Source organism: Heliconius melpomene, chromosome 4 (assembly GCF_056956725.1).
Source record: "Heliconius melpomene rosina isolate 202511_hmr_F chromosome 4, ASM5695672v1, whole genome shotgun sequence".
NCBI lineage: Eukaryota > Metazoa > Arthropoda > Insecta > Lepidoptera > Nymphalidae > Heliconius > Heliconius melpomene.
In genome coordinates this window covers 6,926,077-7,214,434 of record NC_140392.1, presented here as the reverse complement: position 1 = coordinate 7,214,434, position 288,358 = coordinate 6,926,077, and the positions used below count along the sequence as shown (strand labels likewise).

At 32.3% G+C, this 288,358-nt stretch overlaps 10 protein-coding genes and 3 non-coding genes across 21 annotated transcripts; 5 read left to right on the top strand and 8 right to left on the bottom strand.

Moving 5' to 3' along the window:
* Positions 1–9,414: 9,414 nt before the first annotated feature.
* Positions 9,415–11,322, bottom strand: LOC146539597 (uncharacterized). The gene has a single exon (XM_085208442.1). It carries the CDS (start codon positions 11,284–11,286, stop codon positions 10,510–10,512), a length of 777 nt encoding a protein of 258 aa, XP_085064568.1. The 5' UTR covers positions 11,287–11,322; the 3' UTR covers positions 9,415–10,509.
* A 24,366-nt stretch (positions 11,323–35,688) lies between these two features.
* Positions 35,689–49,256, top strand: LOC146539596 (zinc finger protein basonuclin-2-like). Its single transcript, XM_085185150.1, has 2 exons — positions 35,689–35,828; positions 45,151–49,256. The coding sequence occupies exons 1-2, from the start codon at positions 35,820–35,822 to the stop codon at positions 48,328–48,330; spliced, it is 3,189 nt and encodes a 1,062-aa protein (XP_085041276.1). The 5' UTR covers positions 35,689–35,819; the 3' UTR covers positions 48,331–49,256.
* Positions 49,257–81,006: 31,750 nt separating this feature from the next.
* On the bottom strand, positions 81,007–93,880 carry LOC146539592 (putative ATP-dependent RNA helicase DHX34). The gene is made up of 19 exons (XM_085185149.1): positions 93,121–93,880; positions 92,736–92,854; positions 92,217–92,383; positions 91,513–91,716; positions 90,967–91,099; positions 90,400–90,548; positions 89,970–90,077; positions 89,499–89,604; positions 88,653–88,858; positions 88,167–88,370; positions 86,643–86,825; positions 86,124–86,221; positions 85,692–85,893; positions 84,266–84,328; positions 83,638–83,819; positions 82,736–82,846; positions 82,308–82,429; positions 81,550–81,826; positions 81,007–81,297 (listed from the first exon to the last, which is right to left on the bottom strand). The coding sequence occupies exons 1-19, from the start codon at positions 93,657–93,659 to the stop codon at positions 81,012–81,014; spliced, it is 3,459 nt and encodes a 1,152-aa protein (XP_085041275.1). The 5' UTR covers positions 93,660–93,880; the 3' UTR covers positions 81,007–81,011.
* TRNAW-CCA (transfer RNA tryptophan (anticodon CCA)) lies at positions 84,816–84,887 on the top strand. Its single transcript has one exon. It is a non-coding gene; the product is annotated as a tRNA-Trp (tRNA).
* Positions 87,108–87,226, bottom strand: LOC146539594 (5S ribosomal RNA). The gene has a single exon (XR_014877979.1). It is a non-coding gene; the product is annotated as a 5S ribosomal RNA (ribosomal RNA).
* TRNAW-CCA (transfer RNA tryptophan (anticodon CCA)) lies at positions 87,639–87,710 on the top strand. The gene has a single exon. It is a non-coding gene; the product is annotated as a tRNA-Trp (tRNA).
* Positions 93,881–94,462: 582 nt separating the features above from the next.
* LOC146539591 (ubiquitin-conjugating enzyme E2 Q2) lies at positions 94,463–106,669 on the top strand. Its single transcript, XM_085185144.1, has 8 exons — positions 94,463–94,743; positions 98,627–98,743; positions 99,892–99,992; positions 102,786–102,921; positions 103,835–104,006; positions 104,851–105,042; positions 105,577–105,804; positions 106,258–106,669. Exons 1-8 carry the CDS (start codon positions 94,582–94,584, stop codon positions 106,287–106,289), a joined length of 1,140 nt encoding a protein of 379 aa, XP_085041270.1. The 5' UTR covers positions 94,463–94,581; the 3' UTR covers positions 106,290–106,669.
* On the bottom strand, positions 105,564–112,646 carry LOC146539590 (glutathione S-transferase 1-like). Of its 3 annotated transcripts, none has more exons than XM_085185145.1 (6): positions 112,498–112,646; positions 112,145–112,298; positions 112,004–112,062; positions 108,520–108,667; positions 107,881–108,074; positions 105,564–107,491 (listed from the first exon to the last, which is right to left on the bottom strand). In XM_085185145.1, exons 1-6 carry the CDS (start codon positions 112,566–112,568, stop codon positions 107,347–107,349), a joined length of 771 nt encoding a protein of 256 aa, XP_085041271.1. In that variant the 5' UTR covers positions 112,569–112,646; the 3' UTR covers positions 105,564–107,346. The 3 variants fall into 3 exon arrangements, with proteins under 3 accessions (XP_085041271.1, XP_085041272.1, XP_085041273.1); XM_085185146.1 differs by having other exon boundaries at positions 112,145–112,253; positions 112,498–112,643; XM_085185147.1 differs by lacking the exon at positions 112,498–112,646 and having other exon boundaries at positions 112,145–112,473.
* A 1,960-nt stretch (positions 112,647–114,606) lies between these two features.
* On the bottom strand, positions 114,607–116,027 carry LOC146539589 (ribose-phosphate pyrophosphokinase 2-like). Its single transcript, XM_085208299.1, has one exon. The coding sequence runs from the start codon at positions 115,675–115,677 to the stop codon at positions 114,643–114,645; it is 1,035 nt and encodes a 344-aa protein (XP_085064425.1). The 5' UTR covers positions 115,678–116,027; the 3' UTR covers positions 114,607–114,642.
* A 2,134-nt stretch (positions 116,028–118,161) lies between these two features.
* On the bottom strand, positions 118,162–125,407 carry LOC146539588 (lysosomal alpha-glucosidase-like). 2 transcript variants are annotated; one of them, XM_085208298.1, is made up of 7 exons: positions 125,212–125,407; positions 124,008–124,146; positions 122,805–123,747; positions 121,194–121,401; positions 120,190–120,546; positions 119,312–120,085; positions 118,162–118,795 (listed from the first exon to the last, which is right to left on the bottom strand). In XM_085208298.1, the coding sequence occupies exons 2-7, from the start codon at positions 124,081–124,083 to the stop codon at positions 118,430–118,432; spliced, it is 2,724 nt and encodes a 907-aa protein (XP_085064424.1). In that variant the 5' UTR covers positions 124,084–124,146; positions 125,212–125,407; the 3' UTR covers positions 118,162–118,429. The 2 variants fall into 2 exon arrangements, with proteins under 2 accessions (XP_085064424.1, XP_085064423.1); XM_085208297.1 differs by having other exon boundaries at positions 125,216–125,407.
* Positions 125,408–135,698: 10,291 nt separating this feature from the next.
* On the top strand, positions 135,699–176,111 carry LOC146539587 (adipokinetic hormone/corazonin-related peptide receptor variant I-like). Of its 2 annotated transcripts, XM_085208305.1 has the most exons (8): positions 135,699–136,046; positions 144,428–144,549; positions 147,178–147,283; positions 160,641–160,845; positions 165,667–165,820; positions 170,724–170,908; positions 171,347–171,414; positions 174,870–176,111. In XM_085208305.1, the coding sequence occupies exons 1-8, from the start codon at positions 135,768–135,770 to the stop codon at positions 175,032–175,034; spliced, it is 1,284 nt and encodes a 427-aa protein (XP_085064431.1). In that variant the 5' UTR covers positions 135,699–135,767; the 3' UTR covers positions 175,035–176,111. The 2 variants fall into 2 exon arrangements, with proteins under 2 accessions (XP_085064431.1, XP_085064432.1); XM_085208306.1 differs by lacking the exons at positions 135,699–136,046; positions 144,428–144,549; positions 147,178–147,283 and adding an exon at positions 157,530–158,739.
* Positions 176,112–178,404: 2,293 nt separating this feature from the next.
* On the bottom strand, positions 178,405–207,475 carry LOC146539586 (actin-binding Rho-activating protein-like). Its single transcript, XM_085185143.1, has 5 exons — positions 207,298–207,475; positions 191,694–191,830; positions 188,049–188,226; positions 181,213–181,305; positions 178,405–180,357 (listed from the first exon to the last, which is right to left on the bottom strand). The coding sequence occupies exons 1-5, from the start codon at positions 207,349–207,351 to the stop codon at positions 180,244–180,246; spliced, it is 576 nt and encodes a 191-aa protein (XP_085041269.1). The 5' UTR covers positions 207,352–207,475; the 3' UTR covers positions 178,405–180,243.
* Positions 207,476–208,888: 1,413 nt separating this feature from the next.
* On the bottom strand, positions 208,889–274,010 carry unc-13 (protein unc13 homolog). 5 transcript variants are annotated; one of them, XM_085185131.1, is made up of 28 exons: positions 273,994–274,010; positions 252,392–257,178; positions 250,370–250,413; positions 250,187–250,277; positions 248,750–248,824; positions 248,373–248,592; positions 245,394–245,526; positions 245,023–245,129; positions 243,330–243,471; positions 242,935–243,061; positions 242,527–242,667; positions 223,339–223,517; positions 222,697–222,847; positions 219,895–220,053; positions 219,290–219,415; positions 218,811–218,978; positions 218,348–218,461; positions 218,066–218,233; positions 217,659–217,880; positions 217,324–217,490; positions 216,885–217,029; positions 215,682–215,813; positions 215,175–215,318; positions 214,451–214,670; positions 214,127–214,225; positions 213,732–213,894; positions 212,087–212,213; positions 208,889–211,810 (listed from the first exon to the last, which is right to left on the bottom strand). In XM_085185131.1, the coding sequence occupies exons 2-28, from the start codon at positions 256,895–256,897 to the stop codon at positions 211,637–211,639; spliced, it is 8,244 nt and encodes a 2,747-aa protein (XP_085041257.1). In that variant the 5' UTR covers positions 256,898–257,178; positions 273,994–274,010; the 3' UTR covers positions 208,889–211,636. The 5 variants fall into 5 exon arrangements, with proteins under 5 accessions (XP_085041257.1, XP_085041256.1, XP_085041258.1 ...); XM_085185130.1 differs by lacking the exon at positions 273,994–274,010 and having other exon boundaries at positions 252,392–257,578; XM_085185132.1 differs by lacking the exons at positions 245,023–245,129; positions 273,994–274,010 and adding an exon at positions 244,773–244,879 and having other exon boundaries at positions 252,392–257,578.
* Positions 274,011–288,358: the final 14,348 nt, after the last annotated feature.

Genomic DNA, 288,358 nt, shown 5'->3' with positions numbered 1-288,358 from the left:
TGAATATACGAGTATATCGTGCTGAGACGAAATTTTACTATTTTTGACAGACGAACACACACACAGCTCTCGTGGTAGACAAGTGTGACATGGATTTTGATATGGTTGGGTTCGATTTGAATAATTTTATGCTTGATATTTGTATTTTATTTTTATTTATGTTAGGGAAATATGATAGTTATTACTATGTTATCATAGCGTTTTTTGCAGAATTAATTCTTCAGAAAAGAAACGTGTTAGAAGTAATAATATTTTGTTTTTATTTTTAATTATGGTTAAATTTCTGATTGGTAAAAATCTTTAGCTATTTTGACACATATTTATATTGTAAGCATTTTGTCCTGTACATAGGATTAGGAGAGCAGGCAGAGGAGACAAGGGACCGAAGTGTTAAGACACTCCGTCCCTACCAAGACATTTTCTTGCCCCACTTTGGAGTGTTATGTGGATGGTAAAAGATTTTTTAAAAATAATTATGAAAAAATATATATTTATAAGGAATTGCTGTAAAAAAACACTGTTTGACATTTACAGACGCTACACTTATTTTTAATCAACCGCCAAAATAACAGAAAAACCTACAAACCTATACTTAACGATATATAAACATATTTACAGCGTACTAGATGACATTAAAACCTTATTCACCCCGACTCTACACCAACCATCAATCAAAGGTCATTTGAGAGACCGTCCCAATCTAATAGTTCGACAAGGCGAGAAATACGTGACCGACCAACAGACATCGCGAGGGTACTTGGAAAAAACAAATCAAATACACCAAAAATCACCCTTATATCTTAAGATATAAAGTTCAAATTTGATTATAAATTGGTAGAGTCTATAGTGCAACTTGCTCTCAGGTTCCCAATTCGTAAGCTGGACATTTCAAATGTGAGTTTGAACAAGAAAATTACTCTAAAATTGGCTCGACCCTGTGATTTGTTGGTACGACAAACATAGTTTGATCATTACAAGAGTTGGTTAAAGAATACGTGACGTGATATACAATTTGTAGGTAATTTTAATATCAATACTTTAGAGTCCTACTATACGTGCCCGATGTGTATGGATTGTAAGTAGAATTTTCATATTATAAATGGTTTTTTTTAGCTTCATGTATCCCGCAAGTAAGAGAGTAGAAGGAGCCTAGTGTTAAGACACTCCGCTCCGCACGTTTCACCTAATTCTCGAGCCATTGCGTAATGAGTGGCGTAGCTCAACGCCGCGCCTTGCAATGACACCAGATCGGAGCTGAAAGTAGTGAACGGAGTTTCTTAACACTAGGTTCTTTATGCAGGACGATCCATGTGCATCCAGTGCAGTTGACAAATGTCTGGTGGAAAGACCGGTTATTTAAATAAACAAATCGTTTGTAAATTAAAATCTCAATTATTCTGTTACCCATCGTACACTATTCATATCTTTAAAAATTGCAAAAACTATGAATCTCACTAAAATATATATTTAAATGTTAAGTAGTTACAAGTTAATTTTTTGCATCATCGCGCTGTATTCCACATGAAGCAGGGAAGTCAGAGAGGATCATAGTGTTTAAACTCTCCGTTTTCCGCTTCACATCTGAATTTAAGGTATTGTGAATTAAGAAGTGGAATTCAATACAAATGTATAATTATAATTACATATCAACATATTACACAATTCAATAAACAAATAAAAAAATTAACATATAATCATTTATCACTTGTCATTACAGAGAATATCTATTTATTTAACTTGAATCTATCACTTCACTTCTTATGTTATTAATGAACTATTAGAATATAGAAGAGCTTAATTAAAAAAAATCTTATATCGACATCATTTTTTTTGGGGTTTGAATTTTTTTTTTTAAATTTTATTTTTATTAATTTTATATATTTATCCACCTGTTTAGTTAAAATATTTTAGTTCACTCTGTCAAAAAATCTTGATTTCTTCCACTCAACACACAATGAAGAAAGAAAGTGGAGAATGGAGGATATACAATTTTCCCTACTAACCTAGATATTAAATTATCCCTGCCTCCCCGGATATAATTTTTACCTGCCCTACCCTAGATATAAAATTTTCCCTAAACATAACAACAAATAGGCTTATCTAGTTGGCGAAGTGAAAGTTAAATTTAATTAAATTGCTTCTATGCACTTTCTGCATGATATGCGAGATGTCCGAGTAATTGATTGAATGTCTAAATAATGTATTGGAATTATATAACCAATGATTACTTGACGATGTACTTTATAAAGTCAATTCATTTAGTTATTTTAATTAATTTTAACTTCTGGCTGATAATTAAAATTGTAAATCAGGGTTAATGGGAAAACTTTTGTAAACACAGTGGTCGTAAGTTCAATTCTTTCCGCGTATAAAATGCATTATTTTCGTTTCTCTGAAATGATCCTGCAATATTGTGAATTAAAGCTCGAAAAGGTCTGTTTAGGTAGGTACCTATTTATAAGATTTTTCGCTGATTTTTTTATAAAAACTATTTTATTTGGACGATGAAAAAAAACTTTAAATAGTATTTATACAACTTCACTCTATCTCCCGCAGAGCAGGGAAGTTTGAGGGAACCTAGTGTTAAATCACTCCGATTCCCACTTTGAACCCAATGTTGAAAACATTGCGTTTTCAATAACTCAACGCGTCCCTTTATCTAACAGAGTGGGTTATAATTTTTTTATAATCAAAATATAATCCCACGAGAGGAAATCGAACCCACAACTATCATAGCCTACGGTTAGTAACAATCCCATTTCACCACGATTGCCTTAAATGGTATATATGAACCCCAAATTTCTTTAAGCACATTAACTATTATCAAAGTAGGTATTTCTACTTATTTATAATCAACTAATAATAGGGTTCGCTTTACAATTTACTAAAACATTGATGACATTTTGATGTGGACCAGTTCTCTGTGAACTCTTATTACTTCCCAGCGGGTCACTGTATCTGGTTTTACAGTGATGTTGGGTGATATGGAAATGAACATTATTCTTCAGAATTATTTTTTTAGGGAAAACAAATTATATTGAGGCCATCGTAATGCAGGAGCACAAGTGTGTGACTATAAATGACGACGGGTGATGGGTTCGGTTCCCATTCGAGGACATTAAATACTAAATATTTACTTTTCCTCGCTCTGGTAACCTCCAAAATTCACCGTGCAGTGGGGAACGGAGTGTCTTAACACTAGGCTGCCTCTACTATAAGCTGGATACAGAGTAAAGCTATGAAAAAAAAAATGAACTCATTAGGCTTGACATATGACACATATGTAGACGTGTATTCCTACAATAACTAATGTTTATAATATACTACCGGCCCGCCCGCGGCTTCGCCTGCGTGAACTACGTTATTATTAATTTCTGTCTCCATGAGTACCTACGTCCTATAAGTGACGTCCATGTAAAATTTGAGACTCCTATCATTTGTGGTAACGAACTTTCAACCCCAAAAACAACCCCTTAGAAGTAGAATATTGCAAATTCCCGTCTTAGAGAGCACCTACGTCTTATAAGTAACTCCTATGCAAAATTTGAGATTCCTAGCACATGTAGTTTCTGAGATTTCGTGATGAGTGAGTGACCTTTCGATTTTATATATACCTATAGAAGATTAATTAGCTAGGTATATAAATAACAATACCATATCTAGAATTCTACATCCACAATTTAGAACCTAATATAAATAGGCAAAAAGATGACGCGTCCAAGAGGCACCTCCGATCGCACCGATAATTTTTCAACACACCATCTACTTATACGATCATAGACAGAGCATTAACTAACGTCACATCACCAAACATCAACACAAAAACCACCTTTATTCTCCAAAAAATAGAGTCCAAATCCCCTCAACATCTTACTATAACAGCGAGAGTAATTTCTATAATTAGCTGCAAATGAAAACGATATGTATTAAAAGGTACTAAGGTTCGATTCCGGATAGTTAACTAATAGAACTAGTGTTTTAAGCATCGGTCAAAGAATCGTGACCGGCCCGGCCCCGCCACCTGACGTCTCGTACCTTGTAATGTTACCTCGATGTGGACCCTGGATGGTCAGCTTGATGAGGTGTGGAGCAATGGCCTAGGCTAGTGATAGTTGAGTACATCACTATTTTGAGAAAAAAGTTAGTAAAAATGTGGGATGTTTAGTGATGTTCTTAAATTATGTGTTAATTAAAAAAATATTTTAAGCTATGGATCGTATTGTAATTGATAGATTAGAAGGATTTTTTTCATTGTTTTTAAGCTTAACTTAAGTTACTTTAAACTTAACGTAATTCATTCTTTCAGGAATTGATGTACCGGACATCTATTTTAGATAAATATATCTTACTTTATACGTTGCATTCCAAGATAAACAGAATAGGCAGTCAATTCTCTCTGATATCTCTGTAACATAATATCCAAAGAATTCTGGTTATGCTTATAATTAAAAGTTGGTGTTTCACCACTTTCAAATATTATAAATTAAAACGCCAAAAAAAATATTGATCCTTTATATATTATACAAGTAGTTTCTGAAATTTCGTGATGAGTGAGTGACCTTTCGATTATATATATATATATATATATATATATATATATATATATATATATATATATATATATATATATATATATATATATATAAATTTATAATGCTAACTTGGGACTCATGGTGCAATGAGACTGGAAAAGCAATGATCGTGGACCTCCACTCGAGAAAATAATTAAATTTTATTTATTTTTCGGCAATGCCTCGAAAATTCTTATTTTCAGGATATTGAAATATTGGGCTCCACGTCTAGTCCTCAAATAAGAAAGCAAAGTTCATAAGCAAAACAAACAACCAGACAACAGATTTTAAATATACATATTTTTCTACTATATAAGTAATCATCATCTGATATAATGTAAACGAGCTACAAAATATATTAATACGGCTTAATCTTTATTAATGCTCTTGAGATCTATAACCCGGCAAAGGCGGTGCTCTATAACGCAAGGAGCTAGTCGGGACGTGTGTAACTCGTACTTAGACAGATGAACTTGTCGACTTCTTTAGATAAGAGAGTAGAGAGTAGTAGTAGAGAGTGTAAATCTTGTTGTAATTAATAATATAAGAGATAGATTGAAAATTAGAACTAGAAGAAGACTAGAAGACTATACCAGAATGCAAGATACAGTCAGCTCATTCTGCAAGATTGCAGGGCAGTATTGGAAGGTATTCAATTTCCACCTAATTTTCGAGCTATCGCTATCGATATTATAGGTTAGTTACTAATTGATTTACACGGAATTTGAATTCGCAACCATCGCACGTATTAAACTTACTGTAAACATTAAAAGAAAAATATTTTTGTTTAATATGGTAAAAAAATAAGCCAGAAGAGCAAATGGTTGCAACTCACGAAATAATTTACAGTTTATTTATGCTAATTTCATTGGAGACAGATTTCATTCGACCTGCAACAACTGTAATTGAAAAACTTTACAGTCAAAATAATGTAAATATCTTGAGGTGATTTTAATTTAACTTTATTTAAATAAATCTATGTTAATATGATAATTCATAAAAAAATATACCTATAAATAGCCTTATGCTTATCCCGCGCATAGTAAGGAAGACGAAACCTAATATTTAAACATTTTGGATCTTCACATTCCACCTTACTTTTGAGACATTACATATTAAGATGTCTCTATTTCTCTTGTTATCAGAAAGAAAAACTGAAAGTAATTAAATGTCCTGAGTGAGAATTGAACCCATAATTTAAGATGAATCATTTATAGCGAAATTAGGTTTCATTTTGTAAAGAAACAATTTAATAATTATGCATAGGTATATTATAATAGCGAATAATTTTCCGAATTTAGATTTATTGTTTCATTGAATTCGTATACCTACTCAATAATTCGTATGTCAAAAAATGTATCTGTGATCGAGACTGCCATTTGTAAAAAAAACCAGCTTCACGCTGATCTCGCACACAGCAGGGCACGCAGGAAAACTTAGTATTACACCCCGTTCCCGACTTTCCGCCAAATTCTGGAGGCATAGCGTGTTCAGTGGCGGAACTCAACGCCGCTCTTTGCCACAACACTTTCTCGACCACCACCACCGCTGTGCCATGACGTCCATTTGTAAAGAATAACGTTAACAAACACTAACCTGTCAAAGCGGCTTCGCACATGCTTCATTCAAGAGATCGAGTAGCAGCAACGAGCGTAGGTATGTAGGTAACGGCGGCAAAGTGATGTTAAATGAACGAAACACTTAGGTATACACTTGACACACTCTCACTTTTGCAGTTTTATTTGTCCACTTATTTAATTGATAATTAGGTTTTGTATCAAAGTGTCCTCCTTGTTTTTGAATGCATAAATTGCATATACGTATGAGGTCTAATCAGTTAAAACTAAAAACTGGCCCTAGTATTTTATTTCGATGAATGCCAGCCTACACAAATTAAAATAATATCCATGTAGGTATTTCGCGGAAGTAAAGTTACAGTACACATTACAGTACACACACAGTTTTAAAATAAAAACACTAAAAGTAAAAAAAGAATTGTTCAAATTCGTAAATATCACAAAAACACAAATAATTATAATAAAAACACGTTATACACAAGAAAAACACGAGATAATTTAACAAAGACAGGCCGAAAGTCACTTATAGGAATTTTAGTGACAAAGCAAAACACGAAACTAAAAATACCCACTAAAACTAATACTGTCAATGTCTTGATAGAAGGTATAATATTAACATAACTATTTCCGCTAAGAGTAAAACAGATAATTACTTAAATATATCAATTACTATTTGATTAAATCAAAAATTAATTTTTCAAAATAAATCATTATTTTACCCCAAAATTTAAATAATTACGTTTATAGTACTAATTAATAAAAGAAAAAAATAATAAAATATTCATTTGGACTCTGTTCACACTACACTACATTTAAAAAGTTGCGATTACAAGTCAAATCAATATTTTTTTATTGTCTTTTTTCACATAATAGCTATAAATAAAGTTATATAATATTTATCCTTCCAAACAATTTTATAAACAGAGATATTAAATATTACAAGTTGTCAATAGTCTCTGAAATTTTAAAATACAACATGGCGGAAGGTGGCGTTCAGCTACGTCGTTCGAAAGTCCTTTTTGTGTATCGCGCCAGTGTTGCTATATCGTACAGGAATTATTGCTTAATAAAACCCTATATAATAAATATATATTATATATTACTTTTTACGCATGATTTGATTTTAAAATAATTAATAAAATTATAATCCATTCTAAATAATAATTAACGTATTGAGTTTTCGTAGGTCCCCGTGTTATAAGACTCGTTTCTATTTAATTCTTATATGATTTTGTATAAAAATAATTAGGCAAATATAATAATAATAATAATAATAATAATAATAGCCTCTTTATTCAGACATTACAATAATGCTACAGTTTTAAACATTTATATATACATACAAAAAGAAAAAATAACAAATTTTGCAGCAGTAATTAAAAAAAATGTACACTTCTAACATTATTTTACGTCTGTATGCCTATTGGCAAAGGCCTCCCCTAATTGCCTCCATTTTTCCCTATCATTTGCTGTCCTGGTCCATTTACCACCTGCGACAAGCTTTATTTCATCAACCCATCTCCTGGGTGGTCTACCTCTTCTTCTGTTTCTGTCGCGGGTGAACCAAAACAATATCGTCTTGGACCATTTTTCCTTTCCCCTTATAGTATGTCCTATCCACTTCCATTTTAGATTTTTAATGGTTACAGTAACATCTTTGGTTCTCCTTGTATATTTCTTTATGTCCACAGTTCTTATCCTGTCCGAAAGTCTCTTTCCCATCATACTCCTTTCCATGGCCGTTTGGCACGCTTCAAGTTTTCGTATATGGTTCTTGTTAAGGGACCAAGTTTGGCAACCGTATGTTAGGACTGGCAATATACAGGTATCAAAAAGTTTTCGTTTGATAAATATGCTAATTTCTTTATTTTTCATGATTTCTTTTTGACTCCAGTATAATTTCCACGCGTGACCTATACGTCTATCGATTTCCTTGGAAGTCATATCTATTGGCGAGATTATTTGGCCTAGATACACGTATTCTTCTGTGTAGTTGATTATTTTATTGTTAATAATTATCGGTTCTTGCAATCCATTTGTCATGGCTTGAGTCTTCTCGACATTCATAATCAATCCTACTTTACGGCTTTCTATTTCTAGGCTGTTCATCATCGTCTGCAGTTCTTCTTTTGATGACGAAAAGATAATTAAGTCATCTGCAAATCTGAGATGCGTTAGGTTTTCTCCATTTATTTTTAACCCACAATCCTGCCAATCTAATTTGCGGATGACTTCCTCTAAGACAGCTGTGAATAGCTTAGGTGAAATGGGGTCCCCCTGGCGTACGCCTCTTTCTATTCTTATTTCCTTACCTTCTTTCTCTAGTTTGATTTTGGCTTTACTGTTCCTATAAATGTACTCAAGAATGCGAATGTATTGATTTTCTACCCCTTGATTTTTCAGTGCTTGCCATATGCTGTTATGCTCTAATGAGTCGAATGCCTTGCTGTAGTCAATAAAACAACAATAAAAAGTCATATTAAATTCTCTGCCCTTTTCAAATAATTGTTTTACGACGTGGATATGGTCAATAGTTGAGTAACCACTCCTAAATCCGGCCTGTTCTCTTGGCTGGCATTCATCCAATGTCTTAGATATTCTGTTGAGAATTACTTTAGCAAAGACTTTATAGATATTTGACATCAGACTGATAGGTCTGTAATTATTTATGTTATTTTTGTCTCCTTTCTTATAAAGCAATACTATTGTAGACATTATCCATTGTTCAGGTATGACTTCAGTTTGCAATACTTCATTAAAGATGGATGTTAATATTGGTACAAGTTGTGTCATGTTTTCAATTAGTGTTTCATTAACAATGCCATCTGATCCAGGAGCTTTATCCTTTTTTTGAGTCCTTATTGATTTTTCTACTTCTGCGGGTAATATATCTGGTACACGATCTCCTCCAGTAAGGTCTATTAACTGGCTTTCGTTTTGTTTTGTGTACAAATTTCGAAAAAATTCAGTGGCTATTGACATAATTTCTGGACGTCTTGTTTTTCTTTTTCTTTGTTGGTCAGAAATATTGGGTATCCATTCCACTTTTCCAATTAGCTGTTTAGTTGCCTTTTTTATACCTCCCGTTCCCTGAATACTTTTCTCTAATAAACCCAGCCTATATTTTTGTCGGTCTCTTCGCATATTACTCTTTATTTCTTTGCTTGTCTCAGCTATCTGTTGTCTAGTCCTTTTTGTTTTCTTAACCAAAGATATTAATTCCGCCCTAGTTCGAAGGAGTTCTATCGTTTTTTTTGTGAACCATTTTGTGGTACTTTGCCTTTTCCTTGAGATACTTGTTTTATTTTCCAAAATTCCTTCAAGTTTGTTATATTTACATTGTGTATTTAAATCTTTTGTGCAATCTGTGAAGTTTTTTAATTTTGCCTTTAAGTTATCGTTATTATCCCGTGTCTTTCCCCAGGTTTGTTTTACTTTAAATGGTCTGGCTTTTTTACATGAGTTAAGTAACAATTTGGCTCTCACCATTCTATGGTTACTATTAAAGTTTAGGTTGTTTATAACTCGGCAGTCCTGAAATTGTTTGTTTTTGTTAGTAAGGATGTAATCTATTTCATTTTTGTAGCGGCCATTTGGAGATATCCATGTCCACCTATTACTGTCCCGACTTTTAAATAAACTGTTAAGTATTTTTAAATTATTTTCGTACGCAAAGTGCAAAAGTTTTCCACCGTTTCTAGTCCTTTTCCCTGAACAGTATGGACCTAATACAACCTCTTCGCCGTCTACTCTATTGCCTGTTCTTGCATTGAAATCCCCCATTACAATTAAGTTATTGTGAGTATGGAGTTTTATTGACTTTGTTACCATAGCATAAAAATCATCTATTTCTGTTTTGTTGGATTGCTCAGTTGGAGAGTAGACTTGCATAATTGACCACATCTCAGTATTAGGTAGTTTTAAGTTGAGTATTGTAATGCGTTCGGATATTCCTATAAATTCGTCGATATATGAACTCAGTGCTTTTTGGACAAGAAATCCTGTCCCGAATTGTCCAGGTGTGACTCCATTGTAGTAGAATATAAAATTACCGTGATCTTCTATAGCCTCGCCATGGCGTCGAACTTCGCTTAGTCCTACTATTGACCACTTTATATTTGATAGTGCAATTATCAGTTCCGTCAAGCTTACATTGGTTCTTAGGGTTAAGGTGTTAAATGTGGCAATGTATATATATTGTTTATTTTTGTGTGCAGTTTCTGCACGGATATACTTTTGTATTTTATTCGGGGGGTAGCGGTCTTCTTCCCCCACGGTGACCGGCCGGCTTGGGGTGCTTATTGTAAAATTTGTTTTATATATTGTTTTTAATTTATTTAGGTTGCGAGTGTACATAGTATTTAGTTTTTTGAAGTTCCATCTTTTAAAGCTGGTCTTTTCCTTTCCACAAAATTAAGTATGCCCGGCTTAATAACATCTTTATCAGCTGACTTGGTAGGTGGGTATGGTGATTTATTTATTTTATTTATTTTATTTTGTGCCGATGACGACGAGCTTGGCGACCCTGATGTTTCTCGTTTCCTTTTTTCGCGATTTTTATCCATTGGATCTTTTACTATCAGTTTGTCCTGTACCAAAAATGCATCTTTTCCTTTCTTTCTTTCTTCTTCAAGTTGTCCCTGTAGTTGCTTCCGTCTTTCTAGTACTTCCTTGGTGTAGTCTTCCATAATATATATTCCTAGAGGAAGCTTTGATTTATTTTTCTGTACCATACGTTTTTTCCAAATTGTAGTAAAGGAAACAATAACTGGGCGGTTCTTATTATCTTTCCACTTTCCAATTCTATATGCATTGCTAATCTCATAATTATCCATATTAATTCCCATGCCTACAATGAGTTCCTTCATATATTCTACCAGTTCGCTCTCTGTTTTCTTCATTTCTAAAATTCCAAAAAAGATAAGGTTGTTCTTCCGTTTTTCTTTTTCGACGTTGTGAAGTTTTTGTTCTAATTCCGTAATTCTACTTTTAAGTACTTGGTTCTCTTCCACAATTAATTTCATTTTTTCGTCTAACGCCTCCATCACATTTCTTGTTATTGAATTTGTTATAGCAACTGTTTGTTGGTTAAGCTTTTCGTCAATTTTTTGTAATAATAATTCCATTGTTTTTTCCATTTTGTTAGGGCAATGTTGTGTTAAGTAAATTTTTGTACCTCTTTTTTTTTAAATTAGGCAAATATACATAATAATAAAAAATATATTTTATATATTAAGGAGACAGCTTGAAGGTAAAAAAATACTAAAATAGAATATTATATATATAATAACATCAACGAATCATATTGGCATGAGTATCAACGTTAAAATAAAGTCCTCAAACACAAACAAAAGGCTAAACAAAGCTTTAGCTAAGCTGTTTACAATATTCTTTTATGTTTCTTAAAACTCTGACAACTTTCTTGTAAGTACAATGTTAAACGAAAATATTGTTCGATATCGTGATACGATTACTTTTTTATACTTTGCTTGAAGAACATGTTATTAGTGATTTTTTTATGGAGAATAACAATAATTATTATTATTATAATAGAGAAGCCGTAGCGCAGTGGCACTGTGTGTACGCGACGGTTGTGAGTTCAATTTCCACTGGGACAAATAATATATTTACAATTTTTATTTCCTCGCTCTGGTAACAAGACAAACGGCGGCGTTTAATTCCGCCACTCGGCACGCAAAAACTACTGAACGGATTTATATGAAACTTTACAGTAATATAGCGTATACATCTGAACAACATTTATTCCAATTAATGAAAAAATCTAATATATGTTGTTGTTTATATGTATACCTATGTTATATGTTCCTTTACAGCAAAGTATGCAATATCACAAGAATACAATACGTCAATACATCGCATGCTCTGTTAGTATTTTGGTAGAAGTCTAGTAGTAGCCTCGTGAAGAATAGGACTTGAGGAAATGGCGGTCGAACGTCGAGTAATGGCGCTATAAAATATTTCTTGAATGCTTCCCCAGGTCATTGAAAGTTAAGGAAGGATATGACAGCATTAATTTCAGTATATTTATATGTAAGCCAATAATTATTACCATTAACTATTATGCATAATAAGTTATTTCTGAACTGACTGTACGATAAACTAGGATTTATTTTTAACTTCACTCTTAATCTCGCTTATAGGAGGGAAGGCAAGGGGAACCTAGTGTAAGCACACACCGTCCCCAACTTCCCGGATCATTTTTCGAGACATTACGTTTTGAATGGTAGAATTCAACATCGAATTTTACCTTGGTACTAGAGCGAAAAAAATTAAAATAATTCATACCTAGGATGTACGCTGTGCCGCTGCTCTCCAATGATCACAAAAGGAATTTTATTTATTTATATATATATACTTTATTGCACAAAATTACAAAAAAACTATGTACAAAAGGCGGGCTTTACGCTAAAAGCATTCTCTCCCAGCCGACCTTGTCATGTGGGATAATAAGTATGCAGAAGTAAAATATACATACATATATATGCATATACATCCATTAAATATATAAATATACATATAATAAATAGTTATACATATATAATTACTAGTGGGCCCGGACGCGGCTACGCCCGCGAAAATATAAGCCTAAATAATTAAAATAAGTTAAAAAATAATAATAAGTGGAGATTTATTATTAGAAAAAATATCTGAGTAACAGAAATGAACAAACAAAAGAAGTAAAAGTGACTAAAGGAAATTCTTAATATTAGAAAAAGTACCTAAAGTTTGCCGTGCGCGCGTACATAACATTTTTCTATATGAAATAATTATTAATTTTTGCGAACAATATTAAATAAAATCCCAAATGATTAAAATTACGATATTTTAAGTGTATAACATCGGTATAGATAAAGGAGCAAATAATTACATAAAAAATAATAGTTATTCGAAAATATATAAAAATTTACAAAATCATCAAAGTCTGTTCGTTCGCGTCGGTCATACTATACCACTCGTAGGCTAGGTCATTTGGAATCAGTGACATCTTAATTATTTATTAGAATGTTATACAGAAAACTATAATTTCCATCTAGATAAAATGCTAAAAGTAACTATTATATTTATTTTCATAAGGATGAATATCAAATTATAGAAATCATCTAATTTTTGTTAATGTACCTATACAAATCTATATCGGCGCGCGCCATGTATGCATTAAGCAAACTCACTTTGAGTGACGTTTTCTTAAAACAACAAACTTTGCAAGCCGTTGCTTAGCAACGCGTAGCGACGATTGTTATTAACATGGCGAAATAAATTGCTTGTCAAATTAATTATTTTAATATATTGTTATATATCGAAAATATTACAAATATGAGAAAAAAAAGTATCCTATGTTCATCCCGGGACCCTCAAGTATCTCTATATGTGTATTTTATCACAATAGAATTAGCGGTTTGGCCCTGATTGCGTAAAAGACAGACAGACAAACAGACTGACAGAGTTACTTTCGAATTTATAATATAGGTATGGATAGTTGTCATAATTATATATTTGTAAACGATGTAAATTTTGGACACTAAATTTACTTACACCATATCAAAACAAATTCACTATGAAGACAAAAATCCGCTGTAAAATACCCCCATGGTAGGGTCTCTAGAAATAATATAACATCTAGTTACAACATATACTTTACACGCAACTTTACACGCGGTGGCTATAAATTCCGAATCCACTCGAGGAAATTATTTTATCATTTCTTCGATTAAGCAAACCAAAACGCGGCATTGAGTTCCATTACTCAGACGTAAAGTCTTAAATAAGGGCGGAAAATAAAGAATGAAGTGTCTTGTCACTACCTATCATATTATGCGGTAAAAAATAGTAAGTGTTGTGTTTAGACAGGTACATTTACTTCATTTCATGGCGCTGTCCATGTCGCGCTCGTGACCGACCTGCCAGCTACTTTTTATGCCTGCTCTCTATGACTACCTACTATTTCGCGTTTAAATTGACAAAGATTATTATTATTTTTTAAGTTAAATTATACTTTTGTACACATATTTTACTTCAGCCTCTTAGAGGATAAGAAAAAAAATACTTTTTTGTGCTTGTTCGTTGATATTCTGGCAAAAATATAATTGAGTAAGTATTATAGAGACCGACGTTGTGATTTTGTTATAAACAAATTAAATTTAAAAAGTTAATTAAAGTGCTATACTTTTGCAAGACGTTCTTAAATAACTTGACTGTGACAATTATAAAAATTGCAATTAAGAAATATAACTAGAGTTTATACTTTGTTATATAATAAATAAAGATAATAGATACATATTAAAATATTAAAAATACATATTACAGGTACCTAAAGTATAATACTATAAGCAGTTAAACATTCTATTTAAATTAATATAGATATAAAAAAAAATAGAAACAAACAAAATAAAAGCACATCTATCTATAGCCTCATCTATGATAATTTTCCCTGGTCCAAAACCCGAGATAGCTGGGAACAGTTTATAGTATGAAATTATTGGGCTCACGTATTACCTCATTACAGTTGAAGGGAGTCTCTTGTATCTACCTCTACCTACTCTATATACCTCTCTACTTACAAACGTCTTGAAATGATAATGCTGATTATTTTTTCTCTATCCGTTTAAATACCAACTTACTTTTATGCATTATAGTAGGTTCTATTCCCATTCAGGGGAATGTATTAATTTCATACCTCTATTTTTCTTACAGGGCAATGCCCAGTATTGGGCTCCGAATTATATATTAATTTTAATAATTAATACTAAATGCTTTATTCCCTAAATAAATGTTAAATACACTCTGATTTAGATGACATATGGAAAAAACAATAGTAAGAAGAGGTAAACGTTGGTAGCTGTACTAGTGTAAGCTATGTTACAGTCGCCAATTGAAAAAAAATAAAAATAAAATAATTAATAAATAAGTTTATGTTATTAGGAACCGTAAGAAGAGGGGGCATTAGGTATAGGTAATATAAACAAGAAATTAACATTATTATATATATTTATACGCAAATATATTTGTACCTACTTAAAAAACGATGATTTCAAATTTGAAATAAATTATTTTCATTGAAGTATCTATGCAACTTTAAGCTCTAAAAAAGTTTAAATAATTGAAAAAATTAAATCTTTAATAGTAGGTACATTTAATTAACATAAAAACAAAAGCCATCAGTTTCAATTTCAGCCTAAATCTACTAAACGAATTAAGATGAAACTCTACAGCAACATAGTATATACGTAGGACTAACACACAAAGGCAACAATTTAAATAAACATTTTGTATAATTTAGCTATAATATAACAACAAGTTTAAGCGGGCGAAGCCACACTAGGCTACACTAGCTTCATACAAAAATAAAAGTATTAAAATTATATATAATATGCATAAACAGAATATATATCTCGCATCTTAAAGATGCATTCAGTGCACTGCCATAACCAGATACTAAGGAAGTGCAGGTCGAGTAGCGCAAGGGACAGTGGCACGTGAAAGTGATTAGTTCACAGAGCGGCGTTGTCGCGCACAACGGGCCCTTGTACTGTGGTGGGGAGGGCTGGGTTAAGTGGTATATTGTATTTTCTTATGAAATATTGATATTTTTTTATGTTAGTGTGAGCCACTGAGCTTATAAATGTTATAAAAAAACATTATATTTAATGAGTTAATCGTTTTTTTTTTACAATTAAAGCATTAACGTGTTTCGTTTTATAATATAATCAGTTCAGTTCTTCACTTATAACGCTTAAGAAAGAATTGCTTTAAAAAACCATCATTTCAAAAGTGTTTATTATGTATAAAAAATAATATTTTTCTATGTTTTTAGTTAATTTAAACTAATAAAAAAATACTATTTAAATCTAATTTAATATTTAAATATTGTAATCAAAATTTCTTGCATTTAAGATTTTACACATATGTAAATCCTCATATAAATTGTATTTTCACATACAAATAAATCAACCACCTTAACCCCAACCTCCTCAAAACAGGGCAATGTCGCGTGCGATCGGATTTCACTCACAATGGCCCCTTGTACCTACAGTGCTGTGTTACGAGTACAGGCACCAGCTAAAACAAAACATACAATATGTTAGCGGCACTTTGCTATGTAATACTGTAGGCAATGCTAATTATGAACCTACTACCACTTTGCTGGACTCTGGCTAATTGCGAAAATTGTTCTTTGGATGTTTGTTTATTTATGAATTGTTAAATGAAAATGAAAATAAAAAATTCTTTCTGTTCTAAACTACTTATTCCAAACTTCCAATATTCGCCGGTAAGTGGAGAACGGAAGTGGCTTAACGGGAACGGAGTTTCGAAATACTAGGTTCCCAGGTTCCCAGGTTCTCACTGTCTACTCTGCTAGGAGCGGTATATAGATATACAGGCTAAGGTATACTACAAAAACCTTTTTTATTGCAAAAAAATATTTTTTAGTTTAGTCTACATTTGTTCCTGATAACTCCATAAACAGAAAAAACCATAAAATCTTGTAAACGCATAAATATCTATTTAGCTATATAAAACAAAATACAAAGAAGTTCTTCACTCACCGGTAGTTGGTTAGTGCCAAATTTTGTGAAACCATCGTAATTGCAAGACAAAGCACCGCGACTCATGTACACTTGGCGCACCAGTGTGAAGGGTAACGAGGTCAGTTCCATCTTAGTAATTCATTTGCACCATATTCCGTAAGATTTGGTACGTTATAAAAAACAGAAAATGGTTTGGAAAATATAAATGGTAATTATTGGGCCTACAAATTATAAATAAAATTTAAATCGGCTTCACGCAGTATCCCGTACACAGCAGGGTAGGCAGAGGAAACCTAATTTTAAGACACTCTGTTCCCCACTTTCTGCCGAATTCTGGAAGCATTGCACGTTGAGTGGGAGAACTCAACGCCGCGATTTGCCTCGACACCAGAGCGAAGAAATGGAAATATTAACGTAAATAAATATTCACAAATTATTTCAAATTATTATGAGGCCAGTCATGGCCCAAGCGTGCGACTATAAACGCGACTGATTGTGGATTCGATTTCCACTTTTCATACTTCCATTTCTGCACCTATTTAATAAAATATTTATTTTACTATAGGGTAAAACCCGGATAGTTGCCACACTTTTTGAAAAGCTCTTTTATTAGAAATGTATACCACTACATTACCTATTCAAAGTGTATTCTTAAACATAGTATATTAATCTTCTAACTTAGCCAATTTTTTCAAATATAAATATTATTAATTTTGAGTACAGCCTGTTTTAAGTGGCCTCTAAAACAGAGGATAGTTGCCTACTATGGCGGATACTAGCCTAACGTTAAAAATGGTTCGGGGGATACTTGCCTCTCTATTTTTTTTTCAAATAAAAACGAACTTATATTAATTTAAGTAATCACTTTTTGTTATTGAACACAATCTTTCATTAAGTATTAATCAAAGTCAATATAATTATAAAATTACAACAAAATAGACTCCAAAATGGTAATTAAATATCCAAAATAATAATTAAATATTACTATTTATTTTAAAGATAGAACAACAAAAAAAAATAAAGAATTAACTTTGGCATAGCATCTATTAAATAAGTATTCAGTCCTAATTACTTGCTGAGATCCTTTATTGAGTACTAAGTTCTAAGAAAAGTTAAATTATTACCCAAACAACACTTAAAAGTACTAAGGTTTTAAAATTTTAAATTTGAACATGTAATTTTTTAATTAAAAAAAAGAATTAAATATTAGTATTTATCTTAAATATTAAAAATAATTAAGAGAATAACTTTCGCATTAGTATTGATTATCACCAGAAGGCAAGGTTTTCAACTTGCCACATCTCATGCAATGGTTTTTGAATATTGTACAAGTTTCATGCAACCACATTCGACACATCTCACATTGTATCCAATCTGATTTTGATTTAGTTAAATTATAATTTTTGTAAGTATTGATTATCACCAGAAGGCAAGGTTTTCAACTTGCCACATCTCATGCAATGGTTTTTGAATATTGTACAAGTTTCATGCAACCACATTCGACACATCTCACATTGTATCCAATCTGATTTTGATTTAGTTAAATTATAATTTTCAAAACATTCTGCACAAAAATTATCAACTTTAACTTCTTTGTTGGTATTTTCTTTTATTGAATTTGCTATTTGAATTTGCTATTTGAATTTGCTATTTTGAATTTCTTAATGTTCGAGAGGTTATGCCATAAATCAGGGATATTTCGTTGATACTTTTTTGTTTTTTATTTAGATCTTCGAGTGCAAGTGCTAAGCTAAGTCGATGTGGTGCGGCACCACACCTGGCTTTCGTTTATACTTGCGAGGCATTTTGCTGATGAGAATTTATTTTATTTAAGATAAACTATAATAAAACCCAATAAAAATATCACCAAGAAAAAAAGGTAAAACCAAATAAAAAAAAATTACTAAGAAAAAAAACCTGTTTGCTCGTTAAAATGTGTAATTACGGATAGTTGCCCCAGGGCAACAATCCGCCAATAACAGTAAGGCAACTATCCTTTTTGATACGGATACTTGCCCTTTTTATTTACAAAATAAATAAAACATATTTAACAACAAAACGTTTATTACAGTGCAATTTAAACTCTAATGCAATCAAAGAAATAATTATTTTACTAAAACCGCAATTAGTTATAATTTATATTTAACGGAGATTACTTGCCAATATAATTCTGACGCCCGTCAAAGTATCGTCGCGGAAGATTTTTACTCACACGGACAAAACTCGTGCACCTACTTCGACAGCTGATGCGGCACCGAGTCCTACGCGGGGGACGCTTCTTATTATGATCAAAAAGAAACACTGTAAACACGTCTAACATAGAGCATTTGAAACTGAGGCAAGTATCCGTCCGAGGCAACTATCCGGGTTTTACCCTATCAATATGTTATCAATATTTTTTCGTTTTTTTTAGGTAAAAGGATTCTTCAAAGTCGAGGGCGATGTTAAAGTCTAGATCTTACGAAGTAGTTTCTTAGTATTTTTTTAGCTTTACGGCTTATCCTTATCGGGGATGTAAGAGAGAAAGGAGTACCAAACGCTACAGTTAACATACATAATTAAGTAACCAATTGAATAATTAAAGTAACTCCCACTTCAAAAATATATTTAACTATTATGAATAACCACATTTCATAAAATAGTTAATTGTAATATTTTACTTCAATTATACTTTCAAAAGAACATACCTACTTGAGCCGATAAAAAAAATGATTTCAAAAAGAAACGGCAACAGGAAACGCCAATATTTGTGGAAGTACGTACTCGATAAAGCATCAATTTTGAACAAAAATAATAATTGGACTTACAAGAAAACTCATGCAATTTTCGATTACATTTAGAAACATAAGCAAAAAACGAGCAAACAAAAATTTCGGGACTACTCAAACTGAGCGTGAAATATGGAAAAAAATGTACTGCGCAAGTGAACAGGGACCCTATTGGGACCCTATTGTGTGCCATCATAAAAATATGATTGACATGTTTCTTAATATGACATCTCTTCGAGCGGTGATATTTTTTTGTCATACTCCTCTATGGCAACTGAATTATATGAAAAAGCTTTAGAATATCAAACTCTAAACTAAAAGCTTTTGAGTTGAGAGTTCTAAAACTTAAAAACTATTTTAAACTCTAATATTTTAGCAAAAGTATTGGAAAGAAGATATTAAGTGCCGGGTAATCCAATTACATTTTCTTTGTCATATTTCGGATGTGGATTATGTTTCTATAGAGCCACCATGTTTTTAGGTAAGGAGGGCTGTTATTTCTCTTCTCTCCTTTGTAGTATACGCCTATAGATAATGACAAGGCTAACATGGCGTTTACTAGTTCTATTATTGTAGAATTGTACAACTATTTCATATACTATGTACGAGGATAATGTAAGGATTATAATGGAGCTGATAGAGATGAGATTAGACCCTAATGTAATTTTGATACATTTTTCGAGAAAAATACCTAAAAACAAATAATATTTTTCAAAGGTTCCATTCTCACTCGAAGAAATGAAATATTTAATATTTCCATTTCTCCGCTCTGATATCAACACAAAGCGCGGTGTTGAGATCCGTCACTTATACACAAGTTACGTACTTTTCAGAAAACGTTTGTTTGTTTGTTTGTTCCAAAGCCGACACTAAACTAAATGAATGACGTAAGTAAGTCACAAACGTCCACTTCTAAGAAGCTGATAACACTATCAGTGCCTACAGATAAGGGTCTATCGTCGGTGCTGCACTGTGTCTCTAGGGCCTAGGCCAACATTTCTAGATCGACATGATGAGGTTATCAGTTATATTGGATATCAGGCGACATTACATTTGGTATTGTCCACTAAATATAATAAATTGCTTGTAATAGTTGAAATATTTAAAATTTTATAGAATAAGGTAAAAAAACATATTTATAAATTTACACTATCAAAGCTTAGTTGAAGGTGGGACTATGATAGGTGTGTATTCGAATCTCATTTAAGAATCAATTAAAAGCTTTTATTTAACTTTTTACCTTTTATATAAATATAATAAACTTGGCTTATCTCGAAGTACATGAGAATTAAAATAGAAAATGAAACCCCCAGGTACCGTGGTGGCGCAGGAGCACAAGTTACACGACACAAACACAGTGAACGCGACAGTTGTGGATTCGATTCTCATTCGGGTGAATAAAATATTTAGTATGTTTTTCTTTTTCTCGCTCTCTCGCTCGCAAAGCCTCGATTGGGCGAGAGGTGAGAACGGAGTGTCACAACATTAGGTTCCCTCTGCCTACCCTAAGTGCTAAACAACGGGAAGATAAAAAAAAGATTAGATATTAAATTCGCCATGCTTTTATTTAAATGATTTTATATAGGTTTAAATAAGTTCCATTTCAGGTCTAAAAAAGTCTTTCACCTAAACTAATTTACCTGTGACTACAATTCTACTATAGGAAGCAGCACATCACTCAAGAATTCCACATTCACGAAGCTATAATCAGGTACATCTCGTCACTCGTCACAGCATCTCTAACATATTGGTGTGAGAGATGAAGTGTCAAGTGCTACGAACCAGAGCTCCAGTTCTTAACTCCCATCAATCGTTGTTTATTTAACTTGGCTATTTCTATATATACTTACATATATGTTGCAATTGTAAATATTGAAAAATAATAAATATAAAAAATAAAGTTGAAATTGCGAAAACGAAAATCTTTTATTTTAAACATCTTCTACAATAAATGTTAACTTAAGAATACTTTATAATATAATTGTTACAAATAATGCCCAAAATTTTAACAATAAAATAAATTTTATTAAATTTTAATGAAATATTAAAAAAATCAACTTCACGCTGTATCCCGCACATAACAGGGTAGCCAGAGGAAACATAGTGTTAAGACACTCCGTTCCTTTATAGAGCCGAGTAATATTTCTACTATAATATAGCATAAATAAACTACAAAAAAAACGAAATTGTCATCAAAATCTTTTACAAAATAATCAAAAACCTAATAATTAGTTAATTGGTCACACGGTAGTTTACGACTGAATGGGAATGGCTAAAACAAAAATTATAATTAACCATAAATCGAACGACCGTCGATCGGTTTTCGATTCTCCATATGTTTATTACTTCTATAGATATCTCTATTATATAAAATCGAAAGGTCACTCACTCATCACGAAATCTCAGAAACTACATGTGCTAGGAATCTCAAATTTTGCATAGGAGTTACTTATAGGACGTATGTGCTCGCTAAGACGGGAATTTGCAATAGTCGACTTCTAAGGGGTTGTTTTGGGGTCGAAAGATTGTATGAAACTTCGTTACTACAAATGCTAGGAGTCTCAAATTTTGCATAACGTCACTAGGTTGTAGTCATGGAGACAGAAATTAATAATAACATAGTTCACGCGGGCGAAACCGCGAGCGGGCCGCTAGTATATATATATGTATATATAGATATAAAGTAGTATAGTACTGTTATACAGTTGTGGAGATATGGGTGTGTGTGCGTACGAACAACAGATTTATTGTTAATGGATAATGGTGTCCCGAACATAATTAAAATGGTTGATGCTTCGCCCTGCCCGCCGCGGCCTGCGTCCTGTGTAGACCCAATATGTATAGAGTGTTACTTAGAAAATATTTTAATATATATTTTTTTATATTAATAGATATATTTAGTTGAAATAAATTATAAAGTGTAATAATTGCGGTGTTTGGTTCCGCCATTCGAAATGTTAAATTGGAGAACAAAGAGTTTTTTATTTATTTTAATCTATATAATTTAAAGAGGTTGGCGGGAAGCGGATGGGTCTGAAGAGTTGAGGATCGAGTGTGGTGGCGAGAATTGGGGAAGGCCTATTTCCAGCAATGGACAAAAGATGGCTGTCGATGATGATGATGATAAGTATAATTTAAATATTAAATATTTATTAAGTAAATGTTAATCGTTGTGTCAAATCAGTCAAAAATTATTATATAATCGTAAATTTGATGTAAATATTAGATTCGAAATTTAAAAAAAAACATACAAAGGTAAGTCTATCAGAGGACCACCTTTTAGCTTTACTTTAAATATTATTTATAACAATTATTTTAATATTGAATCTTTACCTAATAAAAAAAAAAAAAAAACCCCCAAAAATAAAAAAAAAAGCTCTACCTCTAAATCTACTAAAGCCTACTCTATGCACCTCGTAGTGTTATAGATGATGCTCAGAGATAAACCTCTCGGACGGTCTCACCTCGTGCTATACTCGTACGTGGCGGCGCTTGTCTTCTACCTATAGGTAGTTAGGTATTCATATACTAGCCGGTATTAAACTGATATCGTAAATTGGATTATCTTATAAAACAAAAGGATATTGGTTCACATTTAATTATTGGTTATGTAATTTTTTATTAATTGGATATGAGTACAAAATATCATATTTATGTTAGTTGGAGCAGCTTTCACGCTTTTGTGGGATAGGTAGAAAGAATTAAGACAAGACACTCCTTTCTCTACTTCTTATCTAGATATAAGACATTATATGTTCAGTACCACAAAACGCTTGTCTAGCCAGAGTGGTTCCCTTTGATATTAAAGATTCAAGGTTTTTATTGTTTTTTTTATACACATATCTCTACTAACTAATGGCAAATAAATGGCAAAAAATATCTAATATTACTAAGAAACTGATATTAATAATAATTAAAGAATAACTAAGTCAAATGTAACGACATATTACAAATACACACCAACACCATAAATAATAAATAAATTTAAAAAAAATACCATATAGACCACAAAAAACCCAATCTCAATAATCAAAACTAAACGAAGTTAATTATAAGACATTTTATTTAATTTATCTCCGCGCAGAATAGAAGGGACGTACCAACGTCAGTGCTACGCCCCCCCATTACCGACTGAGTAATATACGAGTATCTTATGGACAAAATTACTACGGCAAGTATTACCCGTTTAGATAAAAGCTAAATATGGTGGGTTCTGGGACCAGTAATGTTCTGGCGCTGTGCAGTGAGGGTCTAGCTTAATGTGGTATTTGCAGGTTCAAATTCTGTCGCGAGAAACAAGGTAAAGCGCGGCGTTGATATTCGTCATTCAACGTGCAGAATTCCGAATATAATACCTCAGAATTAGGTTCAAAGTGAGGGACGGGAGTATCCTAATGGGAACGGAGTCTCTTAGCACTAGGTTCCCAGTTTCTCGTTGCCTACCTACTAAAAATATTTTAAAAAATTTATACCATGTCTTCTTAACCCGTTTAAATAATATTTTTTACACGCTATATCCCGCACATAGCAGGGTAAATGGGGAAACACTATAAGTTAAAAAGGCAATCAGAACTTCACTTTTCGCTCAAATTTAAAATATTGAGTAGGTACCTATAGGTCTCAATGGTACTCTTTGTCTTACAACAGTAGTAAAATGAAAATTATTAATTCGGAATCGAAACCACTACCTTTCCGCATCGCCATCACAGTGAGATACAGAAAAATTGGAATTGGGAGAAAAATTGCAGAAATTTATAAAGGCAACAAAGAATAAATTTCTGTGTAAAAGTATTCTGCAAAAAGATGAATTTTCGCGAATACAATGTGACACAATATAAACGGAATGCATATTGTTCAATAAATGTTTTTTAAGCTTTTCACTATATTCCGCATATAGCAGAGTTGGGCACAAGGAGATAGTGTTGAGACACTCCGTGCCACTAAGTGCCGAATTTCCGAGGTATTTTGTATTGAATGGAGGAACTGAACGCCAAACTCAGTCTTATTAACAAACAAAAATTGTCAAACACTTTTAGACGATTAAAATAGCAATTTAATTTACAGATACCATTTTCTGTAAACGAAAAGAACATACAGAAGTACCTAAAGCATTCGAAACGTCGTCGGTCTTCCTCACATATAAAAATATCACAATTTCTTTCTTAAAGTAAAACTACAAAAAAAAACAGAAAGTCACCAAAACCTTTAATCAACTCAAAAACTCAAATCCAACAGACAAGCTCAACTCAAAACCGAACAAATCGTAAAACAATTATCATTTCTCAATACAGTTTTTTATAAACACAATTAATAATTCGTAAAAATCATTAACGATCGAGACAAGGGAACAAACGTCGCCTTCCTTTGTAGCTTGTCGGTATAAAAAAAGGGGATAAAAAAGGGCTAAAGGGAGAGGTTCCCTGCGGGGTACAGTCGGTATTAAACCAACACGGGATGTGTCGAGCGTTCGCGGCCATTGAAATACAAACGTGTAGCTGTGATATACGGAATCGCTTTACGAGTGCTCTAAGTTGAATGTTATATTTATGCTATATGCATGTGTTTGTAACAGGAAGTTGCATATGCAAGCTTTTAATATTGAGAATTATTATATAATACAATATATATTTTTATTAATGAAGAGAAATATTTTTATCATTTTTAAATATAAATTAATACAAGAAATATATTAAAAAATATAAAAACATACTCATCTGACGGAAATAAGACAGTCCATAATCAGCGCCTCATACGGCGCAGAGGCACGACCGTGTGACTCGCGACAAGTTGTGAGTTCGATTCCGATTCCTCTATGAAATTAAATATTTAATATTTTCATTTCTTCGTTCTGGAGTCGAGGCAAAGCGCGGCGTTTAGTTCTGCTGCTCCACACGCAATGCCTACAGAAAAAGTGAGCGGAATGTCTTAACACTATTCTCTCTCTACCTACCCTGCTACATACGGGATAGAGCGTGAAGCTGAAAAAAAAACCATTAATTTATTACAAAATAATTTAAACGTTCCAACATATTAAAAATAATAATATAATATTCGTTTATATAATATTGTTCATACGAAGCCGGCGCCATTTGAAAGCGATCAGATCATTACCACCCGGGGTGGTACACGGCGTGGTGACAACTGCGCCGAAACATCGCCCTGCCTTTTGTGGACCGCCGATCTTATACTAGTTTAAATTGATGCTTTTTGTTTTTTTTTTTAAATATTTTTTTTGTTTGTGCACTTAGTGGGGTAGGCAAAGGGAACCTGGGAATCTAATGTTAGGACACTGCACTTACATTCCTCAGTTGCAGTCCCTCTGCAGAATTCTGGAGACATTGTATAAAATTTCTTTAGCGGCAGGTATCGAACCCACAAAAATCATGTCAACAGATGTTATCCCACTGAACCATGGTCACGTCAAATATCCTATGTATTTTTTATTATTTTACATAAAAAATGAACAAAAAACAACATAAAGTATATATTTTATTCTATACAAAAATTTCGAATATGGGGAAATTTTCAACTTACAATCTCTTGTATTGTGGGTAGGTATATTTAAACAATCCATCCGTCAAAATTATGCTTATTTATAATTATTTGAGTAAAATATTTCAAAATAATACCTATATTAATATTGCCTCTATGCCTATTTTTATTTAATTTTTTTTTTATGGAAAATATAATGTCAACGATTCCTAAAACACCTGATGCCAAGTGATCACCACCCACAACCCCATGCGACACCAGAGAGATTCATATTCAATGCAGAAGATAGGTTAACCTAAAAATAATGGTATTTTCCCATCAAAACCCATAAATAAATGAATATAAGGATAATAATATAGTTTGTAACGCAAGTACGTAGTTAAGTCCCGCCGACGACAGCTAAGCTCGCTTATCCATGAACACTGACACCGTATTTATAACCTTTTGTCACGACACCAATATGTCCCGATAATATACTAACATATGACGTCATTTTCTAACATGGCTTCGGTTGTAGCGGGATGTTATTTTTTTTCTATTCCCGCTATCCCGCAGATAGTAGGGTAGATAAAGTGTAACTAGTGTTAAAACACTAGTGGGTGTACCCACTTTTGAGACATTGAAAATATTGAATAATTTATTTCTTGGAGTGGAAATTGAACCCACAATCGTCGCGTGTATTTTTTTTGTGATTGTGATTACCTATATTATTATCTGACTGTAAACACGACGTTTGTGGCTTCGATTCCCACTCAGGGTAAGAAATTATTTTCATGTTTCTAATAAAAAGACAAAGCGCTGCGTTAAGTACCGCTATTCAACACAGAATGGGCCGTTTGTGGGAAAGGAAAAGTGTTAACACTAGGTTCTATTATCTTTACGGGATCGTGAATTACAGCGTGAACTTAAAAAAAAGGAAACAAATTTTTTTAATAAAAAAAAAACACCTTAAAATAATATCTGTCTCCTTATAGCATAAGGATACAAGCAAAAACGCACTTAAAACCTTAAAGCAATGACGAATTACTTGGCTGTCAAAAGACATTTTTAATCTCGGAACCGCTAACCCCAATACCAGCTCGCAGTGGGTAGCACTGAGTAATGCCCCCCAAATAATGAAGGCTTGCTGCGACAGTATGGACACTGTGTTGATTTACTGGGATCATTTAATATTTTATAATGAATTGGTTTCTTTGTGTTTGTTTATATGTAAGTATATTGTTTTTTATTTACATTAAGTATTTTTAAATTATTGTATGCTTCACGTGTATTCTGCAAACAGCAGGGTGGGCAGAGAGAGTTAAGACACTCTGTTCTCCACTTTCCGCCGTATTCTTGGCATTGCGTGTTGACGTGCGGACCTCAACGCCGCACTGTAAATGTATTTTAATAAATTTATTTTAATTAATTTTTGATATTATATCAGAACAAAAATGTTTTTAATATAAAAAGACCGACGACGAACCGACAAAGTTTACCATACCTAAGATGTACCAAATCACAACTGACCTTAACTCTCAATCGAGAAGACTTTTTTCCTATTTGCAATTAGAACCTGCGACCATCTCGACTGTGCCACAAAGATGTCTACCACTAATATTGGGTAAACATTAAAATACTTTATTCCCTCATCCCCACCCAAATTGAAGACATTACGTATTAATCAGCGGAATTCAACCCCGCACGCCGTCTACCAGAGCAAGCACAAATTTATTGTCTTGATTGGGAATCGAATCTACAACCAACGCGTATATCTATACTATACATAACAAATACATTATAATAATTCTTATCTATATTCCAGATCAACTAAGTGTCTTAAATTAGTGTCTGACACTATTGATAAGAGGTAAATTGATATTTAGATAAAAAATACAATTGAATTGGCCTGACGTGACGTATCAATTAAATAACACTTTTCTTAATAACTATTAATTGATTGCTTTAAAAGCTCTAAGTGTCTCTGAGATAGAACTATGAATGGAAACTGATAGCTGTGTTGTTGATGTCGGTGCTATTAAATGTTGCAAAACAAAAATATGGTAGCTGATTGTAATTAAAATTGATTTGGTTTTAGCTTTAATAATGACTCGAAAGTGGAGAGTGGAGAATGGAGTGTCTTCAGTTCTTCACATTAGGTTGCCTTTGCCTATATGGCTTTATGTGGGATTTGGCGTGAAAGTGTTTTCACAGTGCCTGCCTGCATGATGGTAGTGGATTTGAGTCCAGTTTGGTGAACCGTTTATAAATTAAATGTCTTGAAAATTCGGCGGAGAGTGGAATTGCAGTGTCTTCTAGGTTGCCTCTGCCTATCCTGCCGCATAAAGATGCGGGAAGGTGTTTTTACATAACTAAATGAGCCACAGTTGAATGTCCCGCGAACGTGATGATTCGAGCCCCGTTTGGTGGAACGGTTATCAATAAAAAACTACGCATATTTTTTAATAAGGTACGCAACGGTTGACCACTAACACGTAAAATCTATGTTTAATCCAGACTGTAAAAATAGAACGAAGTAATCTTATCAATATTTAACAGTCAACCTACAAAATATGACAACAACTAGAAAACAACAAACAAACACAAATATATTTTTTATTACATATTTGTTACATAATTTTCAATTAATAAAGGAAACAAAGACGATTAATAAAATCCACTAAAAATCAATTTTAAACCTATGCCACAACAATACATCATTAGCAAAACTTAATTACAAGCATTTATTAAAATTTGACATTTCTCCAAACCCTCAGCCCCCCAAATAAATCCAGAAGGCATCATCAAAGGACGAATATCCTAAAACCTATTATTACATTCACAATGCGAAACCGACGCAACAAAAACATAGCTAATGAAGTCAGACCAACGTTTTATTTCGCTCTAGTAATGTATCACATAATAAATTCTCATCAGTCAAAACGACTCTACCAAAAAACTGTCTCTAGGACGCTATAAAACAATAAACACGTTTTTCAATCAAAAAATCATCTTATTTTAATAGCAATAGAGTTAGTTATGTCGCAGCAAGTGCCGGAATAAGGCAACTTCGGTCAATATATGGCGACTCAATTTTTTTTTCCAATTCCATGTTTTTCTTTGGCGGCGCATTTATTGGTACCAAATGACACGACAGGTGACGATGTAAGTTTTTTTTTCTCTCTATTTTTTCTCTATTTTTCGTTTAATACAATGGGTAGGGCTGGAGAGAATCGTTATACATTTTATTGCGTGTCAGGTCTGCTATGGTGTTTAGCGATGGGATGATAGCGGCCCAATTTGCTGGGTTTTAGTTTTAAGCACAGATGTCAAGATAAGAAGGTTCTTTTTTGGTTTTTAATTTTTTTTTCAATATTCATAAAGTTTATAATTGAAAGTTTGAAAGAAAAAAATATTGAATAAAGAAATATTCGTTTTAGATTTTTGTTCTATTTCAATTTCTTCCTTAAGTCACCCCCTATTGATGGTAGTAATACTGCTATTAATCCAATTATAATTACTTAAATTATTTATACTTCTGGGCGCAGGACCGGACGGAGTGGCGAGCATTGGGGGAGGCCTATGTCCAGCAGTGGACCTTAAAAGGCTGATGGATGATTTATACTTCTTTCTTCTTCTTATAACAACCTTTACGAGGCACTCGTGGTTCATCAGTGTTTATGTACAACTTAAGTACTCACAATTTTTTAGCTTTCAAAATTTGTTATAATAATAATAATAATAATAATAATAATATATTTATTCATATCAACTTAAATGTTACAAATTGCCTCTTGAGTGAAGAGGAGTGCGTTGGTGGCCGTACTAGTATAAACTGTGTCACAGCCACCAGCGTCTTTGCCCCTTTACAATTTTTAATGACGTTTTAGACATTTGAAGCATTAATTATCAGTTAAATATTATAAATATAAAGTGTATAAACATAAAGTGGAAAACAAGAAACACTATATAATCTTTCAAAATCGTCAAAACAAAAAAAGAAAAAACTAACTAGACTTATAAAATTATTAATCAATGAACAAAGCGTAATTATCACGTCGAGTATGTGTGAGTATGTGGATGTGTGAGTATGTGTATGTGTGAGTATATGTATGTGTGATTATTCGTATGAGAGAGTATGTGATTCGTATTCGTGTGTGAGTATGTTTATGTATGTGTGTGTGTATGTTTACTTTTAGATATGTAAGTGTGTATTTATTTAGTTGAGAAGAAAATTCTCAGTTTCAATGTAGGACAGTTTGTGAATCCAAGTTCTAATTATTTTTTTGCATTTAATAAAAGGTAGTGGATATATATATTTATGTTTATTAATTTTATTATAAATGTGGTCGCTGATAATGTAAAAGTGTGTGCGAGCAGACCTCGTTCTGGAATACAAAGTTTCACAGACCCTGGACTTATTACGGTTGCAATTAGGCCTGAAAACAATACTTTTATGCTTGCGGAGTATTACCAACATTATAAAGAGCTTCCTGACTGATAGAACAGAGGTGTCACGGTAGAGTAGATCGGTACTGTAACGCCTAGGTTTCCGTAGCATAACTTTCAGTATGGCTCTTTGTGCGCGTTCTAAGGAAAGTATTGTGTTTTTGCTGGCGCCCCCCCAAACAACGATGCAATAGCTTAGAAGACTTTGAATGAGAGCATAATATACTGTGAGTAGGATGTCAGAATCACACGAGTTTCTTAATTTTTTAAATACCGGAATTATTTTACGTATGCGGTTGGATAAATTGTGAATATGAAGTGACCAGCTTAAACAGCAATCTATAGTAACTCCCAAATATTTAATATTGAAGGCGCGAGAAAGATTAAGACAACTGCAGTTGTTTTGATGAGAGCAAGTATGCGCTTTGATAACAAAGTCAGATGTCGGTTGGGAGCTGAGTCGGTGAGAGAAAGCTACAAATTTAGTTTTATCAATGTTGATAGTCAAAAGGTTGTCATCATACCATTGTGTCACCAACCTGATAGCATTCTCGGCGTAATTTTTGGCCTCAATCCATTCTCTCCCATGTATTATTAACACAGTGTCGTCTGCATAAGCAATGATTTTACAGTTGGGCAGTGACATATTGCATAGGCTATTTACGTATAATAGGAATAGAGTGGGACCCAAAACACTTCCCTGCGGAACTCCAAATGAAATACCTGCTTTGTCACTTACAAATTGATCAATTTTAACATACTGAGAGCGGTTAGTTAAATACGAGCGAAAGATATCTAGAACCATGCCACGTATACCAAAAGTTTCCATTTTGTTAAGCAAGATGGGTATAGAAACAGTGTCGAATGCCTTAGATAAATCAAGGAAAAGTCCGATAACTTTTGATTTATTGTCCAGGTGCTTAGCTATGGTTTCCGTAAGCAACAAAGTAGCATCTTCTGTGGATTTGTTTTTAATGAAACCAAATTGATTGTTAGCAAGGATATTATGGCGTTGTAGATAATGTGTTAATCTTTTATTTAATATTTTTTCTAAGATCTTTGAGAAGACTGAAAGAATCGATATCGGTCTATAGTTATTGACACTGTTTCTATCACCTGATTTATAGATGGGATGAATCAGAGCTCTTTTAAAAATATCAGGGAAAACACCGCTTGAAAAGCATGTATTAAATATATGGGTAAGAGCAGGGATTATACTAACGCTAACCCTTTTAATTACCATTGTGTGAATGCCATCAATGCCAGGAGCAGAATCTTCTTTTAGATTAGAGATGATAGCCTTGATCTCTTCGTTATCGCGATGGTTGTTGATTAGATTCTTACTCGGAAAAAGAGATATATGCCAGTCGTGGCGCAAGATCACAAGTGGCCGACTGTAACTAGAGGTCATGGTTTCGATTTCCGCTTGAGGACATCAAATATACTTATTATAATTTTCTCACTCTGGTATCGGAGCAAAGGGCGGCGTTGAGTTCCGGACTTAACGGAGTAAACGGAGTATCTTAACACTAGGTTTCTAGAAAAGAAAGATAAACTTCATATCAATATTCACATCCTTTGAACACTGAACCATCAACTGTAGCAAATGCCGGCCTTGTTCTTAGGCTCCACTGCGCCATAACAGACTACTCTAATACCAATTATTATAAAAACAGAACAAGATATGTAACAGAAATCTTAAAGAAAAAGAAGAAATTTTAGATTAGAGATGATATAAAGATAGATAAGTAATTCCCACTAATATCCTTTTAATAGCAACGTTGGCTTGACCCGTAACGCTTAAGGCACGTTATTTATTACAGTGATTAGTCACTATTGTTTCCATTTGACTGATGTTTCTTCAAATTACCGTGTAAATGCGTGTTTGTCTACTGTATTTTTGTAAAAACGATTTCCTTTTAGTTATTATTAAGATCCACATCTTATTTTTTTAGTTTATTTAGAGAAAGGGATAAATATTTGGTTGACAGTTTAAAAATTTGGTTTGACGACGACTGTAATCGTAGCAGGATAGGGACAGAACGTTAAGACTCTTCGTTCTCCACTTTCCCCTGAATTTTCGAATGGCGAAATACATTGCCAAGCTTTTTACCTAGGCACAAGAGCAAAGAGATGAAAATATTAATATATATATCCATTCCTTCGAGTGAGGTCGAACCTACGACCGTCGCGTTCACGGTCACACCTGTGCCGCTGGTCCTCAACTGCTACTGTAGAATAACAATAACTAACGACGCCGACTATTTAAAATTACGCTTCTGTCGACGTAGGTGGTCACAAAACAACAAAAGCTTAAAGGGATTTGTATGAAAGTTACCCTAACAAAGAATAAGGGGACAATAGAAATGTCACCAAGTTTTTGTAAAATGATTTTGCAGTGGCGCTACCACTTTGTGACGGAGAGAGCCATATCTCTCTGTGTAAAAGTCATTTTTTTTGCTCTACAAATTACGTTTCCATCTTAAGCTTCGCCGATTTTAAATGACAAAATGACAAGAGAGGTAGATCTCTTGACAATTTGGGGATTGGTTTTGCTGTTTTTTTTTTCCAGATTTCTGTTTCATATCTTGTTCTGTTTTTATAATAATTGGTATTACAGTGGTCTGTTATGGACAGTGGAGCCTAAGAACAAGGCCGGCATTTGCTACAAATGATGGTTCAGTGTTCAAAGGATGTGAAAATTGATATAAAGTTTATCTTTTTTTTAAGGTAGGCAAAGGAATTCTGGAAGCCTAGTGTTAAGACACTCCGTTGCCATTAAATCGAATTATGGAGGCATTACGTGTTGAGTGCCGTAATTCAACGCCGCGCTCTGCTCCGATACCAGAGATAATGATAATTTATTTGATGTGCTCGAGTGGGAATCGAAACCATAACCTCTAGTGCTTACAGTCGCGCACTTGTGCTGTTGCGCCAGGACTGGCATATGTCTTTTTTTAATTAATTCATTCTCCGAGTGAGAATCTAACTAACAACCATCGCGATTTTATTTTATATTTAGACGCTCTATCACTGCGCCTTGTAGGTATACCTACAAAAAATGAAATAATTAAAAATGGTTAAAAAAAGTTTCTCTTTTTTAACCACATTCAGTTAGTTAGTCAGTTATAACCAGTTCTAACTGTTTTCTAAATGAAATCGACAATATAGTTTAAGCGTAGATAGTAAACAAGCAAGTCATGTCATCTTATATTAAAAAAAAAAAAATAATTTAATTTAAAACTGTAAGAGGAAATAAATCCAATAAACTATTACGCTCAACAACAACAACAACAACAAGAACAACACAGCTTCACGCTTTATCCCTAGCGGAGAAGTGAGAGAAAAGCACCAAACGCTATGATCTCTACATACCTCACTTCGCTTCAGCGGCGTTGGGGACCGCCACCCAACATGTCATGTCCGAAACGGCGAGAGGTGGAGGACGGAACTACAAATAGCTAATGTTCATTAAGCAATATCTTAGAAAAATATCCACTACTCATATCCACGCAATATCTCCAGAAACCAGCAGAAAATGGAGAACGGAATGTTTTAACACTACGCTCTCTCTCTACGGTACAGTCTGTGCTGTACACGGTACAGCTTAGACGCGTACTACAGGTATCTTGCTAAGATTTATATAGTCTTCTATATCGTTGTAAGCCAGTTTCAAATAAGAATAAATTAGTTTGTTTATACCTACGTATTATGAATATTTCAGTATGAAATTCTTGTAAGGTTACTTTATAAAAAATACATACATATCAAAGAAATACTCGTAAAAATGGACGAATGCCAAAGTCAAGCGGATCGTTAAATATAGATGAAACTGAAAAGAATGTTTACTATATTAAACAAAATAAGCTTCCCATCATACTTTAATTTTCTTCTACGTTATTTATTTTTTATGTCAACTATAGACGCATACTCCTATTTGAAATTGAATTAAATAAAAATAATAAATCAGCTTCACGCTGTATCCCGCACACAGCAGGGTAGGCAGAGCGAAACTAGTGTTAATACACTCCGTTCCCCATTTTCTGCCGAATTCTGGAGGCATTGCGTGTTGAGTGGCAGAACTCAATCTCGCGCTTTGCCTCGACACCAGAGCGAAGCATTGGAAATATAAACGTAAATAAATATTTCGAACCCGCAACCGTCGCGTTACACACCCTTGTGCCCTTGGGCCACGACGGCCAGAAATTGAATTGAAGAGGCTGATTCTATTAAAAGAGATCTAGCCATTTTAATCATTTTCCTGGTCCTATACAGATTAAAAAATATTTACATACTTACATAGATTTACTATACGTTAAAAATAAAGTATGTATATTTAACTCTAACATAATCCATTAATCTATAATTACTTTTTATGTGAACAATTAATCTTAATCATAATATGTATAGGTATATGTATTAATATATTATTATAATAAATGTGAACTTATAAGAATTACATAACAAAATAATATAAAATTACATATTTACATAATATTTGTAGGTATGTATGTAAACTCATATCAACTGACAAGTATGTTAGGTTTAACAAAAACATAAAATAAGTTCTAGGTGCATTTTAAAGCTTCCGCAACGTTACCAAAGCGAGAAAATGCAAATTAAATATTTCATGCAACAAGTGGAAATCGAATCCACAACCATCATATTTACAGTCACACGCTCGTACTCCTTCGCTAGACGCCCTCAATCTCTATACGTTCTAGGTATATCACTAACAAAATCAACAATTTCAACTGAACTAGAAATACTGAAACAGAATTTGCTGAAACAGTCAACCATTAGACATTAGCGGTAAGTCTACATCATTTGCATAACACTAAAACGTGTGTCCATCCCATCCCATCCCATACGCATATCAAAACCCTCACAGTCGGGCACAAATCCAACATTATCTAAATCTAAAACATTCGCATTAGCACGTAAAACCCGCACCGCTCTCCCGCGACACTCCCCACATCCCTCTCGCACTCCCACAACGACACTCACGCCAAAATCAACTCTATCACTATCATTTTAAAGACACTGCTCTAAATTACGCGACACATTAGAGGACACCTACTCTACGTTACTAAAGGTCGTAAGTTCACATCAAGTTAGGGGATATTCGACTCTATATCTGTTCTATATGGGGAAATGCGTCCAAGCTGGTAGAGACACAGTTTTTAAATGTCACGCAGTGTAGTCGTCTCTTTCTCTTTTCTTCGTCCTGTCGCATCTGCCTGGCTCCTTTGGCATCCTTCGGTTTGGCCTCGCATCTTTCATCCCGCTCAGGCCAGTGGCCGGCGTGACAGACTGCCGGACGGACGTGTGGAAAGTGTTCATATATATATATATAGATATTTATGTTCGTACAAGGATTGTATGTGAGATGTACTGTGATGTGTAAATTGTGGTCGTGAAACTAAAGACGCATTCATGATTCAGGTTAGTATTTTGTGTTTTTTATTTTTATTTTTTTATAATTTACAATGGCGTAGTGACAGTTTTTCAATGAGAGAAATGAGACAATACACTAGATCTTCCGAATTATCACTACCTATATAATCCTTTGTTTGTAAATTGTATATAATTGATATTATTTAACGAGCGACGGTTTCGGCGTTGCGTTTTTATTGCTGTATTGTTCTAAACAATTAGGCTTCTCCTTTTGTTATAAATTTTAGTTTGAAGTTACCGAACCAGTAACTAATATAACTATATATTAGAAGGCAGTATATTTTCATGATTTACGAGTGTAATAGAAAAGTGGATTGTGATTTTCAAATATATTTTTGACCTTTCAATCGGAATTCTTAAATTTTCGCAAAGTTTTATACCTCTTCGTTTACGCGTAAAAAAAATGTATTTTACAGTTATAACTGTATAATTTATCTTCTAACTATCGAATATGGCAATTATTTTTATGTAACACATTTACTAAGCGACGCGGCATTCTAATGAATTATATTAATACTAGAGTCAAAATTTCCGTATAACACCTCCAATTTAAAATAAAAAATTCCCACATTATTTCTATTATTTTATCAATTATATACATACAAATAAACATCAAATTTGGTATTAAATAATATTTGTAAAAAAAATTAAATCGTAGTGCAACAAATAATAATTACGATAAGAACAAATAGTTATTAATAATTAATATATACCTTGTTATTATTAAAACGAATAAGAATTCTTATTATTAATTAAAATTTTAATGTAGTGAAAAAAATAGCCTAAAAATAATAATATTATAGTATTAACTTGACTTATAACTAAATGTTTCGTATTACATCTTATCTACTGAATGAATCTGTAAATTGCATCAATTTTATAGTTTAGGAGGTTTTTGTCTTGAAGGTTTAATAGTTATTGGTTATGTATAGAGGAGTACCATCCAACGTGTATTGTATTGTATTTATATATATTTATATATGTTATATTTTATTTAGAGGTAAGAATCGAGAAGAATGGAGAATGATAGTATGAAGTGAAATATATTATAGTGGAAAATATTTTAGAAGCTTAATTCTTTTAACTATAATACAATCAAGAAATCTTTGCAATTAATCATTATTTTTGCATTTGATAATTATAATTTCAGGATATAAATAAAAATATTTTTATGGCACATTACAGTCAAAGAAGTGGACAACCAGAGTTTTTTGATAATCTTGTAGGACTTACGCTACTGACATTTTTCATGTAAATACTTGAATTGGAATAAATGAATAAATCATTTGTTACCTTGCTTTTAAAAATATTATTAGGCACAGCTTACTATGACTAATATAAATACAAATACAATTTAAGACTAATATACTCGTAATTAAATGTTGCAATTGCATGCAATTAAATGTTGTTGATATTCACTCGAGTAGCTAATGATGGTTATTTGCAAATTATATTTTGAAAAGTACAACTTTTGATGGGTTTGATGGGTTGACAAAAGAACTGCCTTCCGAGCTGGTGGTAGCTTCCTGTAGGATTGACGTTACTGACATTTCTATATAATGAAGAATATTTTGATTTCCATTTTTAAGTGTTGAAAAGACTAACAATGATTAATTCTTAAGCATAAAGTTTTAACTTTAAATGATTAAAAGTACCTACATTTAATTAAAATTATACGCCACTAAGTTTAAATATGTCTAAATAAAATAAATAAGAAAATCGTAGATAAGTTTATTTGTTTATAATTGTATGTCTATTATATTATATTATATTTTATTTTTAAAATAAAAAATAAATTTTCCCGTGAAGTTCAACGTTAAGGGATTTCTCATTGAAATAAATCACCGGTGATCAGCGTAACGCAAGGTAGGTATACGCGGCGCTCCATTACGCAAATTATGTTTCCCGTGGTCTGCCAGTTTGTTTGTTTTTTCTTAAAAAAAAATAGCTTCACGCTTTTTCCCGTAAAAGGACGGGTAAATTGAACTCAACCGTTCAATTTTATTTATTTTTTTTTACTATTGGAAACGAATGTCTTTATTTTAAATTGATATATACGAGTAAATAACATACATTTTTTATATTAAAATTATCGACAATTTTTAATTTAATTTGATAAATAAACGAATTATATTAGAGCGTCAGGGACAACTAGCGCCATCTTCCTTCGGATTATAGCAACTTAGCCTAAAAGCTTTGGTCAAAAGTTGTATATTTAGGAGTTATTATTTATATTTAAATTTTAAGAATACATTAAAATTTAAATATATATAATAAATATAGATTTTCATAGTTCTGTCTGTATTATATGGCGAAAATATTTTAAAAATATAATTCGTTATTATTCAAAAAATTAAAAACCACCGACTTTTGTAAATCTAATTTACTTTTAAAACAATTCCCTAAACTAAACAAACATATTTATGTAAACTTACCTACTAAAATAATATATACTTGCTTCTTATAATATTTGAAAGAATAACATATAGTAACTTACCAATTCACCTTAACAACGGGTACCTTAGGTTCCTATCAAGTATTAGCAATGAATCAATACTATCAAATAGGTATAATGGCCATAATTCGTATATTTATAGCTCTAGTGACACTAAAAACGCCTACTGATTCTATCACATGCTATACCTATAATCTGTGGGTTTCGTAAGTTCGACGTAACATTAATAACAATAAATTATAAATACAACTCGAGGCCGTCGTGGACGATCCATGGCAGCTATCCATGATAGTTGTTGGTTCGATTTCCAATAGGGGGAGTGAAGTATTTTAATTTTCTTACTCTCCTTTGATGACTAAGCCTGGCGTCTCGATAATGCAGAGAAAAGTAAACGGAATGCCTTAACACTTTTTTCCTTTAACCCGCTATAGGGAAACAGCGTGAACAATATGCGATTTAATACAGTTTTCTTTATTATCACGCGTCATTGGGATATATGTAGTTTTCGATTTTACATTAATTTTGTTCAAAATATCTAAATTCAGTATTTAATTAAGCAAATTTAAATATCATGTAAATTCATATAGTAAAAGTGAATTATACGTATTTTTATTTTTATATCAGTTTCTGCTTTAGACTGGCACTAACTGACGAAATTGAATACTTTTCTAAGTCTTATGGTAATTCTATGTGAATGTAATAGTTTTTTTTGAATAACATACTTTTTATTTTCTATATATACAGATTTAGGTTTAATAAATATTAAATTAGGTTGTTTGAGAATCTAAAATAGCTTTAAAGTCAGACTTGTCCCAATTGTACATGTAATAATAATAAATTAGATAAACAGCTTTGATATTGTAGACCTGAAATATGATTTTTCAAATGTCAAACAAGATACGGTGCGTTGAAAGTTTAAACACGAGGCCTATTTTCTAAATACATCTATAAATTTAAAATGTATTTAAATATAAAATGATTATATAATTATAATAAATAGGTTATGTTATTTTTGAACAGTTTTGCTAAAATTATTGAAGAAATATTATTGCATTCGTAGTTAGTTTAGTTTAGTAGGTATATTTTTGTGTTAAATAATAACTACAATGGACGAAAAATAGCTTTCAACAATATATGCGTCTTTCAATTGGATTGAATAAATATTTAATTGTCTAAAACATTACTTACCCCTTTGACGTTTTAGAAATTGAAATTGTAGAAAAAAAGCTATTTTCTTATCTAAGTGTGGGCACATTTTAAAAAATCTTAAGAAAGATGAAGCTAAGTCTTAAAACATCCTTCTTGGTATTTTAATCATTTATTTATTTGAATTACTCTTATATGAGTCACATTCGATCATACAAAATTATAATGGCGGGTCGAAATAATAATTGGTTGTGAAATTATAAGGTGTGAGGTGTAAAGCCGCGGGCGGGACGCTGTATCTGATGTAGCGTGACAGCCTAAGTGATGTGGACAGAGCTTTCGGCTTGGACTTATCTTGTAAAGCTATTTTAAAATAGTTATTGTTTATACTTGTAACTAATTTGTTTTTTATTGTTGAAAATTTATATATAATATTATAATAATTATTATATCGGTAATCGGTATTACTCTGGTGTTGCGGTGTTAAGTTCCGCCACTCAACATGCGATGCCTTTAGAATTCGGTGGTAAGTGGAGAACGGAGTGACATTAGGTTCCCTCTGCCTACACTGTTGTATGTGGATGGATGGACAAAATAGATGAAGTGCGAATATTTTGATATTTAACAATACATTTGTATTTATATAATGTGATAAAAAATGTATCTATTAATTACGAATGCCATGCCAGTTCTAGTTCACCTGTGACCAAGGAATACCATAAAGATTTTGATTTTTGTATATAGATAGAAATTAAGACGGTCCGTAGACGATGAGACCTACTTCATGTTTCATAAAATTAAAATTTTCTGTTGAGGAGGTAATAATAGTGAAATTATGAAAAAAAAATTCTATAATACAAAAAAATGCTTAATTTCATAGAAAAGAATATAAGACTTCATATAACAACATACATAAACAAGCATTATTTTCTTACTTTTCATATACTTCCCCAGAATATTCGCAACAAACTATTCTAACTAAAACACATCTGTAGTTGTTAACCAAAAAAAACACTATTCTTCCCAATACTTATTTCTAGTATTTCCCTAAAAACAATAAATACTATTGAATACAATTTGCGTACCAATAACTTTTGCGAAAGGCAAAGGTTATTCTGTATTCAGCCTATTATTCCTTATCAGTGTTTTTTTGTTATATACAACGTTATCTCACATACGGTGACTTCAAAGGCGGCTCCCTTTCAACTGGCCAGGGCTAGGTGCCATAAACCCCGGGGAAAACAACGGATTTTTACTAAGCGGCCCCATTATTCTATTATTTTAGTTAAACTGACAAAGATTCGCAATAATAGGTTTGTGAATCAGCTAGCTTTGCTCGTAAAAATAATAACTAAAACTCGTTTGACAAATAAAGAGTTCGTTGTGTGTGTATGTGTTTTTTCTAAGTTTTGTGTATTTTTTGGAAAAGTAACTTAAGTTTAGGTGTTTTTTAAATAATGTAATGTTGAAAAATATGATGCAGTTAATTAAATATTGAAAGAAATAGAATCTTCAACTTAGCACGAGTCAGGATATTCTTCAAATTCTCCTTTATTTTTAATTTTATAATTACTTAATTTTAAGTCTATTCCATTTTGTCATGTCAAAAAATGTACTCCTACTTATATTAGTTTAATAATCTTCGACATAACAATTTTAATAGGAACATTTATTTTTTACTTAATTTTCATAGGTATAAGTAAGTTTTACAGTTAAAACTTGACGCGATTAAGTAAAATAATAAATATAATAATTAATATGTAGATATATACAAATGTTAAAATTTACATAAGCAGCAACTTCTAGTTAGGTACCTATTTTAAAATTTAAAACTAAAATATCTTACATAACATTTCCAAGAACTCATCATAGCAATTACCTACTTATTTAAAAAAAATACGTAATAAAAACATTTTAGCATTCACTACCCTTATCTCTAGACTCCAGGTCGCCTACCTGTCCCCTATTGTCCATCAGGTACAGTCAAGGGTCAAGCGTAGGGGTGGGGGTTAGTGTCTTCTAATCCCAGTGTCACATCCGTGTCACAGTCGCTTTAGCTTTTGATCTGGATGGACATCTAGAAAAATAATTAAAAAATTAGTTTTAACGTTGTGCAAAAACACTAAGTTATTTAATTTCAGTTAAGTGTTTTAGTGAGTTAAGTGATAGTTAAAAATGAGTGACGATATAGAGGATAATTTGAGTAAACTAACTCAATTCGTAAAACGATGGTGGGAAGATGGTTATAATAAGGTTTGTACTTGCTCTTGCTCTTGTGAAACTGGCTGTGGCGTTTCTAATTTATATTTCTTTATGTCTTCTTATTCATTAATCATTTACGTAACTATCTGCAATATGAAAACACTGATTTATTTTATTATATATAATTTAAATTATTATTTCATTATCATAGTGTAATAGTAAACGTGACAGGTCGTGGGTTTGAATCCCACTCGAAGAAATGATATATTTAATATTTTCATTTCTTCGCTCTGGTGTCTAGGCAAAGCGCGGCGGAAAATGGGGAACTTTACGTGACGTAAGAGGTTCCCTTTGCCTACCCTACTATATATATATATATATATATTTAATTTTATTTATTATTTCGATGATACGAGTAAAATAATCGATTTTATATACAAATCGAATAGATCACACAATTTGAGGCAACTTGTCACGAACCTGAATCGATATTTGACCTTTGCCCTAAATCCAATTATAATTATTAATACTCATAAACGCCATGAGGCGCCGTAAGCCCAGATTAAGATAAGCCTTGTCCACCTCGTATTATTAGGTTCATTTTCTTAAACGATCGTTGAGGTAATTTTGTATGGAATCTAAATTGTATCAAAAATGATGGGACGAACAGACAGATTACGGTGTCTCTGTAATGATAGAGGTTGCTCTTATGTTTATAATCTATCTTGATGTCATGTGATTATAGTAAAGACATCGAGTTTTGGTCGAATGGTGGCGTGGAATGTTTAGTGTTTTTTTTATACTAAAGTTTTAATTTAAATATTTAGTATATATGTATAACATGTACTTAGTTGATATATAAAATACATATTTTAAATGGAATATTAATTATATTAAAAATTTACAAAGGATAGGTAGTTGATAATAAGATATTCGCTGAAATCTGAAAGCATTGCGAGTTGAGTGGTAAAAATAAAAATATTAAATATAATATCCTTGAGTGAGAATCGAACCCACAACCAGTCGCGTTTATAGTCACCCTTTGAGCCCCTGCGCCACGACTGGCCTCGTTCCTTTAATGATTGGTTAAGGAATTATGCAATGCAGCCGTCACACTATATGTCTTGTTCCTTACCCCTAATAATTACGTTACACAAACATATTAGATAGTAGAGTCACTTATATTATACATAATACGTTTAATATATCATAGTCTTTTATTCAATTATTAAAAAAAAAAAAGTAAGAACTCGAAACTCAGTGAAAAGTCTGGAAATGAATTACCTTAACACTAGGTTCCCTCTGTCTATATGCGATAATATTGAAAAATAAAAATCAAAATAATACCTAACTTAAATAAATAAAATATTATATTCAAATCGTTCTATGAAAATTAATATATTAATATTATAACATACGCTGTTACAAAGAAGACCAATTCATATTTCTTTCCCCATCAACAAATTAAACCTGCAGGCCATTACGCTGTCATTATAAAATGACAAAACATTTTGCTCTTCAAAATAAGGAACCTGTTTACTTATTTACGATCACGCACTGAACAATATGGGCATGTCACGACAGCGGGCCAAAAACGATCACCGCGGAATGACCATAAAAAACCAAATGGGCACCAAAAGGAACCTTAAAACTTACGTAGTACAGTTTAATATTAGTATGGGAAATATTATGAAAAAATGCCATGAAATATGCTTGTCCAACTCTGATGGTAGGCGTGGGTCAGCAATGCAAATTTAATATTACGATCTCGTTTCAAAATGATATTTAACTGGACGCGGTAAGAGTTATAAATAGGTAGGTGTTTATTTCGCCGGTCACTCACCCCGGCTAGGTGCAACTTCCAATTTTGTTTTTGCTGTGGATCTGGATCTGGATATGGGAACTTAGGTGCTTTTTACTTACATATATATTTCTTTCCTATTTGTAATCATCATGTCATCATTTAAACCATCTTGGTCCTTTAACTTATCCTTTACTCAACACGCAATGCCAGAATTCGGCAGAAAGTGGGGAACGGAGTGTCTTAACGCCAGGTTCCTTCTGCCTACCCTGCTGTGTGCGGGATACAGCGTGAAGCTGATTTAATTTAATTTTATTTTAATTTGGTCCTTTTAAATTGGTCATTAGAAAATCACCATATGTTATTTAAAATATTTAATGTCAGTATAATCTATCTAAATGTATAATTGTGACATTTAACTATAATCACAAAATCTTTAGACATCTTGAAATAAAATACATAATTTCCATATAATAATGACGTTCCCAAACGAAAAACATTATTCTTAATCGTCAACTATCAACCCCGCTTATTTCTATATTAGACGAACAGTTGAACTTCTAAAAAAACAATTCAAAACAGCTTTTACGTTTCTCCAAATAGAAATAAAAAAAGCTTACAATTTCATTCGAACACGAAACCTATAGTTAAGTTAAACGACACTTTATTATCCTATATTTATCCATTTTGTGTGGCATTAGAAAAAGATTTTAAAATGTTTTTTATTTGTGGTATTATATAAAATTACCGACGAAACCAAACGACGATTTAATTTTCCCCAGAAACGTATAATGATATGGCAGCCCCACCGCTTACAACATTTACACGGTATAATCGAGTGACAAACGAATTCAAGTGTTGTCGCTTTCAATTCCCTTTTTTACATATAGGGTTGATTCGTTATATAATTCGATATAAAGTAAAGTATTAGTATTATATTTATTTAACTATAAATTAAATTATATTTTAATAATCGAATTGCCAAAAAACAAAGCACGTTGAGTTCTGCCACTCAACACGCAATGCCTCTAGAATTCTGCAGAAAGTGGGGAAGGAACCTTAAGATTAGGTTCCCTCTGCCTATCCTGCTGTGTGCGGGATAGAGCGTGAAGCTGATTTTTTTGAATCGCCAAAAAAAATAAGAAATATTTTATATTGATAAAATATGAACTTTCACAACTTAAAGTTATAATATAGAATTGAATTACACCCACAATGTCAGTCAAACTTTGGTTTAAGGAGTGGCTGAATTATCAAAAACTCAAGTTTGACAACGCTCGCCGACCCCGAATACTTACCAAATGAATAGTAATTTAGTTTTCGGATTAAATCGTTCCCAACACGCGACAGAAACCACTTTTCTATTCTCAAGTCGACTCCACACCGTCATTTTACACAATTTTACCCAATTGCTCTCCGTTCTTGGAATTAATTCGATATTAGCCTTTGAAAACACAAGGTGTGGTTGCTGTCGACCTGATATTTAGTTTGAAGATACATTAGAACAACCTGTCTTTATAATCACTCTAGACTAACTTATTCGGATACATTCATATTAAGTTAATAGAATAAAGCTTCAGGTTATTTATAAATATATTGTTTGAATTAATTGAATACTCCGTGGTTTCTTATTGGATTATTTTTAGGTTTAGCTTTTTATGTTCTACTATCAATTATTAATATTTTTTTCTTTTCTGTTGTTACAGGAAACGCAATCAGGCAGTCCGGAAAGATGGAGTGGATGTGGGCCAGAGCACAACTTAGCTTTGCAACAGATACTTAAATTACAAGAAGCCAGAGCTCTTCATAAAACTTCTCTACTTCCAATTTATAAGAAAAATGGTCTACCCTCGCCTCCTAGGACTAATCATGATTATGAACAAATCACAGATAAAAATATGGTTAATCATGACGAACTAAGAGCAATAGATCAATTGAAACTTGAGGCTGAATTCAAAAGGCTTATGGAAAATTCGGGAAAAGATGTGCGCAAAGACGAGTCTTTTAAATATTTTCAACATGTCATGGAATCTAAAAGTAATTACGATTACTTAAAAGAAATACAAGAGAGAGAAATTAAAAATAATTCCTTTGAAAGAGACGTAAACTTTAAAAAAGAAAAATTATCGCCAAACTACAATCGGTTCTCGCCGGACCCCTCACATTCACCACCTAGAACGTCATCTGCTGAAGCCTCTCCCAATCACAGTATTCATTTATCTACCTCATCTAGTCCTTTATCAAATACTAGTCCCGTTAATTCATCTCCCTTAAATTATCTGCAAAACATGCAGCCATTTGATTTTAGAAAGCAAAAAGCAAGTGAAAATAATAGTAATAAAGACGATAATAGAAAACGTAATTATGATATGACATCAACAGAAAAGGCTGCTATGGATGTAATGCGAAGCCAGTTTTTTAATTTTCAATTGCCTACAAATATGCCTATTCCGCCAATTTCAATGCCATCTACATTTTCTCATCCTGCAGCGATGGTTGCTGCTCTTAGCCAAAACCCAATGGGATTGGCGTCGCTGCAAGCTCTCTTACCACAAATATCTACAAAACCGGTAGAGCCGACAGAAAGTAGAATGAACATGAGTAGTAAACCAAGACATGAAAGCTCTAGAACAGAAGAAGAAAATGTTCTTAATTTAAGTAAGGATACATATGTAGAAGCTGCTCAAAAGTCTCGCGATATGATGTTAGGAAAATGTATAAGTCCTCCAAAAAGACAATGGGGAGCATCACAAATGCCCTTAAACTTAGGCACGCATTTCATTAACCCTGCTACGGGGAAAAAACGTGTGCAGTGCAACGTGTGTCTTAAAACATTCTGTGATAAAGGTGCATTGAAAATACACTTTTCAGCTGTTCATCTTCGTGAAATGCATAAATGTACAGTTGAAGGCTGCAGTATGATGTTTAGTTCTCGAAGATCAAGAAACAGACATAGCGCTAATCCAAATCCAAAGTTACACTCTCCTCACTTACGTAGAAAGATATCACCACACGATGGTAGGAGTGCTCAAGCTCATCCGGTACTTATTCCGCCTCCTGGAGCTGGTCTGAGTATACCACCTGTAATAAGTTCGATGCATCCTTTCGGATCGTATCCGCTACTAAATCCTTCTCAAAATATGAGATCCTATACAGCTAATATGCCTTTAGAATATAAAAATAATGTGAACTTTTCTCCAACTTTAAATAGTTCTCAGCATTTTCGAAGGGAATCTAGTTCCGTTGAAAATAAAGATCATGAAGGCCATGGAGAATCTGATGAAGATGATGGGATTGTCGTTGTGGCTGGCGATGAAGATGATGACGACAATGATCATATTGATACCAGCGATTATTATTCTAATCTTAATAAGTCTATGGGATCTGCTGAAGATTCAGAAATAGAATATGACCAAAGAAGCGTAAGTGATAATAATGAAAATACTGACATCATAAAAGATACTGCAAGTCCTGAAGTAATGAAAAGAAAACGTAAAAATCTTAATCCAACCAGACTTAAAAATAAATATATCGGAGATAGCAATGATCACGACAACCAACAAGATTGTCACAACAACGACGAAGATATAGCTTTAAATCTCAAACGTGTTAAATGTGAAGAAAGTGATACTGATAATGTTAAATATTCCCCACCATACGACAAAGTTGAGAATCTCAAAATAAAACAAGAACCTACACCAATATCAGAAACATCTGATGTAAATAACAGTGCTCAGGATTTACGAGTTAAAGAAGAACCAGTTGAAAGCGCTCATTCTGCCAAAATAAATGTATTACATCAAAACAATGACCATTTCTCATCTGAGAACTCTTTAAAAAGATTAGAAATTTTATCACGAGGGGATTTTCCTCACATTTCAAAGAAAATCGACGCACAAAGTACGCTAGGACCATATAACTTAAGTGTCAACGATGGCATTGATTACTCCGACAGATCCCCATCATCTTCAGTTTCAAGCTACGACTATGCAACAGATGACGTTCAAGGTCAAATATATGGACATTTTGATAACGGTTTTTTTGTAACAACAACAGATGTTCCTATCGACATGGAAAATCCTCTCAGATGTAAAGTTTGTGATAAAATGTTTCAAAATGTGTATATATTAAAAACTCACTATCAAAATGCACATTTAAAAGTTATGTACAAATGTAATACCGAAGGCTGTAGAGCTGCATTCAGCACGAGACGTAGTAGAGATCGTCACAATTCAAATGTTATTTTACATAGAAGAATATTGAGCGAAGATCACAGAATATTTGACGAATCTCGTATTTTAGAGAAAATTAAAGAGCAAATGGATTTATTGGCTAAGTTTAGTGAAGAAGAACGCGCTATCCCCTATATTGACTCCCAAAAATATTATCGAGTTCGAGATAGCGACAAAGCGAGAAGTCATCCAGGCCAAATACCTTTTGGCGCACCGTACCCACCGCTTCCTTTGCCAGAGACATATTTCAATGGCCGTGACATGTTCACTCAACATCCTTTTCTATTTACACCATTTGGTATGCTACCAAATTTTCCTCCATTACCATTTGGGTTTCTACCACCCGGTCTAAGTACGTTCGGGTGCCAAAACCAGACTTTCTCACCTCCCATATCACAAAAGCTGAACTACTCTGTAGAAGATGAAGCACCTCGGCCTAACAAAGATGGCTATTACCCATGTCGTGGTTGCAGGGAGTGTTTCAAAGACTTGTCGAGTTTGAAGGTGCATTGTGAAAGTGCTCATGCGCAACTCTTGCACCGGTGCTCAGTGAGTGGCTGCAACGCTGCCTTCTTCTCAAGGACTAAAAGAAACGTTCACACGGAGGCCCACATCAGCCGCCGTCAAAACGGTAAAACGTCTAATTTGTCGTGACCCGATTTCTCGAAGCCAGTGTTTACGGACTGATAAGTACTCGTACAGATTCTCCAGTGCATTTGTGATGTTTAGATTACCAAATAGTTAAGCTTGTGTAAATGCCCCAGTACCTAATAATTCTCAATAAATGTATCTATTAATATCATTGAGAGACATTCGATGTTTATTTTTTATTGTAATTTTAAAGAGCTTTGTAAATATTTTTGACAGTAGTTTTTTTTTTTTAAATTAGCTGAGATTATATTGTATAAGTGTGTTTTTAATAATTATCTGTAATTAAATTTAATCTGTATTAATAATACGTTAATATCAATCAACATTCCATAGTAATAACGTGCAATAAAAATGTATATAATAATTATTATATAATGTACAAAATAAATGCCTGACAATTTAATTAGAATTTAGTATTTTTTGTGAGGAATGTATAGTTAAGAAAGATTCGTTGTTATTATAAAAAAACTCTTTTAAAAGTTTTTGATAACATTTTTATTAGAATCGATCGATTCTTTATATAATTGTAAATTATTTTATTACACATATATTTTTTTTGTCACGTTCAAAATTACTATTAAAAAATTTATGAAAAAAAAAATACTAAGTAAATAGTCATCAAAAACTTTTAAAAAGATTCCTAAATTGACCGCACTTGTAAAATATTTATTATAATTCCTATATCTAGCTATTTTGGTGCTAAACAAAATTATAATTTCCTTGTATATTCTATCATATCTTATTGAAATTCAATATAAGTAGTATAAAATTAGTGTGATTTTGTTACATAAATTAAATTACATATAAGAACCAAAAAGTATTATGTATAAGGCGAGAGTAGTGACCGCTGCCCTCAAAGAAGCATGTTATTCTTCCTTTTGCCAAACATTACTAAGTATCAAATAAAACATTTAAAGCAAATTCTTAAATATTTTTTTTATTTTTTCCCTCATTTTTTAAGTATTCAATCAACATACACATAAATATAAACTTATAGGTACGACCTTTTTAATTTAAGAAGTACCTAATCTATTAAAATTTAATACTAAATGTCAAATAAAAGTATACCTTTTATACCGTCAATCATTTAAAAAAAACTATTAATAATATTTACCTATATTAATAAATGTTTTCCTGGTTTGCTTAGTTTAAATTTGTATTCCTGTACTCAACTCATAATGACATTTCTCTATTCTGATAAACTCGCAAAGCGTAAAATTGTAGACGCGCGATTGTGGGTTCGATTCCCACTCGAGGTAATGCAATATTCAATACCTATTAGAATGTTTTTTACCTTGATGACAAAGCAGAGCGCGGCTTTCGTTTCCGCCACTCAATACGCATTGCCTTGAGCGGCAGAAAGTAGGGACCGGAGAATCTTATCACTAGGTTCCCTCTGCTTCCTTTGAAATTGAACCCACAACTGTCTTGTTTACATTCTGACAAACTTCTTACCTTAGTTTCATTTATATTATACAAAAATTATCTTCTTAATTATATGTATCTACCTACCTAGATTAGATTACCTCAATTTATTAAAATCGATATCTACAAAATATCGATTACAACCAAGTACCTACTACGCGACGTGACATTTCCGACGACATTTCTCCCACATGTCACGTGTCACGCCGTGACATCGCGTGTGGTTTACCCTTCAATATTTAAACACCTCATTATAGAGCGACATGCTACAAATTGAATCCGTTAGAACTTCTAGGACACATTGAAGTTTTAATATCAATTTCAAAGGTCAATTAATTTTTTAAAAAAATACTGTTAAGTTTTATTAAAACGTCATAGACTTATAGCGCTAGTATCTTTTAATCAAGTTTTGATCTTTTTAGGAAGTACCTACCTATCCACTCTGTAGGCCTCGATTACCTATCGATATTGCTAAGGCACGTGGTTGCAGGAGTAGCCACTACGCGTCCCAACCAGAATTATACTCGCTTTTTAGACCTCTCTTAGGTTGGCAGCGTCAGTTGCTAGATGCGTCATCACATTTAGTGATATTGCAATGGAAGATGGGCCCGTTCTGTATCAAATTCAAATTCAAATTCAAAATATTCTTTATTCAAATAGGCAATTATTACAAGCACTTTTGAATCGTCGAATGAACATATGAACAAAGAGCTACCGCCGGTTCGGAAGGCAGTTCTGCTGAGAAGAGCCGGCAAGAAACTCAACAGTTGCTCTTTTCAAAATCAATGGTACAATCTATTACATTAGCTATCGCAGCGAATCTCCAGGATTTTAAGACACGAGCCTTCCGATCCAGAATCTTATATATATATAAATTCAATATATTTAACAGGAAAAATTTATACATTAAAAAAATAACAAAAATAAACTTAAAACCATAGATCTAAACAAAGTTGTAATCGTATATTTCTGAAAATTTCCCTAAACCCAATCGTTCATTGCTCATTATAGCCATTCAAAAACGAACCTTAATGCTTTATCAAAAGATTTAAATTTCCTTATTCTGAATGTTGGCAGGATTTGCGGTTGCCAAATTCAAAATAAGAATCAGAACGCCTTGTCAGCAATTTGTTTTGAAAAGAGAACGCTTCTAATTCACAAACGCTAATGTTTAAAAAGTACTCGCATCGTCACGCGAACTGTTAAGACGTGTTTATTATATTAAAAAATGTTTTTGATTTAAAGCAAGTGGAATAAATAGTATTGAATTGAAAAACGCGTGACTGTAAACGCAAACGGTTGTAGGTTCGATTCCCATTCAAGGACATGAAATAATTAATATTTTAATTTCTTAAATTCTGGTGACGAGGCAACATAGGGATAGGCGAGGTTTTAAATACACTATTATTACATTTATAAGTAAGTCGTATATAACAGAACTATTTATAAAAAGATGAGTAAAATGTGGAATTAACTTAAAAATTTTATTAAAGTAGCTATCATATTTTTGTAAAATGTAGATATGTCAAATTTCATAATAAAAAACATATTATTTATGATTTAAGTAAGTCCATATTGTAGACCTATGTAAATACTAGATAATGCTGATTGACTTATTACTGACTAGATCGAAAATTATCGAATTATCTAAATAGGTGTTAGGTTCCCTCTATCAATAAGAGTTTTAATTACTTATACATACTTAGAAAAATTGTAAAAAATATATTTATTTACATGTAAATATATTTTACATTAGGTAAGTAGGTACCTAATACAGTATAATAATATGAAACGTACACTATTTACAAAAATCTCGACTCAAATGTGACTGCGACCTAACAAAATCGAAATTTGAATTTGAAAAGTTAAAAATGGCGCTTTCTAAAATGTTTTTTTTTTTTTTGGCGTTCCGCTAAAGAGTGCGGCTTCTTAGGGAGCCAGTTATTTCCATAGCCAATTTGGCTTTGGTTTTGTAGAATCGCAGATAATATTAGACTTTAGTGTTCACTTATGATTGTAGCCACAGATGTTTTATTAACAAAGGATAGGCAGTCAGACCATTTAATAGTAGATAATTGCTAATCCCTGCAACAATGAAACGATAGTGTACCTCATTTTAGCTTAGCTCTGGAAGCTTATTATCAAAATTTTGTTTTAGGTTGAATTTTAAATTCACAAGCAATAAAACTTTTGTATCTTTTGTATAAGTATTTTATTATTGGCAAAAAAAAAACATAAATAAGTAATATTCATTTAACCAAATTACTTTCTTCATAACGTTAAAATAACCAAATATTAAATTTCATCATAATTTTTATGGATAAGGTAAGTACATTTTGTCTCTCGTAATTGCTTTTATTTTTATAAATATTTAAATATTGAGAAATATAAAAAAATAACAAGTAAAAATACTATTTTTTTATATATTAAACTATTATACTACTTATCTACTACTAACTATTTTACTCTGAAACTAAATAACAATACAAAATTCCAAAATAATATTATTTTAAAGATTTCAACATAAGAGCCCCTAATAAGGAGCATAAAGCACCATTTTATTTTTTAAAGCATTGTTTTCAGAACGATCACGCGATAGCTGGCCGCGGGGAAGGCGCGAAACAATCGAATTCGCATTCGAATTTTGAATTTGGCCGTCATATCGCACGCGACGCCATGACGACGTGATGTGTTTTTTATTTTTTACGTTTTTTATTGTTTGAAGGACATTTATTTTATAAGTGTTATACCTGGGTAATTCTATATGTGAATAATAAATGAATAATATTCAGTAGAATTATGGTTCTATTATTAATGAATATAGTATCAGCCCAAACTTTTATACCTATAGGTTTTAGGAGGGAAACAGAGAACCTAGAGCAAGAAGGATCACTATGTTAGCAATGTTTCATAATACAGAGGTGTTATAAAACTATAAATAGATCAGTAAATCGAAAATGTCAGAAAAAGAAACAACCATCAAAACTCTGTTCTGTTCTTTCTATTATGGCGACCATCAAAACTCACACTTATGGGTCGACTAGCGGACGCGCGCAGCTTTGCTTGCGTATTTAGGAGTGAATTCTAATAACCCATGTGTTCAATGAAATATTTTTAGGAGTCTAAATTTCAAGTTTTATAAAAATCGGTGGCGATTTAAAGATTTTTCCATACAAACTTTCAACCCCTTATTTGCACCCTTAGGGGAAGAATTCTAGAAAATGATGAAACACGTGTTCAATTAAATACTTTTAAAAATCTAAATTTCAAATTTTATAAAAATCGGTGCCGATTTAAATTTTTTTCCATACAAACTTTGAACCCCTGTTTCACCCCTTTAGAGTAAAAATTTTTCAAAATCCCTTAGTGGATGTCCAGAATACGAAAGTAAACATCTGTCCAAATTTCACGTTTCTACGCACAGCGGTTACGGCTGTGCGCGCGTCTTACCTCAGTCAGTGAGGACAAATCCTTTTATATACCTATACCTATAGAAGAAGAAGATAAGGTATCTAATAATTTAATTGATAATCTTCGATATGTCTCGTTATAATTGTAGAATAAAATTAGGATAAAGTAAACATAATAAATTCTTAGAAATTATAAACGGTGGCATTATACAGATTTTCAAGATTCTTCCATTCTTATTCATTGTGAAATACTGTGAGAACAATATATCGTGATAGAATATTTCCACATAAAAATTCCAGAAATTAATGCAATTTTGAAATGCCTACCGAATTTGAAATATCCAAAGATTTAATAAGAAGATTATACAAAATTGTTAATTTACTTTTCCTTTTGTTAACCTGAGGGGTTGAAATAATTTCATTTTAAAAACCACTGTCACAGACTACCATCTAAACGTGCGTGATATATTCGCAAATGGTTTAAAAATCTCAATTTGCTTATCAAGTAGCGCTTTTGGGCAAAATTCGAAGAAATATTCAAAATACGTAACACAAGTCTAAATAAAATTATTCAAATAATCCGAATTACTCAGGAACGTGCCTATAGCGCTTGACACACGTGGGAATCTGATGGCGTGATATATTGAAGAGTTTGGTATGGTTCATACCTTTCTGCTCTTATTCATTTCTTAAAAATATGTAGATTTATTTATTTTTTTTATTTGCAAACAATATATTTAACAGATTGAACGAAATCTACTTAGCGAAACGTAAGTTTAAAGAAATCGTTCGAAAATGTGAATAAAACGACATCGTTATGCTTTTCTATACCCAAGCGGAAGCGATGCCTAATTATCTAAAGTAAGCCTATTTAGTAAGCAAAATCTTATTTACTTAACTAGAGAACTATATTATACTTACCTACTATAAAAAACCAGTTTTGTTATACAATTTAATAAAAGCTTAATTAAAAAGTTAAAAGGTTTAGATGTGTTTGTCGAAAGGCACGAGCTTTCCTTCACCTTCACGCTGCATCCCGCATGTAGCAGGGTAGGTAGATATAAACCTAGTGTTAAGACACTTCACTCTCAACATTCCGCCAAATTCTGGAAGCATTGCGTGTTGAGTGGCGGAATTGAACGCCGCGCTTTGCCTCGACACCAGAGCGAAGATATTAAAATATTAAATTTTCAGCTTAAACAATTCATAAAAACTGCATTCAATACAGTTTTTTAGACTTTCTCGCAACATGTAAAGTAAGCTCTTATTTTTTCTTATTTAAAAGCTTCAAAGTAACGCGACAATTGAACACTATCGAAGGTTACAAGCGCCATGTTTCGGAGATATGCGCCGCGACATGATCCCTTGGGGGGCTTCGTGAATTCTTAATAATGGCCATTATACGGTGTTTGTTGAAAAAATTATTATCATTAAAATTATTGGACCGCTTCATTTATTACAATGCAATACCTAACTGTAACTTGCATAATATTTTGTTGGTAATATTTCATTGTTAATTGTATTAGTTATATTGTATTGGTAATTTATGGACAAACTTTCAATAAGTATTTTTTTATATATTTTTTTTTTCATTTAACAAAAATACACATTTATATTTAAATTGTATTAAATAATAAAGATTTTTTTTTTACTTACAACTTTTACGACACAACCAAAATATGACGACGGGCATTATCTCTGACTAACTGAAATGGTAATCTAACGATCGAACAACGAACGAAAAATTCTCCATTTCTCTAATAACTTACATATTATTTTTAATAAGAGTTAGAGAAAATCCACTACATGTAGAGGCTAACTTGTGAAAATTTCATCCTTGCCATTCAAGGTCATCATGGCGCACTTGCATAGCCTCGGACTCTATGAATGTAAAGAATGAATCAGGAAAATTATTTGTTTTTCATTTCATTTATCTTCATCAGATTCTCTCCCGACAGTAGGTTTGCCAGTAGGTAGTCTATAGTTGAAGCTGATATTTTTATCCTACCTCCAGTGAAAATTGAACTTTGTACCATCAAGAACTCGACTTTATTTTAGGTCTACCCACAAATAATTTAATTACATAAGCAACATCTCTCTTCGTATATAATATCTACAATACTTATTACTACCTTTAAACAAATAGCAAACCTTAATTGACGATTAAGAAAAATTCACCAACATTTCTAAAAAGTAGGGTACGTTTCAACACACATTTACTTTCACAAAATATTTGAAAATTAACAAACCATTTTGAAAAAAATGCCTTTTTCACCCAATAAAAATATAAATTGCGTGAACAGGGATCGTGCTGGCCGAAATTTATAAAATTGAGATCAATTTGTCTATAGGCACGGGCTACCGATTAAAATCGATATCAAATTGGTTCAAATTTTCCACTCGGCTTCCGTGTGGGAATTTTTGCGTGTATCATACGATTAGTGGGGCTGTTGCAATGTTGGAGATACAAGGTTGCCATCGAAGCTGATCTACTCATTTAGTAATCAATGAAATATTTAAATATTGTTTTCCCCCTGTATCCCGCACACAGCAGAGGCAGAGGGAATCTAGTGTTAGGACATTCCGTTCCCTATTTTCCGTTGAATTCTGGAGGTATTGCGTGTTGAGTGGTAGAACTCAACGCCGTGCTTTGCTTCGAGACCAGAGCGAAAAAATGGAAATATAAATTTACTTGTGCCTCTTGAAAATCGTTCAAATGAATCCAAGCTCCAGAATTAATTACGAAAAAGCCTTCGAAATTGTTTTAATATAAATTTCATAGAAAATGTATTTTCTCTTCATCAAATACGTCTCCAATCTAACATTAAGATATATTATATATGGAATTTGAACCTCAAACCTGTAAGCTTAATAATTATCATAGCCACTATATAACAAAAAAAAGTCTAATCGTCTCTACATTCTAAACAAACCAAATAAAATACATCTTGTTTCTAATTTAAAATAGATTAGAAAATAAATTAAATAGAATAAAAAAAATATCGTCCATCTCTCTCTACACCGTACTGTTAACGTATTTCCATCTCGTTTCTATGTCGCACGCAGTGACATCCAGTTGACATCGGATTTGTCGCGTCTAACCAATGATAGCGAAGTGTGTTGCTATTGGTTGAAATTGTCATCGAAATTCTTATTGAAATTTTTTATAAGTTTTAAGGATTTTTTTTTATTTTTTACAGTCAAAATTAAGATACGTTCTGAAAGTTTAAATTTTTTGCATTTCTTTTATATTTTAACTTTACATACAAGTTTGAAATTGAATATTTCTTTGCCCTAGGTAGATACAATTTTTATTTTTTTTTTAGCTTTACGCTGTACCGCGCCCAAAGCAGCCAGGCAGTTAGGTAGAGGAAACTTGTAACCTATTTACTATTAGGACAATTCGTTCCTTTTATGATATGTGGAGACGTATCCTTTCATTCTCCACTTTCCGCCAAATTCTGGAAGCGTTGCACGTTGAGTAGCGAAACTCTACATCGCATTTAGCCTCGTTACCAGAGCGAGGAGATAAAAATATTAAATATTTCATTTTCTTAAATGAGAATCGAACCCGTGTGCAGAAAATAGATATATTAATAATTATTATTGTAAAACTACTTCCAAACAAACAAGTAAGCACCTACCTAAGAGTAGGCAGAGGGAATCTAGTATTAAGAATTGCGTATTAAGCGGTTATTACCAGAGCGAGGAAAATGAAAATAAAACCCCCAAATAGGAATCAAACCCAAAACCATCACGTTTACAATCAAGCCGTACAGTTAGGCCACAACGGTCTCTAAATACACATATAATACAAATATAAATAGAAACAAATTCTAATTCGTAGTGGGCGGGCGTTGTCACCGCGTTACGCGATTGGTCGCAAGTGTCACCGTGTCGCATTGCGTGACATCCCTGGTTGGTCCGGCCACGCCTACCCGGTATAATTTTAAAATTTACATTTGCTAGTGGGAACACGCTAGTGGTAATTTAGTTGCTTAGGTATACCTAGAAATTCTTATAGTAAATAATTTTAATTATAGTGTAGCAATATATGTATTTAGCTTACAGTATTTAAACGTATAGTTTATACAATCGTTTTATAAGTAGATAGTTCAGTAAAGAAAAAAATACTGAAAAGTCTTAACTGCGAAGAAATTTCACTAAATATCAAATTATTAATAGATTCCTTCATATTACTAATATCCTCAATGTACTCCTAAGCTAAGATCTATAAATATCCTACTTTTCGTAATACCCTAAACCCGTTTCCCAACCAGCCTAAGCTAGATGACCTAATAACGGGAATTAGCCGAGACATTTGTCACAGTCCGGGTGTGTCCAATCAATAATTCCGCGCAAGTCCCGCGCGCGTCACTGCGACACCGAGAAAAACCATCCTAATGTTATACCAACGGATTTTATATACGGAAAATTGTTATTTTTATATAGAAAATATATATGGAATACGGAAATATTCTAAAAATATTAATAACATAGCCTGTATGAAAAATTATTTCGGTAGGTATATTATAACAAAAACAGAATTCGTATTTAGGACCAACTATTATTATTCTAAATATTCAATTACTTACATATTAATAGTTATGTGAACTTGTTAAATCAACAGCGTTAACTAGTTAATTGATTGAAGGTTAAATTAAATTAAATTCATAACAAAGATAGAACCCGATTCCTATTTAAGTAAACATTTGTAATTGTATGGGGAATTTGGTAATCTGGTAACTGGGTATATTATGTTTAATAGTAGGTGCTATGAACATAGGTAGATATACTTATACTTACTCAAAGGTAGATTAAAAATACCTGATAGGTAGTGTGTTAAGAATACCTATACAAAATACCAAAATTGCAATTTTTATATTAATATATATATATTATATATATTACTTCCGCCACTCAACACACAATGCCTTCAGAATTCGGCGGAAAGTGGCGATCGCAAATATCTTAACATAAATCTTAATGGGAACTAAAAGTCTCAATACAAGTTCCCAAGTTTCCATGGGAAACTGCGTGAAATTACAGAAAAATATTTATTCAATTCAATTTGTAAATACGCAAGTTTCCCCAATAATATAGAATCCTTTTTCCTAAGTTTATTTACATAACACTAACACAGTATACGCTAAAAACGCACAAAAGCTACACAGCCAACCAGCAAGCACTAGGGTAATTACAGGTAACAATACCTCTTCATGAGAATTTCGAATCCAGCATAACTAATTATCTAGGTACCTCAGTAGGTACTTACAGTTGAAGTGGTTAAACAAATTGTCGTAACTCCGTCCAACTCCAATTAGCTAACAAACATTAACTTTGAGAGAACAAGTGCAAAAAAACCCCCCACTTATTAAAAACCCACGAAAAGTTCTAGCTGAATCGATACTTGAAACTTTACTGGGAACCCACTATGATTTTTCTGACTGAAAATTGAAGTTATAGTAGGTAGGTAGTTCTAGTAGGTAGGTAGTTGTAGGAGGCAGGTATTTCGTTTTAGTTATAGATAAAAACCTACCTACAGAAATTAATTGGCTTACAAAACTTAATTTGAGGTCAAAATTTTGGTTGTTTCGATACGTTTTTGCTTTGCTGTTCTAATAATTAACGTGAAAAGTTTAATATAATATATTTATTTGTATAATAATTAATTGTTTTTATCTTTTTAGGTTCAAATTGCCGCAGTTATTTAACTATCGTCATTTATAGTTCATTTAAAGTATTATTATAATAGGAACATCAATACTAGAAAGTTTAATTGATATAGGTAGGTTTCGCGTTTCATCTGGTAGTGGTTTTCGCAAGGAAACGTGCGGCGTTTAGTTCTGCCAGTCAACACGCCATACCTCCAAAGCATAGTGTCAATGCACACCGCTCCCTTTGCACCCTGCTACATGCGAAATACCGACAGCGTAAAGCTAAAAAAAAATGAAAACCGAAAAATTAATAAAAAGATTGATGGCACATTCGTAAAATACACAATTTCACATTCACACAGTAGGTATATTGTATTTATAAGGTCAATCACCACCGCTATAAAAGCGAACGACCGGCTATAAACTGAAACGTGGATTCACTTGGAAACAAAGGTAGGTACACTCGAATAAAAATCACATCTACTTTTCTTAACACTTATATGAATAAAACTGAGAAGAAAATATAGAGAAAGGAGAGCCTTTATGTTTGTACTTGCCTTTTTACTGTTATGTGTACATTAAGTTAGCTGTGTTTTTTATTTTATTATTAGCTAAATGTTAATGTGAGGTCGTTGCGGCGCAGTGGTAGAAGCGTATGTCTGTAAACGCTACGGTTGTGAGATCGATACTTATTTAGGGGAGGGAAGATATTTTATAGATATTTTTATTTCTTAGCGCGGCGTTCATCTCCGACACTCAATACGCATTTCCTTAATAAATACGGAGAATGGGTAAGAAGCTATCGTGGCATAATAGGACGATGTCCGATTGTAAATGCAATGGTTGTATCCACTAAGAGAAAAAAGTTATTTTCATTTCCCCGCACCAGCACAGCGCGGTGTTGTGTTCCGCTCAACACACCAGGTCTTGATTCACATCGGAAAACTGAAATTGGAATATTTTGGCACTATCTCTCTGGTATGACTTAAAACTATTTACAGTTCCGTCTTCGCCTTTTGGCAACCCTGCTGCAAAAACATGTAAATAAAAAAAATTACCTATAGATATATTTAAGTTAAACATCATAAGTTTTATGATAATAATAAATACCTAAAAAGAACTAAATTTATTTAACAAATAAAACCAATAAGTAGCACAAAAGTGTATAAAAAGAAAAGTAGTGTCGTGTCTAAGAACCACAAATCCCAAACCCCCAAGTAACTTCCAAGGGCATAAGGGTGAACTAGCCACTTCACTCGAGCCCGCTTGTTTACTACTCACATTTGCATTCCATTTCATTCCGACTCCCGGACACTTTTATGTCTATTTTTATTGTCGTTTTATTTTTATTGGGCGTAGGGGTTAACTTCGTAAGGGTTGCGTTTGTTTTTTGGGGTTATGAGCTCAGGTTACGAGAGTTGGAATTAGAGAATAAAGATTTTCATTTTCTAAATTGAAACGAGGTAAGTTTTTGTATTAAAAAGAATAAAGTTACAATGTGTCTGTAATCTGTTGGTCTTTTTTGCAACGTTTTTGCTTATTTTGCATGATATAATATAAAGACGTCATTAGTTATTCGCCTTTCAACCACTTAATAAGTATTATGTATTGAATGTCATAGGCTATGGGTTCGATTCCGACTCGAGGAAATAAAATAGTCAATAAAATGGTGTAGAACCAAAACGCAAGGAGTTCCACCACTCAACACGTAAAACCTCTAGAATGAGGCAGAAAGCGGGGAATGGAATGTCTTACTACTGCCATAGATGCCACCTCTCTCTGCCTACACTACTAAATGCGTGAACCTGAAGAAAAAGAAGCAAAATTTCAAATGTAGACAGGCATCTCAATTTGAATATAGGTACGTCTTAATTAAACCGAGGTAAGACCAGAATCTATTACAAAATAACAGTTTTCAACGAGTTAATTCAAGTTTCTAGTTACATTTCCTAATTCGCCTGTCCGTGGTGCGTATCTAACGAGATCCCCGCTGCGAAAGATATCTAAAGATATATCTTAAGATATAATAAGGTTATACCATATAACCTTGCTATTTTAAAATGACATTGGAAGGGTCGGTTAATGGTTAATGCAACTTATGGAACAAGTGTTCTCTTATTATGTTTGTAATAAGTTTAGTAAGTATTATATTTTAGATTGTTATTGGAATTAATGTCTATTGAATGTAATGCAGGATAGCTGCCAACTAATGTAATAGATTGTACCATTGTCTTTGAAAAGAGCAACTGTTGAGTTTCTTGCCGGCTCTTCTCAGCAGAACTGCCTTCCGAACTGGTGGTAGCCTTTTTGTTCATATGTTCATTCGACGATTCAAAAGTGCTTATAATAATAGTATTTGTTTGTATTTGAATTTGAATTTAATCTTATGTCAGCTTGTCTTTTCGTATAATTTTTAAAAGTTAATGAATGAGCATATAAACTTAGCTGTATAATTATAATTTTGACATTTAAATAAGTATTAGTTATGCTATATTTTAGTGCAGCTGGCTGGCAGTGTAGTTCTAGTAGGAATACAGTGATCGTCTATAAAAATAAATAAGATAAAGGCGCTTATGTTGCCAATTTGTTTCGATATATCAAGTACACTACTAATAATACTTGAGTAGATATTATTACCTACTCATTTAAAAGTTTTGGATTATAAATAATACGTTTTATATTAATAAAAAAAAATATTTATACCTATATATTTTCTGAGGTGTGAGAGATGGTGGGTTTGATACCCACTAGAGGAAATGACTTAACTATTTCATATTTTCATATCTTAGAGGCAAAGCACAGCATTAAATTCTGCCATTCAATATGCTGTCTCCAGAATGCACTCAACAAATTAAAAAAATAAAATTCCGCGCCATTTAAAACACACAAGTCAAAGCAAAGACGAGAATTAACTCAAACGTGCAAACACGTAAGTCACTGGCAGGCAAGTCGGGTTTGCGCGGGAACGCTCCCATAAACAACGCCATTAGCGCGGGCGTTACGCGGCAGATTTTAAATTTGGAACGTTTTGCGAATGGCGACCATTCGTCATGTCGCTGAGGCCGCGACACCGCGCCGCCGCCGCCGCCGCGAGCTAGCGAGATTAACGATATTGATACTTTTTTATATTTCATTTTTTTGTTGTAATAATACAACTTAATATTACGCTAGAATAATCTAGCGTAATATTAAGTTAAAATAAATATGTGAAATAGATTATGGTTGATAGAATAGCCTAGATATAAAGGCCAGTTATGGCGCAGTGACGCAAACGTGTGACTGTAAACGCAATGAGTCGTGGATTCGTTACCCACTCGAGGAAATGAAATATTGGATATTTTCATTTTTTCGCTTTGGTAACGAGTCAAAGAGGAAAACGAAAATGGAAGAAACTTAACAGTAGTTTCCGAAATTCTCTCTATAGGCAGAACTTAGCTTCTATCTTAGCTTAGCTTCTATGTGTGGGATGCAGTAGGAAGCTAAAGAAAATAAACCATAAAAAAAAAACCATAAAAAGAAAACCATAAAACAGAAATCAGAATACCCTTGGTTTTCTTAAGGAATATTAATTAATACTTGTTTATTTAATCATATTAACAGTAACTGTCAAAAATAATGCATAGCAGTATGTAAATTAATTACATATTTTTTAAGACCATTCTTTGGCCAAACAATATAAATTCACTCATACTAAATTGAATTGCACGTCTAATTTAATTTAAACCTACTTACAAATACACTAAACATCACCATAACCTCAAAAAAAAAAAAAAAACCATAACCAAAAAAAAAAAATCAACAATATCAAAACGAACCCACCCCCCTTACATTGACTAATGACGTCAAGTGTCCCGCGCAGCTATCACAGTGCGAGCGAAACGGCAAAGCAAATGACTCGCGATGAATTTAAAGTTTGAGAGCTAACGAGGGAGGCGACGGTGAGTTATGGGGGAGCTGTCGATGTCGCGATGGGAACTAATAATATGGAAAATGAACAATGGTGACTTATAATGGAATACTGTAGTCTAAGTTGGTTTTTTATCGTCACATGTAGGCAGAGGGAGCCTAGTGTTAACAAATTCCGTTTCACCAGTTCCGAAGAATTCTGCAGGCATTGCGTGTTGAGCGGAACCGAACTTGGTGCCAGAGTGAAAATATGAAAATTTTAAATATTTCATTTCCTCGACTGGGAATCGAACCCACAAGCTGTCACATTGTGTGCCCCTGTGCCATGATCGGCCTCGTAGTATAGGTTATTGATTGTTTGGTATTATTATTGGTAGTTATTAATGAGGCCAGTCGTCGTCGATCCCCACTCGAAGACACGAAAAATTTATTTAAATTTATATTTCCATTTCTTCGCTCTAATGTCTAGGAAAAAGCGCGGCGTTGAGTTCTGCCACTCAACACGCAATGCCTCCAGAATTCAGCAGAAAGTGGTGAACGAAGAACGAAACGAACACCTACCTACTAGGTTCCCTCTGCCTACCCTGCTGTGTGCGGGATACAGCGTGAAGCTGATTTATTTATTTTATAGTTATTAATATTTGTTTTCTTTTATTTTCTCATCCTTTCTGTTTATTCTAAGAAAATTAACAAGCTAAAAAAACCCATTTCATTAGATATAACAAAAAAAATTACTTCATACATTAAAACTATACTCTACACCATGTTAAAATACATTCCCTAATAAAAAAAAACCAATAAATCAAAGTAGCAACACTACCGACACCACAAGAAAACTAACCATCAAACTTTATAACCATAAAATAGAAACAGAACACTCCGATAAAGAATGCACAAACACAACAGATTTTATGGTGTTCCATTCTAACACCAACCGACAACAGTGGTCTGTACTTACTAAATATACGTAGCTACGTACGACGCGGGTGGCCCCCGCTAGATCAATTATTACCAATTAGCACGTGGCCAGGAAACTGAGGGTACCTACAATGGGAAGTGGGAACCTGTGGTGCTGTCCCTACCATTGTTGCTTGCACTTCGCACTTTCGCAACGATGCTTAGATAATAAATAACTGAACTTGGTTGAGACGCGAAATTTCTGTCTTTAAGTGTTTTAGACCTGGAGAGTTAGGAGATATAGTGTGTTTCATTATAATCTAAAATAATATAATAGATATTTTTTAGCACGGTAGGAACATGGGAACCTAATGTTAGCTTTCCAAAATAGTTTCTATCAAATTCTAGAGGCATTTCGAGCTGATTGGCGAAACTCAACGCCGTTCTTTGTCTAGTCATCAGAGCGAAGAAATGAGAATATTAACCCACACCGGTCGAATTTACAGTCGCACTTTTGTAGGTAGGTACTCCTGCGCGATGGACTCATAGGCATCATAATATGGATAATGATAGTTAATCATGTTTATGTATGAAGATACAAGAAAAAGGTATATTTTAAAAACAAAGATATTAAATTATTTTGATATGTAAAGATAAACTTAAAAAATATATCTAAGTATATCTGTAATCCTTGCATAAATAATATATTAAACAGTCAAGATGTTTGTCTGTCTCCTAGTATTGAGGTCAGATGATTGCGTGGAATTCTTTATATTTATTTAATATATTAATATCAGTTTATATAAGATTCTATAACAAATATGATGTTTTGGATATTATGAGAAGACATTTATTTTTACTTACACTTAGGTTCCCTCTGCCTACCATGATGTGTACGGGATAGAGCGTGAAGCTGAATATAGGTATAATAAGCATACCTATACTTTTTACATCATTACATTGATAATACAAAAACCTTTAAAAATAAACAAAACGACTAAAAATTCCTGACTCTCGAACTCATCGCATAACTGTAGGGTCATAAGAGAAGATACACTAAAAACAAAAACAAAGTACAACTCACCGTACCGCCGCGTCGCTCGAAATACATCGCTAATGAATTTTAATTATGCTTTGGCAACGTCAAATCCACCATAATACCCTGAACTCTACATTCATACGTATAAAAAAAAATAAGCTTTACGCTGTATCCCGCATAAAGGAGATTTCAATAGGAACTCAGTGTTAGAACACTCCGTTTCCTAAATTCCGCCGAATTTTTCAAGGCAATGTGCATTTTGCTTTGGTGCCAGAACAAGAAAAATAAAAATATTTTATTTTCCAGAATAGGCATCGAACGTACAACCGTCGTGTTACATTTATACAATTCTGTCGCTGCGCTACAACGGACTAAACTTAGAGATGTAAGAATTCCTTTCATTGTAAAGTCCACAATATCTGGCCTCATGTCGCGTTGAGTCACTATGCCCCGAATATGGCATTTCCACGCTAATAGCACTCATTGGCCGCCAATCAGTTTAGCGGCAGACATTTGCCTAACATATTACACCGTGTGCTAACACGGGCGCCGCCATCTTGGCACGCGTCTAATGGACGCGTTCCAAATTTGATTGCAACCGACTTAGCGACGGCTTTGACAAACAGATATTCAGCCAAGGGAATTAAAGAAATATTAAATTTTTAAGGAGAGACATAAGACGCAAAGGTTTAAAATTAATATTAAATGTTTTTTTTAAATTTTAAATTTGGTTTTGTAAATATATTCAACAATGTTTAAAATTAGTTACAAATAATACGTAAGTACCTATCAATAGCCATACATAATTAATTAGTCCAGAATCGATACAGATTATCGTACATTAAATACCTAATTAAACAACGATTTTAAAGAGTGGACACCTATATCAAAATTAACGTTGCAAGCCAGTAAATAAGCCGCCAAACACTATAGATACTTATATTACAATTCACATAATAGATATCTACATATACAGCATACATTTTTAACCGACTTCTGTATAAAAAGGAGGTTATCAATTCGACACTATTTTTTTAGTGTAGAGTACGATTTTCAATCGGAAGATACCTATACAACAAATCATTAAAATAAATATTGTAGTTATAGCTTTAAAGATATGTGTCCAAATAGTTAAGGTTTTAAATAGGTATCTAATATATATAATGTTTCTGGTTATAGAGACCGTCGTAGTGCAGGGAAGTAAGTGTCTTCGGAAGTATGTTAATGGGAACGCAGTGTCTCAACACTAAGTTACCACGTTCTCTCTGGCTACCCTGCTATGGTATGCATTTAGATGCAAATATACATTTTATGTATTTTGTTACTATAAATTGCGTCAAATTAGCTAGTATAGAATGTTACCAAATTCTCACACCAACTTATCCTTGATTATTTAAAGATTTGAATCTACCTATGTACCGAACAATTAAAGCAATTATAAAAATTACTCACAAAAACCGAGCGGTCGTTTAAATGCCGGATATTAATGAATAATGATTTTTGTGCGTGCTTCAGCCTATACGGCGACGTACGTACCGTACCTATTACTATTGCGTAATCTAATTGCATCTTTATGTACATGTAATAGATGATAGATTGGCGTGCATCGTTTGACAGCTAGGATACATTACCAAGGTACACACTGTAGTATGAGTGCGAGATAAAAACACACGGTGGCATATTTCAACTGGAATCGTTACAGAAATTAAATATGGTGTTTTAAAGTGAAAATCTTTTCGCTTAATATTGCTAGTTATAGAGCTTATAAAAGGTTCATGAAAGAACTTTTTTGAATTTTTTGAGTATAAATAACATGAAAAAAAAAATTACGTTTATTGACTACGTAAGTATTAATATGTAACGAAAATCATCAATTTTTTAATTAAATTATTTTAACAAAACCTTTCGTATTTTAAACTAAGATCCGTAGCGTACATTTTTCCATACAACATAAGAACCATTACTAGGTGTCGAATCTAATGACTGTGTCACGAAATATATCATTAGCATAGCCTACTGATATTTGGTTATCCAGTGGAACGCTTCCGTGAAACTATAAACCTAGAAGAACCACCTCATGGCAGTTATACGAGAACTGCATAGAATATTTCTTATTATGCTCTTAGTGCATCTACTTAGTAAAGAAAAAAAATCAGCTTCACTCTGTATCCCGCTCACAGTACGGTAGGCAGAGGGTACCTAGTGTTAGGACACTCCGTTCTCCACTTTCTGCCGAATTCTGTAGGCATTGCCTCGACACCAGAGCGAAGAAATGGAAATATAAACGTAAATAAATATTTCACTTCCTCGAGTGGGGATAGAACCCACAACCGTCGCGTTACAGTCACACCCATGTGCCGCTGCGCCACTACGGCCTCTACTCAGTAAACTATTTGATATAATAAGGTCATAGGAGAGAATTACATTGATTTGTCATTTTATTTCTTATATATTGTTTAGCTACATCCTGTACGTCATTATACTTAAACGACAATTGTTTTAGGTTACCCTGTATGGAAGTTAAGTCTTTAAAATGGTTATACATAACCTACAGTAGGTATGTGATTTTTTTTCCTGCTTCACGCTGTATCCCGCACACAGCAGAGTAGGCCTCGGAAGGAACCTTGTGGTAAGACTCTCCGTTCCCCACTTTTCGCCGAATTCGGGACGTTCCACCAAAATTAAGACGTATGGCAACCCTATAGGCAACCTAGCTTATCACATCTCCCAGTATACCTATAAACAAAATAATATTCTTATCATCACAATCTGATAACAGTATATAATATAATTAACTTCGTTATTTATTGTTATTTAATGCTAATAAAGCAATAGTGAAGTGTAGGCAGACCCGCTATTTGTCAACAGAGTTCGAGATTAATGTATTGATTGTGATTAATGTTTTAATGTTAGTTAAACAGCTTGTTTGCATATTTTTGGTATGGCCTTAACAAAAAAATCTATAAGGAATATCATTTAATTGACTGTGGCCTTATAATAATAAGCTCTAACCATAAAAAAATATTAGTTTTTTCTTTAATTTACCTTCAAATAAATTATCAAAATCTATATAACTCATGAAGCTGTCGGCAGCGCAATGGCACAATGGATGAATGTAACGCGACGGTTGTGAGTTCGATTTCTACTATGGGAAATGAGTTACTTAATATACCTATTCATTTCCTCGCTCTGGTACTGGATTTGTAATGTTTAAATTTAACACATACCTATTTGTAGATAGGTAAGGGAGTGTAGAGGAAAATTAAGAGAGGATTTCTCGAAAATGCTACAAAAACGGGAAAAACAGAGACATTTAATTTTATGTCTTCAGGGCGAGGACTACTCTGATCGAGGATAATATTTTTACTATCACTTTTATAATGTTTCAAATAATTTTAGTAACTACACAAATTTCCATTAAAACAACACTCTCTTCTCTCTCCTTTCTCACTCGTTCACACCAACAAAAGGAATCCACAACCACATCTGGCACAAAAAATAAAATCGAAAACATTTATTATAGTAAATTACACAACACAACCTCTCCAGTTTAATATATCGAAGTAATTATTATAATCCTTTATGCTCGAAACTTGTCAAGTATCCTCCGAGCGGATGTTATCGGCATGAGCGATCAGCTTTTTTCAAAGCTTTATGGGTTCCCGCCCTCACCACGATTGGCCGATAGCGGGGACGTGGATGCGCAGACGCTGACTGCGACCTTAAAATATTACCTTCCATTGTGTGTTTCAGGTGCTCATTATAAGTTTTGTTGTAGGAGTTTGGTATTTTTTATATGTCGTATATAGCAGAGTAGGTAGAGGGAACCTGGGAACCTAGTGTTAAGCTACTCCGTTCCCATTAAGACACTAATAATGGTGCAGATATCTATTGTAATGAAATATGTGTTTGTGTGTGACTTAAACTGGAGAGTGGAGGATATGAGTGGAGAAGGAAATATAATATAGGTTAGTATAATAATAATGATAGGGTAGTAATGCTTAAAACAGTCTGGTGCCCTAAAAAGGTGTACCTATACCTACAGAAAGATCAATTCAAAGCTTGAAATGACTTTCATAAACGTTTCGTCAATTTTAATAACTAAATGAAATTATGTTACTCTAAATTTGAAAAATAAATCTTGTAGATTCTTATATATATACCTATACAAAATATTTAATTTTTGTGCCACTTCATCAATAAGCCGGAAGATAACTGGAGGTCAGATCCCTGCTTGAAAGTGTCTCTAGACACACCCATGGTGAATGGATTTGCCCAAGATATCTCTCTGTCTACCCTAAAACGCCACCCTAAAACCCAGGAATAACGTAAAGAATTTTATTTAAAGAAAAACATTTTGTTCTGTTACATCGCAGGTATAAAAGATGGACTCGAATGATTTTACCAAACGATCGTCATATATCCATGTCAGTGCCATAAAGTCGGCACAAAATTAAAGATAGTAGAAAAACTGCTATCATCGTAACAAGCGAAGGTCTCGGTATACCTAATTAGATATATGATTTATGACCCCAAAAATGGCAGCAATTACGAGCGGAGATTAAGACTAACCGTATTTTGGGACTGTAGAGCAACCATGGGGTTTCAGGGTTTGGATCGGTTTTTAGATTTTTTTTTCATACTAAAATTAAATTATTCTGTAGAACTTTGAAATATTGGAAAGTGATATCTGGTAACACACGATGGTTGTAGGTTCGATCGAGAAAGAACTCTTTTTATGATAAATATGAAATTCTTAAAATTTCTTATTGAAATTCATAGCATTCCCATACCAGCTAAATAATCTCATAGATTTAAAAATAAAAATTATTAAATATTCTAAAAATTTTTGGCCATCCCACAAAAACTTAAATGTCTCGATACGATTACATGAAATGTTCCTCATCATTAATAGTAAGTAATTTCCGTGGCATATGAATCTGCTACTTTATAGCCAGCTCTACCCTCTACCCCATCATTATGGGGCAACCTAAGATGACCCAAACAATTAGTGGAAGGTTGAAATCAAAAAACGGCGCGTGCCAGGTAGTGGTATAGCACCAAAAATAATCACCAAATTACTGAAAATAGTTTTATTATAGTAATAAGTATTGGGTAATATAATTATATAAATCGTTTTTTTAATGTGGTGTTCTTTTAAAATTTACTATCGATAAGGGTTTCGTGGAAGAATAAAAAAATATAATTTGGTATTGTGCCTTATCGTGGAAAAATTACATAGGTACCTATACATCCATCAGGCTTTCAAAGTCCACTGCTGGACATAGGACTCCCCTCCCCGAAAATTAAATAAATACTTACAGAAGTTAACTAAAATTATAATCAAAACCAGTTTATACTTTCGCTTCGGTTAAACAATAATTATTCTCAAACCAAATTGAAGGTTGAGTTAAGTGAAATTTAGCACATTAATTTAGGTTCCATGCAGCTTGTCTTGTCGGGTTCCGAGCGGGACGTATTTCCGAGGCGGTCGTAACGACCGGACGGTTCCCACGGACCAAGTAGATTAATACGCACGCATGTCAAAGCATTTACCGCGATTACGTCTCGCGAAATTACACTGTTTCAGATATGTTTCTTTGTTGATATATTTTTTTTTTCGTTATTATTGTTTTCAATTTCACGCTGTATCCCGCATGTAGCGGGTAAGGCAGAGGGAGCCTAGTCCTAGTCCTAGTTAAAGGATATTATAAAAAATTAACACTTACCTACCTATATTCTTTTTTTTGCAGGTGTTTGTCAGTCTTAAAATTTAACACATTTCTTATTTATCATATCTTATAGTGTATACCTATATGTAACTACTTTAACAAATATCTTTACCCACCGATCTCCAATCTCAATCTATTTTTGTTGAAAAAGAATAAACAAAATTAAATAACAAAAAAAAGGACTCTTCCAAAACTCTACATCCTTGTCCAAAAACCCGAAGCAAAGATTTCAGATTTAAGCCACTTATTACCAAAGGACCCGGACGACCGGACGACCGGCTCACGACAAGGGAACCTGAGTTAACCCCACCTGTTCAGCAATTACCATCCAGACAAGACAATGCGAACCCGAAATAGCCCTTCAACTTTCACGCTAAATTACGACCTAAGCTACCCAACGTACTCATTAAGTGAACGAATCTCGAAATGTATCGGGACAAGGTTTGGGCAACGACGATAATGAATGCTTGTTAATGGAAATTATTGTTACTTTTTTTAAACCATATTGGATTTTTTTAATAAAAAACGTAGTGTTATGTCATTGTAATGGTATAAAGAAATTATAAATCAGTCAACATAATGGATTTTTAAAGCTTCTCTAAATTTTGTTTGCTCTAGTACCTGTGCCTAATGATATAAACGAATTCAATTCCTTTAATAACTGTCAAAAACTTTTTTATTTTAATCGTCTTTAATATTGTCAACAACCTTTATGGTGGCAGGATAGGCAGAGAAGAACCTTAACCGTGAACCTTAGTGTTAAGACACTCCGTTCCCCAGTCAGTCACTTCCGTTCTCCACTTTCTGGAGAATTCTGACATAATTGCTTGTTGAATCGCGTAACTCAACGCCGCAACTGAAAAAATTATAAATTAATTATAAGCTTTTTTTTTATATATATAACTCTCGATTGCACAGGGATAGCAAAAAAAATTTTTTTTGCCTTTTAAGAGTTAAAATTTAGAAATTATAATTATTATCATTTACTTGAAATTTAACAAGGCCAAACCCAGTAGGTGCTTACTGACATTATCAAAGCCCGTATGAAGTAAGCCGCGGGCGCCCACTGCCAACACCGTTGCCTAATAAGACATTTAACAACAATCCATAGCCTCAACTATCCAAGCAACAGAACAACAAATTTCCACATCCATACAAGCATAAACGTTTTTGATGCGTGAAACTTCCTTTCACAAAGACTTAGCGCCACTTAAAGATTTTTTTTTATAAATAGTAATATCAATCTTAAAGCTATATTCATAGAGTAGCTTTTCGGTATTCATTTTTTGATATGCTGTCCAGCTAAACGAGCCGGGGGGTCCTCTCGTCATAGCTTGTCATATCTCCCATTGTGCTTAAAAACTTTTTATTGTTCACTGAATATCGTAAAAATATAATTGCATTACAATTGATAATAATTGGTTTAAAGAAAGACGATTAACATTATTTTGTTACTATTCTATTGAAGGAATGAAAGGTGGGATTGGGTGTGCGATCAAATATAAAATTATGTAGAACCAGCCCGTACGCGGGTTTACTATATTTTACATCTACCCTTATTTTTATATTTTATATATTTTACATCCATCCTTATAACAATATTAATTGCTAGATATTTAAAATTATATTCCTATTTGCTAACCCACCCCTTCTCCGTTTTATATTTGAAATGCGTTTATAGAAATGAAGAGAAACGTGACATCTGACTTTTCATATTATCTTTGCCAACACTGAGACAGAGAGAGAGAGAGAGACAATAGAAAGAACAGAACAGAACAGAACAGAGAGAGAGACAAAGCTAGTACATTAGATATCTATTTCTATAGTAATCCACATAAACTGAATCACGTGCACCAGCCAGTACAATATATCACAACAAATTATATCTCCCGATCGTTAGTTGACAAATAGATTTAATTTACAGTGTATAATACGAAGCAAGGCGGTGCTATCGAGTTGCTGAGTCACGAAGGCTTATGCGTCCTCTGAGGGTCTAGAATAGATTTAAACCTGCTAAAGTATATATTAATAATTATTTATTTATTTTAAATAATCAATTTTGTTGTTAAATATATTTTAACCGACTTTTGTAAGAAAAGGAGGTTATCAATTCGACTGTATTTTTTTCTATTTTTTTTTATGTTTATTACCTCATAACTTTTGACTGGGTGAACCGATTTTGATAATTTTTTACCCATCACTGAAAATCGTAAAATAAATTATTTTTTAACAAAAAATTAATTTATTGTTAAAGTTTATTTTATTTTAGTCTTACAAGTCTTAATTAAATTTAATTAAAAATAAAGAAATTTCACTAACAAGAAATATAACTCTATACCCATAAGTTTTATTTGTACTTTATTATCTAAGTGTTAATTAATATACATACATACAGTTGAATTCTAAAGATGTGTTTGTTTATTTCATATATGTATGTCACTTGCTATAACATAATCTTTCAAATATTATAAATTTCAATGTAAGTTTGTTCGCTATGCATTCACGTCGAAACTACTTAACTACCTAATTATCATGAAACTTTTCACATATTCTTCAAAGACAAAAGACATAATATACTTTTTATTAAAGCACTGAAGTAAAGCACGGCGTTGAGTTTCTCCATAATTCCGCGGAAAGTGGAGAACGGAGTGTCTTAACGCTATGTTCCCTTTCCCTACCCAGCTGGGTGCGGGATACAGCGTAAAGCTTATTTTTAGTATAGCTAATAAAGCCAATAAAAAATTCAAGCAAATCGACTCTACGTATTTTAAATACCTTTAAATACAAAAGTAATTGTCGCGACTACAACGACTTATCTGTGCAAATAAAAAAAAATGTGCACAGATCGTGTTAACACGCACACGGTGTTCTAGGGATTCGTGAAAGTAGAGTTAAGAAATGATTTTTAATGAATCTAGATAGAAATTTATAAGGATTTCATTTTTATTAATACTAAATGACAAATATATTATTTACTTGGAATTTAAAAATATTTTTGTATTTTACTTCATTCGTAGGAAGAAAAGATAAAGTTTCTTTTTCATTTTTTGTTTATACATATTTGGCGCGTTAACACAAAAGTAGGTACACAAATACCCCAATGACAATTTGCAATAATACAGAAATATGCCACATACCATATGCCATATGCCACATATTGAGGCCGTAGTGGCATAGAGGCACAAGGGTATGACTGTAACGCGACGGTTGTGGGTTCGATCCCCACTCGAGGAAGTGAAATATTTATTTACGTTTATATTTTCATTTCTTCGGAGTCTCTTAACACGAGGCTACAGGTTGAAATCTCTAGTCTAGATAGTGCATAAAATTCTATATATGTATAGTATTAGATACATAAAAAAAATACAATTCTTATTGTAAATTTCAATATAATTTCAATAATATAACACATTTTTTCACAGAGAAATTCCAACGACACATCCCCCACCTTATCTTATCGATCGATTGTAGTTCAACATCGCGTGCCGCGGTCCTATAAAGTATGTAAACGTCCTCCTTATCTCACCCGCTAGTACAGATGCTAGTCCGCCAGATAATCGCAAAGGGCTATAGCAGATACGAAACGAAAATACTGCCTTGAGTTGGATTCCAGCTCAAATTTAAATGGAAATGGAGTTTTTCAATATTTATGATGGAAACTGAGTGGTAAGAGAGGTAGGTGGACCTCGGTTGACCTTCGAAAACACAGTATCAAAGATACTGGAGGAAGGTCACGTAAAAAGCCTGAGGATCCCCCGAAGGATATGTATGAAGAGGATGATAGTGGACGAGGCTAAGAGGTTAAGAGTTTTTCATTTACAATATTTTAGAGGTGCTCTTGCCCAATGTTAATTTTAAACGTTTATTAGTATGTGAAATTTGTTTTAAGGAGTGTGTTAATGGATTTTAACTTAGCTAAATAATTTACCAGTGTGTAAGGTCAGTTGCGTAGGGACGTGCGACTATAATTACGACAGGTTATGGGTTCGATCGATTGGCACTCGAGGGTATGTAATTAATATTTAATAATATGTAAATAAGGTAAAGCGTGGCGTTAAGTCTCCAGAATTCGACGGAAAGTGGGGAACGGGAGTGTCTTGTTAGGACCAGAGTATCTTAACACTAGGTTACCTCTGCATAACCGGCTATGTGCGGGATGCAGCGTGAAACTAAAGAAATATATGTAATGTATATTTAAGACTAAAACTAGAATCGGCTTATGGTAGAATTTAAATATTCTTATAAAAGACAAACAAAAACGAACAGATATTTATTTTTATAATTGTTAATATCAGAATGTACCTATAGGTTTTTTTTTTAATAAAAATTACTGTGAAAACTGAAAATGTTCTTGTAGTAACATAGAACATATGATTAGTTTAATAATAATTAAATTTCTTGAGATAGCCGTCGTAGAGTTCCGCCATTCAACATTACAAGCCTCGAATTCGGGCAGGTTCTCTCTGGCTACCTCGCTGTGAGAGAAAAACGAATAATGTTTCTTAAGAGATATTATGCAATCATAAGCAAGAATTTCTTACCTAATTTGGCTAGCAGAACGTTAATGGTACCATGTAAATATTACCTATGTAGAATAGGTAAGTTCGCGTGGTTCACAGTAATCCCATACAGCCAGTTCATTGTGATATGGCGGGGCGTGCCAAACATTTTTAAAACATTAGCAAGCCTTTGAAATGTTTTTTTCAAGTAAATTTATTCAATTCGATTTGCTATCCGGATAAATATGAAAAGTTTTTAAAAATAGAGAACTTTAAAATACCTGCATCTATTTAATCTATTTAATAAATTAAGAATTTTTACATACCTCTTAAAAATATCTAGAATAAAGTCAAAATATTGTTGGAATTGATCGTGATTAAGAAAATGGTTGAATAAAGAAAATGAAAAATGAATATGAATTGATGAAGTAATTGATATTGGTTATATAGCATATAGTAGACGGAGGGAACCTAGTGATAGGATTCATCGCTTTATCGTATTAACGGAGAGGGAAAATAAAAATAATTCTTTTTTCATATGGAAATCGAACCCGTAACCAGCGTGTTTACATTCTGATACGCTATTAAGATAATTTTTTTCCAACAGTATTTTTCGATCGCCATTATTTCATTTGGTAACGTTAGTACGCGACGGTCGCGCGTAAATTGATAAACCTCGTGACCGCGCTGTCGAAGCCCACTGCGTATAACGTATAATATTTGCTGGGAATTTTAATTATATAGTACTATAATAGCAAAATAAATAACTGATAAACACGATGTTATTTTAAATTTATGTAGGTTGTGTACCGATAGGGGAGAAAAGGAGCACAGGCCGCCCTCCAACCAGGTGGACCGACGTCCCGAAGACAGAGGGAATCCGCTGGATTCAAAGGGTGCGGGACCAGACGGAGTGGCGAGAATTAGGGGAGGCCTATGACCAGCAGTGGACGTTGAAAGGCTGATGGATGGATGGATGATGATGGATGATGTAGGTTTTCTAGCGACGCTAAGTGTAAGTAGGTACCTACCTAGTATTGAAATGCTAATAAAAAAATCTAAAAGTTAATTTTTATCACCAGAGGGAGCCTAGTGTTAAGATACCTACTGCGCTGCCCACTTGCCATCAGATTTTGCAGGAGTTACGTGTTGAGTGCGGAATTCAACGCCGCGCTTTTCCTCGACACCAGAGAGAATTGCGAGCTAAGCTTCATATTATAATTTAACGATGAAAGGTCCACTAATTACCTACTTGTAGACTATTAGTACCTACCTAGGAGCTATATAAAAAAATATATTTATCACACATATTGTTTTCAAATTACCTATAGAACAGTTTCACTGTAATTAAATATGTCTTGTATTTAAATTGCCTTTACTATATAAGTTGGTTATTTCATATAAGTATATGAAAAATTCACAACTACTAGATAACGTTACAAGCCTTTTCTCTTAATATATCTAAGAGAAAGCATGTTCCATATAGGTAAGCTGAACCAACAATTATAAATTTCCACAGAGCCACGACTTCGTTTCACCCTTCTGTCGCTCCCGTCACACACAAGCTTACCTCCACGAAATAATTTCATTAAGCAACAGCAGATGCCATAGCTGTGCTTCCTACAGGTTGATAGGTTGACAGGTTCCGTTTGCAAACTTTACTGAACTACCAACAAATTTACTGAAAACAACTCTTAGTACTGAGGTTAAAGGAAGTGTAGTGTTTAATATCTATATATATAAAATCGAAAGGTCACTCACTCATCACGAAATCTCAGAAACTACATGTGCTAGGAATCTCAAATTTTGCATAGGAGTTACTTATAAGTAGGTGCTCGCTAAGACGGGAATTTGCAATATTCGACTTCTAAGGGGTTGTTTTTGGGGTTGAAAGTTTGTATGAAACTTCGTTACTACAAATGCTAGGAGTCTCAAATTTTGCATGAACGCCACTTATAGGACGTAGGTACTCATGGAGACAGAAATTAATAATAACGTAGTTCATGCAGGCGAAGCTGCGGGCGGGCCGCTAGTATTATATAAGTATTTGTGAAGATAAGATTAAGGTCGAAAGTAAACCACTGTTGAGAAGTCAGATCACGATTTTGTTGATTTTGATTTAATCGTGTCGGTGGGATGACAAGGTCTCTAAATCTACAGCTACTTCATGTTTATAATATGTGATCATTTTTAGGGTTTCGTATTTCAAAAGTAAAAATACGGAACCATTATGGAATCATTTTTTTGCCTATCAGTCCGTTAGTGGCCTTAGTAACAGAGTAATGAAATAAAAATAGTTAATATTTCATTTACATAACTGGGAATCGAACTCACAACTTGTCGCTTCTACAATAATTTATTTCAAAAAACACGAATAATCTTAAAAAAATTCGTAACCACATATAGTCCTACATAAAATTACATAAAGCAATAAATAATTGCTCGCAATTCTCCACATTCTTTTATCGTGAATATTTACAAAAGCAATTTAGTAATTAAAAGACAAAGCGTACGTTAATAAGTACCGTTTTTACTGTAGTTGTAGCTTGTACCTACATTAGTGTAGTATAATATATTACTACTATAGTATACTATAGTAGGTATAGTAACGTGACCATATTTCTATTGGCTCAAAACAGGAAACGGGTTTCCTTTTTTTAGAGAATTATTTTCGGTTTTCTTATGACATCTTTAATTTTTCTCGACGTCTAATGGTGCTTTTATTTTTTAGGTATAATTGACACTTTAATAAATAAATGAATACTTCCGAACCTGAAACCTACTGTACACGGAGAAATTTGTTTCAACCGAACTTCCAAGGCCAAAATTTCCAGGCCATTCCGAAAAAGACATTTGTACGTCCCAGTGGCATGTTCCGGGATACCGGGACAGTCCCATTCAAAACGGCACGTCTGGTCACGTCAAGTATAGAGGTATAGGTAGGTACTATAGGTAGTGTAGTAGTGTTCGTTATTACCGCTGTCGTGACCCGCCAGCCGGCTGCCGATGCCGGATTGCGATGCCCTTTTTAATTCGCACAATAACGCACCGTGCGTTGTGGACGCGAGCCGTTCATACGGGGTTGTTTCTTATATTTCATTCTTCTTTGCTAAAATTTAAAAAAAAATATATTTTTGGTACTTAGTTACCCAAGTTGGTTGGTTACCCAACCCTTGGTTACCCAAGGCACCTAAACAACGGTGATTCATTTCTATTTTTGTTACTTTTCCTTATTTTTATTCTTACAATTGTCAATATATTCTTTCTCGGACGTCATTTAGGTTTCATTTTAAATAAACGAAGGTAAGTACTTAATTCAAATTTTAACGTGAAAAACGTAAAATTTAGTAGGTAATAGGTAATTTAGTAGGTAACTTAGGTAGAGGAAACGGATTGGCTTATAGAATTGAGTATTGCATAGTTACTAGTTACCAGCATTGCCATAATAAAAAAAAGCAGAACTTTCGTTTTAACTGAGATAATAATAACAAAAAATTTCCAACACCACATGTTAAACAGAGAGAATCCACCATAAAATAACCACCCTCCGTAAAAATAATTACCCCCGACTAGGATTCGAAGCCACTACCATCGCGTTTTACAGCTCCAAACTGAACTATAAGACGATTATTATTAGATATATTAATAAATAGAATATCATCAGCAAGGAATGACCCAGTGTGGACCGCCTCGCGTCCAACAGTAAGAGATGCGATGAGCCCCGCCCTCTCTCGGCCTGACATTAGAGGACCGTCCGTAGTACTTACGTATTATGTATTCTGTACTCTTTACTCTCCTCTTTTTATCTCCTCTTTGCCTTTATTAAACGCACGCGATGCCTTGAGAAATGGGAATTTTAATTTATGTGTGGGAATGTACTTAGATGAATTGTAACGATTTTTAATTTTAAACTTGGTTCGCTTGTTAGATAATTTCTTTTATAATTGGTTAATGATTGTCTGTTTGTACTTTCCGTCGAATTTTGGAGGCATTGCGTGTTGAGTGGCGGTGTTCAACGCCGCGCGTCGAACTCAGTGAGAAGAAATGAAAATATAAATTTAAATAAATATTTCATTTCCTCGAGTGGGGATTAAACCCACAACTAGTCACTTTTGCAGTCACACTTTGTGCCCCTGCGCAACGATTGGCCTCAAAGGCAAGGAATTGGGAAATGGAGTGTCTCAACACTAGGTTCCTTCTGCCTACCCTGTTGTTGCAGGATTAGTTATAGTTATAAGTTACGAGGCCGGCCGTGGCGCTGGGACAAAAACGTGCAACTATAAGCGTGACAAGTTGTGGATTCGACTCCTGTCCGAGAAAATGAAATTTTTAATATTGTCATTACTTTGCTTTGGTGTCGCGGCAAAGCGCGGAGTTGAGTTTCGCCACTAAATACTACTTGCGGGATACCACTACCACTCTACATACGGGATACAGCGTGAACCTGAAAAAAGGAAAAAATAGTTATAATTTAACAAGGTTACAAAATAAACAAAAAACAAGGTGGTTCCTTACTTACGACACAGTCATAATACACACAATTAAATACTCACACACACATAAAAAAATAATTAAAGCGATACCTTGGTTACATTATAAAGGCACCTACGCCTGAAAAGGGGAAGTAGTATCTACTTACTTCCCTAACCTACCCTGCCTAATGTCTGGCAACACTACGTCTGTATTCCACAAACAGCAGGATAGACAAAAGGAAACCTAGTGTTAAGACATTCCGTTCCTCGTTTCCCGCCGAATTCAATAGACATTGCATGTGGCGTTGAATGGAAATATAGAATATTTTATTTCCTTGACTGGGAATCGAACCCACAACCTGTCACGTTTACAGGCCCACTTTGCACCCCTGCGCCATGACTAGCCTTATCTATCATACAAATATCATTTCAAATAGATATTAGATATCGTCGCGGGCGGTACAAGAACTTCTTATAAAACAGCATCAGTTCAAATAACACAATCACGATTTCTTTCAAACAATAAAACACTATTTAATGTTTACTTGCGACTTGTAGGGTACCTATAGGGTACCTAGCATCTAGCAATGAACGACTGTGGACAATCAGCACGATCCTTCACGCCATCTACTTTAATTCACGCCTTTGCTAGGATTCCGTTGTCGTTTATTCTTTTGGAGAAATGCTAAAAATTATTTAGATACAGGTACTTACATATAATAAAATTGTAAATGATAGCTGTCTGTACGTGGAAGATATATGAGAAAATCTGTTGTTGTAAGCATTTATCATTGCAGTAGAACCCAAAAATATTTGTTGGTTTGTCTGTGCGTTTGTGCACTCAAATCTTAGAAACGCGTTAACCGATTTAAATACAGTTTCAACTTTGGGATTTTGGCAAGAATTGTGCTCATATATTTGAACTCACGCCTTTTGGAAACCTTCGAAACGCTCTGATCAACTAAGTCATAGTCATAGTCATCGGACTACGTCGAAATTCATTGGTCATGGCAGATCTTAGCAGCAAATTACCAATCCCACCAGTTGCTTCTAAACCATAAGTCCAAATGAAACACAAAAAATAACCTACATATTATTATACAGAACCCAACAACTAAATATTAGTAAATAGTTAAACATCTTTTGTTTTTAATTTTATCAGCGCAATGGCGCAGTCGTGACTGGTCTCGTCCGGGAGCGTCGTTCCACTAGTTGCGAAGTGTCTTCGGAAACAGATACAAAAGATTGTTTCCATGCAATTTTATTAGTTTAATAACTTTTACCGTTGCCTTGTGCTCTATTTTGTTAATATTTGTAATTTTGTACGAGATAATTGGATGGAAATTCGAGAAAACAGTATGTTTTTTCGTTAGTCCATAACTTCTTCCAGTGAAAGTCCCATAACATTCGATTTAGCTGTTCCGGTGTTTAGCCAAAAATATTTCTTTGTTTCAGTATCAAATATCGAGTAAATAATATGATTTAAAATTTAATTGTCTTGTTTGTGCAGGCAGATTATTCATTTTCATTTATATGTATAAAGGATATAGATATGAACTTTTCCATTTTTTTAAGCTAAATGAAACCTTAGATTCTAATTAGCCCCTAAAGTATAAAAAAATATATAAATAAAACCCAAACATACATTTATTCCTTTATTTTACAAGCTTTCTTATGTTTCAATATTTCAACAGGCGTTAAATAGAGGATGTTGTTACAAATATCACATTTATATTCTTTAGAATTAGGTTTCATAATCGGAACTTCTTTTTTCTCTTCTCTCTTCTCGATTGTTCTAGAAGAACAAGTGAAGTACTTATGTTGTAACTTTTCTAGAGGTGACAGACAAACTGACATATCACATTTTTCGCATTTCCATGGAATATTATAGGATTCTTGATAGCTATTATAGCTCCATTCTGTATCTACTACACTATAAAACACACAAAAATATAAAATTATTAATAAATTTATCATTTATACTTGCTAAATGCATTTTTCTTATTATATCCAGACAAAAACCTTTAATTATGTACCATATATTTTTTTAGGTACTGGGAACATAGTGTTTCTCTCCACTTTCTGTCGATTTTTCGAGAAATTGCGTAAATAATGCATTCCTCCGAGCTGAAATTGAACCGACAACCATCACCCTATATATAACGTGATATCTTATAGTACTTACCAATTATAAACTATATTATCCGTCACATAAACACCACCTTTCTTCTCATTCGCACGGCATTCCAGACCTTCCTCAAAGGGATTAGGGTCTATATTAGGGTGGTCACTTGGCCCCATATACAAGACTTTAAGGTCACCAGGCAATAACCTTTTAATAGTATAACTTATATCAATATTAATAAATGAAGATATATCATTTGATAATTCATATTGAAGTTCGTCATAAGTATTTTTGTGTTTTTTGAGTTCATTTTCTACTGATTTGTTTGGATTTGCGTCTGGAATGGAAATATTTTGTATTAGTTTTATGTAAACTCAAAAAATATAAAGCATTTTTTAATATAATTTTTATTATAAAATAAATCTTAAAATACTTTTTTATTTTTATTATTTGATATTTCAATTAAATTTCAAAGGATAGGATTATTTTCTAAATTATTTGTAATTATTTTGCAACAATCTAAAAGTTACATAAATAGACCAAATATAATGTCATTAATAAATATTATTCTGATTTTTCTTAGTATAGTCATCTAGTTTCTAGATTTTTCTTAGTATAGTCATCTAGTTACCATATATTTAATTTAAATTTAATGTAGGTAAAAATTATATGTCCTAATACAAACAAAACAAAACTAAATTGATCTACTAATCCTAAAAAAATCATAAAACCAAATTAGCGCATTCATCTATAGATAACTTCAGGGCTAACTTCTATAGATTTTTTTAATATATAGCTTTTTAAAAAAACGACGGTACCAGCTAATCTCCTATTGATAAGGGCGTCCCAACGCTGTCGTAGTTTAGTCGCCTTCATTAGTAGGTTCAATCCACTTTCAGGGTAAGGGAATTCTAATAACAGCCACGAATCACAAACCAATCTGCAAAATAATAATAATCAAAAACCTTTTTTTCAAACGTGTTTGTCTTCAGTTATGTTAAACTCAAAATGAAACTGGCCTAACTGTAACATTATTTTATTTTATTAAATTTTCAATATTATCATTACAATTGACGATGATTTCATGAGTAAATGATAAATATGTATTTAACAAAATCAGTATATACAGGATGTTTAATTAAGTTCATTTCTAAAATAAAATTTTACTATAATAGTACATACAATCTATCCAATGCCTTACCAATATTTACAATTATTAAATTTTAAACAATATAAATAACATTACCTACTAAAACCTATATTAGTGTCTATAGAATGTGCTAAAAGTAATAAAGTTTGAGCTGCCGGCATTCGCATTGAATTTACTATATATGGTTTCGTTGTTTCCAGAAGCGACCTGGAATTTATAAAAAAAATATTTATTTTACAACATAAACTTTTGTCATAAAGGAAGGACAAAAGTTTATATTAGATATTAGATTAGATTATATTTTTGTTTTAAATCATTATCTATACATCGTCTGTACATGGAAGGTTTTTATTTTCTCTCCTTACTTACCATGAGACCATTATAAGTTAAGTGGCAGAACTTAAAATTCACCATGTCTCCTTACTAGAGTAAGGAAATAAAAATAATTATTTCACCAAATGGAAATCGAACTCAACACCATCATATTTACAGATTGTAACCATAAAAAAATATATGAAACTAAATATCTATATATATAAAAGGACTTGTCCTCACTGACTGAGGTAAGACGCACGCACAGCCGTAACCGCTGTGCGTAGAAACGTGAAATTTAGACAGATGTTTACTTTCGTAATCTGGACATCCACTAAGAAGGGATTTTGAAAAAATTTAACCCTAAAGGGGTAAAATAGGGGTTCAAAGTTTGTATGGAAAATAATTTAAATCGGCACCGATTTTTATAAAATTTGAAATTTAGATTTTTAAAAGTATTTAATTGAACACGTGTTTCATCGTTTTCTAGAATTCTCCCCCTAAGGGTGCAAATAAGGGGTTGAAAGTTTGTATGGAAAAATCTTTAAATCGCCACCGATTTTTATAAAATTAGAAATTTAGACTCTTAAAAATATTTCATTGAACACATGTTTCATGGGTTATTAGAATTCACCCTTAAATACGCAAGCGAAGCTGCGCGCGTCCGCTAGTAATAAGATACTTACAAATAACACAAAACTTGGTGTTTCGATGACAACGGCAACTTGCTCTTATATCCCAAAGGCAGATCTGTCTGTATATCATCTTCATGCAATTGTAACACTTTTGAATTTCTACCGAAATAGGATGTGGGGTGAAGGAAAACGAACGGTTTACTCCAAGTATGATATAATTGGTCGGAAACTGACTGAAATAAGCAAAATATTTGTTATTAGTATGGAATATTAAAGTTACTTTAGAGGCTTGAAAGTGTTGCCAGAGCCGAGAATTAAAAAAATAAAAATTAATCTCCCTATTGTGGATAGAATCTGTAGCGTTTTACGTGTGTATGTCAATGATTATGGCAATATTAAAGTAGGATTCGAACAAAATCAATTAACGAAAGCAGCATCATAATAATTTATGAAAACCAGTCAAGTGCGAGTCGTACTCGTCCATCGGGGCTTCCGCACAAATTTCAAGATACTAGGTCAAAGGAAACTAATATTGCAGCTATTAATATCAAATATTCAAGTCTATGGTATCTTAATACCTCCACAGGACAGGGTCTTGAACATATTTCAAGATAAAAAAGTGATTCTACAAGAGTTTTTAACTTTTAAGGTATGGAAGCCTAAAAACAATTTGATTTACCTTGCAATGATTGAATTCATCTGCTACAGCCACTTGTGGATATAAGGCTCGGCATAACACTAGCTAAAACATAAAGAAAATAATAATGTAAAATATTTAATATAACAAATTTAAAATGTTTCTCATATACTTCAAGTTGTAAAAGTGTTAGTGTAGTTTATATAAATTCTATTAAAAATATTAGAATGACCAGGCGTTTTAGCGTTAAGCTATATTATATTTTTCAATTTTTTTGTCACGCAAACGCAGACCAATAGTATCTCCAGGTCGTCCCTCCAATATCGGACCAGGACTTCATCCGCTCTTCTGATCCCCGTGATCCCCCGCTATGGTTGAACGCTATAGGTTCCATGCATTAAAATATTATTCTAATTCTCTGAATTCACACATTTTAAAATAATACATCCAAAAACACTAAAACATATTATATCAGTAAATAAAACATATATATTATATATGTATTACTATATCAGTACTTTGTTATCAATAACAAATTACGATAATAATTTAAGCCGATACTGAATACTAAATTAGAGCAATTACAATATAAGATTCCGTGGCGCAACGGTAGCGCGTCTGACTCCAGATCAGAAGGTTGCGTGTTCAAATCACGTCGGGGTCAAGGATTATTGATTAGAAGATTTTTTTTTAATATTTATTATTATCTATTTTTTTAGTATTATTATATAATTTTAAGTAGAAAAATTACAAACAAAATGGTACCTATTACAATCAAATGCTTTTATTACATTGAAAAGCTTAATTTTGTGAATTATTTTAAGAACTAAATGAATAAAATGTGATAAAGTATAATGTAATTTTAAAGTTAAAATATATATGTCATGAAAAATCACAATTGTTTTTCAATGTTACTCACATGTTTAATACATTTTCTATATTATTATACATATTAGAAAATTTAAAATAAAAATATGCTAGTTTATTTGATTACTCCTAAATCATCGATAGTTACATGTTAATTAATATGTTTTTCTATTATATTTTTCTGTAATGTAACTTTGTATTACATTTCATATTAATATTTAAATACGAAGGGAGAGAGTCAACTGTAATAACTGTGGTGGTTGTGGATACAATCTGCTCTCGGGAAAAAGATTATATACTTTTCAATTATTTTCAATATCTGGTAAGATAAAGGTGGACAGTTTTTTAACACTGCGTTCTATAAATTTATTTTAAGATTTTTTTATAATTTCTAAGTTATTAAAACTTCAAGCGCTAAAAGAATGTCCCAAATCAATTAATCATACATTATAAAGAAAAAATCTGCAAAAATTACTAATCTCAATCTAAATTATTATTAGTAAGACATTTAAAATTTACCCAAAATATTGTTTTATAATATGTATTATTTTATAAAAAAAAAAGATATACAGATAAAATAAAAAAGAATTTAACAAACTACCTTCAACATAATAAGATCCCTTCCACTATTAGTGCTCGATCCGTTAATGAGAGCTCGTATTCTACTCGCATCGTTCGTCATACGGAATTCTATATCACGTATATCGATTGCGTTGTCCTCTTTCTCATCTATTATCTCAAAAGTGTCCACTTTGAGACGTTTCTTACGTTTTGATTCTTCGGCCGCTTTGTTTTTGTATTGCCTGAAGTTTTATCATAAGGTTATATAAATAAAAACATATTGTCTTTATTTTGGCTTCATGCTACATTCCGCATAAGTATACCAGTGTAGGCAGAGGGAACTTAGTGATAAGACACTCCGTTCTCCACGCGCCGCCGGAATTCAACTACGCGTTCGGTTTTGTTACCAGATCGAAGAAAAAATCATTTATAAATAATTTTTTAAATAACATATTTTTTTAACGGTATATACCTTCTCATATCTTTTAATTGTTTCATTTGACCGTGTCTCATGGAACGTTCTGCTGAAGACATGGTTTCAGGCTCCTGAGTTTCCATTAGATTATTGTCCTGTAATAAATTAAATCCTCATTATTTAATTTTTTTGTATCGCTTTTGGCCGAAGATCCAGCTTCTCGTGGAGATAAAATCTGATTAAATTAACACTGTCCCCTGTATAATATTGTTTCTAATACCTATCTACCTAATGTCAGTCGTTTTAATTAATACATTATACAATAATGTCAAATATAACGCAGTGGCCCAACGTGTAACTATTAACGCGACGGTTGTGGGTTCAATTTGCATTTGTTTTTTCGCTTTGATGACAAGAAGCACTGGAGCACGGTTTTGAGTTTCTCCACTCAATTAACAATGTCTTCAAAATAACAAGGTGATAGTGATGAACGGAGTGTCTTAACACTAAGTTCCTTCTGTCCACCCTGCTATAAACAAGTGCTATAAACAAACTTATAATATAAAAAATCAATACTTGTAATAAATTCTTCAATTGAGCAGCAAGTTTAGTCAGTTCGTACAATCGTTGTTCCTCAACGCCTCGTCTCTTGCACCACGCTCGACCGCCACCTTTGGATTTCTCTTTCAGCCAGGCACAATATAATGATAGTAGAGTCATAGGGTCGCCGTGGTCCGATTCATCTGGTTTACGTGAGTTCTGGAAAGAATTTGTTTTTTTTGTTATAAGAGAAAATATAACTTAAAGGAAGAGTTTTAAAAAGAAATAATAAATTATATGATTACATACGCTCATATTTTTAAAATACACAATTATTACTTTGCATTATCATATTTTTGATAACAAAATATTTATATCAAAGTAAATTTACTTCTAAGACTAATCTAAAGATTACTGATAATTAAAATTACTTCTAAAATGAAAGCTATTTACACATCTATGTACTAAACATTAAGGTTTATTTATAAAAAGTGTCAAAAAAGCCAACGGCACGCGGTGTTCCCAGGCGGTCACCCATCCAAGTACTGACCGCGCCCGACGTTGCTTAACTTCGGTGATCGGACGAGAACCGGTGTGTTCAACGTGGTATGGACGTTGGCGACAACTTCAACTAATATATGCTTCTATTTCAATATACAATTATATTAGCAAAAAAGCCAATGGAACGCGGTGTTCCCATGCGGTCACACACGTTTCTAATATTAATATGAAAATAAAATAAATTAGCTACTATATTCAATCTAATACATAAAAAATTATAATTTCGTAAAATCATTAAGAGAAACAATGGCACAAGAAATATCTGTATTTTTCACATAAATAGTATTGAATTTTAAATTACGAATAAAATTATGATAACATAAAATGCAAAGAAAGTTTATAAAAAATTTAAATAAATATTATAAGATAAATAAGCATTGTTTTACTAGAAAAAGTATATTAGAACCAAATTTTAAGAAAATTAATAGGATTTGTCGATACTATATCTAAATTAGAGAAAACCCATTGTAGGACTCCGTGGCGCAACGGTAGCGCGTCTGACTCCAGATCAGAAGGTTGCGTGTTCAAATCACGTCGGGGTCAAAAGTTGTATATATATTCCTGTTTTGCATTTTTATTTTATTAAAATATTTATATCAAAATATGTTTATTTCCATTTAAATTTTAAGTTGTACTGAATGGTTTTTCTTTATAAAAAATATACATGTGTGTGTTTATAATGACATGTATAAATGTTAGCTTATTTATAATTTTTTTAAATAGTGTTTTCCTTTTTCAATTTGTATAGTTCAAAATTTAATAACAATATTGTTCTTTTATATCTATATTTTATATAAAATTATAATTAAATGTAATTATATTTAAATTTCATATACCAAACTCACTTCACATTTGAGGTGCCGATCGATTCCAGTAGTAAATATGGACAGGATACCAAGTGCTGCTTAATGGGCCAGCACAGATTTAAGTTTATGTACTGTTAGGCTCGTTTTACAAACTACTTGAGTTTAAGCTAAACATCTACAATCTCGTACTCACTTCACACTCGAGGTCCCGATGGGCTCTAGTAGTAAATATGGACCGGATTCCAAGAGCTGCTGTGAGGGCGAGAGCGGAATCCAGTTTATGAGGTGGTAGGCTAGCACTGCCTACCACTAAGGCTTTTGCTAAAGACACTTCCACTGGCAGGTTTGATAATGCTTTACCTAAGGGTGTTAGTTTTTCGTTTGATGTTAAGGCACCCTGGAAATTAAGTATTAATAATGCAAAGGTCAAATATAATTATGTTTTATTTGGATATTTATTACTTGATGTAGAAAATTAAAGTGAAAAAAAGTTACTAAGTTATGCCATAAATATTGATAGACATTTATTTTTCAGCATCACGCTGTATCCCGCAAACAGCAGGATAGACAGAAAGAACCTAAAGTCAAGATTTCTTTGAGTGAAAATCGAACACACAACCATCCTGTTTAAAGTTAGCGCCACTAAGTAAAAACCGATAGGTAACTAATTAAAACTTACATGTTGCTTCAATTCCAACAAAGCATCCTCTATAGCGTTATCAGGGGGTTTATCTATAAAGGGGAATACCCTGACATCATTCACACCTAAAGAACTCATTAGAAGTAGCAAAGAAGCTAAAGGAACCCTAGATACTTCTGGTGTACTGAAAGAATCCATGTCTGCGTATTGTTGATCTGAGTAAATACGATAACATACACCGGGACCTGTATACAAATAAAAAAAATGGTGGTGGAAAAATTATAAAATTGCGTTTTTTATAGTTTCCCCCCACATGGCAGCCTACCCTGCTAAGTAACCTGGGAACTTAGCGATAAGACACTACATTCTCATTAATACATTTGATCTGCTCCCCATTTACTGCCGAAACTCTGGTGGCATTGCATGAAGAGTGGCAACACTCAAAGCAAAAATTGGAAAAATCTAAGAAAATGAAAACTCGACATGTCAAGAAAACTAATGGTTAATGGTTAACTAAGTGGAAAACGTAGTGTCTTAACATTAGGTTCCCTCTGCCTACCCTGCTGTATGCGGAATACAGCGTGATGCTGATTTATTTATTTTTTTATACTAATAAATATCTAATGTAATATACAACAACGCAATTTATTATAAAATATTATTAATAAAATTCGAAAAAAAAGTCTAGGGATTGAATTATTGGTAACATGTGTTGTTTTGTTTTCTTTGTTTACATTTTGTCTCAAGCAGAACTAAATAGATTATCGTGTATTTCATAAATTTTATTCAAACCAGTGTGATTTCTTTTTTCAAATAAAGTTATTATAAACACCTTGTTTAGGACCTGAGACATGATTTACATATATCAAAATTTAAATACTATACCAGTTCTCCCGGCTCTCCCCTTTCTTTGGTCAGCACTCGCTTTTGATATCCAAAATTCTTTAAGCCTTTGCATTTTTGTTGACGAATCGTAACTCATTTCTTTTACCTATAAGCAATAAGCGACTTCAATAAAAATTATATTAGTAGATTTTCAACTTTACAATATTTTTAAATATATAATTTTTTGTATTGTAAATATGTCAAATAATATAGCCCAGTAGTGGCGGAAGGACACAGTGTGCCTGTATACGCAGCTAGTTCGGCACCCACTTGAGAAAATGAAATATTTATTTACATTTCTTCGCTACGGTGTTGAGGCAAAGCACGACCTTGAGCACGCAATGTTCCAGAATTAGGCGGAAAGTGGCGAATGTCTTAACAGTTGGTTCCCTCTACCTATCGTCTACCCTACTATGAGCGGGATACATCGTGAAGCTGTTCGTTTAAATAATATATTTTTATTTTATATACTTTTCCTGAATCCACAACGAATCTAATGCCATCTATTGTCACTGAAGTTTCAGCTATGTTAGTAGACACTATACATTTTCTGACGCCCTCTGGAGGATAATCAAAAACCTGTAAAAAAATTACAGTAATTATTATTAAGACCCAGTAAACCAGCTTTTGATTGTTAACGCGGTAATTGTGGGTTCGATAACCACGTGTTGTTGTTTTCATTACTCCATTCTGGTAAACATAGTGCGGTGTCGAGTATCGTCATATACCACACATTATATTGGGAGTAGAGAACAGTGTCTTTACACTAAAATCTCTATGTCTACCCCCCATGCTTAAAAATGTCTTTGTGACTTTCTCAGGTTCCCACTGCCTATCATGTTATGTGCATCATGCAAACATAGTGTTAAAAATATATTCAAACCACTACTGTCACACTAACCTTATCTTGTTCTATAAGAGATAAGCCGCTGTGCAATGGTAAAACTATCCAAGTTTTAGTTTTCTCCGCATATTGTTGAGCTGCATCACATATTGAGGTTATTTCTTGAACACCCGACATAAATATTAATAAATCACCTCTTTCGTCACCTGGAATTTTTAAATTATAATATTGTATATTTAATTACGATATTATTTATCCATAGATAAATTTGGGGGTCGTCGTAGCACAGCTTCTCATTGTGAGCGTGACGATTGTGGGTTCGATTTTCACTCGGGGTATATTTATTATCATTTTTTCGCTCTGGCAACAGGACAAATATTGCGGTTAAGTCTCGCCAGTCGCAATGATTCCAAAATAGAGCGGAAAGTGGGGAGTGTTGTGTTATACATTAAATTCCTTCTGCCTACCCTGCCTGAATAAGACAAAAAGATAAAAAATTTAAAAAATCCAGGTATTTAAATAATAAAAAAATCTGAATAAAAGCACATAATTTCGCTATAACATTATTACTATACAATTCATTAAAAAAAAATCATATTAATAAGTCAACAATATTTTACTTACTAGGATATTTACTATCAATCAATTGCATTATCTGAACATATGGCTGAGGATCAAGTCGATCATCTCTCGATGGTTTATCTTCAATCAATATGGGTTTATAGTTTAAATCAATGGGATATAACCTTCCGGGAACCTATATAGAAGAAACAAGTATACATAAGTTTTTCTTATTTTTACATTATAAAATATTACATTTTTGATAATTATAGCTTTGTTTGTGGGTTCGATCCCCATTCGAAAGAAAGCAACTTTACACAGTGTCTCGGGAATTAGGCGAAAAAATTAAAGTTGAAAAAATATATTGTAATTATTTTAATAAAACTAATTACAGAAGTTTTTAGTATGAAATAAAACACTTTTATTGGTATTTTGTCTATGCAATGTGTAAAAGACAAACTTATATTATATATAAATATATATTGCATATATAAATATATATTGCATATATAAATATATATTGCATACTCCTAGCACAGTAATATAAAAAAACGATTTAATTTGTTTTTGTAACATAATTACTAAACATATAATTTTTAACATACGTACTTGTATAACAACAGCTTCTTCTTTGCAAAAGTAATCTTCAAATAATTTTATATTAATAGTTGCAGACATAAGCACTAGTTTAATATCATCTCTTGTATGTATTAGACATTTAAGGATGCCAAGCAAAAAGTCACCCATGAGATGCCTTTCATGTATTTCATCAAGTATTATTACGTCATAGTTTGGTAAGTTTTCTGATGACATCTGTAATTATTAATTATTAGCAGAGATAACAAAGTGTCAAGACATTTCATTCTTTGTTTTCTGAACAAATTTGAGCAAGTATGGTAAGTGGTGAAAGTCATTCCAGCTTATCTAATGAGATAAATATAATTGCAATCTTTTCAAAGGTGATCAAATCACAATGAAACCGTCATGTTTACAGTCAGATCTTATGCCACAATGGATATTTTTTATAAGTTCACACTGTATTCCGCACATAGCAGAGGGAACCTGGGGACCTAGTTTAGGATACTTAGTTGTCCATTAAGACAGTTCTGTTCCCCAATACACATGATATTAAATTATTTAGTATTTTTTTTATTACACAGTAACATATTGTTCACATGGGAAAAAATATTCAAATATAAGTAAAATCCTAAAATCTGATCTTTGCACAATCAACTCATTGACAGGGCTGTCTTTACATAAGAAAACACTAATCTAATGCTTAAATACAAAATAAATCATAATAAAAAATATACCTGTCTCAATAATAATCCTTCTGTTATAAAGCATATTTTAGTATCTGCTGTCTTGCTCTTTTCAAATCTTATTTGATATCCAACCTTTGTATCAAACTGTGTTAGCATTTCAAATGCAACACGCTTCGATAAAGAAATACAAGCTATTCTTCTGGGTTGAGTGCAAGCTAAAAATTAAATAAAATATATATTAAAAATAAGTTATAAGATTTTGGCACAGGGGCACATCCACTTGAGGAAATGAACAATTTTCATTTCCTTGCTCTGGTATGCAGAATTCAACTTAAACTGTGGAAAAGAAGAAACTTAATAGGAACCAAGTGTTTTAACACTACATTCCCAATTTTCCTCTGCCTACTTCCTTACTATGTGTAAGATACAGTGTGAAGCTAAAAAAAAAATGTATGTGCAGTAACACTTACAAGAATTACTATTAAAATATTTAAAAAATATGCTTTTGTGTAAAATTTTTACTCAAACATTAAAATGATTTCCAAATTATAATAATTAGGCTATTACCTATGTTCTGAAATCCAGCTGTGTGCAAATACTGAGGTACTTGTGTTGATTTACCACATCCTGTGTCACCAGCTACAATAACTACTTTTTCATTTTGTACAGCTGATACTATTTCATTTCTGTAAAATGCAAAAGATATAATATTAAGGTAGTAAAGTAAATTAAAGTAGTTATTTGCTACATACTTCTTCTGTATAAAAGTAATATAACACACATGGTGGTCTTGTATACTATTACAACTTTTGGCACCATACACTGGCCAAATGCTTTTGGGTAATATTCAGTTATTTATGTCACAGTAAACAACATGAAAAATAACAATATTTTTAAATTACCGTTTAAATTATAGTAATTAACATTCATTTTAAGTAAATTAAAAACAAACCTATATTTAGCAACAGGAAGATCATTTTGAGCTTTCCTTAGTTTTCTTAGTTTCTCAAATTTCTCCTTATTCTTAAAATCTAAATATATTGAAACAATATTTAGAAATACATCAAACATTTTTTTATCCAATTTCTTCATTTCCCTCTCATCATAAACTGTGTCAATAAATTTCATTTTACTTTTAAAATTAATGCAATGATGCTTAGAAAATACTTTGGGAATTTCTTTTTCTGTAAGTGCACCATCTTTGGTTTCTATATCTATAATTGTTTTACCAGCTTTTTTTAAAGTGTCCTCATATTTCTTTACAAATATCCAAAAGTCATCTAGACTGTTTATTATAGTATTTGAGTCATTACTGTATGTTATCATTTTATTTAAATCTTTCTTATAGTCTAGAAAACTAAATTCACTACTAGATGTTGTTGAAGATGGACTTTGTTTTCTAACTTTATGGCTTTCCGTCAAACTTCTTTCATCAGAACGAGACCTTTTTCTTCTCGAAGATTCATAATAATCTCGAGATTTTCTACTCATATTTTTAACACTTTTGATACAAACTCCAATTTTAAAGCGATAATAATATAAATTCCTATTGAAACATTATTAAAAACGACACTGACTGAGCCCAAAGTTATAGTTAGCCCTTATATATTTTTAAATAAGAAAACAGAATTAACAAGTTAAATAAACATAATATTATGAATTACGATTTATGACGTTTCAAGCGTGGCCTCCAATACATAAATAAACAATAATTGACATAACATATGACATTTTTAAGATTTGACATAAGGTAAAACCATTGATTGACTGAAACTGAACTATAAGTTCTGAGCTGTAGGTTTATTATAACAAAAACTAATCAATAAATTAGTTTAATTTTGTAAAATAAAATTTAAATTACTAATATAGGTATGGTAAATGCTATTATTTTTATATTATTATTTTATTTATGTAGCTAACAAATTGTAAAATAAGTTAAAATACATTAATCAATTATATTTTGTTTCTTAAGAAACAACCTAGCACAAAAAATATATGTATATAAAAAACGATAAGCAAGAAAAGCCGTTTCTAATAATTCATAAATTTAGGAAACTAATATACTTAATGTAGTTTTATTAAGAATTGAAATAGTCCACTAATTATTATACTAAACGAAATATTATTTTTATCTATGTAATTATGTATTATATATGTAAATAGATATTTATATTTAATAATTCTTATGTATCTATTTATTTAAATCCAGATATGAATATGAGCACATGTCTATAAAGTGAGAAAGACGATGTTATTTATATGAACGCCCTCTATCGTCGATATTTCATATTTGTAGTTGTCCGCCATTGCGTTCCGCCATTTTGCTTGATCGGGAGTGAACGTAAATGTATTTCTATGTATTCTAATGTGGCAAATAGTTATTTAGTTTAAAAATTAGTGTTTCAATACACTAATGGCTTGCTTAAATACACTTAAGTTAGAAATAAAGACTTTAGAACAAGTGTTTCCAAAAAACCATGAACGCTTTCAGATAATGTCAGCTAGTGTCGACGAACTGACCTGCAGATTCGTTGGCAAAAATGGAAAGAAATACGAAATCCACGCAAATATCACTGTAAGTAGATTGTTCTATTGTTTAGCTTTTAAGAAATATAAAAATTCCGTACTCAAATTAATGATGGTTCGTATTGATTATCGTTAGTTCGGACAAAGGGTCGTGTTTATGAGGGCAGGGCTGTCAACAAAAGGTTTACGGAAGTGATTATTTTCCTTGTGAAATTGCTGATATCGCGTGTTTTGTCACACGAAAGTGTGAAAACCGCTTCGATTGTTTATTTACGTAAAATAATTGTAAACGTTTTCGCTATGTGCGCAGGTTTTTCATCTTAGTATGACGTTTCTTTCTAAATGATTTTACGGGTCCATGACGAATCATCGTATCGATTATTTAAGTTTCAGTGGTCTATTCAGTGTGCGAGATTTTACAGCTACATTTATTGAGGGTAATGTCTGTTTTGCTTAAATAACGGTATAGATGCGCGATTTTAGGACAAAGGCTGTTAGTCATGCTGGCTACCTGCTTTTTGTGGTACCTGATGTAAAGACTTCAAGTTTAAGCATAATAAGTAAAACTTTTTTTTCTCATTTTTTTTAATAACAATATAAAATATCTCGAACAGCATTGTGGTGACAATGTTTATAGTTAAAACACCATAGAATAAAAATTTGTGTCATTTTGATACTTTAAATTTCATAAATAACACTCAAACTTATTTCTACTTCTATATTATAGTAAGCAAAAAAAAAAAATAAGATGTGATATTGTCAATATATTTACATACTTTTTTGTGGTTTCCTATCATTTGTGTGGCCGAGACAATATGAAACTAGATACTATTTGTATACAATAATGACACACCACTCCACATAATGCATATAATGTAAATATCATTAATTAAAAGATATTTTGAGGCTGACATTGTAAGCTGGTACAGCATATGAATAAATGTGATGGTGGTGTATTATGATATTTCTACTCAGGAAACTGATTATATTTAAATTGTTTACAGTTCTTAACTCTGTTAGAAAAAAAAATTGTGAATTTACTTTGATATGCTGGAAAAATCATGAAGCATTATAGCTTCAGTTTCAAAAGGATACAATATAAGATACAATATTTATAATTTTAATAAAAAAGATATCAAATGTTTTTTTATATGTACTATAGTATAGTATAATCACTTTAAAGATTGAAAATTGTGCTCATTGAAAATTATATTCTAAATATTTTTTTGGTTACTTTTGCTACGCAGGATTGGAATTGGAATGGATTAGAATGAGATTGGAATGCAATGGAATAGATTGGAAAGTGTGAAACTGTTTTTTTTTATTATTAAAAAAATAAAAATAAACCAATTTAATTGCTATTGTTTAGATGCTTATTATAAAAACTATACTATTATTGACACAACTATAATAATATAAAGATGGTGGAAATAAATTCATATTTTATCTATGATTTAATGCTAAATCAATTTCTAGTGTTCATATACAATTTTTGCTAGTAGAATTTCCTGATTTTTATGTTAATCATTAAAAAAAATCAGGTTGCCATTCTAGTCTATCAGTATTATTATGTTTAGACCAAGTTTTTTAGTAGTTTGCAATGGTATATTGAATATAAAGTAGTTATAAAAAAATTAAACACTGTCAAATATTTTTTTCATTTATATCTTTAGCTAGGTATTCAGAGGGAACATAGTGTTGACACACTGCATGCCACTTTCTGCCAAATTTTGAGATAGAAATCAAACCCACAACAATTGTGTTTGTAGTTAGATGCTATCCCACATTAGCAAAAAGATTTCATGCAAGGAATATTGATTATAGTAACATAATATATTTATGGTTAAAGAGTTTATTTAATTCTCAAAAGAAATTACATTTCACTTAAAGAGAAATACAGGGTAATGTGAGCGTCGGAATCAGCAAAACATGGTAAATAACATAAAGAAAACAATAGGGGTATACGGAGATAATTTATACTTATTTGACCATGACCGTTTACAATGAAGTTAGGTTTACCCACATTTGAAGAAGTCATAACACAGGGTCGGATTCTATTTTATTTTTATAAATTGTTCCTTTAATTTTGTTTTAAAATTATAAAATATAATATTTGTTAACTTAATTAATTATTTACTTTTATATAAGAAGGGAATTATAAGTAAGTTTTAAAATTAAGAATTATATAATTATAAGGAAATATATTTTGATGTTATTTTTATAAGGGAATGATTGAGTGAAGTACGCTTCACAACTCTTAACAATATGGCACGAGAAAACATATTATATTGATTAACAATGTTTCTAGGTATTTCATTTTCTGTGTAAATAATATTTAATATGCTTTTGATCCTCTTTATTACACCTGTTTGTCTGGTTCTTTGATTACATTTATATATATTTAACATAATATCTTGCTAATACAAATACATATTAATTCCTAGCTATTGTAGTAGTAAACATGTCAACATATCTATTCTACAGTACTCATTGTAAAGCAAGTGGGTCAAGTGAATCTGCTCCTGACATCTTTCTCCCCACATCCAGGCCACTCTTTGTACGCTGCACTGACACTAAAAGAATATAATTGGACAGTACAAGACCTGAGTTTTTAAACCCCTTTTCTCTGTACGGACACTTGGAATATTTTATTTATGTATAATTTTCTTACTTCACGTCGGATCTCTTAGCGCTGTGTTAATGAAAGGGTGACATGTTATATTCAACTTTTTGTCTTTGTGAATGTGGAATGAATTTGATTTCTGATGTTTGCTTATGTAAATTAACACTCTAGAGTCTAGACTGTTCCATCGTAATTGACATAATAGTGTTTGTCTTGTTTGATTTAACTAATGTATTAATATATAATTTGAATATTATATTTAATTGTGATATTTTATTGTATTTATTTCCCTACATTAATAAGGCAAAGTGCAATGTGGAATGAGTGTCAAGTGTCAGCCCTAGGTGCCATGAAGCTGGTAATATAATATGTGTATGATAGAAATATTTAGCAAATTGAACACTCACCTTATGGTTTAATTGTTATTTGATATTGTAAATATAACAAATTTTTTTTCATTATTGTTTTTATTATATAAAGACGTAAGCAATAGAATCCTACATTTGAACAGTTGTGCTTACATAAAACTATAATGTACATGTACTTTTATTCATTTATTAATGTGAAAAAGCCGATTGAAAGTATAGAAGTCCTATACAATTCACATCCTATTTTATATTATTATTTATCATGAAACAATTATGTCTATATTATGTCACTATGCAGTTAAGACTTTTTGACTAACTGGCGCAATATTTAATATGATAGTCATGGGTTCAAATCCATTGCCATTCTATGTAGCAGCATAATGCATCATATCAGTAATAGTAAGTACTGTAACTCAACACCAATGAGCAAAGCTTGGCTTATTCTTACTATTCTACTTTTGCATATTGGTATCAAATTCTAAATATTTTCTAGTGTTGTTAAACAACGGTCCATAACAATCCAAACATGGCCCTGTGTGGGCTTGAATTAGAAATGGTGTTAGCATATTTTTTTTCTTGGTATGTCTCAATGTATAATAGATGCTAATGTTGAAACAAATTTAATTACAAATTTTATATCATGTAGGTATTTGATTTTGAATTTGTAAAATATGTTAATTGAATTGTTAGCACCGTGTTAAAAAAAGGTAATTAATATATATATGTATAATTTTACTACAATGTATATTTTACGTTAAATAATAAAGAGAAAGAGAGGTCAGTCGTGGTGGGGCACAAGCTTGTGACTGTAAACGCGACAGGTTGTGGATTCAATTCCCACCAGAAGAAATTTAATATTGAATATTATTATTCTTTAGTAAATCTAAAAAAAATAAATGTACTATAGATAAATATTTTTAAATGGCATCCATTTTTTACAGGAGACGTACCCCAACACGCCTCCAGTGTGGTTTGCTGATAGCGAGGATCCCATTGTAACAAATGCGGTGCAGATTCTCACCAATACACAAGGGAGGGACAATCATGTTATAAATCAGGTAATTATAAATTAAAAATAAAAAAAAAAAAAAAAATCAAAATAAAAATCTGTATCTAAATTAGAAATTTAATTGTATCTTCTTTGTGCAATAAAGTGTTTATGATTTGATTTGATTTGATTATAATTGTTAATTTTAATTTTTAAAAGAGGACAGCAGAGACCAGTCGTGTCGTAGGGGCACAAAGCGTGACTGTAAACGTGACTGGTTGTGGGTTTCATCCCCACTCGAAGATATTAAATACTTATTTAAATTTAGTGTCGAGGCAAAGCGCGGCGTTGAGTTCCTCCGCTCATCACACAATTACTATAGATTTCGGCGGAAAATGGGGAACGGAATGTGTGAACACTAGATACGCTCTGCCTACCCTACTGTATGCGGGATACAGTGTGAAACTGTTTTTAATTTATGAAAAAGAAAAATTCTAAATGCACTTTTTTCTATGTTTATATTGTATTCGTCGCCGTAGCAGTATTGGATGTATTGTACGTCAACAGTCAGTCGATGGTTATGTTTATAATATGCAGGAGTTGGGATAAAATTGGGATAAGATCATAATTAACTTTTCTATTATATTGTGATTATAAAATATATTGGAATTAAAAAAATCTACTAATTATTGTCAAAATTAGGCCAACACTTTTTTAAATTAAAGTAAAATATAGAAATGCATATATAATATATGTATATAGCTGGTAATAAAATTCCCTAGTTCAGATTGAAAACTGTAATCGTTGTGGTGAATCGTCGAAGCAGAGATCGATATTATGACGTTTTTGAACTCAAATATCTCGATTGCTACGAAACTTTTCCTATTACATATTAAGTATGGCAAATCCAATAAATTGCATACGTTTCCTTTAATAGTAAATATTTCAGCAAATACATTTCAATCGCAATGCAAAAATAGAACAAACAGTAACAACATATTACTTTTAATGGGAAACGGAGTGTTTTAACACTAAATTCCCTCTGCCTACCTTGCTTTATGCAGGATACGGCGCGATGATGCTAAAAATATCACTTGCATATACTGCATTTTAAACTATACAATAGAAATAGAAACTGTACAATTTTTCTCTATACAAAAGTTTCAAAGACATTATCGTATTGTAGATTAATAAAAAAAAATTACACATCCGTATCAGGTGGGTATACTGTTGAGGGAGCTGTGCAAACTACATGGTGTTCCCGAACCACCAGATTTGGACTCGTTATCACTACCCCTACACCCTGTACCGCAGCTAAGGTGAGTTTTATCAATTTTTAACTAACCTACATGTAAGAAAAAGGGTTATCAATTTGACTGCATTTTTTAAAATTATTCTTGTTACCTCAGAACTTCTGACTGGATGAACCGAATTTAAAGATTCTTTTTTTTATTTGAAAAATAATTTGGGTAGTTTGATGAAAGTTCTGATTATGGGATCCGGTCAAAATTTAAGTAATCGGTTTTCTTTTTGTTAAAAATTATAATTATTTTCATAGTATTTATAATAGATACATACCTACTGATGAATATATGTATTAAGGAACACTTTTTTCATTTGTCTACTATGAATGCTCTATAATATAGTCCTGGTCCTTTATAAGAGATAGAGAACTGACCATATTATATTCATCACACTAAACACTAGGATCTCTTCGGTTACCATGTTATTCCTATAGGGAACTTGAAGCTAGCACGGATATGTCAGCCATACTTTTTTGCAACTTTAATATTTTACTATATTTTCTTTCTAGAATTTCAAACGGCTTAATTGATGTATATAGATTACTTATTTGATTGACTGATGATTAAGTAAAAGATTCGTCATATATCAAGAATTCAATTCAATTCAAGTAAAAGATTTCTGTTCGAGTTCAGATAATTGTCATAAATAAAAAATGACATATAATGTCTTTTATCTGCATCCAAATATAAATAATATAACATACAACATTCAATATTTTATCACACATACCTACACATATTAGAATATACAAATTTAAATCAATTTACTTTATTATTAATTTTAAATATAATAATTTTGATAGTGTGTAATAAATATTTATTTTCTTAATGCTATTATTATTTACACACTCGTGGACTTTAAACATTGAAATAGATACCGTATTTATTTTAATAGATACTCATAAAGTCATAATGCTTTCACTCTATGACGTCATTGTTAAATGAATAGAAATTCCTTTTTATATGGCACCCCAGAGATCGTTTCAACGAAACGCCCCAATGCATTAGCATATTAGAATTTGAATGCAAATAAATGTAGATTGCTATAATTAAAAATGCCTCTTTTCTGCCAGTTTTTTTTTTTATGATATTAACATGTATAGATACTATAGGACCATAGTTCATGTATAAATTTGTGAAAATTTTACATAAAACATTCTTATTATTAAATAAAGAAGAAATTACATAAAGTCAACAGTCGATCGGCTACCATTGTTAAGCATTGATTAAATTTATTCTAAAATATCTACTTCTAAATATGTAATGTCACTTTTCATTGTAATAAATTTACTTTTGAATAAATTACAATGTCGTCAAGGCGCAATGAAACAAAATCTGTCTGTACAGAGGATAGTTTTAGGATAGTATTTTCATTTCTCCATATTATGTTGTAAGGGCGGCGTTGGGTTACGCCAATCAATATCGACAAATTGGTCGTAAATTGGATAGCAGAGTTTCTTAACTTAATACTAGATTCTGATTCTTAAGAAAGGTTTTTTTGTTTAATAATTTACTGTCTTTATAATAATAAATTTCATAATTAATAGATGATGAAATTTTTTCCATTGTTTCGCTATCTTTTCAAACGATTTCTTTTAAATAATTTCACAATGCAGCGTTTTGAGTGTCTAATGTTTATTTATAATGTATCGTGCACGCAGAAATGGATGTGTCATTCATAAATGGTGACAATGTTCTTCCTAGAACTGTTTTCGTTGTTTAATATTTTTTTTTCGATATATTTGTCTTAATACAGCATGTATTTTATGTAATTTTATTTTAATATATGTAATAAATTAACGTACGTGTTGTTTTGGAAGCATAATTCGTTTCTTTAGAAATTTACTTTTTTAAATATCTTGGAATAAAGTTAACAATCTATATCTATATCTATACTTATAATAAAAAAATAGTAACGGCTCGGTGTCGGCACATGGAACATATAAATAATAATGCTATTGGTGGCATTTAATAACAAAAAACAATAATCATATTGTTTTTGTCTGCTTGTGCGTTGGTACACGCTAATCTCAGAAACGGCTTAACAGAGTTAATTTAAATTTTTACTATTGTATTTTGGCAAACTTCCCTTAACATTAAATGTTACTTTTATTTCAATCGGCTTATAAATAAAAAAGTTATACCATTTTAAAGAATAATGTTTGACAAAATTGCTATAAATTACTTCAATAAAACTATTGAATTGGCTGAAACTTTACTTTTCTGATATTATTTTTAATATGCGCAAGTATTGCAGATTAGTAAATAAATAATTATTTATGGGCGAAGCCGCGAGTCGTGGCTAATATGTCATCAGCGTGCGTCTGTATACGCGACAGGTTGTGGGTTCGATTCCCACTCGATGAAATAAAAAAAAAAATATATTATGTACGTTTCCTACTTCTGGTAACGAGGCAAAGCGCGACGTTGAGTTCAGTCACTCAAACGCTATGGCTCCAGAATTAGCCGGAAAGTGGAGAACGGAAACCTTTTAATGAAAGCGGAGTGTCTCCACACTGGGTTCCCTCTGCTTATGCTGCTATATATATTAACGGAATTGTATAAGTTGTGTAATTATGCAAAAGCATAGTACTTTTGTAAATATATGTATGTTGTATTGTGAATATTTTACATATGTTTAAGTACAACCAGATATTATACAAATAAAATTAACGCACCTGTTTATATAATATAAAGAATTATTTATAAAAAAAGATTTTAAAGAATAAATTGTTATAAAAGCCATAAAAATATGTTATTTTCATTTATAAATATTTTTATTTTAAAAATTAAACCCCAACATTCCAGAGTACCAAGCGTAACGTCAAACGGTGCCGAGTCCGGCACGGAAGAGGACGAGGAGATGGCAGCAGAGGAGGACGAATCTGAGGGAGAAGATGACTTGCCATTGGAGATGGTTGATGATGCTGGACGTAGCAACAAGGTGGTTTAGTTATATTTGTTTTTTTGGTTATTTTTTTAGCATTTGTTTTGTTGTATTAGAGGGGAAAATGGTGGTAAGATACTCTGTTCCTCACTTCATGTTTATAATTTAAAATATCATTTTATTTGATAAATATTTAATGACTCTGTGTCAATTTTCAAATAAATATTTGTAGAATTAGATGGATCACTTATGATTTTTTTTAATATTCTTCCTTTTTTGTAGTTGTACTCTTCAATAGAGTGTCGCTCACAGTCTTCAGTTAAAAATCTAAAATAGATGAAACTTGTATAGTGATAAAACACGAACAGAAGTAGTAAATTTTTTCTTTCATTACCTGTCAATAATGACACTTGAAACACATCTGATTTAAACACAAGTTTTGGCCATTTGCCTTGATATTTCACTCAATTTTTTTTATTTTACTATATTTTTTTAAGTTAAGTTCAATCACACTATACGCAGTATGTTAAAATTGGTTGGTAAGTTAACCCTGCCTACCAAGCTATCTAAGAGAAAGCCTGTAGCCACATTTTTAATCATTAGATAATTTTTAATCTTTACATAATAAAATAAAATCGCTTTCCAAGGAGTGTTTGTTAGCTTTAATCCTTCAAATTGCCTTACCGATTTAAATGCAGTTTTTATTAATAGACAATAATTCAAGAAGAATGTTTATATTATAATATATGCATATTATATTATTGGAGACAAAGCGACGAAGCTGCTGCACGGTCGACGGATCGTGGACGCCTTGAAGTTAGCTCTAGATGGCTGCGCAGATTTGATCTTTATACAATGCGCAAAAATTCAGAAAGCCTAACTTCAAGGTGGCCGCTACTCATTGACCGTATTGTTTTATATAAGAAATTTGACATCTTATCTTATTATTTTATATCTGATTTACATTCAGGACGACATGGAAACAGAGCACCTAGCGACACTAGAACGGCTCAGACAGAACCAACGGCAGGACTACCTGTCGGGTAGCGTCTCAGGTTCTCTGCAAGCCACTGACCGTCTCATGAAGGAGCTTCGTGATATATACCGCTCACATTCGTTTAAAAATAATATGTATTCCATAGGTGAGTGATTGGACTGATTGACACTTTTTCCTGTATATAGTAGTCAGACGACAGTTAGTGTCTAGACACTTTGTTTTTTGCTTTCTGCCATGTTTTGAAGCTGGCAAATTATATTCTTATATATGTTACATATGTTTTAAAATTAAGCAAGTCTAACATATATTGAATTATTAGTTGAAGGTAAATTGGTGTAATATAATATTACATTCATTTACTAGCGTTTTAATTGAAATTATTCAAATATAGTCATTAGGTACCTGTGGTAGGGATATAACCCAAAACCATGGCATTTACAATCAGATGATGCTTCATCTCAACTATTCCAATGTATTCTGTATTTTAAATTCAATTTATTTATCATTAATTTAACGTTTTATTTTTGTATGTTAAATAAGGAAATTAAGACAAAATTTATTTATGTTTCTAAATGTTTTACTTTCCTTAGTGTGTAAATAACACTGAATTTTCTAAAAATCTATATATATAAAATCGAAAGGTTACTCACTCATCACGAAATCTCAGAAACTACATGTGCAAGGAACCTCAAATTTTGCATAGGAGTTATAAATAGGACGTAGGTGCTCGCTAAGACGGAAATTTGCAATATTCGACTTCTAAGGGGTTGTTTTTAGGGTTGAAAGTTTGTATAAAACTTCGTTACTACAAATGCTAGGAGTCTCAAATTTTACATGGACGTCACTTATAGGACGTAGGTACTCATGGAGACAGAAATTAATAATAAAGTAGTTCACGCAGGCGAAGCCGCGGGCGGGCCGCTAGTATCTTATATTAATAAAATTTATACAGCCCTTATTAAGAAAATAAACGCATCTTTTTTTTTCAGAATTAGTAAACGATTCACTCTACGAGTGGAACATAACGCTGCGGTCCGTAGACCCCGATAGTCCATTACACAATGACCTGCTCTTGCTGAAAGAGAAGGAAGGCAAAGATTCAATTCTCCTAAACATTATGTTTAAAGAAACGTATCCATTTGAGCCGCCATTTGTACGTGTTGTATATCCTATTATATCAGGTAATTTGCTTTATTTGTATCTAATTTGATTATCTTTCTTTTCTATTGATACTGTTAATTCTACTGTTGCAAGTTTCGTGGTGTTTTATAGTTATGTTAAGTAAGCAGATTGTAAATTATTGTGAAATTATTATGTTAAGGCTTTCGTTCCTTTATTTATAAAACAAAAAATATTTCTAATTTTGATGATTTTGAATACGCAAAGTTCAGAAAGTTTAACTAACTGTCCGCCCAAGCACAACTCGTCGACCCTGCTGTAAACTTATTTTTTTTCTTTATTCGGAACTAATATATAAAAATAGTATCTGACGCTACTCTGGCACAGGTTTGTTTTATTTGAAGTTATACTAACTTATAATATAAAAACTGCATTGTTGAGTCAGGAAGAAAATATTTTTTCCCTAAGTGAATAATATGCAATAGTTCAGAAAACCTTACTTAAAGGTGATCAATACTGTATTCTTACAAGTAAATATATTGTACTGATTTGATTTAAACTCTAATTACATTCATATAAAACTTATCATATTCCAGGTGGCTATGTCCTAGTAGGCGGTGCAATATGTATGGAGCTCCTAACGAAACAAGGCTGGTCGTCGGCCTACACAGTGGAAGCAGTCATTATGCAGATAGCAGCAACGCTAGTGAAGGGCAAAGCGCGTATACAGTTCGGCGCAACCAAAGTGGTGTCCCAGTCGCAGTACAGCCTAGCACGCGCCCAGCAAAGCTTCAAGTGTTTAGTGCAAATACACGAGAAGAATGGTTGGTTTTTTGCTTATGTTTCTATTTATGCTTTGATTTTATGCCATATTTTTTATATAGCAGGGTAGGCAGTGGACCAAGTGCTAGGTACAGTCCGTTGTTCTCGTTCTGTGCAATTTTCGAGACACTGCCTGTTGAGAGGTGGGAAATTAAAAAAAAATGGAGGGAGAGCTGAATTAAAATTAATAGCATAATTTTTATTGAAGTGTGACGTTGTTGGGGACCGCCACTCAACACTAACGCCTTACTTACCAGAATGGAAAATAAAAATAATTTAAGACTCGAGTGAGTGTCGAGTCCTCTATCGCGCTTTTAATCAGATACTGTCCCACCGCGCCATAATGGCGTCAAAGTGAATAAAAAATGAAATATAAAACTTAAATAAACTGAATTAGTTAGTACCTAGTGTAGTTTAAAACAAGTTATATGAATTAATTGCATTTAAACCAACAGGATGGTTCACACCGCCAAAGGAGGACGGCTAATCCAGCCGCTAAATTAAGACTAACGTGCAACAAACGTAACGCCCGAACGCCCAGCAAAGGAATAAAATAATAATCTTTAAACGTTTGAAAAGTGATAGAGAGATCTCTATGTAATTAATTCCATTGAAAAATGTGTGTGAGAGACTTGTTGTAAAATAAGTGTTATAAATGTTTTTGAGTGCGGGCGTTGGACTTATACAAGACTTATAGGGAATGTAAAAGTTTTTTTGTAATCATTCATTTCTCATAAAGTTATCGTATCGGCTATATAGATGATGGATAGCCCTAGACGTTACTTGGAGTGTAAAGTTTTTATTTTGAACTCTTTACATTTCACTTTAGTTATTGAAATAAATGAAAACCTGTGATTCGTAACGATATATTGTGTTTTGTTTACAACCTCGACTTCACGCTGTATCCCGTGTATGGCAGGATAGGTGGAGGGAACCTAGTGTTATAAAACTGCGTTCCCCACGCACTTCCCCAATTTGGAGATATTGAGACGCGCTTTGTCTTGTTACCGGAACAAGGTAATGAAAATGATGAATCTTTTGAAAGTGAGAATAGAACCCTTAACCGTCGCATTTATTAATAGACGCTATGCCACAATGGCCTTAGTGGTGTTTACTATTGTTTTTAATTATTATTCTGGGTTTAATTAATATAACATTGTATAGTATTATTTTAATGAAGTATAAATATAAATAGTTATAATGTAGCTGTTAATATGTTAATTTAAAAAAAAAAACAATATTCCTTTAATTATACAATTTTTAAAGCTTATATAAACAAATAAAAGTAGAAATTTTCAAAGTAAAACATTTTTATCTACTTATATCAACGGTCTCTATGTATAAATGGACATGTCAAAAGAAACAGTTTAGAGAATAAACGTTCATATTGCTCTTAAAAAATTTAATAAAATATATAAATACATACACTTATGTTTATATATTTATTTTTTAAGAGCTAAATGAATTTATTCCGTTCTTTACACTTTCTCTTTTGACATGTTAAACAGACATACATAAGGGACCATTGGTATATTGAAAATAGATCATAGTTTTGAGTTCTGACTCTCTTTATTATGTTTCATTAGTGCTTTCAAGCCGGACACATGGTATTCGGCTCCCGGCTGGTTGATTTTCCTGCAAATTTCTTGCCTATACATATTCTCATACCACTGTTTTAATTTCGGATACCTAAAACAATTAAGTTTAAAAAATATATAAATAAATGTGTATACACCTGATGATTAGTTTCGTATAACCCATATTCATTTAGTTGTTTAAAAACGAAATGTAAAGTTTTTGTAAAGATATTGAAGATATCTTTTTCTTGGTAAATATACATAAAAAATATGAATATTTTTAAATCTTGTACCTTTAAAAATACAGTTTTTATGCATATAAATATTGCATGTAAGATGTAATCAGACATTTTTTCACTATGTCATGGGTAAGTCTATAAAAATAACTTTATAAGGACTTTTTTATGCAACACTATAAAGAAGTAACAAAATACTAAATATTATTACATATAATTATTAATATTAAAACAATATCATAAAAAAACTAAACTAATTACTAACTGTTTTCCCTCAATAGGATGTAAGCCATGCAATGAAGATATTGTAGTGATAACACTGATATCAGCCAGCGTGATGACATCATCGGCCAAGAACAAAGTATCACACAGATATGCCTCTAGCATTCTGTACCCATCTTCTATATTACGTATCATGGATTTTGATAGTTCTGTCAGTTTGCCTCCGTATGTTGGTGCCTGTTTTAAAAATAGTTCTTGTAAACTATAAATTATTAGGTAACAAGGAAAGTGCAGCGCTGAGTTTCGTCGCTCTACACGATTTTTTAACAATTCCTTTTTGACTGCAAAAGCGCCGGCTGTGGGTTCGATCCCCACTCGGCTGAAAGATTATATTTAATTTATTTTTATTTCCCTGCACTGATAGACGAATCGCGACGTTGAGTTCCATTACTTAACACGCAAATGCCTGGAACGGTCGAACTCCAATGAAAGTGAGGAACTGAATGTCTTAACACTAGATTTTCGTTCCTGCCTACTATGCTGCATGTGGGATACAATATATGTGTGACAATGTATATATGATTTATATTGGAATTACATTCCACTAATCTAGTAAATTATAGAAGCAGTAAGTATATTACATAAAAATATATTAAGCAAAATTTAACTATTGAAAACTTACCATGACTGATCTGAGGCGAGGAAATAAGATACCAGTATCAAAAAATAATCTTTGATTTATTGTGGCCCTTTTTTGTTTGTCTGCCGGGTACAAGTGTGAATGTTCAGGTTTACCATATTTGTCTAATAAGTATAGCATGATGGCATGACTGAAAGAGTAAATTAACAAGATAAATTAATTAATTTTCTTTGATATAAATGGTTGTCATAGCTCAATGGAAGTGGCTAAAATGATGGTTGTGGTTTTGATTCCCATGTCGGAAAATGCTAGAAAGAATCTATTGTTGAGTTCTGAAAAAATTGGGCAGAGAGTTGGGGAATAGAGTTCCTTAACATTAATTAGGTTTAAGTTTCATCTGTCTAGCATGTTGTGCAGGACATAGTGTAGTGCTGTTTTTAAAAGCTTTTATTTAACTTGCAATGTATGTATGTGGGTTCGGGTGAAATCTTAGAGCTCAATTTTGAAGTAGATATCGTCAACCGATTGAGCTGAAATTTTGTATGCACGTTTACTTTGGATGACAATGCACGATAAAATATGTGACGTCATTCTAAATCTAATATGGCGGACCATGCAAGATGGCGGAATAGTTATTTTTAATGTACTTCTACAATATGGGTATCAAATGAAAGGGCTCGTTGAGAGCAACTCGTAAAATAATGTGATGTCATTCTAAATCCCATAAGGAGGATATTGAAGATAGCCGAGTATCTATTTGGTCTACTTCTACAATAAAGATATTAAATGAAATGGGTCGTTGACCGTAACTCTAAAAATAATGTGACGTTATACTAAATCCAATATGGCGGAACATCTAAGATGGCGGAATAGATATTATTTATGCAGTTCTGCAATATGGGTAACAAATGAAAGATCTTGCTGAGAACTATTAGAAAAATAATGTGACATCACTTGAAATCCAATAGAATCGACACGATTCAAGTTTTTTGTGATTTCATATAATGAAAGGTATGTTCGTACGATTGAGCTGAAATTTTGTATACACGATTGGTTTGGATGACAATGCACGATAAGGTTTGTGACTTCATTCTAAATACAATATGGCGGACCATCCAGGATGGCGGAATAGTTATATTTCATGAACTTCTATAATATGGGTATCAAATGAAAGGGCTTGTTGAGAGTAACTGGAAAAATAGTGTAACGTCATTCTGAATCCAATATGGCGAACCATCCAAAGTAACAGAATAGTTATTTTTGATGCACTTGTATATTACGGGTATCAAATGAAAGGGCTTCTTAGGAGCAACTTGAAAAATGATGTGACGTCATTCTAAATCTAATATGGGGGACCATCCAAGATGAACGAATAGTTATTATTATTGCAATTCTGCAATATGGATATCAAATGAAAGGGCTCATTGAGAGCAACTCGAAAAATAATCTAACGTCATTCTAAATCCAATATGGCGGACCATCCAAGATAGCCGAATAGGTAATTTTAGTCTACTTCTACAATATGGATATCTATTGAAAGGGCTCGTTGAGAGTAACTCGAAAAATGTGACGTTTTTCTAAATCCAATATGGCGCAACATCTAAAATGGCGGAATACTTATTATTTATACACATCTGCAATACGGGTATCAAATAAAAGGGCTTGCCGAGAATAATTAGAAAAATAAAATGACATCTAGTGTGAGAAACTTTCTTCCACCTGGCATTAATCCCGGCTAACGCCAGGGTCTGCCTTCCTACTCAACCTACTCCACTTTGCGCGGTCTTTTGCGTCCTCGGTGGTTAGACCATTGGCTCTCATATCCGGCATCACGACATCCAACCAGCGCTTCCTTGGGCGTCCAGGAGGTCTCACTCCAGGAACTGATATAGCAAGGCACTTGCTTCCGACATAGTTCTTAGACCGGCGCGTAACGTAGCCAAACCATCTCAGGCGGCGCTCTTGGAGCTTATCCGCTACGTCACGGACCCCAAGACTACCTCGAACGAATGTGTTGTGTATGCGGTCAGACCGCGTTACGCCGGACATCCACCTCAGCATCTTCATTTCCGTGACGTGAAGCTCCTGAGTGTGCCGAGATAGTGCTGGCCAACATTCGCTGCCGTATAAAAGAACGGGTCGTATGATGCTCTTGTATATCAGTCCCTTACGGCCCAGCAGCGGTCCCAGCTTGGCGGTTTTCTTCGGTCACAGACCACACCAGTGACCTCTCGCCATTTGGCCCAGGCAGCACTTATCCGGCCATGGACATCGTGATCGATACCTCCAGACTCGTGCATAATGAATCCTAGGTACCTGAACTTTTCTGACTTAACGGCTGGCTCAGGACCTATAAGGATCGTGCTCGAGTCCGGGCTCCCGCAGGCCATGTACTCGGTCTTCGACACATTCAGTTTAAGACCGCCGTTCTCAAGCGTACCCTTCCAGAGGTTCACTTTACGCTCCAGCGTCAGTCGGTTCTCGTCAATGAGTACTATGTCGTCGGCATACGTCATCAGCCATGGAGGCTGCACTACATTGAATAAGAACGGACTAAGAGTCGAGCCCTGGTGAACCCCCACTGTAATCGGGAAGGGTCTAGTGTCGCCAACAGCATTCCTAACCATAGAAGAGGAATCGTGGTACATGTCTCTAGTGTGAGAAACCTAGCCAGTGGTAACTAAAAAGTAAAAAATAAATTATAAGCAAAAAATCATTTTTAGAAAAAGCTTTTATTTAAATGCTCTAAAAAGAAGAAAATAAAATTTGTCTTTTAAATTTTAACTATCAACTCATAACCTCATTGTACACAATTTATATAATCATAAAAGCTTGTCGCGTTAATCAATATTTAATTAAATTGAAACTTTAAAAATTGAAACTTAGCAGATTTTACATAATTAAATTAGCACTAGTTTAGTTACACAAGTAAATCGCGCGACAAGCTTTTATGATCATATAAATTGTGTACAATGAGGTTATGAGTTGATAGTTAAAATTTAAAAGACAAATTTTATTTTCTTCTTTTTAGAGCATTTAAATAAAAGCTTTTTCTAAAAATGATTTTTTGCTTATAATTTATTTTTAGATATAGTTTTACAATTTGTGTTTCTATGTTCATGTAAAGACTTCACTTTGCTCACCTCAATTATAGTTTTGTAAATAAATATATTTATTATTTGTAAACATGGTAAATAACCATGTTTACAAATAATAACTAAGCCTAAAAGTAAAAAATGATACTAATTTACCAATTTAGGTGAGGTTAAAGGGAAAAACCAATGTTCATAAGCACTTTCATTCCTCAAAAATAACTATCTATCTTTTTTCATATCTTAAATATATTTCATATGTTAATAAGTAGTGATTTCACAACTAATGAAATTCTATGCATAGTTTGTTCGACATAGTGTTTTTTGCCATTTTTTATATTAATTATACAGAACAATTTTAACTGTACTTTTTATTTTGTATACTTTTTTTTAGATTATATAAATGACTTTAAACATTTTATATTTAAACTTACCTGTCTCCTAAACAAAATCCATCATCATCTATAAAAGGTATGGTTCTCATGGGGTTTTTCTAAAATTTTGAATTCCGATTATATATTTTTAACATTTTAAGTAGATATATAAAAATTGATAGATAATTAAATTATTTTTACTTTAGTCATTTCTGGAGTGTCCTGGTCTCTCATAACGGGATTGATATCGTGCCCTTCATATTCAATTCCAAGGATATGTAGTAACATCATTGTGGCTCGAGCCGGTGGACTGCCATTATTTTTATATAAGACGATCATAATGGAACACAATTCACTTACAAAATAATAAAATACAAATATAGCAACAATAATCAACAAGATTATATATTTAATTATTGATAAAGTAAAATGTAAACAACACACAGTCGTCAGCTAGAGTCCGTTTAAACTTTAAACATAAAACTTAATTCTGCATTTTAAAATTTACATTGTTATAAAAATAAACAACTTAAATATAAATATAGCTTTATTACTTTTTGACCTTTGATGTTTTACGATAAGACTTATATATTTTCAATATAATATTCCCGCATTTTTTATCCATTAAATTATTAATAATTATTTATATTTACGTAAGTGAGCAAAAAGTAAATGAATAATGACATTTATGTATAGATTGTCAAAATTTTAGTCATTATCATTAGACAGACACAAAATTAATATTGAAATTGCATTTTGAATGTTTAGGGTCAATCCGCACTATAGTGTTAGTGACAACATAAAGTTATGTATTCTGAAATTATGCGAATTGTTCAATCAGGAAAAAAAATATCAAAAGTAAGAATAATATTAAAATCAATTATACGCAGCCGTCGACAGCTGATTAAAGGGCGGCACGACTTAAAGGCCGTATATATACTGACAGAAGAAACAATGATAACATTAACTAGAATATTTTACCTTACCAGCTTCACACTGTATCCTGTACACAGTAGGGTAGGCGGAGGGAACCTCGTGTTAAGACACTCAGTTCCCCACTTTTCGTACTTCAATTGAATAGTATAAGGCAATTAATTAAAGAGGATTTGATGAGGTGACAACACGTAATGCCTCCAAAATTTGGCGGGAAATGGGGAACGGAGTATCTTAACATTGGGTTCCCTCTGCCTACTCTGCCAGCTTTTTTGACGGGGATTTAATTTCAATTTTAAATCCATATTAGCGCTCTGCTAATCACGATATTATAAATTATTAGAATAAAGCAGCATGACGCCGTTTTGGCATTAAATTAATCAGTTCATTGTAATCTGATTTACTTATACTCTCTTCCAATCCATCAGGTCTCGTCTGCGTGAAATGATTTATTGTTATACGGCACCCGAGTCCCGCCTCCCACGGCGTACTTGTCAACGGCATTCTTGTAAATAATATTATTTAGTATGAATACGATTAAAGGAGTCCTACTTACATTGAAATATTAATATATATTTTAACCCTTTAACCTATAAATTATGATCAATACAAATATAAATAAAGGATAATTCTTGGAAAATAGTAGGCAAAAGTCATTTAAGTAGTCATGTCATTTTGTCGCATTGAATAAAAAAACAAAAGTCCTTTTGTGATGTATCGCACACATCACAATATGCAAGGAACCTAGAGTTAAGACACTCCGTTCCCTATTTTCCACCGAATTCTGGAAGCATTGAGTGTTGAGTGGCGGTATTCAACGTCGCGCTTTGCCTCGACACTAGAGCGAAGAAATGAAAATATAAATTTAAATAAATATTTCATTTCCTCGGTTGAGGTTCGAACCCACAACCAGTCACACTTGTGCCATAGCGCCACTACTGGCCTCACGTATTGAAAACAAAAACACCTACGTGCAAAAATTTAATAGGTGTTTGTGATAAAGAATTAATGCACTATTCCTTCTAACCTTTTATTATATTCTTTTCTCATAGATTATGATGGCCTTTAGATTTAGATATTCTTAATTTCTTATTATGCTAGATTAATAAAAGCTAATGTTTGAAATATAATATTAATAATCAGCTTCACGCTGTATCCCGCACACAGCAGGGTAGGCAGAGGGAACCCAGTGTTAAGACACTCCATTCCCCACTTTTTGCCGAATTCTGGAGGCATTGCGTTGCGCTTTGCCTTGACACCAGTGCGAAGAAATGGAATAAACGTAAATAAAAATAATATTAATTAATTATAATAATAATTTAGTAATTCCCTTCAAAACTATTTATCAGCTTATAATAATTTTAAATCTTTGTGTGTTTTCCATTCAACGTGACATTGGCGAAGTGATTAGTGTTGAACTGGCACGCTCGGATCGCCATAATTAAAGAACAATAACAACAACAATAATTTTAAAAAAATATGTTTAGTTTAAATATAAAAAATGTAATAAGCGTCAATAAAAAATTTTACTTGCAATAACAATAAATCTTCTAATTAAATCTTTATTCCTCGCTCCTGACTTTGTAAGTGAACTGCTTTTGAAATTACCGCTATAATTAATTGAAGCCTAATTGGGCCTCTGTGAAATATTTTCTTGTCGCCTAAGAATAAATAAAAGAAAACTCAATTTCATGGAAAAATAAATGTTTTTTGGAGAAAAAATAAAAATCTTTTATAAAGTTAACAACCTTTGTATATTTTTAGTTTTAGTATGGTACATTATTAAATAAATATGACACAGACTCAGCGTAATGAGTTCTTCTTATAGCTTCTGCTAACATAACGGATATATCCATTGTTTGCAGTTTTGGGCATAACGACATGTTTTTATCTTGCGGTATTGTATTTGTCACAACGAAGGCTTCCAAGCATGAGTTATTTATCTTCTCAATAGCATTTCCAGCGAGGACACCATGAGTTAGAATTGCGTATATCTTGTTAGCACCAGCCTCCCGCAGCTTCTCTGCTCCTTTAACGATAGTGTCACAAGTGTCAGCCAAGTCGTCTACCATGATAGCTGTTCTATTTTTGACATCACCAACTAAAACTGTAGAATCTTCATCGTTGGTCCTTTGTCTCTCTTTATGGATGATTGCAAAGTCTATGTCAAGTCTGTCAGCAATGGATGTCATTCGTTTCACGCCACCCGCGTCTGGAGACACCATGACGCTTGCTTTCCATTCCGGGATATTGTCTTTGATCCACTTGGTTATCGCTGGCTCAGCGTACAGATTGTCGACAGGAATATTGAAGAAACCCTGGATTTGTGACGAGTGCAAGTCAATCGTAATTACATGATCTGCTCCAGCAACGGATATGAGATTTGCTAGTAACTTAGCTGTGATGGGAGCACGGCTTTTTTCTTTTTTATCTTGCCTGGAATACGGGAAGCTAGGTACGACGGCAGTTACTCTCGAGGCTGAAGCGATTTTGCAGGCATTTATCATGATGAGGAGCTCCATGAGGTTGTCGTTTATTTCACCACATCCACTTTGAACAATATACACATCTTCGCCTCTGACAGATTCTCCTATTTCGACGTTTGTTTCCTTATTGCTGAATTTCTTTGTCGTAGCTCTGCTCATATTTAATCCAAGGCGTGCGACGATTTTCTTCGCAAGATCGGGATGCGAGCTGCCCGTGAAGATCTTAATGTTCGGCATTCTTGGAGGTCCTTGTGATTTTGTCTCCGTCGTCTGTTTTGAACCCTCAGATTTGCCGTGTCCTCTATCGAAAGGCATTAGCGCGACTGGTGCAAGACATCTAAATGAATATTTTAGGTGATTGCGATAGTAAATGAGCTGATATTTGCCACAAACAGATTTATCAAAGTTCAAGATGAGGTCGGGTCGTATCTCACCACTCCGCAATGGAAATACAGTTTATTATCGGCAACTGAATAACGATATACACAAATAAAATTACATCATAAACAAATATGTTTGTATGTTTTATATATAACGAGTCGATATAGGCGTATGATAGTTTATACGTTTTATCATCATAATTAGTTTATTGCTTAAGATAATTAAGAAATCAGTGTAATTATGTATCTAAGTATATCTATATATATAAAATCGAATGGTCACTCACTTATCACGAAATCTCAGAAAGTACAAGTGCTAGGAATCTCAAATTTTGCATAGGAGTTATTTATAGGACGTAGGTGCTCGCTAAGACGGGAATTTGCAATATTCGACTTCTAAGGGGTTGTTTTTGGGGTTGAAAGTTTGCTAGGAGTCTCAAATTGTACATGGACGTCACTTATAGGACGTAGGCACTCATGGAGACAGAAATTAATAATAACGTCGATCACGCAGGCGAAGCCGTGGGCGGGCCGCTAGTGTTTAATAAAATTTATAAATAATCAAATATTTCCGATTATTTTGAAAAACGCAATTTTACACTAAAAGCCATATTATAATGTTTTAATATGCGAAAAAAACTTGTCTTAGAATCAAATTTAATCCTAAAGGTTCAACAGCACGTATAACAAAAATATTCGCGAGGCTTTTGAACTTCTCATAAAGGCGGCAATCCACAGAACTTTTCTGTTTAGCCGTGTAAATTATTTTAAGTATGAAAAGGTATTGTATTCTAAGAAACTATTGGAAATATTAAATAAAGTAGGAAAGGTAATGAATTAAAACAAGGCTTCAAATAATTATTAAAAAACTGAAGGGAATTATCTAGCAGTCTTATTAGACTATCCGGTTATTACAATATCCGGTTTTAAAGAATTCATCGAGCAGAGTGACGTTAGCGATCCTCTTCTTTCGGTCGCCGTTGACAGCCTTAAAAAGTGCCAGCCAGTAATTAGAGTCGCCCTTATATATCCTCTATGGTCATTATTTCTAACAATATATATAATTACACAGTAGTAAAAAATATTGTAACAGAAATGGGTGGCGGAACTCTGCGCCACGCTTTGCCTCGTTACCAGAGGAAAAAGGAGGAAATGGAAAAATTAAATATTTGATTTTCTCAACTGACCCTAAACTTTTTATAATAATTATTAGCATTTTTACTGGTACACGAAACTTAATGGAAATAAATATTTCTCGTAAACGGATTTGATTTGAAACCCTAAGTTTAATTTAGGATGAAATTTTGTTAGACTCGTCGTAAGATAATTGAATTTTTATTCCTATGGATGGATCCAATGTGCGGTTGAGATGTTTTTACAATAAAATTTCGTTTGAAATTTGATTTTCTTTCATGCATTTAGTTATTCATCGCTTTTATAATATAGGTACCTACCTATGTTTGCATTTAAAGTATGTACTTAGTAAGATGTAAAAAATTTTTTTTGCATAATGTCCGTCGTGCCGTCAAAGTGCCGTCGCGTTGGACAATGAGAAGTTTGGACTAACTCAAATGTTAAAAAATTTAATGGTTATTGGCATGTTAAGGTTTAATAATCGGTTTTTAATTTTTGTGACTGACTCACTCACTCATCAAAAATCTAACCCGCCTATCCCCGTAACCGTAACCCGTAATCTTTCCTGGTATACAGGAAAACAAACTTCAGTATGAAAGTCAGATCAAAGAACTTAGGAAAATAAAGCGATTTTAAAAAGAACAAAAAGTATATCCCTTAAAATACAAACATACAATGGGAGCTAAAATGTTAAATAATGCGTCGTTCTCGACTTCTCCGACGAAAGAATGGGAGATCTATTTCGGTGCCGAATTCTGTGTTCACTCAGGATAAAATTCCTTTTTTATGTAGGTATAAAAGTAGCAAAAGGAAATTAAAAATGTCATTTATGACATACCTATCCTTAAAAGATTTTAAGGAATATTTTAAAGTAATTAAATTGGCTAGTCGTGGCTCAGTGGCAAATATTGTGCCTTTAAACATGACTGGTTGTGAGTTCGATCCTCACCTGATTTATTTTAATTTAAATATTTATATTTAAATTTATATTTTCATTTCTTTGCTCAAGTGTCGAGGCAAAGTGCGGCATTGAATTGTACCATTCAACAGGCATTGCCTCCAGAATTCATCAAAACGTAGTGTTTTATAACACTATGTTCTTTCTGCCTACCCTGCTGTTTGCGTGAAGCAGATTTAATTAAAGCGAATGAACCAGGGCGAAGCCTTTTTAGTAGGTATATAAAAATGTCTCATATATTTTAATTACTATCAAGACGCCTAATTATAATTATAATTACAAGAACTAAGTAACTAAGATATCGGGTCAGTAGATTAATAGTGAATGTCGAAATATTAATTAAATACATTGCCTCTGACATTGATCTTGAAATAATTAGAAACTTCACATAATTTTCTTTCGTCCTAATTAACTTTAATTTTCTTTTGGTTTTACATTTTATATAGCACGAATGTCCAGAAAGTATTTTTTTTCTTAACTGTTATATATAGGTAGGTAGGTATAGGTTTATAATAATAATTTACTCTAAATAATATTTTTATATAATCATATTTGAATAATTTATTAAAAATATAAATACCTATATAATATTTTTTCACAGTAAATTTATAATAATTTCCTTATCATGTTCTAACAAACAAATATCGGTGATTTTTGTGAAACGTCTATGATAATCATAATTATTGTGCTCATCTGCAAGACCGTATACACTAAAATCCTCTATATCATACATCCACGAACCGCCGAAGAAGTCGCAAATGGGATCGAAGTCGCTACCTTCGGCAGTGATGACCAGAGTAGTCTCGTTCGCAACAAAGTGTAAAGTCATATCTGATGTAAAATACTGCTTGCCCTTCGCCTCGCATGTTTCAGTTTCATTTATTTTAGTACACTCCAAAGCAATTATCATGGAAAAGGGACGATTAAAGCGCGTGCTTTCCGCTGTCTGAGTAACAACATCCTGTAAATATATATTTTATATTTTTAATAATGAAAAAAAATCTCTAAGAGGGATTTGAACCCATAATTACAAAGTTCAGTTCAATTCGATATCCCAACTGTGGTCCTTTATAGATACAGATAAAATATATAATTTTAAGAAAACAAAAATTGTTGACGACTCTGGGCCTTTGATTGTGAAATTCTATCAAATGAACTTCGGGGTCTTACATTATGTTTATTATAAATAATTATTTCGTACTGTATAGTATTATACATGTAAATTTAGTTGAATCCTGAATGGATTCAATTATTTTCATATTAGTCTAACGCCCGATGTTAATAATCAATCCTAATCCATAAATTGCAACCATAGATTGAAATAGACAGAGATGGAGGACGGTATGCAGGTTAGTGATTGGATAGACATGTCGAACAATACAAGATTGACGTTAACTGGAGATAGGAGATACATAATTAACATTGGGCGTAAATATATAATATTGAATAAATATGTCAATAAATCGTAATAAATTACCCTTTGAAATAATAAAATGGACCCTCCTCTGATGAAGGTTAAGAAATCTGCTTCGGTTGTTGTCATAGTAACAGGGTCGCCTTCCTCTCCTTTCAATTTGAGTCCACTCCAAAACTCGTACCACGCCCCAGGAGGTAGCCAGATGTGAACATGACTTTGCCTCGGTAGTAAATTTGGAGCAATCATGAGGTGATCTCCAACACTGAACTGAGTGCTAATGTCATGCAACGCCTCTGACGTAGGAAACTGATAGAACATTGGCCTAAGCAACGGGCCTTCTTGAAGTATTGTATAAAAGTAAGGTAAAAATCCCAATCGCTTATTCAGTGCGTCCATCATGAGAGTTTTGTGAGTTCCATTGTAAGCAAATGGATATCGAGGAATAGTTTTTGAATGTATTTTTATCATGGGAAGGTATGTCGCAGCCATATACCATTTCACGCACAGATCAATTTGGCTGGTGACGTTATAGTTTTCATTATCACCGCAAACGGGTGAAGACCATAACCAGGAACCAGATATACCACCCAACGCTGACATAACAAGTTCTTTACGCAGATTAGTCCAAGATACATTTACATTTTGTCGATTTACTGCAAAACGACCGTTCATCCATAAACTGCTGGACCATATTTTATTAGTGTTATTAAAGAATTTGGAGAATGTTCTAGCAAAGTTTTCGCCGTACTTGTTGTGATCAAATAAATATGGATGGCTACTGTTTATTAGATTTAGATTCCACTGGGGTGCATTTTCGAAAGCCTGTTCAAAATTCTGAAATAAACAAACATTATATTTTATAACGTACAGAAAAATAAATTAATATGTAATTTAGTTAATTTTTACTATGTTATGAAAAGCCTCAACAGAAAACTAACCTCATTGAAGTAAGGCAAATATTGTGATGTTTCATTCAGCATTTTCTTAGATATATCCAAGGGCCAATTATTTTCTAGAAATATTCCATCCACCTCAGTATTGTAAGCCCATAAGTTTTCCATAAGTGAGTCTGATCCTTCCTCATCATATGTTGGATAAATAGTTTCATAATCATCTACTTTGCCTTTGTATAATTTATAAGTTGTCGGTGAACGATACATTTCATTTTCAAAAGTCGGCCATATTTTACAACTTTCAACAGTTTCATTAGTCGTTTCTTCGTTTCTAGCTATATTGACTTCCTCTTTTTCTTCAGATTCATCCTCCTCCCCCATTTCTTCTGAGTGGTAGCGAATCTGTATGTTAAGCGGAAAATTATGAGAAAAAAAAAATCTATATTTTTCCTTTTTTCATTAGCCTGTACCAGCGTAATACTCGTTCTAGCAGGTACGAATATGTTTTCTTATATATCTAATAAAATATTTATAAATTTGAGGGCTTACATTGGACACGTTTTAAATTACGAAACTATATTAGAACTTTTTGGACAGGTATAATTAAAACTATAAAAACTTAAATAATTATTAAACATATAAACTAATATATGCACGCAATGATCTATACTAACAAAATTGAATAATCCTTAATATATAGCCCTAGTAAAGGACTTCGCAGAAATGATATTAAAGTAATAAATATATTTTGACCATAAAACGTCGACATGGGTACATGAGAATTTCCAAGGAGATTTATCCTCATCAAATAGGGAATAAGACATAAATAATAGCAATCAGATAATAATTTACTATAATAAATAGATTGTACAGATTTTTATGAGAAAATGTATTTTTTCTTTTTTTACATATTGTTGTGTCTTTTCTTTCAGCTTCACGCTCTATAGGCAGAGGGAGCCTAGTGTTAAGACATTCCGTTTACAACTTTTTAACACAAGGTTCCCTCTTTTTGTCCAATCGAGAATGTCAATCCGTCAAAAAGTACTTACAAAAGGAGAAACATGTGGTACGAATTTCCTATCAGCACGTCTAACTAAAGTACCGCCATTATTCACTATGTCTATGTTACTGACGTTACTGCCTGGACACTGGTCACTGTTGAACACTATAGGGCCGTTCCCGCAGTGACTGTCGTAGGGCATCCTCTCTCGTGTGGCATCGGAAATGAATGTAGATAAGTTGGTTTCTGGGACATCACTGAAATAATAGTATATTTTATGCTTTTGTATATAGTATAGTATATCATTATATTGTTTTTCTAAATTAGTAATATTGAAATTTTTACATGATGTATTTATTGTCTTGCCTCATATTTCAGTTACTTAATATATAAAGAATCAAATAAAAAGCCATCGTATTTCAGTGGTTCATAGCATCTGTCTATCCCGCAGCGGTTGTGTGTTTGATCCCGATTTAAAAAGATAATTATATTGAAAAGTATAGAGTTCTATCACTGAACACGAAGGTTTTATAAAATAAGCGGAAGAGAGAGAGAGCTCACAGAGAGTTTTGATGTTATAAGAAGTTTTATATTTTTAAATTGCTTTTGTTAAAATGTAGCCATTAAAAATATTTGTATATGTAAGTTGTTATAACTTAAACATGAATCATAAAATCTACTAACTATTATTCTGAATAATATTTGTCATATTCCATGAAAACATAATTAAAATTATAACAATATCAATTGAAAACATGACACGAATAATGAAGTCAAACAAAATAATAATAACTTAACAATCAACGTTGTTTTAGATTGATTGAGGTGTTAATTTCAAAGTTTTAAGTGACAAAGGTTCTAGGTTCAAATATATGCATAAGATGTCTAATGATGCCATTGTCTTATAAATATTAGAAGTGGGGTTAATTTTAGGGGGGGAATATTATACTATTTCTTCTTCTTCTTCTTGGCATTAATCCCGGCTATTGCCAGGGTCTGCCTTCCTACTCAACCTATTCCACTACTAATATTAAACTACTATTAAAAACTGAATGGAATATTATACTATTTATATGTTTTAATTTTATTTGTTAATGTTTTTTTTTTAATATTAAAATTGTCTTCTTTGGCAAGATAACATGAAACAGCCTATAATCAGAACAACCTATAGTAACTTGAGTATCGAACATAAACAGTATTTACGCGATGTCCTTATTAAATGTTATTCGGCGAAATTGTAATAGAAATTATAATCGTATTATCTAAAAATAGGACAACAAATAATCCAGGGACATAATATATACTAAAGGTAGGTAGTGATAACCTAGTATTAAGGTTACCCTAGTTTCAAGGTTCCCGGATTTTTACTCGAATCGACATCCCCCCTTTTGAGTGGTGGGTTTAAGCATCGTACCTTGTCTATCAGAGGTGGGACATGAAAATAATTAACCCTTGAGAGAAGACCGAAACCACATCCCTCGCATTTGCAGTCAGGCGTTGACCAAAAAATACAGTACTACTGATGCTGTTGATGTTAGAAGAGGAGAATATGGAGCAAAGCAACACAGTATGTCTTTCAATTTTCCGGAAAGTGTAGAACAACCTATATGAATTTTGTGATACTTTTTGCCTAATTGTTACTGAAAATTAAATAACTTACTTGCAAACATGAATACCTAACATCCAATATTCCAACTTTTTATACGTCCCAATAACTGACATTACATCTTTCATTATATCCTTCGGTTGAGGTCCAGTAAATAAATGCAACTTTAGTCCAGACTGCGTTATACTCCGAATAATGATTTGATTATCAGTATGTATAGACACTTCTGTAGGATCGCTCATATCCAAAAGAAGGCCGTGAAATTTATTTTTCACTTTCGCAAATATCAATGGAACAGAATTGTCGTTGCCATTTTGATAAATAATTTTACTCGTGTTTCTCTTTAATGGAATCTCTCCCAATCCGTACATAGATTCGTTTGAAAGTTTGAAAGCTATCTCCCAAATGTTATCTGATGCTATAAGTGGTCCCTTATTCATATCGAATATAGTTCTTTGTGTAGTGTTATCTGTAGTATTTACTACTATATTCATTTCAGGTGAAGATATTTCGTAAACATAATCTTTCTCATATATTCTTTTACCAACTTTAGAAACATCTCTAGAATTGTAGAAGGACATTATCATGTGAGTTGCGGATTCCTCGTCTATAGATAGCCTTAGCTTTGGTATACTATTTTGATTTGAATAAGGCACTGTAGCAATGCGAGGCTGTAGAACGGTATATTCAGTCCAAGGTTGATTCATTATGTAAGAAAATCTGGATGGCAAGCGATGGTAGCACAAGTGTGTGTTTCGGTCGTAGCAACATTGTGGGTGACAGTCATCTTTCGATACAGAACCATTTCCACATGGTATTCTTGTGTCTCGTGGTATAATACAAGATCCCATGGAATAGCCATCAGACGGTGGCAAGGTAAGACTTGTGAAGAAATAGAAACGATAAATGAGTAATGGTGATGCAACTGCGACTAGGAGAAATGCCACGATGAGTTTCAATGGCCTGTTCAAGAGTATTTTATCATACCATTTCACACCTGGAACATAATAAGAGTTTAAGCTTCAGAATATTTTCATTTCTTCGTTCTGGCAACAAAACTAAGAGCGGCATTAAGTTCTGCTACTCAATACAACACCTCGAAAATTCGGCGAAAAGTGAGGAACAGAATCTTAACACGAGATTTCCTCTGCCTATCCTCTTAGAGTACATACAGCATAAAGCTGAAAAAAAATTTAGTAGGTATAATTTTACTGCAAAGAAGATATTATGATTAAAATAAATATATTGTGGACTTACGATTTAACTGTTGGTACTGGTATTTGATTTCAACATCTTCAAACTCATTATACTTTTCGTTAATGTGTGGAATCATTTTGTTAACCTTTAACCTTTGTAATTATTTCGCATAGACTTTTCTGAATCATTACTTTAGAACCTGGAATATAACATATTCATATTGTTTCTAATAACCTAAATTAAATTAAATTAAATCAGCTTCACGCTGTATCCCGCACACAGCAGGATAGACAGAGGGAACCTGTTGTTAAAACACTCTGTTCCCCACTTTCTGCCGAACTCTGGAGGCATTGCGTTTTGAGTGGCAGAACTCAACGCCGCGCTTTGCCTCGACACTAGTGCGAAGAAATGGAAATATAAACGTAAATAAATATTTCACTTCCTCGAGTGGGGATCGAAACCACAACCGTCGCGTTACAGTCACACCCTTGTGCCGCTGCGCCACGACTGCCTCTAATATAACTAACTAACTAGAAAATAGTTACATACAAATTTTAAGACAATATTGTATTTATTTAAAAGTTAAATAAGTTTCTATACTTAATGTCTAGCTAGAATCGTTATATGAATAATCGCCACATATCACTCTATTTTCTTTTATAATGTGTCTCATGAAGAGTAATTCATTTCATAAATAAATCTATAAATAAAAAAGTATATAAATAAAGTTAATAAAATTTAACAACGATATATAATATTTTTTTTATTTTAAACATAAATCTAGTTATACATAAGTTTTGTTTGGCGGTTCTCAGAAGTGAGACATTTCCCGAAGTAATGGTAGAGCAGTAAAATTGAGTGCGGTACTTAAGTAGCTGACTTTCATTCAATTAATTAAACTTACGATCCGTAACTTTCTGTTAAGGAGGTATGCGGTAAAGTCCCGGCCAGAAGTTTCGAGAAATCGATTTAAACAAAGGAAATTTATAGAGCATTAAATCGAAATTATAATCGACGACGACGATTCTGGGTTCGATTCCCACTCGAGGGACGGAATTATTAATATTTTTATTACTTTGCTCTGGTAACAAAGGCGGAAAGTGAGAAATGGAATATTTTAACACTAGGTAACACTATTTCATCTCCGCATAACCTATTTGCAGGATATATCGTTAACCTGAACATTAAATTGCGTTCTATAAGCTTATTATCTTTATAGAATATCATAAACGTATATTATAATATATACCTTATATATAGGTACCTACCTTCTTATAAGAATACCTAAATATATGCACTGTAGAACTGACACTTCGTACACTTCCGTTTATTCTGTTTCACTATCACTACACTAAATTAAACACTCTCAAAACATTTAAACAACACTATTTTCATGCAAGTTTTATTATGTCTACCTTTATCACTAATAATTATACTCGTATCGACGTTCTTTGAATGTCTATAATCAACAAGTTGATTTTGATTTAATTGAAAGATAAGATATGATAAAATTTCAATACAATATAAAAGGAAACCGATAGTTTCTGTTCATTTTTATACTAGTTGTTTCCTTCAGCTTTGCTTATAAAACTTTACGGCTTTCACGACGTGCAGATATTTCCAGTGTATGTGCATATTATGTGGCTATATCATAACTCTTAACTCTTTGCTCGTTGCTCTTACAGTGCCCATAAGCCATCGTAGCTTATGGGCACTGTAAGAGCAACAGGTTGTAGGTTCGATCCCTCTCGCGGTACTGAAGTACCTAATTGATATTTCTTAAGTTTTCTTCTATAGAAATCATTTATTATTTCTAATAGTTTAGTTTCAAAATAGTTACATTTATATCCAGGTTTACTTAGATATAAAAAAATACTCAAATTCGTTCGTTTAATATAATATTAACTTGTACAAAATGCAAACAATAGACTGATAGTGAAAATTGCAAATTTTCCTTTATCCTATATTATTTTGAATATATATTGTAAATATACAGCCACCCATTTAATATTTATTTATTATAGTATAAATATAGAAAAAAATAAAAGATATCTAACTTCGTCCTCATATTTTGTAGCGATCATATTTTGCTTATAAACGAATTTTCACTAAAAGCAGCGGAACCTTCTCTGAGTAAATATTTTTATAGGACTTAGGCGACCCATTTTTTTGTCTGTACAGTATTAGGAAAGTGTTTGCCAATCTTTTATTGTAATATGAGGTGTAAATAAATTATAAGCAAAAAATCATTTCTAGAAAAAGCTTTTATTTAAACGCTTTAAAAAGAGAAAATAAAATTTTTCTTTTAAATTTTAACTATCACCTCATAACCTCATTGTACACAATTTATATGATCATAAAAGCTTGTCGCGCGATTTACTTGTGTAACTAAACTAGTGCTAATTTAATTATGTAAAATCTGCTAAGTTTTAATTTTTAAAGTTTCAATTTAATTAAATATTGATTAACGCGACAAGCTTTTATGATCATATAAATTGTGTACAATGAGGTTATGAGTTGATAGTTAAAATTTAAAAGAGAAATTTTATTTTCTCTTTTAAATTTTTCCTTCCTTTGAGTCCTTTCATTTGATACCCATATTGTAGAAGTACATTAAAAATAACAATTCCGCCATCTTGCATGGTCCGCCATATTACATTTAGAATGACGTCACATATTTTATCGTGCATTGTCATCCAAAGTAAACGTGTATACAAAATTTCAGCTCAATCAGTTGACGATATCTACTTCAAAATTGAGCTCTAAGATTTCACCCGAACCCACATACATACATTGCAAGTTAAATAAAAGCTTTTAAAATAGCTACAAATGGTACCAAAAAAAAAAATCTCCGCTATACTATGGCTGTATTCATAAAAATTAAATTAGCTTCACGCACACAATGGGGTAGGAAGAGGGAACCTCGTGTTAAGATACTCCGTTCCCCACTTTCTACTGATTTCTGGAGGCATTTCGTGTTATGTGGTAGAACTTTTTTTCAAAATGTTAAGAAATACGGGCATTGTCGTTTCTTTCTTATGATAATGACGTACATACTTATATATTTAATCTTATCTACATCACATATCTATGATTTCTTGATTTCTTTCATTGAGTATGTCATGTTATTTGTATAGTTACTTTATAAAAAAAATTAAATGCAAATGCCTCCAGAATTCGGCAGAAAGTGGGGTGCGGAGTGTCTTAACACTAGGTTCCCTGTGCCTACCCTGCTGTGTGCGGGTTACAGCGTGAAGCTGATAGTTACTTTTTATTTATACAGTATGAGAATTTCAGTTAATACGTATTATATTATCATATATATATTTTTTTTTATAGTCCACCGTGGTGCAATAGGACAGGACAATCTAACTGTACATGTGATGGTTGTCGGTTCAATCTCCCCTCGAAGGAATAGATTATTTACCCTCGTTTTTCCAAGGCAATGCGTGAGTTTCAAATGTAGATGAAAAGCGGAAAATTTAGTAACATAACATTACGTTTTCTCTGCCTATATACGGCAGCAAAAAAAAAAAACGATTTTTGCTATACATATTTTTTTCATATTTTAGTATTTCTCGTAAATACTTTTTTTTAAATGTACCTAGTGAGTTTTGAACCTAATACTATCGCGTGCAATCAGGCAGTTTATATTACCTAAGTGATTCTTAATGCAATGCTACTAATAATGTAGACGTGTACAATTTACAATGCTGTTCCGAGTACTTCTCCTGGATCTTGCGCTTCTTTTGTAGTTTGTATATAAATTACAATCTATACAATTCTCACTTCCTAAGAAAATTAGGTATAAAAGATAAACTAGTTTTAAAAAGTTTAAAATTACTTAATTATATTACGTGTTTTTATCATAAAGAAAGGAAAAGAGACTACGCTGGCTTGTGAACAGAGCAGACGTGCACTCAAAATTAATAAAATTTAATTTATTTGCTAATAATCAAAAGTGACTACTGTTGAAAGGACTTAAAGCTTATTTTGCAGTGAGTAACCACCGCGTGTTTGTGACTCTTTGTTACTGTGACTAGTGACGCAGCAAAATCCAACAGTGCGTGCGGCGCCCCGCTCCCCCTCGGGTAAACAAGATAGTTGCATTTTTCGTCCCAATTAATTGCAAACACGATTATTTCTTTTCTAAGTTTGTGCAAATATCAACTTTAAGAATGAGCGTTTTACGTTCACCGCCGCTAACAGCTACGGGAGGTGGCTCGCAGCCGGATCTTGCTAGTCTGAATGTTGATACTTCGAGTATTCACAATATAACAAAACGCAAACGGAAACAACCAGAATGTGATTGCAAATATGAGATTCACGAATTACGCAAAGAACTATCTGGTATTTCTTCTCTTTTAGAAAAGCTCTTAGAAAATAACGAACAAAACGCGTCGGATATTAAAATTCAAATTGAAGATATTAAATCTACAACTACTACTATATCCTTAGAGCAAATTAGTATTCAAAAAAATATTACCGAACTTGCCTGTACTGTTACCGACAACGAAAAGAAAATAAAAAATTTGGAAGAGGACGTTTCTAATTTAAAAAATACTTCCTCAAAAAATGTTATACCTTCATCGAACTCCTATATTTGTACAAATGAAGAAGTTATACGCGAGATTCAAGAACGTAATATAAGAGCGAAAAATATTGTTATTATGGGAATTCCGGAACCGACAGCGGTTAGCGCACTACAGCGTAAACAAATGGATGAAACAGAGGTCAACAAGATAATATCAGAAATAATAGATGATTACCCACAACCTAAAATATTTCGTCTTGGTAGATACACACCTAACAAAAATCGCAAAATAAAAATATGCTTTAATAGTCAAGATACCGCTTTTTCAATACTGAAGAATAAAAATAAATTGAATAATGAAAAGATTAAGATATTTGCAGACCAAACACGCACTCAACAGAAATACTTTAATGAACTCCGAGAAGAACTAAAACGTCGTAACCAGGAAGGTGAAAGTAATCTCATTATTAAATACCATAAAGGAATACCAAAAATAGTTTCTTCGGATTCAAAAAACTAGTACCCTCAGCTGACAGTTCACATTTACGTGATATTTGTACTACATACCAAAACGCATCTAATTATAATAGTATAAACATCAGTAAATCCAGATTAAACATACTTTATTTCAATATAAGAAGCCTCTGTAAGAAAGGAAAGTTGGACGAACTAAAATGTATACTGTCAGCTGCACCATTCAAGATACAAATAATATTACTCACTGAAACTTGGATTAAATCTGAGGAGCAAGCCTTATTTCTGAAACTTCCAGACTATACACACTATTATAACTACCGGTCTAATAAAATTGGCGGTGGCGTTTCAGCTTATATTCACAATCACCTAGACCACAAACTGACTGAATCTACATATCTTAATGGTAACAACTATTTATGGATACTATTAGAAAAGTATTCGCTTGAATTAGGGGTTGTCTATAATCCTGGCGATACGAATTTTAATACATTTTTAGAAGATTACAATCTTCAACTTCAGCATAAGAAACGAGCTTTAATCTTCGGGGATTTCAACATAGACTTGCTTAAACCAAATAATAAGACAAAATTGTACCAACGAACATTAACCGAAGCGGGATATTTGATATTAAACAGTATAGATGATCAGTACTGTACTAGAGAGACATCCCTAAAAAAGTCTATTATAGACCATGTATCTACTAATCTTAAATGTAATAGCTTTCACATGGCAATTATAGACTCCAGTATATCAGATCACAAACATTTTTTTCTGGAAATTAAGAAATACAAACGACTACCTAAAAAACAAATCAATTATGAATCAATAGATTACCCTAAGCTAAAACTAATGTTTAAAAACATACAAAGCTTAATGGCTAACGATTTTATTACCTTATTTAACTTCGTAGCTACATGTGTCACCAATAGTAAAATTAAAAAAACAAAAATTTTAAACTTACCTAGAGATGATTGGATAAATAAAAACATTATTCAAGACATACAGAGGCGTATTGAGTTATGGATAAAACTTAAAAAGAGCCCTAATAATGAGGAACTGAGAGCTGAGTTTGAACTAATAAGAAATAAAACTACGCAGAAAATTAAAAACACTAAAGAAACTTACTACAACAAAGAATTTGAAAAATGTTTAAGAAAACCAAAGAAAATGTGGAATTTACTTGGGGATCTTATCAATAACAAACCTAAAGAAGTAAACCACAGACCTCCGACAATAACTGTTAATGATTTACAAATTACTGAACCAACTAAAGTCTGTAACGCTTTTAATCAGTATTTTTCTACCATAGGCTATAAACTGGCAAACGATATTCCTCATAAATTTCAAAATAACACTATATTTACTCAACCTCGTACAAATAATACTACCTTTAAATTAACACATTTAAATCCTTGCACTGAAACTGAAATTATTAAAATAATAAATGAACTTGATATGAATTCTAGTACTGGCATAGATGATATCAGTACCAAAATAATTAAAACAATCAAAAATTACATCGTTGAACGATTAAATTCTAGTTTTAACAAAATTCTCCTAGAAGGTAGCTTTCCTGATGTTTTAAAAGTAGCTAAAGTATGTCCTATTTACAAAGCCGGTAAGAAAACAGATCCTAGCAACTATCGACCAATCTCTGTTTTACCAGTAATGTCAAAAATTCTTGAGAAAATTTTGTACACCAGATTGTTAAATTACCTTAATAAAATAAATTTTCTTTTTCATAAGCAATATGGTTTCAGACAAAAATCAAATACACTCTCTGCTGCTCTAGATCTCACAACAAAAATTAGGACAAACATCGACAATAAGAAACATGTTTTAGGGGTTTTTATTGATTTAAAAAAGGCATTTGACACAGTGAGCCATCCGATTCTCCTACATAAACTTGCATGTATAGGTATTTCCGACAACGCCTTTAACATCTACAAATCGTACCTTGAAAATCGGTCTCAAATTGTCAAAATAGGAATTTACCAGAGTGAGCCAGCCACTTTAACCTATGGCGTTCCTCAGGGGTCCATTTTAGGGCCCTTACTCTTTTTAATTTATATCAATAACATTTGTGAATTGAACCTACACGGAGAACTTACCCTCTACGCCGACGACACTTGCTTAATTTATCACGGACATTCAGTACACGATATCTTATCTCGGGCACAACAAGATCTAGACATTTTATATACATGGTTTCAAAGCAACCTACTAACCATTAACACTGACAAGACCTGTTATATGTTTTTCAAATAAAAAAATAAAAAAAATCCACATCATATACCTCTAACTATTAATAACATTCCATTGCTAGAAAAGAATAAAGAAAAATACCTTGGGATATGGCTCGACTCTCACCTTAGTTGGAATCCACAGGTTGAATATATATGTAACAAACTTTCTAGTCTCATGTACATACTTAAAACAATCGCTCGATGTCTTCCACATCGAGTCCGGCTAATGATATATAACTCACTGGTAAAATCACATCTCTTGTATCTCATCGAAATATGGGGAACGGCTTCGAAATGTAATATACAACGCATACAAACATCACAAAATAAAATTATCAAATCACTTTTTAACTATCCACATTTAACACCTACAGAAACACTATACAAAAACACTAAATTAATGAACATAAAACAGTTACACAACTACACTACATGTATACTCATTCGAAAAATCTTAGATGGAAGTGTTCACACGGAGATTGCGTTCGAGATTAAAGGCAATCAGAACCAACATCACAGACGAGCGCATAATTTGATATTACAAAAGACACGTACTAAATATGGGAGCAAACTAATAACTTTTCAGGGAGTGATGCTATTTAATGGTTTACCGCAAGCGATTAGAAATTGTAAGTCGTTTGATGAGTTTAGGTCCGGGCTTCGCGCGTCCATGCTTGGCGATCATTCTCTTCTTAAGAGGTGAATGATGGCTGGGCAACGGGCGTGGATGAGGTTTGGATTTGGATCCATTGGATGACGGTTTTGTTTTGTTTTGTATGTTTTTATTAGTAATTTTACTCTTACTTATATGTTAACTTTTATTCACATTTTATTTTTACCTAATATTTACATTTTTATGTTAACTTTATATTTAGATTTTATTTTTACCTAATGTTTACATTTTTATGTTAACTTTATATTTACATTTTATTTTTACCAAATATTTACAGTTTTATGTTAACTTTATATTTAGATTTTATTTTTACCTAATGTTTACATTTTTTATGTTAACTTTATATTTACATTTTATTTTTACCAAATATTCACAGTTTTATGTTAACTTTATATTTACATTTTATTTTTACTATCAGCTTTGTTCACTAATGCCTTTTATATTATATAATATTTCTTTTATTTAATTTCTCATGTAAATGACATCGTCGTAATGAGAATAAAGATCTTTAAACAGAAAAGAGGGCACTTTAATCTACTCAGCTACTCTTACTGTCTCTCTGTTTTTCTATCTGACAGACAGAGAGACAGAGTTACTTTTGAATTTATAATATTAGTATAGATACAACTTCCTTAATAATATTTTATGTATAAATAGTGTAGAAGAGAAAAATATTAGTATTCCTTTCAAAGTCTCAGCAAACTTAAGCTTCGTTCTTATAAAAATATTGGATAATCCTGTGATAAATTTAACTTTTTAAAGCTTATTACGACGTTATTACTAAATTCTGATGTGGGTAATACCTTGGTAAGTTAAGTATAAATAAAATATCAGTAAATCTTATTTATAGATATTTATATTCCATTTATGATTATATATTAATTTCAGTTGTAATATATGCCCATAGTAATGTAGGTAGAGGGAACCCAAAAGGTTTCATTCCTGGGAATAGAAACCACAATCTTCGCGCTTACAAACGCACGCCTGTATCCCCGACAGCATCAAACCATTGGAATATCCGTTTTATCTATATATATAAAAAGGACTTGTCCTCACTGACTGAGGTAAGACGCACGCACAGCCGTAACTGCTGATGGTAGAAACGTGAAATTTGGACAAAAGTTTACTTTCGTAATCTGGACATCCACTAAGAAGGGATTTTGAAAAATTTTAACCCTATAGGGGTGAAATAGGGGTTCAAAGTTTGTATGGAAAAAAATTTAAATCGCCACCGATTCTTATAAAATTTGAAATTTAGATTTTTAAAAGTATTTAATTGAACACGTATTTCATCGTTTTCTAGAATTCTCCCCCTAAGGGTGCAAATAAGCGGTTGAAAATTTGTATAGGTTTTTTTTAAATCGTCACCAATTTTTATAAAATTTGAAATTCAGACTCTTAAAAGTATATAATTAAACACATGTTTCATGGTTTTTTAGAATTCACCCCTAAGGGTGCAAATAAGGGTTTGAAAGTTTGTATGGGAAAATTCTTAAATCGCCACCGATTTTTATAAAATTTGATATTTAGACTCTTAAAAGTATTTAATTGAACATATGCTTCATGGTTTTTTTGAATTCACTCCCTAAGGATGCAAATAAGGGGTTGAAAGTTTGTATGGAAAAATCTTTAAATCGCCACCGATTTTTATAAAATTTGAAATTTAGACTCTTAAAAATATTTCATTGAACACATGTTTCATGGGTTATTAGAATTCACCCTTAAATACGCAAGCGAAGCTGCGCGCGTCCGCTAGTATTACATATTTTTAAAAGGATGGAAGTTGAAAGATATCTCCTCGCTCTGGTAGTAAAACAGTGGTGTTGTTTTCCGCCACTCGCAAACTGGCAATGTCCTGAAAGCTAGGCGAAAAATAGAAAACGAAATGTTTTAACACTAGGTTCCCTCCGCCGACCTTGTTACGTTTCATGTTTTTTCCCGCGGGAAGATGCTATGTATTTTTATATACTGTATGTATTTCATTTTTCTAATATAAATTAAGCCATCTAATTTTTTTCGCTTCAATTTTCATACCACTTTTTTCCCCTTTTAAAAAGTTTTTCCTTATTTCCTGTTCACTTAATATAATTTGTGTAGGTCTTGTTCCGTGTTCTTATAAATTAAAACTTTTCATAGCGGCTCGGCATCAAGTATTATATATAATAAGCCGCTTTGTCTCTTTTTCCTTTGAAAGTTAATGTATATTATTGAAAGAATGTAGCTGAACTTTTTCTACTTTTCTCTATAATCTCGTAGCAAAAGTTTAAAGATGGAGTTTAGAGATAAAGGCTAGTCGTAGGGCAACACAAGCTTGCGACTGAAACGCGACAGGCTGTAGGTTCGATTCCTACTCGTACATATATTTAATATTTTCAATGGGAAGCCTCTTAGCTTTAGGTTTCCTCTACCTACCCTGCTGTGTGCGGGATGCAGTGTGAAGCTGATTTTTGATTTTATTAATCATCATTTCCTGAAATGGGATTTAAATCACCACTCAACACGTAATACCTCCAGGATTCGGCGGAAAGTTCGGAATGGATTGTAATAGCACTAGGTTACCAGGTTCCCTCTGCCTACCTTGCTATGTCTAGGATACAATTAGATTCATATATGTACCTATACATTGAAAAGAAAATCTTTGATACAAATTATCTTCACTCACTTCACGTTCTTGGAATGGATGAGGTAGAAAATTGTTACAATATTTTTCAACCATGAATGAGTTCCGTATTTCACAAGCTCGAATTACATAATTCATTAGATCTATTGGAAAATGTTAATTTTATTATAGCGTGCAGCTATTTTACATTTATTTGGATTTCCTCCAACTAGAAGTTGTAAATGCGGCGTTGAGTTTTCCCACTCAACACACAATATCTCGAAAATTAGCAAAGTTTCATCACATTATATTCCCCTTTTGTAAACTATGTTGATTTCGTACAAGTTATAATTTTACAATTTAATACAGTATTATAATTTGAAGCACAAAGGAATTTCAACTATGATTTTGTGAAATTTCTCAAAACTATAGTCAATTAAGCGCTACTAGTATTCTCACCGTATATTGAAGGCGGCGACCAAACAATGTCATTAAAAATGAATAATTTATAAGCTTCTGATATTATGATATGAGTCATCATAACTATATTTGTAGATAGCTTCACGTATCTGTAGCTGTATCCCGCTCGCAGCGGGTAGGTAGAGGGAACCTAGTGTTAAAACTACGTTTCCCACTTTTCGCTGCATTTTTTGAGGCATTGCGGGTTACGTGTGAATTTGGCGCCAGGGCAAACAATTGAAAATATTAATAAATAATAATTAATTCCCTCGAGTGGGGATCGAACCTACAACCATCGTGTTATAGTCACACCCTTGTGATCCTGAGCTACAATGGCCTCATCATATATATAACATTATATTTATTGCAATATTGAAAAATATAATATAAAACATTTTAAAATTCATATTTCTATAGCCTTCTATAGGCTATAGAACCATTTTAAAACTTTTACAATTGGTTCTAAATGAACATTGGCTCTGGCCCCTCTACGACGCGACGCTTGCCAGAGCTTGCTAAGACGCTACGCGCGACGCTCGTCTCGTAGCGGCGCTACGGATATACCGGTAACTTACGAGTGTCTACATCGATTGAAAGTTAATATAACAAGGTTTTTTTTAAATATTTTTTGCTATATAGACGAAGTGCATTTTAGTAACGTAGTTTTGAATTAATAGATAAAACAAATATACATTTATAATTTTAAAATAATAAACAACTATATATATTTTTAAATTTATAAATCTATAAACTTTAAACTTATTTTTATTTTAAAAACATGAAGTGAAGTGAACTATGTCTCAAATAATAATAATAATAATAATAATGCAAAATGCATAATAACACATCTGAAATATCAGTAGGTCAGAAGTTCTGGGATTATTTTAGTGACGAATCCAATATGACTGTTGAAAATGACACCATACCTACTCCCGACCAGAGTTTCGTGGTGGCGATGTACAGTGCTTTATTTGTGGTGGGTGCAGCTGGAAATGTGTGTGTGTTTGTGTCACTTGTAAGGTCGAGGAGGAGGAAGTCAAGAGTCAATCTTCTTATGACACATCTCGTTGTTGCTGATTTAATTGTTATTTTTATTGTAATTCCTCTCGAGGTAAGCACATCTTTTCTAATATTCTTATAATTTTTTGCTAATTTGTATGTTAACACTTTTTTGTGAATTTGAATGGTTACAATTTTTTATTTGTTAGTAGTTTTAGTCTATTTAATTATTTTTGTTTATTGCTATAGGAATGCTGTAATGTATATAAAACAATCAGAGTCTAATAAAAAAAATAGGAAAAATACAAAAAAAAGACCAAAGACAATTGATATTAGTAAAATATAAAAAAAATAGTAATAAAAAAAACAGCATCTTAAATTGTCAAATGGGGAATAAATATTGTTATTAAATCCTTTAACGTAGTAAACAGAGGCTTCTTTAATACGTAAAATATAAAATTTTAACGCAGGAATTTTTCGAGGCAGTCTATAGACGTATAAACTCGCTAAATTAGGTGGACACGTGATCCTAAGGACTCTCATAAATATTTTTAAATGTTATTTAGAATGTATATTTCGATTCTGATACTTTTAATTTTAAAGTCTTGTAGAATTTGATAAATCCAATAACTAAATAGAAATCCAGGTTTAAATACATTAACATTAACAACCCGAAGTTAAATGTTTATCTCGAAATCTTTTAAAAGTTACAAATTAACACGCACGCATATTATCATTTAAAAATTATTTTTTATAACGTATATGATTATATAGAATAAATACAGTCGTGGCCCAGGGGCACAAGCGTGGCTGCTGTCGCGACCAATTATGGGTTCAATTCCCACTCGGAGAAATAAAATATTTAATATTTTCATTGCGTTCCGCCACTCTCACTTAGCACGCTATCTTCAGAATTCTGAGGAAAATGAGAAAGAAATGTTAAAACACTAGGTTTCCTCTGATACAGCATGAAGTTCATTTTATACTTTCATAATTTACTTTTGAAAGTTTACTTTTAAATGCGATATTTTAACAAAGTAAAATAAATCAGTCATTAAAAAATAAGATTTAATATTATTTTAGAGTTGCTATAAACAGCAATAATGCAGTGACGTTAATAAGAAGTGAAGTCTATGGAATGTCCCTTCATATTAGAGCGGTGGTCTGCTTAGAAAATAACATTATAATTCGATTTACTAACTAAGATAGAAAATAACTAGACTAGACTAAATATAGAAATATTGGATTCATTAAAACGTTTAAAAACTTACTTAAACAGTTTGATTAGAAAGTAAAATTATTAAACTTGGAAATATACATAGAACTAATTTAAATATGTTGTACAATTTTTTACTCATCTTTATATTGTTTTTTCGTATGTAGTAAGATAGGCAGAGGAACCTTAGTGTTAAGGCAATTCAAATTCTCTGCTTTCCGCTCAATTTTCAGAGCGAAGTAATACAAATAATAATTAATTACCCCAAATCGGAATTGAGGCCGCACTAGAGCCACAAGCTGTGCCGCTGTACCACGATGGTCTCATATTTGTATGAAAATAAAAATTAATGTTTTCAACATGAAAATGGACCTCTAAGCCCTAAAGCTAAAGTCTCTAAGCCCTAAAAAAATATACACATGCGTGGGTGCTGCAAAATTATTACTTAAGTCGATGTTACAACATGCCCTGTGGGATGATTATGCTTGAAAAATTCAAACTATGTTTCAGTAGATTTAATAATATTAAATTTTGGGCGTGCAACTCTCAACGCACGAGTTATGGGTTCGATTCCCACTTGGGGAAATATAATGTTTAATATTTTCATTTATTCGCTCTGGTGTCGGGGCAAACCGCGTTGAGTTTCGCCACTCAACACGCAATGCTTCCAGAATTCGGTGGAAAGTGGGGAACGGAGTATCCTAACACTAGGCTCCCTCTACCTACCTCCCTATACCCCGCTACATGCATACAGCGTGAAGTTGAAAATAAGTTATTAACTCTTAAAATAACTTCAAAAAACATTACTTAGGTATTTATATTTCAAATCTCGGTTTCACAGAAGCACACATAGTAATGCGGTAGGTTCCAATTACCAAACTAATTTTAAATTTAAATATAAAGTGTATTTTTCACTGTAGAAATGGTTTCTGAAATATAATTGTAGTGACAAAAATTATTTGATCGAAAATAAGCTTTTCATAGATATGGATCTCAGAATCCTTTTTTTAATGAAATGTAGCAACTATAAAAGACTTTATATTTATAATAAAATACCCATTTCTATTAAAATTTTGAAAGATTTAGTTTAAGTCTATTATTATTATGAAATTGTGAACAATAATAAATTAATGATTTAATAAGATGTGAAGTTAATGTCTCTCCTTACTATGGCCGTAGTGTTTTATGCATTTTAAATTCAACTTTATAAGACAAAATTATGTTTTTTAAACTTAGTGAAGATTTTTAGTAAAAAAATGTTACTTTATATAAAACTTGCAGAGTTTCCTAACTTAAAAAGTTATATTACTAAGCTTGAAAGTAAGTTATAGACAACACTAAAAGTAATTAAACATTTTTTTTATTAATTTTAAATTCGTAAAAACAAGAAGAAATCAGCCATCAGGGATAAGGTGACGTGGGTGCAAGAAAGTTGTCACATTTGAGTAAAATATTTTTGTAGTAAATATTTCTATTATATAGATTTTATGAATTTTTCTCTGCTAGAATACAACTTCGCTCTAGTAACGAGGCAAATTGAATCTTTGACTGCTGCCACTCTACACGCAATGCCTCCACAATTTGGTGAAAAATGAAAAACGTAGTGTCTTAACACTAGCTTCTCTCTACCTACTTTATTGTGTGCGGGATACAGCGTGAAGCTACAAAAAAAATAGTCCTCATAAAATCACGTTACACGTACTTTCAACCACATTACGAATTTTGTCATACTCCATTAATTACTTATCACGTTCACAAAACCACATCGTCGTATTTGTATGCTTTGATGTTACGTAATTTCACATTATTTCCTTTGTATTTATCAGCTTTGATTCTATGGAATATATGTCTTTATGATACTGTTTGAAATATTTTAGGAGACATTGCTTAATATTAGTATACTAGCGGACGCGCGCAGCTTCGCCTGCTCATTTGCTCCCTTAGGGGTGGACTCTAGTAAACCATGAAACACGTGTTCACTGAATTATTTTTAAGAGTCTGAATTTCAAATGTCATAAAAATCGGTGTGGATTTAATTTTTTTTTATATAAATTTTCAACACCTATTTCTCCCCATTAGGGCTAAATTTTTTCAAAATCCCTTCTTAGTGGATGTCCAGGTTACGAAACTAAACATCAGTCCAAATTTCACGTTTCCACCATCAGCGGTTAAAGCTGTGCGTGCGTCTTAACTCAGTCAGTAAGGACAAGTCCTTTTATATATATAGATTAAGTTCGCCAAAAAGCCATTGTTACTCAGTTGAGTGCAAATATTTGTTTGTAGAAGCGAAATTGTTGGATTTTGTTGGAGTTCCATTTCCATTAGTTTTTTTTTCTAGTTATACAATTTTATTGGACGAACGGATTGAATTACTTTTCTACCCTCTCTATCCTAGATGATAGAGTGGCTAGGATATTTTTTTATTAAACATAAAAGCTGCCATGTGATTCCCGCTTAGAATAGGAGCATATTGGTGCTCATGGTTTCTTAAGAGGCGACTAAAGTACGTGAAGGGAGAGTCACGTCACTCTATTATCACTATCGGTAAATAAATCCACCGTTGCTGGACCACTAAGGTTCTGCATCAGTTGTGAATATCTTCAAATCTAGTTGCTGTTTATGCCTTATAGCTACACAATAAAAAAGTTTTATTCAAATACGTCCAGTAGTTGAGAAGATAGATGTGCGTGAAAAATTTAAAAAAATCTCAGAACTATGTTCTATTAGTTACTTTACACGCCCCTAAATAGTTTTTTCGCAATTATGTTCCATGTACAGATATAATTTTAATAAAGGTTTATTTCAGTATAAAAAAATATCATATGGTGTACATAGCAAATACAAAAGTACAAGAACAAAAGTAGTTGGGAACATTGTTACCAGACAAAGGAAACAAAAATATTAATTATTTAATTCCGCCGAGCGAGAATCGAACAACCACTTATCAAATTTATCTTTTGAATGAATAATTTTTAAACATACTATTTATATTCCCCTTTTAATCTTGACAAATCGGAAGATTGACCGGTAGCTTAGGGTGCGATGTGAGAAATTAAATACTAAAAAAGTGTCTAGACTTGGTAAGTGCTCTTAAAAGTTCTTTGATGTCTAAAATATGATAAGTCAAACATAAACTATTGACTATATAATCTTTTTTCTTAGCTTCACGCTATATTTCACACATTGCACTCACTTTGTTTCCATTAAAATAGGAAATATGAAAGGAACGAAAGCATTTTGGAGGTATTGCTTGTCGAGGAACTCAACGTTACTCTTTGCCTCGTAACCATAGCGCAGAAATGAAATTATTAAATATTTCATTTCCTCGAGTGGGAATCGAACCCATAACCTGTCGCATTGACAATCGCACGCTTTTACCCCTGCCCCATAACTGGCCTCAAAAGATTTTTTCAATGTATATATAATATATATTGTCTTTAAAATGACATTATATAACACGAAAGTAATTCAGATTAGTAAATAAATAATTGCGTAGTTCCAAAGGACAAAGCCGCGGGCGGGTCACTTGTATAATATAATTAGTACAAGATGAAATAGAATTTAATAAACCATTGCAAAATTATACGGAAAGATACCGAATATAACGTTCATTAGACATTTTTCTTGGGCTCATCCGAAAAATTAAGGCACTTAATCATTATTATTACTCTATCTTGGCATTAGGGTCATTCTGCTTGGGATCGTGCTATGTATAATAAAATGTGGAGCTTGAATATACCTAGATCAGTTTCACGCTGTATCCCGCACACAGCAGGATAGGTAGAGGGAACCTAGTGTTAAACACTCCATTCCCCACTTTACGTCGCCACCAGAGAAATAGAAATATAAACGTAAATAAATATTTGCTAGATATATCAAAATAATGCAATAGGATAAAAAAATAAAGTAGAAGAATAGAAATATGCTTTTTTTATGTTATCTGCATAAAATATGAGGAAAAAATATTTTATACAAGGTATATTTTTCTTTAAATAAAGGAATTGTTACGGTTTACTTCTAACGACCGAAGTGACATATCCGAAATTTGAGGATCTGTCAAAAGCATACGCACAATTATGTTAGAATTTTGTATATATAATTCATATAAAATGTCTATTGCAATATTTAATATTTTTATTTCCTTGCTCTGGTGACCAGGGAAATTCCGGCGTTGTGTTCCGCTACTCAACCATAATCCGGCTCAAATATTTGCAAAATGGGTAAATGAAGTGTCTGGGGAAGGGTATTTCAACTCTAGATTCCCTCTGTCTACCCTGCTATGTGCGGGATACAAAAAAATAATTTTTAAAAAATATATATTATTTAAAAATATTATTATTCTATTGAAAAAATTAATTAAAATGATTCCAAATAAGAAAAAGCTGATTTGCAAAACCGGTCTTTAGCTGTCACAGACGCACTTCTGTAGTCTAGATATTGCTTTTTTAATTAACTTGCAAAATTTTTTAAACGTCACTCTTCACAATTTCATTTTGTTTTTATATAAGATTTTTGTATTAAAATAAGTAGCATATTTTCTAAATTAGTTAAGTATACATTGTTAATTATTTAATTTCTGATATTAAAGTTAAATGTAGGTTTTCTTTTATCTAACTTTTTATTGTCATTGAAATATTACTGGAATTAACGTCTTTTACATTGTCAAGATTGGGACAACTTTGGGACTTACAAATGAATATTGGAATATTAAATTTATTATACATCAGTAGATACATTACTTTATATTGAGGCCATCATAGGGGCCCAATCGTGTTAAACAAGACAGGCTGTAGATTCGATTCCCACTCGAGGAAATTAAATATTAAAAATTTTCAGTTTCAGTATGATGTCTTAGAGAAGCACTTCCAAATGATATAGAAAGAGTTTATATTATAGATAACCTCGATAAATCTTTTTTGTTTTCTTTACAAGTCCAATATTTAATACTCTTTTGTCATGTGATATTTTGTCTGTTTCCTACATATACCAGAATAGGCATAGAAAACCTAGTGTTTAAGCACTCCGTTCTCCCTTTCTTCAATCTATTTGGGTGACATAAATAATAAGTAATTAAATTGAATTAAAATACATTTCTATCAAATAAGCTATAAATATTTCCAATTTAAAATATTATAAAAATATCAGACGCTTTGCGATTTGAAATATTATAAAAATATCAGGCGATTTAAACACGATTGTGGGTTCGATTCCCACTCGGGGGAGTGAAATATTTATTTTTTTCATTTCCTCGCTCTGCTTACGATGGTCATTTTAATGGGGAAAAGAGTATCTTAACACTTGTTTCTCATATTTCCTCTGCCTACCTATATACCATGTGCGTGATACAGGGTGAAGTTAAGAAAATGATAGAAAAAAAATCAGTATTGTCAGTCGACAGAAGCTACAACCGTAATTAATATTGAACTGAACTGAAATCCTCCTGAATTCTCATATAAATTGCGGTTTTGAATAGTACAATAACGTTATTAACCTAGGATTTTTATGTTAATTAACTAGAAACAGTTGTAAGGCTTTCATAGAAGTATTAAATTAAAAATTAAACCTAGGATTTTTAGGTTAATTAACTAGCATTAGTTGCAAGGCTTTCACAGAAGTAATAAATCGTAAACAAAGATATTTTAGTCGGATCCAGGTAAGACAAACGGTGGTGTTATTTCGGTGATATATCATTTTGCCTTTCTATTTGGTAGAAAGAAAATAATTGAATAGAAATATATTTTTTAAATTAAATATATAAATTTTTTTTTTCCCCTTTAACACTATTTTTATAAAGTTAGCACGTGTTTGATTATGAAAATTGGAGATAAATGGCCTTGACAGACGGACAGACAGCCAACAAAGTGGTTCAAGGATTCCGTGTTTTCTTTTTGAAACTCTTTTTTCTCCCGTACTTCTAGTAACAACATTTAATAGCCAAATATAACAAGAGGTCACTTCGAAAACTAAAAAAAACAAATAAATTTACCAATTGGAATATTAAATTCTCTCTCATCTTGAATACCATTAAAATTATACAAAGTTTATATCCTAAATATTAATAAGTATGTTAAATCTTGAAATTACATTACAATAATAAGATAAGGCTTAGATAATCAATATTTTGAATTTCTTAATTTAACAAGATAAATAACGAATGAATATTACATATATAAAAAAAACCCTTACTATATATACCTTACCATTCGCAATTAAGCTAAATACGTCATACAAACCAATACATTAATTTACCGTCTATTGCAGTGGTTTGAATGTGTTTACAGTATGAGCTAATATATCTATGTACATACATATCTCTCGTCTATTTAAACATAGTATATGTCAATATACATAGAAAGAGAAAAATTGAGAGATTTTCGTTACATTATTTTAGTTTTACACTGTGTTCCCTATAATTTAGTACATAGCTGGGGGTACCTATTAATTCCTTCGAGTGGGAATCGAATCCACAATCGTCGCGCTTACAGTCACACGCTTGTGACAGCCTTAAAAAGAAATAAATAAATGGAATCTTTTCGAGTCTTACTTGAAAAAAATATATGAACACAAATAATCCTAAATTTAAAAGTACTTACATTTTAGGACAAAAAGCTAAATAAAAAAATATTTTTCTTAATTTTTCATTTTTTCAATTACTTTATAATTTTCCGCTTCAATTCACATAAAGTTATACGAATTTAGTCACAATATATTCAAATTTCACATGTTCTGTGGACGTAGACTGAAATAATGGTTTTAGTTCGTTATATTCCCTTGGCGAAAAATTATACAGATTTATTTTGAAAAGGTAAAATTTTCGTGTATTTATTCTACTTTCCGTGAAAATTTTCATTGTCCTTGTATGAGATGTATTTTAGTTCATATTTTTACTTGTTACATTTTTAGTTTGTAATCCCCAATTAGGTCATATGTATACTATTCCTAGAATCTAGGTTTGCTGAAAATAAAATATGGCTTGCTAAATGTGGGTAGTATAGAGTTTCTTAGTATTAATTTTGCTGTGAAAAACCAATATTTCTGTAAAATGACGCTTTTATATGTTTTTTTCCTGTATGAAATGAATTATTTTCCAGATATTAATGTTTCGCTTATGTAAATGTTTCGTTTATGTCTAACATATTTTGCTTATATTAATCGCGTATATTTGATATATATGTTTACATATTTTAAATGTAAAACAAATGGAATTCGTAAAATTATATAACATTAACTATTTAAATAAAAAAATATTTTATACCAATGTTTTTTTATTGTTTCAGATTGGTTGGAGAACAACCAATGCGTGGTTGGCGGGAAATATGGCGTGCAAATTCTTTCTAGTTCTACGAGCTTTTGGACTTTATTTATCGTCGAATGTTCTAGTATGCATATCTTTAGATAGGTGAGTGATAGCTTTTACTATTACTATCGTTTTTGGATATCTCTTATCTATTGTAATTAAAATCTTTTTAAATGGGCAACGAAAGTGTCTTAAAGTGACTTAAGACTAGGTTCCCAGGTTTGTTCTGCTTATCTGCGGGATATGACCGCCTGAACGGGATATAACCTATTTGCGGGATACAGCGTGATTAAAGAAATACATAATATATACTTTATTTCGGTGATTTATTTGAAGGGTAAAGGCACGGTTTCAAAAACCGATATCTATTAATGAATTTTTATACGTATTCTATATAAGAAATAAAAATTTTTTAAGTGTAGAGTACCACTTTAAAAATGTTAAAAAACTGTAATTATTAACTTATTATCAATTTTTTTCATTATTTAAATAACAAGGTTGTAAAATAACAGAATAATCTTTTCCGAAATCTTTAGAAAAGAAAAACTGAAATAAATTAACATAATTTATATAATTGTTATTATTACTTCATAATTGAATTATTAAAAAAAAACAAAAAATATAAAAGAAACACTTAATTTTTTATCTATATATATAAAATCGAAAGGTCACTCACTCATCACGAAATCTCAGAAACTACAAGTGCTAGGAATCTCAAATTTTGCATAGGAGTTACTTATAGGACGTAGGTGCTCGCTAAGACGGGAATTTGCAATATTCGATTTCTAAGGGGTTGTTTTTGGGGTCAAAAATTTGTATGAAACTTCGTTACTACAAACGCTAGGAGTCTCAAATTTTGCATAGACGTCACTAGGACGTAGTCATGGAGACAGAAATTATTAATAACATAGTTCACGCGGGTGAAACCGCGAGCGGGCCGCTAGTATATATATAAGAACAAAGCTTAGTTTTGAGACAACCACAAATTTTATAAATGTTGACTTTAACAAGTTCTCAGTTTACTAAAAAGAAGCTAAAAAACTTGTAAGTGAAACTTAAAAAAAGATATCCTTTGCTGCTCAGAATTCTGATATGGAATTATAAACATGTGTCTAACAAAGCCTTTAGACCACAGACGGTTTTATTTCAATTTGAAATAGAAAGTAAATGATAAAATTTCATTATTTCTTTCAAATTTTGAACCCTTTGTAACTCATTTGTAGCTCACGTTTTCTACGACAAACAATGATTAAATTGTCAAACAATATTTTCTTGTTATTTTTAGTATTTTAGTATTTTAAAATGAAATAACAATTGGAAAGGAGACATAAACGATATTATAAGATTACAGAAGTAGTACATTTATTAGAATTTAAAATAATCACATTTATGTTAGGATTGTCGACGTGATTTAATAGCATCTATATGAAATTATTTTCTTTATTATTGTAGGGAATCTAGTATAAAGGCACGCCTTCGTTCTGTTATTTTATTCCCTTGAGTGAGAATCGAATCCACAAGCGATGCCTCTACAGTCACACACACCCTGCGCCACGATACCCCATATACCCCATTAATAACTCTATGACCTAAATTTGAACACATATTCACATTCACATTTTTGCTATTATAACACTTTTCCAAGTACTATAAAGGTTCAACTCGAAAACGTTATATTGTCATCATATTATTTAGGATGTCACATTTTTGATTGATTGAATTTTCATGTTAACCCAAAAGTAATTTGTCTTTGTATTTCATGAAAATATATATGGAAAACACAACGAAAATGGCATTTTTTTGATAAAAACTTGACAATACTTTATGTACATAACGTAAAAAGCTCTTTTACCGCCTTGTTTTTATCTTTAAACATTTTTTAGCTAATACTGTTTCTAATATGGATTTTTTATTATATTTCTACTTTTTCTATTTTGAGGCCGTTATTAATTCCTCTAAAACCTAGGAACCTAGTGTTAAGACACTCCATTTTCCTCTAAACAATTATTAACTACTAAAATGACGACATCTTGAAACAAACTAAAACAAATAGTTTTATCTATCCCATAAAAGCATTTAAGGCCTTCTACGTTCTACAATAGCACAAACTAACTAAAATGGCTGACATAATCGGATTCCTAGCATAGAGTACGTTGAAATACTAAGTTAAGAGATTTAATTAAAGTCAGTAGTTGTTAATGGACACCTACATCTAGATGTCCTAAACCCACTTGGATGATGGAGGACGATGAACTGTAGATAAGAATTACCTACTCTTGGTGTCATGTTACGAATAAGAGATTATTCGTTGAAGAATTCCAAGGACTTAATTGTTTTTTTTTTCTACAAAATATTTTTAACTTTAGAGAACAAGATAAACATGTGTTCTGATAAGATTAGCTTTTTATAGAATAATGTTTAAAAGCCATTTAACTTAAAAATGGTAGTACCTTGTGTAACTAATAAAAATTTTTATCCCGTAAAAACGAGGGAGCTTAGTGCTAAGACACTACGCTTTCCACTTAACGCCAAATTCTAGAGGCATTGCATATTGCATGGGAAAACACAACGCTGTGCTTTACCTCAGTTTACACCTTTGAAAAGCGAAGAAATAAAAATATTAAATATTTAATTTCCTCGAGTGGAAATAGAACCCTAACTCTCCGTTTTTAATATTATTTAATTTTAGTTTTTTTTATATTATTAGCTTAAAAATTTTGTTTGTTTCAGATTTTTTGCTGTTCTATACCCTCTTCGATTAGCAATTGCTAGGAACCGGAGTAAAACTATGCTGTGGTTCGCGTGGCTTATCGCATTCTTATGCAGTTTGCCCCAGGTAATATTGTTAGCTGGTTATCATTTTATATGATAAATAGTGGACCCGAGTGGGACTACGCCCGCTTGAACTATACGAATATTTATTAAATATATTTATGAAATTATTTTCAGTTTTCAATAGAGAGATGCGCATGTCATTATGGGTGACGTTTTCTAACAACAAACTTTGCAAATGGTTGCTTAGCAACGACGGTTGTTATTAACATGGCCGAATAAATTGCATGTCAATTATAAGTATTTTAATATATTCATATATATCGAAAATATTACAAATATGAGAAAAAAAAGTATCCTATGTTCATCCCGAGACCCTCAAGTATCTCTATATGTGTATTTTATCACAATAGAATTAGCGGTTTGGCCCTGATTGCGTAAAAGACAGACAGACAGACAGACAGAGTTACTTTCGAATTTATAATATAGGTATGGATTAGTTATAAGCGAACGTTTATGAAAAATGCATACTTTTATGAGTTGAATTGATTTATTATTTTATTAATACACTAAAGAGTTTATTCAACATTACAATTTTTCGATAAATTAATATTTATTTGAACTTACATACATAAGGGAGATATAGATATAGATGCGTCACGAGCCGATCGCTTAGGCCTCTCTATGTGTCTCACTCTATATATCGCTCTCTCGCTCGCACGCTCGGCTCATGCGGAACGTGACAATGAGTCATACTATTTTGTACATGCAGTCGCTATCCATTGATTTATAAGACGATTTCACGTATCAAAATTATAATAAAGTTGAAATACAATATTATTTGGCTTCTTTGTCTATCCAGATATATACAAGAATTGCTCAATGCTTATACTTGTATTTGACTTAATTTAAAATATTTAAATTAACGTTAAAATTATATTGGAAAGATATATAGTAATATATTACGTAGTTGTATACTACATTTATATAAACAATATAGTATGAAACATTTTAAGTGAAAACTCAAAAGTTCTAATAACTAAGTTTCTTGCTTTGTAACTTATGTAGTACGAGTAAACCTGACAAATGCGTCTCCATAAAGTTTGCTAATTTAACCTTGTCATTTGTTTACATTTGAAATACAAAAAAATCACATCAAATATTTATTTGCTTATATTTTTAAGTTCCGTACTTTTTCCGCATAGTAGGTTAGGCTGAGATAATCTTAGTATTAACGTACGCCGTTCTTGATTTTCCTCCCGAATTCGAGATATTAGGTGTTGAATAGCGAAACTTAACGCCGCCTTTTGCCTACAGGCATTATAGAACGAATAAATGAAAATGATCTAAATTCATTCAATGCCAGTCACAGTTAATTATCTTTATCTATATATATAAAATCGAAAGGTCTCACTCATCTCACTCACTCATCACGAAATCTCAGAAACTACATGTGCTAGGAATCTCAAATTTTGCTGGCGTAGGTGCTCGCTAAGACGGGAATTTGCTATATTCGACTTCTAAGGGGTTGTTTTTGGGGTTGAAAGTTTGTATGAAACTTCGTTACTACAAATGCTAGGAGTATCAAATTTTGCATGGTCGTCACTTATAGGACGTAGGTACTCATGGAGACAGAAATTAATAATAACGTAGTTCACGCAGACGAAGCCGCGGTCGGGCCGCCAGTAATATATATAATGTGCGTCCAATTTAGATAAATGTTTGATACTAAAAGCTTTAATTCTCCATCGCCTCCATCGCTCAAGGCTGGGACTATAACGCGTTGGTTGTGGGTTCGATCCTCACTCGCGGAAATGAATTCTTATATAAATTAATATTTTGATTGCTTCGCTCGGGCAAAACGGCAAAAGTCCAGCGTTGAGTTCCACCACTCAACACACAGTGCCTCGAAAACTTTGGAGGAAAGTGGGGAACGGAGTCTAGGTTCCCTCTGCCTATTCTGCTGTATGTGATACAGGGTGAAACTGATTTAATTTAAAAGCTTTAAAACGTTAGTTTTATGTTAAAATGAATAAGCACTTTGCGTATTTTATCATTGTATCATATGATCGTCCATTTAGAGAGCTTTTAAAATATTATTATATTTCAGTAAAATGGAATATAAAATATTTAATATTTTCTTTGCTTTAAATAATAATAGTATAAGTTTCAATTTTGTGTCAGTGTTTGAATTATTATTGGTTCGAATTCCATTCAAGTAAATTATTAATAAAAAAAAAGCTAACAAGGGATCTTTGCTTAGACAAATACGGAAATTTCTTTATTGTATATAAATTATATATAAAAGATTATCTTAATACCAAGGAGGGATTTAAATTGATTGTTAGTACATATATTTGAATAAGAAAATAGGTCAATCTTCAGTAAAGGTCGAACATGTATACCTTAAGCTCGTTTAAACTTTCACGGACCTCAACTCATTTACACTATTGCTAAAGCAATTACGAAGTCTTCAAAGATATTGTTGACATTGAATGAAATCTATATATTATATATGAATTTAATCGGTTTGTCTATACATATGTTGAAGTCATAATAGTGCAGGGGGAAGTAAAAAAAAAATAGACAGCCATGTAGAGTAGTACAGGGTGTTAAAACTTATGGATTCTATCTGAAATGCTTATGTTTAAAATACTATAATGATTCTTATATAATTACAAATAAATAGAGAACAGAGAACTAAGTGAAAAAACCAGTAGGTAACCCGCATAATGCGGAGGAAGCGTAAAATTAAATAGAATCAAATTTCTTTTTAACCGACTTCTGTAAGAAAAGGAGGTTATCAATTCGACTGTTTTTTTTTTTTTTTTTTTTTATGTTTGTTACCTCATAACTTTTAACTGGGTGAACCGATTTTGATAATTTTTTTTTTATTTGAAAGGTTCTTCCCTTCCCGGAAGGTAGCTTCCCGAATGGTCCCATTTTTTTTTGGTCCATGTCTGACAATGGTATCCATGAGAAAATCACATAAGTCTTAAATTTGCATTAGGCATGTGCGCGACTAATAGCCGATTAACTCAATGTCGCGCCAACCGATTTTGATGATTCTTTTTTTATTTGAAAGGATACACTTCAAGGATAATTTGGTGAAAGTTCGGTTAGGTTCCGGTTATGGGATCCGGAGAAAATTGAGAAAGTTTTTTTTTTTTGGTAAAAAATTGATTATACTGTAATAGTTACAAGCAAAAACTTTTTAAATTGATGTCAGAAGTGAGATTTCTGATGGTTGAATTTCTTTTCAACCAACCTCAAAAAAGAGGATGTTCTCATTTTCAATCAACTTCAAAGAAGGGAGATTCCCAATTCGCCCGAATACTTTTTATGTATGTTCTTGTCAATATACCAAAATGTAACTTTGCACAAAAATAATAGCTAATTAAATGAAGTTTTACATAGAACAATCACAACCACTCGTTGACAACCACTACCACCACCATCACCACTCGTTCAAGAAGCATCATTTTAAGATCTACCCATCACTAAAAATCGTAAAATAAATTAATTTTTAACAAAAAGAAAAACCGACTTCTAACAACGAACTAAAAAGTGAAAAATAATTATATAAAGATTTTATAATTTTGAAGTCGGTGCCAAGTAAAACAAACAGGCTTAGTAATTAGATATTGTAGTAAAGGTGTTGTAGCATTAGTTTGACACCGACTTCAAAATTATAAAATCTTTATATAATTATTTTTCACTTTTTAGTTCGTTGTTAGAAGTCGGTTTTTCTTTTTGTTAAAAATTAATTTATTATCTTATCCATTGCAAAACGTAATCTCAGAAAGGAAGTCGGTAATTACATTTTTTGAATGTAATTTAAAAAATCCTTGTAATTTTAAATATGAAGTTATATCACAAAAAAGACATTAAATAAGTATAATAAGATAATTTAAGATGTTTGTTATATATTTTCTTCAAATGTAAATCTTTTTTAAGTATCGTTTGTAAATTTATGATATTATATAAACACGTTTATATTAGGTTAACCTGTATCTACCAATCAGTGTAAGGGAACCTCGTAACCCAATTTTGATCCTCTTATAACAGATTTTATTATACAATATTTTCAGTCTATAACCTTGCCAGGAGGATTCCTATAACAAGAAAAGTAACTTTTAACAGTTTTCTTTTTATATTACTTCTTAATCTTTTTTTTATCAGCTTCACGCTGTATTCCACACCCAGCAGGGTAGGCAGAGGGAACTTAGTGTTGAGACACTCCGTTCTCGACTTTCCGCTAAGTTTTCGAAGCTTTACTTGTCGAGTCGAAAGTCAGGGCCGCGCTTTTGTCTTGATACCAGAGCGTAGAAAAGAAAATATTAATAAATAAATCATTCCCCCTAGAGGGGATCAACCTACAACCTTCGCGTTACAGTGACACCTTTGTATCTCTGCACCACGACGACATATAATACAGTAGGTACCTAGTATTATCATCTATATATATAAAAGGACTTGTCCTCACTGACTGAGGTAAGACGCACGCACAGCCGTAACCGCTGTGCATAGAAACGTGGAATTTGGACAGATGTTTACTTTCGTTACCTGGACATCCACTAAGAAGGGATTTTGAAAAATTTTAACCTTAAAGGGGGGAAATCGGGGTTGAAAATTTGTATGGAAAAAAATTTAAATCGGCACCGACTTTTATAAAATTTGAAATACAGACTCTTAAAAGTATTTAATTGAATTGAATAGTTTTCTTGAATTCTTCCCCTAAGGGTGCAAATAAGGGGTTGAAAGTTTGTATGGAAAGATCTTTAAATCGCCATCGACTCTTAAACCACCGACTCTTTTAGACTCTTACAAATATTTCATTAAACACATGTTATTTGGTTTATTAGAATTCACCCCTAAATATGCAAGCAAAGCTGCGCCCGTCCGCTAGTATATAATATTTTCATTATTAGCATCAGTTAAGACTATTAGTCTCCATTGCAAGTAGTACATCACGTTTCAATTTGAATACTCAATAAAGCTTATATCTAATGAAGTCAAGATACTCTCACACACATTAGGGTAACTTTGAACCCCACAAGCTTCCAAAGCTTGAAAGAAACATATGAACATGTCAATGTGTGAGATTAGGAATTCGTAATTGAAATCTGGTAGGTGTACACAACTCCAAAGGCAAGGTTCCAATTACTACAAAGTAAAATAAATTACTTCATTAACGATGGGTAGAGTTATTTATATATATTTACTCGTGTAAAGACAGGAAAAAGATAAAAAAAGATATTTGTAATTTATTTATCACACTGTATCCCGCACACAGTAGGGTAGCCAGATGGAATCTAGTGTTAAGACACTCCGTCCCCCACTTTCCACCGAGTTTCGGAGGCATGGCGTGTTGAGTGGTGGAACAACGTCGCGCTTTACCTGGACACCAGAGCGAAGAAATGGAAATAAATATTTCATTTCTTCGAGTGGGAATCGAACCCACAACCTATCACGTTTGCACACTTTGTGCCTCAGCGCCACGACTGGTCTCTACAATTCAAATGTATAAAAAAAATCGAAAAAAAAATCATTACAAACTTATATTTGTAGTTTATTTCATACATATTGAATGCATCCGCGCGCAAGCTTAAGTTTGTCAACTTTTACTAGTTGTACCTTTCTTTGACCTACAGGTCTAAAATTGATGCCATACGAAATTCTTAGTTCTTTGAATTATATTTATGTAATTTCAATAAAATATAGGTGACGTTCCTTTTAAAACGTCCAAAGGCCTCTCTACGTAGCATTTGCGTCATCTGGTTATTATTTATTTTTGCCTTACCTATAATATTCATTAAAAACTGGTATGAAGAAATTTCAAATAATTTTGAATTTTATCTTAAAAGCTTTAATTGTAATTAATGGACGTTTATTTTTGGGTGTATTAAAACGAATAAAAATACTGGTACTTTGGTTGTGGTAGTCTTTTTGTAAATATAACTATATTTTGTCAAAAATATTAGTTTTTTTATAAAACAATAAATAAAAATTACCTAGGTATATCGAGGCCGGTCGTGGCGTAGCGGTACAAGCGATTGTAAATGCGACATGTACTGGGTTCGATTCCCACTCGAGCAAATGAAATATTAGCAAAGCGTGATGTTAAACAATACGCAATGCCTTCAGAATTCGACTGAAAATAAACAAAGGAAGTATCTTAATAGAATCCAATAGAAATAGAATCGGAGCTAAATAAATGAATAATAAATATAGGTTTATTTTGGTAATAGGTAGACTAAACTGCATAAGAGGCTTTGAGGAACAACAAACAAGTATCTACGTGCTTTAATCAGTCTAGTTCAGTTTCAAGCTTGTTATCATTGGCCATTAGTAGTTCTCCGGTTGAGTGCGGCACAGGCTATTTCACAATCTGTGGGAAATCGAGATAATTTATTGAATACATTGTGAAATTGCTTAATATATTCTTTTAAGCTATTCCTCTAATCCTTCTAATATTGAACTTCAATTAAAATTTTTGTGCTGTATAGTTTATTTATTGACGGCGTTGAGTTCTGCAACTCAACATGCAATGCCTCCAGAATTCGGCGGAAAATGGGGAACGGAGTGTCTTAACACTAGGTTCCCCATGCCTAATACAGCTGGAAGCTGTTTAGTTTATTTATTAAGGAAGGCTAACGACTATAATATACGACGTTAATAATTTCGATGTTCCTACTGTTCCCACGATCAATGAACACTCGGGAATATGACTCCCACATGACCACGCGAGCGAAGCCCCAGGTAAAATGTAGCATATTATACAGGGTGGAAGAGGCAGCGCTTCTTTTACTGAAACTGCATATAGGGTAAAATATTTCAAACCCGGAGCTAAAAAAATTTATCAAGATGCCTCAACAGTTTGGACGTAGGATTTTTTTTTCATTTCACGATTTTTTTCCATACCTGTATTTCGTGTCACGCATACATACACATACTACTACAAAAATACTACTAAGCGTTGCCAAACTTCTACTTTTCATTCGTCAAAACATAACCGCACGAGAAAGAACGATATCTCGCGTTCTTTTTCACGCAATTACCTATTTATAATAATAAATCTAAACAACGTTCAAAGCTCTTATTAAAATTGTTTAATAAAATCCTACTTTAAGGCAATTTATTATATCTCCTTTATTACGAAATTATTTAGAAATAACTCATGGTTATTGAACCACCCACAAAATTATATTCAAAATTTTTAACACACAAAATGATATTGAACTACAATAGATAGGTACTTACATTTAACATTAGTTTTACATCGTCGTTGTCGCATTCTCCTTTTACTATCACTAATATTTACATCATAAGTAATATTAAAAACTCAACATTTGTTTGAAATGTCTTAAAAGAATGTATGTTTTGATAGTACACTCAAATACTGACACACAATAGTTTCACATTTGAGAAAAATACTCAGTAATCACATCATCACGATCACGAAACATTCATCACGATTTTAGGAATCCGATTAATGATAAAATTAATATTAAACAACATCCAAATAATTTAAAACATTTGATAATTATTCAACGTCTAAAGTCAAACAATATCATGTAAACACAACAGAACTTAGCCGTTCCGCGGCTAAGTTCTGTTCTTACACAGATAATTAAAAACATTGTAATAGTTGCCACTAAGTAAAATACTTCTCGAACATACTTTTACATTTTTTATTAATATTTTCATTATTATTTATATTTGTTTAATTATTTTGATAGAAAATCGTATAAAAATTAAATAGAAACGAGTCTTATAATGTTAATGTTATGTCTTTTTTCTTTTATTAATTATTACTATAAACATAATTATTAAAACATAAATCTTATGCATTTTATGTCCTAAAATAATCATTATAATTCTTGTATATGTGCAATAAAGACTTTTTATCTTTATCTTATCTTATCTTAAATGAAAACTAGTATTCAGATTTTGAGGTAAAATATTTTTTTTATAAAATCAGAATTGGTTTTAGATTTAATCAAATAGTAATCGATATATCTAAGCATTTACATATTTAGCGGAAATAGTAATGAGAATTTTATAACATATTAAGAAATTGACAGTTTCAGTAAGTGGTACCTGTAATTTCGTAATTTCGTGGTTTTAGGGACACGGTATTGAATAGAAAGTATCGATACTGTACTCATGAGTAGTATCGAAAAAGAAGTATCGTACCCTCAAAAGTATTGATACTTTGAAATATCGAGTACTTTTTTTAGAGCGTAATGCAAATATGTAGCACGTCAATGTCAGTTAGCAAGTAACGTCTTTGTAAAAAATAACAAAATATTTTTTTTAAGCCACTTACTTAAAACTATCAACACAAAAGTATCGATGTTTTGAAGTATCGAGTACTTTCTTGTTGTTGTTGTTCTTTAATTATGGCGATCCGAGCGTGCCAGTTCAGCACTAATCACTTCGCCAATGTCACGATACTTTTTTTAAGAACTAATGCGCATACGTTAAAAAATCAGTCAGTAAGTAAGTAACAAAAATAAAAAAATATATCTATCCCATTCCTCCTCCTTACAATCGTTTAATAATAAAAAACATTCGAGCCGTTTCTGTGATAGGCTCTTTCGGGATTTTTTTCAGAGTAGGTATTAGTAGTAGTGTAACTAATTTATGTACTCATTACTATTATAATTATTATCAAATAGTAATTAGAGAATAAATTAGAATGTTACAAATATTCTCTAATTACGATTTATGATCCTCGCATACAGAGGACTCCAAAGGAAGATTGCGTGTCTGTGAGATGTTGCTATCATAGTTATGAGCCGAAAGGCCAAGTTAGTTGGGTAATTTAATCGATACGATATCTTTTAAAAAGTACTTGATTAGTACAAGTATCGAATACAAAATTATCGGTTTCGAAAGGCAATGTACAATGTACAAAGTATCGATACTTTTTTTGTGTCTACGTGTTTTGCTTTGTAACTAAAGTTGGCTTACATACAAAGATTGGAGGTCTCGAGCTTTTTCTGAAATTCAAGCTCAACGATTATGTATCCCTGCTGACATCGATGTTATGTTTTATTTAATGTAACATCCTTATTTGAACTGTTAACCTTTAACTATGGACGTGATTTTTTTATAACACAAATATGGACGTCGGGTCTGTCAGACCAGTATATTTATTGGTCATATTCCGTCTGTTTTTTAAAGGAAGAAGACAATTTTATGTTTTAGTTTACATGAATAGCCTCAAATCAAGCAAAATCAATATAAATAAAATCGCTTTTTATTAAAGTTTACGCATCACAACGATTTAAGTAACTTAAAGTCACAATTTCAGTCTTTGGCCACATGGGATGACTCTTAAGAAAATAACACTATAAAAAAAGACAGATAATAAAATAAATATTTTTTTAACAAAATATAAAGTCTAACAAATAAAAAAAATAAAAAAATTACATCTTATGTTATAAAATAAAAATTTTGACAACACCTCAAGATAAGGTATTATTGAACATCGATACACAATGGCTTTCAACATTGTTGGCTAACAGGACGATTGCAGTCAACATAAGTATGTGTTGTCTTTTTATATATCTTATGGGGGCAAAGTATACATGTTTTTCAAGAACCCAAAACTATTTTTTTAGCTTCATGTTCAATAAATGATAGATCAGATCGCGAAACGCGAGTCAAAGTCATTCTCAATTTTTAGAGTAGTTTAGTATACGAAACGCGTCTTTTTATTTGATAAAGTGTCATTTTCTTTATAAAATGTCGTCGTCCAATTCTTTTGATTGATGTTGATTATAAAGTACCGATATATTTGTCCCTGACGTGCTTGGTCGATCATTTTTTTCCATTTTATCATAAAAACTAAAAAAATTGAATCTTTTTTTAGGTAAATAATATTTATATTACTAAAATATATGACAAACAATGCAAAATAATATATGATATATAACAATAAAAACATTTGAATACAAATAATACAATTAAAATATTAAAGTATATTTTGTAATATTATAAAAATATATGGTGTTTTCAAATCATTATGTATGGGAAACATGGACGTCGGGTCTGACAGACCCAGGCCCCGTTTAGAAAGTTAAATACTCACGTGTTTTGGACCCAGAGACACAACCACTGCTATCTACATTCATTTTGGCATTAATACGAAAGGTACTGAGCGACTCAGTGGCGGAGGTCACCGAGAAGTGGCCGATTTGTAGAATTCGTAGACCTAGATGGGTCTGTGAGACCCGACATCCATACTTAAAGGTTAACACCGAAGATCATCGGGGGCTTCAATAAGCTAAAGTGACTGTCGGTTTGTGATTGTCGGCTTGTCTTTGTTAAATTATTTCGTTTTTTCTTGTGTATTGTGTATCGTGTATTCGTGTGTATTTTTATCGTGTTTTTATTACTATTTGTATTATCATTATTTGTGTTTTTGTGATATTTACTTTACGAATTTGAAAAATTTTTTTACTTTTAAGTAGTTAGTGAATTTTAATTTTAAAATGGCGCATTCTCATTTTACTGCTACGGAGTATATGGATATGATTTTAATTTATGGAGAATGTGGACAAAATGGAGCTCTCGCAGTACGAATATACCAAGAAAGGTATGGTGATAGTCGTAGATGTCCATCAGATTATCGTACAATTGTAAAAGCTGTACAAAGGGGCCGAGAAAACCAACCATTAGTGCCACACCAAGAGCATGTTTCGTCACAGGAATTACCAATAGTGCGAGAAATGGAAATTTTAAATTATATCCAAAGAAATCCTACGACCAGTTTACGCAGAACAGCCAATCAATTCCAAGTTAGCCACTTTACGGTACACAAAATTTTAAAACGAAACACGTCGTCCGTTCAAATACACAAAAGTTCAGGCTTTATTACCAAGAGACAGGCCTATCAGAGTAGCATATTGCCAATGGCTGCTAGACAATGTCATCATCGACTCAGATTTTGTATTTAACATTTTATGGACTGACGAGAGCACTTTCACTCGCAATGGCATTTGGAACCCGCGAAATTTTAGATATTGGAGTGAACAAAATTTGCATCTAAGTCGAGAAGATAAACATCAATACAGATTTGCTGTCAATATATGGGCTGGAATTCACAGAAATACAATAATAGGGCCAGTTTTTATTGACGGCAACTTAAATACTCAGAAATTTTTAGAACTCATACGCGGCCCCGTAACAGAATATGTCGACCAGATCCCCCTAGACGTATATCGTAAAATGTGGTTTCAGTTAGATGGAGCACTCGCACACTCTGGAATGTTTGCTAGAAACACGCTAGCGAGCATATTTGGAGAACAATGGATCGGAAGGTATGGACCTCGGCGGTGGCCTGCCCGTTCCCCAGACCTCACGTCGCTTGATTTTTTTTTGTGGGGGCAAGTAAAAAATGAAGTTTATGCGTCAGAAGTCCATACAGAAGACGAGCTCCGGCAAAGAATTATGGGTGCTTTTGATAAAATTAAAGACTTAGCCGCGCAGGGGGATCTACTGAGTAAAGTAAGAAATAATTTGCTACGCAGATGCAATTTATGTATTAATAAGCAAGGGGGACACTTCGAAAATTTGAAAACTTGATAGAAAAAATTCAATAAAAGTGTGTGTAAAGTGTATTCCTAAGTGTTGCGTTGATTTAACATCGGCTCGCCGCCGTTGCCTACATACCTACGCTAGTTGCTGCGACTCGATTTCTTGAATGAAGCGTGTGCGACGTTGCCGGTTTGACAGGTAAGTGTGTGAGTGATAATATTACACTTTACAAATGGCGTTTTTTTTTTTAAAACGATTATTTTATTATTTATTTTGTTTGAAAAAATAACTTTTTCATTTTTGGGAATTATTTTTTTTCTGAATTATATTAGGCTTTTATAGAGTAGTTAAAACTGTGGTTTCATTTAAAGTGGTGCGTTCAATTCCACCCTGATACAGATAGAAAGGTATAAATAATTTATAAATAAATTTTCATTCAACCACACTTGGTCTACTTTGTCGACAGTATGGGCGTCATAAGCTCGGATTAACCTATCAGTCTCTGGCATACATTAGGCTTTCGATAAAATTAAGTAGGTGCCATTATAGCAATATTGGTTATAGGTTTTTTAAATCGTAATTTACGTTCGTAAAAGTACTTTTTTATACAATTTGTTTTTTTTTTTTTGCTTTTTATATATATGATTAAATATAAAAGTATTTTTTATAAGGGTAAGGCAAAAAAAGTCGTGTAAAGTAGATACTAGAATTCAACGCCGCTGTCTGTGTATGTAAAAGAGCGTGAAAATGAAAATAATTACTTAAGTGAAAATAGAACCCATTGCGTTTACATTGGCTGTTCTACCTGCTTCACAAAATAATACTACATCTTATATAATACTAGCGGACGCGCACAGCTTCGCTTGCCTATTTAAGGGTGAATTCTAATAACCCATGAAACATGTGTTCAATGAAATATTTTTAAGTCTAAATTTCAAATTTTATAAGAATCGGTGGCGATTTAAAGATTTTTCCTTACAAACTTTCAACCCCTTATTTGCACCCTTAGGGGTGAATTCTAGAAAACCATGAAACATGTGTTTAATTATATACGTTGAAGAGTCTGAATTTCAAATTTTATGAAAATTGGTGACGATTTAAAAAAAACCTATACAAACTTTCAACCTATACAAAATTTGCACCCTTAGGGGGAGAATTCTAGAAAATGATGAAACATGTGTTCAATTAAATAGTTTTAAAAATATAAATTTCACATTTTATAAAAATCGGTGCCGATTTAAAATTTTTTCCATATAAACTTTGAACCCCTATTTCACCCCTTTAGGGTTAAAATTTTTCAAAATCCCTTCTTAGTGGATGTCCAGATTACGAAAGTAAACTTTTGTCCAAATTTCACGTTCCTAACATCAGCAGTTACGGCTGTGCGTGCGTCTTACCTCAGTCAGTGAGGACAAGTCCTTTTTATTTATATAGATATGGTAATCGTTGAGAGCTCAACCAGACGCTACCTGGAGACCTATATTCTTTTTATCCTTTCAAAATTACATAGAACATTAAGCAGTAAATCTTTAAATCGGATTTGTCTTTTTGCTTAGAATGATCTACATATATGAGAATATTTGGGGTAGATTAGAAAAAATCATAGTTCTCTCCTTTTTCCTTAACTGCTTCGAATTCGAATTCGAAAAAAATAAATAAAATCTGCTTCACGCTCTATCCTGCACACATTGTAGGCAGAGGGAAACTAGTGTTAAGACACTCCGTTCCCCACTCTCCGCCGAGATTAAGTAAGAATAGTTTCCTCTGTCTACTCCGCTGTAAACTATTATACGCGAGATATAACGTAAAACTATAAAGAAAAAGAAAAGAAAAAGAATTTCTATAGAAATAATATATTTTTTTTGTTATAGAGCCTAGTTTTCCGAGTAATGCACCACCCGACGGTCCCAGAGTTCCAACAATGTGTTTCATTCGAAGCATTCTCCGATCAGCGTCAGGAGTTGGCGTACAACGTCATGTGTCTCCTGGCTATGTACTTCTTACCACTAGTCATTATAACAGTCTGCTATGTTTGCATCTTTTGGGAGATACATACTAACTCCAAGGAAATGTCAGGTAAATATTAAAAATTTTTGATTTAGTATTTTTCTTATTTTCCTCGCTCTGGTAACGAGACAAAGCGCTTCATTGATTTCTGCCACTCAGGAATGCCACCAAAATTCAGCGAAAAGTGGGGTGAAAATTATAGTGTCTCAACTGACTAAACACTAATTAATCAGTGAAATTGAAAAAAATCTTATAGAAACATTTTAATGTACATAAATATGCAATTTTTAAGTCTGTTCAATTATTTAAAGTGTCTTGCTAGGCTTCATTATGACGAAATATTTTAATTTAACACAAAGTTAACGAGGCGTAAGACGTCAACTCCAATTTTCAAATTTTCCATTTCAGTTAGTAAATGAGAACTGTCTTAGAATGCATCAACGCCAACGAAAACTAAATAATTTGTATTCTCTCTTCCATCATTTTAATTATCCTTTTTTATTTATTTTATATATAAGTTTTATAGATAATTTTATGACTAGTTGCTTCCATTATTAATTTCATTAAAATTCACTTTTATAGCTTTACGCTGAATCCTGCACATAGGAGGGCAGGCTAGGAACCTGTTGCTGAGACAATTCGTTACCCATTAAGACACTTCCGTTCCCTAACTCAACACTGCTTTGCCTTGTTACCAAAGCAAAGAAATAAACTATTAGATACTTTATTCCCACGAGTGGAATTCGAATCCACAACCATCACGTTTACAGTCGCACGAGTGTGCCCCTGGGCCACCATAGCCTCCAATTAAAAATAAGCTTTTTTACTGCCCCTCTTTTAATAGCCGATAAATTCGTATAAATGATATTAATGGTAGGATGTAATTAGACTCATAAATTTTAACTGAAAAACCGGCAAAAAATCTTAATTAAATAATGGCCAGTGAGGCCGATCGTGGCGCTGGGGTGCAATAATAAGCTGTAGACGTGCCAGGTTGAGGGTTCGATTTCCTCTCGAAGAAATAAAATATTATTTTTTTTCTAATTAATTAGCTCTAGTATAGAAGCATGCCACTCAACAAGCAATGCCTTCACAATTCGGCAGAAAGTAGGAAGCGTCTTAACACTGGGCTCCCTCTGCCCTGTACCCTGTACCCTGTACCCTGTACCCTGTACCCTGTACCCTGTACCCTGTTACATGGGGAATACAGCAGGGAATACCTGAAGCTGATTATATAAATATTAATGAAACACGAGGCTATCGTAACGTAGTAAAACAGATTCTGATTGCAAATGAGATTCGTGGAATCCTCCAATCGATGGAATGAATTATTTTCTTTTGCCCGCCCTAGTAGACCAAGCAGCTTCAGCTTTTATAGCTTCATCTAAAAATAAACATGGAAAAAATTGAAATAAATAATTATTTCTTTTCTTTCCGTTCTCGTCGTGGTATTTCTTAACATAGATATAATAGTTCCATTTCTCATTTTGTTAGCACCGGCGGTTGCGTTTACATTCTTATCTCAAAGTCAATTCTATAAGTCAAATCGTCTAAGTATGACGATGAGGAGACCACGTGAACTATCTTGGCCTTGTTAATTTTAAGTTTAGTATGTTTTTTAGTTAGCATATTTAACGAAGAAGGTTAAATTAAGTTAAAAAGAATTAAAATTAAAATTTCAACTTAAATATACAATGAGATAAGATAGACATGCGTTTTAATATGATGAAATAAACTAGTGTCTTCTTCCTCCTGGAATTAGTCCCGGCTATTGCCAGGGTCTGCCTTCCTCAACCTACTCCACTTTGCACGGTCTTTTGCGTCCATGAAATAAACTCGTGTATCTAAGGTAAAAGATAAAGTAGGTAAAAACTAGGCACAAAAACTAACAAATTTGATCCCAAGGTCCAAGAATTTAAATTAAATTACCATCAGCCTTTATCAAAGTTTCCTTCGAGACTCTATTATTTATTTTTTGTAAAGATATTTTAGTGAACGCTTACTTTTTAAATCGTTAGGTTTCATTCAAGACCATTTTGGCTGACCTTAAGCTTTATGTAACATAAAGTTTTTTTAGTTAATGATCGTTAATTTTTGCAACCTTGAGGCCGTCTTGGCGTATTGGCAGAAGTGTGACAGTAAACCCGACGGTCGTGGGTTCGATTCTCACTCAGGGGGATTATTAATTAATATTTTCATTTTATTGCTCTGGTGACAAGGCAAACAGTGGCGTTGAGTACCGCCTATCAACATTCAACGAAAAGTGAGACACGGAGTGTCTTAACACTAGATTACCCCGCCTACTTTGCTATTTGAGGAAACTGAAAAAAAGTGTAATATTATCAGCCGAGGCTTACATAAGCTTTCATGTCATAAAATAAAAACGTAACTTTAGAGCTATTTTTCTATGAAAAAACCTTTTATAACGGCAACTTATTACATTTAAGATTGATAGACGATATAAGGGAATAACTGTTTAACGTTCCGCTGAACATGTAGAGCATAGGTGAGTGGATTAGTATATATTATATCACGTGAGTAGGCCAATAATTGGACCAGGGTCAGGGTCTTTAGAAATATTCTCGATTATTCATACAAGTTAAAGATTTATATCTTCTTTTTGTTGTTTAAATATATACTTTTATATAAAACGCCGTCTGCATTTTGACAGTCATATGTCAAACAACATAAATTAATAATATCTCGTCCCGTTACAATTTTTTTGCATACTTTGGAGACGTACTCGTAGATAAGAGATATAATAAAAGCTTCTTAAACCTGGAAAAGGCATCAACAAAAAAAACCTGGCGAGCTCCACTAACTTCTGCCTGGCATTAGCCAATGGTGTGATTGTAACGCGACGGTTGTGGGTTCGATTCCCACTCGAGGAAGTGAAATATTTATTAACGTTTATATTTTTATTTCTTTGCTCTGGTGTCTTAACACTAGGTTCCCTCTGCCTACCCTGCTGTGTGCGGGATACAGCGTGAAGGAAAGGAAAAAGAAACAGGAAATAAAATTAAAAATAAAGAATGTAAATTTGAACGAGGCGGAATTCAGACCGTCTCGTGCGTCTCTTGAATTTTATTTTATATAAAGTAAGTACAGTATATCTATACTAATTCTATACTAATATAATAAAGCGGAAGAGTTTGTTTGTTTGTTTGTTTGTTTGTTTGTTTGAACGATAAGATCTCTGGATCTACTGGATCGATTTATTATGTTTTTGTTTTGTATGAAAGCTGCATTCTTCAGAAGTGCTATAGGCTATATAATATTACATTACACATATATACTAATAAGTTAAAATACTTTCTAATTTGACATGCAATTTATTCTGCCATGTTAATAACAACCGTCGTCGCTACGCGACCGCGTTCGTTGCCGCGTCATTTTGATATTCATCCTTATGAAAATAAATATAATAGTCACTTTTAGCATTTCATCTAGATTGAAATCATATTTCTATAGAAATTATATTCTTATATTTCAAGCAGGCGTAGCCGCGTCCGGGTCCGCTAGTTAAATATAAAACGGGAACCAATATTATTTTAATAAAAAGCGTAATACGCTTGTATTGCTAACCTAATAAAATACTTCACAAAGATGTTGTTATTTTTATCTTTTTTTGCTTGTTCAATTTTATATCGTAAATAGATTTAAAAGCATAATATCTGAAATTCTTGAGGAATACATTTTAACAAAAAAAGGCAGATTTTTTGCTTTAAACTGTAGGCAGAGGGAAGTTAGTGTTCAGATATTCCGTTTCCCACTTTCCACCTATCATAGATAATATTGCATGTTAAATAGAGGTTCAAGGTTGCGCTTTGTCGGTTGACAGAGTGAGAAAACAAAATTTCCGAGTAAGATTGAACCTATAACAGTTTACTGTGTGACGTTTGCGCCACTATGCCACGATGGTTTCAAATATGAGTAAATGCCTCAAGGTGTTCATGTATGCCGCGATATGAAACTTAACGAGAAATATTTCTTGTCAAACTATACAAAATATACGTTTAATTTCACATAGTTAAGGTAAAATCTAAATATTTTAATATATAGGTCGTATGAAGCCTTGAATTTTCAACGGTGAACGTTGCACTTGTTACTTACTTACTTGATTGAAAGCACTTCCCCTTTAAACTAAAATTTTGAAAATTATATTGTTTTCTATAAAATGAAATTAGGTACGGTACGTTTGCGTGTTCGATTCCTGTGCGTGGGAATAACATTATTTAGTAGCGGGGTAGTAACAATATTTGTGGAATTTCAATTCTAAAACTCAAAAATTCAATTTCAACTTTAAAATACCAAATGCAGTCGGAGTATTCAATACCATGAATGCATTTGGTATTTTTTTTAATATAAAACTAACATCAGTGCAGTGTTTTATATCATAGAAACCGATAAAGTTCTCGAGCGGAATTAATGTATTGAATATTCTATTTGTATACTGAAAAGATTAGATTTCCTCGTAAAGGTCATAGTTTATAAAATTTAATTTCCATTTTCATAAAGATAGTTGAACTGAATTAATTTATACATATTGCCATATTAGGTAGCTTGGTTTTGTGAAAACACGTTCGTCCACTTCTATTCCATAGATATCAATAATTTCACATGCTAACTTTAAATTAAATGTCAATATCATTAAAAATATTTTTGCTATATTTTTTTTTATTTATTGCTATAAACATTTGATATTAGAGCAATGCTAACTATATCTACGTATAATTATTTAGTCTGTGGTCAAACATATTGGCGGGAAATGAAAATTTTTGTGTCACATAAAAATTGTTCTTTTAAGTCTTTTGAGTCAAAAAGTAATTTACATTATTAATAAGAAAACATTATTTATATAAATACTAATTAAGTAATATATCTTTATAGATAAATCAGTGCTAAAAGACACAGGTCGTATACAATTGCGAAGATCAGATCAACGTCCATTGGCGCGCGCCAGACGACGCACTCTCCGGATGACGGTCACCATCGTCAGCGTGTTCGCGTGTTGCTGGCTGCCATACGCTACTATGACGTTATGGTAAGTGTTAAATAATATGTTTTTTTAGCTTCACGCTGTATCCCGCACACAGCACGGTGGACAGAGGGAACCTAGTGATCACTTTTTTTCAAGGCATTGCATGTTGAGTGGCGGAACTTATTATACTTAAGTATGTCTTAACAAAGATAACCTAAATCTGAAGGATGTCGCGTCGGTGTTAGACTCCCACCACCCCGCGAACCACTTCCACTCGACTAAAAATAATCGGCCTCACTATGTATTTGTCAAGAAAAATGTAATGAGCACTTACTATTACTTTGGTGATTGGTATACTAGGGTTCCATCTGCCATCTTTGGGTTCCAACATCATTCCAGATTGCTAGTACCATTTTTAATATATTGTAACCTTATGTGCTTATAATGTCCATGTTTAATAATAGAAAAAAAATATCTAAAGTAGCTTAATAAAAGTGTTTAAAAGCACAATAATATTTATTAGACAATTTTCTAAAAATAAAACAGGTTTAAATTTTGCATATATTTTAACCATACCAAATGAATATAGTTACTTAAAGTGCTTAACTATAATGTTAAGTTAGTTCAATTAAATAACAAAGTAAAATTTTAGTTTAACACTTAAACAAAACGTTACGATAAACAGAAATATTAAAAGTTATTATTGACTTTACGCAACTCTATTAAAATCTAATTATCCCAATCGAGTAAACGAACATTTTCAGTAATAAATTTTAAAGTTTCTACGCTATAATGGGCCTCTGCCCCCATTTGAGAAACTTCTAACTTCAAAGTCAACTTCTAACTACGAACGTTTCACATGAATCAGTTGACTACTTTTAGTGCTGTTTATACTTTTATTAATTTAATAATAAATTCGTAAAATAACTGTTTCTAACCACATGTTTTTGAAATCTCATAGCAATATACTCGTAGTACGCAAAACTAACAAGCTGTTAATTAGAGACTACTATTAATTATAGCAATTAAGAAAGTTATAGTAAGCCTAGACTTAATAGGCTATCAAACTTCTTAATCAATGTATCAATCAGTTTTGAAATATGTTACTTAGAATCTAAATAGTCTAGTAATATACATTAGGGATTGAAAAGTTATTTTAACTTAGATTAATCTATCTTACTCTCTCTCTCTCTCTCTCTCTCTCCTGTGCATTATTTGTTCCTATCTGGTGGTGGGGTCTGCTTTCCTCGTGTTTTCTCTCCACTTGACGTGGACGCATGGTGAGCGGAAACGTTGCAGGCGTTCATGTCTCTCTCAATGATATCTGCCCATCTCATCTTCGGTCTTCCTCTTCATTATTTTACATAATGATAATTCTCAAAATAAAATTACTAAATTTAGACATTTTGTAGAAAGAATAAACTATTACTATATCTAATTCGAGGAAATGAAATATTTGAATTTCTTTGTTCTGATGTCGAGGCAACAATGCAATGCCTCCCAGAAATCGGCGGAAATCGGGGAACGGAGTGTCTTAACACTAACTTAGTGTTTCTTTTTAACCCTTCAGTTTTAGCTAAAAAAATAGACAATAAGCTAAAAAGGAATTCAAATACTCTATTTATCTAATTTTTTCATTTGATTTGTAACTGAAGTAGCACGGTAGACAAATTAATCCAATGATACACTGCTTTACGAATTTCGAAACTGAAACTTAAAACTGTTAAGTAACGAAACTCAACGCCGCGTTTTGTCTTGGTTAGAGTGATATAACAAAAATAATTAATAAAAATTCCGTCTGAATAGCCAGTCGCGATTACTCGAGACCACAATGTTATCAAATAGTGTCATGCTCTTATAATGGTCCAACAAACGTATGAATTCCTTTTTGGAATTTAATTTTAATCCTTCTACTTTGAATTACATTCTTTTATTATTAAACGTGAGGTTAAATTCATAGGTTTTAATGGTTGTACAAAAAGTACTCTAACAAAAACGAATTTAATACTTTTAACATTTTTCAAGTGTTATTCCACACGATAAATACTTATTTAGAAAAGGTATAAAATTTGAACATAGCGGGTTTCGAACCCGCGCCTCCTGGAAAACGTCCAGGACCTGGAAACCGACCAGGACCGGTGATAAGAATTTAATACTTTATCACTAAGCTCATTAATATGAATACATTTTTTTTCAGCTTCACACTATATCCCACATCCTGCTAGGTAGGCAGAGGGAACCTAGTGTTAATACACTCTCTTCTTGAACACAATTGAGTGGCGGAGTGAAGAAATACAAATATTATTAAATAATAATTTATTCGCTCGAGTGGGAATCGAATCCATAACCATTGTGTTTTTATTTCAATTATTTGTATATAACATATCAATACGCTTTTTATTGTAGTCTACCTTTCTATTATTCTTTTTACACGCTGTATTCCGCACACAGCAGGGTAGGCAGAGGGAACGTAATGTTAAGACATTCAGTTCCCCACTTTCCGCCGAATTCTGGAGGTGTTGAGTGGCGGAATTCAACGCCGCGCTTTTTTTCCTCTATACCAGTGCGAAGAAATGGAAATATAAACTTAAGTAAATATTTAGTTTCCAGTCAAACCCTTCTGCCTCCGTGCCACGACGGCCTCACCTTTCTATTATAATCTACTTATATAATGTTTAGAATAAGCAGATCTGATTTAGTTTAAAGCCTTCTACTACTGTTTTAGCCTGAGCCTCCCCAGAGGTACTTATAATTTCAAATTTCCAGTATGTCAACGCCTGAAGAAGGTCACTGTATACATATTTATATTGGTAGAGCTTTCTCTATCATATTATATAATATAATACATATTCTATTTACTAGTTACTCGCAAACAGGCAGAATTAAATCCTGTCCTGATGATGCTAAAATGAGTCCAGTCGTGGTGCAGGGACAAGTGTGTGACAGCGCGACACTGATAAAGGCGACAGGTTGTGGGTTCGATATCCACTCGAGAAATAAAATATTTAATGCTTTCATTTCTTCGCTCGTGCGTCAAGGTAATGCGCAATGTTGAATTCCGCCACTCAACACATTATGCTTCCAAAATTCGACGGGAGCGGAGTGTCTTAACACTAAGTTTCCTCTGCCTACCCTGCTACATACGTGAAGCTGAAAAAAAATCTTCACGTAATGTGAAATGTGTATGGAATTTATAAGTTCGGCGCCACATATATCATATGGCTAAGTTTATTTATGTTTGTTCGTGTCAGTGTATAAATGAACTTATTTAGTATTTGCTTTTCCTTTTATGGTGGAAATAGAATCTGTATAATTTACATTTATAGATTTGTTCCTAAAATTTTATTAAGGCAACGAAAGTGTCTGAATGGGAACGGAGTGTCTTAACACTAGGTATCCAGTTTTCGCTGCCTACCCCGCTATGTGCGGGATACAGCGTGAAGTTAGAGATAAATAAATAACTTAATTTGCTAGTAAAAATGAAATGTATTTTTAGTACAATTAAACCTTCAAAGACCTTGAGATCAAAGTCTATTTATTATTTAAAAAAGTCACGTGCTCACGTGGCCTGAAATCCATCCATTGTCCATACAAAAGTGGCAAGAATAAACCAATTTCAATTAAAAACACAATAATTAATTAACCATTCACACCCAATACAATTGTTAATGAAACCTTTGGGTCAATATTGCCTTGACATTTCTACGTATTTGCGTATATTTTTTTAATGTGAACAGAAAATGAATTTTTTCAAGGTTAGTAAAAACGTATTTTAGTAAAAGCTTAAATTTAACAACAGGCTCTAAATATTTTAAAAGAGAATTAATTTGTTCTATTTAGAGTTAATGCGCGGCTTAGAACTCTATAAAAAAATATCTTAAAGGTAAAATTTGGTAAATAATAATCTTTATAAGTACTTATAAATTTGAAAAGAAAAATTCTTACTTGACACTTGATGTTATATAGACAGTCTTTTGGTACGTTAGTATGTTCGTAGTAGTAGGTTCGATTCATGCTCGCATAAATTTTAGTGTAAATAGAGTTTTAGTTTTAGTTCAATTGAAAACTCAGAATAGAAAAAAATATAATATATATATTTTTATGTGATGGTATGTGTTAATGTGCAGTAAATGCGAAAACTCACTTTCCGCCTTTTCCATGACGTAGAAACATATTGAGTAAAACCAATACAAAATAATTTTAAAGATCAAAAGTCGTATTCCACATGACACGACATGACATGACACAACCCTCGCTTATAACCAGAATCTCCTGGTGTCATATACATATGGTATGCGTTGCAATATACCAGATATCACGTTACCGTTGTTATTGACTATTGAACAGACAATAGTGTGCCAACTCATTGGAATCTCAATATCCATTCCACGTATAATTTAATGGTATTATAGGTAAAGGCTTTGAAGTAACAAGGATGTTCTCTTTGTGTTGAAAACAGAAGTATATTATTATACACGATATTGGATTTATTTTAAAAACTGGAATTGTTTCGGAAAATTTTTAAATAAATATTTTTCATTTTAGACCAGTCGGTGTGCAGGGGTTGCGACTGTAAGCTCGACGGTTGTTGTCGAGATTCGAATACCACTCGCGTGAATAAAATATTTAATCTTTTCATTTTGCTCTGGTAACGGTAAAACATAAAACCTTGAGAATTTGGCAGAAAGTAGGGATTTAGTGGGAAAGGAGTGTCTTGACACTAGGTTCCGAAGTTCCCTACCTATGTCCGCAATGCCGTTTGCTAAAAAATATTATCGTCTTACAGTGTGGAATCTCACTAAATAAAGATGTATACATGAATAAAAACTTTTAGCTTTGATTTAAATGTACGGCATATACAAGTTTTTGTTTTTAAAAAAAAAAAATAGTCAAAAAGCTTTTTACACAATTAACTTATTATTAACATTAATTGTAAGGAAATATATATTTTGAATTATTTTTATAGGTACATGCTAGATCGTGAATCAGCAGTTCACGTGTCAGCTCGAGTCCAGGATATTTTCTTCATTATGGCAGTGTCCAACTCCTGCATGGATCCCTTGGTCTACGGTTCTTATACCCTGGACATGAAGACTATCAATAAGAAATTGAAGAGCGTTTTCTGTAGTGGAAACGCGTGTGATACTAATAGTATGTTATTATATTATAATTTAACTTCAATTATAGGTTAGCACCATAACTCGGAGGGATGAAGTATTTTCATTTTTTCGCTTCGGCAACAAAACATAGAGCAGCGTTGAGTTCTCTTATTCCACGCATGCAATGTCACGATAGTTGGGCGGTGCGTGGGGAACGGAATGTCTTAAAAATCTTGTCTGGTCTTAATTCTAGGTTCCCTCAACTTTCTCTGTTATTTGTGGCACGTCACGTACTACATGTACACAAGAAACATTTGATATCATAATTTAATATCACATTCACAAGTAAAAAAGTAGATATTTGGACAAAAAAGAATAGAATAGTATTTAATTGCCAAAAATTTTTCCTTATCAGGATTTGTATCCGCTATGTTTCATATCTCTACGTGTTTCTATCAATATGATATAGTGTCATTTTATTCTGTTACAGAAATATTGACAGGACAAGAACATTTCAGCTGCAAAGTGACCACAAAAGAAATAATCCGACCGATAAGCGTGAGTTTATTTAATTTATGAAAGTTTCTTGTTATATATTAGATACTGTTATGAAAACGTGATAATTTTCTTGTGAATTGGAGAACGGGATGTTATTCGAACGTGATTGGTATGTTACCGACAAACTGTATAATTAGGTATTCTATATAATAACCTGGTAATGTATGAAATATTATTTATTTCATATTTTGCCCAGGTATTCTATATAATAGCATCCAGGAACCTATGTATAAGACGAGAGCAAAGAAGGGAGGACGTGCGAACAAGTAGGCAATAAACTTGTTACGACTTGAAAATTTATGTTATGAAAAAAAAACACAATGCCTCCAAAATTCGGCAGAAAGTGGGGAACGGAGTGTTTTACACTAGGTTCCCTTTGCCTACCCTGCTGTGTGCGGGATACAGCGTGAAGCTGATTTTTTCATGAAATGAAATTTTCTACTAATATCCATATATACTAACGCTACCGTAGTTTAATCTATAGCTCGAATACCGATATCTATTCACTTTACACGTTGCCGATGGAAGAGCAGTTACTTTATACAATCCCCAAGAATTTTATTCATTATCTAGGCAAAGTGTAATATTCATATTAGTTCATACATTGAATGGACGCCGCCTGGGGTATCTATGGAATATTAATATTGTTTATTTATATATGACTAGCGGACGCGCGCAGCTTCGCTTGCTTATTTAGAGGTGAATTCTAATAAACCACGAAACATGTGTTCAATGAAAGATTTTAGAGTCTAAATTTAAAAGTATATTAAAATCGGTGGCGGTTTAAAGATTTTTCCATACAAACTTTCAACCCCTTATTTGCACCCTTAGGGGGTGAATTCTAAAAAACGATGAAACACGTATTCAATTAAATACTTTTAAAAATCTAAATTTCAAAGTTTATAAAAATCGGTTCCGATTTAATTTTTTTCCCATACAAACTTTCATCCCCTATTTCACCCCTTTAAGGTTAAAATTTTTCAAAATCCCTTCTTAGTGAATGTCCAGATTATAAAAGTAAACTTTTGTCCAAATTTCACATTTCTACGCACAGCGGTTACGGCTGTGCGTGCGTCTTACCTCAGTCAGTGAGGACAAGTCCTTTTATATATGTCGGAATTTGTAGTACTGAGGTGCTTCCGGAACGCCAGCGCCATCTGTTGGCGCTCGACAGAGTTAGTGTTATGCATTGGTATGGAAGGGGCGAGTCGAAGCGTGGCCGACGGACATCGACTCACTTTGTGTTTGGCGGTCGGCCGGTGCAGACGACACTGAAACTGTCCCGCGTTCCGTGCTGTGTATCTACCTACTGGGATAGCGGTAGCTGCTTTCTTGTGAATTGGTTACGGTGTTGTAATTAATTCGTAATATCACAAATTATGTTTACTCGTGCCAACATTATCCACGGAAGCCCACAGTAGATCGGGTACTCAAAAACTATGTGCGAGGGAAATCCACCCAACTCCGACATATATATAGATATTGTTAGAAATCGGATGCGATTAGCGTTTTTAAAATAAACACTATAAAAACACATACTGTCTATATGTTTATAACGTACTCGGACAGAGGTTCCACGTAATTACAATAAGCGACATGTACCACCCAAGAACAATACTACACACTAGATCCTCCCAATCAGGGCTTCCGCCTACAAGCAACTGTTCCCGTTTGACACAATTCCACTGCTTTTATTGTCTTTTTCATCTAAATCTACCCCCTTTTACACGAGTACGCTAACAATATACTATTATTATTTATTTTATACTTTCTTGAGGTACTGTATAAAATGCCGTAGTTATATAGATTGCCGGTAACGTGTCTGCTAAATGCGTAGGTCGAATTGTTATATTAAAGGCATATTTGTTCTGAACATTTGTTTATATAGACTTTTAGATGAAACGTGATGTTTTAGTAAGTATTAGTAGCGTCCACTGCGTCTAACGACTTATTAGAAGTAAAATAATATTTCTCTAGTAAATACAGACAAAACTTAAAGTCAAAGGTCACTTAGAGTCAAGACACTCTGTTCTCCTATTTCGCACTGTTAGTAGATATTGCTTTTACACTTTAGCAGAAGTAGTAAATAAAGGCCCGTCGTGGCAACTGGGCACGAATGAAACAGATCGTGGGTTCGATTACCACTCGAGATAATTAAACATTAAATATTTTCATTTCAAAAAATTTAACTAACCATCGCGTTTACAGACATAAAATAAAATACGATGGTTTTAAATAAAAAAAAGATATAATTTTAATAAAGTGTCGAATAATATTATATAAATTTTCTAGAAAATAATAAATAAAATACAGTTTCTTAGAACTCGTCATTGAATATTAGTGTACGCCATAAGTTTGGGACCGCAATTCGTATTGACAATTTTCCACAAAATATTAATATTTTTCATTATACTATTATTTAAATATCTTATATAGCCACTACGAATATAAATATATATAAATCTTAATATTAAACGTCGGATTAAATCAGTTGAATATAATGCATACCTTTCATTCAAAATTGATGCTTAAATTTTAAATTTCTATACGAATATGAGTACAATATTAAAATATGATTTAAAGGAATCGGCAAACAGTTTTAAGTCGACCCCACTTTGAACTTTTGATTGGAAACTTATAAGCAAATATCGGAATAATAAGCGTATTTGATTCTATTTTCTTGTTTATTGTTTTCTTAGGATAGTTTGTATGGGATTATTGATTCAGGTTAACATGGCCTATATATCTGTTATTGAGCTTTCTCTATTGAAATACATGGAGAAGTTTGAGCTTGTCTGACCGAATGTGAAATTGAAATTTAGGTGTAGCAATTCTTATATTGAAACTACGTAAGCGCGGCGTTAAGTTCCGCCACTCAATTCACAATGAATTCACCGGAGAGTAGGAAACGAAAGAGTTTTGATGGGAACGAAGTGTTTTAACACTTGCCCCCAGGTTTACGAGGTTTAGGACTACACAAAAAAAATATACATATGTCTCACCATTCATTTTACAAATGGACGAAAAGTATAAAAGAGAATAAATAATAAAATATTTATTCTACATAAATCGTATAATGCGTTAATCTTTAGGTGTATTAATAAATATCTATTGATTGTCCCTTTTAAAAACATATCATTTAAAAAATAAAATATACTCCTTATAACTATAAATTTCTCCAATTTTTGCATGAAAATCTTAGGTAGGATTTTACACATGTATATTACCATAGTCTCGATCTGTTATCATTTTATAACGTAAAAGAACCCCTAGAGAATTAATATTTGAAATGTAACAACAAAGAAAAACAGGAAACAACAAAAAACGCGATTTCCCTTATTTATTTACACAATGAAATTCTTCCAACGTTCTTTCAACCACAAAAAAGGAACTTTGAACCTTTTTAACCCCGTAAAGTTGAATTATAACATATAAATAATATGAATTCCTTTCAGAAATATTCAAAATGTCGTCGGCACTACGACGTAGCATTCCAAGAGAGTTCAATGATAGCGAGCGCTAACTCCGACCCTGTGCCAAGTTGGAGTGAAAATATAAAATTGAAGCCAAGTAAAGTTTGTGATGTGTTTACTTTGCAGGCTAAGAAGGATCTTGTGTAAAACTTTATATATTTAAGTGTTAATTTAATATGGTAGAAAATGGGGAACGGAGTGACATAACACTGGGTTCCATCTGCCTGCTCTACTGTGTGACTGTAAAAATATTATAAATAATATAGATCTCTTAGAAAAGTGACAATTTCATATCGGGAGAGATATTGTACGTATAAGTTAATTGACATTTCTGTCTTATCTATTGTATTTTGCCTAATAACTTTTGAGTTGTGAACATAATTAATATTTGTCTTCAAATAAGTCAACAGGAAGTTTGTAACAGTAAGGACAAAAGTACTGCATAAATACGATGTAGCCTTGTAAAATAATTGTATTCAGGTTGATTTTTATATTTATCTTTTTTATAAATTGTTATTGGTTTTTCATTTTTACGCTCTATCATGTAGAAAGCAGGGTAGGGTGGAGGGAACCTGGTCACCTAGTGTTAGGACACTTTCCCCATTTAGACGCTTTCGTTTTCCACCGAATTCTTGAGGCATTCTGTGTTGGGTGGCGGAAATTACCAGAGCGAAGAAATCAAAATAATAAATATTTCATTCTCCCGAGTGGGAATCAAACACACATCCATCACTTTTACAGTCGCACGTTTGTGCCCTTGAATCTATAGATGATCTCTAATTTAAAAATTGTATAGATTTTTGTGTAGAACTCTACAAAAAAATACGAAAGCCAAAATTTATAATAAAAAATATTAAGTTATAAACTCAGTTGTATTCTCTAATGAAATAAATAGAGATTACTTTTTTATTTATTTTTTTCACTTTGAAATGGTATTAAATGGATATAGTAAAAAAATAAGCAACAGATTTAGCAGGTTTACATTCTAAGCCGACGATATATCATTTAAATTAAACCTATAGTTTGTTCCCTGGTGTCGTCTATAATATTGTGTAAATAATTTTAACTGGAGAATATTATTTACTTACTTATCTATGTTGGTTATTAGAGACGTTTGTATAGGATAAATAAATTTAGGTCTCAGTGTATTAACTTATTGTTTTTAAATGATAGTTGTTTTGTATACTATGTATTTGTAAAAATGTTACATTTATATTTTATTGTAAGAAATAAAAATATTTTTGTATTATATGGCAGTTTATTTTTGGTCCTTATTTAAATCGAAAGTAACAAGTGTATTATATATTTTTTCAATGATTTTGGTTCGATTTTTGTTTAGTATTTTTTTATAATAATATAAATTAGCTTATAAAAGCTGTTCAGAGCATAAATCAATAACTCTGTTAGTCCATTTATTTTTAATTAAAATTTATTAATCAGCTTCACACTGTTTAAAATTCCGTCCCCCTCTTTCCGCCGACCTTTTGGAGGCATTGCGTGTTGAGAGTCGGAACTCAACGACGGGTTTTTGTCTTGGTGATAGAGTGAATAATTGAAAATATTAATAAATAATAATCTCAACGTGTGAGGATCGAATCCACAAACGTCTTGTCGTTAAACGTCAGCCAAAAAGTAGAGAAAATGGCGTAAATTATATTTAAATATCAAGTCTGGTTGTGCATTTTTATTGAGAAGTCATATAGAAATATATTTCAAAACGTACAAAAGTTTCAGCTTGAATAAGTTTAGTGAAATTTTAATAATAGAAAAAAATTCGTTATATCAAATTCGAAAAAATGTTAACGGCGCTAAATATATGACAGCCATGAATTTATTCAATTAAAACCTTAATATTAGACTTTTTCAATAAAACATGAAGGGTGAGTTATAAGGGTAAGCGAAGGTTATGGGTTCGATTCCTGCTCGAAATTAATTCAATTAATTCTAGAACTGGAATGTCTCCATCCAATTTTAGAAGAAATTGAAAATCAAATTTAGCATAAAGAAATTAAATAGAATCATGAGTGTGGATCGGTTTTCTTTAAACTTGCTAATGCTCTCATTACTTAAATATAATGTACGTAATTAAATTATTAACTAATTAATGTGGAATTTTAAACCAGAATCACTATCCTTAAGTCACAGGTTGCTCATATTCCACATAAGACTTATCTGAATATATTGGAATTTACAACGAGACAAGAAGATGTAAAGTATATATTATATACCACTTATGTATTCATGTAGGATAAAGATGTAAGCATAACTCAATCAACCCTCTCTGAATATCCTACCGCTTTTGTCATGTAAAATTGACTTTATTGACCTTTTTGTTTGTAGGCATAATAAATAGTATGTACGGGTTATAAAGAATGAGTAAAAAGTTCAATGAAATACGTGAATTGTACATAATCTAAGAAATATATCCCGAACATATGTAGAAGGGTAGGCAGAGGGAACCTAATTTTAGGACACTTCATTCTCATGAAGATATTTCGTTACCAGAGCGAGAAAATGAAAATATTTTAAATAAGTTTCTATAAAAGAAATTTCGGGTTAAAAGCTATTTCCTCACGTAAAAGTATGAATTTAGAGTGAGAGAAGACTTATCTATATATGTACGTGAAACAAAAAAACAGAATTTTATAATGCATGAATAAATTCAATTGAATAAGAAAGGTATTTTCTTTCAAATAAAGCATTTATTTCTATATACATATATGTATTAACCTTAGGTATTATCCTTAAATATTCTTACTGTGAATGACACGTTTCCCTTTACAAAGAGGAAATTAAAAAATGGAAAGTTATGCAGCACTCTTACGTAGAATTTTTAACAAACTCAAACAATTTGTAATTCAAAGGTTTTCAACTGAAAATAACAAATTTATGAACTATTTTTCGCTTTGCTAAAAATGTATAGACATGAAATATTTCGACTAGTGACAACTGACAATACGAGTTTATTTAAATTTTCACCTATATATCAGTAAGAAAATATTTTAAAAAATCGGAAAAAAATAAAAAACCCAAGTCTTTTATGCAATAAGTTTATTATTTAATTTTAATAAAGAAGATATTACTACTAATAAGTACGATAATGTCGTCATGTGGATTTAAGTTACAAAATAAATGTAGGTATCATCATAAATAACATTTACAATATCAATTGTATAAAAAAAATAGTTTCTTGACATCTTTTTAAAATTTCAATATATAACGGCGTAAATTAATGGACATTATCCACTTCCTTTGTCCCAATAAAGACAAAAGACAGACTAATATCTAGTATTTCCTAAATCCTAAAAATTATAGTAAAATTACGACTAGAATTTTTCAACTAAATGGCCTTTTGCTTTCATTTTTTTTACACGCAAAATTTAATCAATAGTACAACAAAAATTTTATTTTATTACATTTTCTTCTATACAATTAATTTGTTATATTTACAACGTTTTTTTCCTAAATATTTAGTTACAATGTTACAATTAATTTTAGTATACACCGATTTTTAATAAATCAAATAATTAAAAACAAACACTACTATAGGTCCCTTCTTTTCATTACATCTTTCTACGAGCTAATATCTAGTTTGACGCTTTAAAACGAAATGTGTGTGTGTATAGATTCATTTTAACAATAAACTTTTCAGTGGAAAATGCTAATAATATTGACATAGCTATTGAGATATATTAATATCTTTGGCGTGATTCACACCAACAAGGAAGTTCTTTGAAATCTATAGATTAATATTTGTTATACAATTTTAGATTTTATTATAAACGTAATAAGATTTGCTTGCTTTAATACACAGTTAGTAAGAAATATTCTATTTTCAATATATTGCATTGAAAAATATATTCTACTAGCGGCCCGCTCGCGGTTACACCCGCGTGAACTATGTTATTATTAATTTCTGTCTCCATGACTACGTCGTAGTGACGTCTATGCAAAATTTGAGACTCGTAACATTTGTAGTAACGAAGTTTCATACAAACTTTCGACCCCAAAAACAACCCCTTAGAAGTCGAATATTGCGAATTCCCGTCTTAGCGAGCACCTACGTCCTATAAGTAACTCCTATGCAAAATTTGAGATTCCTAGCACTCGTAGTTTCTGAGATTTCGTGATGAGTGAGTGACCTTTCGATTTTATATATATAGATTAGATATCTGGTACTCCTATGAAACAAGAAGATCAAAACACGAAGTTCACCATTCGTCACTTAATAAACGTCCAAATAATAAAAAGTATCAGCTTAATAATATATAACAAATAATAAATAAATAATACCATTCTAAATAGCCTCCTAAAAGTAAATAAATTTGCCTCAAATCGACATTAAATGATTTTGATTTCTCTTAGAACTGTTATGTCATTTTTTCCAAAATTCAATGAAATGCCAACATAAAAAAAAATGCGGAAGTTTGGTCCGAGAAAATTGACTTTTGAAAAATTGAAATTGATTCTAGACGTCTGTATTGAAACTCCCCGATAAATTGAATTAAATTTTTTAAATTAGATGAAAAATCCTTCAATACAATTGTTTTCAGTTACATACAAAATAATAGATATTTTAGAGACAAATGATATTTTTGCATATTAAAAAATAAATAAATATGAAATTAGTATTATTTATATATTTTTTGCTAATGTTATTTCACGTCATTCTGATTGCATATTTGTATGTGTTTCTAAGTTCAAGTTTCCCACTAGATTAGACAATCCTAGAATTATTTAGTATATGGATGGGTGTCTAAAGTTTGAGCCGGTACAATCCGTCATCAATGACTTTGTCATTATAATTGAGGCTAATCTACTGAATATAAACATAATATAATAAGATTCTCAGTCTAGACATTCATTGATATAGAAAATGTTACCAGAATCATAGATATTGAATTGAATTTGATTTAAGCTATAGATTATAGGTTTACTAATAAATATACACTGTGGTTAAATAGGCGGATTAAATTGAAGAAAAATAAATTATTAAACTTGTTATATATGAAGTTTACAACTTTATAATGGAAAAACAATTAATTTCTTGTTTCGATCAATTATTATTTGGAAATAAATTGGAAAATTTAAATAAAATGGAAGGAAAACAAAACAATTGATAAAACTTGATACATTATTAAGATTATTTTTAGATGTTATACACGTGCCTATACAACGAGATAGTACGCCTATTAGATACTTTGATTTCTTATATTAAGAAGTATTAAATAATAATTTATTAATTATTTTTTCTTATGAATGTTTTAAAATTTAATATCATATTCTATAATTTAATTATAGCAAAACTGAGCACAATTGTGCAGCTTTAATTCACGTTAAATATATTTTATTCAATTTAGTTAGGCATAGGTGACACAGATCGTCGTGCTTGTAAAGCCTTATTGTTACAGTATTGTCTTATATCGTCGATAGGCTGCATTAAAAATACAGGAACGTCGTCATCTCGTTTCTGAAAAAGAAGTAATAATATCAATAAAAATTACATCGTTTATTGCTAGAAGAAATAATTTTTTCTTGTCAGCTTCACACCTGCATAGCTCATGAATACAGAGAGATCAGAGAACCCAGTGTCACTGTCCTCCAATTCCCTTCAGAATTTAAAACATTGGGTGTTTTTATGTTTAGAGCTAAAATGTCAATATTATTTAAAAATAATTCGCCGAGTGGATATCGTCGCTCGAATTCACAACCATCACGATTCTTCAGGATCCAGGATTTCTCCTGCGTCACGACGGCCATGAGAAAATTAATATATTAATGTAAAAATAGAACCTCCACAAAATATTATACTGTGCCAGTGACCGACTTTCCCTTTTCATCATGAAATAATAAATTATTTTTTAAATAGTTAGGACAAAGCTATAAATCTTATCGTTGCGATGGTTTTATATTTAGTTTAGTGGGAGGTAGAGTGATTATGATATATTTTTTATCATATTAGGCCGTTCGTTATGGCTCAGCGGGACGGCGTGTATCCTACTGTAAATAAGGCGATCGTGGGTTTGATTCAAGGAATTCATTCTATTTAAATTACTTTAATTTCCTATTAGGTGAAGTACGACGTTGAGTTTTGCTATTCAAGTTGCAATTTCTTCAAAATTAGGCGAAAAGAGGAAAGCGAAACGGAAAATGGAAAAAAAAGTGTATAGATTTTTTTTATATACATTTATTAAAAAATGTAGTGTAAAGAAAATTCGTTCTGTACTTTTAGTTAATTTTTAAGGTATCTTAGATGGCGTAACTCAACTATATTATAACTTATAAATAAATAATTAATTCCTTAGTTTTAAATACAAAAATGTACCTGAAAAAGTACTTCTCCTTCGAAGAAAGTCAATTGATACTTTCTAGTTCGCAGCAAGATGCCGACGAGCTTATCCGAGATTACTGTGTAGATCTGAAAGAAGATTTTACTTGAAGATTAATGTTCTAAGCGCTGAGTGCACCAAAAAAACACAAATAAAAAAAATGAGTTATGAGTATAATAAAATGAGTGATTAGCTTTTAAAATAAATAACATTAACATTATTATTTTTAAAATCCCACTTTCCCTGCACAGAACAGTGTAGGCGGAAAAAACCTAGTGTCAAGACACTCTGTACCATGCTTCCCGCCGAATTTCCGAGATATTGCGTGTTGAATGGTGAAGCTCAACGCCGCGTTTTACGCAGTACGTAACGAAGAAGTAAAAATATTAATAAATAATAATTTATTTCCCGAGTGAGAATCGAACCCATAACTATCGCATTAACAGTTATATGCTTGTGGCACTGCGCCACAACGAGGTCAACAAAACCAAATGATCATGGAATGATGAATTGTGATTGGTCTGGCATTTGCACTGCTGTCTCTAATATGGATACTAAAATTAAACCGACCCTGAATTGGTTTTTAAGATTATATCGATAATCGATAGCGAGAAAAGAAATGGTATAATTTAATATTTATATTATCGTTTTTATATTTTAAACGTGCCAGAAGTTAAAAAAATATTTTTATTCTATTTACATCCACAAATCAAAACACATTTTAAACAAATTAAAACTTCACAGACGACTTAAAAAAATATTTATAATCTATATCCGTCCATCCATGGCATAACATCTAAAATTACCGCCAAAAGTCAATATTTGTGACATATTAAACGTCAAACGACATTGAACCGGGCGCGGGCTGTCAGTCATAAGCACATAGGAAACGCGGGATTATTTTCGGCCAGCCGTTCCCGTTTCCATATTCGGTCGCGTCCATATGTTTATGTTGCTAATTACGAGCGTCGGTCATTAGTATACGAATGCCAAGTTTAATTCTTGGCCGACACTGGCCGACGGCCGTGACGGCAAGAATGTCGTGACGTAGACGGTAGCGGTTATAATACTTTTAGATGGTTTTATGTTCGTGTTTGTCAGACGCTGTCCGTTGCACCGGAAGTTGGTCGTTTGGTCGTGTTTATAATGATTTCTTGATTTTTTTATGTATTTTTTTTATTCAGCATTTCCAGGGTAAATATCTTGCTTACATTCTTTGCTAATTAGTGCTGCTCTTTATCTTTCCAGGATATATACAATAAACAGAAAAAGTGAACGATATTATTTTTATTTTTTCTGAGTAGATTGAAACACTGAGACCACCACACCAGAAATTTTTCACGACTGTTTTTTTTTATTGCACGACATTTTTCAGCTTCACGCTGTATCCCGCACGTAGCAGGGTTAGTGTTAAGATACTCCACTCTCCACTTTCCGTCCATTTCTGCAGGCATTGTGTCTTAAATGGTGGACACCAGAGCGAAGAAATGAAAATATTAAATCAATTAATAAATTCGTAGTAATGTAATTATCTTTATCCATAAAAAATATTTCTGCATTGACATAGACGTCAAGTTATTATATAGTAATATTCCAATAAAGTTGAAATACACTCCACATTTAACACCTACAGAAACACTATACAAAAACACTAAATTAATGAACATAAAACAGTTACACAACTACACTACATGTATACTCATTCGAAAAATCTTAGATGGAAGTGTTCACACGGAGATTGCGTTCGAGATTAAAGGCAATCAGAACCAACATCACAGACGAGCGCATAATTTGATATTACAAAAGACACGTACTAAATATGGGGGCAAACTAATAACTTTTCAGGGAGTGATGCTATTTAATGGTTTACCGCAAGCGATTAGAAATTGTAAGTCGTTTGATGAGTTTAGGTCCGGGCTTCGCGCGTCCGTGCTTAGCGATCATTCTCTTCTTAAGAGGTGAATGATGGCTGGGCAATGGGCGTGGATGAGGTTTGGATTTGGATCCATTGGATGACGGTTTTGTTTTGTTTTGTATGTTTTTATTAGTAATTAGTAGTACTTATATGTTAACTTTTATTCACATTTTATTTTTACCTAATATTTACATTTTTATTCTAACTTTATATTTAGATTTTATTTTTACCTAATGTTTACATTTTTATGTTAACTTTATATTTACATTTTATTTTTTACCAAATTTTTACAGTTTTATGTTAACTTTATATTTAGATTTTATTTTTACCTAATGTTTACATTTTTATGTTAACTTTATATTTACATTTTATTTTTACTATCAGCTTTGTTCACTAATGCCTTTTTATATTATATAATATTTCTTTTATTTAATTTCTCATGTAAATGACATCGTCGTAATGAGAATAAAGATCTTTAAACAGAAATACAACTTTTCAACGCGTTTCAAATTTGCAAGTATCACATTTCAGCATTTCTGCTAAGAAATTTCTCTTCTGAAAGTTTGTAGTCAGCTCTTTCGAATGTAGTATTTGACAGGTAATGGATTCTGTCTGTCTTGCTTGAGCAAGCTCATATTGAAAGTACAACGTTACTTGAGGTTGAGGTTATTGGTTTCTACCAATGCTTCAATGTAATTAAGATTAAAAATGGGCAGGTGGCAAAAAAGGATTTATTTCAGGAGAAAATCAATTTAAAACTTTCAAAGTAATAGTAGTAGTTTTAATTAAAAAAAATAATTGCATTAGACGAATTAGGTTATACTTTAATAGAAATTAAAGGGAACGGAGTGTCTTAACTGGTTTTCTCTACCTTAGCTGCTCTGTGCGGGTTCCAGCGTGAAGATAAAAAAATAAATAAAATTAACTTACAACAGAAAGTATCAAACTTGTTAACACTAACTGCTATTGCTTCAATTTTGAAGAACACTAAAATTATAGATTTATCATTATGAATAATATAAAATAACTGACGTAATAAATTGAATTAATATTAAGGAGAATTGTTTTAACGTGAATATTCCCTGAAGTTGTCTCCGCGTTCAAACCCTTTAGGCCTCTTTAAACTTAAATGTTCTTCGAAATGCTCTTTAAAATAATTGTCCTATGAAATATTAAATATTATATTGTAAAAATATTTATAGGAAATGAATTTCAAATAAAAAAATCATCGAATTGATAACCTCCTCCTTTTACAGAAATCGGTTCATTATATAGTTTTGTTGTTTTAAGTTACCCCCCAATTTCGAGGACTTAAATGGAGGAAATCAACACTCACTTTATCTTGTTACCAGAGCAATGAAAGTAAAATAACTGCTCCAAGTGGGAATCAAACCCAAAACTGTCGTGCTTACAGTCAGACAGTCAGTTACTACTTGGATTGCTAGAACACTTGAAAAATGATTCAATGTTTAGACAATAAAATTTAAGTATATTGCATAAAACGATTGATTTTCGTTATTCATTACAAGAAAAATAAATAAAAGAAACTGACATCAAATACAAATTAAATATTAGATTATTTTGAATCAGATTAAACTAAGTAAATATTTAAAAAAGTATTATGAACGTCTTGTGATATTATTTTTTTATGTCATTTCTTTTTATCTAACATATTGAGTTTATATTTATTTTTTATATTACTAGATAGTAAGAAACTATGAACCATATTTATTTTGTGCCCTCGCTACAAGTTCTTTTTAATATAGCTAAGATTAAAAGCTTAGAAGGTCTGTGAAGATGTTTTTTTTTGTTTTAAATACATTTTCTTAGGCAAAAATTGCATAGTACTTTATGACGTTTTTTTTTCAAACAATTTTTTTATCTTTACATATAAGATACAAATTTGAATAATATTTAATTATATATTATTAATATTTCTGTTAACCACACCACCTATAAGTTTGGTGTAAATCACATTAATTCTAATCACGCGACTATTTTGTCAATATATGTAAAACCTATCATTAACTTACAATACAATATGTATTCCTTCATTAAAAAAATGATATTCGCCTATACCTGAAATTTTCTTTTAGACTATTATAAAGTTATTTAATTATACATTTCATATCTAGGAAATAATTAATAAACTTTTTTCTTCACGAGAAAATTAATTTACTAACAAATATAAAACCTAACTTTTATCTAAGCCGACCAAGCCCAACCTATAGATATCAAATCCATATTTTATAAAGAAACTTGGCGAAAATTAATATTCGTAACATTATTAAGGCGTACGCTGTCGTATCTCGAGACCTGTACATCTCAGATATTGACAGTCTAATATTATTATTAGAATACAATGAGTGCTAAGAACTGTCGCGAATTCCGAATATTTCTAACATGTCTCATAGGGGCAGGTGCCAAGATAATTATCGTCACACGTATTAAATTTGTCTTGTTTTTATGTTCAATAAAAAGAAATAAGTATTTGGCATTTTCTATCATTTTTCAAGAGTGAAATGGGGTGTTGAGTTTCTTTTTTAATTAGATTTCAATTTTTGTGTTATGCAAGAGTTAAAGAATTTTAAATATATATTTTTTAAAAACAAAGCTACATTATTTCTTAAAATATTGTATAACTGGTATAATTTGAGGGCGTAGTGGCGCAGCGGCACAAGGGTGTGACTGTAACGACGGTTGTGGGTTCGATCCCCGCTCGGGGAAATAAAATATTTATTTACATTATATTTTCATTTCTTCGCTCTGGTGTCGAGGCAAAGAGCGGCGTTTAGTTCCGCCACTCAACACGCAATGCCTCCAGAATTCAGCGGAAAGTGGGGAACGGAGTGTCTTAACACTAGGTTTCGTTTTAACGAAGAAAATGAACATATTAATTATTTAATTGCCTCGAATGGGAGTCGAACTCACAACCTATCCCTCTAACACTTTCTACCCCTGTGCTACGACTGGCATCTTTTTAGTGATTGCTTATAATTATTGTATAGAATATTTTTTGTTTTCCAGCTTCGAGCTCGAGCTTTCGAAGTCGAAATTAAAATTACCACTATACATTTTTCCATTTATAATAACACAAGAGACGCCTTTAATGGAACCTATTTGAATTAAATTGTATTGAATGAAAAGTAGGACAGACAGCCTTCCATTTCATAGTAGATTTTTCATACTTTTCAACCATTTTCTGAAAGGATATTCAACCATGCTCCACTTTTCGTCTTTCACTTAGTTTGCGTACTAAGCTGAACGAACTGAGAAGATATTCTTTACAACTAGATAAGTATTATTAAATATTGACACGGCCTATGTAAATATTTGCTTTAGGTCACATTCAAGTGTACAGTATACAGTAAAAGCAGTCGAAAGAAACTTTTGGTGTAACTCTAAATATATTTTTCTTGTTCTATATTATTTTTTTTTCATTTTAATACCGCTCGCTATCAGGATAGTTAGCGAGAGCTTGTTAAGACACTTTGCTCTCCACTTCCCGTCAAATTCTGGTCAAATGTGAATCAATATAAAATGAACGAAGTGTCTTAACACTAGGTACCCTCTGTCTACCCTGCTGTGTGCGAGATACAGCGTGAAGCTGATTTGATTAAATTATTTATACATTTTTCTAATTATCTTGCTTTTATCCTGCTCTATTTTAGTATCTAGTAGTTTACAATTGTCTAAATTGTGTTTTATTTGGTTATAAAGAACTGAAAAATCCTTTCAACAACTTATTTAAATTTACGTTCAATATCTAATTGTAATTTCTAACTTTATTAATGTTTTAAATGTGAAACAGAATAAACAAAAAATGAACTGTAAATGGACGCAAAAAGTACGTAAGTGCCACCATAACGCTAACTTCGTCATGAACCTCACAAAATCAATCGACGACGAGCTTTCGACCTCCCCTTTGAGAAAAAAAGTTATTAGAAAAAGCTTGACTTGTAACAATTTCCATAAAGAATATATATTTTTTAATAATTTTAGGCACTGGCAACTGTTTCTTTTTATTAATTTGTTTATTACTTCCATTTATTTCTTATACTTTAATTAAAACAGATAAGAAAATGTGCTTTCCGAGTGATTTAATTACAATCATATAAATACTATTTTTTATTTTGTAGCCAACGTTTCCATGGCTTATGTCTCAGATTAAAATAAATATTTATAAACATCTTTAAACGTAAGTATCATATAACATGACAATATTCAATACAATTTATATATATACTTATTCAAAAATATACATAATCTATATGTCGACGGCAACCTAACTTAAAATTATATTTTCACACCGTAATTAAATTTAAAGGAGAGTTATTTCTCTCCTTCAAAACTCGTTTATTGAAGACGTGTGATTATTTCTTCAACGTGATGTTTGAAGAATTCACTAACAAGTGTTTACGTAGCGTCCTATTATTCTGTTGAGTTTTTGCGAAGTCACTAATGCTATTACTAGAAGCTTTTAGTGATGTTTACAATTTATACTAGATAAAGGTAGTAAAGCTTAACTCGCTCATGAAAGCGTAATACAGAAATTTCATAATTACGCGTAATACTAGCTTGTAAATTTATTTTTTGTTTTGTACAGCGGCACACGGTAAGCACATCGTTTGTGGGTTCGATTTCCACTTTGTGAAATTAGTTATTTCAATTTTCTCGCTCTGGTAACAAGATAAAGCGACAAAGAGTAGACAACCGAGTGTTTTAACACTAGGTTCCCTCTGCTTTTGTAAATTTTTTGAATTATAAGTACAATTATATTTTATAAGCTTCATAAATGTTGTATATTTCCTTTATATATTTTAAATTCTTCTTACAATTCAAATAAGAACATTTATTTAAATATTAGTAGGTTATACACTTCTAACTTTATTTAGTAGGTAACATAGAAAAACTTACTGTGAAAAGTTCTCCAAAGGAAATTACTTTGGTCGCGTCCTTTAATTCAGGAGGTAAAAGACTTTTGCAGGGTGATTTCCCGTACTCGTGAATGATCTCACAAAGCTCTTTCATCTCTGTACATACTCTGGCTTGTGCTTCTGCTCCTCTGTGTTCCGTTTTTGATCCAGGAATTGGTCTAGAATAAAAGTTAAAATATGAGAAATATGTTTTTATGAAGCAAACGCTATTTGTTATGGGTTGGATTCCTACTGGAGGAAATAAAATTAGGTACCCAGGTTCCCTTTGGCTACCCTTATGTGCGGGATAAAGCGTGAAGCTAAAAAAATGTTTATACTCTGTTATATTTATTCTATATTTTAAGATGACTGTAGTTGTGGATTTCATTTTCTTTGAGGTAATGGGAATATTCAAAGTGTTCATCTCCTTGCTTCAGTTAGCGCTTAGTAATGAAAATCACAAGACATACTGAAATTGAGAGGAATATCAATAATTCAATAATTAAATAAAAAAATTAACGATACACAAAACTCTAAAAGGTAAATAAATAACCATAAAAGAGCTGATAATCTTAAAACATATTTTTTTTGAATCAACGCTAAAAATACTTTCGATTAAGTTATTTTTCAAGTAAAATAAAAATTAGTTAATTTGTTTGCGAGCTATGGTGCCGCAATAGACATACATAATATAAACACTTACAAACACGTAAAACTTATACTACAACTCCCTGTTTTCCTCAGGGGTTAAAATCGGAGAGATTATTCTTATAACTATTAATACTCTATAAATAAATCCAACTAAATCGAGCATATACAATATCCTAGTCCATTAAAAGTTATTTTGAGGAATTAATGTTTCTAAACTTGCGTTATTTGAGTCAATTAAAACTTCTAGTTTCTCATACAAGAGGTCTTAATTCTAAACATATATTATGAAAATTAAACTTATTTTGAAGAAGAAACACAATGTCTTTAATTATGGTGGCTTTCCAAATAGGTTACATTTTTTATGTTTAATGAGCGGACGTCCGTTTCAGTCCATGTGATCTGTATTTACAGATGGATCTCTTCAATCAAGATCAAAGAGCTTAAATTTTTACTATTTATATATTTCACATATTTTTAAAATTCTTATTCAAATATTTCTGATATTTTTTTTCATAAAGAAACAAAAATTATTACAGAATGAAGATAATTGTTGTATAATTTTTAAATAATCTAATAAAATGCAACCACTTTTCTTAGAAACTACACGGATTTTAATACAGTTGTCATTAATAGAAGTCAGTCGTGGCTTAGCGGCACAAGCATGCGACTGGAAGCGTAATAGACTGTTTGTTCGATCCTCACTCGAGCAAATGAAATATTTAACATTTTCGCTTCCTCGCTCTAAACATTCCATTCCAGAAAATCTAGTAAAAGCAGATAAGCGAGAAGCCTTAGCAGAGAACAGATGGTACATGTAATGGTTATTGCGGAAATGAACAGTACAAAGTAGAAATCTATGAAGAAATGTAAAATGTTTACATTCACCAATTTTTAAACACACCGTAGACTGGGCTATATTTCAATCATAAATTTAAAGTGATCTATCACTTGGATCTGGCAAGTTTTCAACTGAATTAAGAAAAAAATAATAACATATATATACATACTAGTGGACCCGAACGCGGCTGCGCGCGTTTGAACTATACGAATATTTATTAAATATATTTATGAAATTATTTTCAGTTTTCGATAGAGAGAGCGTTAAGCAAGCTCATGTTGGGTGACGTTTCCTAACAAACTTTGCAAATCGTTGCTTAGCAACGGCGGTTGTTATTAACATGGCGGAATAAATTGCAAGTCAAATAAATAAGTATTTTAATATATTGGTATATATCGATAATATTACAAATATGAGAAAAAAAAAGTATTCTATGTTCATCCCGAGACCCTCAAGTATCTCTATATGAGTATTTTATCACAATTAAATTAGCAGTTTGGGCCTGATTGCGGTAAAGACAGACAGACAGACAGACAGGCAGACAGATAGACATACAGAGTTACTTTCGAATTTATAATATAGGTATGGATTTCATAATATATATATTTGAATTAGTTGTAATACGAATTATTTTAACATAGAATGCACAAAACTCAATAATTGGTAAGAGAGGTAGGGGGAGACCTCGGTTTACCTTCGAAAACACAGTATCAAAGATACTGGTGACAGGTCACGTAAAAAACATGAGGACTCCCCGAAGGGCATGTATGAAAAGGTTGATGACAGTGGACGAGGCGAAAGACGTATGTAGAGAGCTCTGACTACTCCGCTAGAGATAAAGCGTGAAGTTATGTTAAGTTAGGTTAAGCACAATACTCTATTGGACCATAATTTTTAACGGAATTCTGTAAAAGGGGGAGGTTGTCCATTCGACTGTTATTTTTTTATATCTATTACTTCAGAACCTTCGAATTGGTGGTCCCATTTTAATTTGGTCCATTACTGACAATGGTATCCATGACAAAATCCTATAAATCCATAGTATTAAAAAATATGTTTTACTTTTTAAGCAAAACCGTAAGGCAACTGCAAAATATCCAATGTGAAAATAAATATTTTAAAACAAAATCCGTATGGAGAATTGTTAAATATTTGGACGCGGTGTTAAGCGAGCATGAAAATATCCATTTGTTCTTTTAAATTTGCATTGTTTTACTCTTTTAGCTCTACCCACTTGTATAGTACCGACTCTTTAAAAGTAATGAACTAAAAAGGAAAATATTTATATTTTATCAGCTGTATCCTACACGCAGCAGGAAACCAGAAGAAACCTGGTGTAGAAGTAACCCCTGGAGGCATTGCGTGTTGAGTGGCAGAACTCGACGCCACGCTTTGCGTCCACACCAGAGCGAAGAAATATAAATTTATATTTAAAAAAAATCCTTGAGTAGGAATTGAACCCACAACCAGACTGGTGTGACTTATGTATGTGGTATTTAGCTTAAATTATTTTTTCTTTACATTTTATTATTTCCAGGCAGTCTAGATTTATATCATAATAATTTAATAATTATGAAACTTTCTTTTATGTAAACACTTCTTAAATATTCAGATCTTATGCTGAAAATTGTTAGTAAAACAAATATGTAACTTTACTGCTTTTACCCTTGAAGCTGCCTTTAGCTAAAGTTTTTACTTTTATAAAGTCTTTTTAGAATTGAAAAATACTTAAATTATTTTTCATTTACCAAATCTTATTATAATTAAACCACTATTTCTTTGTTTTTATTATAAACAACAATAATTATTTCCCGCCTCCTTGGAGAATCCTGTGCCTCCTTTACTGAATGAGAGAAGAATAGAAAGAGGAGAGCATAATGCCTGGGTCTTACGACCTCATTATAGTCTCTAGACTCTTTGAAATTTACATTAGTGCTCTCTTCCACTATCTAAGTCTATCTCCATCTTAAAAATATGGCGTTAACTTTTTAATACCGCCTTCGAAATACATTAATGTTGTAAACAATAAATATGTAAAATATTAAAATTATCGGTGTTAAGATCCGCCACTCATTACGCAATGCTTTTACCATTTACATCCCTACGCCAACCTATTACAAACAAGAGAAGTTAAAAATAGTAAATTAATTTACTTACTTGCCATATTCGTCCTTTGAGAATGTAGGTTTGGCATTCTTATCGAAGTGACCGCTGAACGCAGTTATTTTTTGCAATTCGCTGTGTGCTTGAGCTTTGTTGTCGAATGCTGATATTAAGTCTGTTAACGATGAACTCTATAAACAAAAAAATATAAATATAAAAAAATATTATAGTAATTATAATTTCTTATCAAAAACGTAGGAGTAAAGGTGCAGTTGATGCAGGATTTGATGGTTACAGAAAATTGAAGAGATGTCTTCTGTTTTCTTTTTATTTTTAAGCTTCACGCTGAATCTCGCATATAGCAGGTTAGGTATAGGATCCTGGAAACCTAGTGCTAAGGGCCCTCTGTTCCCATTAAGACATTAGCATTCACCATTTTTCGTTATGCACAGTGCCACGCTTGTACGCCATATCTCAAATATTATTATCATTTGGAAAATACATTTTTTTATATATATATTTACTATTAAATAAATACGTATATGGCATGTCCTATATATCTGCTTTAACTGGGAATAGAACCTATACTCCACAGCTATACGCACAACAACAACACTAACTCTGTAGTAAAAACACAAGAAAGAAACTCCAGTTTGTTTCTAAAATGTGAATACAAAAATACGCCAAAGTAATCTTACTCAGCCGTAAGGTATGTAAAGACGAGCCAGCAAAAATAACTTACAATAAAACTAGAAGAACAAAGATGATGTCTCGAATATTATTAGCTGTTAAACGTTCTTTCAACATGAAAGTTCTGTACTAAATCTTTCATATTTCAATATGTATAATTGCGGATTGCGATTGAGATATATATCAAAAATTTTATTAAATTCGGCTTCACGCTGTATCCCGCACACAGGGTAGGCAGAGGGTACCTGTTAAAACACTGTTCCCCCCAATGTGTAGTGGAACTCAACGCCGGGCTTTTGTTATTATTATTGGTTTGGTAAACTAACTAACTAACTAAAGTGGTTGTTAGTTAGTTTTGATAATATTTGTACAATATTTATAGTAGAAAATGTCAAGGGATTTAAACTTTAAATTTTCATACACAAATAGATGTCAGCCATATTGTCTATTGTCCACTTATATTAAATACATTAAGTGAGTTGAATAATACATTAAAATTGTTTTTTATGTAGCAGGGTATGCAGAGTGAGCCTAGTGTTAAGATACTCCGCTCTCCATTTTCCTAATTCCGGAATAATAGCTTGCACCCTTGAGTGTTAAATAAATAAAATATACTCTATTGCATATAAAAAAACTAGATAATGAAACTTATAACAATTGTTTATAATAAGATGATTTTTATCACGTTTTTGTAATTAATAAAATACCAGAAATATTATCTAAAAGTGCATTATAATAGCTAAGAAATCCCTTCAATAATGTGAGGAAAGTATAGAAAAAAAAGAGTCTAATATGGCCGTACTATTCTTATCAATAGATTTTCCTTACAAGCTTTGTGGATTACATGAGCTTATGTAGTCCAATGATTACTTCGAATTGAGATAGGTGATATATGAAATTTGATATACTTTAAATAAATGAAACAAGATTATTTTGAGACATTACAGTAAGTATATAAAAGTCTATTATTTTTATTATTGTATCATAATAGAAATAACCCAAGCCAGTTGTGACGTTGTGGGTTCGATCTCCGCTCGAGGAAATATTTTTTTTGGTGGTGTCGAGACAAAGCGCGGCGTTTAGTTCCGTCACTCAACACGAAATGCTTCCAGAAATCGGCGGAAAATGGAACGCATCATAACACTATTTCCCTTTTGCTTATCGTGCTGTGTGCGGGATGCAGCGTGAAGCTGATTTATTTTAAAAAAATGCGACAGAAACAATGAAAATGAAACACATAGTAGGCATATACTATAAAATTTTCAGTCATATTTAAATTATTAATATTAGTCATACATAATAAATTTTTTTATAAATTACGATTTTTTTAATATATTTAATCCATCAAGGTCTCTTCTAGGTCTCGAAAAGTGATAAGTGGCTATAATTTTTTTTAGCACACACTAGATTAGATAATTTAAAACTTTTAACATCTCAGTTATAGCACATACTTTCAACACAATCATAAATAATGACCCTTTCAGACGTCCTCGCACGTGTTGTGGCGGCTTTCTAATTGTTTTTGTGCGAATATTTTAAAAATATAACGAAATAAAATTCCGAGGCAACTTTTTATTTACTGCTAACACTTTAAACGCTTTGATAAATAGTTTAGAAAAGCCGTAATATTGTCTTTAGTTCGCAGGTTATAATCACAGTTTGTTCTTATATTAATACAAATCCTATATCTTATAAAACAAAGTCGCTTTTCGTGTCTGTCTGAACTTTCTAACTCTTCTTCTTCTAAACCACCCAACGGATTTTTATGCGGTTTTCACCATTAGGTCAAGTATTTCTCAGGGAAGGTTTATATATAGTTTATTATTTGTACATTCTTATGTAAATTAACATAAATACGATAAATGTGTCTAAAGTCCTACCCATTGAGACACTTTCGCGCATGCGCTGCTTTAATGGTAAGTACTACATGAAAATAATGTACTGGAGTATTGTTTCTCTTAATAAGATCTACAAAAAAGTCCGCGACAGCATATTTTTATCTTTTAAGAATAACGTGTAGTGATCATTTTTCTGTCTAAAAATAATAATTTCAATATATTTTTTATTGTGAGGGATATTTTTCCATAATGGTATTAATCCTTATCCTTTAAAATACTTTATTAATTTTCTACGTTAAACGAAGATAAAATTTGCTTTTTACACAATTTCGAAATTGCGAATAGTTTTAGAGAAAAACGCATTTAATTGTTGACACATCAGCTGTATGTTACTCAAGTTTCACTTATCCCTTACTCTCAGCATATAAATAAGTATATTAGTTACGTTGGCCATTTAATGTAGACCAAAGCTGTCTTTTACTGTTTTTCATTTTAATAAGTACTTTAGAAGTTGTTACAATATCAAAACATCCTTGCCGCCCCGCGACGTTTTGCTTATACAAGCGCGTCATGAGCAGTCATCGGTGGTTCAGTGGTAGAATGCTCGCCTGCCACGCGGGCGGCCTGGGTTTCTTCCGTTTAAAAATAGTCATTTAACTATCTAAAAATAGTCATTTAAATATATTTTAATAAGTACTTGAAAAAATTAGTAGCACAGATTTAAAATTACGGTACCTACTAAAAAATCCTTGCCGAGTAAAACAATTGGAAAATCCTTATTGAAACTACGAAAATGCGAGTTGCATTAGGGTTTAATTAATTTTCACATTATCTTAAGTGCTTTGCAAACATACATTATATGAATAATCCAGTAGTAAAAGCGGGTGAAGCCGCCAGGGGGTCGCTAGTTATTAAATAAAATCATTCCTCCGTAGCTACCACTAGGTTCCCAGTTACCCTCTGCCTACCTTGCTATGGGTGTAACCCACCACTCCAAAATAAACTAACATACATATTAGGTAATCTAAATTAAGTAACGAGGACAACCAAAGGGTAAAAAATGCCTAGTACTATATCAATCCAAACAGGCATAAATTAATTGATTTTACGGTTTCCTGAGGGAGGCCTAGATTAAACGACCAAAGTCAAGACGTCTGACCTCGGGCGGCCGGCTATGCGGAGGGCTGCTCCTTAGGTGCAGATCAGCCGATACATCAGCGCAATGAAATACGTTGGACGCGAGACGACTAATGTGTACCTCTAGGGTTTCTACCTAGGGTGGGTTACGGTGAGTGGCGCGTGGTGTTCACGTAGTATGGTGCCTGCGTCACTCGCCGGTCGCTGCTAGACCCCGCACTCTCAACTCTCACGCAAAATGTCCTGTCACTTACAAAGCAGAGCGGCAAAGACATGCGCGACGTGCTGGGGGGTGCCCGCTCTGAGCACTTTATGAAGTAAGCCCGGGTGCCAAACGCGGTCGAATACGCGTGCTACGTCAAGGAAGACTGCTATTGCACACTCACACTCTCTCTCGGTTGATCACTGTTGCGTAGTTTACCCAGAGTGGTATACCCGCTCGCCAAACTGGTCGTTACTTGGGTGGATGTGCGACTGGTGAAGTGAGAGAAATAACTTCTCGAACAGCTTGGCGACCATGCTGAGGAGGATTATAGATCGGTATCCCTCAGCAGTATAATAAGCAGGCCCTCGTTCCATGCCCGGGGGAAAGAAGCCAGGCGGGTGCGGCGGATCCACTATTATAAGCAAAATGTTGCGGGGCACGGGGGGACGCGTGGTGGGCGACGAACCGTTAATCAGCAAGGACTTTTTAGTACTTTAATTTTAAATCTGTGCTACCAATCTTTTTAATATATTTAATATATTTAAATCACTATAGATAGTATTTATGCAGGTGTATAAATATATATATGTTTTATCGCGCCATGCCCTGTCTTTTAAATTGATTCCTCTAAGATTAGGTTGCCTGGAAGAGATCACTTTTAGTGATAAGGCCGCCCTTTCACATTTATTTTTTGTACGATTTTTTTTTGTTTTTGTTAAATATGTTTAATAAGGTGTGAAATAAAGAGTTTTTTATGTTTTTATGTTTATCACTATTTTTAGAAAAATTTTTAAACAGCAGAAATTATTAACAAAAACCTACCTATTAATAACTTCTACAACAAATATGAAAACAAATATATCGCGCTTAAATAATACATTCAACTCCAATTATCCAATACGTGCAAACACATCTAAATCTTCGTTGCTATAGAGGCAGGCGGGTTTTTTTTTCCGAGCTAGTGGTTAATGCTGTTAGCCCTATTGGCTTTTACAGCGACATCGGTTGGGTAGGGAAGAGGGTACTCTGTCCCTGATGAAAAGCAAGCAGCACGTGGCTGCCTGTGAGGAAAATTAAATAGAATGCATCGGCCGGGAATCGAACACGGGCCGCCCGCGTGGCATGCGAGCATTCTACCGCTGAACCACCGACGCGTGTACGGCTGGCGGGCGCGGCGGACTCGCTTGTATAAGCAAAACGTCGCGGGACGCGTGGCGAGTGGCGAGTCGTTTCGCAGCAAGGATTTTTTGATATTGTAACAACTGCTAAAGTACTTATTAAAATGAAAAAACGTAAAAGACAGTTTTGATCTGCATTAAATGGCCAGCGTAACTAATATACTTATTTATATGCTGAGAGTAAGGGATAAGTAAAACTTAAGTCGGCACAGCTGATGAGTCAACGGCGTTATGTGTCAACAATTAAATGCGTTTTTCTCTAAAACTATTCGCAATTTCGAAATAGTGTCAAAAGCAAATTTTATATTCGTTTAACGTAGAAAATTAATAAAGTATTTTAAAGGATAAGGATTAATACTATTATGGAAAAATATCCCTCACAATAAAAAATATATTGAAATTACTATTTTTAGACAGAAATATGATCACTACACGTTATCCTTAAAAGATAAAAATATGCTCTCGCGGACTTTTTTGTAGATCTTATTAAGAGGAACAATATTCCAGTACATTATTTTCATGTAGTACTTACCATTAAAGCAGCGCATGCGCGAAACTGTCTCAACGGGTAGGACTTTATACACATTTATCGTATTTATGTTAATTTACATAAGAATGTACAAATAATAAACTATATATAAACCTTCTACGGAAAACACTCGTCTTAATGGCGAAGACCGCATCAAAATCCGTTGGTGGGTTTAGAAGAAGAAGAGTTAGAAACAACAGACAGACACGAAAAGCGACTTTGTTTTATAAGATATAGGATAAAATATTTTTATAGGTACCATTACCATACCATACCATTACCATACCATTACTATACCATATAGATATTTCCTGATTTAGCACAAAAATCATATTTCTAGGATTTTCAGTCCTAATATCCTTACAAATCTATTTTCGCTGCAACCATGAATAGTGAATGAATATTAAGTGAACGATAAATGGAAAACGTGTGACCTTAGATGCGAACAGGATAGAAGTGTGACCTTCTATTTACTGTGTTTGTAAACTTTATATTTCTCATGCAGCAGGATAGACAGAGAGAGTCTAGTGCTAAGACATGAGTACGAGTGAAAAGTGGAGAACGGAGTGTTATGATTTGATGGAGGTTTTCTCTTTTTGATTGATGTTTTTGTAGACAAAAAGTATATTTTAATAATTTATTTTGGAGGAAGTTGAATTCTTAGATGCGGAAACCGGAAAAGATGTTCTCCTTATTTATATTCAAAATAATGTTAAGAAACAGAATTATATTTTTTATTGAAAGCGTGACATTTAAAAACCCCATTAAAGATTTACCTTTCAATATACTCGTAATATAGAATACTAATTTTGTATTTCGTTACAAATCTCCCTAAAAAAACTTGGGACGTCCAGCGTTGAAATGACGTAACCTACTTTTGAAATGAATTGAGTAATCTTTTTCACTTTCATGTTTTTCAATTATTTAGAAAATGTTCTTTTAACGTTTTTCAAAGCAATTTTCTTTTCTAAGCATATAACTACCTACTACCCCCTAACTAAATAAGTAAGTCAGCTTAGCTATTAAATGTAGATCAAAATTGCCCTTTACTGTTTCTCATTATAATAATAAATATCAAAAAATCCTTGGCTGCGAAAAGGCTGTTCGTCTGTTGGTCTATTGGTCTGTTGGCCTAGGCTATCACCATACTAAAATTCATCACCCTAGGCTATCACCAATCACAAAAATCCGTCTATTGCTGTCCAGCAATTCTTACGTGATTGGAGAACTTTGTTCATTATAAAAATAAAAAAATAAGTAGGTGAAGTCTATTGAGTGATATATTATTATAAAAAAAATCTACCATTTTCATAAATATGAAACATCCACGTTCGTATTATATTAAAACCAAAAATAGTCTGTTAAGGAAATGTATCTAAAGGAAAGTAATAAGTACATGGAATACGTATCTAGTTTTCCAATAGATATTTATTTTTTTATTCATAAAACTTAATAAAAGCTTTTCCTTATGACATAAATAATAATATAATATTATGGCACAAGGGCATAAGCGTGTGACTGTAATCGCGATGGTTGTGGGCTCGATTCCCAGTCGAGGAAATTAAATATTTAATATTTTCAACACCAGCCTCCAGGAGTCGGCGAAGTGTCTTAATGGAAATAATATATGTCCATTTTTTTCCTATTATTTTCTATATCGTTCGTTTGCTTTTGTAAACGGTAGTGCAATCTTCCTGGTGTTTATATGAATTCCTTGACAATAGAATTCTATCAAAACGTTGAACAATAAAACATATCTTCAAGGAAAACGCAAAAATATGGCCACGTTTCTTTATTATTTTTTTATTCAATTTTCTTTTTAAATGGTATGAGCTTACAATAAAATCTTCAATTAGTTCTCCCTATCTGAATGGACGTAAATTTTATGTTTGTCCATGGTATTTTTTTTATTTTTAGCTGGGAAAAATTGCGAAGGCCTTGAATAAAGGTCAGTCGTGGTGCAGGAGCACAAGCGACAGGTTGTGAATTCGATTCCCATTCGAAACAATATTTAATATTTTGATTCCCCGATCTAAGTTCTTTGATTATTTCATAGATACTAAAGTTTAGTATTATTATATTATATCATTTATTATACCTAGGGACCCTAGCGTCTTACGAGACGTGAAATTTTATTTAGTAGATATATAATAACATATAGGGAATAAGTTTGATATAAATAACTAAATACAGGTATTTTCTAATATATAAAGGAAATATATACTAAGGACTACTACTACTAAATTTATGTTCGGTCTTTATATATTTGAGTCGAATAGCGAGACATATTGCGACGTAACGTCGTTTCCGTTTGTAAATCCTTATTATAATTAGAAAGATTTATTCGACGCGTGCTGCCAACACCTGCCGATTTTTGGACTAAAATCTCTTAGCTATCATTTTAAATATATTTTCCATATAATATATAGTCTATAATATATAACAAATAGTCCGTTTTCCTATGGTTATTGTGTGTTGAGTGATATGTGTGAGACCAGTCGTGGTGCAGGGGCACAAGGTGCGACTGTAAAGCCGACAGGTTATGGGTTCGATCCCCACTCGAGAAGATGAAATATTTATTTCAATTTATATTTCTTCGCTCTGGTGTCAAGGCATAAGCTAGGCGATGAGTTCTGCCCCTTATACATCCAATGCCTCCAGAATTCAGCTGAAAGTGGAGTATGGAGGGTCTTAACACTAGGTTCCCTCTGCCTATCCTGGTGTGTACGGGCTGTGTGTGAAGCTGATATTTTTGATTTGATTTTAGTAGCAATGTTTAATGATATTTTCCACAACAAATTAAATAAATAAATATTTTATCACTACTTTAAATTTTTTAACATTTTATGTAATAATCTATAGGATTTACGTTTAAACAGCAGCCATGCTGTCAAATAAATTGCTTGATGAATAATGAACTGAGGAAATTGACGCACTTCCTGTGTTTGCTCCACAAATGAGATCGATTACGGGACCCTTTGTTAGCCTACCCTACAACTTTTGTCTTGTAAAATCTTCTTAAAACATTGTTAGCAATTAAGGTTTAAGAAACATTTATTAGGATATTTCTGTCTGTGGCATTTACAGTGGTATTTCTTAAAGTAAATTATCTTTTAAATCATAATTAATACATAATTTGAACGTTAAATATTTTGAAATAAAATATTTTTCCAAAGAATTGATGTATACTGAAATAAAAAAGAAATCACAAAAATATTATTATAATAAATTACTATAACAGACAATGTGATGTTTATTACAGAAACTAGTGGCAAATAGTACGTGGATTGACTTTTCTCCGAGTTAAACAGAACCTGAGTTTTTTCTTTACTAAATCAAAATATTTTCACAAGAATGTATGAAATTAATAAAACGATCGTTTGTTACCAACATATTCGTACGTGAGTTTTCGTTTATTAAAAGTTACTAATTTATTATAAATCGTATAATAATATATAGGTAAAGAAAATAAGAAAAAAATCTATCTATTATTATCTATTATAATCAACTTCACGCTGTATCCCGCACACAGCAGGGTAGGCAGAGGGAACCTAATGCTAAGACACTCCGTTCCCCACTTTCTGCCAAATTCTGGAGGCATTGCGTGTTGAATGGCAGAACTTAACGCCATACTGCCTCGACACCAGAGCGAAGAAATGGAAATATAAACGTAAATAAATATTTCACTTCCTCGAATGGGGATCGAACTCACAACCGTCGCTTTACAGTCACACCCTTGTGCCGCGGCGCCGCTACGGCCTCATTCAATCATTATAATTAGTTTTAAAAGATAATGAAATAAAATTGAAGCATAACCAATATTTGGGTGAACAGCTAATGATTCAGAGTCAAGACCTTGGATGCGATCTTATGAGCGATCGTCTCTGATGAGTCACACTTCCGACACTCAGAGCGCTAACAGGAATGTTTCTGGTATTTACATGTTAAATTTAGACGCCCAGTATAAACATATTTACGTAGAGAGTTACCTAAATCGCTTTGTTTGGTCCAACCAATTATCTTTTAAACTATTAAGAGTAACTCGTAAAATACCAGTGGTAAAATTATGGTATTTGGGCAAAAAACCTTTCTGCAGAAATTCGGTGGAAAGCAGGGAACGGAGTGTTTTAACACTAGGCCTCTGACTCCATAATCGTAATTGCGGTGTAAAGCGAGAAGCTAAATATTTCTTTTCTGGAGAGTAATTCGTGCATCACTATGATTAGTGTAAGATATTTTCTACCTAAATAATGATATACCAGTATAAGGCCAGTAAACGCGACAGGTTGTGGATTCAATTTCCTTCATATTAAATATAATATATTCATTTTGTCGCTCTTGTGTCCGCTTAAACACGGCGTTGAACCACTAGAATTTGACGATAAATGAAGGACGCAGTGTCTTGACACTACGTTATCAATCCTATATAGTGGCTGACAACTGATAGAAGAAACGAGCCGAAGATGGAGCTCAGTGGCGTGCCATTTCAGAAGGCCTATACCCAACAATGGACGAAGACAGGATAATAATAGCGTAAAGCGTAACTAATAAACTCTGCTAAATATTTTGCTATGTACTAGTTTATAATTTTACATTTAAAATGTAGTATTAAAGCTGACCTCATTAAATGGATGTTTAAAACCGAGATTGAAAATAAAATGAATCGTAAAAAGATCTAAATGAAATCTAGTTCATGAAATACAAGTCTCGAATTGAGCAAACTTGTTGCAAAATAATATGATAGGATTACATAGATATAAAATATCGTAGCTTGCAATCTTATATATTTCAAGTTTGGCTCTACAATGATTATAGGTTCAAATGCTATACATGTCAGAGAGTATTTATATATTTATTATTATCCCGCTCTATCCCGCATTTAGAAAGATGCTCCTTTACTCAGCTAGAATATAAACACTTAGTTTATCACTCCCCACTTGAATTCAAAATATTGCTTAGTGAGGGGTGAAGCTTAACGCCCCTCTTTGCTTAGCAAAGGTAAGAAAATGAATATAATTAATACATTTGAGTGAACATTGAACACACAACTACAGCGGTTACAGCCAGATGCTATCTCACTGCACCTGGCTGGCTGGCTGGCTTCTTTACTAGGTCCAGCAACACTGTCAAGAATGTCATCATCTGATAAAGAAAATGGTGGCGTCATGGTCTATTTTCTAACATCTAATATCCTCAAGATTCATAGAAACTGGTAAATGAAGTGATTTTGGCTGTTGTCTCTGAATGTATCCGGAATTATATTATTCATGAATTATATTGTATTTTTAATATTCCATTTAACCTTCGAATTTAATAATTGAGGCCAGTCGTAGCGTAGGGCACTAGCATATAACTGTAAACACAACAGGTTATAGGTTCGCTCCCCACTCGAGAAAATGAAATGTTTAATATATTCATCTTACTTTGGGGTCAAAGCGCGGCGTTGAGTTCCGCCACTCAACAGACAATACCTCCAGAATTCAACGAAAAGTGAAGAGTCTTAACACTAGATTCCCTCTGTGTACTCTGCTACATGGGGGAAACAGCGTGAAGCTGAAAAAAAATAGTAATTCTAAAAATCTTATATTCAATTTACTAGTTTTATTATAATGAAGAGATCCAGCATTCGCAGCTGTTGGCGACGTTCCACGCATAGCGACATTGTAACAAATAATAGTCTAGTTTATAGAGGCGTGCCATTGTGTGGAATTCAAAAATTCAAAGAAAAACTGCTCGGATTAATGTAAATCTTTAGTGTGGTTAGTTTAGATTTGATATTTTGGTAATGGAGATTTTCTTGTATAATAAAATAGTTTTTACGATTTACGGCTGTGTCGTACGAAAGTCTAAAAACTCTAAAAACGTACCTTAGTTATCGGTCCTGAGTTCAAAGTTTTATTCTACCCCATCTATATTATTTTTTGTTGTAGATCTCTTTTAATAAAGGCATTGAAAGAGTAGAATTTATAATTCGTACGACAATACATTCTATCCATACCTATATTATAAATTCGAATTTTCTGTTAATATATTATAAATTATTAGAAATTCGTCTGTCTGTCTGTCTGTCTGTCTGTCTGTCTGTCTGTCTGTCTGTCTGTCTGTCTGTCTGTCTGTCTGTCTGTCTGTCTGTCTGTCTTTTACGCAATCAGGGCCAAACGGCTAATTTAATTGTGATAAAATACTCATATAGAGATACTTGAGGGTCTCGGTATGAACATAGGATACTTTTTCATATTTGTAATATTTTCGATATATACCAATATATTAAAATACTTATTAATTTGACATGCATCCGCCATGTTAATAACAACCATCGTTGCTAAGCAACGATTTGCAAAGTTTGTTGTTAGTAAACGTCACCCAAAATGAGCCTCCTTAACGCATCTCTCTAATGAAAACTGAAAATAATTTCATAAATATATTTAATAAATATTCGTATAGTTCAAACGGGCGTAGCCGCGTTCGGTTCCACTAGTTTTATATAAAAGAAAGAATATAATTTATGAAATTTTCGTAAATGATAGTATTTGACGATATATTAATATAATATTATATTTGTTTTCTTCTTTATTACTTCACTATTCGATGTAATATCCTGTTCTATTGACAAATAATTCGTATTTATTTCTTGTAAAAAAATAATAATATAGTAGCTATTAGCTTTGCACATATTCCTTGAGAAATTCCTCACATTCCATATACTTGTATCTATGAAATTAATTTTTATTCGAACTTATGTAGATTGTTTTCTTATTGTAGCTACATAAAAAAAAATCGTTTTTTATATAGAAATATGTAATGTATATTTGAAAATTGAAATCATTAGTAATTTCAGAAGATATTCATTCAAAGAATACCATAAATTCCAACAGTTCTGGGTTCTGACCCAGTATACCGTTTCCATTTCTTCGCTTCCCGCTTTATATCAGGATAGACAGAGTTAAATTAGTGGCAAAACACTTCATTCCCCACTTTCCGTCGAATTCGAGGCGCTTTGCCTCGTTACCAGAGCGAGGAACTGAAAATATTAAATGTTTCATTGCGTCGAATGGGAATCGAACCGACAATCGTCGTGTTACAACCGCACGTTTGTAATATAGCAAAAATTTACACCATAGCCAGCTATAGCCGTGGTCAAATTAGTTTACAGTAAAGACTAAATTAGTTTACAGTAAGCAAAAAAAAAAAATTCTTTTTACAAAATGACTGAACGAATGACGAGCAGGATGTAAACAACCAATAAACGCACATTGACTTTATAAGAAAAACAAAGTGATTTTTTTACAAAGGTGAAGGGGCAATAAACTATAATTATTTTGGGAGAGAAAATAATATAACATAATAAAAGTTATTAGACGGCGAGAAATAATATGTATATTAGCTGTTTTAGAAAACACCTACTCAAAAGTAAATATTTACTTTTCTCTTTAAATATTTTGTATTCTGAATTTTTTCTCTTTAGATATTTTGTTTTTTTAATCTGTTGTAACATGTACCGAATTTATTTATTTTATTTTATTTAAATAATAATTACGTATAAGTTCCACCAAATACTAGTTAAGTTAATAAATAAAAAGCTCGATAATTCAGCTAGTTGAAAAATGTTTCACGGTATGTACCTAATATGTTGGATTAATAGATAATGGAGGCTTACTACTCAAATGTTGGTACTTTTAATAACATTTTTGTCCGCATAAATAAATATTAGGCTAGGATATCACGTTATATCTTTTAAATTATTTATGAAAAAAAAAACACTTAAAACGCGAAAGCTTATTTAAACTCCAGAAGTAATAAACACAAGTGTATTGAACTTCTTCTTAATTATAATTTAATATATTTTCCATAATTAAGAACCACTCACAAGGAAGGTAACAACATATCAATTAGAAATATACATATATTTAAGGAGTCAATTTTTACGGTTCACCTGTTAGTAATTAACGGAATTAAATGAAAGGTCGATAACATTTTACTTATAAAGCTCTGATAATCTTTTCTAAAATATTAAACGATGTTTACTATGTATTTCAACAAGAAATGCCTCGGCGGAAAGTGGGATACGGAGTGTCCTAACACTAGGTTCTCTCTGCCTATCCTGCCCTGCCATATGTAAGAAACATCGTTAGGCCAAGAAATCAAAATAATAAAAATAATGTATGACACTTTTGACAATTGGTGATATTTTATAAAATATTTCTTATATTGAAAGTTGGAAGTAGAATTTAATTTTTTTTGTATATTTTTGGCTTTACGCCGCATCTAGTAGGGTAGAGTTAACTCTAGTTGTCGTTAACGACATGACATTCCGTGGCAGAATTTAACTCCGTGCTTTCTTGCCAGAGCGGGATGATGAAAATAAGTATACTAAGTATCTAAATATTTTTTAATTTTATTTTTTTTAGCTTCACGCTATATTCCGCATATAGCAAGAAAGGAAGAGGAAACCTAGTTTTAAAACACTGTTTCCATTTTCCGCCGTATTCTGAAGATGTTTCATTGCATTTTAAATGGCGTAATTCAACGCTGCGCTTTGCCTAGATACAGAGCGAAGAAACGAAATTATTATATATTTAATTTCCTTTTGTGGGAATCGAACTCACACTATGTCGCGTTTGCAATCGTACTTTAAGCCCCTGCGCCACGACTGGCCTGTAGTAAACAAACAGTATAAATAATATTTGACGTCAATAGCATACGTAAAAATGACTTTTGTTTTTCAATAATATATCTCTTGCAAGTTATACTAAACAACTAAATATAGCCCAAACATTTAAGTGTTGATAGATTTAATACTTTGGACAAACATTTAAAAGCTATTTTCATATAAAATTATTTCAAATATTTGTCCAAAAGTATTTTTGCGTTTTATAATATTTTTTTCATGTTATAATGATTGCAAACGGTGGTAAGTTCGATTTCCACTCGCAGGAATCAATTATTTTCATTTCTCCGTTCTGGTGACAAGACTGAACTGAAACTCAACACAATGTCTTGAAAATTGGACAGAACATGGAGAATTAAATGTCTTAACGCATGTTTGAGAACTCAGTGTTTTAAGACTGGATACAGCATGAAGCTACAAATAAATATGCGTATAAGAAATACGGAGGTATAGCATAAGAAAAAGACTTGTTAAAAATGAGATAAAAGGTTCTCTGAGTGTTAGATAAGCAATGATAAAAACAAAAAGGATCAAAATGTTCTCTCTAATGTTTCTTTCTTATCCAAATTCAGTACAAAAAAATCTTGTACCGACATTCAAACATTTATATATACATAATATGTTTATATATATTATATTCCATTATAATATTCATATATCCCACTTCAGTATATTCTAATCCCACTTCAATCAAAGGAAGGACCTTCTAAATAAGGTAAAAGGTAAAGTGAAAGTAAGGATAAAACAATACAATGAATCCTTACGTTTTTTCTGATACACAAAAAGGAAATAAAATGTAAAATTATTTTTGTATGGACTCTACGTCCTTGCTACCATGTTGTTTCTTTTACAAGGTTAGTTGTGTAAACAAAATGTTTTACGGTCAAAATGGTGAATGAAAGAAGTGAAAATTAAAATTTAAACATGTTTATTAATTTGTAAATATGTGAAAGATTCTATGTCTACTTATTATTCTTATTCTTCTTATTTAGAATACTGAAAATAATTTCATAAATATTCATATAGTTCAAGCGGGCGAAGCCGCGCGGGTTATTGTATTCATCGTGACAATGAGATAAATAATTAACATTTTATATCCTAATGAATTCAATGTTAAATATTTAATGAAGGCTATTAAATATTTTTTTGACGCAAAGCGCGGCATTGAGGCCGCCACCCAACACACAATGCCTGCAGAATTTGACGGAAAATGGAGAACGGAGTGTCTTAACTCTAGGTTCCCTCCACCTACTCTGTGCGCGGGATACAACGAAACCACAAAAAGAAAAGAAAGAAGAACACTATCTCAAGGAAGAGTGTAAATACATATAAATCTAGTTAAAACAACACTTAAGTAAACAAACATTTCACACTGTAACAACTTATAACAGGTATTATATAAAGAAGCCTTACCCGAGAACGCCTCATACCATCCGAGTCAGGAATAGTTAGGAAATTTCCGCTCATTTTGCACAACACTAGCAAATACTATTGAATTAATGTATTACGTATATATAAAATAAAAATAGCACAAAGCCGTCTGTACAGCGCGGTGGTCAGTCTTGCAGTGACTCTTTGGTTTATGAATGAATGACGTGTTTAAATACTTACCCGGTGCCCGTGACGTCACGTGCCAGCATGTACGAGTGTCTACGTTCCAATGAAACCCAAATAGCATATCAGCTGTGTTCCTTGAAATTTTATTTGTGAATTCAGTGAATTTAGTAGATATTGTGATGCAAATTTTGTGAACTTGGTATATTTGTTTGTGATAGTTGTTTGTGATAGTTGTTTTTTCTTAAATGTATTATGCTATTTTAGGAACAATACATTTAATTGCAGCGAGTTAGCGGTGATAATTGCTTGAAAATGCATTTTTTTTAAATATTTCAATCAATTTGTTTAACAAAATTGTAAATGCGCTTGTAGAATCATTATTTAACTAAAATAGTACATTTAAAAATCTAATTATTTAGAAGCCAGTGCAGTTTTTCGAGGCCAGTCGTGCCGCATGGGCACAAATTTTGACAGTAAAACCGACTGGTTGTGGGTTCGATCCCCAATCGAATAGATGAAAAATTTATTTAAATTTATATTTCCGTTTCTTCGCTCTGGTGTTGAGACAAAGCGCGGCGTTGAGTTCCGCCACTCAATGCTCCAAGAATTCTGCGGAAAGTGGTGAAAGAAGATGACTTAATGGGGAACAAAAGGTCTTAATACTAGCTTTCCAGGTTCCTTCTGCCTACTCTGCTATGTGTGGTATACAAAGTGAAGCTATAAAAAATCTTACGATGTAAATTCTTAAGATTTTTAAACAGTTAAATATTGACATCTAGTTTTGCTTACCATGATTTAATTTATCAATTGCAATTTAATTTATTAATTGCATTTATAGCTGAACATGAATACATATTTAAATTGTTTAATGAATATAATCTACTTATATGGTGATGTACAAAGTTAATTTAAATAACTCCTAACGTTTGTTGTGATGATGAACATGTGAAGAATATTAACTAATGATGCAAGTATTTAAGTCCTTAAAGCTAAATTAAGAATTACAAAAAAAATAGGAATGATTATTGGTAATAATTAATACGGAGAGAATAGTAATAGAAAGCAAATAATTGGTAAGCTTAGAAGAAAGTTTATGGTAATATAAAATAGGTGAAAAATAAATATTTAAAGACAGACTTTAGTAAGATTTCATTTGGAATATATACAGAAAAAAACAATGTTTTATGTGAAATATAACAGTAGTACTTGCTTTTATTTTATTGAAACTCATAAATTTATTATATTTATGTATTGTATAAATGTGTAAATGTATTGTATAAATGTGTAAATGTATTGTATAAATGTATTTCATTAGAAAAATTGTAATTTAAGTAGCCAATCAAAATGAATAAAAAGCCGCCATCTTTAAAAATCTGTCATCTCTAGTAGATAACACATATCATATTAAACATACACACACACACACAACCAAAATAAAAACACCATGTTATATTTGAAATACGGATATTTATTTATTTTTTTTCATAAAAATTCTAAATTCAATAATGTGTTTAAACATGTAACATTTACATATATGCATTTATACAAAGATATATGCAATGTTAGTGATTGTTAATACTAGAATTGGAGCGTAAACGTCTTATAACGATGTTGATGTGACATCACATTTTACACTTAAAAATGATATTTACCAAATATATTGTCAAATGGTAAAGGGTTTTTTTAATGTGGTAATGAAGTTCTATGTAATAAAATAGTAATGGGTTGCTGTGCGCTTTTCTTTATTTCTAGCTCGATCGCAATATCTTCATAAACTGGGAAACTTTATAAACTGAGGAAAAATAATTGTAATATAAAAAAAACTATTAAAAAATTTAAGTTTTCAACAATTTCAAAAGGTTTATGCAGATAGACGATCCCATGGCTCGTACATTCAATGTGATGGACGTTGAGGATCTAATTAAAAATTAATTTAGTAATAAAAGTAATTTACTATTTATTATTTTGTTCTGATATTAAGTTGAAGCGACAAAATTTATTAAAACACGATTCACGGTAGCTATATATAGTAAGTAATTGTAAGTAAAGATTTCAAATAAAAATATCACTAAACAAACATCGACTTGTAAAGGTGAGGATAAACATTGGATACATTATTAACCTGACATCAATTCTATCCATTCATTAGGTATATTTTTCTAAAACAATTGCTCTAAACAATTTCTATTAAAAAAGCACACGAGAAGAATATATCTTTTACAGCGGTGAAACGATAAATTTTATATTTATTATAATATAATATTTAACTCGACCGTATTATGTGTGCTTCGATATAATAATAATAAAGAAAAAACAATAATTCGACAATAAAACTAGAAACAGATTCTGTCGACTGAAACCACTAAAATCACCCAAGAACCGATATCAATTAGTTAATAAGACGAGTAAATATATTATCTTTAAATATATTATTGAGATTTGGACTAGACAAATCACATTCTATCTACAGATATGTAATCCATGATAAATACTAATAATATATAGAAAATCTAACTCCCGTGTTTGTTAAGTGTGTGCTTCCTGATTGTGTCTTCAATGCCAACCGACAACTAAAACAATACTAGTCTACGAAAAATATCGATTCCAAATAAACATAGCGTACTGTTAAAACAAATAGATTTAATATGAAAAGAATATCTTATGAAATAACAAATAAATTGGAATTTATAGCTTTGGTGTGATATGCATCGGTGAATCATTGAAAACACAATTTGTTTACGTGTGTTTTAACCACAGTGTATTTTGCTAACCTCGAATTTGTATGGATAACTTTTACAATAATGTTTTGCCATTTCAAACGAGTACATATTATAACACGATACTAACGTTTTACCAAACGAAAAAATCTTTGAGCACTGAATGTCTAACATTAGTTTTTTTTTTAATATTAAAGGATTTTACGAACAATATTAATAATAATAATAATAATTATATAGAAAGTGAATCAAGAACAGATACAGAATCGACATCGACAAACAAATGAGAAGCTTTAACAGTTAGTAAAACATATAGTGAACTTTATAAAGCAAGTCCACATAAATATCCACAGTTACGTTGTATTTATAACAATATCACAATTTTCAATAATATACAAAAGACAGGAAATAGACAACATGTTTAAACAGGTCAAGCGTAAATTAATAGCGAAGAGGTGATAAACACTCGATATCTATATACATTATGGATCTCATACATCGCGGATCACTTAAAGACGGGATATTAACGAGTTTTTTTTTTAATATAAAATTTGATGAGACCGTACAATTTATGGTAAATCATAGTACCTATATTTATCCAATTTTAGAACACCCATCTCCTAAACGTGCATTAAAACGCTCTAACAACAAAAACGAAACTCGCATCACATTTCAACACTCATATATACGTTAATACTTTTACATTTTCCTCGACAGAAGCATAATTATTATGTATACATTACCAACAAACGAGGGAAATCATTTACATAAGGCCATATTATATTATTTACTGTACACGTATAACGAGATGATCGAGTAGATAAATAATGTTGATTTTAATATTAGGGGGTTAAGGAAATAGGTAATGTGTCTGTATTAACAAACAGTTTGGTCCATACAAGTAGAATTAATACGTAAATCGTGTGTGATGTCCACACACTTTTAGGAGTCCAGCAAAATTGGAGAACCTCCACGAGACCGGCCAAAACGTTTTCGATTCGAAATCGTCAGTAATTCTGATAATTTTTATTGCATCTGTAACGATAAAACTTTTGTGCTCAACAAAAGGTCCCATGGAGGCCATTTAAACAGATTTAATTTAACATTGAACTTATTCAAATTATATTTTGCTGAAACCCTAAACACCGGCGGACTAGCGCCCGGCCGCCTACGGTCAGTCTTTTATAAGGGCTAATGATTAGAATTTGTGCAAAATATTCAATATTCTACTATCCGCGTAACTTAACATCGTAAATTTATTTACAAAACGATCTCTCTCGAGAATGTATAAACGTAAACGAGCACTGACCGGTAACCGCCGGAGCGCAGTTGTATCTGTGTGTTTATCTGTATGTTCGTTCAAATATACTGAACTCTTCGTAATTACTATGATTATAATCACAACCGGTTTATCCCAGTCGTAAGGGTTGGAAGATCCACAAGGATTGGTACTGTCACTCGGTTATTGTTTATGATTCTCACGATGGTCCTTGGCTACCAGTTGGTGCTTCCGCTCGCATTTCTGATTTGAGCTTGACGAATTCTCTCGCAACTTCGTCGCTGTGCCTTTGGGACAGAATTCTTAGTATCGTCCAACCAGTTTCGTCCATCTTGACGCGAGTGCCCAGAGGAAGCCAGCACGCGCATGAACCCTTAATTTAATAATATAAAATTAATAATTTATTATTTTACGAATAGTTAATGATTTATATTATTTTTTTAAAAATAATGTAAATATAATTAAGAAAATAAAGAACATTTTACAAAAACGTTATAATGAAATTCATGTTTATCAAAAAATGTGAATTATTTTTTTTATTGCATGAAATAGATGAAATAGATAGCGCTGCCCACCACCTCATGCAACACCAGAGAAGCTACAGGTCTTAACCCTAGGTTCCAGTGTTAGGTTAAATAAAAAAAAATACCTGTTCAGCAATATCAGCGAGGCGCATAACAGCGACACCAACGAGGCGGTCCTCCCGCGCGAAACAATAGTCCCGCACGCACACATGCAACTCGAATAACTCCAGCTGTTCCGTCGCGCTTACCATACTGGAAATATACATGGCATAATTTATTTGATTTTAATCACCTTTTATTTTAATTATTAAGTTATTTTATTATAAAGTCTAAATAAAAAATATTGTTTAAGCCAGTCGTGGCTCAGGGGCAAGCATGTGACACGCGACAGGTTGGGGGTTCGATACTTTTTTTTTTTTTTATGGTAAAAGGACAAGGCAAACGAGCGTTAGGGTCATCTGATGATGATCACCGCCGCCCACGACCCCGTGCAGCACCAGAGGAGCTACAGGTGCGTTGCCGGCCTTTGAGGTGGAGATAGACGCGCTTTTTAAAGGTACCCATATCGTACCAACCTGGAAACACTGCCGCGGGTAGACCGTTCCACAGTTCGGTGGCGCGTGGAAGGAAATTTCTACGAAACCGCACAGTAGTGGAGTGCCACGTATCCAGATGTTGTGGATGATATTTAAGTTTGTGACGTGCTGTGCGGTTAGAAAATTCGGCGGCAGGTAGCAGGTCAAATAGTTCCTCAGAACACTCACCATGATAAATGCGATAGAGAACGCACAGCGAGGGGACGTCTCTACGCAGAGCCAAAGTGTCAAGCCTTTCACAGCTTACTGGGTCCTTAATGATTCGAGCAGCTCTACGTTGTATGCGATCAAATAGGTCAAGCTGATACTGGGGTGCACCAGCCCAGAGATGAGAACAGTACTCCATGTGTGGCCGAACCTGGGCCCTATATAGGGCCAATCGGTGTTTTGGCGTGAAGTACCGTCTCGCTCTATTGATGACCCCCAGTTTCTTCGAGGCCAACTTGGCCTTGCTTTCCAGATGATCGCGATACTGGCAATCACTCGAAACATTAAGGCCCAATATGCTGATACTGGGCGCGGCTGAAAGGGGAGTGTTCTGAAAGACTGGCGATACGATAAAAGGGGTTTTTTTTGTGGTTAACGCGCAAACTTGTGTCTTCAGGGGGTTAAATTGGACCAGGTTCTTTTCACCCCATGAAGAGACATTCTCGAGGGATGCCTCAACAGAAGACACAAGTTTATTTCGGCACTGTTCAGCGTTTTCCCGAGAAAGACTTGCGCGGCCGGAGTAAACAGCGTCCACCGTGCTATCATCTGCATAGCAATGAATGCTAGAATCCTCCAGCATGTCATTGATATGCAGAAGAAACAGCGTGGGGGACAGCACGCAGCCTTGGGGAACGCCTGCGTTCACGGGCATTTGATTGGAGCAAAAACCGTCGACAGCGAACTTGATGCTGCGCCCAGTGAGACTTACTTACTTACACGAGGAAATACAGTTAATATTTTCATTTTGATTTCAGTCACTCAACAACCCTCAGAATTCAGCAGAAAATGGGGAACGGAGTGTCTTTACACTAGGTCGTTAGGTCTGTTGACCCTGCTACGACATTAAATAAATATCAAAATATAGTCCAAAATTTTTTAACTTCACCTATTACCACTAAAAAAAGTTATTCATCAAACTTCAAATACAATTAAAACCCAAATAGTCAATTGCATATTAACTTACAAGTGAAACGTTTCATTGAACTTAGGACTCCAGTTGTTACTCTTAGATTTTGTAGCAAACTTCCTCTTCTTATCGGCGAGGTGAGGACCGATGAGGTTCACCTCGATGAACGGACGGAACATACCGCTGGCGATCACCCATTTCAGGTCGTTGGCTGCTACCACTGAAAATATAAATGTATATTTATTAATAAACTAGCTAACTAGTATAACCAATTTGACTCTTTTAAAAAAGTGGAAAATTTTGGAGAAATAAAGAAAGGATCTACTTCTATTCCTATATACTTTCGATATTTTAGAAAGGATTATAACAAAATAGACATAAAGGATTTTTAAAAATCTAAGTTAGATATAATTTTTGTTTTTTATATTTATTATTATTAAATAAATATTAACCTTTCACTGTGATTTTATGTTCGCCAGTGCCGGGGTGCGTGAACAGGTCTACTTGAAGCGATACTTCACCCACACTGCCTTCCTCCGCTACCGCTGCATCTGTAAAATATTAAATAAATAAATAAAAAGATATTATTAAAACATATTTTAAAATTTTTAAGTAAAAACAATGTACTGTAATAACATAAACATAAACATGTAATATCATCATCATCATCATCATCATCATCATCATCATCATCAACAGCCATCTGTTGTCCACTGCTGGACATAAACAATAATTATAATAATATAATAGTATAAACAATAAATATAATATATTACCTTGATTTTGCTGACTGGTAACAAACGTCCTTATCAACGTGTCAGTGGTCTGTGTGTACAAGCTGAGGGCGTATCGAAGGGACTGCAGTTCTGGACTCTTTTCCAAAAATGTCTTTTTGAGGCCATTACCACCCGCATGGAAGTATAACTTGATGGTATCCAGAGCAGCGTCTAACACAGCACATTGTTTCGGTGTTAAACTCTTCTCAGCTGACAAATGCTGTAAAAAAATATTATGAATTGAATTTACTAATATCAAAAAATCTTGTTTGGTAATGTTGTCCATGAAATTGTTCTTACACATCATTAGTATATTTCAATACAAGAACTATTTATTATAGAATTAATAAATTATACCCATTTTAGTAAAAAATCCAAAAAATTGGGACAAACAAAAATTACTCTATTTCGTAGATGCATTTTGAACAATGTTTCTGGGTTGATATCTAGTTATATATTATTACTACATTTTAAATAAAAGAAAACACATAATACTTAGAACACCACTTTTTAAAACCCATATTTCATTCATAACGAGAACTTTGAAACATATATAGCGTGTTTAACGGGAATTTGGATGCGATTCGAATATTGCTTATAATTTATTGACACTGACGTCCACAGATTGGTATCATTCCAAGGAGAGTATTGTGAATAAATAAATGGCTATAAATAATTTAGTTTCTAATAAGCTTTGGGGGGAAATATCATTTGGGTGACTCACCTCCTTCGAAATATCCATGACACCGGAGAGTGCATGTTTGACATCCTGTTTGCCGACCGTGCTCTTGAACAGTTGCGTCATGTCCTCGATCTTTGCGTTCGCGGCCAAATTCTTCGCATTATTCGTGAGATTCTTTAGCATCATCTGAAATTGGGGCAAGTGTTTTGATTATAATTGTTAATTTATTTTTTTGGCTCTGCTGTTGTCATTGAGGCTAGAGGTGACGTGCCCCTGGACACTAGCGTGTGACTAAAAATACGACAAGTTATAGGTTCGATTCCCACTCGAGGAAATGAAATATTCATTATGAAGTACATTTTTATATCTACACCAGCTTTATCTGCAGCTTCGCCCGCTTGTTCAAATGGAAATAACTAAGAATTGGGCAATTATAATCTGAACCTGCTTGATAATTGGTGTTTTATTGGCAGTATAACCTGCCTCGATAGCCTAAGACTAGCTCGTTCAATCCTATACACTCGTCAGTATAGATATTATTAAAATTACCGTTTTATCCGTCATAGGCGGCAGTACTACAGTCTTTTCAAGAATCTTCATAACAATCTTCCATAGCTCCTTCAAAAGTCTCTTCAATACGGTCTTCTCACAAGATTCAGCATACATTGTTAACGAGCCATCCTGTGAAAATATAAGAAAATTTATAAATTTTCTTTATAATTTATACACTAGAAATTGTATGGTTTTATTAATTATTTAATATATTATGGTATTTTCGGAGAATATGCTATTGCTAGTTTAGGTACACTCAATCACAAAAACACGCAAATAACGAGAGTACTGTTGAGAAAAGCTAGAAACACAACGGTTGTTTTTTTTTTTTTTCAATATAAAAATTAATAATAATAATAATAATAATAATAACTCTTTATTGTACACCCAGGAAAAGATACAAAAAAATACAATAAAATTATATAAATGTACAAAAGGCGGCCTTATTGCTTAATAGCAATTTCTGCCAGGCAACCTTAAGGCAGAGGAAATAGCAAATTAAGATATGGGTAGGGTGCAAAGAAAAAATATATATATATATATATATAATTAAAGGTATAAAATAAATAAGAATATATTTACCATACATAACACATACAAATCATACATAAATACATATAGCCGTATCAATATACATACATATAAATAAATATATATATAACTACTACATACATACATAGATAAAGATAAGAACTAAATGGTAAGAATAAAATGCGTAATGGCAGAAAAAAAAAACAAAAAAAAAAAAAAAAATAAAAAGGAAAAGAACCTAAATCTTAAAGTGACATGAAGTGTAACTTTAAACGACGTTTGAAAGTTAGAAATGTTTTGGCATTTCTGACATCTAAAGGAAGGGCGTTCCACAATCTACACGCAGTTACAGTAAATGAACTGCTGTAGAAGGAAGAAGTGTTAGAAGGTATTTTGAGGGTAAGATTACGTCCAGAGCGAAGAGAGCGAGAATGTGTGTCGCCCAAAAACTCAAAACGTTCTTTAAGGTAAGGAGGGGAAATTGGATTGAACAGAATACAGTAAAGAAGATGAAGGATGTGAGTATTCCTGCGAAGGCGAATAGGGAGCCACTTGAGTTTTTTACGGAAATCAGAGATGTGATCAAATTTGCGAAGGCCAAATATGAACCGAATACATAAATTCTGGTATATATATGGCTATCTTTCATAAAATTTTAAATGTATTTACCAATATGTCCATCAAAGGCCTTAGCACCTCGTCAGCCTCGTGGTGCGCGGGCGGCTGTGGCGCTCCCGGCACCGCCGCTCCACCACCCACCTTCTGCAGCAACTCCCCTAGCTCTTTCACACTGGCCGTTATACGGGTTTCCAGGCTGAAATGTATGTATATTTGTTATTTTGTTTGCAAATAATAATAAAGAAACAATATCTTATCATATTGGATATCACGTAGGCTTTAAGGTATAAAATAACAATTTGAAAAATGTTATCATACATATATTATTATCAAAATATTTTAGTAAAGGTGATAACATTTTTTTTTATCCCGCCGTATCACGCACATAGTATATTAGTGTTAACAGAGAGAAACTGGGAACCTAGATGTAAGATTACAAAAAATATCACACTAGTTATTTTTATAAAAATAAAAATAGTTATAAAAATACCTGTTAGCAAACATGGAAGCCAGCTGATCCAGCGTGCTGTTGAGGCTCGCCTGCAAATCGTTCAAGATGTCAGCCGCGTCGCGCTCTAACTTCGTACCTCCCATTGCTTCGAACATCTTCTCCAGTTGAACTCTTAGTTGTTGTATATTGTTCATAAGGATGCAAGCCTGTTGTTAAATAAATAAATAAATATAAAGTAGTACCAAAGTTATAAAATTGCTTCTTTCTTTACCTTATACCATTTATATTTTTAAAAATAATTTCCAATTGATTGAAAATTTATTGAAAATTAGAAATTTTATTGAAAACTCTATACCTTATTCAAATTAACATACCACTCTCTCTTCTTTCAAATGTTCCGGGAACTCTTTTTTAACTATGTCAGCGTACGCTATGAGCACTTTTACTATGGTTTTGGCGAATCTCTTCATATAACGCTTCCATATTTCCGGATCTGGACACTCCAGTTTGGACACTACGTCGAAACACTGTGTGAGCTGAGTGAACACATCCACCACGGAGTTACTGAAGAGAGCATGCTCACTCGATTTTTGGAACTGAAAAGAAAAAATATTTTAATATAAATAATTCAATGCTATTTTAAAGAAAATATACACCCAAACGAAAGGAATATATTTCTTACTTGAAAAATATATACTTAAATTTTATATATTCAGAATGTAATAAGAAAAATTTCGATTTATATTCCTAATTTTCTCATTTAAATAAACACAGTACTTACTCCATCTTTCTTATCTCTATTGAAAGCTCCATTGAGATATTCCAAGGAAACATCATCATTCTCGTTCAGCCACTGCATCACGAAGGGTTCGAACCACGCCGGGTACTCCGGCACCGCGCCGCAGTACGGAGGAACATCTTTTACGTAGTTTGTATGCAACCATTTCACCTGGGAAGTAAAATTTTTTTTTGTATATTATGTTTTTTTTAATCACGCTGTATCCCGCACATAGCAGGGAAAACTGCTATGTATATAATATTTATTTTATACAATATAAGATACCTTAAAGTGTAAGTTCATATAAGCGGAAGACTTGCAGAGCCGATGCTGTTCGTGTTCCTCGAGGGCGTACTTCATGTCCACGGCGAATAATGACCACATCGTTGCTGCCGATAACTGGAAAAATCATATTCCATTATAGTTGTATAACGATTTCACTATATTTTTTAATTAAAATTTTATTCTAAAATATTAACTACACATATATTTCACATTAGATTATCTGGTGTATGTTAAGGGCCTATAAGAAGACAGAACTTAGGGCTCAGGCTGACAGTTCTTTCTCCACTTTCAGCTCGAATTCGGGCCATAACGTGTTGAGTGGGGGAACTTAATGCTACACCGACTTAGCAGGGTCGATGAATGAAAGTTATTAATTGTTCGAAATGGGAATCGAATCCACAAAAACAAATAAAATCAAGATTTGGAAATACAGAAGATTAGCAAAATAGGTCAAAATCCATACCTGTCCAATATTTAACTCTTGCGGAAACTGGTTCAGTACTGGTGCATAGCTGTTTCTGTCTTCTTCTATAACGGATACAATGAGAGCAATCAGCTTGTGCCAAAAATCTAATGAGTCTAATTGAGGGCCGTGGTCTGCTGGGTCACGTTTCGCTTCGTTTGGATCCACCTTACAAAAGAAATAAAGTTAATAATACTGGTAGGTAAGAAATTGAAAATCAAAGAGTTTTAAATCTATTAAAATTAGGGTCTTACTCATTATAATTCGTAGTCTTAGAAATTGTCAAAAATTGGACAAATCAACCTTTAAATAAATATATGAAAACCATTCTAATTTTTTTTTCTTCTTTATGTTTACATTTCTTTAAGCTTGTTTACTCATATGAATAAATACAACGCTATTTTCCATTTAAGATTAATAAATAAAATTATTATTATTTAATAAATGGGAAAACCTAGTTAGCATAGCAGTATAGTTACCTGAAACTCTCGGTTATAAAGTTCATAGCAGTTTTCAAACAAAAATTGATATGTAGATCTAAGGCAGGCCTTGACACAGTCTTTGACTACTGTACTGGCTCGAGGTGGGCTGCTGAGCTCTTGCACCTGAAATTACACGTAAATAACTTACAAAAGAATATTTAATTTTTAATCTATATTATATGTAGTATTTTTTAATTTGTATATATTTTTATTTATTTGAGGCAAATTAAACATTTACAATTATATTATACTAGCGGCCCGCTCGCGGCTTCGCCTGCGTGAACTACGTTATTATTAATTTCTGTCTCCATGGCTACGTCCTAGTGACGTCTATGCAAAATTTGATACTCCTAGAATGTGTAGTAACGAAGTTTCATATAAACTTTCAACCCCAAAAACAACCCCTTAGAAGTCGAATATTGCAAATTCCCATCTTAGCGAGCACCTACGTCGTATAAATAATTCCACATGTAGTTTCTGAGATTTGGTGATGAGTGAGTGACCTTTTGATTTTATATGTATAGATTAAATCTTGTTTATTTTTTTATAATAGTCTATTATTTTATGTTTATTTATTAGGATTTAATAGAAGAATAAATTACCTTCATCCTGAAGAATGTGATGCTAGTCAGAAGATCAACTGTGGACTTCAGATCCATAAGTTTTTCAGCACTGGAGGCGGGAAAGTTGTTGCGATACATCGATAAGTCGATACGAAGCGAATTGTGCAGCTGGTCGAGTAGCTTAACAAACTTTTCTTTCTGTAAAACAATTTAGGATTTTAAATATTACATGTTTTATTAGCTTTATAAGAACTTATTTTTGTCTGTATTTGTGTGTCTGTATGTCAACTTAAGAAATTTAATTGTCATTTATATTTTTGTCTTTCCTAGAGTCTGAAATTTGAAATCGGTTTCCTAAAAAAATATACTACATTCCACCAAAAAATAAAAGATAAAATAAATCTCTGATATTTGCACGTTCGTATACGTAAATCCTAACATCAATATTTTTTATTCATGCGGCGAGAATCATGTGATAGTACCTTGTCGGTTTTAGAAATTCTCAATGTCAACTGATGCTTATTCATATAAATAAATATAAACTATCCGATTTATAGTATTTATCAGCGAGAAAACTTGAAGAGATTGTAATCTCTATTTTGCTACATTATTAAAAAAATAATATTATTTATAATTTTCGTTATAATACATCTAAAAAATTTCTTCAAAATCTACAATTACATAAGGTATCCACTACAATATTAAACGACTCTAGGGCCCACGTTCCATACATCAAGCGATCACGTCCAGAACGGAATATTATTGTAGGGAATATGCTCCAGAATTTATGCTCCGAGCTGCTTAATATTCAACAAACACGGACGGACTTACAGACTAGCAACACAATACAGTATTCAGGTAAAGATATAAATTTAGTTCCTTAGCATAACAATACTGAACTGCTGGAAGTGCTGTACGCTGAAACTTCGAGATTCTCATTTGTGGTTCACGGTTATAGAGTTTATGCTGAGAAGCTTATAGGTAAATAGTGATTTACATAATACTATTTAATTTATATGCATAACGTTGTATTCTGCACATTGCAGATTAGGATTAGCCTAGAGTTAGAGCCTAGATCCCTCGAGTGGAGATCGAACTCACAACTATCGCCTTACAGTCACACAAGGCCAAGACGGATTCAAATTTACGTGTAGTTCCACAAATTCTGCCTATAGGCCGATCTATGAATATATATAAGCTTTTATCAAAATGAATTCAAATTTAAAACCACAGCAGTCAGTGCAGTCAGGTATATTCTAACAATATCATCATAATATCATATTTTTATAAAATAATCAAAAAATCTTCAATCATAATTTTCATTCTCGCAGCAAAATACAGGTAATATAAATACCGGTAGTATACAATGTAAAATACAGGTAGTATATAACAAAGCGATAAATTATCCTTTTTATTAAGCAATAATCTCGATCGTTTGAAATTAGACACGTGATGTATCTAAAATTACATTAATATTCAAAGGGTTAGGTTCGTAAAGACCCGTTTCCGTAATAAAACCTACCCTTAACGTGTAATATAATGAACACTCAGATTTATAACTGGAATTTAGGGGTAGCAGAATTGATAATTATTGCTTTAATTTAGCATTTTAATGTGGATATATTACATAATGAGTATTTGATGGTAATTTAAACGAATTAAAGTAATCTTATGATTTTATACAAATTTCTAAGTAAAGGACGAGGATATATGTGGAAATTAAATATTTAATATTTTCATTTCCTCACATCCAATGCCTCCAGAATTCAGTGTAAAGTAGGTAACGGAAGTATCATAATGGGAACGGAGTGCCTTAACACCAGATACCCAGATTCCCTCAGCCTATCCTGCGCTGTGAGGGATACATACGCGAAAATTGTGATTTACTTAAGAAAACGCTATTTACAAAATATAAACTACGAATTTAGTGGAAAGTGATAGCCTTTATGGGAACGGTATGTTGAAATTAATCATAGGTTCCTAGGTTCCTCCTGCCTACTCTGCTCAGTGTGGAATACGGCGTGACGATGTATAATTGTAATTTACTTAAGAAAGCACTTTTGATATAAGATAAACTATAAACTTAAGCCTTTAGAGAAGGCCTTCCCTTCATTTGAGGTGGGGTTCTTGCAATTATCATATGTATTTACTCAATATTAATCTTTTTTATTAAATTTTATTAATATGCAAGAAAGAAAAGGCTTTTTATATTTATTTATTTTATTTATAAGTTTCATACATTTAAGTTTGCTTTACTTACAAAGTATATATGTTTATAGTATACGCCATTGTTAAGGAAGATATAACGTGAACAATTCCTACTAAGATAACATTTATTTACTGCCGTCCAGTATCAGTGGACAATAAAATCTCCCAGCTATAAAGTCAACAAGATAATTTATATATACGTATTTTATAGCGCATTTATTGTAGTTCTGTTGATATTAGTATGGGGTTTTTAGTATCAATTGCTATATCAATGATATTGGAAAAGTAGTATGAGGTTACTTAATATAACAAGGTTCCCTCTGCCTACGCTGCTGTGTGCGGGATACAGCGTGAAGCTGATTAAAAATCTTTAAATTTAATTATTTTTTAAACATAATGTTCCTCGTTTCCTCGTATATATTAATTTTTAATTCCATTTTAATATTAAACACAAAAGAAAATTAATTATATTCAACAAAGTACAACAATAAAATATAATTAATCTTGATAGTAATAAGATGTTTAATAATTGCATATAATAGGAAGAATTAAATATTTAAAAAAAACCGACTACTTAAATCAATAATCTTACTACAAGATTTAATTTTACTAGTAAAAAAAAAATCTACTCACCCCAAAATTAGAAGCAGCAAATCTATCAGAGGCCGAAACGGCAGACGACGCCGTAGTATGAGCGTAGTATGCGTTGATGTTAGCTAACAAAGTTGACATAACAGCCGGCACCCCCGCACACAGATACTTTGTTGACAGACAGTGAAAATGGCTGAAAAATAAATATTGCTTTTCAATTTCACATTTGAAGGTTTGTTGGCAGTGTTTGGATATGTTTAAATATGTGGTGTGTTTGGAAATAGGTGTAGGTTCGATCTACAATCGGGGGATTATATTAAATAATATTAATTTATTAGCATGAGTTCTATTATTCGATATGCAATGCGATTTTGTTTTTTATTTCGCTTGGTCTCTGCCTACCCTTTTCTTTGTCAATGATCTTTGAATCTATCTAACCTATATAATAATACAAAATTAGGTTTATAAGCAACTAATTAGGCTTTTTAGTTATATAAAATACAAAATAATTAATTAAAAACTAACAACAAGAACTACAAACATAATACTTCTATGAAAAACCCGACTTACTTCAGTTATAAAACAAAATCTAAAACCAAATATTTCACAATATCGTACACTCCAAAGCGAAACATAAATCATACACTTTGACACATATTAAAGTAAAAAGTAAATAGAACTCACGTCATAGCCTGATATATGGCCTCGATGCCGTATCTCATGGCGAACTCATCGACTATCTCTTCAGGGTTCTCATTGAAGTATATCTTCCAGGCGTCGTCACCTCTTGCTGCTGGTAGGGTCACAGCACCACCGTTCTCCTCGCACAGGTAGTGGAACAGGTTCTCGTGAAGGCACGTGTACTGAGAAAAGTTAATTTAAATTAATATTACTGGATATAATTTAGCATTAGTTTAAGCGCAAGGGTAAAAGCGCGACAGGTCGTGGATTCCATTACCACTTAAAGAAATTTAATATTTAATATTTTCATTTCGTTTTTTCGTTTTATTTTTCGAAAGATTTTAAAGAAGGATTTTTATTACATAATTTTTATCTCTTCTCTGATAAATAGCAAAATTCGATGGGTCTGCTTTATAAGTAGTAATCTCGAAAAATAATAAAAGAAATTTAAAAAAATAATATTTATTTTTAATATCTTTAAACAGAAAAAATACTGAACCTATTTTTAAAACAATAGTGAACAAAAGATTTGTGCAATATAGAAATGCACTCAGCTTCACAAAAAAGTAGCCAATACGGCGCTCATTGATGACTGCCAGTGGAATCCAATTTATCAATTTTTAGCCAATTCCGCAAAGGAAATACACGGAAATAAAGAATATTTTTAACAATTTTAATGCGTTATTGCACACTTAGGAACGAAAGATATCATTCTAAAAAATATAATAAATAATATTTTGTCGAAAATAAATAGAATAGAATAGAATAACTTCAATAATAGTTCTTCCTGTTAAGGTTTAGTCATACCTACATAAAAAATGTCTTATTAAAAATATACATATAATTGTTGACTTATTTATTTATTCTACTCTAAATTATTTCAATTCTTAGTTGCTTACACGTCTTCTTTTTTATATTCACGATTAATCACGCGCAGACAAAGAAAATGTCAAGTCACTTTGTTCTACAGTTTACAGAAAATTAAATGGCGGAACCTAACGCTGCAGAAATTAAAATATTAAATATTTCATTACGCCGAAAGGAAATCGAATCTACAACTGCCTCCTTTAAAGTCGCACCTTTATTGTGTCCCTGAGCTACGACGGTTTTCTAATATGTATGTATGGTAAAATTCTTTGTTTAAACAATTTTCATGTTTATAATACTATTATTTGTACAATTCTATCCAGTTAAGCCTCTATAATTTTATTTGCAGTAACTTTTTCATATATTTTTCAATATATCGACAAACATTGAATTCATATGGGAAATCTCATCGCGAGGCCAAAAATAAATTGAATTTACTTGCGTTGGACCCAATATGTGTATGTATGTATGTATGTATGTGTAATATAGTTTATGTTATATTAAAAATGCTTAAAGTTATTAAAATCTCGTATTTAATGGTTTTTAATATTTTTAATGATATATCTTTTTCAGTATTCAATCTTTATAAAAATATTATTATAATCTATTGTTTTTCCATTAACGTAGCGTTGTTTCTTTAGCATATAGTAGTCTAATTTTTATTTATAGTAGTCTAATATTTAATTTTTTATTTATTTTAAAATTACAGTACTGTCAACGAGTAATGGCCGCCTTGAAGTAAGATTTCGCATTGTTCTCTTTGTAAGAAAATATTCAAAAGTAAGCAAGCATTTTCAAACATTTCTGCTCAACCATTTGCTTACATTTGTGTGTATAATATACACTGGTTTCATTATATATATATATATATATATATATATATATATATATATAAATATTTTACAAGATTACGAGGTAGATACTACATATCAAATTTTATTGCAATTTTCCATAAACTATTTTTAATAAAATATTTCATAAAATAATTCCCCGATAATATTGGCGATTAGGATAATATTTTCATAAAAAAACAATCAAATTCATTGTTATATTTTAAAGTAACAAATTAAATGGCTCTATATCTATTAAGAAATTAATTAAATGAAAACTGCGACATACAAATTACCGAGAATATATGGGAAATTTAATTAAAGATATTTCATTTAGAAACAATGCCAAAAGTGATATCTGCATGACTAGAATTCCAGTCAAGATACGCGTTACTAAACTTGCTTTAACTAATGTAAATTAATTAAAATTACAAACAACTAAGGATGGTTTTATATATGAAATAGTTATATATTTTCAGATATAAATAAAAAAAAATATCAAATATAGTATAGTATAGTATATAGTATGTAAGTTCAATTTTCGAACTCATTTAACAGCTTTGCACATCTATTTTTAAAAAAAACATAACTAAATTTAACAATTAAGTCATGTTTAATTGACTAATGTAATGGGGCTTGAAGAATATATGGCTAAAATAGTTTGGTTAAAAAATATAGATACTAAAATAAACTACAAGTTTATTTATTTTCTCATATTTTCTTCGATTTATTATATATTTATTATAATTAAATACGATTTCAATAATTTTAATCACCATAATTTTATTTATTTAACGAAAACTATACTTGTGTTTGGATTGAGAGAGAAAGAGAGAAAAACTCCTATGAATATAATACTATGTGGGTTTGTGGGTTGGTGGGTACTAAACAGGTGCCGAAAGTACCCATCAACAAGTAAGGGCTTGAGCCCCGAGGTAGCTTAATAAATTATTTTACATACAATTATCATATATCAGATTAGGAATAGATAACCTATAGGCAGGATACTCGATTCTCTTGTTCCTGAATTCTAGACTGTTCGATAGTCATCACTAGGGTGACAGTATTACTTAACATTTTCATTTCTCCTCTCTCGTAATGAAATAAACCACGTCGTTGAACTCCGCCACACAACACACAAGACCTCAACAATTCAACGAAAAGTAAAGAAACGGAGTGACCATATTGACATAAAATTACTATGGAATATTCACCATGGAACTGCCATGGTTAATTAAAAGTTCCCTTCACGTGTTTATACTGTACTTATCGTTTACTAACGATGCGGCAAACTGATGATAGAGCAAGAATTCCGCCATTTTATTTTGCTGACTGGCGTTTTATTGAATACAAAATGGCGTTGCTGTCATTTTACAAATGGGTCACATTTAGGTTAAAAATATTATGCTGTTCAGTCGCTGAATAAATATATTCTAATATATTCCTAAACGTTCACGTACACTCCTTTATTCTGTTTATTTATATAATATTGGATTTTCGTTTTACATTTTATCCGAGATCACTAATGCTTTGATAGAAATCTATTCTTTAATTCTAATTATACCTATAGCTGAAAGAGCCAAGAAGCGGACAAGTGCGGGTTGGACTCACGTACGAAGGGTTACCATTACCTATAAAAACGCTTGTCTATTTTTGCTATGTGGAAACACCATTAAAATAAATAATTATTTTATATTAAACATAAAAACACATCATCTGTGAAAATTTCAACTGTCTAACTATAATGGTTCATGAGATTTAGCCTGGTGACATACAGACAGGCAAATAGACGGACGGATAGCTGAGTTTTAGTACTAGGGTTTTAGTCCCATTTTACGCTTTAGGGGACGTGTCAACTCTAAAAAAAGCCTAAAAGTCAAGATTTTAAAATGCTGGCAGCATGTAAAATAAATTTTACCACCATGGAATAATTTGAATTAATTCTCATAGTAAATTTATAAGTCTATAATTTATAACCTATACATGACAAGTTATTTATAAAAGCTTTTAACAAATAATATACGATCTATATTAGAGTATGCTGGAAATCGTGAAATCTGTAATCATCCAGTGATTACAGATTTCACGATTATGAATGAAATATGATAAAGCAATTAACAATAGCCTGTTTCCTATCAAACATAAATAACGAAAACTTCGATTAATAATTTTAACATAGGGTTTTTATATAGTAACAAAACCTTATTTCTAAATCATGAAGACTATATAAACCAGCCGGATTTAGACTAAACTGACCAGAACAGGCCGCTAATACGTTAAATAAATAATGGACTCTATCATAGCAGAGTTAGAACTTGTCAAACTGACAGTACTGCTTGCACGCTATGATAAGAGATTCACATACATTTATATAATTGTGAAAGTAATATATCTAAATTTATATTATTTTTTTTAAATAAAATATAAAGTTAATATATTTCAAGTATTTGTTGGTAGATAAGAATTTCTACGATATCTTATTTATTTTATTTCAATTATAAATGTAGTTTTCAGCAAGCCAATATACGATTTATAATATTTTGGCCACGTAGGCTCTCTGTTGTACAAAACAATTAAACAAAACTAACGCGGCGTTAAGTTCCAACATTCAACGGCTCAAGATATTAGACTATCTCTGTTTACCCTAGTATATGTAAGACAAAATACAAAGCTGGATGTATTTTCCATTATATGCCGATGGAAAATATTTACATTAAAAAGAAAATAAAGAAAAATCTATAATTATAATTTATTATTATATTAAAATCTACAATCGTTAAAAATACAATGTTGTGCATTCATTCGAGAATTATTAATATATCTATTATAATATTTTCTATAAAAACTATTTATTTTTAAAGCTTCACGCTCCATCCCGCACATAGAAGGGTAGGCAGAGGGAACCTGGGGAATTAGTATTAGGAGACTCTCTGTTCCTTATTTTCCGCCAAATAATGGTGACATTGCATCTTGGGTGGCGAAACTCAACGCCGCGCTTTGCCTCGTTACCAGAACGAGGAAATGAAAATATTAAATATTTAATTTATTCGAGTGAGAATCGAACCCAAACCTATCTCGTTCACAGTTCTATGCTTGTACACAATCACTACAACCGGCATCTATTATTTTTTATATAAAAATCTATTAGTATAACTAAATTTACACGATTAACAACTAATATAAATTATAAAGCTTTTCGCTCTCGCTTAAATTACCTTAAATATATTCGTCTACATATTAATTAAAATCATATTAGTTATGTTAATTTAAATTTGATTATAATCTGAATACACTTGTATATAATTTGTAAAGTAATTAATATATGTAATAGAATATGATAGCCATTTTGATATTAAGAGAAATTTGACTTTATAGACTCCCTAGTGAGAAAATAATCTTAACTTAACTATAGTATTTCAGTAGGGTAAGAACTAAATTGACATGGGAAGATCGTTTTAATATTAAATTGTAGACACGAGCTTCCTTCAGTTACTTAGATGTGTAAATTACAGAATTTTATTAAGCAAGGATTTTGTTAAAATTAAAATGCATATGAGAAAAAGATATTTTATGTTTTTTTAATAAAATAGAAAAGACGACACCTTAATTTTTTTAATTATCAAAAAAACAGCAACCCATCAACCCATTTAAACGATTGCTTATAATATTCAAAACGCTATACAGACTTCTTTTTAATATAAAAGTTCCCGTTACATAAATGTATATAGAAAAAATATTTTGGCTATTAATACTTAATATTAAAAGCCTACACAAAAATATTTGTCTCAGGTAGGAATCAAATTCGCAATATCTTCCTTAGCAGTTCATTTTCTACCACTCCTGCTCATATTACCTGGGCTGTTCAAACTAATAATAGCAAATAATTTGTTCTATTTGAAGACGTTTCTAGTAATTATCCTTGGACATTTACACAATTTATTATGAAAGCGACAGTTTAAAAAGGACTTTTCCCTTTTCTAATTATTTTTGTACTGAAATAAAGGAAAATTAACAGCTATTTCCGCTATCTTAATTGCTCTACATACGAGGTTCGCTAAGAATTTTTATTGCCGCAATTTTCACATTTCGTTTTTTATTAACGTTTTGGTTACATCTAGGACGTTTTAGATTAGAATAAAATGTATGTCAAAGCATTAAATTATCAACATTATTAGTTTTAAAAGTAAAATAAAATAAATCTCGAGTGAAAAGTAAATATAAAAAGAATTTAAAATCAGCAGAGGGAACTTAGTTTTAAGACATTCCGTTACAACGGCCTCAATATTTTTCTACGTACCATTAAAATAATATAACTTTTCGTAAACCAAAAAAAACACACATATTAGGCACCTAATCGAGCAAATTGAAAGAATAAATATGTGAACAAAATAAATATTAAACGAAAAAATCTTTAAGCAAAATATAGGAAGGTCCTTTCATGTGGATCAAAGGTACAGTACGCATCAGCTCAGAAAGCCAGGGAGACTGTGAAGCTTAAAATTCTATCATAATTCATACGGAACCTTAACACAGCCATTTTCAGTAATTGAGCTACCTATGCTTAAAATTACACTTCGCCGAAAGTATTTTTACATATAAATGTAATACATTTATTTCGTCGCTTCGAGGCCCCCAAATATATTAGGGATACGTGATCTAATATTGTTTTAGGTTGATAAATTGAAAGGCATAGTTCAGTATAACGAATTTTAACTTATTTTTTTTAATTTTACTTAAAATTAACCTAATAAGACACTTCGTTCTCCTATTCTCCGCCGAATTTAAATGGCGGGACTCAACGCTGGGCTTTTGCCTTTGTGTCAGAGCGCAGAAATGAAAATATCAATTAATACAACTTCATTACCTCGAGTGGGGATTGAATGTTCTACCGTCGCGTTTCACACCCTTATGCTTCTGCGCCATTATGGTTTTTATTATTGTAAACTGAAGGAGAGAGAGGATATTTTTTTACAGTAAAATAACAATGGAGTGGTGATCTCTAGGTTATCTCAAGATCATTTTCAATAGATATTTGAAAGTAGGTCAAAAATATCTTTCTTTAATATTATCTTTAAACTCTCACAATGAATAAACATCGAGGTTGTTATAATAGTAGTAAAATGGAATGGATTAAAAACTGAAATTGAAAAGGAATAAGATGTTTTTATTTGTTTCTTTATTACTTAGGTATATCTTTTTTAAAAAAATCTTATATAAAAATGACAAAGGACTAGAGGCCGTCATGGCGCAGCGGCTCAAGAGTGTGACTGTAACGCGACTGTGGTGGGTTCGATCTCCACTTGAAGAAGTAAAATATTTATTTTCATTTCTTCAACTTCAGTGCCGCCATTCAACATGCAATGCCTCCTGAATTTTGCGGAAAGTGGAGAACGGAGTGTTTTAACACTAGGTTCAATCTGCCTACCATGGTATGTGGGATATAGCATAAAAGCTGATTTATTTATTTACTAGGTACTATTAATAATCTTTTAAACATTACCAATAACAAAAAATATAGTAGAAACGTATTTTTAATTGGACTTTCAATTCATTCTATTAAGAATTAAATGAATAAAATAAAATAAATATCAATACAAAATATACTAAATGCTAAATGATCACTTTACAAGTGTCTCTAAGGACTAATATGAACAGTCGGATTGCGGTTTGCGGTGTGATGAGTGAGTTAACCGTGGTGCTTAACGTCCCATCCCCTTCGTACGGCATTCATATGGCTCGGGGGGTAAATATAATACATTAATATGAAAAAAAGAGTAAAGAGAGAGTTGAAATTTCATATTTCTGAAAACTTATCTCAATTTCAAAGGTTCTTCTCAGGTTTGATGCAGTAGCTTTAGTGAGCCGGTGGAGAATTATTTGACGTTAAAAAAAATGAACTTCCTACTTTGAATTAAATTATCCGACTTTTTCTGGCCTTTTTCACGTATTTCAATAATATAAATACCGTGGTTTAGTTAGCTATAGCCCGTAGTCTATAGCCTGTAAGAAGCAATTAGTGAGCCTAGTGTAACCGTCGTGCTCTTAATTCGTATAATTTCCTCTGAGGAGTGCTGCCGATATTTTGCCTCCGTTTAATTACGGAAACTTTATAAATCAACGAGAGATAAATTAGTTTAAATGTGACCTACGTAGGGGGTGGAATGGGGTATTTTAAAATATATTATGTACATTGTGGGTGGTTTAAAGTGTATGTAATAATTAAATATCGTTCTTGTCCTTGAAATGTAATTTTTATTATTGATTTTATATACAGCAGGGTAGGCAGAGGGAACCTTGTGTTAAAACACACCGTTCCCCCTTTTTTGCTGAATTCTGGAGGCATTGCGTGTTGAGTGGCAGAATTTAACGCTGTGAAAATGGAAATATAAACGTAAATAATTCACTTCTTCGAGTGGAATCGAACTCACAACTGTCGTAGTGTTAACACTAGGTTCCCTCTGCCTAACCTGCTATATGCGGGATACAGAGTGAAGGTGATTTTGATTTAAAATAATCCATATAAAATTCCCGATTTAACATGGTCCGAACAATAACGTAAAAAATACAGTGCACGAGTAAGTTAAAACAGTTCAAGGATAAGGGGAGATCAAACAAATGTAATTGACCTACTTCTGTTCAAATATAAAGATTGAAAGTTTCTGAATCGACGAGATCGCATTAAGTAATTGATACTCAGATACTATAGCATATACTAACATACAAGTAAGTATATATCTTCCATATATTATCGTTTATTTACTTAAAGGAATATATTTTTTATCACTGCCTTTTGTTTCACGTTTTATCCCTCATGTAGCTGAGTAGGCAGAGGGAGCCTAGTGTTATTTCACTCCCTTTCCCACGAATTCTGGGGGCATTGCGTGTTGAGTGGTGGATCTCGATGCTGCGCTTTGCCTCTTCACCAAAAGGAAAAAATGAAAGCATCAAATATTTCACTTCCTCGAGTGGAAATCGAATCCACAACCTGTCGCATTTACAGTCACATGCTCGTGCTCATTTACCAAGACTAACTTCTATCATTGAAACTGCATGAAATTCGACCTTTTCCACCAAAATTATCTATTATTACCCTATTTTTAATAAAATATGTGTTCAATTTGTCGTCTATTCTAGTATTATGTAAATCTAGGATACACTTTAGGAACGCTGTGATCCCCAGATCAATCTTTGCAAATCCGTTGACACGTCAAAGATATTTTTGTCGAGTTGCGAATATATAGGAGGTAATCTTAGAATCTAGATCATGTGGGGACATCAACAAAATTTTCCGATAACTTTTGTACGCGTAAAGTGGTATCTGAATATAATATTATATTGCGTAGAAACTTCATCTTAATATAATTTACTAGCGGACGCGCGCAGCTTCGCTTGCGTATTTAAGGGTGAATTCTAATAACCCATGAAACATGTGTTCAATGAAATATTTTTAAGAGTCTAAATATCAAATTTTATAAAAATCGGTGGCGATTTGAAGATTTTTCCATACAAACTTTCAACCCTTATTTGCACCCTTAGGGGGTGAATTCTAGAAAAGCATGAAACGTGTGTTTAATTATATACGTTAAGAGTCTGAATTTCAAATTTTATAAAAATTGGTACGATTTAAAAAAAACCTATACAAATTTTCAACCCCTTATTTGCACCTTTAGGGGGAGAATTCTAGAAAACAATGAAACACGTGTTCAATTAAATACTTTTATAAATCTAAATTGCAAATTTTATAAAAATCGGTGCCGATTTATTTTTTTTTCCATACACACTTTGAACCCCTATTTCACCCCTTTAGGGTTAAAATTTTTCAAAATACCTTCTTAGTGGATGTCCAGATTACGAAAGTAAACTTTTGTCCAAATTTAAGGTTTCTACCATCATCGGCTACGGCTGTGCGTGCGTCTTACCTCAGTCAGTGAGGACAAGCCCTTTTATATATATAGATAATAGGTTGTAAATGAATGGATGAATTTGGATCAAATTAGGTTGAATTAAATCATCTTCACGCTTTATCCCCCACACATCAGGGTAGGCAATGGGAACCTAATGTTAAGACAGTACATTCCCCATTTTCCGCTGAATTCTGTAGGTGTTGCGTATTGCTAAGCTAAGTCTTAAAATCAAATTCGAGTTTAAGGATATTTTTCATCCTGATTACACTTATTTGAGAAGGCCATGAGAATTAATATTTTAGGGTAAGTCGCAGTTGCACGACTAAATTTATAATAAAAAAAAAATATTGTATAAAATATTTCGCAAAATATATGGCTAAGTGTTTCAATGCGTTCCGCCAGAACGGTTCTAAATGGGCAGCGGTAGAGAGGAATGAAGCTAATGATATATATCATTAGCTTTTCTCGGCCTACCCTTAAAATATGAGTAGATTTAAAAAATATATGCCATATAAAAATAATGTAGAGGATCGAGGTAACCAAACGACGACACATAGTAAGTAATATAATAATAAAATAAACTTTGGAATCTATAATGGTTTGTTCGTTCAGCTTCACGCTGTATCCCGCACACAGCAGGATAGGCAGAGGGAATCTAAGTGTTAAGAGACTCCATTCCCCACCTGTGCCTCGACACTAGAGCTAAGAAATGGAAATATAAACGTAAGTAAATATTTCACTTCCTCGAGTGGGGATCGAACCCACAACCGTCGCGTAACAGCTACACCTTTGTGCCGCTGCGCCGTAACGGCCTCAACTTAACTACTTATTTAGAAAACATAAACATAAACAAAATAACGTAAGCGGATTTGGATTTGGAAATCATCTAACTCTATCCTATGAAATAGAAGGGAAACTATAAAACCTTTTTTCTTTTTATAAAGTGGAAATATAATTTTCATATTGAAAATTTCTTTTCTTTTAACCTACACACAAAATGTATCCCTTAGGAAACATTTTATTAAGTAAGAATTCAAAATTTTATACGCTGCAAAACTTCGGCTTAACTTCCATTAACTCAAAATTTTCCAAGATAATAAAAATACTGGTATAATAATAAATATTAAAATTCTCAAATTTCAAGCATGCAAAAGCATGATTTTCTTTATTATTTAAGGGATATTCTAAACTTTCTTGTAGATATTAATAACATTTTGTTATTACAGTGTCTGGATGGAAACATTAGACTCGAGGGAAAATTATTATTTAAATATTACAATAAATTTTAAGCGGGCGAAGCCTTGCATCAACTACTATAGTCAATATAGGCTGTAAAACCAAACGGCTGTCAACTCCGTCCATGGCATGAAGCCAATAATGCCACGCAATTTTGGCGACTTCAAAAACGTTTCAAACGTGACGTTTCAAGGGGCTTTGATTGACATCAATTTTACACCCTAGCGGACGCTGCCAACACCTCGGAACCGAGTGCCGGGGACGAACGAATAAACGAATTCCCACACTTTCACCTGGAACACCTGAAATATTCACAGGATATTGGCTATCATGAGACGTAAAATGAATATAAATGTTAAGATTTGTAGAATTTTCAATTTTCTATGACTTTGTCTAGTGAGTGGATATTTGTTGAGGAATATACTATAGTATATATGCGATAATTGTAAGTATAGCTACGATTTAACGATTCACATTTTTTTTTGACGCCGTTTGATGTTTAGCGATAGATCAGGTGGTGGTGGTGGTGATGGTGATGGTGGTACATTTAAAAATTAAACCAATTTTATCGCCATGATTGAGAGTCCAAGTCGACTGCAAGTGTAGCGACTCAAAATTAACGCAATATTTATCGAAGGCTGTGATGTTTGTCGCAGTATAAGAAAGTGTTATTAATTTAGTTTCATTTCGCAATGCAACATAAAAAAAGACATAAAAACAAATAAGAACCTAATTACCATTATGAGGTCAGAAAAGCCTCATAAAATCTTAATAATAATAAAAAAGATCCATTAGCAGCTAAATTTAAGCCACAGACAGACGTACATTACAACAGGAATGAGCTGTCAGTCATTTATTACGTTTTTATGTCACACGATTGTTACATTCATCTTCCTTCACTAGATACGACGTGAAAGCTGAGAGCGCGATTTTTGAAGTGTAAAAAAAAGCCTAATTTCTTTTGTCGAGACATGTTTCACTGAACCCCTGACAGTCGGCATGTTCTCCAAGATTTATGTGGATGCTTAAAGTAAAAAAAATGTTGTCATATTTCTTTTCATCCAATTTCCTTTTATTATCCCGCTCTATTATACGGGATAATTAAATTTTTGTCCTTGGTGCAATTTTTGCAATTTTTTCTTTGTTTAATGTTGGCTATCATGTTCGTGCTTTGTCCTAATTAAAATAATTGTTGAAAAATTAAAATTGAAATAATTGTTTTTTTTTCAGCTTTGTATGCAGAAGGGTAAGCATAGGGATCCTAGTGTTAAAACACTCCGCCCCTCATTTTCTCTTTTTTTTTAGAAACATAACCTATAAAATATAACTTGTTTATTTTCTTGTCACATTTACGCCAATGCAAGTTTCAATCGCCATAATATGACGATAAAAAAATCCATAAAAATTGCTGAATTTAATTTAACATTTCATCAATACCAGAGTTATTCACTTATTACAATTATTATTTATTCAATACATTCTCCTTCGGTTTCAATAAAAAAAGTATTAAAAATTCTTCTCTTCATATTAATATTGGCTCGTTGATGAGGATCCAGTGAAAATGAAACTTGGCTGTTATTTTTACGTTATACAAGTTACGTGATGTCCATTGTACTTGGCATTCTTTTGTTTTTGGGACTTGAGCTTTGTACCCCGTTGTCATTTTCAAACATTCATTATTATTTTTTGGAAATGAAATATTAAATTTTCAATATGTTTGTTTCTTTATGGAGAATATATTTGGATTGATATTAAAAATGCGTTTTTTTAGTATTTGTTTCTGATCCCAGAGTAAATTCTAGATGAGAATCAGAGTATTCAATATAAATAAAAAAGAAATAATTTTGAATTTATCGTCAATTAAAATAACTCATCCCCTCGAATGGGAATCGAACGCACAAATGTCGCTTTAACAGTCTGACATTGTAGTACTGCGCCATGATGGTCTTTATTACTTTCATTTTTAATTAAAAAAAATATCTCACAATACTTGTAACAAAGTGCACAAAAGGGAAAAAAAACAAATAAAAAGGCATGCATTCATTAAGTGATTAAACTTTTTTACAATTTTCCATATTAAACTTATTATTTCTGTTTATTCTCTCGCGAGGAACTTAATAAGCTCTCTGAGACGGTAATTACAGCTAATGGGGTCGTGAGTATCACACGCTAGCAACTTTTTAATTGCATTACTTCTTACCTTTAAGACAGCGGTTATTTTATATGCTTATGCTTTTCGTATGCCTTTTTTTTAATTACACTGATAGTAGAGTCTCGTTAATTCATTTCAAAGGTACTTACTGGCTTTGAGATGAAATTATTAAGGTTGTTTCTTTTTAATTAAAGTAATGTGTTTCAATCTAAATAAAAACGGGTTGTTGTTATTGTAGAAACTCATTTTTATATTTAAATTTTAATTTATAACCGACTTCAAACAAGAGAAACTCAACTATTTATAATAAAAAATATTTAGAAAAACAATCCTAATCAACTATTGGGCTTGTTTATTTTCTTTTTAGTTTTATTCAGTCGGTGTTTTTGTTTTTTTGTGTTGTTAGAGAGGCAAATTCAAAATAGTTCATTGTTCCAACTGAGTATCGAACCAACTAGCATCACGCTTACGTTGTACCATTGCGCCATGATGGCCTCATATTAGCTTAATATTTAAATGTTTAGTTTATTATTATTATAAAAAGATTGAATTAATAAATTTAACATTAAAATGGAAAAACTCCCATGAAATCCCTAGCCCCACAGCGCAATAAACAATTCTCTTCTGTAAAATAGAATTATATACCTACAGAAAAAAATGTAGGTTGAATTTTGCATAAACCAAAAAGTTTTATTACCTTGTAAATAAAATAAAATTCGCCCATATTTATGTACTCGAATCCCGCAGGCGCTAAAAGTTGTTCGCATTCGAAATGGTCGCATCAACATGAAATATTTCCATGAATCGTTATGGGTTTTCAATTCTCAAGATTAAACAACATTACTGAAGAATAACTTGTATAGGATTAACTTATAAAAGTAGGCGGCTTATAGAATTTAATCTAAAGGTAAAATAGATAATAAAAATCAGCTTCACGCTGTATCCCGCACAGAGCAGGGTAGGCAGATAGAACCTAGTGTTAAAACACTCCGTTCTCCACTTTCTGCCGAATTCTGGAAGCATTGTGTGTTGAGAGAACCCCCAAGACTGTCTTCAGCCTTATAATAGTAGTCCCAGGAATCCGTATAACATAATATTTCGGTAAGTAAGTTTAAGGGTTATTTTATATTATTTATTTATTATATTATATTTATTAAATTATATAGTGATATAAAGTAGTTTCTATATCGATATCAGAATTCTGATCGGTAATGAAGATCAAAGGGTTAAAAGGTAACTCATGTAAACTGTCATTTGAATTTGGGCTAGTTTAATATTATGTTACATAATATAAAAGTTTTCCGTATCGGTGGTTATGGTCTCGTACGATTTATTTTTTTTATTGTAAAAATATACGTTGAGGGAACTATTAACATTTATTATAATAATAATAAGTTATTTGTACAATGTAAATATATTTTAATTCTGTTTAAAAATTCTAAACTATTATAATGGAATTCAGCTTGTAATTATAATTCAGCTTGTATTATATTGTAAAAATAGCAAAATTTTGTATATTTATATAAGAAATAGCGTATTTCATAATGTCGAATCAAACTATAGCTTTGTTTTACTCCACTCAATAGAATCTATCGGTGTATCTATCTCTTACGCGTTTCGTTCTAGTTCAGTTAGAATTTAAACATTTTTTTAGTACAGAATTGTTGCATTTTTGCTGTGAATTTATGAGACAGTTCACTGTCACACATCGAAATATACTACACAGGGTGCGAAAGCTACATAGAAAACAGAAATATTGAAGTAATGACCTATTGAACTCAGTTGTTAAGTTATAGTATCTGTAGGTTCAAATACGTAAGGAGGCTTGTCCTGAACTAACATATTAAAATAGTGTATAATGTGTGTATTCTCTTCATCTTGTCAACAGAAGAAATATTTTTTTTAATTCCCCTGAGTGGAAATGGACCCTACAACTTTTGCGTTTACAGTTTCGAAACTAAAAATATTTATAAAATATAATAAAAAAAAATATTGGTTGTAACGTTAGTATTGTTTGCAAAGTAGACTCTTATCTCTTATGTTATGAAATAATTGCGAATATCACGATTGTAGTTCCTATTGTATTTATAGACTTTCGATTTAATGCTATCATCGATGGAAATAAAAAGTATATAATATTTTTTTTTATATTCTAAATTTGTGTAGGTACCTAAGTCAGATAGAAAATTTTGTTAACTTTAATATCGATCCCAATCGTGGAACTACCAGAGGTGAAGAGGTGAAGATATACCAGAGGTGAAGTTGGCTCTTCACCTCTGGTATATCTTCACGGCGCGGCCTTGAGTTCTGCCATTTAAAACGCAATGCCTCCAAAAATCGGAGGAAAGTACCGAACGGAAGTGTCATAGCGCTAGGTCTCCAGGTGCTCTCTGTCTACCCTACTATGTACGGGATATAGCGTGAAGCGTGAATAATAATAATATGTTAATAGAAAAGTAAAAAAAATAAAATAAAAAAAATGTTTTATGTAAACATGTAATTATTTTTTTCGGTAATGACATTTTGGAAAAAAAAAATAACAAAACGGTAAATCTCCTCGCGTCATTTCCTTATAATTAAATACAAAATCAATCAAAGAACAAAAGCCTAATAGAAGAATAGGTTATTGAAAAGTTGCTGACAGAAGATTAATCGTGTTTCACTGAGACAGACTTTTCGTGTAATGTTCGAAGCAACAGTCCGTAAAAAGATGAAGGAAAACTCAGCCAGTTCGTGTAAGTTTTAATAATATTGGATTTTCTTGAACGAGGATGTGAGCTTCCAATGCATATCTATGTGAGGTAAGCATAGATTTTTTCCTAGTTTTTCGTTTGGAAAGTCAGTAAATAGGTCGTCATTTATATAAGAAAATTGCTTAATATAATTATGCCGAGGTATTAATGATAGAATATATTTATACATTGTATCAATATATTATAATACTGAATTAAAACAAAGAATACATTTTATTAATTAATTTTAATGGTTTTGTATTGTCATAATTTCTTAATATTTTCTTTTATTTCTTACTTACAAAAGTTTTGATATAACAGAAAAAAAAATCTTAAGAATTATAAAAGAACTTTTACATAATTGCCAGGGGATATCATTAAATCAACCGCACCAAAAATATTATCCAAAAAAAAACAGCAAAATTTCCTCTCAATCGATAACCTTTTGTCCAGTCTAGAATACAGTTGAAAAATTGAACTTACAAGTACTAGCTGACTACCAAAGCGACTTATATAAAAGCTTTTAGTACTAGCAGAACTAAGTAACAGAGAACTTATATTGCGCACATAGTCACACGTACTCTCTGAAAGCTCAACCCACTGACATAGTGAAAAACGACATTCACTATTTATGCGTTTTTCTTGATTCGTAGTTCCTTTCCGTTTATCGCTAAATTGGATCAAAGAAAGGTAGGATTTGAATGGACATTCTACGTGGAAATCTAACCTGATGGGAATAAAAAAGGCATTGTTATATATGTATGTATATAGTACACTAGCGGACCGGACCGGACGAATAAATGGCATGTCAAATTAGAAAGTATTTTAATTTATTAGTATATATGTGTAATGTAATATTATATAGCCTATAGCACTTCTGAAGAATACAGCTTTCATACAAAACAAAAATAAAGTAAATCGATCCAGTAGATCCAGAGATCTTAGCGTTCAAACAAACAAACAAACAAACAAACTCTTCCGCTTTATTATATTAGTATAAGAAGTATAGATTTATATATTCCAGTCTAATATTATGGATGAAATTATATTTGTTGGGACCAGGGCGCAGGGACACACGCGTGTGACTGCGTGATAGGTGATGGGTTCACTTCCTATTCGAGGTTATGAAATATTTAATATTTTCATTTCTTGGCTTCTATGTGAGGGCAAAACAGGGTGTTGAGTTTCGCAATTTCTACAAAATTGAACAGGAAATGAGGTGCGGTATGTTGTAACACTAGTCTAAAGAAAAAAGAGTTTTAAAAATAGTCTTAAAACAGTTAAGTATATAATTTTAAAAAATCGAATAATGCGACTATGGCTTTGTAATTTTAATAATCTCGCAATTTGGCATTTGAAACTGAAATTTAAAAACTAATTAAACATTTTAATTAAAATATTCGTTTTAAAGCAAAATAACATCCAAAATAACTTATTTCGACTGAAATATTACGCAATAAGCTCTTACGTAACACATATCACCCGTGGGCATAATAAAGTCTTATGCAGATGGAGAAATTCTCTTACATTCCATACAAATATCCAGCACAGCTTTTAGGAAAAGCTAAACGTGAAAGTTACACAAGTTTTACTTCATACTGTCTCGAACTTTAGAGCAACCCGTTTAATATTTGCGGAATTGACAAGGAAACGTATACAAACAATGTGATTTTATGAATATTATAAAATACGTCCAAAAGCCTTTGGTAAAATAGTTAAATGAAAATTTTAATATTTGTAATATTAAATTTGGGATTATATTTATATGAATAATAAAACAAAATAAGAGAGAATTGCGCAGAGGCACAAACGTGCGACTGTAAACGCGAGGTTGTGAGTTCGATTCCTACTCGAGAAAATGAAACATTTATTGTTTTCATTTTCTCACTCTAGAAACGGGGTAAAGCGCAATTAAGTTCCGTCATTTATCACGTCATGTTTCCAAAATTTGGCGGAATGTGAGAAAAGGAGGTGCCTTAATGAGAACGGTAATGCCTTAACACTGGTTTCCCACCTTCTGCGAAGCCACACAAAAATGTCAAACCAATCGGTTTCAGGTTAGTGCTTTTGGTGATACGTCCAAATGCTGGAACACTTACATAGCATAATATTATTGTGTGTTGTTTTGTAAATAAGCGAAGTGAGAAAACTCTATGCCGAATTTTGTCTTACGCTGGAGAAAAGAAAAAAAAATATTTTGAAAAAAGTTTTAATCAAAACCTACTATCTTTGTTGTTACAGTCAGATTTTATTCCAATGCGTTACTATGGATTATTTAAGCTCCAACAAAAAAACAAAATTACCTTTAAAGTAAGTACTCGTTGCTCCAAATTGTGATTGGCAGTATCATTATTAGTTTTAAGATAAGCGATACAAGGGCCATTTTTAAAATTTACATTGAAATATCTCTAAATGCGGGGATGAAATTATACTTAAATAGCCGGCTAGCAGTTTGGGGTAGTTAGTAATGTCCCCTAACTTTCCACATTTATTCGAAAGTTGCCCCATCAAACTTTGTTATCAGCCTCGTCTATGATTATGGCGTAAAGAAGCATTATCACGTTCGAGAAATCTAATAAAAAATTGTTTAATATTTTTATATTTCTTTACGGATAAAGCCAATCATAACATGCTCCTGGTCCAACTAATGCTAAAATCTTTTATTCATTAGTCTAGAGAGAGGCTTTTATTACGCGGCGAATTTTATACAAAAGGCAATTTTTCATAAATTTTTGTATGCTTGTCTCTTCTTCTTCTTCTTCTTCCTGGCATTAATCACGGTTATTACCAGGGTCTGCCTTTCTACTCAACCTACTCCACTTTGCACGGTCTTTTGTGAATATTTTGCGAGTATGTTTGTCTAAATATTTTATATATTTCAATATAATACCTCCACGGGATCTCGAGATAAATGGTCTTGACAAACAGACAGTCAACTAACAAAATAATCCTATAAGGGTTCCGTTTTTACCTTTCGAGATACGGAACCAACGGATAGAAAAATATATTTCACACACAAATCACGCCATGTTCGCCAAGCCAAGGGAATTAACGTATGCGGTTCGGATTATTGTTCACTATATTCAGTATTCCGGCTATTCCGCTAAGTTAGTAATTGCTGCACAACGCAATGCTTACCGAAGCGTTGGCTTTTGGCCAAGAGGCATGGTGCCAATATATAAAAACCTGTTGAATTTCCCATATGGGGTGTGAAATTGGACGAATGGAACTTGGAAGAAATTTATTATGGTTCATCAATGAAATTTAAATTAATTTAGTTAAGTAGAAATATAATTAACGAGTCAAAAATTAAAAGACTGTAAAATACGTTTAAAATTCTTACTTAACATATCAAACTAAAACGATTTGATTTATTTCAGTAAGCATAATTCGTATCTCATGTTTAATAAAAAAGGATAATATTAAATTTGAATGTTCAATTTAGTGTTTTCCCTTATATCTACACTTACCTGAACGTGATATGGTGCCACCTTCTCCTCCCCCTTTATTTCAACATTGATATGCAACCTGATGGCTCCAGAAACAGCAGACTTGTCTGTCCGCTTCTCTAAATTGTACCAAACGTCCATTTCACCTGACAGTGTCCGCACCTACATCAAAAACCGATGAAATATAAGCTAACACTGTATAAAATGACATTCTAACAACTAAGAGAAAGTAGGCCAAATTGTTAAAAGTACATACAATCATGAAAATCAATAGTTGCGTGTTGAAAAAACATGTTACATGTGAACCATAAATTAAAAATAATTACTTTAAAAATGGGAGCAGCAATGTTGGCTATAGAATATTTTATTATATAATATAATATTTAATGTTCGAATTCCGATAGAAGTATTAGCATTTTTATTATTCACCTCAATTATTGTTTGACCCAAGAAGTCGTCCGATTCCCTTGTCAACTTTTGCCGAAGTTTCGATTTCAAGTCGTTGTCTTCATCCCAGACTCTTACTTTTATCCGATCGGATGAATTGTGGCATTCGCTATAATAAAATAAGCAATTTTGAAGGATTTTATTTTGCAACTTTCAATTTTTTCTTGGATTGTAACTTTTGCTTACATTTTTGTTATGGCAGAAATAAGACTGTTATGTGTATTTTACAAGTAAACATTTACAAGTGATGGTGATGAAAGTGTGACGGTAAACCCGACAGGTTGTGGGTTCGATTCCCAGTTGAGGAAATGAATTATTAAATACATAGGGATACAGAGGGACACAAAAAATATATAAGTTGATGAAATAACACTTACAAGTAAAACTTCTCGTTCCAGACTGGGTTCAGTTCCTGAGGCATTGTTCTGGTTCTCTTCTTCACTTTGCTTACTTGGACGGTTACATATGGGTCGGATGTTCCGCTTTTATCTTTAGCTATCAACCCCTGAGCGCAGATGACTGTATACGAAAAACTCATTTTTAAACATTTATTCATTCTTTTCGTAACATTTATTTTGCTTAACAACATTTATTTTGCTTAATTTAAAATTAAAATGATCTATTTTTCAAAGTACTTCTTTTACTTGGGTTATGATCAAGCTCATTTTTTGGCGTTGCAAAACAAGTTATAGGCAATTGCTTTTACATGAAACAACAAAATTTTATGCAAATTAATACATTTATTTTACTCTGTCATCACAACAGAACTATTAATCATGAGATGATTTGCAATTTACTTAATAACATAATTATGCCTTTATTATAAATATGATCCTAGCAAGTTTAACTTACCTTTCAGAATTGTAACGTTACCTCGATGATTCGTAGCTTAATGCGGGTTTCCTGTGGTATGTTGGAATGGGGGGTAGGAAGACGCTAGCTTCAAATCTACCAGAATTTTATCTATGTATAGGCCCAAACTCGAGTCTAAAACAACTTGAAAATAGCGACTACATTCGCAACTCTAATGCAAACTTGGTCAAGGTAAATTTCAAAATATGAATTAAAATTATGTACGGATATGAAATCTAAATTGGAATTTTCACGAATCGAAAGTTTCAGAAGAGATAGCAGAAGGAAGAAGAGAAAAGGATATTCGTCTTACAGGTTTTGATATCCTGCATGCGTTTGCTTCGCTAAGTTTATGCATTCACCTATTCAGGTCTACTAGGGGGTTTTAAATTTGGATAATTTCGAGTGAATCCATCCAATCGATATATTGTCAGCATAACAGTGTCGGGTCTGGAAGTGAGTGACAGTAACATATTATTAATAGTAGTTCGTGATAGACATGCAAGTGTTTATTTAACAAACGTGTTACCGGATCATTGTTTGCACTTATCATATATTGTGTACAGTGTTAATATAATATGTTTTTCAAATAGTAATAATTAAATTAGTGTGCTCAAATTGTTTAAAAGATTATTATTTTCTGTAAGTGTTAGATTCGTGGAATTTCCTTGTGTAATGGTTGTAATAAGCTACATTTTGTCAATAGAAGTGATTTGAGGCGGTGCACTAACGACCGTGAATGGATTGGGTTAGTAAAGTAAAGTAAGGTAAAGTAAAGTTGCAAAGAAGTTTTTGATATCTGCTAAAATGTTTGATTTGTCCCAAAATAATTGTAAATTTATATTTAAATTTATAAATAAATTTTAACACATATCAAAAAGTGGTATAGAGAAAATAGGCGAAGTCATTTCTAATAGAATCAAATTTTGCGAGCGTGCGGTTCGGAGCCGCAAAAGACCACTGCAAACCTGTAATGGCGATTTTGCAGGACCATTTCGAAGTCCCTTCTATAGTGATTTGCTCGGCCTGTTCGAGGCTGTCTATGTGAGTGTCAGGGTCGACGTTAAAAGTCCGCCTGGCCGCCACATGAAACGAAAATTACTAGTAAATTAAGTGTGTCTGTGTTGTGTTGGTGATGTCCCGATCGGCGCCTCTGAAAATCTGGATCTGGATATCTGCAACGAGATCTGTAAAAAAGATCACGACACATCTTCGAACCTGTGATGGCGATCTTCGCGCTCCACTTTGAGGTGCCATCTAGGACGGACTGCTTCACGGTGCTCATGTGTGCCGAATGTCCCTCTGTTTCAATGCTGAACACCTGTCTGTTGCATATACATAAAGGTCAAAAGCTGTTGTTTTAGTCCGTTTTATGGTAAGTTTTACATAAATGCAATAATCTAATAATCTAGATACATTCAGTCTTATCATTAAACCTGTTCACTGTTAGGCCCGAATATGATATACACTAAGGAGAAAAAATCTTAGATATAAGACACCAGTCACAGTTATACAGTTTTAAGAGTAAAGTACATAGTAAAAAAAAAATTTTTGTAGCAATTGCCGCAGTTGTACTTTCCAAAAATTACCTGATAAGTTCGAAAATTTCTGGCATATCTCGTTCTCGCTGTTTCATTCTCTCCTTCATAGCAGTTATGATTGAATTCGCTTTGTCCTCAGCTCCATGCTTGGAAGACTTTTCGGCAGCCCCTGCGAAACACACTGCTCAGGCGGTGCCAACACTGTTCTTGGTTACTGCGGGTTGCGCCGGGAGGGCCCCCCCGCCCTGCAGTCAGGCCTGCCACGACCACTCAATGGACACAACCTAACCAGATGCCAACTTACAACTGTAACTTTTTATTTTTTATGAACTGTCAGATCTGATTAAGTCGAAAACCTTGAGCGGCGCCAGCCGGAGCAAACCTGAGCACGGCGCCATTTTTTTTAAAACGTATCGTAATGCTATTTCTGTACTAAATATTATAATTGTTTAGCATCAGCCTTATGAAAGTTTCAATTGGCCATAAAAATAGCGTCAAGATAATCAAGAGTTGTATATCCCTTGTGTATTACAGTGTAGTGTTTGTAGCAATTATATATTTTTTATTATTTTACATTATTTATTTTTTTATCAATTTTTTATCAATATTAGTTTATAATATTTGAGGATATAGATAATAAAAAGTACAAATAATAAAAACAAATACATAAACGCGGAAGACCATAAATTATAACATTTAAGGAAAATAAACTAAGACCACATATAATATTGAAGTGGACAGATACTTGGACTGCGTGCACACATTGCTAAACAGGCACATCTGGAATTCATTTCATTGGGGCGCTTGTGTTTCGAAGCTTTAAGGCATCTTTTAACAGTGGTGTTGAAAATGCGGAATGTTTTGAAAGATAATTGAACTAAAAGTTTCACGTTAATTTTGTTTAAGGGCTCTTGACAATTTTCGGCGCTGGGCGGGGTAACCTGTGAGGAACAGGGCCGGTATCCCTATCTAATTGAACACAAGTGTCTACATTTCAAAAACATTGCCAAGGAATCATATAAATAATCGTATTCGTTAGATCGAGTAAGCATATAAATTAATAAAAATAATATGATAAATTTATAACTACGTATTTTTCATAATAAAAAAATGCATAGAAAAGTAATTAATATTCACAAAAATTAAAGATATCAAAATTAAAATGATCAAAAACAACAAAATTAAGAAAAATTTGTAATAATAGAATTAAGAAAACAAAACGAATATAATTTATATGTTTAATATTATATCAATGCTTTTAAAACGTAGACTAACGTATGGTGTTGACGTGCAGTCGACTATTTATCATTATTTTGAAAGAAACATTTAGGAATGGACTTCTTATAAACCGACTGCCCGCCTGGATGATATTTCGAGTATGAATCTGAGTCGAATATATAAGAGGAATGAATTTTGAAAAAACGTAATGTCAATTTTACACCGATAGCCATGCACACCGATAAAGCGAAAAGGATAACTGTATCGGAAGAAGGTCATGCTGTATTATATGAGGTCACACATAAAAATAAGGAAAGAGTAAAAATCAAAATTCAACGTTGAGAAGAAAATATATGATATTTTTATGAAAAATAAATAAATGATTCGAATTAACTATTTACTTCTTTACAATGTTATAACAAACTCCTTTATGTTGCAAGGCCTCAGTAACGTTATAATGTTAGGCCATCGATATACATGTTCTCAGCAACTGACGATCATGCAAGAATTTTAATCATGCATATTTTGTTTTTTAAAGAAATTTAGTCTACAACGATTTTATAATATTTATTTAGCCAATTAATATTACACAACAACGGATATGAATGTTACCTTAGGTTGGGATGTCATCTACGAGTACGTCGCTAAATCTATTCATGTATGTGGAAAATATACTCTTGGTATATGACGATCGTTATATCATTTACTATAGATAACAATAATTTAAATTGAAGCTGATATTGTTTAATTTGCGTATCAAAAATTCGTCGCACTCCAAAGAACATCTTCCAGTCGGCAGAACTCAAATGTGTATCATTAGAAAATGAAAAAGTAGAAATTTTCTTTATTGGAGTGTATGCCTTCAGCCATGACGTACTGCCAGACATATTATATATAGGTACTAATTAATAATATCATTCTATATAAACATTTAATCTAATTTATGAAATGCAACTGATCGGTGATCTTAACCGATGTAAATCGTTAAGGACAAAAAACTTCAGAAGCTGGACGACCTGTCAAGTGCTTTTCAAACTCCATAAAATCAGAAGACTGTGGAATATTCTTTGAACATCCGCTCCATCTCCATACACTTGTGTGTCAAAATGATGTCAAGTGTTATATTATTATAATATAATCTCAAAATAGAATATTAATTTGCATTAGACAAGATCGTTATAATATATTAATAATGATTTTACAAATAATAAACTTTATTTTTAGAGAACTTTCTAAAATTTTTCATGGCTAAGTTTGTCGATTCAGTTCAGCAGACATGCCGAAGAAACCATTTCGCTATATGGAAATCTAACGGCTATTAAGCTTTTTGTAGAATGTTAGAATAAACATGATTGCCTCCGGCGTCGTTGTGCAACAAAGATCTTGTCTACCATGTGACCCACTAGAAGTGCATCTTGACACTACTTCAACTTAATAAGGAGAACGGCGCTTTGCCGCTGCCAGAAAAGTAGAAAACATGGAAGACGTAAGCATGGATATATCTTTATGATGTAACGATCGTCGTATTGAGGGCGTGACCGTGACTTCACACGTGGTTATAGTTTTTCTTAGATTATCTAGATTTTTGTGTTCTATTGGATTGTAACTAAATGTTTCCAATAGGGGTTTAATGTCTATAGCTAGTACTATTATCTTCTTATCAGATTTAACAATTGGCTTAACGATTATAATTAAATATGGTGGCTATTTCAATATATATTTTTTTCATTTCAAGGTATTTTATAACAGGCATATAAGTATTAAGCCAATTGTTACATGAACCTATAACAAATATGAACCGGTACTTACTCTGTAGACAATCAGCGTTGAGCAAATCTTTGCACTTCTCGTGGCATTTGACGCCACACTCCGTACACCTAACTCCTTGCCTGGCGATGCCCCACAGTAAGCCTTCACATTCGTAGCAATAAGTGGGTGACGTCGCTGTCCATAGCACGAAATTATGAGGTGTTGTTGATGATATTGGATAAATAAGAGCTTGCAAAGTCTTCTTGTATACGTGCATTTTCTGTAACATACTCGATTGTCAAATTATTTATATAAAAAAATATAAATACCCGCTTTTTAAGAGTTATTTTATTTCTTGTATCGTCAACCATATTTAGATTTTTTATTATTAAATAACATATAAATGTTAAAACTATTCTGAAATTCATTAGACTTACCAATTCTTCATCATTCAATGTTGCTCGATGAACAGCTGATGTCAAACCTGCGTTCCTTTTGGTAGCAGCCATCGTCTATATAGTGAAAGATTATAAATTAGCTAAAGTTTTTAAAAGAGCGTCCAGAGTTTCTATCCGACTCACATTTTACGGAATATATTTTAACTGTTCTACATAAAATAATATTATGAAAATCCTAAGTTTCATTCTATTTTATGATTATATTTTACTACTCATGCTTTAACTTCAAGCTGTTCTTAAAGCCCGTCCTATTAAAATCTAGTTTATACACTACTTTAATTCAAACATTTTAATTCCATTTAAAATTTACAAAATTAATTTAAGAATTTTAATGTAAAAATGTTAATATGTTAGTGCGGATTTTAAATTAAATAAAAGTGATGCCAGTACAATAAAATACTGTATACGAATCCCCATTGTATACGGGTTTTATTTTATCTCTTAGCAAAGAAACTAAAAATAATAAAAGTAAACATTAGACTAAGCTCGTGCAATTATTTTGCGTTTACCTCCTTCGTAGGTTAAATTTTATAATAACAGGTACACTAACATAATATACCGTTAAAATTTGTAGCAAGGTAGCCATTTCATGCAAATGCTTAGGCGGTTACTTTTACGATTAAATATGTAAACTAATTACAAGTCAAAATTAAAATCAGCCGAATCTAGAAAATTTCAAAATAAACCAATTGCATATCAAAAGCATTAATATAATTATATATAGATCCATGCAGAGAAGAAAGTGTAATTGGGAGAGATATACCTTGAGAACCTGCGGGTCCACGGTAAGGGGTAAAATGCAATAAGATTATTAATTTTAATTAGGAATAGCCAGTTGCATTATATTGATTCTGCTATGTTATGTTAAGTTTCAGGTGACCCCTACATCCACTATACGTTGCAGGTGTTTGGTGTTGGAAGGCCCTCTAAAATCAGGTAGGTAAAGACCACCTACACAAGTAGCATTAGAAGGGAGACACATATATCACAGATATAACATCAAGAAAAGAGAAGGCTTTGTATAGACTGCTCGAAAGTCTTTAACACAAAATAAATTATCAAATATAAATAACTCATATGGAGATGATATTGTTTTTATATTAATAGTTTCAATAAGTATAGCATATGTATATGATCTCCATATAAATTATTTGTTGAAGTATTATACAGAAATTTCCCGTTCAGAAGAAAACATTTATTACGCGCCTAATGTTACTAAGCATCAGGAAGCGTACGTCGATGCGAGCTGTAAACATTAAGGACCTGTTCCAAATATCTACCTTTAAAAGTTACATATAAGTTGAAGTATATAATAAATTCAAGGTAGTCAGTTGAAACGAGTCAAAAAGAAAGAGAACTAGCTCCATTTTATTTTAATAGAAATTAATAACACAGAATAATAAAAAGATTACTTACAAGTTCCGATACGAGGGGAATAGATTTCCTCCTCGGCCTGATATCAGGCATACTATCGATGTTGCTGTAAAACGGATTATCCCCAGGATGTCTGTTGATAAAATAATGAAAAATGTTTATTATTTCTTCATTCATTCATTTGTAATACTTAAAAAAAGAAAATAATAATTATTTAAGTCATACCCATTTCCGCGACCGCCTTGATCATTAAATCCTCCAGTTCCATTCTAAAAATAAACAAAAAATAACAATTAATAACAAAAAAATAAAAGAAAATAAAAATTAAACATTTATTGATAACAAAAAAGAACAACAATAAGTTTAACAATGGGGCAGACGAAATTTTCATACAATTTACTCAATATAACATAATTAAAGCCTTTCATTTTAAAATATATCAACTAGTGGCAGTATCGTAAAAAATATAATAGATGAGTAATTATTAGGCAATAAACAAGTCACGGATAATTGTAAATTTATATGAAAATTTCATCCTTTTTATAAACAATTTAATACTTAACACTGCAAATGGAGAACTAATATACTGTTAACATAGATTCACTAATCAACAAATCCTATTAATATTTTAATAGTTACGAATATTATCGTGAAAAGGTAGTAGCTGTAGTTCTATTATTAGTTAGCTTCTCCAATATTCATTAGTTTGAAAGCATAGATTCGATTAATGTATGTATTTATTAGATAATGGGCCGAGGCTGGATAGAATACACTTCCACGCGTCAATAGTAATATGAAAGCATTTGAATAAATGCATAGCTTAGGTCCTGCCCATACAATTAATTAAAATCTAATTTGTCTACAAATATAATAATTTCATAATACTTTTAGTGCCTTCTAATTTTTTTATAGGTGTCAAGAGCTATACGTTGAACATCCTATAAAATATTAACCCTATGCTAAGGTACATAATACAATTTTTGTTAATTGATGATAGTAATCGACACCCATCACATCAAAATGCTACGTAATGTTTAGCTAACTCATCGTCATCTATCAAATTGTATAGAAACGAAGATATAACAAAGTCTATATATTTAAAGTAAACTAACATTTAAATACAAATATATATATTTTTTTTTATAGACATTTAAAGCATTTTTTTTGTTTAATGATCATAAATTAAATTAATTTAAATATTACCAAATATTACAAATATCAATGAGTAAATATATCTTCGATGAAAGCTACAATTTCTCAATTTTGATTAAGAAAAAAAATTGCTTATGATATGACGTGATATGACGGCGAATAATTTTGTACCTTTAAATTTACTCGTACAACGTGAAGCTGCATCACGTTAAAAGTTAATTTTAATGGAAAAGCATGAATAAGGTTTAGCGCTTTGCACTAAACCACTTAAATCATTAATTAACCAATTATTTTACTTATCAATAATACTGAATATCTTATAATTAATATTTAAGTTATACGATTACTTTAAGCAATGTATAATCACGCATTATTGTAAAAACAAGTTGGAGTCTAAAGCATTTATAAAAATCCAATATTATATTATGTATATCATCAATTGGGTAGGTAAGTAGTCTATTTATTGCCTTAATCATTCTCAGTTATAATGAATTATTAAATAATATATTATAAAATACATAATTACAATATGCTAAGCTAGTCCTCTTATCTTAGTTACACATTCTATTGCTCTGCACACTCATCTATTAAAAGGCAGGAACATTTGAAATTTCTTTAGTCGTTTATTATTCGTATTTTGTTTTTTTCTTAATTTTATAAGCATTTTATTTTTCCAATTATTTTAATATTATCTTCGAATTTAAATGGGTGTATATTGGTTGAATTATAAAATGAATCACAACCTTTGCATTTTTGGTTCCTATGTTTCTAGGAAAATTCGAATTTTGCAGTCAGACAGATACATATATGATAATCAAGCTATAACTGTACTTTGTTAATAATTTAATTCATTAATTATTTTTTAAAATATTTTCTCAACGAGTACCACGAAATGCCATAAAACGTCTACGGTAATTATTATTGTTATTTTATTTAAAGTCTAAAGCAATTAGTAATTCAGCTACATATTAAGATCTAACTTATTAAACTATAAATACTTTACGAATGTCTCATTGGTAACGAAATAATCTAACGAATTCATTTTTTTTAACTTTTTACTCTAATTTCATGAAATTTTTGCATTAGGTAACTTACACCAGCGCTAACTTTATCCTTTTCGGTTGATGGTGTTGTAGCAGCAGGTGTTTCTGTTGTTTTCTCTTCAGCTTTTCTATCTTTAAGAGCCTTCAGGAGCTTCCATTTACTTCCAACTGGGGCGTCTTGCTGAGGTGGTGGCTCTGCTTGCGGAGGTTTCTCCGTTTGTTGGGGTACTTCATAGTCATCTTCAAATTCATCACCACTTTGGACTGGACTATCTGGTCCAGACGTTTCTCCCGAACCTGAATCCGCATATGACTTATCGTCATCTGTTTCTTCTTCTGTAGCTAAATCGTCATCAATCTTCTCATCCATTACTGGAAATGTTGTCACTTCTTTCCATGTTTCTTCGTGTGGTGTTTCATCGCACTTTACTTTAATTGTAGCAGTTTTAAGTTTTAGTTCACGTAAAACAAACGACATCCTTTCTTTTAAGTCTTCTTGTGTTTCATTGGATTCTTCTTCAATTTCAGGCTCTTCTTCTAGTGTTTGTTCTCTTTCAGCTTCAAATTGGGACTGATGTTCCATTTCTTCTAGTTTTCTTAACTCGTAACAATACCATTCATCTTCTGAATCAATACTATCTTCCGTACTTTGGCGTCTTGATGATACTCTAGAACCACTCCGCCAAGAATGTGTACTCTTACTATCATCGTCTTCATGTTTATTTGGTATGTCCAAGCTCTGTTGCTGTCGAGGTTGAAATTTGTTTGGTAAGCCACGTGCACTTTGAATTGATGGACTACGCTCTGTGAAAGAAATTGATTCTGCAGGTACTGAATTGCTGATTATTTCAGGCGGACTGGATTTTGTTGGCTTTTTAGGTTTTGGAATCGGTGGATGCGCCGGTTCTTCTGGAATATTTTGATCAACTTTAGGCGGAGATGTGTCTGAAATTTGATCATCAGACACAGAAGATGATTTTCGTAAGCGATATTTGCCTAGCGCTCTAGATACAGCAAATTCTTGAGAACTTCCATTATAAGATGTGTTATTCTCCACCATTCCTTCATCCAAAGAGGTGGATGTTTTTTTAACGTCTCCGACAGTTGCAAATAGTGAAGCAGGTGAACGATTGTCTTCTTTAATCTCTTCTTCAAAAGGGTCAATATTGGATATATCGGTATCAATATCTAGTTTTTCAAGTTCAGTTATATTATCTTTTTTCATTTGACTGACGCGGGCAAAATGAAAATCAATGTCGTCACTTTTATCTCGAGGTATAACATTACTTTGAAATTTTTCATTTTCTTCGATAATACGCTCACTTTCCCCATCATCATGAAATTCCACTCCTTGTTTTTGTAATTCTTGGATCATTTGCTGTTGTTCAATTATTTCTTGATTATTCATTTTTCTCTGTTTAGGTTTTGCTGGTACTTTCGCAAAAACGTTTCCCTCATGCGTAGAGTCAGAAAACACACTATCAGAATCCTCTGATTGAGCACTAGATCGACCACCAGACCATTCTGTTTCTGATGTTTCGGGGTCAGATAAAGATTGATGACTTGCTTGTTGTTTTCTGCGAGCTTTTTGCAATAGTCCTGACATGGAGGCAACTAAATGATATTTTTTCTTTCTTCTTTGAGCTGATAATATTCTTTCCTTCAAAGATTTCTCTTGTTGAGCTTGTTCTACTGTATCTACGCCAGAAGGTAATGAATGTGACCTATGTTTTTTGGGTAAATGCAAGTCTGGGAGCCAATGACTCACGGATGACATGGCAGATTTTAATGACGATGTTCGTTTGGGTTTCTTAGACTGCTTGTCTTGACCTTTTCCTTTTAGATTAGTTGAAATAGATAAGTACCCTGATTCTGATACTAGCACGCCACTGGAATCAACATATTGCTCTTTTCGTACAACTGAGTGATCAGACATTTGTTTATCGTATCCTTGCATATCATTAATTACATTACCGTTTCTTTGGTCATATTGCTGTTGCTTAAAATATTCTTGTTGCAATTGATTTTGAAATTGTTTTCTTTCTGTTATATTTAGAGAATGAGATTTTAAGCTAGATGTTTCCATAGAACTAGTTGGAGATCGGTTTCCTTGCCACGCTATGCGATCTTCCATTGGCATTCTCTTAGGGGAATCGTACCTACTAGACGTTGGATAGTAAGATAACGCATCTGTAAGATTTCCAGGTGGATATCCAGAACGATGATTATTACTTTTAAAACCATTTTGATGAAAATGTACATCACTCCCACTTACTGTGTTTGCCCTCGTGAGTGATTTTTTACTTAAATTTGCACCAGACATTACAACAGTTTGTGCATGATAACTAGGTTCTGGTGGGTAAGAATCAATCGTTTGTTTAGGAACCGTTTCCGTAATTTCATTTCTATCTAATAACTCGGAAAAATGTGCATCTTCTGTAAGCATGCCTCGAGGCGTACTATAAACAGTAGTAAAAATTGGTTGTCTATTTCCAGCAACAGAATATATTGAGGGTGCTTCATTTTGATAATAATATTCTATATTGTTTAAAGTATTTTGACTAGGCATTGAATATGAAATATCACTTTTTAAAAAACTAGAATCCATTTTTTCCTGTAACCTATTTATATCTATAGAAGAGTCTTTAAAGCTGTCACCTTTACGTAAGCTATATTCTCTTTTGGTATTTTTATCCTCATATGGATATGAATCCACTAAAGTTTCTAAGTAAGGTTTGGAATCTATATCATATGTTACTCTTTGCACAGATTGTGGGGAAGGAATTCTTATCTTATGACTTTCATGAACAGAATGAGTAACTCTTCCTGTTTTTGGCGAACCTGGACTTTTCTCTAAGCTAGACCAACCACTCATTGATGATAATCCTGAATCAGATTTGGCTGCCACAATATTTGCACTGTCTCTTTTTAAATGTTTTGGTGACGTTTTTGGTGACTTTGGCGATCGAGGGCTTAGACGCAAGGTATCTCCTGGTATCGCAGTACTCGCTGATAGCATTGATTGATGTGCTGATAATAACTCATTATCACTCTGAATTGTTGAAAATAGCTCTGCCCCGTTTGGAGGTGCAGGTGGTGGGGGACTGGGGGACTTTCGCAATCTATTTTCCTGATAATTCATATCAATTCTATCATCGGTTGTTTCACTATACATTTCATGAACAGATAAAGGAGAATGTTGTTCTGAAGTTTTATACATTTCATTTAAAGTTTGAGATGTACTTTTAGTAGAAAAATAATTTTGTCTCGATGGATCTACAACATATGGTGAAGTATAATCAAATCTTTCTCTAGATATTGCACTAGGCGATTTAGACGATTTCGCTGCTATTTCAGCATTAGCCACTGCTGAACTGTACGCTAATCTACCTGTAACAGTTGTATAAGGTTCTGTTGTCGTTCTTTCGGGTACAAATTTTCGTCTAGGAGATAAAGTAGGTGGAAGATATTCTAAAGTCCTATCTGTTACGTTATGTTCCGTAAGTGATAATCTGGATGGTGACTTATCACGCATAGTATTTTCCTTTGGTAATGTTAGAATAAAATCATCAAAACTTTTCATCATATCATTAATACCCCAATTTTCTCCTCCTGCGTACATGTTTTTTAATTGTTCATTTATAATGTTTCCGTCTTCTACAAGTGTTTTTGCTTCTATATCTCTATCATGTTTTGCGGTTAATTTTGCTTCTGGACTAAGAAGTCTTGTTTTCAAGTCTTTTAACTCTCTCGAATCTTTATGTAATTGGGTTGTCAGCCTATCTAATTCATGTAATTTATCTACTGTTATTTGATCTATTGTACTTAAGGTAGATAGATGAACTATATCTCTTTCACTTATTCCAGGTCCCCCTTGTAATCCACAGTAGTTTTTATAATCAGTGGCACTATAAATTTGTCGTGAAGTAGTTGGAATAATTTCTACATCAGTTTCCTCAGGTGCTTCCCATATCATATCTAATTGCGAAGGCGGTCTAGATGTTTCCTCACAAACTAGATCATCTCTATACGCCTGATTTAAGCTTCTATAAAAGGCCTCATTAGATTCCATTGCTTCGTCTTGAGGATCTAATAACACTGCACTGCGTCCAATATCTAAACCTTCTTCAATGCCATCCTCAACCGTACCATTTCCCAATATTTCTCTGATCACTTCTAATCTAGACATAGGGTCTCTAGAAGTTACAGTACGACATGCATAGAAATCAAGAAGAGTCGATATAACACCCTGTTGATCGGCGAGCAGTGCTTCAAGTCTTTCTAATCTATCCCACATTCTCACATACTCTTGGCTTAGTAGATCGAGCGCTCGCCATGCATACTTTAATTCAGTTTCTAGAATGTTAAGACGTGTGCCCAGTCGTTCCATATAATCACTGATAATGTAGTCGCCCGAATAAGGTGGAAGATCAGGAGGTAAAGAGAGGGAGCCGACGTCGTCCATATCGACCTCGGCATCCCCACTCCCACCGCCCTCGTTTTCCTCCATCACGTCGTCTGCATCTGCCCCAGCATTGTCGTGAATTTCGTGCATCATCTTCGACGTGGATAGTAGGTCGGATATAACATCTTTCACTATGACTCATCCCATATCGTTTTTATTTTAACAATTTCGACACTAAACTGTTCCACGCTACAGTCAGTTCTGATTTTGGTCATTTTATAACACACACTTTAACACATATTGTATTTCCTATATAGTTCACTTTTATAACTATTAGTACGATTTAACACACTATGTATACTTTGTACTTAGACGGATTTAAATTTATTTGCACTTCATAAAAAATATATTTTAAAATATTGTAAATCACTTTTCTGGAAAAGAAAGAAATATTAGAATTGATTGCTTAAAATACTGATTTGCCCATAAGCTTGTTATATGCAAACCAGTAATGGAATGGGAGTAAACCTCAAATAAACATGTGAACTCAAATATTACTTCAAAATGATTATCCTTAGCTTACTAATTAAATTTACAGGCAAAATTAATATGAGTTAACATGTTATTTTGTTGAGGCAGCTAAGCGGCTCGTACTCGATCCCACATGAGCGTACGACAGAGGTGGAAGGCTATATCCAGTTCAGGATAGGGATGGGAGGACTGGAAGGAAACCAGATAAAGCCACCGCTTCACTAAATGTTAGGTAGGGAATTTGGAAAGGCTAAATGATTTTGCTTGTTTTGTTTGTAAAATATTATTTTAGAAGTTTTCTTTAATTATGAATTTTAAAATTTGCAGAAAAGACTACTTCCAAGTTTCCAAACGATCTGTTAAGTTAAATAATATAGTAACGTTACATAGGTTTTACAATGATATGTATAGGAGCATATGTTATAAAATTTTATATAGAATAGTCATAATAATTGTAATCGGTATAATTAAATATGACAAAATATATTTAATGTAATTATTAAATTATGGTATTAAAAATGTAAAGTGAAAATACTAAATTATTGAGCAATAACATAGATTTCAGTTTAAAGAGCTTAAATAAAATTGAGTTTAACTACACTCAATACTCATGACTGGATACAGAACTCTTTTACGAGGGATGCAAAGTGATAGCAAAGTAATCGTCTTTCGTCTGACGACACCCAACTAGATTAATGGCAATGTACTGAGAGTATAAAGTTTCTTGAAATAGCAATCTTCAATTGAAATGGCTGGAGACTGGCCAAAACTCACTTGAAGTTTTACTCAACACTAATTGGATTTGTAGCCTACTTCAGGGAAAACGTAAAAAAGGTCTAACTTTACGAAAAGTATATAATATTAGCACATTTTCTATTCGGAGAGAGAACTGTTATAGTTACTTACTATTGTGAGGACTTATTTGAATTAAAATCAGTTTTATGCAAGATATTTCAAAAATGTGAAATATAATATTCCACAACAAAAAAAATGCTTAATTAATGAATATTTCAGAAACAGTACAATCACTCTTTCACTATTTCGAATTGAAACAAAATGTTTGGATACTAGATTCTAACTACCTACCCTGCTCTACAGGCACAGGGTGAAAATTTGTATATTGTATGAAGTCGTCGTTGCGCAGCGGCACACGGTTGCGACTGTAACGCGACGGTTGTGGGTTCAATCCCCACTCGATGAAGTGAAATAGTTATTTACGTTTATATTTTCATTTCTTCGCTCTGGTGTCGAGGCAAACAATTGAAATGTAGTTGACTTCTGCCACTCAACACGCAAAACCTTCAGAATTCAGCAGAAAGTGGAGAACGGAGTGTCTTAACACTAGATTCCCTCTGCGTGCGGGATATTGAGTAAAGAGTATGAAATAATCAATACATCGAGTTTAATAACCTCGACATACGAGTATATTTAAAAAGTACTACAAAGTAGTATGTTCACCAAAATATAATAATACTAATGGAAGAGTAAACCACAGTTATATTCATTAAATAATACCAGAATGCTGCTATTTCTGCGGTGGTATATTCGCTTGGATGCAGAACTGTCTCTTTACGAGCCAATTTTAACTGTCATATGGGAATGCTGTGATTTTATTAGAGTGCAGGTACGTTCTCGTTATATTTTATACAATTTACAATAACGAAATTATATATTTCAAATATAATATTATAATATTAGTTTATTAGTAAGTAAAGTAATATTATCATACAAAAAAGTAGTACTTAAGTTAAAAAATAAACAGCTCTACCCAGAGCCTTATTCTAGGCTTTTCTGTTTTACCGCAAATCCTACTCGTTAGTTTGTCTTCTATATAAACCATTCCCTCAAATAGGATCGTAATATTTTTATAATTTATCTTATTTACACCATATCATAAACTAAATAATTGTATAAATTATTTATAAAAACATTATGAAATATAACATGGCGACCGCGGTCAACATGATTCCAATTAATATATTTAATTTAAATAAATATAGCTTTAAGTGATATGTTTGTATTGCAAATTAAACGTTTAAATTATAGAGCAAATACTCCAAGTTAGATCATTCATATTATATTTCAATTTAGTGTTTTACTTTCATTCGCCGACATTATATTAAAAAAATTTACGTTACAAATCGAAATCAACAAATTTTTAATTTACTATTCTTTAATATAAAAGTAATATAATGTCTTTAAAAATATAAATTTTACGTTTAAATTACGTCCTCCCGAATCGAATGAGCAATCGCACATATTTTAGTAGATTTTAATTATGAAATATAAAATTTTAGTTGCTAGCAGTGTAAGAATTTAATATTGAAATGTATATGAAATTGAACAAACTACTTTTCATGAAAAAAATAAAAGGTTTTTTTTTTATCAAAAATGAGATTTTTTATAGAGTAAATTTTGTTTATCTCAGAATAGTTTAGATTTTTGGCATAAACGAGGCCCAGTTTATGATTTCTTAAATATATAAGATTAACTTTAAACATTTGAATAATGTATTAATAAATTTTAAAATACAGTAAGTTAAAACTTTTATGTGCTTCTTTGTAATAAAAATTACTATAAGAAGCGTTAGCTACAGGTTCTTTAGAGAAATGTTTCTAAAAATGCACGAAGAAGTTTGTCCGTGTTAAATTTTAACACAAAGTTCTCTCTGCCTGAATTTATATAAAATTATAAAAGAAACTAACATTATAAGGTAAATCATATTTGACCAACTTATAACAAATTTAAAAGGATCAACTTGTTTAGCGTCTATCTTTACTTATTTAACTAAAGTTATGTTCCCAGAGTTCAACTTTAACTCGATCACCATAAAAAATAATACTGAAAAGGACTCCAACAAAATATATTTAATACAAAAATAGTGAAGAGCAACAATCACATAACAAACGAAGAAGTTCCTTGCCAAGTCTGGCCACATCACTGGCGTACAAATGGAGTTCAGATTATTATGGAAGAGTAAGAAAGAAAATGCAGCTGTTGGCAGTCATTCAAACATAGCACCAGATGTTGTAAACTCGAAGACTGGATTGTTTCATAACTCCAGTTTAATGAACCCCAACCATTTGACGTTTCACCCTACATTCGCCCTTTGTATACGAAAAACCTTTCTTGAATAGACAGACATTCATATTTTTAAAGTGAAATTTTGAGCGCACTTTTTTCTATTGTTGTGTTTTTTTTTCCCTTATTTTTTTACCTGCTGTAGAATATGAAATTAAAAACGTATCCTACTTTCCTTAGTAAAGACTAAAAAGTGTTGCAAGTGTTAATATAATGTATTTCAACATATATATAAAAACATATAGTATGTTAGTTAACTATTATTATTATTAGTATTTTGTGATATTGTAGTTAAACAATCAGCTTCACATTGTATCCCACAGTAGGGTAGGCAGAGGGAACCTAGTGTTAGGATACTTCGTATCCCATTTTTCGCAGAAATTGAAGAAACTAAACTCAACACCAGAATGAAGAAATGGATATATAAATTTAGATAAATATTTCATTCCCTCGAGTGGGAATCGAACTCACAACCAGTCGTGTTTACATTCATACTTGTGCCCCTGCGCCACCACTGGCCTCAACTAAGTAGATAATTAACATTAAGTATTTTGCGATACTATTATTAACAAAGCTTCCATTCGTGACGGTAACAGCTAAATTAAGTAACAGGTTTCTTCGAAACTTACGAGTAAACAATTAGCCCGACAATTAAGGTTTTAAATACTATAGCCACAACATTCAACCAATTAGTTAATAAATAATATTTATTTAAATTTATATTACTATTTCTTCGCTCTGGTGTTGAGGCAAAGCGCGGTGTTGAGTTACGCCACTTAACACACAATGCCTTCAGAATTCAGCGGCAAGTGGATAACGGAGTGTCTTAACACTACGTTCCTTCTGCCTACCATGCTGTGTGCGGGATACAGCGTGAAGCTGATTTATTTTATCTTCAATACTGAACCAATTACTTAACGTGTGCGTGTTACACAAAACAATTTGACCTACGGTTAACGTTTACATTCTCTACTCACTTCTACGGTTTCGTATATACGAAATTGCTATTTCGCTATATAGTACCTCAAGTAATGTTTTTATAGATATTATGAAACTTAAAGATCGACCGAAATTTTCAATTGGAAAATCTCTTTATCTTCTTTCTTAAATTTGTTTGTATGTAGTGGGTTTGATTACCACTCGAGGAAATTGAATAATAAATATCATATTACAGGATACATTCCTTCTGTGCCAACATGTCGAAGATGTTATATACATCGTGAAGCTGATAAAAAAACAATAAACTTTAAGTACATACTGTAGAATGTGAACTCAATGGCTCTATTTATAGTTTGTTTGTATGGAAATCCCCTTATATATACAGAACGCAATACGTTTCACGATAACAATAACCGGGTGTAAAGAAAATTGAATGTCATACCATTCTTATGCAAAGTGCAGGGCGGAACGGCGTCCAATCACGGCTAGATATGAGGGCGCGATACGTAAATCTCTAAAGTCTGCATATTGAACTAGTCTAAGAATTTTCTCAGAAAAATAGTTCAATTTTATGAGATTTTTATTCAATTTTAATTTTGCCATCCGTTTTCTATACAGAACGATGGTTTATTTTTTTTTAAAATATATATATACTAGCGACCCCCTTGCGGCTTCGCCCGCTTTTACTACTGGATTATTCATATAATGTATGTTTGCAAAGCACTTAAGATAATGTGAAAATTAATTAAACCCTAATGCAACCCGCATTTCGTAGTTTCAATAAGGATTTTCCAATTCTTTTACACAGCAAGGATTTTTTAGTAGGTACCGAAATTTTAAATCTGGGCTACTAATCTTTTCAAGTACTTATTAAAATATATTTAAATGACTATTTTTAAACGGAACAAATTATAAACAAAAGCCTACCTACTAATAACTACTACAAAAAATATAAAACCAAATATATCGCGCTGAAATAATACATTCAACTCCAATTATCCAATACATGCAAACGCATCTAAATCTTCGTTGCTATAGAGGCAGGCGGGTTTATTTTTTTTCGAGCTTGTGGTTAATGCTGAAGAGGGTATTCTGTCCCTGATGAAAAGCAAGCACTATGTGGCTGACTGTGAGGAAAATTAAATAGAATGCATCGGCCGGGAATCGAACCCGGGCCCGCGTGGCAGGCGAGCATTCTACCACTGAATCACCGATGACTGCTCATGACGCGCTTGTATAAGCAAAACGTCGCGGGGCGGCAAGGATGTTTTGATATTGTAACAACTTCTAAAGTACTTATTAAAATGAAAAAACAGTAAAAGACAGTTTTGATCTACATTAAATGGCCAACGTAACTAACATACTTATTTATATGCTGAGAGTAAGGGATAAGTGAAACTTGAGTAACATACAGCTGATGTGTCAACAATTAAATGCGTTTTTCTCTAATACTATTCGCAATTTCGAAATAGTGTAAAAAGCAAATTTTATCTTCGTTTAACGTAGAAAATTAATAAAGTATTTTAAAGGATAAGGATTAATACCATTATGGAAAAATATCCCTCACAATAAAAAATATATTGAAATTACTATTTTTAGACAGAAATATGATCACTACACGTTATTCTTGAAAGATAAAAATATGCTGTCGCGGACTTTTTTGTAGATCTTATTAAGAGGAACATTACTCCAGTACATTATTTTCATGTAGTATATACCATTAAAGCAGCGCATGCGCGAAAGTGTCTCAACGGGTAGGACTTTAGACACATTTATCGTATTTATGTTAATTTACATAAGAATGTACAAATAATAAACTATATATAAACCTTCCCTGAGAAATACTCGACCTAATGGTGAAAACTGCATAAAAATCCGTTGGGTGGTTTAGAAGAAGAAGAGTTAGAAAGTTCAGACAGACACAAAAAGCGACTTTGTTTTATAAGATATAGGATATTTTAATTAAAATTGAAGAAGTCTTCAACAATATGTGTATTATATAAAACAACGACAAGATAAGATTTTATATTTATAGACGTCCAAAATAGAATGACAAATATGTTGAAAACTACACGTGTTGCCTTGTAATTGTAACGTGATGTTTTTGGGTTCGATTCTCTATTGGGGGAAAGGATCGGAAAGTGGGGAACGCAGTGACTTAACACTTAGTTCACCTTCCTACCAATATGCAGGATACTGCGTGATGAGAAAAATTCCAAGAGATTGTTGCATCTTATATAAACAAAGAGGTGCGACAGTAGAGTAAAGCGAATACTAAAAGCCAAGGGACCAACAAAAATGCTTCAAGCGGTTACGATAAGATCCCAAACACCTGCGCTCACAGTTAATATGTGTGAAAATATAAAAAATACAAAAAATACAAAAAGAAATAAAGTTGCTCGAGGTTGCTTGTCTAGTTGCGAAAAAAACTGTGAAAAAGCTGGGGAAAAACGATATATAAAAACACTATTTTCCACCTGGACTTTAATCAACGAGAGTTTCCAAACTTCATTCAGTTTCAAATGCATTTGGACAGATTTTAGAGTGAGATGGAAATCAGATGTGAGTAACAGTTGGGATAGGTTATTTTTATATAACTAGTTATTTTGGAATGGGGACAACAAAAATGCGAGAATTAAATAAGATTAGATAAGTTACTTTGTTTTCTATTTATTAACATCAAATACAGACAGAGAGCCACTATTATTATAAAATATATAATATTTAAAAAAAAATTATAATAAAAATAAATATGAAAACTTATAAAATTTCATTGTAACTAATAAAATATACGATGAAATGGAGAAAGTAATCTTAGTTTTTTACTATTTCAATTGCATGAAGAATTTAAATCTACAAAGATCGTGCACAGTAAATATTTCCAATAACATATTTCAAGATTTCCAAGAAGACCCTTTTGTACATTATCTTTGGTTACCTTATAAAATCGTGTATAAATGTGATGTACTTTAGTAATAAAATAAAAAAAATGTAACCTAATACGAATCAGCTTAACGCTGAATCCCGCTTAAATCAGAGTAGGCAGAGGGAATCTAATGCTAAGAAACTTCGTTCCTCATTGCGTGTTGAGTGACGGAACTCAACGTTCGGCTTTTACCTTGCCAGAATGCCAGAGTATAGAAATGAAAATATCAATAAATAATAATACCTCATTCCCCCGAATGGGGATTGAACCTACAACCAAAAACCCAATAAACCTAATACTCAAAAAAACTTTTCGTGAAATCTGCACCTATACGAAAGTTTAATATAGATATAGAAATAGATATAGATAAGATAGCCTTCACGGTAAGCGAAGGTGTGACATAAACATAAGAATATCGAGCGCGAGCTCGTCACGACGCGCGTTCCACACAGTTCCGTTTTGGGCGTTTTTCCACTGATTTAACACGAAATATGTGCGAAATAGGCAGGATATTTCTTTTTCATATCAATTTTCGTACCAATTTCGCGAAATAATATTGTTTTTCCCATTTTGTTTATAAGTATAATATTCCTATTAATTATATACCTATATAAAATGTAATTTTTTTCAAACGTTACGCTGTATCCTAGGAACCAAGGGAACCTAGTGTTGAGACACACCGTACCCAATTTTCCGCCTAAGTCTAGAGGCATTGTTGGTATCGAATAAAATAAGAATATTAAATATTTAATTTCCTCGACTGGGAAGCGAACCCATAACTTATCCCGTTTACGGTCACACTCTGTGCAGCTGTGCCATGATTGGCCTGGATAATAAAACATGTTATAATAGAAAAAATATAGGTTTACAATTTTTTTGTAATAATTTTCGACGTTTAGTGAAAATCCGAAAATGGGGCAGCCCAACTCATTGAAACTTGTTAAGTTGCGACATCGTTTTAAAACATTCTCTAATTAAATTTTTGCAGTGCTTTTTGAAATAACTAAATATATATTTTTTGTTATTTCTCATATTATAATAATTTATATAAAATTGTTATAGGTATAAATTAATTTTGTGCCTATATTCGGTTTTGATCTCGTAGAAATGTTCTAAAGTAACGAAATTAAAACGTGAAAGGTCGGTTCCACCCATCCTGTCATATCATTATCCAGGCCCCGAGTCCCTATGACCCTTAAAAAACCCTTTCGCTTATTTGAGTTAAACTAACTATCGTCAGTTTGTCTGTGTCAACATGAAAACCAAGTACAAATAAGGAACTGGTGGAAAATTAACACAGCTTTGTTAACATTGTAAACAAAGGAATAAATTGCGCGGTCTTCACCAAACAACTTTTTGTGTCAACAAGAATATAGACAAAAAAATAAGATTGGATTAGAGCGGGCGAAGCCGTCACGATGTGGGATTTGTAGGAATTTTCTAGCTTTATTTTAGGTTTTATATTTACAGGCACATATTGAATATGTTAACTTGAAAGGCGTAATAATTAATGTTTTTTTAACTCCACGCTGTATCTTGCACATAGCAGGATGGGCATAGGGAATCTAGTCCGAATTTTGAGTGTTGAATGGCAGAACTCAACATCACGATTTGTTTGGTTACCAGCCCGAAGAATTGAAGGTATTAAATATTTCGTTCCCTCGAAGGGGAATCGAACAAACAATCGTCCCGTCTACAGTCACTGTGTACCTCTGCGCTACATGTGGCTTTAACATCTGGCCTATATAATATTATATAATTTATATATTGTATTAATTTAAGTTTTTCACATTCCCAAAATACGGAAATATATGTAAATAAAAAGATTTAACATTTAATATAATACTAAATAAATCAAAACACGTAAATCACCCGTGTTACAATTATATAAAACCGTTAAAATTAACTTTACTATATTATTTTCAATCTGTTCTTGACATCTTCATCTTTCTTAACATTTCATTATTTATTTCTATTAGGTGCTTGCTTTTTCTACTGTACATAAAAATATAGGTAAACAGAATAAAAAAAATATCCAAAGTAGCTTAGTAGTAGCTTCTACGCCTGCCGGATTAAAAATTCCCTTTCAAACACTAAGGAGTCAAAAGTAAAACTAAAAATACTTATTCAATACAACACTCGTCTAGATTAAACCCCCAGTACAAAGAGACGACTGATAAATGAAATTAGAGCACTAACACGAACGCCAGACTTCTGAGATTCCTTTATGTTTAAGTAAATACATGTTAAATTACTTTTGTATTCAATGTTTCTGGTATTTTTGTTATCAGTTAAATATGGATAATATAATATTTTTTATGTAAAGTACGAGATATTATTGTAATTTTTTTTACAGCTTCACGCTTTATCCCTCTTTTAGCAGTGTAGGGGGAGGGTGCGTAGGTATTTTTCACTTTTCTTGGTTTTACAGTCACTCGGTTGTGCCTGCACCACGACTGACCTCAAATAATTCATATTTTTTGTGTAAAATTTTCTTTAGTGTAAAAGTTTAATATATTTTCTTGCCTCGTGGCCCCCAAGCCGATATTCATACTACTTTAAAATACATATTTTAAAATGTCAATGTGCTAAATATAAGAGATGAAACTTCTCTATCGTGCAATCAATAAAGTTCTCAAGATAGCATTTATCCCTAGTGGCGAGTGTCTGGGAGTTGTTTCTAGAAGCTATTAAATTAGTGTTCTATTATATTATAGGCTTCGGTAGCAACGTAAAATGATTTATGTTTTATAATAATTTAAAGTAAGAGCTGCAGTTGTGGATTCGATTCCTAATCGGAGGAGTGAAATATTTAATATTTTTAGCTTTGCTAAAGAAAAAAAGTAAGGCAACGAATAGCAACCCACAATGCCTTGAGCATACGGCGGAAAGTAGTTAACGGCACAGTCTTAATGAGAACGGAGTGTCTTAACTCTTGTCTGTTTCCAGGTCCCGTTTGCATACAAATACAGTAGGAACTTAAAAAAATACATTGTTAGTGAAAATGCTATATAACCTTTGCGTTTTAATAGTATGTATTTCGTGTAAGGATAAGTAGCTATGCACTTTGAGGGTAAAAGCTTATGATTTTTATTTTTCTCATAAAATTAAATGTTACATCTTTAAGGTTTTCCAGTTCTCTTTAAATATACATATAAATAATAAATTTTCATCGTAACGTTAAATAAAATAAAATACCAACCGTCTTCACTTAGAAATCGTTCATTAAACATAATATCAAACAAAAAATATCTAATATTTTCAATAAAAATGCATATATATACGAACGAGTATATGAAAAATTCAGCATTTCACATAAAATTCTCACGGCAGCTGAATCCAGAAAACTAAAGAGTTGAATATATAGCTAAAAGCTCGTGACGCGAATAGGAATAAATATCAACGTGATGAGTTAGCGTTTTCCACATACCCGGTAGGTATGTGTTACCCGGTACCTATGTTTTATGTATTTTGGGTATATTTGAAACTGATATGATGAAGCGGCTCGGAAATAATAACCTGAAATCATATTTTGTTTTCTATGTAAATTATGTATTATATTGTGAAATACTTGCACTTTGAATTATCTTTCCAAATTTGCCAAAGATTGTTTCTTTGGAAAGATGTATTAAGTAATAAACTAAGTAATTAAATACACAAAAAAAAGTTTTTTTTTATATATAAAAAAATATAGAAGAACTGTAAGTAAACGTAAAGTAAGAACTGTTATTCCAGGAACCTATTAATTATTACATATTTAAAATTAACTGGAGATGCTTAGATAAATTATTCCAATATTAACCAATATGTTATTTTATTTATAGGCGGAGGAATATAGTGTTAAGATACTCCGTTCCCATTAAAACACTCCCGTTTCCCACTTTGCGCGGAATTCTAGAGGCAATCCGTTTTGAGTGATATAACACAACGAAACGCTTTGCCTCGTTACTAAAGCGGGTAAATGAAAATATTAAATATTTTATTTCCTCGAGTCAGAATCGAACCCACAAACTTCGCATTTACACACTTGTGCCCCCTTGTGTTGTGAACTGTTTACATGAACAAAATCGTATATTTTCAACACATCAAATCTTAAGTTTAATATTAATTTTTAATAAATATATTTAAATTTATGAAGTCTCTAGTACACTTAACAAAAATCCTAATATTATATTTACAATTTTAACACGCTAACATTTTATTAGATCGACATAGTTGAGAAACTGACGCTGTAACTTATATTACGTGTTAATGCGGGAAATAAAATTCTGTTTTAAAAGTTATAAAACTCCTTCGAATATTTTTATCGCGTAGAGCTAAGAGCGAGTCGCATTACGCACGCAAACTTTTGGTGTTGCCATATTTTATTTAAATCATTTTCGTTATCACGTACAACATCGTTAAATATCATTAATATTCAAGGCGAGCATTCGTTTACTTAATGCTTAATATATTAAGGTAAAAATATTATGGTGTAAATATATCAAGATTTTTTTTAGCTTGGCAGAAGGCCACTAGTGTTAAGACGCTACGCTCCCAGCTTTCTGCCGAATTCTGGAGTCAATATGTGTTGAATGGTGGAGCTGCCGCGCTTCGTTTCGATATCAGGGCGAACAAATGATAATATTTAATTTTTCATTCCCTCGAATAGGAATCGAACCCAGAACCTATCACCACGACTGGTATACAGATTTGTACTGAATTTAAACACTTCAGTAAATTTAATACTTCCCGCACGCTTCATTGGAAAATATAATTTTCACACATGTTTAACCTAATGCTAGTTAACAACAGTTAAACAGTTCCAGTTAATTTTTCCGAACAGTTAAAAATATCTACGATAATAGATGTTCTAGGTTGTTTTCCACACAATATTATATCATTAGACTTGTAATTCCATTAGCATTAAGTTATTCTTGAACATTTAACTAAGAACTATGTTACGTGAACCGTATAGTTACAATGTCAGCCAGTCGTAGGATTAGAAAGAAAAAACTATTTTAAAAAAATAAAATTAAATCTGCTTCACGCAGTATCCCGCACGGGGCAAGTTAGGCAGAGGGACGACAAGCCCCATTTTTCACCGAATTCTGGAGGGATTGCGTTATCTCTTACGTCTTATATAAATTTCCATTTAAATTTCATATGAATCTTTCAAATAGTGATGTTTTATTTACGCGGTGTACCGGCTACGCCTATTTTTGTCACCCAAACGTCTGAACAAACATTATATTCGGGCCAACGTTAAGGTTAGGTCAGGTCAACATAAATTCGTGTCAAGTTGTTAAAACTCATTATTGTGTCGGATCAAATAAAGATATATTCGATGAATTTGTATTATTTGTGTTTAGAGTTACCATTATTAGTAATTATGAACGAAATATACGATTTAAGCATATGCTTCCCGATATATTCAGTAGCAGGGTAGGCAGAGGGAACCTATTGTTAAGATTCTCCGTTTTGTTTAAAAAACTGTCGAAAATTGGGGAACGAGAGTCGTTTTTCAAGGCATTACTTATTGAGTAGCGGAACTTAACGCCGGGCTTTTGCTTTACTAAAGAATAATTCATTCCACCGAATGGGGTTCGAAACCACAACCGTTACCAACCGACACCCTTGTTCCCCTATGCTACGACGGCCTAAAGAAAATAGACAGCGATTCCGAATTTATTTTATAAGATTTTAAAACAGTGGCAGTGCAGTTTCATCAAATCCAGAATGGTAGCTGAGTGTCGGTTGAATGGAACTTCCATTATGGAAGAAAGTACTACATTATTACTTGAAGCTGCCAGCTTCGCGATATTGAAAATGAATTCTGCATCCTATAACATTGGAATAAGATCTATCTATCTGTATTGGTATTATCATCCGGATTTCTCATTAACAGATGCCCGGGGGTGGGTTTTGTGGAGAAAAGCGGAAGTCGTTGGAAGGCATTGTATGGTAACCGGTTCACTTTTTTCCTACTAATGAGGCGAAGTTGCGAATAATTTCGCAGTTCTGACTTCGGCTTTACATTGACCTCAATCTGTGTGAACGAAAATTTATTACCATGTTTCGTCGAACAAGTTCTGAAATGACAAATATGAATATTTCTCGCAAAAAGCCCTAGAAATTCAACAGCGTAGCTACAAATATCTTCTTCTATATACATAAAAATCGAAAGGTCACTCACTCATCACGAAATCTCAGAAACTACATGTGCTAGGAATCTCAAATTTTGCATAGGTGTTACTTATAGGACATAGGTGCTCGCTAAGACGGTAATTTGCAATATTCGACTTCTAAGGGGTTGTTTTTGGGGTTGAAAGTTTGTATGAAACTTCGTTACTACAAATGCTAGGAGTCTCAAAAATTGCATGGACGTCACTTATAGGACGTAGGTACTCATGGAGACAGAAATTAATAATAACATAGTTCACGCAGGCGAAGCCGCGGGCGGGCCGCTAGTATATATATAAAGAACGAAATAATATTTCAATATAATAAAAGAATAATATAATAAAATATATATTAAAAATCCAAAAATAAACATCATATATGTATGAAATAAGAACACGAGATGAAGCCTTTAACTATGTAAAAGGTTTTAAGAGATCCCTTGTTCGCAAATGGGGCATTTCCCTTCAGTTACCCTGGAAGCATTTCCTTACTTATCTGTTACATGTTACCATCACGCCTGTATTACGTAAGCTTGGTGAAAAGCCTAATATGGAGAAACGAGTGTTTTAAACAAGCCTTTCACTGAATATTTTCAATTTTTAATAATTATAAACCTATTTTCAAATGACATATATCTTCGTTAAGCTCCATTAGGAAAGGAGGAAAGTTATTATTAGTTCGCTATTATCAAGTACGCTCTGCAATATAATCTATTTCTATTTTATACCATAAAAGCTGAGAACGCTACCAAAATTATATAATTGTACAGTTCCTTTATAAATATTACTAATGCTAGAAGAAATTACGTTAATTAAACATAAAGAGAGGTTAGATTTCTCTTATTCTCTCGTGACAGAGTTAAGTATCGCATCGACCATCAATCTACTGCCGGTCCACCCTCCTCCGTCCTCCTCGGAATTACGATTAGTGCCAATTTAATCTTCTTAAGACCGAGGTCAGCGTTAGATTGGGTATTTAATGCCTTTTATTTCGCGACTAGCTTTTATTTTTATTGTTATTTGTATAGACAAATGGTGTTAACATAAAAGATTTTAGGTTAAGTAGCAATTTTATTTTTGTGAGTATTTGATTATATTAAAACATTTTTATAATTGATGTTTTTAAATCTATATAGGATGATATAATTATTTTTATTTTAGATGAAGAAAAAAAAAATCGGTTATTTTGCAAAATGACGTCTTTATAAGACATGTATTTTTACTACAAAAAATCTTTAGGAGTTCTAGCAACCATTTGTGGACAGAATCCCTATTGATATGTGTCATACGATCTGTGGCCAATGGGCCATAAATAAATATTATATGGAAAACTTTTTTTTTAAATTTTACTAAAAACTCTTACGTACTTTCGTGGCTTAATTGTACTACGATGGTATTTACCAGCACTCTATGATATACTATATCATCATAATTTATGACATTTTCAGATATCATATCATAATTATGAAGACATCACGTTTTCATGATAACTGACATTCCACTTCGCAACTGGCAGTTTTTTCGCGTACGCAAATATGATGAATATTTTACGAGTTGAAAAGGGTTCGTTGTAAAAAACACTTGGGTGAAACAGGACGTTGAGTTATGTAAATGGAAATAATTGCATTCTTGCTTTTTTACTTTATAGCCTAGTCTACCTTTGTACGTGTATATTAAAAACCTGGTGACCTATAAACTTGTATTGTGTTTTTCAATTTGAAATTTAACACTATTTTCACTTCTTTCGTCTTTGTAGATGATAATTAACAGCATATATTGAATTAATTAAATAAAAAAACTTTATTTTATATTTATTTATATAAATAATATATTCAATATTGTTTCTAGTATACTCAAATAATCCCAAAGCTGAAAATTCCTCGCCCCAATACGACATGGAGAGGCTCTTGCCTATCGATAATATTTCATCTCAAAATCCACGCGATTCCAGTGTAGCCGCGGAAAGCCGTATATATGGTGGCTGCTATAAACAGGTTTTACTGTTTCATTTTTATAAAATACGATCTGCTATTTCCTAGGCCAATATATTATAGAGATATATTGGTAGAATTGAGTGACGGTTGAAAAAGCGTTAAACGTTTAGCAAATTCTGTTTGGAATATGTTAGTTTATTCATTTAACTCCATTATGACAAGTGATAATTATGGGCTTAACATTTTTTTTCTAAACTTCATACCATGGTAAAAAGAGGTATTTATAAATTCTTCTCAAATCTGAGATCGATTTTGAGATGTAGTTTCCATTCATACATATGTAATTTATGAATAAAAATAGCATCTCAAGATCGATTTCAGACTTGAGAGCAGTTTATAAATACGAGCCCTAGTAGAAGTACACTTTGTTCTGCACTATCCGCCCGAATTCGAAACCCTGAACGTAGCAGAGTATAATTTTGATCCCTTCATCTTAATTGGCAACTTTCGAAGACACTTGATGAAGAATAAAAAAAAACTGTTTTTAGTAGGAACCCGTTCGAAAATTGAAAAATAATCGTAGATATAAAAACTAAGAGGCCAATACATTATGATGTTGGCCTCTCCGAGCGCGCTAGGCGTGTAACGATCTGTAAACGTTCACATTATTCAATACATTTTTTCGATAAAACCTTTAAACGATTAAACGATTTTAGTATGGAGATATTATGTAGAGTTTTTGCAAAATGCTGTTTAATTTTTGTTTAATTATCGCATTTTAATTATTTCTTTTTTTTCATTGACCTAGATAAACGATGTATTATTTGCAAAGTACATACTTTTTAATGCATACTTCTTAAACTATGTTATAACTTGTTGACTTCTCAATATATATTATTAAATTATATTAATTAAGTCCTTTTCATTTATTAATATAAATATATGACAAATTAAAACGAGTTAAATGCAAAAATCTTTCAAGAAAAAAAAGCGATTAATTAATGTGTTAAAGTAATTAGTTAAGCGTTTGACGTTAACTTAAGGGTAGGTGTTAATTATTCATAACTGTCTAATATAAAATGTATGCTTGTTATTTAATTTATGTAAAGTAAGGGCAATATTACTTGGAAGTAGTCTTTCACTTTAATGAATTTTTGTCTCCTCATAATATACGAAAAGTTATAGTAAATCTTTAAATATTATTTTTGACAAATGAAGTTTTTAATATTGAATTAATTTATTGTGATATATAAAAATTACAACGTAAGTCGATTGGTTTTAAAATTTGTAATATATTTTTTTTATGAATTTATTTTTTTCAAAAAATATAAATTCTTGGAAGTCCAAGAACATAATTATCAAATTAAACGCCAATGAAAATAATATCTTCGATATCTTTTATATATGTTGATATATATTGACATATATTATTTATTATTATATACTTCAAAACTATCCGCTCACTTCATAATTATAATCACATATAATTACAACGACCTACATGTGGCTACGCGCGTAGCATCCAGACCAGATGCTACGAACCTACATGAATCATCAATGAAATATTGCCGTAGCACGATCATTGATGATTTGAATGATTAAGAATTATTTGCTAGAGGGAGAAAAGGAGAGAAAATTAAAAATAGAATTTTATATATAAATATTAAATCACTATACACAAAACTTCACAACAGAAACACATGGGCGCGTGGTTTTTTAAAGTGGTACGGTCGGTCGGTCGCCGACCGGTGGTAGCGTGCGACTAAGCGGCCGGGGTGCGAGCCCGTGCGCGCGCCGTCGCCGCCGCTCGATACGCGCCGCGCCCCACGACCCACTACCACCTGTACGCCGGCCACGACAGGACCCCACCATCATACCACGGTTGTAAACAGTACCATTGAATTGATAGCTCCATTAATAATATTAGAGTTAGGGCGGTAAGTGTGACTGTAACGTGAAAAGCTGTTGGCTCGATTACAAATCAAAAAAATGAAATATTTAATATTTTCATTTCTTCACTCCGCCACTCATACGCAATGCCTCTAGAATTCGGCAGAAAATGGAGAACAGAGTGTCTGAACACTAGATTCCCTCTGTTTCTCTGGTATGTGCGGAATATAGCGTGATGCTAAAAAATAACTAATTTATTAATGATATTCTAAGCATCTTATCCTATAATTAATGATCTAAAGTGTTAATCTTAGCGTCTTAACGATATTCACACACGATAATTATATATTTCCGTAACCACGTTAACGCCAGAGGAACCACCATTTAAATTTAATGTAGATTATTAATTAACAGATCGTGAGATTTATTCTCGAATTTATATTTATTATTTATATCACCAGTTCAAATGTAACAGCATGTGCCGAAATAGCTGAGCTAAAATGATTTTAATGAATATTGGAATGGAAGTGCAAAATATTTTTTTATTAAATTGGGCCAAAATTTTAGTGAAGTGTTGTTAGTATTTTTATTTTTCGAGAGCAATCGTGGCGCAGAGGAACAAGCGTGTTTCTGAAAACGGGATAGACTGTGGGTTCAATCTTCATGGAGGATATGTAATCTATATATATAAAATCGAAAGGTCACTCATTCATCACGAAATTTCAGAAGCTACATGTGCTAGGAATCTCAAATTTTGCATAGGAGTTACTTATAGGACGTAGGTGCTTGCTAAGATGGGAGTTTGCAATATTCGACTTCTAAGGGATTGTTTTTGGGGTTGAAAGTTTGTATGAAACTTCGTTACTACAACAGAGAGTTTTAACACAGATACTGTGTGAAGCTAAAAAATAATAATAACAACATTGTAAATGAATTAACGAGACGGGAATATATAACACATATACCTAATGAAGTTAAAATATCCTACGCTATTTATTATATGTAAATTACATACGGACGGAGTGGGGAGCATTAGGGGGGGCCTATGTCCAGCAGTGGACTTTGAAAGGCTGATGGATGGATGGATGAAGAACAATTTAATTAATAATTTTGAACATTTTACATGTAAAAGCTTCAAGCTCTACCTAAACATTATTTTTGCATAACAATCCGCAAATAAGGAAGTATTGTCCCAAAAATAGAAAAAAAAGCAATTGTCAATTGAACTCTACAAACTGTAAAGTCAACAAATAAATTAAATAATAACGTTATAAAGGCATTTAAACCTAGGGTTATCTATTTAAGTTAAATTGTTAGTTTTAGACTAATAACTATAGGGAAATCGAATATCGTTGCATAAGTTGACAGATGAAATAACGGTAATATTAAAAAGGATTACACTACGTCTCCAAAGAATAAATTCACCCATAGACTAAATTTAGTAAATGCTGGTGCTAGCTATAGAACGCCTTAGTGGATAAAGCGGCCGCTTAAAAGTTTTCTTGTGTTCAACTCTTGAATCTATTTATGCATCTTACGGAACAAATAATGGCTGTAATATTTTGAAGGGTAAGTTTTTGATTATACTCATAAATAGTATTAATTTCAGCTTTACGTATCCCGCATATAGCAGGTTAGGCAGAGGGAACCTTGTGTTTAAACTCTCTACTCATCTCTTTTCGCCGAATTCTAGAGGCATTGTGTGTTGAGTGGCGGAGTTGAACACCGCGCTTTGCCCTGGTACCAGAGCGAAGAAAATGGAAATATTAAATATTTTATTTCGTTATCTAATATTCTGATTATATACGAATGTTACAAAGACAGACAACTAATACAATTATTTTCAACATCACATGCCAAAATATTACTTAGAGAAATTAAAAAAAAAAACATTCCTTAGAGAAATCTCTACCTAACCTAATGTCTTTTTCATTTTTTCAAGATATTATTAGTTCATAAAAGGCATTATAAGGGCAGAAACCCAAATCGAGTGAAATAACAACGTAATATTTTATTGTTTAGAAAATAAAGGAGCATTTTCCACGCGATAGAGTTCGCGAATATGACTTCTTTATAGCATTATTGTGTTTATTTGAAAGCCTTTGTTTAAAATTAGTGTAATAACTTAAGAATTGTTTGGTATTTACATGAATAGTAGAGACAAACGTTGTTGGCCTTTTTTTAAAAAGGAAAATAAAAAAAAATATTTATCTTAGTTAAGTTAATTTACTTTAAATTTTAACGCATTTGGTTTTTACTCATATTTAAATATAATTAATTATAATTAGAAAAAGTATTATTTATTCCTAATATCATAAGATTTCCACTTAATTACTAAACTACTTAAAACATATTTATTGAGTGGTGGAACTTAACACCGTATTTTGTTTATTAAAGAAGAGAGTTAAAATAAGTCATCCTCTAAATGAAAATCTCATTTATTATCAGATGCTATTCCATTACACTATGGTAGTCTTAAACTTAAACTGACTTTTATAGATTGAGTTGAGTGGCGGAACTAAACGCCGCACTTCGCTCCGACACCAAAGCGAAAAAAAGCAAGTATGAAACATTTCATTTCAACTGGTAATCGAACCCACTACTAATCTACTACTGGCTTCAAGAAATATTCATGGTTTTACCAAAACCGTCGTCGTGTACTTACTGAAACTACTAAATTAGGTAAATGAGTACCTTATATTATGGTAATAGGAAGTGGCTTCGTGACGGCGCATTTCTTATACTTTCTAGAAAAAAACTTAACCAGCATTTAATTGCTAAGGAATAAATTACTGATAGTATCGTAAACATTTTCAATATGTCCATACTGGTTACTTATTTACTTTATTAACCAAATTGTTTTAATAACGCATTTGAGAAAATTGAATATTTAATATTTTCATTTCTGGTGTCGAAGCAAAGCGCGGTGTTGAGTTGCGCCACTCAACAGGTAATACCTTCAGAATTCGGCTAAAAGTGGGGGTGCGGACACGCGGGATTCAGCGTGAAGATGAAAATAATTAGAGAAAAAATATATTGTCTTTGAAAATTCTAAATTCTTAGTACTTAAGAAATATTATTTGTCGCCATTTTTTATAGTCTGAAATATATTTTATACAATACACATTTAATAGTTATTTATTTCTATTAGAGACTATCATGGCTCAGCGACTCAGTGTCTGATTTTGAACGAGACAGTTTTGAGTTCGATTACGACTCCCTCATTTACACGTGAAAATTAATTGTATAAAATTAATTTCTCCTTTCTATTCAACAAATTAATTACATATATTTGATATTTAATTTATCCAGTGTATTCTAAAATATAACGTTTCAATTATACAAATAAGGCTTACTGTATATTTGAACTGGAACAGTACCAAATATTTAAAGCATATAGGCCGATAAATATCTCGTTATATATGATAATAAGGATTGAGGGTCTGTTTGTTCATCTCATATGCATATTTGTTAGTCCTTCGCTCTGTAAGCAGATTACCCTAAAACTGAGTCCAGGCTAGACGTCGAGGGTTTTGGTATTTTTGCTATTTATTATTCTATTACCGTCGTCGATGTCGAGGCCATCGAGGCTCAGGGTTAGCAGCTTGTGATCGTAAATACGATAGTTGTATGTTCGATTCCCATTGGAGAAAATGAGTTATTAATTATTATTAATATTTTCATTTCTTAACTTTAGTAACTATAGTTTGAGATATATGTATATACACTAAAGTATGTTATTTTATATAGTTCATATACATATTTATATCAATATATAGATATAAAAGCAATATCATAAAAAGTAGATGGAATTAAAAATATAGTTGAAAGGTAAAACCAGACCATGTTTGAAGCATCTCGTTTGCATTTACTTAACATTGTTAAGTAGAACGAAGATAGATGCTATTATATACATATATTTATATAAATAATACTAAATGTACAAAAGCCTTACGCTGTATACTGCGCTGGGTAGGTAGGGAGCCTAGTGTTGAGACACTCCGTTCATCATTTTCCACCGAATATTAAAGGCATTGCATGTTAAGTGACGTAACTGAACGCCGCGCTCTACCCCGATACCAGAGCAAAGAAATTAAAATATTTCTTTTCCTCAAATAGGAATCGAACCCAAAACCTCTCGTTTTTGCAATCACTAGCCTATAAAAAGTATAAGATAAAAAATAAGCCAATCAATAGATCCTCCTTCAACGGGAAATGAAATCTGTAACTAATGAAAGAGTACTTTTTCATGTTGCCCGCCCAAAGCCTCTTGAAGTTCGCTAACAAATATATATACATACTAGGCCTCCGCCCCGGCTTCACCCGCTTGTAAAATACAATTATTTATTTTCTCATCTAATATGAAAAATGATGTATTCATTATCATTTTATTGACAACTAGCGACCCCCTTGCGGCTTCGCCCGCTTTTACTACTGGATTATTCATATAATGTATGTTTGCAAAGCACTTAAGATAATGTGAAAATTAATTAAACCCTATTGCAACCCGCATTTTCGTAGTTTCAATAAGGATTTTCCAATTGTTTTACACAGCAAGGATTTTTTAGTAGGTACCGTAATTTTAAATCTGTGCTACTAATCTTTTCAAGTACTTATTAAAATATATTTAAATGACTATTTTTAGATAGTTAAATGACTATTTTTAAACGGAAGAAATTATAAACAAAAGCCTACCTACTAATAACTACTACAAAAAATATGAAACCAAATATATCGCGCTGAAATAATACATTCAACTCGAATTATCCAATACGTGCAAACGCATCTAAATCTTCGTTGCTATAGAGGCAGGCGGGTTTTTTTTTTCGAGCTTGTGGTTAATGCTGAAGAGGGTATTCTGTCCCTGATGAAAAGCAAGCACTACGTGGCTGCCTGTGAGGAAAATTAAATAGAATGCATTGGCCGGGAATCGAACCCGAGCGGCCCGCGTGGCAGGCGAGCATTCTACCACTGAACCACCGATGACTGCTCATGACGCGCTTGTACAAGCAAAACGTCGCGGGGCGGCAAGGATGTTTTGATATTGTAACAACTTCTAAAGTACTTATTAAAATGAAAAAACAGTAAAAGACAGTTTTGATCTACATTAAATGGCCAACGTAACTCAACGTATACTTATTTATATGATGTTGACACATCAGTGTCAACAATTAAATGCGTTTTTCTCTAAAACTATTCGCAATTTCGAAATAGTGTAAAAAGCAAATTTTATCTTCGTTTAACGTAGAAAATTAATAAAGTATTTTAAAGGATAAGGATTAATACCATTATGGAAAAATATCCCTCACAATAAAAAATATATTGAAATTACAATTTTTAGACAGAAATATGATCACTACACGTTATCCTTAAAAGATAAAAATATGCTCTTGCGGACTTTTTTGTAGATCTTATTAAGAGGAACAATACTCCAGTACATTATTTTCATGTAGTACTTACCATTAAAGCAGCGCATGCGCGAAAGTGTCTCAACGGGTAGGACTTTAGACACATTTATCGTATTTATGTTAATTTATATATGAATGTACAAATAATAAACTATATATAAACCTTCCCTGAGAAATACTCGACCTAATGGTGAAAACTGCATAAAAATCCGTTGGGTGGTTTGGAAGAAGAAGAGTTAGAAAGTTCAGACAGACACGAAAAGCGACTTTGTTTTATAAGATATAGGATATCCATACTTAGATAGCTAAAGCTTTAGCCAATTTTATAAAACACTTATTTTATACCAATATTATCGCATACAATTCGTTATATTCACAAAACTTTTTTATTTGTGAACCGATTGAAATAAAACAACCACTAAATGTTAGCTTGTTAGTAATAAACCTTACTGGAATTCAATGGTGAAAATTTCATTTAAATCGGTTAAGCTTTTTCTGAGATTAGCGATTAGCACAGACAAAAATACAGATAGACAAAACATGTAAAAATCATTGTTTTGGGTTTTATTATATTAATGAAAGGTTATAAGGTTATAAAGGTTTTAATATATTATAAAAAGCCTTTAATATTTTTTTTCTTTTATATTTTTCATGTACAGACACCGATCCGTTTCTATTTTATTATAAGTAAGATATATGTATATGTATATAGAAAGATAATAAATAAACGTGAGATGGGATGAAAGTTCCTCATAAGACTTATAAACTTTTCCATTGCCGTAACCTAAACGTAAGAGATCGTTGAGATGAAAACTTATATAGCTCTTAAAATATACAGTTTAGCGTTCATAATACGTACATAAAAACTACTTGGCTGTGTTATAATGGGTGAAACTTTAAATTTTGTTTCGTACATTATGTCTGGATGTCAGTTTTCATATGCGTTCGTAGCGTAAAAAACCCACATCCTATCCTTTGTGCCTAAGACAGGTCTCAAGATATTTACATGAGCAATTAATATTAATAGTAAACATTAAGTTGTATAATTTCCACAATAGTTTCTCGTCTCACAAAGTGACTGGAAGCGTATATAATCTACGAAGCTAAAGCTAACGCCCGCAGGATCGAACCGTTTGAGCCGGATTTACGTCCTCTGGGACGCGCTAATTCCACTTACAAACACGTTTCAACTCTAACTTGAGATTTTTTTTCATAGTACTAGTAAAACTTGAAATTTTAAAATATGCTAGTTCAATAAAGAAGTTTATGTTTGCAATTGTTCTTTTTGTAACGAATATAATATACAAAAAAATGTATATATTGAAAAACGAAATTAACTTTTGTATTATATTTTCTACTACTTGATAGGAACAAGTTTATATCAACCAACTGTTTTACATTTTTTTTCATTCTTATGCTACATTTAGCACATAGCAGAGTAGGCAGAGGGAACCTGGGAACCTACTCAGACACTCCATTATCAACTTTTCATCACAATAACCACGTTTTGACTCGACACCAGGGCGAAGCAGTGAAAATATTACCTTTCCTCGAGTGAGAATCGAACCTAAAATCTGAGGCAATAAAACATATAATATAAAAAGATTAAATATAAAAAACAAAGTTGCTGTTTCTCATTAAATAAAATGATTTACTGCTGCACTGCCTCTCATTATATTGAAACATACACAGAAACATCGTTCCATACGTTAAGTTCAAACAATACTTATATAGAGAATGAAAAGATTTCTATATATATACGAGTAATATGTATGTTGTTATAAAGTTAATTATAATTTTATAGTATAAAAACTTATTATATTGTTGAAGAATACTTTATTATAATTAATGTTATTTAATGAATTTCCTATTGATTTCTATAGAGGCTCGTTGCGCTGTTGTAAACGCAAAAGGTTATGGATTCGATTCCCACTAGAGGAAAATTAAATATTTCATATTTTCATTTCTTGGCGGTGTCAACGACGCAATGCGAGGTATTGAGCTCCGCCATTCAGAATTCGGCGGAAAGTGGAGAATGGAAGTGGCTTAATGGAAACGGAATGTTCTTGCGTTGCCAGACTCCTGAATTTGTTCTGCCTACCCTACTACTAAAAAAATATTGTGGAAAATAATAAACAATAATTTTTCTGTTTCTTAGAGATCTGTTATATATATTTCATGTATGTATTGCATATTTTTAAATATACTAAATATTACAATATGGTAAAAAGTCATAAAAGTTATACTAAACCGACGCTGAGTGAAAATTCAATTCAGTAATGTAAAATTGGAACCAGAGTAATCTACAATTGTGGAAATTAATATAATTGAAATATTACACAATTTATCTCGTTTATATGTAACTATTCATGCTATTTTCATTTAAATTTAAACATTAATTTTTAATATCGATTTGAGGACCACCTCAAATCGATATGCGTATCGTAGCACAGTGGCACAAGCGTGTGACTGCAAACACGACGGTTCTGGATTCGATTCCCACTGGAGGGAATGAATTATTTATTAATATTTACTATCTACTCGTTTTGGTGACAAGGCAAAGATGGGCGTCGAGTTCCGCCACTCAACACGCAATGTGTCATCTGGCAGAAAGTGGAGAACGGAGCGTTTAGGTTCTCTCCGCCTACCCTACTACAGAGATAAGATAATATGTTTTATTCCTGTATGCTTTTTTTTCAGTTCACTTTTTCCGCATAGCAGAGAGAACCAACTCTCCGTTCCCCACTACCTGCTCGAAATAAAACGAACGCACAACAATATAAAATTAAATCCACATACAAAATACATAACAATTTACGAATAAGCTAAACCAATTAAAAGAAGCAAACGTGCAAATCTCGAGAGCAATGTTAGGGGCGTGTAGCGTATATCGTGGGATTTATCTCTCCCCGGGGTATCGAACTCTGCATTCTCCGTATTTTATCGCAACTTGTAGGCCTTATTAATGTGATTGTGGAACCTAGTTAAGGCTTAGATAACTACGAGTAAGTTCTAGCTTTGTGATAGTTTATTTGAACATTATTTCTTATTACGTAACCTTTTTCGATCATGGAATTTGGTTTTTTTTCTCTCTATTTTATATTATATTTATAGTGATAGGTTAGTGAGTTAGTGATAAGATTCTCCGTTCTATATTTGTGGTCCGTTTGAAATATTATTTTTAAGAGTAAAATGATGCAGTATTAGAATGCTTGGTTTTGCTTAACGTCTGGCCAATATACGGGCATAAGCTACTTTAATTTAATATACGATTTAATGAATATCTTCTATCAATCATCTATATAAGAACCGGCATCAATCAGAGTAGTAAAAATAACACACTACCCGCACATATGAGGGTAGGCAGAGGGAACCTATTGTTAAGAAATAAGGAGACATTGTGTGTTGAGTGGCGGAACTCAACGACGCCATTTGCCTCGACACCAGATCGAACCTGTCGCGGTTACCTTTACACGCTAGTGCCCCTGCCCCACCAGCTTTCCTAATATAATAACCACCAAGTCCATATAACATGAAAGGAGATTAATCGTATGTTCAGTAAATGCTATGAAGCTGAACTTTAGTTCCACATGTCGGTCTAATCTGCTGATCGATGCGGCTGTAGCGATTTAGGTTGCCTAGGTCATGCTCGATATACTTTGTATTGGTTTCTGGTTTCCGATATATCAGAAAAAAAATGGTGTAAATTTTTGATTTACTAATGATATGTTTTTTATAAGTAATGTATGAAAAAAAATATATTTTAGTGTCATTTTTTTAACTCAAAATCGGAATCGATAAATATTTACAGTAAGTTGAAATTGGAAAGAAAGATGAAAAGCTTAGGAATTAATAAAATATATTATATTTGGTACTGAAAAGAAAATAAAGTAAAACAAGTAAAATAAATTAAAAAGTGTGAAATTTAAGGTCAATTTGTTAAAAACTTTAATGAGCATGTCACTCAAATTTTATATTAATGATTTAAAGATTAAAAACGTTGGAAATATGTAAGTGAGTGAAGCAGGTTTTAATTTTTTGCTTTTATAAATGTTATTAATTTTGTTTGTAGCACGCAATACGATGTAAGCTGTGATATAATTTTAAATTTTAAGTAAAAATATTTTTCGAGTGTTCAAGAGAACCCAATATATCACGCGAAATTACTTTTTCGACTTAATATCAGGTTTATTATTTACGTTACAGTGCTACCTGCACCGCTATTTGCTTTAACAAGGACTGACAAAGAGAAATATGTAATATTTTAATATAGAAATGTCGTTTTTTAAAAATTACTTAGCCGCTCGCTTTCCATAGTGAATATAATTACTGCTACAATTTTACATAATTATGTACATTTGTATGAAAAAAACTATTTATTATTTTTTTAGAAGATTAATATATATGACTAGTTTTTTTTAATTTTAGTTTTTCGCTGTACCCCGTACGTAACAGGGTACACAGAGGGAACCTAGTGACCTAATGTTAAGACAGACAGACAATCTTAGCTAGTCTTCCCCAAAAAGACATTTAAACTACCACCATCACTCATTTAAAACAAAACTGCATAACAAAACAATAAAAATGAACAATAAAATATAATGGAAATATTCCAATTTTATTTTCCGCCAAAATATCTGAAAAATACATATACCAATTAAGGGGTTCAGCTCCCTTATCGGGGCTGACACTCGTGGGGGCTACTGTAATTATCGACCCCCAACACCAATAAAACGTAAACACACGAACACGTAACACACGGCTTTGTTTCTAAATGGTTGACCGTGATATACTGTGATAATGTACGAGCACATTGTATACAGATATTGTGTACCGAATGAAAACATCAAGTGTTTGCTTGTATGAGCGTGTGTCTAACAATGTTTATTTTAGGTTGACATGGAAAATTTATGTTATATATTTTTTATTATTGATATTTTAAAAAGGAAAAGTCAGTCGTCGCGTAGGGCACACATGCTCTAGGTTGTGAGTTCGATTCCCACTCGAGGAAATGAAATATTTAATATTTTCGAAAAATATTCGTGGGGAACGGAGTGTCTTAACACTATGTTCCCTCTGCCTACCCTGCTATTTGCGGGATACAGCGTAAAATTGATGTTACATATATAAATATAAGAAACGAATATAATAAAAGCCAAAGCTAATATTCGCCAACAAAGTAAAAGCTGTAAATGATTTCTTATGACTATTGCGTTGTTATTTGACCTTAGCCGAGGTTACATAGAGAATATGTAAGCACGTATTACCGCTGGTGGCTCGTAACTTCAAGTAATAATGCTAGTTCCTAAAATAACTGGGAACTAAGTGAAATACTCTAAATAGAACCAATTTATAGGCAATATGTTAATGGATATTATTATTTTATAACTCTTTCTAGATTTATCTAAGAAACACTATGAAAAACTTTTGCATCTATCGAGACTAGTTTTCTAAAGATCGCATTTGATAACTAAATGCGCTGTAATTAATGTAAGACATATAAGCCTACAGTCCACATGAGGCGGTCGTGGCCGCAGTCGTGGGGTCTAAGGGCGTGACTATAACGCGACGGTAGTGGGTTCGATCCTCACTTGGGGGAAAGGAAAATTTTTATTTCTTCATTCTGGCACCAAGGCAAAAACTCAACACGCCATGCTTCCAAAAATGGGGAACTAAAACGGAGAGACATATATCTAACTTCATAATATACAAGCATTTATTACTGAATTTGCCGAATACTTCTCTAACTGTAGCAACGTATTATTATACGTTTCCAAATATCACTCTAGTGCTGTTCTACACTCCCTAAGGAACCTACACGCTACATGTCAGCTTTCTATGTACACTAGTTTCGGCTGTGCGTTGTCAGTGAATCGCCTAGAGAGCAACGAACGAGATTTATATAATATACATATATGTATATTGTATATTCAGTTAATTCTCAGGATAGTTTAAAATCATCGACACAAAAAAGAAATACTATAACACTATAAAATAATAACATCTGATTTTCAATAATATTGATTTAAATTACAGTCAAAAAGAAATGCACCCAGAAGTACACCAATCATGAGGTCCAATTGACCTCATAATAAATTAATAGTATTCCATGTAAATTGAGTAAAATTAAGCTGAATTCAAGCAGAACTATTCAGAATACATTGTAACCTACATTTGTGAGGATAATGAACAAATTCGAAATTCACTTTATACGTAGAACAATCAGTCAATTACTATTCACGTGTTTCCGTTGAAAGTTAATTGCTATTATATAGCTGTATGTATTTTACTATATTTTACTTTAAAATTGTAATGGTAATTTTTTTCTTAAATATTTAAATAAAAACGCTTCACGCTGTATCCCGCACATAGCAGGGTAGGTAGGGAACCTAGTGTTAAGACACTCTGTTCCTATAGCCTAGCCTATATTTAGTAAAACCGTACTGAGAATGAACTTCAAGATCTTACAATGTGAAGTTTGTGCCATGGCATTTTAATTAAATAATTTTATTGGCACAGCTGTAGAAGCAACAAGTGGCGTTTTGCGATTTATTGTAAAGTTGCCAACCATACCATTTTTTTTAAATCTATACACATCTGTTAAATGTGGAATAGATTTATAGAAACAAATAATATTATAACTTCGTTCTCTTTTGTTCTTCTTAGATAGATAAGTATGGCCGTAAGTCACATGTTCTCTAACTCTCTCTCTTAGTATTTAGTATTATTATAATAATTTGTAAAATTTGTGAGGCCTGTCGTGGTGTAGGGGGAAAAAACGTGACTGGTTGAGGGTTCGATTCCCACTCAAAGAAATGAAACATTTAATAGATTTATTACATATGCCATTCTCTTGAATTCTAAATCATCAGAATTCGGCAGGAAATAGGGAATTTATTGAATATAGACAATATTTCTAATTTTGTTTCTGAAATACTAATTATGGCAACAAATATTAGCTGAGCCATTTCTTAATGATATTATTAAACTTATTTATTTACCTTAAAATAAGACTAACTTCTACAAGAATATTGTTTGAACAGATCTGTAAATAAAGTTCAAGAAATTTTGTTTACCTTTTATTTGAAAACTCTAAATTCTATCTTTATGTATATCCCGCACATACAAGGTAGATAAAGGGAAACTGGGAACCTAGTGTTTGGATATTTTCTTCGCCATTTACCACCGAACTCTAGAGGCATTGCGTGTTAAGTGGCGAAACTTAACGCCTCACTTTACCTAGTTACCATAGCGAGGAAATGTAAATATTAAATTTCATTTCCTCAATTAGGAATCGAACCTACCACCAGCCTACCCCTACGCCGATACCTCAATAATATAGATGTTGATAATACAATAGTGTGTAAAACTCAACCTGGGTCATACAAACAAACAATTTTATTGATGTCAAATAAAAATGTCTTATCTGACCGGAAAAGTACCCTATGTCTTTCACAATATGTTGTCGTAAAAGCAACGCAAGTTTACGGACTCGTTAATAGTCGCTGACAATAAAAACCTTTGCGAGGTTAAACTTAGCTTCTATTAGCTGGCACGGACCAGTACTTGTTGCTTAGTTGGTGTTGCCAAAAATGTGAAAACAATTTTAACGTAATATTTTACAATTGTATAATAATATTAATATTATTGCTTAATAAATATATTTTTTTAATTCTAATCAAACTTACATGTAACGTTTATTGTAATAGATCAGTTTTACGCTTTAACGCTATAGGAGCTTATAGGAGGGTAGGCAGATGGGAACATTGTGTTAAAATACTCCGTTTTCTTCCAAGAATACCAAAACTAAAAAAAAATATAATATTATTGAAGAAGCTTTATCTACTAATTATAGATGTGTAGATAAGTATAATAAATGCAATTGCAAAAAAATGCAAAATTCTGTTTGTATTTTCTTATTTTGAAAAGATAGGTACTAGCACCGCTATTTCTCATATAACTTATATAGTTTTATTTAACATCCCTTATCATTTGTTGATTCAACAAATCCCACACAAACAATGCTATAACAAAAACAATATCTTAAACTAGGTTACACACGTTAAAAACAAAAATATAAAAACAGTAAAAACAAAGTATTCTAGCTAACCATTTCAAACCCACATGCCTGTGACGCGAGTACCAAATAAAGAGAGACCCTATCTGTAGTTACGTGCCGTTTAAATTAGATACGCGGTTTCGACGCGTCGAGCGAATAATTGCACCACTTGGTCTGACACCTGAGACACTTTGGAACCCATTTTGACACCAAAATGGGTTCCAAAGTGTGTCTTAGAGGAAATAATATATGATACTAAAAAAGAAATAAATTTTGTATTGTGTTTTAATATATAGTACGGAGTAAAAGTTTAAGATAGGATGATGTAGAACTCAGAAAGAATTTTACTTCGACCAAAAGTTTTTGACATCGATATGTCTGTTAAGACATAGTTCGTTATGTTTAGCCGTAGAGGAAAACGTGTGATATTATACTTAGATTTTTTATACAGAATATAAAATTAAATCAGCTATACGCTGCACCCAGCACACAGCTGGGTAGGCTGTGGGAACCTAGTGCAAATACACTCCCTTCCCCCCTTTTAGTCGAATTTTGGAGACATTGCGAATTGAATGGCGGAACTCAACGCAGGGCTTTTTGCCTCGGCACAAGAGTGAAGAGATGAAAATATAAATTTAAATACATATTTAATTTCTTCAAGTGACGATGGAATCCAAAACCAGTC

Bases quoted from the DNA above. Each gene is read 5' to 3' on its own strand.
- LOC146539592 (XM_085185149.1), bottom strand. From the start codon at position 93,659: ATGAGTAGAAAATCTCGAGATTATTATGAATCTTCGAGAAGAAAAAGG. The intron at 90,078-90,399 runs GTTAGTGTGACA...ATTTTTTTACAG, and splicing joins CTCTTATAGAACAAGATAAG to GTTTTTGATTATCCTCCAGA. The intron at 86,222-86,642 runs GTATTGATTTTT...AATTTATTACAG, and splicing joins AATTGAAGAATTTATTACAA to GACAATAATCTAATGGAAAC.
- unc-13 (XM_085185131.1), bottom strand. From the start codon at position 256,897: ATGATGCACGAAATTCACGACAATGCTGGGGCAGATGCAGACGACGTG. The intron at 245,527-248,372 runs GTAAGTACCGGT...CCGCCTGAGCAG, and splicing joins CAACGCTGATTGTCTACAGA to TGTGTTTCGCAGGGGCTGCC. The intron at 215,814-216,884 runs GTAAATACATTT...ATATTTTCACAG, and splicing joins GGCCTTTGATGGACATATTG to GATGGCTCGTTAACAATGTA.
- LOC146539597 (XM_085208442.1), bottom strand. From the start codon at position 11,286: ATGGAAAAAACAATGGAATTATTATTACAAAAAATTGACGAAAAGCTT.
- LOC146539588 (XM_085208298.1), bottom strand. From the start codon at position 124,083: ATGATTCCACACATTAACGAAAAGTATAATGAGTTTGAAGATGTTGAA. The intron at 123,748-124,007 runs GTAAGTCCACAA...ATTATGTTCCAG, and splicing joins CCAGTACCAACAGTTAAATC to GTGTGAAATGGTATGATAAA. The intron at 120,547-121,193 runs GTAAGTACTTTT...CTTAACATACAG, and splicing joins TACCACATGTTTCTCCTTTT to ATTCGCTACCACTCAGAAGA.
- LOC146539589 (XM_085208299.1), bottom strand. From the start codon at position 115,677: ATGCCTTTCGATAGAGGACACGGCAAATCTGAGGGTTCAAAACAGACG.
- LOC146539587 (XM_085208305.1), top strand. From the start codon at position 135,768: ATGCATAATAACACATCTGAAATATCAGTAGGTCAGAAGTTCTGGGAT. The intron at 144,550-147,177 runs GTGAGTGATAGC...TGTTTGTTTCAG, and splicing joins GTATGCATATCTTTAGATAG to ATTTTTTGCTGTTCTATACC. The intron at 160,846-165,666 runs GTAAATATTAAA...ATATCTTTATAG, and splicing joins TAACTCCAAGGAAATGTCAG to ATAAATCAGTGCTAAAAGAC.
- LOC146539590 (XM_085185145.1), bottom strand. From the start codon at position 112,568: ATGGATAAAAAATGCGGGAATATTATATTGAAAATATATAAGTCTTAT. The intron at 108,668-112,003 runs GTAAGTTTAAAT...TTACTCTTTCAG, and splicing joins GGATTTTGTTTAGGAGACAG to TCATGCCATCATGCTATACT. The intron at 107,492-107,880 runs GTTAGTAATTAG...TAATTGTTTTAG, and splicing joins CATCCTATTGAGGGAAAACA to GTATCCGAAATTAAAACAGT.
- LOC146539591 (XM_085185144.1), top strand. From the start codon at position 94,582: ATGGCTTGCTTAAATACACTTAAGTTAGAAATAAAGACTTTAGAACAA. The intron at 94,744-98,626 runs GTAAGTAGATTG...CATTTTTTACAG, and splicing joins AAATCCACGCAAATATCACT to GAGACGTACCCCAACACGCC. The intron at 102,922-103,834 runs GTGGTTTAGTTA...ATTTACATTCAG, and splicing joins ATGCTGGACGTAGCAACAAG to GACGACATGGAAACAGAGCA.
- LOC146539586 (XM_085185143.1), bottom strand. From the start codon at position 207,351: ATGAGCGGAAATTTCCTAACTATTCCTGACTCGGATGGTATGAGGCGT. The intron at 191,831-207,297 runs GTAAGGCTTCTT...TTTTGTTTATAG, and splicing joins ATGGTATGAGGCGTTCTCGG to AGTTCATCGTTAACAGACTT. The intron at 181,306-188,048 runs GTAAGTTTTTCT...ATCTTCTTTCAG, and splicing joins CCTTTGGAGAACTTTTCACA to ATCTACACAGTAATCTCGGA.